Source organism: Lepidochelys kempii, chromosome 9, assembly GCF_965140265.1.
Source record: "Lepidochelys kempii isolate rLepKem1 chromosome 9, rLepKem1.hap2, whole genome shotgun sequence".
Lineage (NCBI taxonomy): Eukaryota > Metazoa > Chordata > Testudines > Cheloniidae > Lepidochelys > Lepidochelys kempii.
Genome location: NC_133264.1, coordinates 65,237,539 through 65,525,896, shown reverse-complemented (window position 1 = coordinate 65,525,896; position 288,358 = coordinate 65,237,539). Strand labels below are relative to the sequence as shown.

Genomic DNA, 288,358 nt, shown 5'->3' with positions numbered 1-288,358 from the left:
ACTCACTGTACTGGAAATACTCTTGCACGCCAGTCCCTGGCAGCTGAGTAAAAACAATTTCTCAGCATTGGTCTGGCACTTCCACTTGATACTCTCTCTGCAAAGTCTCATCTACATTAGAAAGAATTTTTTTTAAAAAGTAGATGAAACTAAATATCTACCAATGGTTTTACAGATGCATGCACACATGCATGTGTGCACAAAAAAAGACACTACCAAACACGTGCAAACTTCAATAAAATTTTGAGTTGGTTTTGGGCCAAGTTTAGAGTCAAATAACCTATCATTAGTTTTTACCCTTTCAAACATGCTTTAATTTTGTTTGGCATAGGTAGATGTGTGTACAGCTAGATAACACCCTGCTTATTTTACTAATTAATCGTTTTGGGTGTAGCAATATGGGGCAAAAGACAAATATTTATGGACAGTCCCCTAAATCAGGACAATAAAAACAAACTTCACACTGTTGCAAGCACTTTATGCAGATGGAAAAATGCCACCTTGGCTGAACTACTTAACAGTGTGATACAGAAGCAAGAAGAACTCCCAGGGCAAGATGATAAAACACTACACTCATTCTGATGTGGGATACAGCTGGGTTCTGTTCTGTCATCTTCCCTATGCAACATGTAGGCTTTCCACCATCCAAATAGCATCACCTCCGTCGTGACCGTATGGAAACTCAGCCAACTAGCCATCATCCAGGCCTCAATCTCAGCTAGACATAAGGTCCACCTCATCACTGGCCTGCATCTTGTGCAACAGGAATAAATTCTACTCCAAGAGAATGGTAGCATTCTGCACTAGTGAAGGCATAAAGTGTTGGCCAATGAGGAGGTGAACCCTAGGAGTAGAGAGTGGCCATTCAGATGGCACCGCTCCCCAAATTATCTCCACTAGCAGCTTCAAACACACACTGAAGGAGGGTTGACTGAACAGAACACTGTGGTACTCCACTCCTGGGCCGATGCACAACTGACCAATAGCCTCTGGGATTTCCCTGGATTGAAACTGAGCACCAGATGCTGTGCCATTTGTCTTCCTGACAATGATTTGCTATCACTGCAGCAGCCAATCAGGTGCAAAACCCAGTCATTCTTATCCAGGAATTAGTTATAAAACCCATTTCAATGAATGCTCAAATTCTTCCAAGCACTGGCAGCCCAGAAGCACCAAGTTTTCCAGACCACAGCCCTGCTAGGGTAAGTAGTGAGAGAGTTTAGACTGTAGCACCATCAGCCAACTCTACAGTGCCTCTCACTTTCCATTGCCGCTTCTTAGTGTCTAGCTGTGTTGGTCTTTCCCAGTGTCCAGCCAAATTTGGAGGCTGGCTTAGAACTAGTCAAGGCTCATTCTGGGAAGAACAGATTATGCTGGTGAGCGTGGAGAAAATAGCAAGAGGAGTTGATGAAAGTGAGATCTGCATGTGAGTGTGGATGCCTGCCTACTTTCTGCAAACAGCATGCTCAGTATGGTGTCCTGTAGACCCATGGTTGCTCTTGGCTGCCCAGACAGTGATAGTTGTCAAGGAAGATTGTTTTCCTGTATCGTCTCCTGGTAAAGCATTTATAACCTTTCATCTCAGATACAGGCCATACTATCGTGATTCATGCCTTTGTCTCATCCAGGTTGTATTACTGTCCATTTGCTGTATGTGGGGCTACTCATGAAGACCAATTGACAACTGTAGCTAATGAAGAATTTCTTACATATTATGTTAGTACACTGGCTTCCAGTTGGTTTCTAGGTACAATTTAAGGGTAATTCTCTATATAATTTGGGTCCTGGCTCTCTTAGAGAAAACTGTTGGCTCTCCATTTCTCTAGTTCAGATTACCTGAGCCAGTCTTGTCAACAATCCTTATGTTTAAACACCGACAAAATCTGGCAGGAGAACCTCCGCTCCCGAACTTGTTTCCATTGTAAGTCTATCAGAGACTGAGTTGGTTGCTAGTAGGGCATGCTGCAAGGTCTGTCTAGTATCTCAGGTTGAGGTCTGAGTTGATTTTGTGGTTTGAGGGGAAAGGGGTTCTTTAAGTATTGCTGATCTGATAAGACAGGGTTTTGAATTATGCTGGTTTTACCACTTACCTGTCAAGGTAATTTGAATCACCTTCCTGACTTGCCCCATTACTCGTGGCAGATCCAGCATGTTGCAATGGAGAACTAAGTCTTCTGTGCTGACATCATGATGGCAAACTCTTTAAAAGCAACCTAAGAGTCTGTGATAGGCTGTGATGGGGTGTACCAACCCTTCACCGGTAGGGCAAGGATTAAGGAGTTTCCTCTGGACACAGGAAGCCGCATCCCCTCACTTCTGCTTGGCATGTTCCCAGTAGTGGGAACATTCAAATGAGAGCAGCTCAGCCCAATCTGGACTGACCATGGAGGAGAGCAGTCGGGTGCCACAGCCTCCCACTGGGAAGTCAGCAGGGACTCCAAGCCACTTGGATCGAGCCTCATAGCTGAGCCACTAGAAGCCCATTGACGGCGGGAGTTGAAGGTGATGACTTGCCATTGCCAGCAGAGGAGACTCTGGAAACAGATTAGAGGGGAACACAGGAGGAACCCCCAAGTCCAGCCCATGATGATGCCAGAGGAACTGGAACAATGGTAGGCAGTGGCTTAGGGAGCATGCTTAGGCCTTGTGAAAGAGCTACTTCTTCGAAGGGCCTTGGGTCAGAACCCAGTGGAGTAAAGGGGCCCTGGGTTTCCCTACCATAACCCAACTATCGCCAGTAGGTGATAAATCACTGAGTTATAGCTGGACTATACCACTGGACTTTACCACTATACCACTGGACTTTCGCCACTAGGCAATACTGCCAGTCCAGTGCATACAGCCAACCTCCGAACATAGGTACATAATGGAAATGTGTTAGATCTCTGTGGATGCCCTGGAAGACCAAGTAGTCTACCAGCCCATACCCATTTTGGGCAAAAAGGGGTAACCCATCAGCTAGAAAAATGTCATTGCTACCATGTTAGGCACATATCTGGTGGTCATCACCAGAGTGGGTGTTCGTGCTGGAAGTCATGCAGGCTTTTCTATACTGTGTAATGTTTAAACGTTATTAGACATCCAATCAGAAGAAATCATAAACTCATAAAAAGGGCCATAACTCAAAGAAACACAGTTTAATTTTGACCAAAATTGGCATAAAGCTTCTAAATACAATTGATAATGCAACTATGTGCACAAAATAGTACTGTTTTGGATATTTGGGGAACTATTTAGCCCCAGGTGACATATTTTATGCTTTTTCCATACTGTTTTCCCTTCTGTTAAAGCAAGAGTCTGTAGTCACAGAACAGTCTGAGCTTGTTTGTGCTATGTAATACATCAAAATATTTGTCATTATTTGTAGAATGGACTGATTTGAGAACTTTTTCTGGCTGCTATTTTAATGAACTTGGGCAGATAATAAGAGCTCTACCCTCTAATTATAAAACACATTTTTGACATCTGCTTGGCCAAAGACATAAGTCTAAAGCACTCATGGTACAACTTTAATTATCATGAAAATACATGTAAACTACTTATATAACAGTAATGACTCTTAGTAGAAGGGCTGTAGAATTTTGTGTACAAATGCATGGTGTGAATAACAAAGTATATTCATTTACTCCTCTGTAACCCTACATAGAACTATGAGCTACTGAATGGCTAATGAAAGACCCTTTTCGGCTATATTTACTCATAAAAAAGACACAGTAATTTGCAGATAGCTGAAACTTTTCTATTCCTCCTCAGAAGTTGTCTGATGTGCTTGATATTCCGTTGCTACACAGGTCTGCATGCATCAGAGTACACCAAATCTTACCTGTGGTATTTGCATCTCCTTGTTGCACAGGTACTCAGACAGCCACACTCCACAAAGGTGAGGATGGCTTCTGCAGCAGGTTGCAGCACCATCGTTTTAGAAACAAGGTATCCCATGCTATCTATCATCCATCCACTGTTGACACGGGATCCTTGAAGATACGGAGCAGTTGCACAATTCCATAAGTAGGACTGATAATTTGCAGGGCAGCAGCAGCCCCCCAGAGACAGCACAGGCAAATGGAAAAGGACCCTGGAAGAGCTGTTCACAGGGATGGACAGGAGAAACCAAGTAGTTTAAATTCCTCAGAACATAGGGGGACTGAGCTCTTCAGCAAGAAGAGACTTCAATGAACTGGTTCATGGAGCAGGAGGCACACCACATGGAATGGGAGCATTACCTAATGAAAGGTTTCAGAGTAACAGCCATGTTAGTCTGTATTCGCAAAAAGAAAAGGAGTAATTGTGGCACCTTAGAGATTAACCAATTTATTTGAGCATAAGCTTTCGTGAGCTAATGAGCTGTAGCTTATACTCACGAAAGCTTATACTCAAATAAATTGGTTAGTCTCTAAGGTGCCACAAGTACTCCTGTTCTTTTTACCTAATGAAGAGGCTCATAAAACTGGTGGCCGAACAAGTTTGGGGTGCTTTTGCTGCCAGGACCACTGCACCTGTCCAAGAACCACAACCTCTTCCCTCCTCCTCTGACTGCCACCCAGGGTTCTGCTGAGACAGAGGACCCTCTTTCTAGAAGCCACTCTCTGCCCTGAGCCAAGTGACCAGGAAGAGACAAGGAAACCAGCGTGACTCTGGGACCACACCCTCTACCAGCACCCAAAATCCCTCATGGGGCATCCACCCTGAGCATCCAGAAGGGGAACAATGATGCTGTGGAAGTCCTTGAATCCCACCAAGTGCGTGCCTCTCAAGTCCCATGGCAGGACACATTCCTGGCTTTCCCCAAGAGTGATTTTCCTCTGTTGTTCCCCCCTTGTCAGTGGGAGGGCAAGGCGAGGACAGGTGCAGAGGCATTAAAATGTTTGGCCATTGGTCACAGATCCATTCCCTTAATGGTTTCAACAATCGTGGTTAGCATTTCTTTTAAAAAATATTTTAAGTATGCATTCCATCTAGTACTTTTAATAAATATTATTGTTTCCATCACTTGTGTGTGGCCCCTCCTTCCTACATATGGGGAACGGACGGTGTTTTCAGGGTCAGCATTGGACCCCATGATTCACAGCACATGAAACTGAATGATGTAACTGTCTAGTGCTGTGATCACTACAAACATTTTTCAGTCTGTTCCACCCCACTTCAGGTTCAGAATATCCGAAGGCCCAAGGATACACGCGAGGGATGGGGAAAGTGCTTACAGAAACCACTGCTAGTTTTCAATGCGGCAGAACTCTACCATATGGAAAATGGGTAGGCAAATGTCTTTATGACTTAGTTCACATGCAGAAAATCGAAACAATTCCAGCAAAAATCTAGGCAAAGACAGCGTCTGCCATGACCTTTGATTGAACGGCCTTTTCCTTGACCAGAAACCTTGACCAGTTTCAACCATATACTCTTTGGGTTCCCTCCTGCCTTTCTGAGCTCAGGTCACCATGCTCCCCTGTCACCACACATCCCCTTGGGCTGCTGACCCTCTGGGGCTGTGGCAGAGGAGCTGGATGCTGTGCTGAGTGGGAGAGGCTGGGAGGTGCAGGAGAGGTACAACTCTGCCCCAGCACCCGTGCACCCTGTCAGAGTGCGGCAGACTGCCTGCTACGTCGTCTTGGCTGTCCTGCTCAACAACCAGATGAGGGGGTCCCTGTAGCACTGGCAGAACGGGGGTGGGGGTGTCAAAGTGACTGCTGTGACGTTAACTATGATGCCCATCACGTGGCATCCAGCCGTGAGACACTGCAGGGCAGGGCTGGCCCTACAGTTGGGTGACGTGGTCGTCCAGAGGCAAGAAGCAGGGAATGCGAGGCCATGGAAGAGAGCTTGAGGCAATCGGGGGGGAGGCAGCGGGGGCCAGGGGCCCCACAATATAAGTTCGCACAGGGCGCTATTTTCCCTGAGGCCGGCCCTGATCGCAGCTACTGAGTTTGTAACTGAATTCCCTTTTTCCAGGGTCATTGACGGTGGGGGGAAGTGTTCATGATCCAAGGCATGCGGGGCACCCAAAATAACAGTTGGCACAGATACACCATACAGAACGGCAGTATATCTGGGGAATAAAGTCCATTCTTCCCTTTTCAAGTACAATCCCAATCTCTGCACCCTGGCATCATGAAGCTTTCCAGGGTTTCTCACATTTGTATTCCTGAAGCTGCCTCTGTGGTCCACCAAGCCTTGCAGGACACATGAAGAGTAACCTTTTTGGTTCATGTATTCGCTTGCCCCTTCCTCTGGACAAGTATTGGATGCCGTGCACTGTTCAGAAACCCTGTCCTCTCAAACACAGCTATTATATCTGGAACTTTTCTTATGGCAACCACCCCGGGTAGATCACAGTATTAATTACTTCTGAATCCTGCACAGCTATGACCCTGCCGATGGACTTCTCAACCTCAGAGTGGTTTGCAACAGACCTGTCGCCATCTGGTGTTGTCGGATTCCCCAGGGCAATAGCCACCTGCTTCTGCACCACTATGACTTCCTGAAGTTGAGTGCTCTAGTGCTACAGGTTTGGTGCAAGTTCCTTCCACAGCTCCATGAGGGTCTGTGTCCCCATTTGGAAGTTCCAAAGCCACTGCTGATCATCCCAGATGTCCAAAACAAGGTGATTCCACCACATCGTACTGGTTCGCCTGCACCAGATGCAATGCTCCACCCAAGGACATAGCATGGCAATACCAGCATTCACGTATTTGTACCATGCGAGCTGAAGGAATAATCATTGATCATCTTTACCAAGTCAGAAAGTTCTGCCCAGATTCCATCCAGCCTCTTGCCAGTCATCTGCTCCACTGCCTAACAATTTGTGCTGCAAGCAGGAGCAGAACCAGATCATCATCCCATTGCTTCATGTCTTCCACCCAATTTAGCAGAGAACAACAGTGAGTGGTAACACAATCAAGGAACTGACATCGGCAAACGTGTGCAGGCAGGAGACAGTACCAATAAAACACAGCAAAGTGATTCCTATAGTGTCTCCCAGTCCACACCGCACCCGAGGATACCACCCCTGAAATGGTAGCACTAATGTCACACAACAGCAGCAGCAGTGTGGACACAGGTATTGGCGTGTCCAGCACAGTGTAATGTGGACACTAGGTGCATATGGGGGCCCATGTGCAAGCATGAACATGGTCAAGGATTTAGAGATTACGTCAAAAACATCTCCAGCATTGAAGCAAATAAGTGAGAGAGATTTGTAGCTTATAGCAAGGAAAGGTGATGGGACCACTTATGGAGAAAGAATCTGCATTGCCCTGGGTACGGCGGTAAACAACTTGCCCTGAAATGACCAGAAATAGCCTCAACTCAGGAATAGATTTCTTCCCATTCAGAGAACATTTTTGTTTCCTCTGTGAAAAGTTTTAGAAAGGGCGGGAGAGCAGCGGACACAACCTCAGGACACTAAACAATGGCCATGCAAAGATTTCAAGAGCTGGCCAGGTTAGCTCACTGCATTGGTGAGGAAGGATCAACAGTTACAGCAATTCTGTACGTCAGGTTGTAGCCTTGAGTAATTCAACCCTCAGAGGTTTTGAAATTAAAAATGAAGAAAAAGCTGATCCTTTCATGACAAAGGAAGACGGTATAACACATCCACACAGGCAGCGCTTCAAACGGTCCATGCTTTAAAACTGCAACAAAGCCAAGTGCACGAGAAGAAAGAGAATCCACGTCCTATTCATACCACACCATCAAGGTCAACATCCAGCTCCATGTTCTGCACGTCTCAGTCGGTTTGTATAAATGAACTATTTTATCTCAAGGAGAGAGGCATTATTATTAATTGACTTATATGGCGCCCTTCGCTAGTGACAAGGTGCTGGAAAGCACAGATACTGCAGTCGTCCCGAGAGTTTCCAGATGAGAAAAGATTGTTTGGCATTACTTTTCTGAACAAATTAGAAAAGCAGTAGCCTTTCAGGAAGGGCAGTTTGTAAAGCCTTGCATCCTCTTACAGGCTCCTTATGCAGCACAAAGGGGCCTTAGTGTAACTGAGAATCAGGCCCAAAGTGTGTTTTAATGAGAAATTACTTACAGTCAATGTCGGGATTTTTCTTTTTTTTTTTTAACTAAAAAAGACGTACATGGTGTGAATTACAGAGAAAATCACTTCACAGACTTGCACGCTTTTGACCGCCTACTGGATTGTATCCCTTAAGGGGTTTATTTCTCTTTGGCACTGGCTCACACTTTTTTAGGAGTTCAAAGGTAAGCTAAAAACTGCTTAGCTCCACAACCTACACTTTTTAAATAGCTATGAAAAATACGGCATGGTACCATACATGTGTTGCTCTAGCTTGGAATACAAAGTACCTCCACTTGGCGGTACAGCGTGCGTTGCAATAACTGATTTGTACAGTGGGGGGGGGGGGGCAAAAAAAACCCAAAACAGACCAAATTAGTCTGTGACTCTGTAAAGTTTTATGATTAAAACTGAAAGACAGATTTAAGTTTTACTCCCTGTCACTGCTGTTCCCTGGACAAGAGACAACAGAGAGAGTGACCTTGAATAATTAAGCTAGTCTATGGCACTGAATGAATTGCTAGTACTGGCAGCATGCCACAAGAAGGAATCTTGAAATGCAAGTGTCAAAGCACATGTAACCATGGGGCTTTCGGTGCAAAGCAGCAAATACAAAGGAGGTGGATGTTGGACAGGAGAGAGAGAGAGAGAATAAATTGTAGAGTTTCAAGAATAGCTTTGAAAAAAAAAAAAGATTTCAAGTCAGAATTCTAATAGGGGAAAACATACGTGCTGTAGAAAGAAATCAACAGTTTCATTGTTTGTATAATCTAGCAGAAGTGGCTCAAAACAGGCTGCATCCTGCCATGAAACATCCTACTGGGTGATGCTCAAGACCTGTTAGGTAGCTGGAGATGAAAGATGAAAATAGAAGTAACAGCCAAAAGGTTAATAAAAACTAACCCTTTTCTTTGCCTGCTTTGCAAAACTTCTACTAAATGTTTCATGCGGAAGAGAGTTTTAAAGCTGGGCTAAGTCAAGTTGGAAACTTGTGGCAATAATGGGCATTTTATTTGCTCTCTATACATCCCCTACCCATTCCTAGCCAGCGGATCAGATGGTATTTAAATTACCCGTTTGGAACAGCAGGGGAGAACTTTATGTAAGTCAAGAAAGGATTCATGTTGGCTCAGAAGTCATCTCCTGACATGTCATGCGATCTTTCCTTAGATCCTCAGAGCTCTCTTGGCCTGCAATCAGTTTGGTTTACCTGCCATCGCGAGACACACAAGTAATTGTGAGTAGTGCCAGGTAGAAAAAGATGATCAAGGCAATATCAGTAAAATCTGCCTCTAAAATAGTGCTCCAGATGCTCAGACTATTCAAAAGGGTGAGTGTCAGACACTCCATCATCAAATGAAAGTGTTACTGAGCTAACCTACTACTTAAGCAACATTGTACCACCTAGAAGGGACAAGCTAGGTGACTATTACTATTACTTGGGAACCAACCTACACAGGACATCAAAAGTGTGATTTTTAATACCACTCAACATAGGCCAAACTCTGTACCCATTTCAATCAAAAGTTATCCTCCCAGGACATCAACAGGAGCAGAATTAGTGCTTTTTGAAAATCCCTTCCTCCCCATCTAACAGTCACTAGTTAGGCCACACTGACCTCACACATTTACCTTGACCTCTATTTATCCCACCTCCATCTACCCCTTTCTCCACTCTTCCTCCCTATCACCTTTCTTCTGCCCTCAGCTGACCCATCTGCCATCCCAGCATTTGAAAACAAAACACGATACTCTTGCTGCTTTGGGACTATGACCCATCAGCTGTATAAAGTGGGGTGCACTTTTCCTTTGGGGAGTGCGGACACGTTCAGGATTTGAAATGGCTTCAAACAGAAGCTTGATGTGGGCTTTTGAGATTAACACCCACTCCTAGCCCACCAAACTTTTCAGTAATTCCTTTCATTGTAATTTTTAGTCTTTGTCTGTGAGGATAATATTACAGTATCTATGCCCAACAACAGTTGGAGGGATGCAGGACTATTTTGAAAGGCTTATAAATGTATTTAACCAGTCAGTTCCTTCTGCGAAGGAGTGGATTCAAATTCCCTCTCTCACTGGAAAGGAAAAACACTCAAATTGGAAAGGAAAAAAAAACAAAGAACTGTTTGGGGGAATTCTGGGTTTCACAGGCATCTTCTGAGTGGAATGTTACATGATGCCTACAGGGCCTTTCTTCTGTGCTTTAGAAGAACAAGGAGATTGTGTTTCATACATCATTTACAACTTGCTGCATCGATCACGCAGTCAGTGCATATTAACATGAAGCTGAGAGAGAAAGGCTTCTGCTCTCTGAAAGTTTCGAAGCTTTGCTGGCACGGAGATGCCTTGGCTGCTGATTCCATTTCACTGCATCACCCCACCTGCCTGAACTACGAGCACCCAAAGTGAAAGGAGGGAGAAATGGGAGGAGGGGGGGGTTCCCTGTAATGAGACAGCACTGGTTGGAGCTGGGGACACAGCAAAATAGGATTATGGTACGGCTCTGCTGAACAGGCCCAATAAGACCCCAGAAATGCTTCTCTCTCCTTCTTTCATTCTTCCAACCTTCTGATTTACCCCTCCTGAGTCTGGTTCATCCCTGCAGGCTCAGGTGCCAATGCAGAAACAGATGGGAGCCAGATTGTGCCTCACTTATTTAGGGGCTGCCCTAAGTTTCACCCTGATGCACTAGCCCCTGTGAGCCTTTGCAGGGCCCCAGAATAGCCAGGATAAGAACAGTATGGCCAGCCCCAGGGCTCAGAAATCATGAGATTGCCTTACAAATCAGATTTTTTTAAATTGTGAGCTCTCTATAGTTGCCTCCTGGTTTCTGAGCCCTCAGGTACACTCAGGACATAATCTGCAGACTTCTCAGCAACCACAGGGGCTAGAAACATTCTTTAAAGAAAAAATTAAAGCTGAGATTTTCACATAATCACAGGCCTCCAGGAGCTAGAGCTTTAAGGAAGCACCAATAAAATCATGAGAATCTGCAACACTCTAAGGACACCCTGGCCATACCTTCTACCCCCTTTCGCCTCTGACCCACCCTTGCACTTGAGGCTGCTGGGCAGGTGCCACAGAGCTGGCAACAGGAGGATTGCCCTGGTGTGGAGTGGAAGGGTGCTTTATGTCTGTCCAATAGTTCCTCTACATGTTCCCACCAGGCAAAAAGGGGCCCCGCTCTGTGTACAAGCAGAAAAGAGGGGCAGGTGCAACAGGAAGGCCGTGATTTTTAAAATACACAAAGAGCCCAGTTTCTGCAAGACTCATTTCTGCTTCTAGTCAGTGAATGACAAGGTCTGGCAGCAGGATAGGGCCCCGAGTCCTGGAAGCTCATAGCAGGTAGTCTGGGAACATCCCAACCCAGCTAGAAAGCTGCCTCACAATCTTGAAATGCCAAATCCTGCTCTGTTTCACTGCATGCATTTGTCATTAGACTGCTTGGGTCTAGGAGTTCAGAACCAGATCATTTTGAGCTTCACAAGGTGTGAGGGAACTGCTCGGTCTTCCAAGTGGATTCGAAAGAAAGAAAGAGGTAGGCTGCTACCGGCTGGCTCTCTGACAGACCCTGTGCATTCAGATGGGGACAGAACCAGACTGACAATCACCCAGTGTCAGGGATGAAGAAGGGACAGTATTGATTTCAGCACGGAGAAGGTGATTATTTGAGTCAAAAGGCACAGCAGGGGTGCACATTATTTTGCCTTAAGCGTGCTGAGAGGCACAAAGGCCCATGGCCAAGAACCTGCGACCAGCCAAGCAGTGCAGCTTGGGTATAACAATGCATCCCTTCATTTGATTATAAAATAGATATGACAAATGCTTCTTAATCAGTTTCAGACTCGGGACTCTGACAGGTTGATGCAGATACACCAGTGCCATAGCTGTGCTATGATCACATGGCTAACTCCCAGTGAGCTATTTCCCGACGTCATGCCCTGAGTCTAGGGCATGACTGGCAGAGCGAAGCTAGTGCTGTGGCTGCATTGTCATTGCAAGCCTCTCTTCGTTGGCTACACAACTTCTCAAAGCAAAGGTCCCTGGGGACTGCAATAGCCTTATTCTAAGGCCGAGACTGACGTTTCTGGGGAAAGTTTGAAGGAAATCTCAGGTTCCCCACATGAAAAATACGGAACTTTTCTCAGCCATTGAAAATAATGCTTATGTGCCTGTTTGACAGACAACAGCTTCAGAATGCTTTGGCTTTCAAACACCAAGTGAGCACAAGCATATAACCCTCCCTAAGGTATTCAGTTAACAACCCTCTTCCCTGAGTATGATCGGCTGGGGGTGGAGTAGTGGGAGGGCGGGGATGCAGGAGTTCCTCTTAACTCTGTCTGAAAGGCACCTAGCAACCCTCACCTCGCCTCCCTGCTCACTAGAGGTGACGGTCATCCCTGGGCCAGCACAAGACCTGGGCATCATTTAAATCCCACTTAAACCATCAAAACAGGACTTCAGTAAGCTGTGCTGGTGCTCTGCACAGGGGTTAGGAAAACAGTGATAGTGGTAGCAATAGGCGATGTATAAGCACCCACGTGCATAAACTGGGAGGCAGCAAAAACTGCTTACCAGAACACCAGCCGTCTCAGCCTAGCTGGATGTGAAAGGTGCGGTGCCTTGCACAAAGGGAAGTGTTGACTCTCACAAGCAGTACTGTTGGTGCACATGTCGAGTCCTGCCTCACTCCTTGTTACACTCCTGAATGAGCTCCCTGGCTGCTGCACTTGGATTCAACCACTGGATCCAGGGGCAGACTAGCTACTGGCTGACAAGGCCCGTGCCCAGGGGCCCCAGCCAATTGGAGGGCCCCGGAAAAATGGTTGCCCACACGCCCCGATCCCACTCCCCGGTAGGAGCACCAGGTGGGCAGGGCGGGGGAAGCCCTAGCGCCCAGACCCCGTCTGCAGCCTTGGGACTGGAGGAGCTAAAGTTGGTCTTGGGGCCACAGTTTGGGGGGGTAGAAAGGAGCAAATGGGTTGCAGGGTCACAATAGGGGGCGTGGAACGGGGAAGGGCTGCAGGGAAATGGGAGAATGGGGTGGGGCCATGGGCAGGGCCACAGATGGAAGGGGCAGGACTTCAGGCAGAAGGGGTGGGGAGGGCCCCCCCGATGCTCTAGCCCCCGGCCCCAGGAAACCTTAATCCGCCTTTTGTTTGTTCTGAGCCACAACTTTCAGAATGCCAAACCAAAATGCTTCGAGGCAGCAGCTGGAGCTTGAAATTAATAATAATAATAAAAAGTGGTTGAGCTGATGTTCAGAATAGGTCACATGCTCCTAAGCTTGCTGGGTGTGGGAAGAGTCAGGGCACTGGCTCTGGGCCCCAGGCATGCTCTTGAGGTGCAGACCCTCTGTCTTACATCCGCATCTGAGATATGGAACTCCACAGTCCAAGTGCCTAGGCCCTGAAGCTGCTGCTAGCTCTCCCAAGCTCTGATACAAGCTGCACAGTATCACTGAAGCTGTGAACCCCCTGGATTACTGACTTCTCCTTTGGGGCTTCATGACAGTTAAATCAAGCAGCACAGCAACTTTGCAAATGAACTTGTAAACCAGTCACTCATTAGTCACCAACAAACACAAGAGATATACAGATCTATGGAAAACTTGCATGCAAATCCCTGCCTCAGTTTCCTTCCTTGCCTAATAATCCTTTGGATCATAGTGTCCTTCCAGGGGCCCGAAGAGGCTTCTGCACCCTCTCATACCCAGCCACATCTCCTGGTTCCTCTCCCCTTGCTGGCGAGAGTCCTTTTTACACCATTTCAATTCCCTGAGTCAAGTGATTCCCTGAGTAACTACAAGTCCCTTGTCAGATGATTTCTTAATTAGTTACAGCCCATCTGAGAGAACTGGTTTCTCTGGCCTGCAACCAGCACATTGTTCTGAGATGCTTGCATCTGACATGAAGACCATTGATTGCTCTCCCTTATTAGCCCTCCACTAACTCCTCCTTGAATCCCAGTCCAAACTGAAGGTTAGAAGGCAACAGTGCACAAGATGCAGAGTAATTTACAATCAAAATGGCATTCACAGGACAAAATGGGGTTTGTAGTTTGCTATAAACATGGGCAGAGATGCATTAATCCAGCTCACACACACACGCCAGTTAGAGTGCAAATGCTGCATCTACAGCTCACTGGAAAGTTTCTGATGGAACATTTTTCCATCAGAAAATGCCTATTTGTTGAAAGCAACAGGATATGCAGAAATCTGTCAGTTTTAACAAAGGTTTGTTTTGGGGGGAAAGCATTTCAATAAGATCCAAAGGACAAATTTCAATATTTTTTGAATAGAGTGTTTAAAAAATGACTTTTTGTTTCAACATTTCTTTTGTTTGGTATTAGAAACCTTTAAAAATGTTTAGACTGTCAAACCCTGAAACAAAATCGAAGTGTGTTGAGTTTATCAAAACAAAACATTTCATTTGACCCAACACAATTTTTTTTTTAATTTTGTTTCACAGGAAATTTCAAAAGAGTTTGGTTTTGTTCCATTTCAGAATGAAAAAAATGTCCCATGAAATAGAAGATATGGTCCATGCCCAACTCTATCTAGCTAAAGCCTAAGTCTGCTGGCTACCCAGAATCAAATAGAGCAATCAGGGCACACGGAGATTTGGAGTGCAGAGACTGGACCTTAGGTGCTCTTGCAGAAGTGGCCCCGCCGCAGATAATTCAAGGAGGGTAAATGCCCTACTACTGCTGCCTCTGTCCTCATGCAAGGACACTCAGGCAGTGCCTAACCCATCTGGAGAGCATGGGGTGGCTCTTCTTCTGCTCCGAGCAACACACAGAGCTGGGCTTCATTTCTCCTCCTTTTCTCAGCAGGAGCAGGCAACTACCTCTCCATCAGAGTAGTGGCACGAAAGGGTTAGTCAGTCTTCTCCCTTCCCGTCTACAAAGTCTTCTTCTGCTGGGACTGGGGAAGGGCAGCTGCTTTCTGATAGGAAAATGTAGAAAATGTAGAAAATGTAGGCTCCTGAGTCAGCAAAGCGTTTAAACACATTGACTTCAATGGGACGGAGGTACATGCTTAAGAGAGTGACCAGATAGCAAGGGTGAAAAATCAAGATGGGAGCAGGGGTAAGAGGAGCCTATCTAAGAAAAAACCCCGAATATTGGGCCTGTCCCTCTAAAATCAGGACATCCGGTCACCCTAATGCTTAATGTTAACCGTCTGCTTGAGTGCTTTGCTGAATCAAGGCCTAGGCTGGCTGCAGTCTGGCCCAGCTGGGGATGAATCAATGTGGCCAACTCTCACCATTTGATGGCATGTCTTGAGATATTGGGTGGTTTTCTGAAAGCCCCAGCTCCTGGAGTCAGAGTATTACCTGACAATCTCAGCTCTCAGGGTTAATCTTTTTTAAAAGTATATTTTTAACTTTCACACATGCAGGGGAAAACTTTGGAATTGAACCCCAGATGTTCCAGTGCCCGGAGGCAAATAAAATGAACCCAACATTTATTATTTTTAAAGATCACATGATTTTTAAGGCACATTCATGATTTGGGGGGGTTGGCAATACTAACCTTTGTGCTGGCAGAGGAGAACATCTTGAGTTTGCCTTACAGAAGCTCCAGGTTTGATCAGAGTCACATGCAGAGCTCTAGAAAGCCACTCATTCCCCCCGGCAGCCCAAACCTGCTGCAGATGCTCTCCACAGCTTGGCAAGCCATCCCGCCCCTGCAGATCCTCTAGCCTGCTCCCCAGTTTTTGTGTTAGCATCTGGAGTCTGGCATCCTTTCTGCTTCATGAATGTCAAAGTGCGTGTGCTCCACAGGGTGCATTTAATTAATCAAAGCAGGTGAATGTAGACAACTGTTCCGCTCTGCATGCATCCATGGGTGAGCCTTTTTCACTCCTCCCGTACAAACAAAGACTCAGCTTTATGCTAGATAGCAAAAACCTGTAAAACTTGCATGTCAGTAGTTCTCAGAGCTTGTATATGGCACACCTGAGCCATGTTCAGACAGCATCAGCTGCCAATAGCTTAGGGGAGGCAGTGAAGGCACGTCTATACCCCACTTATTCTATAGCACATTTATTCTCTTAGCTGGAGTGGGAAAGGGTGTGACCTTTGTGCCCCCCGACACTGGTGCTGAATGCTAACAGGAGAACGTTCACCATGGCTGCAGACAGTGATTTGGGGCAGGAGGGTTGTTATGAGAATTGCCTTTGTTTCAGTATTTACAATGATGTTTTGTTCCATTATTTAGCTTAGATTGGCTCAGATGACTGGGATTTTGATGTTGGAAAAACATATGGCTTTCCTTGGTCCATAGTCACTTTCAGTCCCAAGGTAAAAGCAGAGCAGGGATGGCCAATGCAGCAGGTTCCCTTGAACAAAACAGTTACGCAAGTTTACTGCAAACACTAAGGGCCAGATTTTTCAAAACTGCCTCACACCCAGCAACTCCTGTTGGCCTCAGTGAGGGCTGTGGCAGGAAAATCTGGCCTTGAGTACTTCAGCTATGAAATATGGATTGAAGGCATCAGACTCTATATATGTCTGAGCTTCTTTATTTAACGTGTAACAGGAATGTGAAGACTGTATACCCCATGCCATGCAACTCTGCGTTCTGATTCCTCTACATGGATCCTTCAGCCATTAAGCAAAATAGCTATTACAACCAACTGCGCCTAGGGGCTCTTTGGGTTCCTTAGCCCAGTGTAATAATGTACCTTTGATGAACACCCCCATCTTTAGTGCCATCTGACGCCTGGCTGGAAGAAACATTATTCCTGGCTCATACTGTCTTCTTCACCCTCCAGTCATGCTGTTCTTCTGAGTCTCAACAGGGCTTATATTTTGCTTTTATTGCCGCTGCAGCAGCTCTGCACCACTATCACAAAGAGCCACTATCCTGAGCAGTAAACCACTCTTACGTGCTCCAGAGCTCTAATAATAAACTTTTAGGGATGACATTTTTATAGCTGACAGACGAGATACCTTGATGGATTATCAGACACTGTTAGCCATCATTGCTGTACTCTATGTTACTAATGGCTTTGCAGAGGCTTCGCTTTCATTTTTCTTTCCCTTTTGTTTGTTCTGAGCTACAACTTTCGGCATGCCAAAACCAAATGCTTCGAGGCAGCAGCTGGAGCTTGAAATTAATAATAATAATAATAATAATAAAAAGTGGTTGAGCTGATGTTCAGAATCTAGAGTCATGCTATCACATGGAACACTGTTCCTCACAACTGATCTGATTTGCATTCTTGGTTTTGGTGGCTATTTAGCGGCAACATTAAGAGACTGCACAGGTAAAATTTCAAGAGAGTCAGGAAATGCAGGAGGGTTACAGGTGGCTTAAAATCTTAAAAACTGTTAACAGATTAGCGTGCATTCAGGGTGAAATTCACCCCTGTGCCAAATGCCAGCACAAGATCTACACACACTTAAGCCCCTGCTTGGTAACAGATATTAAAATTGCAAAACTTCAGTGGGTTCAGGGGTGCATAGGTCTTGTGTTGAACCTCTGTCCAGGGTTAATTTTGCCCTTATGAAATAATGCATGCTGCATTGCTTATTCCGTGCAAACTCTGTTAATATCAAAACACAGCCAGTTGTTTTCAAACTTGATGACGGTGCCCACGATGCAGATTTATTAACATGCCAAGTTTCATAGAGCAGCTGTTTTGAGTTATTTGTACGGGAGGGGAAGTGGGGCGATTTTTCGAAATAGGCTATTTTGTTTTCTTCATCTCAAAAATGGCTGCAGGGTTTTACTCAAATGTTTCCAAAACATCTACCCTTGTGCAGAGCCCAAGCATGGAATATTTCAGCCCACAAGGTGACTCTTACAGCACTTTTTGAGCCAGGGAACAGATGAGGTTATCATTTAAACCTCACTGTTTGAGCTGCAGGGCTTGTTACAATTCTACCACCAGATTGAAGAAGGGAGGGTCGGGGTAATTTCCCTGCTTCTGCTGGAGTTCATCCCCTCTCTGGATACTGCTAAGTATTCCTTGCCATGAATGATTTATTCCAGGGGCTCATACACATTCTCCTGAGGAGCAATTTGTTTTGAAATGGACTGGTTAGCATCAAAGGGCAGGTATTTTCAGAAATTCCTTGCAGGGAAAGATCCTGGGCTCTCCTATAAAGTCATAACCCCATCCTATCCTCCTTTAGATTATCTAGTGTTAAAAAAGAAGTCACCAGGTGGCGCTGTTACACATAGTCTTAGAAATTCTTTTTCCTGGAGTGCAAGCACTGTGCAGTCTTTGAAAAATGCTCTCTTGTTGGTAGCTTTGAAAGCGGGTTCTTTTCAGAGGTGCTGTTGCAAGCAGCAAGAGACTTTGCTCTCTACTTTAATCTCTCAAACTAGTCAGTTCTTTGGGCAGAGTTGCTCCATGGGAACCAGGCACTGGTATTGGGTGGAGATTCCTATGTGATGTTTCTGAGCACTTCTGTTCAAAGACTGGTGTACATCATCTAAATAAAACAAGTTATATCATGAAAGGACCCAGACTCCACATCACTAGTTTCTCCTTCATTGGGAAACTGACCTACGAGGCCTTGAAATCTGCTGCCACTTGGCAGAGGGGCTGCTACATGGTCTTCACGTTGCTATACTGTCAATAAAGTCAATGGGCCTAACTCACTGTTGCCCTGAACCTTTTGTAGCCATTTACACTAGTGCACATTAGGGATAAACCACCCCCAAATTAGAATGGTAGCATTTTACATGCAGTTTGCATAAGAACATAAGAATGGCCCTACTGGGTCAGAACAAAGGTCCATTTAGCCCAGTATCCTGTCTTCCAACAGTGGTCAATGTCAGGTGCCCCAGAGGGAATAAACAGATCAGGTAATCATCAAGTCATCCATCCCCTGTTGTCTATTCCCAGCTTCTGGCAAACAGAGGCTAGGGACACCATCCCTGCCTATCCTGGCTAATAGCCATTGATGGACCTATCCTCCTTTAACGTATCTAGTTCTTTTTTGGACCCTGTTATAGTCTTGGCCTTCACAACATCCTCTGGCAAGGAGTTCCACAGGTTGACTGTGAGTTGTGTGAAAAAAACTTCCTTTTGTTTGTTTTAAACCTGCTGACTATTAATTTCATTTTGTGGCGCCTAGTTCTTGTGTTATGAGACGGAGTAAATAACACTTCCTTATTTACTTTCTTTACACCAGTCATGATTTTATACACCTCTATCATATCCCGCCTTAATCGCCTCTTTTCCAAGCTGAACAGTCCCAGTCTTATTAATCTCTCCTCGTACTGCAGTTTCTTACCCCTAATCATTTTTATTGCCCTTTTCTGAACTTTTTCCAATTCCAAAATATCTTTTTTGAGATGGGGCAACCACATCTGCACTCAGTATTCAAGGTGTGGGTGTACCATGGATTTATATAGAGGCAATATGATATTTTCTGTCTTATTATTTGTTTGCTTTTTTGACTGCTGCTGCACATTGAGTGGATGTTTTCAGAGAACTATCCACAGTGACTCCAAGATCTCTTTCTTGAGTGGTAACAGCTACTTTAGATCCCATCATTTTATATGTATAGTTGGGATTATGTTTTCCAATTTGCATTACTTCGCATTTATCAACATTGAATTTCATCTGCCATTTTGTTGCCCTACCCAGTTTTGTGAGATCCTTTTGTAGTTCTTTGCAGTCTGCCTGGAACTTAACTATCTTGAGTAGTTTTGTATCATCTGCAAATTTAGCCACCTCACTGTTTACCCCTTTTACCAGATCATTTATGAATTAGCATACATGACTACATAAGATGCGTGGCAACAGTGAATGCGGCCCAGAATAGTTTTCAGGAATAACATATGAACATTCCTATCATATGGCTCTTGTGATGAGTGTGTGAAGTGGTGTTGACCGCTGCCTGGGATATGGTATCCAGAAAGACATTACAAATAGGTATATTCCTCATTCCTCCCCCCTCCTCTCTGCAAACACACTCCCAGGATCTTAGGAGTCAAAGGGTCTATGTAGAAGGATGTTCCCTGATGACTTTTCCTCACCTGTTTGAGCTTCCTTTGTTTCCCTTCCTGCTTGATGACTCTGTTTACTGCTTAAATGCAAATTAAGCAGAACACACATTCCTTTATGTAGGACAGGCCTGTTTGCCAACCTCTGTTGGGGCAGGGCTGTGGAGTTTGGGACATGTGTTAATAATATCATACAGGGGATCTTATAACTTTTACATACAGTGTTGCCACACATTTTATCAGAATGATAGTGACCAGCAAATTATGAGTTGACAAGTGATACCCTACAAGACATGCCTTGTACAAAAACCATTACAATAGTGTGTAGGGTGTGAATGCAGTGGTACATTTTGTCACAGCTTTAAATCATCCTTATCCCCTTATGTACTGGGGCTTCATGCAACCTACCCAGTGGCTTGTAGGGGAACATAGGCCCACCTTCTACACTGGGTTCCACTGAAGGAACTGTAGAACGAGCAGCCAAGATCTCCTCCATCAGACGCCTTGCAGCTGCCTCCCTAGACTCCTGCCATTAGCCTTTCTTCAGGCCTTTTCCTCAGCCTCTTCCTGGACTCTTGGCAACAAGCAGCATCTCCCAGGGATTCTCCCCAGGGGTCCAGTTGTGTCAGGGTCAGTTGCAGGAACTTGTTCCAATCCTGCACCTTCCAGCTATCTTCTCTCCCTAAGCTTCCTCTTCATCCTGCAGGAACCTTCCTGTTCCCCTTGACTCTCTCCATTTTCAGGACTCTCTACAGCCAAGAAAGAGATGGCAGAGTTCTTACTGCTCTTCTCTGCCATCCCCTTCCATTTCCTCTCTTTATAGCATCACCCAGCTCCTCCCTCAGCAGCCCTCTTTAATCAGACCTGGCCCACCCTCCAGGTGCATCCAGCTGGATTAATTGGCCTCTCAGGCCCACATTAAACTTTTTATCACCAGTCTGGAGTAGACACCCCATCCCAAGTAGGTTTCTTTAACTGGTTGCATTGCACAATGATTGCATATGTTCCATCTGAAGCTGAGCTAAAAGGGCTTTAGCAAACCCATTTGGTGGCACAGGCCTCCTTGGTCTTGATGCCCACTCACACTGGAGATTTTGGTAGCGACTTCTCTTGCCTTATCCTTGCTCATCATGCTTATTTCTTCTCCCACTTTCTTCCAGTCAATCTACTCCTATTCTCTTCCAGCTCCTCCAGCACACCTGGGCTCTGCTTAGTGCAGCTGAAGAGAGGGGATTAAAGGTGGCTTTAAGCCACCTGTATATTCCCCCAAACTACTGAGCTCCTGCAGGCCCATTATCTCAGCTATTATGGCAGCACGAGAGCACTTCCTTTTACCAACAATTAACCAATAAACTCTCCAGCAATTGGAATAGTGTTTGGAAACTTGGTTTCCTTTGATTGAATTCACAGTGGGAAAACTCTCCATTAGTCAAGCCCACATATTTGGGCTCATGGTCTGAGCCCCTCAGCATTAATTTGGTGTGGGACCCTCTGGCGTGAACTAGAGCAGTTACAGGGTCACTCTGAGTTCTGCTGGTTTCAGTGGTCACTGAGGGGCTAATGCAGCCATGCCTGCCCTCTCCCAGCATGTTCCCTGCAAGGGGGATGGTATAAAGCTGGCCAGCTTGGTCTACACTACATGGGGATTCCTATGTGCCAGGGTAATCCACATCGGCCCAGTTAGGGGCAGCTTTATGTCCCCTTTGTGGCAGTGCAGTTAGAAAAGGGGCCAGAATGTCACAGAAAGACTTCTTCTACATTCCCCTGGCCTATCGGATGTAATGCCACTAATATACATGACTCACACTGCACGCTGCTTCTGCTCCGACTTGCTTGTCTGCTCACCCTCCATTGAAGGAACCACATTGCAATGGCAGAGTCTCTGCCACTAAGACATACTTGTTTGCCATTGCACTGAAAGCTGTGGCATTGCTTTATACCCATCCTAGGATGGTTTAATATTTTGATACTTGATACTGGAGTAGAGTGACTAAGAGATGGAGAAGAGTGACTGCTCTTAGTGCTAACTGCACACGCCTGCGTAAGACCTTATAGCACCCCAAGCTGATGAACCAGAATGGAGACCGATTGCAACCAATTATATTATGTCCAGCCAAATCAGAGATAGAACTGTAGGATCCAAATGAGCTAAAAGTCCTGTCCACTAGACTTCAAAATCTGCAAGGGGCAGCCTGCTGTGGCTCCATTCTGAAATGTTGAGACCTTCCTAGAGCCTACTGTTGATTAAGTTAACAGCAAAAATAGCTATGTTTATCTGAGAACAGCACCATTATTTCATAAAGCTGGTTTATTTTCTCCTTCTTCCTCTTTTTTTTCCTCATTGGTAAACCAGTGTCCCAGCATAAACTGAACATTTATTGTAGGCCTTTGTTCAAAGATAAGATGTGAGTGGGAACTGTAGGAGACCAGTTATTCTCCAGAGACATAGAAAGCAAAAACTATTTTTTGAAGTAGATCAAAAGCAGTAGCAGGTATTCAGCCACTTCCATTATGTATCTACTCACATTTTGTCGGGTGAAAATGTGTGACCCTGATACTGCACAATGTGGCCCGCATCAACCCCTGTAAGCCAATAAGATGCCTCAGACTTCTGAGAGCGAAAGAGAAGTGGTTCCTTTTTAACCAGATGCTATACAGGTAAGTGACTAAAAAGAAAACAAGCCAAATGGCAAGCCCAAGTTTTAAACAGCTTTACTTGAACAACCGATCTTGAAGAATAGTAATGCATTGTACTGCCAGTCCCTACTGTATCTCTTATTTTTTGAAGTTGTGCCAGCTTACAGAAAAGTATTGCCTCTGACAAGCTAATACTGACAACAAAATAACAAAGATATACAATACCGCTATCCAGATCTGAGTAATGTTTGGGAGAATTGGCTACATCTCTGTTATTTAGTGAGCCACATTGTGCTCTTAGTTACACCTGTGCAATCCCATCAAAGCCAGAATTTCAGTGCACAACCACTAAACCTTCTGGAAAATAATTCAAGACAGATCCATGGGCTTACACACCCTTTCTGCCACAGGAATAAACACAAGAAAAAGCTCAGTCCTATAAAGACAGGCGATCTAGCCAAGCAGCCACAGGTTTGATGTCTGGGTGGGCAAGTTAAATGAGATGAAGATGACTAAACTGGTCACAACTGCTCTTCAGTTGCAGTGCACTTCAGAGATCCCCTATCCAGGTTAGTACAATCTAGTAGAGGGGAGGATGACAGCTTGTGTTGCCATCTCCAGTACTGGAACAAAAAAACAAGAACAGGGATTCCCCTTTCCTGCTGCACATTCCAGGGTATTTCTCAGCTCCACAATAAGGTAAGGGTTGAATGCAGGGTCAGGAATGGCTAGATGCATTTGCAGTCCCATTGCTGTTGACTATGGGAGGCTACCTGTCCCCCTGAAGACACCTGTGGGATTTGGGAGGGGGGAGTAAGGTTTCCCTTGGTGAATCTCCAGACTTTAAAGGTGGGGGACGGTAGAAGGTCTTTTGCTGACCCCCCCGATAACAGGTGTTTGAACCCTGGATGAAGCTGGTGAAGTTGTGCTGAGCTGCTCTATGGGTTATAAAAGGAGCTGGGAGAGGGAGCTAAAACAGAGGAGGTCCCAGGGGCAGCTGTACTTGGGGAGAAAGCTTAGAATGAGGTTTGTATTGTGTAGGAAACAGACAAACTCCAGGATGGCAGTAAGCATTTGGACGCTAATTCAGGGTTGGCAGGCTCTGTTGAGACCAGGTAGGGAACAGGCACATTCACAGGGAAGCAGGCTAGCCAGCTGCCCTGAAAGAGCCTTGTGGAGAGAGAGATAACACAAAGATGCCAGCAAAAGAGGGGGATTGCAAAGCACTGGGTCCTCTCTGAAGGCACTCTGACTCTGTAATGATGGATGCAGTATATGCAGCTCAGCAGCTATAGAAGGCAGCAACCCATGAGGGAGAAGGCAAGGTCCATTGAGGGTAGGGAATATTGTGATGTACTGAGAGGGCTTGTTTCATAACTGGCTTACTTTGACCTGTCAGGTTAGCATGAGCCCCTCATCTCAAGAGAACCTGAAGAGCTGCAAGCCCTGGAGACCCAAAACCATAATTTTTAGGCTCACAAAATCCATGCAAACAAAACAAGCAGGTTCCATGCAGCACACCGGAGTATTCAAAACAAACTGTGATCCATGCTTGGAAGCTACAATTGTCTGCGGAGTTCTACAAAGGGATTTTACTATTTGTTAGAATAAAGATTCTGCTGCTTTGTTGCAGAGCATTCCTCTTCTATCTGGGGTACCATGTTACACAATCACTGTGAACAGGAACATCAGACAGCACACACTCAAGGCAATTGTGCTATTAACCTAATGTCAGGCCTGTCAAATCAGATTCGGCCCAGAGGGCATGGTCCAATTATAAGAACTTCAAAAAAGGCTTAGAGCTGGGAAGTGGGCACAAACCAGTTTTAAGTGCAGTCGCTCATCCAAGCCCATAAACTTTCTGCATACCCCATTACATTATAGTCATCATCACCATAATCATTAATCAGTTATTTCAGTGCATTCACATGGAAAGCTGTGAGCATTTTAGGATTGTATAAATCAACCTTATAGGCAAAAGAATAAATACAGGGAGACAGCTGTACGGATCATACTGTCACACCAATCACAGCTCAAAAGCACACGTAAATAGCAGGCAAAATTCACCCCCTACGGAAGGCCCTTGACTTCCCTGGTTGGAATTGCACCAGAGATAAAACTGGCCCCTCCAGAATACATGGAAACTTAGAAGCCAAATCCAAAGACCAGTGGCATGAGCAATTTATCATCAATGTGTCACTTACAATGAAATTTTCCCTGGCAAACCTATTAAATGTTATGGGCTTAATTAAGGTTCCTACTGGGCTAAGCTACACAGAGGAGGGAGAGGAGATGCATTGATCTCTGCAGGTGTGATGCCTATGTACATTGAAAGGTCTCTAGGTACTAGGAGGATCAGGAACAGTGGTACTTGCCACATCTTGGAAAAGTGCAGCAAGTGCCTGCCCCATTCTCGGTGCACGGATGTATAGGGCCACCAAACCACCCAGCTGCCCTGCTTTGGGGGCTAATATTGATTCTGGCAAACCTAGGTGACCTCCATGATGAGCTCTCCAGCACAGCCAGGCAATTTATGAGTGCCTTTCATGTGGTGCATAGGGGAATAAGTTCTCCTCATACATTCATGGTGGCTCAGCCATGGTTTGTTCCCTTGGTTATAACATCCAGGGTGACAACCCAGCTTTTTCTGGCAAGAGCTGGCAGACTATGTAGCAAACTTTCCACACATAAGAGCTGTGAAGCTATAACTCAACATAAAGACAAACTGCAATCAAGACAATTTGAAGTATCAAATCCTCAGTAAAGGACTCATTCCAACACAAACTATGGTCCCTTAAAATGCAGAAGACTCACTGAATGAGTATGAGTATGTTCTCTCTGTGAATGCAACACATTGTACCTAAGAATGAAACCACTAACCGTGCAAACCTCCAACTGGTTCAGAACAGCGTAGCCCACCTGCCTAGCAACACAGGGTACTCTTAGTACACATTTGGGTACACATCACCCCAGGGCTCTGCTCCTCTCACTGATTTCCCCACCAGGGATCACCAGGTCAAATTCAATATTGGACCAGATCTAAAAGCCCTTATGGTACTGGCCCAAGTTGCAGAGTAAGCTGGTTCCTCATGTGTGATCATGAGTCATGATCTCCCGCAACAGCTGCATTCCATTGGAACTGTCAGTTTCCACTTGTGTATGCAGCACAGAGAGCTTTCTTGACACCTGTTCCACCACTCTGGAATTCGCTCCTGGAAGAGATCAGAATGACCATGAACCTCAGCACCATCAGAAAATGATGTCAAGACCACTTCTTCTGCCTACTGTAGCCTATCTTTAGTAACCCCACCCACCAAAATCACCATCTTACTTAAAAAATAAACCCAATGTCCCCACAGAGACAGTGACAGAGATCTCCTTGGGTTCCCTTTCATAAATCTCTAATGCACACAGATGCCACATGGAAGAGGAACCTCGACAGCTAAGTTAGACCCAGACATAACTGCCCCCCGCTGTGGTGTTAAGCTGCCTGCAGATCTTGCTAGCCATTATGGCTCTCAGAACCTTAGGCCCCCTCTACACTGGCAAGTTTCTGCGCAGTAAAGCAGCTTTGAGCACTGTAACTCCCGAGGCGTACACACTGCCAAGCCACTTAGTGCACAGAAACTGCACAGAGGCAGCGCTCTAGAAAAACCACCCCAATGAGAGGCATGCAGCTTTCTGCGCTGGGGCTACAGTGCCAGTGTAGACACCGTGGTGATTACAGCGCTGCGATTGGCCTCCGGGAGGTGTCCCACAATGCCTGTTCTCGCCTCTCTGGCCATCGGTTTGAACTCTACTGCCCTGCCATCAGGTGACCAACCATCATCCCCACCCCATACATTCCTTTGCAAATTTGAAAGTCCCCTTCCTGTTTGCTCAGTGATGCGTGCAGTGGTCTCAGTGGATCTTTCCAGGTGGCCACGCCTGCTCAACGCATCAGGCGATCCCCCGCTTGGAGCAATGCTGAGCTGCTGGACCTCATTGGCATTTGGGGAGAGGAGGCTGTCCAGTCCTAGCTGCGCTCCAGCTGAAGGAATTATGATACCTACTGAAAGATTTCTAGATGCATAATAGAAAAGGGCCATGACCGGGACACACTGCAGTGCAGGGTCAAAGTGAAGGAGTTGCGGAACGCCTACCACAAGGCGCGGGAGGCAAACCGCCGCTCCGGGGCTGCGCCCACGAGCTGCCAGTTCTACAAAGAGCTGGATGTGATACTCGACGGTGATCCCATCTCCACCATGAAGGACCCTGTGGATACCTCGTTGGCTCACATGCCAGTCGAGAGTAGACCAAGCCAAGAGGAGGCAATGATGGATGAAGAGGGGGAGGGGACCCAGAGGTAGAGGAGACTCAGAGACCAGAGATGCATGTAGCCAGGAGCTCTTTTCTGCCCCAGAAGAGCCTAGCCAGTCACAGCAGTTGGTTCTTGGCAAAGCGCAAACAGGAGAGGAGGCCCCTGGTAAGAGGCTCTGATTTTGGGAATCGCTGAAGCGAGTTGTTGGGGGCAGGAGGGTTGCAGAAAGCAGGCTTGTCTCCCGCCGCATGCCTAGTCTGAGCAGCGGAACAGGCTGTTGATTGACTCCCTCACTTCACAGGAATCTCCCTCAGAGATCTCCAGGAAACTCTCATGGAGATACTGGGCAACCCGCTGCCGCAGGTTCCTTGGCAGAGCTGCTTTGTTTCTTGCCCCATTAACGGTAACTTTCCCACCCCACTTTGCTGTGATAGGTGCAGGGACCATTGCTGCACACAGGCTAGCCACTTAGGGGCCAGGGCAGAAGCCGCAGGCTTGGAGAAGACCCTTCCTTGATTCCCGGCTCACCCTCAGCAGCGAGATATCTTCCATAATGATCACCTCCTGTGGAAAGTGTGAGGACAGGAATGATTATCAGGCCCACCCTACAGTGCTGGCTCTTCCCAAGCGCCCAAGAGCCATGTGCCCAGTGTACAGCAGGGTCCAGGAACAGTGATTTACCCTGCCCCTGCGGCTACTCACCATTTTGGAGGTCTTGTGGCTCATGTGTGCTTGCCTGGGGTCAGCCAGTTAGTGACAGGTGCACGAGTACTGGCTGTGTTTTAAAGCACTGAAACAGTGTTGTCTGTGTTGCAAACAATACTGCTTCTGTAAAATGTTGCATCTAAACTTCACAGAGATGACCTTGGGGGCCAGCCTCCCTTTTTGTTATCGGCGGCAGAATGGTGGCGGAGTTAGAAAGCGTGCAAGAAGAACCAAGGAGGACTTTATGCGTGAGGTTATGATGCACTCCGCCGCCGAGAAAAAGGAATTGAAGGAGTGGCAGGACAGTGAGAAGAGGGATGGAAAGGAGAACGCGGCACACCAAAAAGAAGCCATGGAGCGGCTCTTAACAGTTATGGAGCACCAAGTGGACACACACTGGGCGATACTAGCTCTTCAAACCAAGCAGCTGCACGCCCACCCTTCCCTTCACAAATATTATGGAGCGTACAGCACACGGCTATAAGCATAGGAATATTGTCATCGGCCATGTCCAGCTTCCCATACAGGTATCACCAGCGGGTTTTTAAATGGCCAAAAGCACACTCCACAGTCATTCTGCACTTGCTCAGCCTGTTGTTGAACTGCTCCTTGCTGCTGTCAAGTTGCCCCGTGTATGGCTTCATAAGCCATGGCATTAAGGGGGTAAGCGGGGTCTCCCAGGATCACAATGGGCATTTTGACTTCCCCTGTGGTGATCTTCTGGTCAGGGAAGAAAGTCCCTTCTTGCAGCTTCTTGAACAGGCCAGTGTTCTGAAAGATGCGTGTGTCATGCAGCTTTCCGGACCAGCCTGCGTTAATGTCTGTGAAATGCCCATGGTGATCCACAAGTGCCTAGAGAACCCTTGAGAAATATCCCTTGTGATTACTGTACTCGGTGGCTAGGTGGTCTGGTGCCAGAATTGGAATATGCATGCCATCGATTGCCCCTCTGCAGTTAGGGAAGCCTATTTGTGCAAAGCCATCTACAATGGCCCAGAGTCACAATCTTTTGGAACAGGATGCGATTAATGGCCCTGCACACTTCCGTCAACACGAGTCCAACGGTCGACTTTCCCACTCTGAACTGTTAGCGACAGATCGGTAGCAGTCTGAAGTAACCAGCTTCCACTGTACAATCGCCACGCACTTCTCCACCGTCAGGGCGGCTCGCATTCTCATGTCCTTGCGCTGCAGGGCTGGGGCGAGCTCATCTCACAGTCCCATGAATGTGGCTTTCCTCATGCGAAAGTTCTGCAGCCACTGCTCGTCATCCAGACGTGCATTACGATGTGATCCCACCACTCAGTGCTTGTTTCCCGAGCCCAGAAGTGGTGTTCCACTGTGGTCAGCACCTCCGTGAATGCCACAAGCAGTCTCGTCTCACAGCTAGTACGCGTGGCAAGATCAATGTCGCACTCCACTTGCCTTTGTAGTTTAAGGAATAATTCCCTTGCCACTCATGGCATGTTGGTCAGTGCGAGCAGCATACTGGTCAACAGCTCGGGATCCATTCCTACAGCGCAAAAGAGGCAGGGCAGGGTGTGCAGTACACAGACCGTTGAACGATGGCACCAAATGTGGACGGAAGCACAGGGATTGCTGGGATATGAAGCAATGCATCAAGGGGCATTGAGACAGGACCCAGGATGCCCCATGACCCCTTCCGCCTTCCCACAAGTCTTAGCAGCAAAAGAGAAAGAGGTGCTCTGTGGGATAGCTGTCCAGAGTGCACCGCTCCAAATAGCACCGTAAGTGTGAACATGGTATTGCACAGGCAGCTGTCAGTGTGAACACACAACAGCGGTTTTCCTTTGGTGCTCTCTGAGCGGCACTGTAACTTTGCCAGTGTAGACATGCCCTTAGTGAGCAGGAGCCAAGAATGACACTGCCTCCAAATTCACCATGAAATTCAAGAGGACTTTGACATGCCACTTTGATGTGGAGATGCGGTCCTCTGAAACTTGGTGAACTGGTCTGCTTGTTTTTCAACTCTTGTCTCAAAGAGTTGCCACCACTCCAGGATTGTCCTGGAGTCTCCAGGTATTAACATTTTAATTAATGATTATGTCATGTAATGAAACCTGCAGGAATACGTCCAACCAAAATTGGCAACCCTAACTCTGGAAGAATGAAAAATAAAATCAGGTCATTTTTGAACACTGGTAATTTTTATTATACATTGACAGTGGGCTCTGTGCTCTTCATGCCACAGATACAGAGCTTACAATCTAAACAGACTATAACAATTAGACACCAACTATACTGGGAGAGCTAGAGCCTAGGGCTGGGTTTTGTTTGTAAAGTAATTGGTGAGAGACAGCATTTGGACAGATACTGATGGGCTTCAGTAAAGGAGGGACATGAATAAAGAGAGGCAACATGCCTAGCACACTGAGATAGGCATTCAGGTGACAGGCCAAGTTAACTACTGACATCTGGAATGCTCTGATTTCAGTGTGAACTTCCTTTTGGTTCATGTGGATTCTTTCAATTTAAACCTTCAGGGTCAACCAACTAGAGGAGACTCATGGTGTCTGAAAATGACACAGTGTTATCATCATCATCTCTGGGCTGGGTTCCCTTTTCATAGTTTGCTTTCCCTTTTGTCTCGGCCTGAGGTTTGTAAAAGAGAAAACATTTATTTTCATGCCTACACTATAGTTACCACAAACCTAGACCTTTAGGAAATCACCCTGCTGCTCTGTAGGATCAACATCAGTAGGAGCCAAGCGTGTGTTGCTGTCTCAACAGCTGAATATTATATTTAGTTTCTGTAGGAGCCATTAGGTTCAGTACATGGTCTCATCAGGGAGTATTACAGGGATTGTGTATCACAGTGTGTATTTCATAGCAATAATAATGTTCTTGTGGAGATTGGCTGAGGAGCTTTGACCTAGTCTAGAAACCTCCAAACTCAGCAGTTCTGTTCAGAGACCCAGAGTCTTGAGTACAGTTGTTAATCAATGGTCGAACTGGTTGGGAGCAGCCCCTTAGAATATCTTCAGTCTCAGAAGACAGTGTTCTGGCCAGTGCTGTTTGGCATTGTGCTAATGGCACGGAGAGACGGCATCCTATGCCATTTCAGAGCACCTGAAACTAAGGAAGTTATTTGGAAGCAGAGTTGGGTGGGAACAGCAAAAACAAAACAATTATGAATATTCTGTGGTATAAAACTGCTGACTCACTTTTCTGGGATTTGGTGGTTTGTGAACATTTGAGCGACTGTCGTTCACAAGAATGTTTGTGGGAAACAGCAGCATTGTGAATAATAGCATGCCTAAAGATTCCCAAGGCCATTCTGAAAGGCTCTTTTTATTATTCACACGCTAGGCTAGTCAAATCTTTATGAATGTCCACAGATAATCTCTGAATGGGAAAAAGGGGCTCAGGTCAGCTACTCAGAGAAGAAATATCAGACCACTGGACTCAGGAGACCAATCACAGAGAATACTCATGGTGATCCATTCACAAACAAGGCACAGCTAAAACTGGTTCATGTGAACTATGGGATTGATTGTGAATAAAACAATCAGAAAGTCACAACTTGTCCATGGATAATTTGCAGAATAACAAATGGCCTTCATTTGTTTGATACATTATGCGCAAAGATTTATATGACCAGTTCTATCTGAAAGATACTAATAGACACCCAGCCCTGATTCAGCAAAGCACTTAAGCATGTGCTCAACTTTAAGCAGGTTTATGTGCTTTGCTGATTAGAGGTGAATTTAAGCACATGCTTAAAAGTAGGCATGTGCTTAAATGCTTGTCTGAATTGGGCAGGTTGGTTTGGATTATCCCTAAATGAACTCATCTCTATGGATCATATAATTGCCCAGCTCCTCAATGACATGTGAGGAACATACAGCACAGCTCAGGAGTAGGGTGCAAAGGTGGGCTTTGGGCACCCCCAGCCAGGGGCAAGCTGTGCTTTGGGCTGGCTCCCTAGAATGTTAGAGCAACCTGAACATTGCCAGCTACCTACAGCCTCAGGGGGCTGAGATGTCAGCCAGGGATCACTGATGTAAGGATGGCTTGTACACACCTCCTTCTCCCCACCCTACGCTGGCAGCAGGAGGTAGGGAGTAGGAAGCAGCTTCAAGGCTTCTTTGCAGTGGTGCTGTGGCACAAATCAGATGGACCTCTATGCTGGATGGGGGCCAGTTCTGGCCACAGAACTTCAACCGGTAACTCTGTGCCTGGGAGGGAGCAGGCACTGTCCTTCAGCATTCCTGTTTTAACATAACTGAGATGTCAGAATGCATTCACTATAATTTGTAAAACAACAAAAATTGCACCTTAAATTGCGATAGTTAATTTCTTATTGCAGAACTGAAAGGCAAAGGGTAGGGGTTTTTTGTACAGATTGTTATACAACAGCAACATTAATCATTTTTCTCCCAGGGCGAAAAAAACAGGAAACTAACAATAGAAGCAAAAAGAGAATTAGAGAGCCCCACAACGAGTGAACTCATGAAAACTTTGCAAAGTTAGTTTAGAAGAAATTTAAAGACAAGCACAAATGGCAGTAATGCTTGTTCTACTTTTAACAATTGATGTTTTTATACATTCTTGCCTCCAATTCCTGGCTTTTTAAACTGATTATATTTAGAATATCCTTTGTCTTTTTAGTACTATAATTCTGTGTTTAAATCCTACCTTTTATCTAAGGATCCCAATCCACTTTCCACTCATTAATAATTAAGCCTCCCAGTACCCCTGCAGAGAAGTGTTGGTATACTCATTTTACAGAGGGGTAAAGTGAGGCATAGAGCCCTAACAATGTCACACAGTGAACAAAGGGCATAGCTGGGAATAGAACCAAGGAATCCTCCCTTTCTACTGCTAGACAACAGTTTATCATTATCACCGTTTGTATTATGGTAGTACTAGGGGCCCAACTCAGGGATCAGGGCCCCATTGTTCTAGGCACTGCAGATACATATATTATGACTTCCTCTGGTACTATAACTATACAATTGTTGGTAAAGGTGCCAGAGCATCTGGGGGTTTGCAAAGTACTTTATTTGCTCCTTGCTTCTTCCCATGATTCAGTATAGAGATGTGCATGGAAAGCTCTTTGTTTTTCATCTCTCCCCTTCCCTCTGACCACCTCTGTCCCTCATGGACAAAGAAACATTGCGGAATCTGTCTTCTTCTGGGATAGATACAGATATTTTGGTTCCCTTCTTAACTGATTATTTTTCAAACTTCTCAGGTCTTTCTCTACCTTTTTCTCTGACTCATCCACTGCACAGTGTGATCGCTTGTTCCTGTCTCTGAATGGCCAGAATAGAGCCTAATTCTGATCTCACATTGGTTGCAACTCTATTGACTTCAGTAGTGTTACTCCTGATTTACACTGGTGTAAATGAGATTTGAATTGGGACCACTTTCTCTGTTTACATAGTATAAAATCAATACAGGTCACACATGACAGTAAGTTTGGGGGGGTCTCACCTGGCAGCCTCATCTCAGGAAAGGCTGGGAGTGCAGGAGGGAATAGAGGTTACACCTCGGGATGTACATACAGTGTCAAACTAGTGAGCGAAATTGAACAATCCTGTCAACCCTGAGCCCCAAACTAGTTCCTCCAGCCCCTGACTTTTATGAGCATTAAAAAAGATACATGGACAATACACAGCCTAGATGACTTAATTCCACTTCGATTTTCTTAACACGGGCCACTGTCACCAATGTAAAGACGTAACGTCTCAACATGTCCTATTGCTTTTACAATCTCATTCTGCCTGCCCATGAAAATGTGCATCCAGGCATTGCCACTCTTGCATAACCACTTTTGCAGGGTGGACAACTGGCTATTAAATGGTTACAGAGATCTTTGGAACCATTATCAGATAATTTCCATTCCAAAGGGACTGTATCACTGTCATCAAATTGGACACATGACTAAACTGAATAGCTAGGATTTAGTCTAACTTGGAAGGATCTGCCTGGCCAGTATTTAAAAAATAGCTAAATCGAGAGGTGGTAAGAGATAGTGGCCTTTGGTGTAGGATTTGGCATAGTATTAAGTGTTTGTCTGAATTTTGTGATTGCACATTTACTAGCGATGGGTAACAGAAAACTGAAGTATGCATAAACAGAAGATCTGGAACTACTGACAGAAGCGCCTTGCCCGAAACAGAGTAGTTGGGCAGGAGTTCATTCTTCTGTCAAGGGCTTTATTCTACTCTAACTTACACTGCCCTTAAAGTTATACCACAATAAAACCAGCATAAGGGAGATCACAGTGGACCTGAGGGGTCAGGTTAGGAACCAGACTGTGGCTTGTTTTTTTTTTAAATCAGGACAGTGATTTTATTTCGTAAGGAATCCAAGTGTTTTGAACTTCAGCTCAGCAAGATAAAGAAAAGAGGAGGGAACAGTATATATAGCATTAGAGGCAAAACCTGGGAGTTAACCCAAAGACCTTTTATTTGTGCCTGTGTAACTTCTACTCCTGCTCTCATTTGTTCAGACATTTACTACATTTGCACAGGCATATCTGCCAATTGTGCACCTTACAATGCGCTTTGCATGCTCAGACACCACAGCACATGGTCGTATTCATGCACTCAAATGGGACATACATGTTCACATAAGGGAGGTTCTTCCAAAATGCAGACCAATGGGCTTTAGAGAGACAAAAAGTTTGGGTTCTGTGCAATTTGAGATTTTGGGGATTGATTGAAGAACCCAAAGCAAAAACTGAATGTCCTCTGGCTCCTCTAGTATAAGTGAAGTCCAGCACAAAATGCTATAAAAATACTATAACAAATTAACCTTATATATATCACAGTGCATGCACATATATACATCTATATATAGATATATAAATTAAAGAGCTCTCAGATGCTAAATTGCTACATTTATTGATATAATCCCAGTGAGATTGTGCCAATTCTTTATGGCATTACTGGTGTGATGCAAGATATAAAATTCTCAATAGATGTTCTAAGTTTGTATTTAATAGACCTGGAGGCTCAGAGTGCCTTTTCACAGATTGCGTTCCAGCTGTCTGCTGATATTTGAATGTGCAGGTCTTGGTCCCATGCTGTGCAAACAGGCAGCCTCCCACGCATTCTGTGTACCAGGAGTAATTTATGAGTCTATCTCTAAAGGAAATAACGGTGCATTAAGAAGGGGTTATGTAAAGCTCCGGGATTGAGAAGTAGCTCTGTTAACTGAGTACAACTTCCAAACATTGTCGTTATGTCTCAGCTGTTTTACAAATACAAGGGTCTTTCATCTGGTGATTCATATTCTTTCTGAAGCAGAGTTTGGTGAGGGGGGGAGGTGCTAATAACTGTCTCTTTATAAATCTCACAGTGCTGAATTTCCTTTACCTTGAAACGTCACATTCGTTAACCAGGTTTTGCAAATTTGGATATTTGAGTTGAATACCAAGTCCCAAGGTACTGTGGGATATTCTGGCACCAACCAGATAGAAGACAAAAGGAAACTGCCAAAGGCCCTCGTCATTTGTTTTCAATGTCATACCACAGGGATTTGCCTTAAAATTGGCATTTAATGCAGTTTCTCTTGGAAATGTATTGGAATCCAAATAATAAAATGTACACTAGGTAAGCCAGACACCCTGTTATGAATAACCAAGTTTAGACAGAAATCTGACTGATCCCCCCTCACCCACTCCCATTGCAGACAGCCTGTTCTTTAAGGCACTTCATACAATGCCATATAGCCACTCACACAAAGCAAACCTGGAGGGAGTCTAGCCATGGTCCTCAGTATAATATAATTCTACAAGAAGGCAAGAGAGTTTTGAACAAGAACAATTTATCTGAAGCAAAACATCCCCCAAACTATGACAGCAGAGGTGTTAACTGCCCACTACACCTTAAATGGTCTCCTACAGCAAGTGTTTACCCCTTATGGTAACAATCTAAATCTGTCCCACCTTGTAATTAGCTTTGACCCTCAGATTACCTTTTCCAGCCCTGTAGAACTCTGTAGTTTGAAAACTTGTCTCTTTCACCAACAGAAGTTGCCCCAATAATAAAAATTACCTCACCCACCTCATCTCTCGGGACCAACACAGCTACAACACTACAAACAACACAGGCCCCAACATTTGAGAGGGACCTGCATTCAAACCACGCCTGAATTTTGTTTTCCAAATCAAAATCCCAGCCAATGAGGTTCTTTGAAACTAAAACACCCCTTAATTAAAGGGCTTGTTGTATTTACCTCCTCTCCCTCAATCTCCAGTTGGAAACAGGACACAAGGATACGAGAGCTATGATCCACTCAACCAAACATGTTCAGTATTAATTTGTTGATATCAGTTAACACCTGAATATGTAGGATAGAAAATGACCCCTGTCCAAAGAGGAGCTCAGCAAAATCTATATGAACCAGCATTTCTTTTATGAGAGAAATGCTGAGTTTTGCCACTTAGCTCAGATCAGAGGAAGCCAGGTTCTTCTTGGCTTGTAGTCCTTTCCCAAGAGGTGCTGCAGCCTTCACACTGTAGACCTAGATTCAGCAATAGAATTGGTCTCCAGATTTGTTAAGCGCAGGATGAAGACACTGGACTGAGACTTAGGAAATCTGGGTTCAGTTACCAGCTCAGCTACTGACTCCCTAGGAGACTTGTCAAGTCACTTAGAGATTCACACTAAACCCACTGAAGTCAATGAAAAGACTTTTAGGTCATAGAATCATAGAATATCAGGGTTGGAAGGGACCTCAAGAGGTCATCTAGTCCAACCCTCTGCTCAAAGGTATTTAGGCACCTAACTCCCACAGATTTCAATGGGAGTTAGGCACCACAATGCCTTTGAGGATCTGGACCATACTTGACTAAAGGTGGCCAGCCTTTTTTAAATGAAAAGATTTCAGTTGGAAAATGACCTTTTTTCAAAAACAATATTTTTCACAAAAAAATCATCAGCGCTGTTGAAATATGTTGTTTTCCTAAAAACTGTGCTTTTTTTTCAAACCATTATTGAGAACATTATCAAAAAAATTCAACGCCCTCTTTGATTATGTCCAAATGTGTCCATTAAAATGGCAGGAAAAAACCTATCTGAATGGAAATGTCGACTTTTTCTAAACAAACCCATAAATTGGGTCTAATCTGAAACGAAGAAACACAAAACAATTGTGAATTTTGAAGTTTTTCATGAAAATAAGTTCTCATTTCTTGAGCAGCTGCTTTACCGATTTTGACAGTTTTTCATGTGTTCATAGGTAGATTTTAAGATAAAAAAAGAACATTATGATCATCTAATCTGACCTCCTGCATAAAACAGGCCAGAGAACTTCACCCAATCCAAATGGGCTCATCGGGGAAATATTATTATCTCTATTTTCCAATCTCATAGGATCATGATGAGGTAGGGTTTCCTCATTTTTGATCGCACACAACCAAACACCCTTGCCCCACCCCTTCCCCAAAGCCTTGCCCCTTCTCGGATACCCTGCCCCGCACTCACTCCATTCCTCCTCTCCCTCCATCGCTCGCTCTCCCCCACCCTCACTCACTTTCACTGGGCTGGGTCAGGGGATTGAGGTGTGGGAAGGGGTGAGGGCTCCAGCTGGGGATGCGGGCTCCAGCTGGGGATGCAGGCTCCAGGGTGGGGCCAGAAATGAGGGGTTCTGGGTCCATGAGGGGGCTCCAGGTTGGGGTATGGGAGGGGAGTGAGGGCTTCAGTTGGGGGTGCGGGCTCTGGGGGGGGCAGGGGATGGAGGGTTTGGGGTGCAGGAGGGTGCTCTGGGCTGGAGACGAGGAGTTCAGAGTATGGGAGAGGGTTCAGGGCTGGGGCCGGGGGGTGGGGTGTGAGAGGGAATTTGGGGTGCAGGCTCCAGCCAGGCTGCACTTACCTCAAGCGGCTTCCACTCGGCAGCGCAGCAGGGCTCCTGGAAGTGGCCAGCATGTCTGGCTCCTAGCCACAGGGGGGCCAAGTGGTTCTGTGAGGTGTGCACTGCCCGCACCCACAGGTGCTGCTGCCACAGCTCTCATTGGCCACAGTTCCCAGCCAATGGGAACTGTGGAGACAGCGGTTAGGACAGGGGCAGCACACGGAGCCTCCCTGGCTGCCCCTGTGCCTAGGAACCACAGGGACATGCCGGCCACTTCCGGGAGTTGAATGAAGGTAGGTCAGGCTAGGAGCCTGCCTTAGCCCTGCTGCACTGCCAACCAGACTTTTAACGGCCCAGTCAGCACCCTGGATGCCTGGCAACCCTATATTGAGGATACATTCATTAAACCTGATGAATACATTCATAATGCTGATTAGACCTCAACTGGAATATTGTGTCCAGTTTTGGACACCATATTTCAGGAAAGATGTGGACAAATTGGAGAAAGTCCAGAGAAGAACAACAAAAATGATTAAAGGTCAAGAAAACATGACCTATGAGGGAAGATTGAAAAAATTGGGTTTGTTTAGTCTGGAAAAAAGAAGACACAGAGGGAACATGATAACAGTTTTCAAGTACGTAAAAGGTTGTTACAAGGTAGAGGGAGAAAAATTATTCTCCTTAACCTCTGAGGATAGGACAAGAAGCAATGGGCTTAAATTGCAGTAAGGTTGGACTTCCTAATTGTCAAGGTGGTTAATCACTAGAATAAATTGCCTAGGGAGGCTGTGGGATCTCTGTTATAGGAGATTTTTAAGACCAGGTTAGACAAACACCTGTCAGGGATGCTCCAGATGATATTTAGTCCTGCCATGTGTGCAGGGGACTGGACTAGATGATCTTTTGAGGTCCCTTCCAGTCCTACAATTCTATGATTCTATATTTGTAACACCACAATGAGGAGGGCCACAAAAAGCCTATAAACAAAATATATCAATTAATGGGCAAATCAGTAATCATCTAAGCAAAGAGTTCCATCCTCTCTTCTCCCTTCACCAAAGCAAGGCATCATGAATGTACAAGCCAAAGAGCTGGCTGACATTTTTCTCCAGTGCCGTAATTACTGGGCCTCAAGTTTTGCCAATGTTTAGCACTTCATTTAAACCAGCATAATTTCAGCTTCAGGGCATTTCCTCTTTGATAGTGAGATTTCTGGCATTTCACCTGAAATTTCTGTGACAGTGAAAACATTTTGTGGTGGTTGACACTGCAGTTAGCTTGCATGAAAAATGATGCATGGCCATCTCTTAAAAAGTATGTCTAAACAAAAAAATGGCACTCAGGGATCTGGACCTGGGCGGTTACAAAATGGGCAGGGTAGGACCTGGGTGATGGCAGCATGCCAACCCACAGAGAACAGTAGGTTGTTATGGTCTGGTTTATGTCAGGCTTACAGGGCTTGGATCTTAATGAGTTTTTCCAGCTGGCCCAGGAAAGGGAAGGCCTCAGCCAGTTCCCACCAAGTGACAGGGTTGAGAAGAAAATTCCCCTGTGGGCAAGTTATTCCATAATTGTTCACTCTGAGGTTTCTTGTCCCTTCCCCCAGAGCAGCTGGTACTGGCCAGTGTCAGAGACAGAATATTGGATTAGATTGTTCCCTTGTCCGATCCAGGCTGGCTATTCCTATGTTCCTTCTTTACTATGGAAGAGCACTCTGGATAATTAACCTACAAATGAGCATTGCAAGAATCCTCTTTTGGTGCAGAATTCCACTGCCTAGTTCTGCCACCACACAAAGCTTTGTAAACAGAATCTGGGTTGAACTGAAATAATGGTCTTTTCCCTTTCAAACACAGCTCAGTGTGAAGACTAGGTGGTCTTCCCAGATGTAGCCTTGCATGAGGCCAACTGAAAGTTTTAAATCAAATAGAATAAAACATATAGTCATTAAGAGATAATTAATCTGGCAAAAAAATCCTGGACAAAGGTCAAAGACCTGACACTAGATGGTAATTTTGAAACAGATAGAGGATTCACAGAAGAAAAGACACAGTAAGGAAAGGATTCATTTTGAAGGATAAATATAGCTCGTTTCTAGACCCTCTCCTCCACATATCAATTAACGCAGCAAATCATCCATCTCAATCAAAGATGTGGGAGAAAAATATAGTTATCCATTTGAATTATCAAAAATTAAAGGATTTAAAATGAAACATATAATTAGCCTGTAGGACTCTCTGCTGTAGGTTATTGAGGGGAAAAAAAGCTTACTAACTTTCAAATCTGGATTAGACGGTTATAAGAACAGCATCTGCTGTTCCAAGAGCTAGAAAAAAGTCCCTCTCATGGAGACAGGAGGTCCAGTGGTTAGAGCACAGGGATGGGAATCAGGAGACCTGAGTGTGAATCCTGCCTGTGACAGTGATTCACTATGTCAGAAAATCTCAGAAATCAGGGCCAGAAGGGACCATCAGATCATCCAGTCTGACCTTCTGTCTATCACAGGCCACCAACACCACCCCGCACCCACACACTAAACCCAACAACCGACAGGAGGCCAAAATATTACAGCCCACAGGAGACTAGACTATAATGTGCCCAGGCAAGAGAATAGGAGGGACTGAGGTGCACCAATGCCCAAGGCCCCTGCAATGGCAGGGAAACGATTAAGTGAGAGATACCCAGATAATCCTGGCAAGTGACCAGCACCCACCCACTGCAAAAGCAACAAAACCCCAAGGTCACTGACAATCTGACATGGTGGGAAATTCCTCCCCAATCCCACATACGGCGAAAGGTGATCTTAGGAAAGTCACTCTGGATTCATTTGTGTCAGGAACTGTCATTTTGATCTATGTTTGTACAGCACCCAGCACAATGGGGCCCCCAGATGTTATGGTAATACTAATATAAATAACAACACTGGTTAAGCCACCGCCCATGCTAGGGGTGATGTCATTCTTCACCATTGGCAGTTCCAGGATGTACTCCATTTTATCTAAGTACAAAGCTGCCTGGAAAGTCAGTGGTGCATGGCCAAAGCACTGCCTTTAAAGAGGGCACAGCATGTTCTTCCTCGTCTTAAAATTCCCCTCTGCTGCCCACTGCAGAGTACAAGACTTGAGCAATCCTTTCAGTCAGGTAAATATGACACACACATCCCCAAACCCCCGCTCAGGGAAACAAAGGGTATGAGTGGGAAAGTCTTCTGCATTCTTCCCCCACATGTGCATCTGCACCAGCTGGCCCTCTAAAGTCTCTGTGCCAGAATTTCCCCGCCTGTAAAATGAGAATGTTATTGGTGTTATGGTAGGTGTCACCAAGTAGTGCTATTACACATAGACACTCAAGTTATTTTTCTTATTGTATGAGCAAATGTTCAGTCTTGGGAAGACATGCTGCTGTTGTTGTTAGTTTGTGGGTTATGCAAGGATCTGGGTCAAGGGAATTGTGTGGACTTCAGGAGAATCTTCTGTCTGCCTTAGCCTCTGATTGGAGTCAATTCTTGAAGCAGAGTTATTCCCTGGGAAGTAGGCATTGGTGCTGGGTTGAGATTCCTGAAAGAAGGGATTGCCTCGGTACTGTTTGGGAGCACCTGTGTTCCAGGCCTGGTTTATAGGTGCAAATAAAACAAATTACACTTATAATATACCCAGATTCCACATTGTTTATTTCTCCTGCATGGGGAAGCCGACTTGCCAGGCCCCAGACATCTGCCACTGCTCAGCAGAGGGAAACAAAATATCATATCTAACTCACAGAGGGTTACCTTCACTTCTGTTTGGGCTCCTCTGATGGAAAGCACTAGAGAAGTACTAAACATTGTTATTTCTATCAACCCTCATGCGGCAGGACACATAGCTGATTACCATCTGGCATCAGGAGGAAATTTCCCCACGAAAGAGATGCATTGCCATATTGAGCCATCTCCTTTGAAGCATCTGGCATGGGTCACTGTCCAGACAGGATACCAGAGGAATTGTCAATGTGTCCACCATGGCAACTTCTTCTTCCCCTGCCACTGCCCTCCCTTCCCCCTCCCCGCATCTGAGATTATCAGGTGGTTAATCAGTTGAGCAAATGCAATGAGTTGCATAACAGCCTAAGTGCCATAGCTATGAACACACTATCATTATATTATATGAATTATTATTATATTTATCTTTAATACAGTAGAACCTAGAGGTCCCAGTCAGAGACTGGACACTGGCTAGACACTGTAAGAGCCTGATCCTGCAAAGATTTATTCACATGCCTAACTTTAAGTATTCTGATGCTGCTTGTCTGTTGCTCTGCACCTTGTGCAGTCATTTATCCCAGTGCAAGGTGAGTTCAAATGCTTTCATTCTGTTTTGGCAGCATTTTAAACTCACTTTGCACATTGTGTAAATGACTACACAAAATGAAGGGCAATGGATAATCAGGCCCATTCTGTCTCTGTAGGATTGGGTCCTATGTCAGGAGGAGTCACTCTAGTTGATAGAGCACTGGACAGGGACTCAGAAGACCTGAATTCTATTCCCAGCTCAGCCACTGGCCTGCTTGGTTACACTGGAGGTGAGATGACTTACACCTGTGCCTCAGTTTCCCCATTTGTAAAATGGGGATAATAATGCTTCCTTTCTTTGTAAAGTACTTTGAGAGCTACTGATGAAAACCACTACCTAAGAGCTAGGTACTCTTATAATCTATATATGAATGAATGGTCACTCTAAACTACCCCCAATGGGTCTGGAGGTTTCATTAGCCCAGTCAAAAGCACACAAGTCATATGATCTGAAGTGAAGGGCTGTCCGTAAAGAACATAACACAGTGGGGGGTGGGGGGTGGGCGAGAGTCCTTAATGATGTGTATTTGTTTCAGTTTTACAAAGTGTTACCGGGGGGGTGGATGGGTCTTGAAAATGATGGGAAAAAACATATTACATAATTTACGGACAGCATCAAAACTAAAAAAGATGAGTGGAAAATAATTTGCTTGTAAGTCATACTAGTTTGACTAAGGCAGTTGCTTCCTTTTAAATTCAAGCTCTCATGCTCTCTCTTTCTGTGCAGTCCGGCATGCTTTTGAAGTTCAAACAAAGGCAGGTATGTGGATTGTTGCGGAGGGAGGGGGGGTTTTAAAGCAGAAAAACCTTCTCCACTTTGAAAATATTTTTCTTAGACAATTGCTGTCTGGAGTTTTAACAAATACTCACTAATTTGCACCTTGTTCAAAAGCCAAATGGTAACTTTGAATTGTTTTCCTTAGAAAGCTTGCTGAATCTCATGATTCCTTTCTTTGTTTTAGCAGCAGAAGGGAGAGTCTTAAAGATATCAGACAAACTCCATCTCCAGTCCAGATTTCCACAATTTGTGATATAATTTCTAAAAGAAGCCATAAGGGCACTTTAAAAAGTTGTTTTAAAAGAAGAAAGAAAATTGATTTTTCACCCATCTTCTTGTAGATGAAGTAGACAAGACTAAAAAAGGAATTTCACTTGAAACATTGTGTTCTAGCCCAAAAAGAAAAGCTGACAAGGTGTCTCCTGCTAGGAATTTCATTCTAAGGGAGCAGAGAAAAGAAGCCTGGAGACTTTCTTCAAGGACAAAGAGAAAGAAAGTTTTGAAAAAGCTTAGCTTGCTTTATAATATTCTTTGCTTAAACTAAATGAGAAGAGAGGTGAGAAAGTATTTTGGGTTGGAGATATTGACGCTATGGTGTGTGTTTACAACGACAGGCTGTATGCAGATATAAAGCAGGTAAATATCATGCTTACATTCCACTGTGATTAGCACCATATAAATGTGATGGACAGGACTTCAGTGAATTGAATAGACTATTAGGGACCAGACTCTGATCTGTTAAACCGGCTTTGTGCTGCTCCAAAGACATAAAGCCAATTTATATGGTCAGCTAAGGAATCCCCTTGCGAAGCTAGCTCCATGCCAATCCCCTTTCAGCTCAAAATGCTGGAGGTGTGGCCAAGAAAAAGGGGGTATGACCAGCACCTTTGTGCTCTGGCAGTCCTTGACCGGTGGTACAGTCCATTAAGGGCTGCTACAGCTGGCACAACTTAGAGCCTTGATAGGGCTGCTCTAAGTTGTTACTTGGAACCAGAGCGATAGCCCAAAGCTCAGGGAGCGCCCCCAACAGAACTGCATTGAACATCGTATGTCTGGTCCTGAGGATCTGGCCTACGAGAACCATCAAGTCTGAGGTCAACCTTTGAAAACTGACCAGAATCATGGAGCATAGTTGATCTTGCAAACTGCCTGAAGTATGGGTCTCTCTCTCTCTCTCTCACACACACACACACTTCATTCCACGTACACACTTGCTAGGTCTCTCAGAGTAAAATGTAATGAAATGCCTCCAATCTTGCCATTTGCTGTGGGTTGCTGCTTCTCCTGGAGGCTGTTTGTGAAGGAGTGTGTGCATACAATCCTCCGGCCTTGGGGACCAAACAAAGCTGAGAATTCATCACCAGCTTCATCTTTGATATTCTGCTACCGCATCACATCCGAGGGGGAATCACAGCACCACGTACCCTCTCATGAAACCTGGCTGGATTCCTCATCTCTTGGCATTTGGAAACAGAAATCCAAGGCGCCTGGACTCATGACGACCCTAATTAGAGTCAATAGAGACTTTTACCTTGAGGAGGAAAGAAAATGAGGGCAGCAAGAAAACAAAATCAGATCTTAAAAATTACAATCTGCCCTGGGGAAGTCAGGCAGATCTGATACTGCTCACTCCAGGAAGGCGATGGGGCAAGGAGAAGGAATGCTATATGGCATCTGGGTATCACTTATGTATGTAAGTTTACAGCATGCAGTGGGTGAAGTGTGTATTAACCATAAACCATTTTGCAAAATTTGACCCTGGGGGGAATTTCTGCACAATCAGCATTTTTCTGGTGGTGAAGTTTGACACTGAAAAGACACATTTGGTGGCAGAAATGTCAGATTTTTTCCCTCATATCATTGCCTTGTCACTCAGACACCCCAAAGTAAACACATTTTTGTACAGCCCAACTTGCAGAGTCCCATTCAAGCCTCCACCACACCATCAGAGCTCTGTAAAATGCCTAAAACAGTGCGAAATGCCCAGTCTATCCAGGCCATCCCACGGTGTTGCTCGTTGAAGGTACATCTGTTTCTATCTGCTCCCAAAGAGGTTGATTGGTTTTGTCCAGTATTTTTAAAGCAGTCGCCCCTTGCTTGTGACAGGATAAAACATTGAAAGATAACCAACAGGGGATGTGGCACACGACCTGTCTGCTCAGCGTCCTCATGCCCTCCCAGCCCTGATTCCTGACGTTCAAGTTAGATGTTTTAAATTAAATGCTCTTACCTCATCTTTCCTGAATAACTTAATTATTAAATGCAAAAAAAATCTACATTAATGTAGCTTTGCCACAATGCTATAAAAAAACAGAAGATAATGGATGTAAGTTAGCACTGCACTAAGGAGGTGGCTCCAACTGCATCCTGCTTCATTAGTAACCACCCTTCTTCCTTGTGCAATCATTAAAAGGGAACTGCAAATGGGGGAGTGGGGGGGAATGATTGCCAGCACCTGTTATTGCTCCTTGATGATTCATGGGGGTGGCCTAAATTCTTTTCTGCAAAGTTTTTGCCCAGTGGAAATATCAGGTCTTAGCTTCCCTGGCCTGGATTGCGCCCCCAGCCATAGACATATGTGAGGAATCTTCTTGCAGAGTGGGCTTTGCTTTTCCCTTCCTTCCCTTCCCTTCCCTTCCTTCCTTTGCTTTTCCCCCATCCCCATAGAAAAACTGCCTCCAAACCTGCCTGATCCCTGAAGATCTGCGCAGATCCCGGGGAATCTACACATGATCAATGTCATCTGCACAGAGGCCCCGTCTCTCTTCCCTTGACTCTGGCCCCCAGCAGCCTGCAACCACCCCCTGGTGATAGAGATCCATTGGAACCGGTCCCCTGTCCTGGGCTTTAGTGGCCCCTGGGGATCCATGGGAAAGTTACTACCTCATTTTTAGCATGTGCAGCAGGACCAGAAGGGAATGAAGTACATCCCCTCTCAGCCAGCCCCCAGCCAGTGCTCTCCTCCTCTTCACCCCATGCCCGTCCCAGCCACCAGAAATCACTGACTGATTGATTCACTCATTGATTGAAACAATTATCACAGTGAACATTAGCTCTGGGAGACGTACAGAAATCTCCTCAGCACAGAATTTAAAGCATTTGTGAGAAAATGTTGTTTCTGCTGTAATTAACTGGGGGAGATGCAGTCAGCCATTCCCAGGCTCCCCTTCATCCCTCCCAGGCAGCTGTACTTTGCCTCGTCCCCTGCATGCTCCTAATTGGCCTACCTGTTTCCATAGGGCCCATGGGAGGTAAAAAATCATTATCCTTTTCAAAATGAGACTTCGGAGGAAACATCCAAGTAGCCAGATGTACTGTCAAAATAATTACATTACATAGGGCTAGACTGTGTCTCCCAGTGTGCTCAGGTGATGCTGGGGGGCAAGAAATCTGCTGTGTGTCTTTGTGGAGTGCAGACTACACCCATCGTGTGGCTGCCTGTACTCCTACCTCCCTCCCGCCCCTTTTTATCAAGCTCTTACTCCGTGGGAGAAAACCAGTAGCAACCACTGGACTCCCCAGAGCCCAGGGTCTATGATTCTAGGCAGCCCATATACAGGCTATGCAAGCGGAAGAGAAGCTCCTAAATCCCTCCTCCTCCACCAGCTACACAGTGTTGGGGGGTCGGGGGGAATGGTGGCTCGGGCACTGGCTTGTGAGCCAAGAGACCTTAGCACTATTCTTGACTCTACCCCTGGTTGGCCTGCGGCTAGTCGTGTCCCCTGGCTATGCCTTTCTCTCCCCTCCCCACTTATCTATTTAGGCTGTAAGCTCTCTGAGGCAGACCCTTGCTGTGTGTGAACAGCTCCTCACACAAGAGGGCCTCTAGCTGCTACTGCCATACACACGATAAACAATACTAATAACCATTAAAGAAGGTGGTGGGGGCTCCCCCCTGGCTGCTGTAGTGGTCGCAGACAGTTTGGTATCTACAGGCCAGGCCCTGCAAGGTGCTGAGTGCCTCCTGAAAGGTGTGAGGTACTCTCCATTCTCACTGAAGTCACTAGGAGTTGAGTGTGCTCAGGATCTCACAGGATCAAGCCCACAATGGCCCTCTAGAAACTCCTGATGAACAGAGCCAATCCACTTCCCACCTGCCTGGCAAAGGGAAGCCCATCCAGCATGAGCAGGCTCTAAGCCCTGCAAGCCCTGCAACTTCTTCTGTGTCTGGCACAGAGTGGGAAATGCCTCCATCCTGCACTGTGTGGGTCCTCTCCTCCCCGCCAGGATTTGCTGCTGATTCTCACTCCAGCATCTGCCACTGTGCTCCAGCCCCTACGGCTTATTTGGGTTGAAGTGGTTGTGTTTGTTTTCTTTTACTCTTAACTTGCAAGTAGCAATGTGCAATCTGGGGAAAATGTTGCTAATGCCCCATATGTTTCCCCTCGGGAGCAGTGTTATTTCTTCCTATGCTTTAGATTCTTCAGAAGTCATGGCCTTGTTTTTTCCCCTGGCTTCAGATCTTGGCGGCTCAATCCTGAAAGTGGCTGAGCACCTGCTGTGAGGTGCTGAGCTGCCCTCAGCTCCCCCTGAGACCAATCAGAATTGGTGGCACTCAGCACCCGGCAGGTTCAGGACTGTTGTTAGCACCTGCTGCCCTTATGTGTGCTCCATTTGGTATTATATCTTTGAGATGTTTTCTCCCACTGCTTGTCCCTCTTTCCAACAGGGCTAATAAAATATTTGCACATAAAAATGAAAAGGGAAAGATAAAGACTTCCCCCCTCACACACACACAGACGACTGCAGGTTTTGCCTGGGTCCGGCCTATCAAAAGGCTGTGTCTTTTGAAGTTACCATGGCAGTGTGACCAGAGCAACATCACAGCTAGCAGAGAGAGAGAAAGAAAGACAGACAGAGAGAGAGATGGGGGAGAGGTTTTTGACAGCAGAGCAAAGCCTCTGATGTCTGAGAGAGATGGTATAAGAAAGGCCTGCCGGCTGGAGGAAAAAAATAAGCAAATAAATATCCAACCAAGAGAAGCCAGACCAAAATAAAAAGAAAGAAAGGATCTCTGAACTAAGTGGGGAAAGACAGAGAATAAATCAGAGAGCAAGAAACAGAATGAAACACAAAAATCCAGATAATTAGAGAATAAGGGTGTTGGAGGGTTGGACAAAAGGAGAAATAGAAAAAGGTGGAAGATTAGGCACAACAATCTAAACCACAAACAATCCCAGTAAATAAAAGGTTCCCAAGAAAGTGTGTACATATGCCTGTGACCAGACTTCTTGTGGATGCCTAACTCCAAGGACTGGGTAAGCCATTGTCAGCATCCCACTAATGCAATCAGCAACAGAAAGGTTTGTGAACCCTGGCCTGCGCGCACATCGGCCAGGATGGAATCTGCATAAACCAATTTGTTCCTAGAAGCAGTGAATTACACAGGCTCTGTAAAGATGAACATTGTGCACTCCTGAGCCCTGAATGGTCCCTATAAAAGTGGATTAGTGGGCACTTCTCTGTGGTACAATTAAATTGGAGATGGCACTGTGCTGAGGACTGCTTTACTGGATGAGCAAGAAGGGCTGGAAGCTGCAAGGAGGAATTGATGAGACTCTTGTATTATTGCTCCTCACACACTAATGAATTCCAGTATTTAATAGCCTTTAAGGAAAGGTTATATGTGTGATTTGTGATTCTTAACACAGTAGACCTTGCACAATGTTAGGGTGAAGGGTGTGGGCTGTGCTTGCCTTCTGAGGTCTTAATGTTAGCTGAAGGCTGGAGAGATATGACTCTGTGCACATTATCACTCAGTTTTCTTTTCAGCCACAACAACTATTGTTCATTGAACAGTCCCAATGCGAGTCATTTAATGGAAACCTCATTCCAAATCCAGAAAATGTAGAAGCATACAATGATAGGGCTGGAAAGAACCTTGAGAGGCTATCACGTCTAGTCCCCCTGCACTGAGCCAGGACCAAGCAAACCTAGACCAGCCCTGAAAGGTGTTTGCCCAACCTGTTCTTAAAAACGTCCAGTGATGGGGATTCCACAACCTCCCTGGGAAGCCTGTTCCAGAGCTTAACTGCCTTTATAGTTAGAAAGGTTTTCCTAATATCCACCTAAATCTCCCTTGCTACCAATGAAGCCCATTGCTTCTTCTCTTACGTTCTGGGGACATGGAGAACATTTGATCACCGTCCTCTTTCTAACAGACCTTAACATCCAGATACACTCTGGCGCACGCTCAGGGTGCTGTTGTTTCCAGGTAGTATCTCAAGAAAGGACTTCCATATTCATGGCACCCAACAAAGAGGAAGTGACTGGTCTGAAAGGACATTTATCTGGCCTACTGGGAAAGACCTATTAGACCATCTTGTCTCTCCTCCAGCCAGGGCAGGAGATCCTCCAGGTTTTAGACATCCCAAACAGCAGTGATCTCACCATTTCCCTTGGAGACTACCCCATAAAGTAATAGATCTCATTGCCAGGAAGTGTCCATTTTCACAATTTCATCCCTTACTCCCAGTGAATTTATGCTAAATTCCTCTCCCTTCTGGATATTTAAACCCTTCATGCAGGCTGGTGGTATTCCAGTGGGCTGCTGGGGACTTACTGCTGTCGTGGCTGCTTTGTCATTTGAGTGCTGTGCCTTGCTTTAAATGTCTGACCTTTCTTCACTGTTAGGTTTTCCTGCAGTGGGGTAAAATGAAGATCAAGAGACTTGAAACATTGACAAAGTGAGAGCCTTGCAGGAATATAAGCCCACAGCAGTCCACTTGGATGCCACCAGCCTGCGTGCGGGGGAGGGCTTCATTTGGACAGATTGAGAGGTGGTGCCACTTTTATTGTTTCTGACTCCGCTATATACCTGACAGAGTAAGCGGTGGTGATTAGAAAACAGCCCAGCTGAGAACATGACAGTATTTGCCACATTAATCAACTTTACAGGTATGTTAACTTTTAGACCTAAAAAAACCTGGACAGTGCCCCTTTAAGTTATCTTGGATAAGCCTGTTCTGTGCTTAGGAGCTGTCCCATTGTATTAAACTTGATCCTTGCTCATGGTATGAGCAAACTGCAGAGTTCACCCTTAATGGTTTTCAATTATATGACAAGGAAAGCAACTTATTGGTGTTCTCTATGTAAATGTCCCACTATTTTTCATATTTATGATATCTAATTACATTTGCTCCTGATAGTGATGTAATGGTTAGGTACTGAAGATTGAGAAGGCTGCTCTAATGTTAATATATTTACCTTATTAAAAAGTAATACATTACACAGTCAGTCGGCTGTGTGGTACTGGCTTGCTAGATGAGCTCTCCCTCCTCCTGTCCTCTCTACAGTTGCTGATAACTAGGATTGACTGGCAGCGTTTAAAGTGACTGCAGTCAGTGTGATGGTACCAGAAGGGAACAAATATCCTAGAGGTGCATGAAATTGAATAGGCCAAGGGGTCTAGGTGGACAATGTAAAGGAATTCAAGGCATTAGTTTGCTCTTAAGGTCCTGGGAGATCAGCACTGCTAAGGTGATGCAAATACTCCCATGAGGTAAAGGGAAAGAGTATCTCTGTACCTGTGCGATACTGCCCCTGGTTGTGATCCACAGGTGCACTTCATCTGGAGCTCCTTCGATTTATAAGGGAGTTGCTGGCACAGACTTCTCCACAAGAGCCCTTTGGTACTCACTTCCCACTTCGTGAGTATGTCATGAAGCCTGTCTATTTGCTCAGGCTTCCAGGGATGAGGGAGATGAGGGAAGCTGGTATGTCTAGCAGAGGGAGGGCTGTTGTACTGTCAAAGATTCATCTTCTTGGGTGGTTAATTTTCTCTTTTGGGGGTGACATTCTGCTGCCCCCTTTGTTAACCGTGTTTTCACAGATTCATCAAAGGAGCCAAGATGCAGAGGAGGCACTTTGTAAATTTTAATCAGAATAACTAACTAAAGTATAAAATGTGTTGCCCCCTGTACCGCCTCCCTCTGGTCAACTCAGGAATGACATCAACTGGCTCTGGAGGGAGCAGGATTCGGCCTTCCCCAGCTGCAAGGATGCCGTAGCAAACATTTGCAAGGGAAAATGTTTCCAATGCTACCAGCTTGATCCTGCTGAGCACCCTCGACTTCCACTGAGCCAATGGGAGTTGAGGGTGTTCAGCACCTCTCGTAAGTCACTCAGCATCTCACAGGTTTGGTTCCTCAGGGAGGAGCCCAGAAGATCCCCAGTCTCAAAACAGAAACTGGCCACACGCGACTGATGTTAGTCATATTGCTTAATACTGCTGTGATGAGGGAGGTATAAGAACCTGTATTGAATAGAATGTTAAAGTTCCATTTGTAAATGGTTAATTAATTATTAGTAGATGCTTTAATAAATAGTTACTGAATTATGGTAGACTATCAGAGTCCAACAGGTCAACTGCCATGGCTTATAACCATCTATAACACCTACTGATGTGTTTAAACCATCACACATAACACACACCCCTTATGTCTGTAACATGCTTAAAACATCTATTAATCATTTACTAACCTATATAAATAGATAATATAAAATGTGACCTAAAATGCCTAGTGTTGGTACTAATTTGTGGGAGACTCTTATTTACCTCTGTTTGGACCCTGGAGACATGATGTGGGTGCTTGAAGAGTGGGTATCCAAAATCTGCTTTCACTCACGCCACTTCTGTTTAATGAAATGTGCTCACATCTTTCAAAAGAAAAACATATGCAACTAAGTATCTCTGGCAAGTTCCACAGCTTTTGATCCATTTTCTGTCTCCTCAGAATGATGTGCACCCACATTGGGGAATTGGAAATGGCTCCTGAGACTGTGATAGCAGGGGGTGCTGCTTGCACGTCAGAACTGATGCACATCGACAAAGCAGTGCAGGGAAGCTTGCATAGTTTCTGCCCAAATTAAGATGGGGAAAACGAGGCCTCTCAACCTCCCATATCAATGAGCACACAACTAGTCTATAATGGCTGAATGAAGTAAAAATTAATTAATTCACACTCACATTTTAGGACTAAAAATGCTTGCCACCCAGCATGCATTTAAGTTTTAGAATATTCTGAAACAGGGCAGAATGAGAGCTGTTCCTATTGTTGATCCACTTGATCTTAATGTCACAAGAGTTGGGAGAACAGGAAACGCATGTTCGGTACGTATGCATTTGAATCATCTCAGAAATTCATTTCAGCTGATTTCCTGCTCTACGCACATTCTACCAAATCTAGCAGGAATGATCCTGGAAAAACTGAATTTCAAGTTAATATTCATGGGGAGTGAATTTCCCTCCAGGGCAAAAACTTGCTCAAAGTCAGTGCATTCCAGGGTTTAAGTAGCACTTATGTCTTGTGCTGGCCCTCTTCACAGAATTTAATTCAGGAAGCACATTTGGAATGCCTACTCATGAATTTTCACACCAGAAGACTCATTCTAAGAGATGCGCTCATCCAATCAGAGAACAGAAACACACCTTATGACCTACTTGTCCAATCAAAGCTAACCAAAACAGTTCAAATCAAATAAATATTTTTCAGTGAACTGCTCCCATGCAGCCTAGAGGCCAAGACTCACTCACCCAAATTATTCATCACGTAATCATCTAGCAATGAACAAATTTGAGTAAATCACTAATTGCTTGTGGATAATTCACAAACAGGCAACATTTATCAAAACATTCACTGCAATTTTTTTGCTCAACTCTACACATCACACAATGTTTCTGTATACAAAAATAAAGAAAGACGGTACAATACCAACCCAGGTCCAAGACAGAGACCCATAAATGATAGAAACAAATACTAAAATCATAGAGATTAGGGATGGAAAACCTCTTATCCGGCCACACTGTCCATCTCTGTACAGTCTGTTTTCCAGTACTTCATCCAATGACTTCTGCCACATTCTTCAGGAAACTTCCACATGCCAACTGACCTCCTCCAACAGAAATAGATGCTTCTTTAGCAGAAGTTTGGAGAAAGAATTCTGAACTTTGGAACCCCACACAGAGCTTGCAGCTTCCTAATATAAAACCCAAATAAACTTAATTGAAAACAGAGGGCCTAAGTGGTGATCTAATGGAAAGGCCATGCACTCCCACATAGAAGAGCTACGGTTAATAGTTAACCTCAGATATTTGGGCGGGGGGAAAGGGGGAGTGGAGGTGTCATACAGTCCCCAAGTGGCCTCAAACTGATCTATCAAACTGTGTGCATCTAATGTCCACCTGCACTTTTAGATTCAGATCCTCCAAGGTCCTAAATACCTTTGAGGAGCTGAGCTTTAGAAACCAGTTTTGAAAATGGGACCAATAGTCACTCACAAAATATCCTGCTTTCTCTGGCATTTCATTTACCTGAACCAAGTGCCCAAGTATTTTTGTATTTGTCTGTCAATGGTTTTTAAGGAATCCCTTGAAATCTGCACCACAACATATGGCACTGATAAAGTACAGAGAAATGTGATCATGCTGCAAGACGACCATGGAGGAATCTTTTGTTCAATGCATACGCTTACCTTGGTAAATCACAGTAACTAGGCCATTGGTTTCTACCTCTTATCCCATTTTTCTATTTGCCCCTTCTTTATTCCACTCACTCCCACAACCCTGCCCTGTTTCAGAACTGTTTCTTTCCTAGGAAGTCAGAACACTAAGCCCCATCCCATGTCTGATACCTATAGAGCATCCAAGACTGACCAGTAAGGACACTTTATGAGTCACAAAATTAGCATCCTCTGCTACTTACAATGAGTTTGTTACCTCTGCAGTGAATTCAGCTTTCATACACACATAGATGTTCCTGAAGCTAACCAGCTGGGCTGGCCCATGTCCATGTATTAGGTCCTTGTGTCTGGTGTCTTTCTCCAGACTCCTTGGCAAATCTCTTCCATTTAAGCAAATGTCTTGTATTAGCAGCTTTAGGGTGAGAATCAGATTCCCGTCCTTTTAGTCCTGTCTCCAATCCCACAATGGACTTGAGAAACTGAGATTCTAACTCATCTGGGCTGAGATTTTCCTTGTATCCAACAGCATCTCCAGACACTGATTTTTCTCATTAGCTCAGAATAGAATTAGTTCTGCCACCAGCTCTTTGCCCGTTTTCCCCCGTCCCCAGGAATTCTCACACCACCATCTCTCTCATGATTTATTATGCTCCAGTGAGCATGTTCTTAGCAGAGCTCTAACGTGCCTTGCATTAAATTCATATTATGTCTAGGCTTTGACATCGGTGAGGCTCCTGTGGAAGTCAATGGCAAAACTCTCTTTGAGTTTCATGGCAGCAGGATCAGGCCCATCCTCTGATTTATGTCAGTTGTTCTTATGTGACAGGGAAATGGATGCAATATTATAAAGCCTGGAATTAATCTGCATGTTAACACTTTATAAAATCTAGTGGAAAAAAAAGTCCTAAATTAACATTCTCCTTAACCTTTATTTTTATCAAGTGTACTAAATCAACTGAAGAATAATTGCTCTGAGGACTATGCCAAATGAGTGCACATTTATTTACATATTCCCTAATGTAATATGAATTGATGAACTTTCTGAGATACACATGATATAAATGATCATGATGTGCCATTCTTAATTTCTTTCAATTGTCACTGCAAAAACACTTGCTTCTTAAGATGAGTAGTGTGGTAAGTGCACACAGGACCCACAGCAAGTGGGGAAGTCACTGAAAGTATTTGCCCTATTGGCAGGAAGAGAAAATACTTTAAATGAAGGGATCAAAATCATGCTACCCAAGGGCTCTGCTTTAGCTCTGAAGATGGACAAGACCAGAGACCAAACTGAAACTTGGAGTCATTCCTCACTCCAGGGGGGAAAGAATCTGTGTCAGCCCTACACCTGATGCAAGTTACATTGTCCTCTGGTCTATGCTGGCCAGTAGGTCAGTGGGGATGGAACCAAGACCCGGACACCTGCAACCCATCTATGTGGGACGGAGAATGGTGGCTGAGACCCCACACTGAGACCTGGGAGGCAGGTAGCCTGCACATGGGAGTGAGGTGTGGCTCTGTACCCCTTTCTTCCCTGTTCAGACACACAGGGTAAGCCATAGCCTCACCCTAAACAAGGATGAAAAATGAGCACATATATTTCCATCATGTTAGAGTTATACATTTTATAATAGCTAAATGAGTTCATCAGTGTAGCTGTCTGGAGACATTACAGGGCTTGTTCTCCTGTAAATATGCATACACTAATGAGTTAGGGGCAAAGGGAGACTAGAGTTACCCTCCCTCGATAATATTTTCAGTTTACAGAATGTGGTACTGCTTCACCATGCTGTGAGGCTGCCATAGCTGTTATCTTTCACAACCGGCACATAGACTTGTGTGGCCTTTCAGTTTGCCATCCATTCATGGAGGACAACCATACTTCCTATCCTGTCGATTTACATTCTAGAGTCTCTGAGAAAAAGGGTCCCCTGTCTCAGCTGGAGCTGCTAGGAGCTCCAGTAATGCAAGCAACAATGGTACTGGGAACCAATGTCTCTCTCCCAAGGAAGAAACGTTTCTTCTCCAACCCCCACTGAGCTACCTGGAGCCACTGGCCATTTTCTCTCAATACCGAGGATTCTCCTTTTAGTCATTATTATTTGATTTTATGATTACACTTTGACTATTCTACAGCAAAGTTCAATTTAACTGGTCGATAATTACTTGACTCTTTTTAAAGACACTAAAGAAACCCCAGCTGACCCGAGCATGCTTGTTTCCTAACTTTCTGATGGGATTCTCCTTTTATTCCAAACCCTCCTGGGCGGTTGAGTTGCTTTTCACACAGCCACTCACAGTCAACTATGCTAGTCTTTGAACAGGGTGAAACCTGAGGCAAGCTGGCCTCACCAGCAGCCACCAAGGTTTTCACATGGTCCTGACCCACAGGTGGTTCTGTGTGAGCGATCTCTGTGCCCAGAAGGAGCCCCATTGACTTCAGTGGGGTTCCACATAGGCCTCTGCCCACCTGGCACTCATTGCAGAACTGGGACCACTGACTATGTTTGGTTAAAGCCCCGCTTCCACATCCTTCCCTAATGCCTCCAAAGTGAAACTCCTAGAAGTGGGGGAGAAGGAAATCCAATGATGAAAGATCATTGTCATGGTATGAATAAAACAAATTCTAATTTTATCAACACCTAGAATTCGGGTTTTTAAATACCAGGGTTTTTTTCTTCTTTTCTTTATAAGATAAATGATGAAGAGACGATTACATTTTTGATGTCTTTTAATTATCATAATTAAGTATGATCCATCATCATAATTTCACCAATAAATCAAGGCAGATCACCATAAAGATAATGATAAATCATGCTCTTTGTAGAACTGTTCCTGAGGATAAACCAGAGAATGAAGTTGGAGGACTTCAGATTCAACTAACTCATCAGCAGAATACTTAGCAATGCTCTATCTTAATGGCACATACATGCTGTAGGACAAATTGGAATCATTCATCTTCTTTCAGACGTTTGGTTATGTGAACATGCTTGGCTCATGCATCCATGCCCTTACTTTGCTGATTCTTAGCATGTAAATTCTTGGGCATCTATTATGTTTCTTTTCTTTTCCTATAAGGCCTGGACTGCGGTTTGTAAAGAAAAGACACAAAGCCTGGCTCACTTTTCCCTTGCAAACTCTTATAGCAGCTCATCTGAAATTTAAACATATTTTAAAAAACCTACACACACTACTTGTATAAAAAAGCCTTGATGAATGCCTAGGTCTGTATCACTTGTGGTCAAGTAAGATCCCTTGGTACTCTCTTCCCACTTCTCATTACACTATAGCTAGTCTGTAACAAAGTTCAAACTGGAGCAACCTATCCTCTTCAGAAGCCAGTAAGGTTTCCACATCACTTATGAGACCTGGCATCAAGCTTAATACATTGCTTAATGGTTATGGTCCCGGTCCTCTTAACTACTGGCCAAATTCCAGTTGGAGTAACTGCATTCAGTCTCCTGAAATTTTCTCTGCAGTTTCAGTTCTGCTAAACACTGCCCTGTTCCAGTCCAGATAAGGCTGTATTTTCATGACACGTTAAGACATTGTGTATATATAAAGCTAAATTTTGTAGTCCCTTTCCCAGTCCTAGAAGTGAATGTGAGTTTTGAGTAATGTACTGAAATAGTTTGTAAAGTTCTTTCAGATCCTTTGGGGTAAAAGGGGTTCTATCAATGTAAAATATTAATATTTGCCTAGTTTTTTCCTGTAGTTTTATAGGACATATAATACTTTATACTCACCATCCAAGGATCTCAATGCCCTGTAAAAAAAAAAAACAGATGAAAATCATAATGCGTATTAGACAAGTGGGGAAAGTGACCCACACAGAGGTGAAGTAACTTGTGCAAGGTCATACAGCAAGTGAGTGGCAGAGCAAGCAATAGAACCCAGGTCTTCTGGCTCTCATTGCTCTGGAAGCAGACATGTATTTCCCACTAAAGAAAATTTAACAAGCCCCTCAAGGTGCCCTGAGGTCACACAAGGAGGGTAGCAAGCGTCACTCACCACAAGTCTGAGTGCTGTGTGTTTTAAAGGGGATACAGTGTAGCCAGATTCCCAACTTTCCCAAAAGTGCTGCAATCTCTCACTCTTCTCACATGTTCTTTCCATCAAATCCTTGTCATTTTCAGGTTCAGGTACCAAACACTCCACTCAGTCTGCATTTGGCTGCATGTCAAGTGGGTCCCATCATCCATCCTTGTTACAATGGTAATGGTGGGTAGCCAGGAAGGTCATCTCATCTCTAATAATTCCCCCCTAAGGGATATGAAGGCAGAATGATTACTTGGTCACATACCTTCTTGCAGAATGCCTCATCGTTTTTGTTACTAGATTATTTAAATGAAAAATGGAAATTGGCCTGGGCTAAATCATTTAGTGATGAATTATGGTCAGAAGCCAGAGGAAACATATGAAGTTTCCAGAAAGACAAAATAAAGATAATCCACGTTTATTCTCTTTCCTAGACACACCCTAAAACTTCCATGTAAAACATTTTAGCTCCGGCAGTAAACACCAGTTACCTGTTACTTTGATTACAGTTAACATATGGGAGTTGACATGATGCACAGTGCTGGTACCTACATGGGCTCTGGTCATTAGGAGAAGGATAGCCTAATGAGCTGTAACAGTGTTAGTAAAGCTAGTGTACACTAGAAGCGCTACTTCCATACATTTACATAATAAACCCACCTCCGCGAGAGGCCATAGCTATGTTGGAGGGAGAAGCTCTCCTGCCAACATAGCGCTGTAGACACCAGTGCTAGGGTCAGTGTAATATACGTCGCTCAGGGGGGTGACACCCCCGAGAGGCATAAATTATACCAAATTAAGTGGTAGGGTACACCTGGGCCTAAGTGTCCTAAATGCTTCTCCTTTTGGAGCTGGGAGGTATGAGAAGAGCAGATCGTGCATTCCCCTGTGAAAGGCAATGACTTTGTGTAGAACTGGAAAGTAAGGTTCCCTGGAGCAGAACTGGGCAAAACCTCTGAGAGTCACTGTCACCAACCTGCAGCTAAATGGAGAACATTTGTGTTATTCATTTTATACTTTCTTTCAAACCACATTTGTCCAAATTAACAGAACACTGCAAAATGCTGCCTTTGCTTCCCTTTCCCTCACAGTCACAAATCCATCAGTCTTTCTAGCAAGGTGCTATATAGTCACTATTACTGTAGTAGACAAGATGTTGTTACCCTTATTTGTATGTTCCAGTATCTCACAGAGACCACAGGTTGCCATTGTGCTAGGCTGTGTACAAACCCATAGGGAGAGGTAATACCTGTCCTGAAGAGATTACAACCAAAAGAGACAAGATGGGCCAAAATTAAAAAGGAACTTACGTGCTCAAATTAGGTGCAGAGCGACACTTTGGAAAATCCCACATGGTGTCTCCCTGCATCTTTAGGCATCTAAATACCTTTGTAAATTTTGTCCATTGCTCTTTACACTCTGCAGCTCTCACAATATAGTTGTGTTGTTTTTTCTCAACATTTTCAAATTTCACTTCAGCAGCACCAACCAAGCCTTGACATACTTTATGGTACAGAAGGGATGGCCTTCTTATAGAGATGATGCTCAGCTCTAGATGTGCCAGCCAAGATGGATACCCAGGTTTCCACAGCTCACTACTTTCTCACAAAGACAGCAAATAATCCAGGATGTCGCTCTGATATATCACAGTGGAAAGTTCCCTTGACAGGTTGGGTTGGTTTTTTGGAGTTTACCCAACAGCCAGGTACAGGTGATATTTCTTCAAATGAAACAGCTCTTGCAGTGCACTTTCCTTGACAAAGTTCAGACAGCACATTTCTCTTCTTTTCCCAGCATCTCTTCATTTCATCCCGCAAACAGGATGGACTGTCATAGAAGCTGCTGCAGCACTGTGACTGCATACTACAGGTATGCTGTAAAAACCTGAGCTCTTCTCTCTTTTGAGCTGAATCCTTCATTTATCTTTATTTTCTGGCTCTGCAACTTCTACATACAAGGAACAGCTAGACCGGATGTATCACAGCCCTCTACAAAATGGAATCGGAACTGCTCAGCTGTGAGCCATAGGCTACCAGTGCTAACAGCTACCAGAGATTTTTCCATATGGCTCAAGAATTAGGGCCCAGTGTATTCAAGCCAAAAGATCTGAGCTCTTTCGATGTCTACAGTGTACAATACAATGACACTAGTGCAAATCCTATATGGACCAAAATTTATGACAACATGTTTTTACGTTGTCATCTGAAGTTTCATTTCTATTGCCCCATACTTTTCTGCCATTTGAACTGCAAGTAAATGCCTTCATCACAGTTTCACTGTGCTGTCTGCTGGTTAGAACAGGAAAGCTCAAGTCAGCAGTCCTGGGTTCAACTTCTAACTCTGCTATTGACCTGATATGTGGCCTTGGGCAAATCACTTTATCTCTGTTCCTCAGTTTCCCCATTTGTAAAAGAGGGATGATCACAATACTCAGTGCGGGTTGTGATGCTTCATGTTTGGAAAGCTCTTTGAAGAAGATCTTCAGCTGGAAGATGCAGTATCCACTATCGAGAGATCAGTCCCATCTCTGACTGGCTCATCATGCCAGCTCCATCGCCATACATTTTCAAACAAGCCCCTTTGGACGTCTCTCCTGCTGCCCCTCACACGTGGGAGATGCTCCCTCATCACACGTGGGAGATGCATCCCTCCTTCAAACTAGCCTTTGCCATGATGCCGAATGGTCAGGCCACTGGTGTGCTGAGCCCACTGCTGATTATGCTAGTCAATACTGTCTCGTTGTCTCCTTGTACTCCCTTGTCTGTACCCATTTATTATCTCTTTGTCTCATATTAAGTTAATAAGCTCTTTCAGGCAGGGACCACCCACTGTTCTGCGTATGTATAGCACCTAGCACAACTGGGGTCTATGAATGGAGCCCCCAGGTGCTACAGTCAGACAAATATAATACATAAATATTGTTCCTTTATTTTGTACTATGGGCTGGGTTTATTGGGTTAAACCTGAGCTACATCTGCACCCCTCTCTGTGTCTTGGCCTCATCATCAGCATGGTAGCATGACAAATGGGAATGAGGATATGGAGGTAGACATTACCATATTTGAGGTAGAAGCGAAACTCAAACAGCTTAATGGGACTAAATCGGGGGGCCCAGATAATCTTCATCCAAGAATATTAAAGGCACAGGAAATTGCAAGTCCATTAGCAAGAATTTTTAATGAATCTGTAAACTCAGGGGTTGTACCGTATGATTGGAGAATTGCTAACATAGTTCCTATTTTTAAGAAAGGGAAAAAAAGTGATCCGGGTAATTATAGGCCTGTTAGTTTGACATCTGTAGTATGCAAGGTCTTGGAAAAAATTTTGAAGGAGAAGGTAGTTAAGGACATTGAAGTCAATGGTAAATGGGACAAAATACAACATGGTTTTACAAAAGGTAGATCGTGCCAAACCAACCTGATCTCCTTTTTTGAGAAAGTAACAGATTTTTTAGACAAAGGAAACGCAGTGGATCTAATTTACCTAGATTTTAGTAAGGCATTTGATACCGTGCCACATGGGGAATTATTAGTTAAATTGGATAAGATGGGGATCAATAGGAAAATTAAAAGGTGGATAAGGAATTGGTTAAAGGGGAGACTACAACAGGTCCTACTGAAAGGTGAACTGTCAGGCTGGAGGGAGGTTACCAGTGGAGTTCCTCAAGGATCGGTTTTGGGACCAATATTATTTAATCTTTTTATTACTGACCTTGGCACAAAAAGTGGGAGTGTGCTAATAAAGTTTGCGGATGGTACAAAGCTGGGAGGTATTGTCAATTTAGAGAAGGATAGGGATATCCTACAGGAGGATCTGGATGACCTTGTAAACTAGAGTAATAGTAATAGGATGAAATTTAATAGTGAGAAGTGTAAGGTCATGCATTTGGGGATGAATAACAAGAATTTTAGTTATAAGCTAGGGACGCATCAATTAGAAGTAATGGAGGAGGAAAAGGACCTTGGAGTATTGGTTGATCATAGGATGACTATGAGCCGCCAATGTGATATGGCAGTGAAAAAAGCTAATGCGGTCTTGGGATGCATCAAGAGAGGTATTTCCAGTAGCGATAAAGAGGTTTTAGTACCGTTATACAAGGCACTGGTGAGACCTCACCTGGAATACTGTGTGCAGTTCTGGTCTCCCATGTTTAAGAAGGATGAATTCAAACTGGAACAGGTACAGAGAAGGGCTACTAGGATGATCCGAGGAATGGAAAACTTGTCTTATGAAAGGAGACTCAGGGAGCTTGGCTTGTTTAGCCTAACTAAAAGAAGGTTGAGGGGAGATATGATTGCTCTCTATAAATATATCAGAGGGATAAATACCGGAGAGGGAGAGGAATTATTTAAGCTCAGTACCAATGTGGACACAAGAACAAATGGATATAAACTGGCCACTAGGAAATTTAGACTAGAAATTAGACGAAGGTTTTTAACCATCAGAGGAGTGAAGTTTTGGAATAGCCTTCCGAGGGAAGCAGTGGGGGCAAAAGATCTATCTGGCTTTAAGATTAAACTCGATAAGTTTATGGAGGAGATGGTATGATGGGATAACATGGTTTTGGTAATTAAATATTCATGGTAAATAGGCCCAATGGCCTCTGATGGGCTATTAGATGGGGTGAGATCCGAGTTACCCAGGAAAGAATTTTCTGTAGTATCTGGCTGATGAATCTTGCCCATATGCTCAGGGTTTAGCTGATTGCCATATTTGGGGTCGGGAAGGAATTTTGCTCCAGGGCAGATTGGAAGAGGCCCTGGAGGTTTTTCACCTTCCTCTGTAGCATGGGGAACGGGTCACTTGCTGGAGGATTCTCTGCTCCTTGAAGTCTTTAAACTACGATTTGAGGACTTCAATAGCACAGATATAGGTGTGAGGGTTTTTTTTTTGTAGGAGTGGTGGGTGAAATTCTGTGGCCTGCGTTGTGCAGGAGGTCAGACTAGATGATCATAATGGTCCCTTCTGACCTAAATATCTATGAATCTATGAATCAGTGTAACTGCCCCTCTGTCTGTACCTTATCCTGTCATTATTTCTCATGAATTGCATTACTTTACTTCCACTGTGACAATCCCTGCACATAGGTAATTAGCTGTCTGATGGATATGGTTACAAGCCTTTGTAGGTATTTGCTGCACCAGAGAACAGTCATAATGCTGTCACTTGACCTAAAGGTTGTTCACTTTTTTTTGGGGGGGGGGGGGAGCCATGTTAAGAAGTCTCTCTTAGCTGTTTTACTGCAAATGCAAACAGATGTTTCACATCTTATGACCCATGCTGCAAACCTAAAACAGTAAAACCTCAGGTGACGTTTCTATCAAATAAACAAGTCAATCTACTTCTGCAGGAGTAGCACTAAGGATGAGAAAGTAAAACTTTGCCTAGGGGAGTTCTCTGTCCCGGCCCACTGAATCCTTGGAGGCTGCCAACAAGAGCGCTAATTACTTCTTGAAGTGGAGGTGAGTTTGCACTGAGACCACCAAGGGCTGGGTTTTTAAGAGCTCAAGTCTCATTCAGGCACCTAAAAGAAGTGGCCAGATTTTCAGAAGTGCTCAGTGCTCACTGTGGAAAAAAATACGATGGAGGAATTATTTTGAAGTAGAAAGTTTTTTCTAAGTCAAGTCAGTGGGTCATGAATGTAAAGGGCAAAAATCACCAAGGAGAAAGTTTACCCTAGTGGAACACCAACAGACCCAGGTTGTCATCAGGCAGGATCGAACCGGGGACCTTTGGAGCTTAGTGCAGGAGCCTCTACCTCAGGAGCTAAAAGCTAGCTTGCTGTTAGGTAAGGTTATAGAGCAGACTCATTTTATCTCTCTCTCTCTCTCTCTAAGTGGTCTCAGTCCTACTAGCTGGGTCAGAACACCACACCCAGGACATGTGTGGGTTACACTAGCTTCTCTGGGTCCCATTAATCATTCATTCTGCAGGGTCTTCTACTGTAGCCGTTGAACCTTAAGATACAAGATACCTTTGCTGCTGCTGCTGCTCTGGCTGTTTCCAGATTCAGCAAAGCTCTAAAACATGTGCTTAAGTAGCACTGATGGGGCTTAAAGATGTGCTGGTGGGTTTTTTTATTTTGGGGGCATGGATTTTCTTTTTGTTCTGTGTTTGTAGAGTGCCTAAGACAATGGGGTCCTGGTCCATGACTGCAGCTCCTAGCCACTACAATAGTACAAACAATAAATCATAGTAATTTGATGAATTGGGACCTAAATAAGGCTCCAGGCATACCAAAAAGGAGAAAGAAAGAGAAAGAAAATATTGTAAAATAAGGTCAAGGATAAGACCCAAGCCAGCAAAACCGTAATAATGTGGGCTGCTCCACCAACCAAGCCATGCAAGAGTTATCACCACTCTTAGTAAGTGACACTAAAGATATTTGCTGTCCCATGAAGTAAAATATTAGCCCAGACAAACATGGGGCATCTAGAGGCACATTTCCTCAGCAACCTTTCCCAGTGGATCCGCTGTTTGTGAGAGATGCCTAGTGCAGAAAAGCAGATGTGCTGTTGAACAGAACCAAAGCGCTTCCCTTGCTACTGCTTTTCTGCTTTGAGCTGCAAACAGCCCAAGGCCAACAGATGATGCAGCGCTAACAAGAAATGACAAATATGGATCATGAGCCACATCCACCCATCCCAGGTCTGGAGAACACAAAGATATATTGGCCCCTAACTCCCGCTGATTTCAATGGTGCCTAAATACCTTTGAGGCCAAAATGACTAAAAAGATTTGATGCTATTGTCTTTACATATATGATTCAGCATAACTTGTTTTCTACAATGTCTGTGAATGTATTCAAGAGGTTAGGGAATGCCATTGTACCTTATTGCCTATAAGCTATACCTGCTAACATAATATCTTCCCCTCTGGATATTTTACCTTTCAAGTGGCTAGATAATAAACTAGATTCCCCTGATAGGGAATATTTTCATTGCCACTATTTTGGAAATATCCATTTCTTCATTCAGTATCATTATTGCCCGAATCAAATGAGGTGACTTCACAGCAGATCAGATAAAAAGGATCAAAACTGAGACCTACCGACTTGTTTTTGTTCTTAAAGATGCTGCTGAGGCAGATAGAGATGCTTTGCCTCTAAAGGAGAGGATGAGAATAGAGTGAATGGCAAGGTGTCTCCAATAGACAAAAATTGCAAATATTACAGGTTTACCAGTACTTGAATGATCATTGAGCTACTGTACTAAGCACCTATCTAGTTATGATGGATTATGCAGCATAGAAGTGCAGGATGAGAAATAAACAAAAAATTAACCATTTCTGAGCCCTGTGCCTCATAATTATTTTATAATACATCGTGAGCCTGATACACAAACTCAGGCACCTAAAACAGATATTTGTGTGTTGATTTGGGTGTGAGATGAAAAACTGCGTGCTGTAACCTGGTGCCCATATTTGAAAACCGTGCAACTTTTCCCCATAGCCATGCTTTGTCCTGGTTAAAGGTTACACATAAATACCAACATCGATATGTGCAGGCAGATGTTGTCCCTGCTGGAAATGAGCACAGGTTATCTAACCAACTGTTAGTCTGGAATACCCATCTGGGTTCTGAATCAATTGATAAATAATAGCCATGCAATATGTCTCTGCCCTGTAGCTAATGATGTTTCAGAGAGGACGAAAGGGCAGTAAATGGAAGGAGCCATGGATTGTCGTTTTCCGCCAGCCCAAATGCAGCAGCTAAAGTACAAATCAAAGTGAGGCATTAAGGAGACCGCCTGTGATGAGTGTGTGGGCTGGCACCAGAGACCTGTTTCCCTTGGTGGATCCCTCCTCTGCATCTCCGTCAGGGGCAGCCGGAAAACGTTTCCCTTCTCAGTGTAGGCTGGCATTCCTCATGCTGCCTTCAGCTTTCATAACAGAATCCACTCGCTGCAGATCCCAATTCTCTACGCCCAGCAACAGGCTTGTCCAGTGCCCACTGGCTCCAGGACAGTCGGGCTCAATGCCTGAACTAGAATCAGTGCTCTCACTTTATCCTCTGACTCTCTCCCAACCCTTTGGCACATTAAGCCAAACTGGGAGCCTGAAGCACCAATTCCTTTTCATTTGAATGGAAAAAAATGGTTGCATTTGGGGGGTTAATTCATGCACTCACCCCATCCAATCTCCAGTTGAAGTCGCAAGAAGCTGCATCACAAGACAGCCTCTATCTTTCCTAAGTGAGGATGAACTCAGAGTTTCATGATCTCAGCCTTGCCAGGATAAACCATTTCAGCATCCCCATTAGATTCCACAGGGTTATATTTTTACATTGCCACGAGAGCTGGGCAAAGGGAGCTCTTCCAACCTCCAGCTGCAGAAAAAGCTTAGGAGCACAGGTTAAAAAAATGAGCATCTAGAATCTGATCCCCTGAGCGGAAGGATGGAAAGTAGGGGTGGGAAAGTAAATGAGCCCATTGGGATACCCTAGTCTCTTGTTTGGTCCCAACAGCTCTGGGGACCCAGGTGAGAGGGAAGAGAAGAGAGCAAACAACTTTTCTCCTCCGAATGGAGAGGACAGAAAGAGGTGGAGATGCTCAGTGATAATGTTGTTCCGTATGTAGATACCCATATTTTAAAGGAAGAATTCTCCATCTGAGCCAGGGACCCCATTAGGGACTAGCCCCTCCATGGGGTTGTGCAAATGGTTGTGGGTATGAAGTTACATTGGGACTGACCCAAACCGATGCACCTTTCCAACTGTGTTGGAAGCTGTCCTCTCTCACCAGGACTCTGACCTACACAGTGCTACAAGCTGTGCCCCATAGGTTGTCCTGGGATGAGGTTTCATCAAAATAGCAACTCTGCACGACAAAAGGGCAAGTACGAACCAGACTCAGTGCCAGCACTGGCAAAGAGAACATCTTAGGACAAGCTCACCATGATACATGTAAAAAGCTACAGTGGGGAACTTCAAAAGGCCTGTTGCCCATGATCGGCTCAGATAAGCATCCCAGAGTTCACCTGCTTGTCTGAAGCCACAGAGGCCTCCTCCGGGCCCCACACCGCTCCCCCACCCACAGACTCCATTACCCAATTGTTGGCCTTATGAAGGGGAAGCCTCCTACCCCATTCCAGAGTGCTCAGAAAGTGGATGGCCACGCCACACCCCCACAGGCATTTGGAAGGCATCTCTCCCCTCTCTCTCCTCCCCCAAGATTTCTCTTTCGAGCTCTTCCTCCTGTTTAACCTCCCACCTCCCAACATTCCCTCCCTCCTCACTTTTGTCTGCCCCTGTTTTTCTGTCTCCCATTGACTATCCTATTCCATTTGCTCCCTTCTTTCCCACATCACCCTGCCATATGGACAGATCCTTGTGCCTACACAAAGCCCCACTGGCTTCTTCTCTTCCTCTGTTTTCCTCCCCACTCTGTCTCCCCACTCTTCCCACTCCTCTTTCCCACCAGCAAGTCTCCTTTGCTCCTCTGCTGATTCTTGTCTCTCAAAATACTCAAAAGCAAAATGCCGCCACCTCTTGACCAGGTACAAATCAAAAGACAGGAACCGCCATGCTGGATGAGACCCATGGTCCATGTAGTCCAGTATCCTCCCTCTCACAGGGGGCAGCATCAGCTGCTTCTGAGGAAGGGGCAGGAAACCCTGCAGTGGACAGCTGTGGCATAATCTACCCCCAGTGAAGGCCTCATCCTAATTCCAAATAGTTAAGATTGCTGTAAGGCCTAGAGGCATTAATTTTGTTAGCATTAACTATTTTAACTCTGGATATTCTTATTATCCCCTAAATGTACAATCGTCCTTTGAATCTTCTAAGTTCTTGGTTTCAGTGGCACCCTGTGGCAATGAGTTCCACAGCCCAGTTACCCAATCTGTGAAAAGTTATTTTTGTTCATCAGTGAATGAATTTGCTACCTTTCAAATTAATTGAATGTGGTCTCGTTCTGTTTCACAAATAGATCAGTCTGGACTCCCTTGAGCTTTAAGGCCAGGTTTAATTAGAATTTTGCACAGAATCTGGAGCGAGTTTTCAGAGTGTACCAAAACTTAAACCCAGATCAGCCTCTCCTGGCTTTTGGAGCTCATTCCACAAGCTTTGCCCAGTGCCAGTTCTCATTCCCACATTTTCTTTGCACCTCAAGGCTTATTAGAAATTTCTATTTGTACCAACAGGGAACTTAATTTGTATACAAAAAAAATAATAAACCCCACAACTCTAAACATGAATTCAATTGCTGGAAAAAACTCCCTGTTACTAAAGGTTCAAACACAGCAGCACAATGATTTAGAATAGACTTGTGTGGGTGGCAGCATGCCGAGAGCCACATGAAGAAAATAAAGCTACATCAATATATGATTCCTCTAACAGTTCCAAAGTGTTTCAATGCAGATTTTTCAAAAATGATGGATTTTGACATTGCAGTACCTACAGACTGAGCCCCAAGCTGATTTTGGAGAATTACTATGCCAGTCTAGGGACGTGAGTGGCCCTCCTCCTCACTGTCATCTCTGGGCACCTCACAATCAGGAATGGATTTTAATCTTCAAAACACCCCTGTGAGGTGGGGGAAGTATTGTCCTCTTTTACCAATGGGGAAGTGAGGCACAGAGCGACAAAGTGACAGCCCAGAGTCACAGAGGGACTGTATCAGAGCCAAGCATTGAACCCAGATCTCCTGAGTGCCAATCCAGTGGATTAACAACAAGCCTCCCTAGATATTTATACAGCTCTCAGCACCATAGTAGCTGAGCACAACTATCAATTCATAGATTTTGCCCTCATATCATCCCTGTGAGGTAGGGAAGTATCATCTCCATTTTACAGGTGGGGAACTGAGGCACCAGGTAGATTACGGTTTCAGAGTAGCAGCCGTGTTAGTCTGTATCCGCAAAAAGAACAGGAGTACTTGTGGCATCTTAGAGACTAACAAATTTATTTGAGCATAAGCTTTCGTGAGCTACAACCCACTTCATCAAACGCATAGAATGGAACATATAGTAAGAAGATATATATATACATACAGAGAACATGAAAAGGTGGAAGTTGCCATACCAACTCTAAGAGGCTAATTAATTAAGATGAGCTATTATCAGCAGGAGAAAAAAACTTTTGTAGTGATAATCAAGATGGCCCATTTCAGACAGCTGACAAGAAGGTGTGAGGCTACTTAACATGGGGAAATAGATCCAATTTGTGTAATGACCCAGCCACTCCCAGTCTCTATTCAAGCCCAAGTTAATGGTGTCTAGTTTGCAAATTAATTCCAGTTAAGCAGTTTCTCATTGGAGTCTGTTTTTGAAGCTTTTCTGTTGCAAAATTGCCACCTTTAAGTCTGTTACTGAGGCCTGGTCTACACTACAAGTTTATGTCGGATTTAGCAGCGTTAAATCGAATTAACCCTGCACCTGTCCACACAACGAAGCCATTTTTTTCAACATAAAGGGCTCTTAAAACCGATTTCTGTACTCCTCCCCAACGAGAGGATTAGCGTTGAAATTGACATCGCCATTTCGAATTAGGGTTAGTGTGGACGCAATTTGAAGGTATTGGCCCCTGGGAGCTATCCCACAGTACACCATTGTGACCACTCTGGACAGCACACTGAACTCGGATGCACTGGCCAGGTGTACAAGAAAAGACCCGGGAACTTTTGAATCTCATTTCCTGTTTGGCCAGGCGAGCTCATCAGCACAGGTGACTATGCAGAGCTCATCAATACAGGTGACCATGGAGTCCCAGAATCGAAAAAGAGCTCCAGCATGGACTGAACGGGAGGTACTGGATCTGATCACTGTATGGGGAGAGGAATCCGTGCTATCAGAACTACGTTCCAAAAGATGAAATGCCAAAACATTTCAAAAAATCTCCGAGGCCATGAGGGACAGAGGCTACAGCAGGGACGCAACACAGTGCCACATGAAACTTAAGGAGCTCAGACAAGCGTACCAGAAAACCAAAGAATCAAACAGATGCTCTGGGACAGAGCCCCAGACATGCCGCTTCTACACTAAGCTGCATGCAATTCTAGGAGGTGCTGCCACCATTACCCCACCCCGTCCGTGGACGCCGATGGTGGGGTACTCTCCGCCATGCCTGAGGATTTTGCGGACGGGGAAGATGAAGAGGAGGAGGACGAGCTTGAGGAGAGCACACCATTCTCCCTGACAGCCAGGATCTTTTTATCACCCTGACTGAAATACCCTCCCAACCCAACCAAGCCAGAGAAGGCAGCTCTGGTGAGTGTACCTTTTTAAATATAATACATGTTATAAAAGCAAGCGTTTTTTAATGAGTAAGTAGCCCTGAGGACTTGGGATGCATTCGCGGCCAGTACAGCTACTGGAAAAGTCTGTTAACGTGTCTGGGGATGGAGCGGAAATCCTCCAGGAACATCTCCATGAAGCTCTCCTGGAGATACTCTAAAAGCCTTTGCAGAAGGTTTCTGGGGAGAGCAGCCTTATTCTGTCCTCCATGGTAGGACACTTTACCACGCCATGTTTGTAGCAAGTAATCTGGTATCATTGCATGACAAAGCCTGGCAACGTATGGTCCCAGTGTTTGCTGGCATTCAAGCAACATCCATTCTTTCTCTCTCTGTGTTATTCTCAGGAGAGTGATATCATTCATGGTAACCTGGTTGAAATAAGGGAATTTAATTAAGGGGACATTCAGAGGTGGCCGTTCCTACTGGGCTGTTTGCCTGTGGCTGAAAAGAAATCCTTCCCGCAGTTAGCCTCCTACCGGTTTTTGAATAAACAGATTGACAGAGCCAGAAGAGTACCCAGAAGTCACCTACTACAGGACAGGCCAAAAAAAGAAAATAATAGAACGCCACTAGCCGTCACCTTCAGCCCCCAACTAAAACCTCTCCAGTGCATCATCAAAGAGCTACAACCTATCCTGAAAGACGATCCTTCACTCTCACGGATCTTGGGAGACAGACCAGTCCTCGTTTACAGACAGCCCCCCAACCTGAAGCAAATACTCACCAGCAACCACATAACACTCAACAAAAACACTAACCCAGAAACCTATCCTTGCAACAAAGACCAACTCTGTCCACATAGCTATTCAAGTGACACCATCATAGGACCTAATCACATCAACCACACTATCAGGGGCTCGTTCACCGGCACATCTACCAATGTGATATATGCCATCATGTGCCAGCAATGCCCCTCTGCCACGTACATTGGCCGCACCAGACAGTCTCTATGCAAAAGAATAAATGGACACAAATCTGACATCAGAAATCAAAACATTCAAAAACCAGTAGGAGAACACTTCAACCTCTCTGGTCACTCAGTAACAGACTTAAAGGTGGCAATTTTGCAACAGAAAAGCTTCAGAAACAGGCTCCAACGAGAAACTGCTGAACTGGAATTAATTTGCAAACTAGATACCATTAACTTGGGCTTGAATAGAGTGGCTGGGTCATTACACAAATTGAATCTATTTCCCCATGTAAAGTATCCTCACACCTTCTTGTCAACTGTCCGAAATGGGCCATCTTAATTAATTAGCCTCTTAGAGTTGGTATGGCATCTTCCACCTTTTCATGTTCTCTGTGTGTATATATATATCTTCTTACTATATGTTCCATTCTATGCATCTGATGAAATGGACTGTAGCCCATGAAAGCTTATGCTCAAATAAATTTGTTAGTCTCTATGGTGCCACAAGTTCTCCTGTTCTTTTTGCAGGTAGATTAAGTCACTTGTTCAAGATCTCCCAAGAAATCTGTGGCAGAGACAGAAATTGAACCAAGGTTTCCTGAATCCCATTACAGTGCCCCACCCAGTAGACCATCCTTCCTTCCCAGGTGTTGATATAATGACCACTGGTTGTACCCAAAAATGCATGCTGCTGACAGAGGGTATTCTTGATCACTGAAGGTTTCCTGTCCAGGGGGCTGTAGTCTTTCTACAATAAATAAAAGGGTACGAAGGAGGGCTCACTATCAAACAGACACACACAGGTTCTAACTTTACCAAAACATAATATTTGGCAGACCAAACGAGTGGTCCACCTAGTCCAGTGGCCTAGGCAAGTCATATACATCCACAATTTCAACAAGTGTAACTGATTTTGCATGCCTCACAGAAGGGAGCTCTAATGATAGCACTTTTCAAAACTTTGGCCTTAACCTCCATCTCTCTCAGATCCATCAGGTGTGACTGGAGCTAATAATCCTTATTTACTCACCTAACCAGGGGTTGTTTGTCCTAGCCCCATTAATGTTTGCACAGCACTCTGAGATCTATAAACACAAGGGCAAAGCGTTATCAAGGTTCAGATTTTGCCCTCAACGCTATCTCTGAAGAGCCTAAGACACCCACAAATACAGTACTTTTCCTCTAATCCAGCTGGAGTTGCTATATCATATTCTAGCTTTCTGGTCAACTGCAAATAATAGAAGATACAGCCAGGCCAATGGAACATTCTCAGGCTAGCTCTCCATGTTTTTCAGCCTGCTCTGCATTCAGTGGCTCAGACCTCCAATGCACATGATAAATTTTCTGAGCACTGAGAAGCATGAAGCAGAACAATATCCATAAAGAATCATATCAGAATCCTAATGACAGGATTGATGATTACTAGGGAAAAAAAGACTCATATTATAGACTTTCCTAGGATGGGTATTTTGCAGCATTTAAGATGCTTTGAAAACTAAGTCCACGCTAAGAGGTATTCTTGTTCAGAAAGATATCGGCCTTTGGCTGGTATTATATACAGTAGCTACGTGGCCATCTGGATTTTGCCTTGAATCATTTTCATTGATTCAGAGGCATTTTAAAATGCTTAAGTTACTACATCAGATTTAAATTTCAAATCGATGTTGGCTTTGCAGAATTGCTCTGTCTTTGCAGCATGCCTGAACAAACACCATTCAGAGGCAGCCAAGAACTTCACCAGAACCAGACTGGAACGGGAACTTATTTGATTTAGCCATTTATTGACAGCTCCCTCACGGAGCTTGTTTTGTTAATTCTGCTTGCAACCTTTAATGTCTCTGATGTCTTTTATGGCACAACTCCTTTGAACATTAAATTCTTCTACTAGTAACAGCAAAGCCTGCTCCAATTATGTTCTTCTTGGGAACTTATTAACTAGAGCTGAAACAGTCTAAAATAATTCACATAACTGTAGCTTGCCTACGGCTGTATGGGTGGTTGGAATGCTTTAACATTCACTTCCTATCCACCATAATAAATTAAGATTTGATACTTGGTATTCACGCCTGCTATCAGCATCATCTGAATCACTCTGGATCAGAGGGCAGACCCAATTTTGCTCCCCTTCCACACTTGAGTGTAGGGTTGAGCTGGACAAAGTGTTCCCACAGTGCATGAAATGGGCACTTTATGGAATGAAAGAAACTATAAGCAAGATTTTTAATCAGGCCCATTGCTCTAAAATGTAATACATTCATGAGGGAATACACCTGGTCGGTCCTGTGACACATTTTACTGACTCTTATTAAACTTTTACATGTTTTATGGTGCAGAGGATCATCCAGATTAATAACCCTGAAAATACCTACTCATATAGGGCCAAATCATCCTGCTACCCCCAGCCTAAGTGACTGGGCAGATACATCCTTCTTTTCCACCACTGCAATGAGCTGTAGACTCCATGCCATTACAGATCCTCTGGTCCCACCCCTGCTCCTCCTCTCCTGTGCAACACTGGACAGGGAGCCTATATAAAACAGGCTCCAGCCCATGCAAAATATGTTGATCTGGAAATTTCCTGCAATAGCTTTGGGAGATCTTACTGTATTAAGTTAATATATTATTGTGGGCCAGGGATTGTATGGAATTCCATGGGGAAGGGTAACCCCAGCACCTCCAGGAACTGAAAACAGTGTGTCTGTGGTGGGGAGGGGATTAGGCCAATTCACTCAGGCTGTACCACCTCCAGAGAGGCACCAGCTCCTGGTCAGCCTTGCTTATACTAATTCAAACAGGATTCTCCAGAGGCCCATAGACAAAAAAAGGACTTTTGGATACATAGCCTGAGTTAAACTCTCTCAAGGCCTTCTTTCTCATCCAGCAAATGGATGGGACCTTCTGTCCAAAGCCCTAGGAAAGGGCTAGAAGAACTGACACCAACCCCTTGCAGAAATGGGAGGAGGGTGATCTCCGGTAAGCTTATTAGGATGAATGTAGGCATTGTTTTTAATGTGTTTTCTCTACAGTGCTTTCACCTTAAGAATAAATGTGCTTGCTTTGAAAGAGCTGCAGGGTAACTTAAAACTGTGGGCCATTACCCCTTTCATAGCCTTTGAAGAGATGGCCAGTTTATGCAATCTGTCCTGCTGGGGATATCCTGGTGCAGCCTGGAAAAAACCTTGGTCAGAAGGAAGAAAGATGCAGGTCTCTGCCCAAGCAAAGTGATGGCTGAGGAGCTGGGAGCCTAGGGTGGGTGTCCTTGCTGGACCATGAGGGGGAAATACTGGTTCAATTGCCCTGAATTTCCATTTCCCCTGCCTTGTGCAGGGGACCACACTGTTTACAGAGTCATAAAGCACCCTGCAGCCAGGGAGAAAGGGACAAGATGGGCTCCATAGGACCAAATTCTGCATAATAAGATGAAAGTTTAAAGTCAATAGGAGTTGTGAATTTACCCAAGGGCGTAATTCAGCCAAGTGCATTTGCCATCATGGCTATAGGAATGAAGGCTGCAGCCCCATTCTGATGGGAAGAGACCAGTCACTTCAGCTGGCTTGCTGAGAGGGGCAGTTGAGGCTGGAACATGAAGGTTCAAACAGGGCTCCTGCTAAATTATTTGTGCATAGAGTTAAAGTCCCCAGAAGGGTCATATGCAACTATGGCTAGAGGCCTTAATACAACAGAGACTTTTCCAGGATTAGAACATGGAGGAATTATTTCTCCTTTCATGCTGCAGTCCCTGAAGCCCTGCTGTTAAGGGCAGGGTCTCCTCAAGTACCTGGTGTTGTGCTCTACACAGTCATTGCCCCATTTGCGAGGTATCGTACACTGGTAACTCATTGTCTGGAGTGAAGGAGGCAAGCACATGTAAAGCCAGCCCTGTCTTTTCATGTGAGATTCCCTGAAGCATAGCTACACATGCATGTATAGATTATTTTCTGTAGCATCAAGTGAGTGGGTCTTTAAACATAATCAATAGAGATCAAAAATGCATCATCGATACACATGTGAGCACATGTCACACTTTCAGAGTATCCAGAAGGGTGGGAGGTGTTAAAAGTTGTAATAAGGCAAATTTAAAACTTGCAGATAGTTTAAAACTTCATCTAGGTTAAAGATGGCAGAGCTGACATCAAACAGCTACTGCCATGGAGGGCCTGTGGCCAGTTTCTGGTCTTACTCCACTAGGCAATTAGTATCCCAGCCTAGTTTGCAATCAGCTCAAGATGAAAATATAAGATCAAGTTGAACAACAACAACAAAAAATTGCCTGATGCACATTCACAAAAGTGTCCTTGGGCAGGTTCAGCAGCAGCATCCCTCACATATGGCTGCAGCCTCAGCACCACACATTTAGGAACTCGACTGCAGCCACAGGGATTAGGTCCATATCTGCTTCCCGACAGAATTCAGGTCCAGTAGGTCATCTTACCTCCTTAGGGAAGTGAAATAAAACAAGGTATTGGGGGCAAAACTCAAGCCGCAGCAGACCTAGTGCTATTACCACAGCAAAAAGTCATGGCTGCAACCCTGATGTTATTAAGAGGCAGATTATCACCGCATTGCCCCGGCCAGTAGCGGAATAACTCCCTCGAGATGTACACAACTAATTAATTCCCTGTGCGCTGTACTGAATATGCACTGCCGAGCAGCCACCATTGTAACCAGAACTCTTTGCTCAAGAATAAAAACAGCCAAGTTGTCAGAAAACAATTCATCTCTCTTCTCCCCACCCCACCTTCAGTGACACATCATCCACACAACAGGCCATGAGAGATCTGATGAGCATTTACTCCAAAGTTATTTGGGCTGGGTATCTCACTACGGCTGGTTCGGAGATGGTACAGGGGCAGCATCAGTTAATCCTCACCACAATTCTTTTGTTTAAATGTAGAAACATTCATTTTGTTTTGCGTTCAGGAAGGGCACAACAGTTAGTACAAGGCACCAAACGGCAGCTGTCAATGAGCTGTATGAGTCTTAAGTATTCATTCCCTGCCGTCTAGGGACGGGCAGCAAATAGGGCCCAACTGTTGTGTTCCTTTTATAAGCTATTTGTTTTTTCCCTTACAACTTATTATTAAGGGGACTCCCTCACCCTTTCCTGAGCCACTGCTTGTTCCATTTGACCCTAGCATGGTGCTTGCCTTTCCTTTCATTGTGTGAAAGACACTAAAGGTGTCACCAGCTGGGAGTGCAACACACTCAGATTCCAGGATGGCTCACACATCACAGAGATGAAACCATTAGAAACAGATAAGTCCTGCTGGATCATCCAGTCCCTCTTCCTGCCTAACCAAGATTGTACCCTACGTTCTATGGGGCAGTCCAAGAGTCTGAGACTGGGGTAAAACGGTGATGAAGCTGGAAACATTTCAGCTGCAAGATGCTTTATGATTATGACAGAAGAAGCCCTGTGGCTCATCTTGCAGATGCATGCAGACTATCAGTGGCCGATCAGCCAGTTTGAAAAACACTGCTTCCAGATGATCGAAGGGGTGTAACTAAAAGTAGTTCTAATACTGTGCAGTTACATAGTGCTTTTTGTCTTCTAATGACTGTGAGCAATGACAAAAACATAAGAATGGACATACGGGGTCAGACCAATGGTCTATCTAGCCCTGTTTCCTGTCTTCCAAGAGTGGCTGGTGCCAGATGCTTCAGAGTGAACGAAACAAAGGAGGGCAATTACTGAGCTATCCACCCCGTCATCTACTCCCAGCTTCTGGCAGTCAGAGGTTTAGGGTCACCCAGAGCATAAGGTGGCATCCCTGACCATCTTGGCTAATAGCCGTTGATAGACCTATCCTCCATGAATTTATCTAATTCATTTTTTAACCCAATTATACTTTTGGCCTTCACAACATTCTCCTGGCATTGAGTTCCACAAGTTGACTGTGCACCGTGAGAAGAACTATTTCCTTCTGTTTGTTTTAAACCATCTGCCCGTTAATTTCATTTGGTGACCCCTCGTTCTTGTGTTAAGTGAAAGGGTAAATAACTTTTCCTTATTCATTTTCTCCTGAACTTTCATGATTTTATAGACTTCTATCATAACCCCCCTTAGTCATCTCTTTTCCAAAATGAACAGCCCGAGTCTTTTTAATTGTTCCTCATATGGAAACTGGTCCATACCCCAATCATTTTTGTTGACCTTCTCTGTGTATTTTCTAATTCGAATATAACTTTTTTGAGATGTGGTGACCAGAACTGCACACTGTATTCAAGGTGTTGGTGCCCCATGGATTTATATAATAGGCTTGTGATATTTTCTGTCTTATTATCTATCCCTTTCCTAATGGTTCCCAGCATTCTGTGAGCTTTTTTTGATTGCCACTGCACATTGAGCAGATGGTTTCAGAGAACTGTCCAACATGACTCCAGGATCTCTTTCTTGAGTGGTAACACCAAATGATGGGGTCTAAATTAGTTAATTCTATTGCTCTCAACAGTGCCACATCAGTGATATAACACAGTGATGACTCAGACCCATGATTTAGAAAGCATTTTGAAGCATTAATTGTGGTTAAGACAGTAGCCTAGGTCTCAGGAGACCTAGGTTCAATTCCTTGCTCTGCTACAGATTTCCTGTGTGACATTGAGTAAGTCACTTACTCTTCCCATGCCTCAGTTTCCCATCTGTAAAATGGATATAAGAACTCTATTTGGATTGCAAGCTGTTGGAGGCAGGGACGGTTGGTCTCTGACTGTGTGTGTGGAGTGCATAGGACAATGGGACCTCTACAAGGAATGAAATGGCAACCATCCCTCTCAACAGACGATGGCATCAGCCCCCAAAACAGTTCAGTTACTAGGTATCGGGCTGCAGCATTGCAAGTAGCTAAAAAGTCCAATTCTTGAGCAATCGTCCTTGCCACAGATAATGAAGGTGTAAGGCGCAGGGCCAGAAGATGAAGCCAGCGCAGTCTTACCGCTTAAGGCCTGCTGTGCTTTTCTCTTTGCTGTCAGGGCTGTTAAGAGCCACTGGAATAATAGTAATAATTACTATGTCAATGCAAGTCTTACGTGACATGTTCACAGGCTTTAAAAACTCATAACTGACAAGTTTAGCTAAATGCTACACTCACTCTTGTGGGGACAGAGAATTTTCTGAAAAAACAGAAACACTGCAGAGTTTTGTTTCAAGTTGTTGTGTGTTAGATTTCTCCTTTAAGTACTATTGTTTTTCTGTTCAACTTTGCATCAGACCTAGGTATTTCAGAGCAGGAAAATTATGAGAAAAAAATCTGAGGGTTCTAGTGAGTGACAACATGAGCTTTGTTGATGTCACCTGAATTGCTAAATGTATTTTTCTGTTCTTGTAATGCAGCATCCCATACAACTTTTATAATATGAGTAAAAGTCAGAAAGACACACACACCACCATCTGAGTCAAGAATAAATTTCTTGATAGAGTCCATTACTCTAAGAAGTAGTCTGAATAACAGGACTATGACATAAACTCAGAGTGAGACTAATACTGTTCTGTCACAGGCATTGACAACATTTGTTCTACTCTCCTGTGTTACTACACTGGGGCCCAGTTCAAAGCCAACAGGAGTCTTTTCACTGACTTCAGTGGGCTCTGGATCAAGCCATAGGGCCTGATTCTGCTGCCTTATGCTGAGCACTCACACACAGGGACCCAGCCTCTAATCATATTCCCACGGGCAGATTGAAGTCATACTCACTGAAGTCAGCACAGGCATGTCCAGCTGCAGAACTGGGGCCATGAATAATGCCCCCCATTCAATGAGATGATACACGTACAATTCAGTGTGAGGGGGGGTTGCAAAATCAGTCCCATGAAGGGTAGCATTAATAGTAAGAGACTCCACAGTGGTGGAGAGACAGCGATATTGAAGCAATATGCAAGGCAGGAGAATGGGGAAGGAAGAAAGTGAGAGTTTATTTACCTAACCCTGCAGTTAAAACTTTAGTTTTAAAAGATCAAGTCATGGAAAAGCCGTGTGCCAAAACACAACCACTCGGCCATTGTGCTCCATATGTTGCATTCCTTCTCACCATCAGCCTTTATCTCTCTTTGCCCTACATCTACCCATGTGGAGCCACTTGTAGGACTGGGGCCTTCATCTGGAAGCACTTCAGAGCAGGGATCTTCATACAAGTCTAAAAGACCCTGGGTAAAATTTTCAAAAGCACCTAAGGGACTTGGGAGCCCCATTGACTTGAAATCCTTTTGAAAATAGGACTTAGGTGCTTTTGAAATTCCCCATCCTGAGCACAATTTTGAAAGCTATATAAATAATGACAATCTACAAACTGTCCATCCAAGACTAAGTGGATTTTCCACACCAATCCTTCCCATGAGAAAACAGCTTCCTACCATCTTTAAAATATTTGTGAAAGTACGACTCATTTACTCTCACATTCCTACAGTAGCACAATCTATTTTCATTTCCCATTGGACAACAGTGGTAATTTGCTAAAGGACATTGGCTCCTACCAGTTCAGATCATTTATGACAACTTTACAGTATCGGACAGAATTTCTAATTTTTGTATCTCAAATGGTAATGTGCATCGCAGCAGACAACTGTTCTATAGAAGCACTAATGCACAGCCTGAATTGTCCCACCAGATGGTATTCCATATGGATGCAACTGAAGAGGACATACTAGTGCTGTATCACCAGTGGCAATCCAGTCTCCTCCTCCTCACCATATTCTCTCTAAAGATTGCACATGGTGCTGAGACTTGTATATCCCAAATTCCCAGTTTATTTCTGAACATTATGTAGATGTCAAAGCACAGCACAGGCTACTCAGCCCCACTTGATACTTCTTTCTGCTTTGAACAGTTATAGGCAAGTGGGCGGGGGAAAAAATTCTGTATTTTTCCCTAAGCTGAATAATTTGCCTTCTGCCATAGCAGCTCTGGCTGTGATCTCATAAATTAAGCATGGGTGTGTGTGACCAGCACTTCAATCAGAGACCTCCAGAAAAGGAGGCTCCAAGAAGATATGTGATCAAGCAGGTGGCATTTCTCCTAATGTATCAGTGCCCCAACATAGCTGAGGAACCACTGGACTGGCCATCATTTGGGTGACACAGAAAACTAAGGTCCTAACTGCTATTTGTTGTTACAGATCCTGACCCATGGCACTTCCTGCAATGACTAGGATGTGAACCTCAGTGTACTGACCAAACCCCAATTTGGGTAATTACATATCTATCTAGAGCCCTCCCCTACAGTCTCCAGTTGGGAAAACTCTTTTATAGCTCTCACCTCACTTGTTGTCAGCACAGGACACTTCCACTGCAAAGGGAGTTGTATTTCAATGGTGGAATATGCCTGAATCCTGTGTATGCCGTTGGGCTCCTACAAGTATCAAACAGAAAGGTCCTGAATTCACTTCAGTGATGTTCACACAATTCCAAAAACACCCATGGGGCTAGTTATAAAGTTAACACAGAGAGACCTGTGTATGCCCGCAGGTGTATACCTGATTTCCATTAAAGTTAATTCCCATTCCCTTTATGTCCCTGTTTACCCATGACCACACAGCACCGAGCAAAAAAAGAATATTAGCTGATCGTGTAGCTGGAGTATGGATTCACTGCTCACAGGAAAATCAGAGTCTTCATACCAGCTGAATGCAGTGCAGCCTGTTAATAGTGGACAGCAAAGAGATTGCTGTTTGCTTTAAAACAGGTGTTCATAAAAGCCAGTGAGATTAGCTCAGTGGGGTCCTGGTCCATGGCACTTCAACAATACAAATAAATGAATAACAACAATAGGTAGATGCTGTTTCAGCAGGTTAAGATTTCCGTTTTCACTAGCACAAGGTGACTCTGGCTAGTAGAAGACTTCACTATCACCAGCCCCAAGCACTCAAAAATCACAAATCAGGCCCAAAAGTCATGAGATTGTCTTAGGGTATGTCTACACTACGAAATTAGGTCGAATTTATAGAAGTCGGTTTTTTAGAAATCGTTTTTATATATTCGAGTATGTGTCCCCACAGAAAATGCTCTAAGTGCATTAACTCGGAGGAGTGCTTCCACAGTACCAAGGCTAGAGTCGACTTCCGGAGTGTTGCACTGTGGGTAGCTATCCCACAGTTCCCGCAGTCTCCGCTGCCCACTGGAATTCTGGGTTGAGATCCCAATGCCTGATGGGGCTAAAACATTGCCGCAGGTGGTTCTGGGTACATATCATCAGGCCCCTGTTCCCTCCCTCCCTCCGTGAAAGCAGCAGCAGACAATCATTTCGCGCCTTTTTTCTTGAGTTACCTGTGCAGACGCCATACCACGGCAAGCATGGAGCCCGCTCAGGTAACCGTCACCGTATGTCTCCTGGGTGCTGGCAGACGTGGTACTGCATTGCTACACAGCAGCAGCAACCCATTGTCTTGTGGCAGCAGACGGTACAGTAGGACTGGTAGCCATCATCGTCATGTCCGAGGTGCTCCTGGCCACGTTGGTATCGCTCTGCAGTCAGTCCTTTTGAACCATCTTGTGGTGAGCAGGCAGGCAATACGGATTGCTAGCAGTCCTATTGTACCATCTTCTGCCAGGCAAGAAAGAGATGAGGATGGCTAGCAGTCCTATTGTACCATCTTTGGCCGAGCAGCCATGAGATGTGGATGGCATGCAGTCCTTCTGCACCGTCTGTTGCCAGCCAAAGATGTAAAAGATAGATGGAGTGGATCAAAACAAGAAATAGACCAGATTTGTTTTGTACTCATTTGCTCCCCCCCCCCCCACGTCTAGCAGACTCATTCCTCTAGTCACTCACAGAGAAGGTGCAGCGAGGTAAATCTAGCCATGTATCAATCAGAGGCCAGACCAAGCTGCTTGTTCCAATAAGAACAATTACTTAGGTGCACCATTTCTTATTGCAACCCTCGGTGAAGTCCTGCCTGAAATACTCCTTGATGTAAAGCCACCCCCTTTGTTGATTTTAATTCCCTGTAAGCCAACCCTGTAAGCCATGTTGTCAGTCGCCCCTCCCTCCGTCAGAGCAACAGCAGACAATCGTTCCGCGCCTTTTTTCTGTGCGGATGCCATACCAAGGCAAGCATGGAGGTCGTTCAGCTCACTTTGGCAATTAGGAGCACATTAAACACCACACGCATTATCCAGCAGTATATGCAGCACCAGAACATGGCAGAGCGATACCGGGCGAGGAGGCAACGTCAGCGCGGTCACGTGAGTGATCACAACATGGACACAGATTTCTCTGAAAGCATGGGCCCTGCCAATGCATGCATCATGGTGCTAATGGGGCAGGTTCATGCGGTGGAACGCCGATTCTGGGCTCAGGAAACAAGCACAGACTGGTGGGACCGCATAGTGTTGCAGGTCTGGGACGATTCCCAGTGGCTGCGAAACTTTCGCATGCGTAAGGGCACTTCCATGGAACTTTGTGACTTGCTTTCCCCTGCCCTGAAGCGCATGAATACCAAGATGAGAGCAGCCCTCACAGTTGAGAAGCGAGTGGCAATAGCCCTGTAGAAGCTTGCAACACCAGACAGCTACTGGTCAGTTGGGAATCAATTTGGAGTGGGCAAATCTACTGTTGGGGCTGCTGTGATGCAACTAGCCCACACAATCAAAGATCTGCTGATATCAAGGGTAGTGACCCTGGGAAATGTGCAGGTCATAGTGGATGGCTTTGCTGCAATGGGATTCCCTAACTGTGGTGGGGCCATAGACGGAACCCATATCCCTATCTTGGCACCAGAGCACCAAGCCGCCGACTACATAAACCGCAAGGGGTACTTTTCAATAGTGCTGCAAGCTCTGGTGGATCACAAGGGACGTTTCACCAACATCAACGTGGGATGGCTGGGAAAGGTACATGACGCTCGCATCTTCAGGAACTCTGGTCTGTTTCAAAAGCTGCAGAAGGGACTTTATTCCCAGACCAGAAAATAACTGTTGGGGATGTTGAAATGCCTACAGTTATCCTTGGGGACCCAGCCTACCCTTAATGCCATGGCTCATGAAGCCATACACAGGCACCCTGGACAGTAGTCAAGAGCTGTTCAACTACAGGCTGAGCAAGTGCAGAATGGTGGTAGAATGTGCATTTGAACGTTTAAAGGCGCGCTGGCGCAGTTTACTGACTCGCTTAGACCTCAGCGAAACCAATATTCCCACTGTTATTACTGCTTGCTGTGTGCTCCACAATATCTGTGAGAGTAAGGGGGAGACGTTTATGGCGGGGTGGGAGGTTGAGGCAAATCGCCTGGCTGCTGGTTACGCGCAGCCAGACACCAGGGCAGTTAGAAGAGCACAGGAGGGCGCGGTACACATCAGAGAAGCTTTGAAAACCAGTTTCATGACTGGCCAGGCTACGGTGTGAAAGTTCTGTTTGTTTCTCCTTGATGAAACCCCCCGCCCCTTGGTACATTCTACTTTCCTGTAAGCTAACCACCCTCCTCTCCTCCCTTCGATCACCGCTTGCAGAGGCAATAAAGTCATTGTTGCTTCACATTCATGCATTCTTTATTAATTCATCACACAAATAGGGGGATGACTACCAAGGTAGCCCAGGATGGGTGATGGAGGAGGGAAGGAAAATGCCACATAGCACTTTAAAAGTTTACAACTTTAAAATTTATTGAATGCCAGCCTTCTGTTTTTTGGGCAATCCTCTGTGGTGGAGTGGCTGGTTGGCCAGAGGCCCCCCCACCACGTTCTTGGGCGTCTGGGTGAGAAGGCTATGGAACTTGGGGAGAAGGGTGGTCGGTTACACAGGGGTTGTAGTGGCAGTCTGTGCTCCAGCTGCCTTTGCTGCAGCTCAACCATACACTGGAGCATACTGGTTTGGTCCTCCAGAAGCCTCAGCATTGAATCCTGCCTCCTCTCATCACGCTGCCACCACATTTGAGCTTCAGCCCTCTCTTCAGCCCCCCACTTACTCTCTTCAGCCCGCCACCTCTCCTCCCGGTCATTTTGTGCTTTCCTGCACTCTGACATTATTTGCCTCCACGCATTCATCTGTGCTCTGTCAGTGTGGGAGGACAGCATGAGCTCAGAGAACATTTCATCACGAGTGCGGTTTTTTTTCTTTCTAATCTTCACTAGCCTCTGAGAAGGAGAAGATCCTGTGATCATTGAAACACATGCAGCTGGTGGAGAAAAAAAAGGGACAGCAGTATTTAAAAAGACACATTTTATAGAACAATGGCTACACTCTTTCAGGGTAAACCTTGCTGTTAACATTACATACATAGCACATGTGCTTTCGTTACAAGGTCACATTTTGTCTCCCCCCACCGTGTGGCTACCCCCTCAACCCTCCCGCCTCCCCGTGGCTAAAAGCGGGGAACATTTCTGTTCAGCCACAGGCAAACAGCCCGGCAGGAACGGGCACCTCTGAGTGTCCCCTGAAGAAAAGCACCCTTTTTCAACCAGGTGACCATGAATGATATCTCACTCTCCTGAGGATAACACAAAGAGATAAAGAACAGATGTTGTTTGAACGCCAGCAAACATACACTGCAATGCTTTGTTGTACAATGATTCCCGAGTAAGTGTTACTGGCCTAGAGTGGTAAAGTGTCCTACCATGGAGGACGCAATAAGGCTGCCCTCCCCAGAAACCTTTTGCAAAGGCTTTGGGAGTACATCCAGGAGATCCCCGAATGCCAGGGCAAATTAATCCTTTCACATGCTTGCTTTTAAACCATGTATAGTATTTTAAAAGGTACACTCACCGGAGGTCCCTTCTCCGCCTTCCGGGTCCAGGAATCAGCCTTGGGTGGGTTCGGGGGGTACTGGCTCCAGGTCCAGGGTGAGAAACAGTTCCTGGCTATCGGGAAAACCAGTTTCTCCGCTTGCTTGCTATGAGCTTTCTACAACCTCCTCATCATCATCATCTTCTTTGTCCCTAAAACCTGCTTCCGTGTTGGCTCCATCTCCATTGAAGGAGTCAAACAACACGGCTGGGGTAGTGGTGGCTGAACCCCCTAAAATGGCATGCAGCTCATCATAGAAGTGGCATGTTTGGGGCTCTGACCTGGAGTGGCCGTTCGCCTCTCTGGATTTCTGGTAGGCTTGCCTCAGCTCCTTAAGTTTCACGCGGCACTGCTTCGGGTCCCTGTTATGGCCTCTGTCCTTCATGCCCTGGAAGATTTTGACAAAGGTTTTGGCATTTCGAAAACTGGAATGGAGTTCTGATAGCACGGATTCTTCTCCCCATACAGCGATCAGATCCCGTACCTCCCATTCGGTACATGCTGGAGCTCTTTTGCGATTCTGGGACTCCAACATGGTCACCTCTGCTGATGAGCTCTGCATGGTCACCTGAAGCTTGCCACGCTGGCCAAACAGGAAATGAGATTCAAAAGTTCGCGGTTCTTTTCCTGTCTACCTGGCCAGTGCATCTGAGTTGAGAGTGCTGTCCAGAGCAGTCACAATGGAGCACTCTGGGACAGCTCCCGGAGGCCAATACCATTCAATTGTGTCCACAGTACCCCAAATTCGACCCGGCAAGGCCGATTTAAGCGCTAATCCACTTGTCAGGGGTGGAGTAAGGAAACTGATTTTAAGAGCCCTTTAAGTCGAAAAGAAGGGCTTCATCGTGTGGACGGGTGCAGGTTTACATCGATTTAACGCTGCTAAATTCGACCTAAAGTCCTAGTGTAGACCAGGGCTTAACAATCATGAGATTTAAAGAAAAAAACAATGTTGGGTTCTTCTTCTTTGCCTTCAAGTTTCCAGGCCTGTAGGATGCCATTCATTTGTGTTTATGGGGTTTTTTTATATAACCATTCAGGCTAAAAGCTTAATTTGTTTTATAAACCGTAGCTAAGATTCTCACATAATCACGAGTCCAGGAGCTGAAGCTTTAAGAAAAACACCAAATATTACAAAACTTGAGAAGAAACACAGTTGGCAGCGCTGGAGCTGTTAGCACAGGCCTCACCACACTTCACACAGTACGTGTAATTTGGCAACAGGTTTGCGGCCTCCTTCAGCTCACAATGCCCTGAAATGATCACTTGCATTATACGAGAAGTACTCAGCACCATCTGTCCTAGCTGACCGCATTAATACTCTCCCTTCTGATACCCAAGATTTTGCTTCCCTCAGGCACATCTGCTGGTGCTACATCCTATTGGGTGCTATGGAAAATGACAAGCTGAGTCTTCAAGAGACACAAAGGTCTATATAGAGGGCCAAACAAAGGAACTAGCAAGAGGGAGGGGTACTGAGAGCTCTAACCAATGGAGCCATTCAGACTAAACTTAGATTAGACCCATCAAAACTATGTGGCTTCAAAACAGCTCAGCTGAGGGAGGGAAAGGTGCTGCTGGAAAGAACCATCTATGAGAAGTTGGAAAAAAGATGGGAACCCTCTTCAGAATATACCGGTGTCCCCCTTCAGAGCGAAGAGCCTGGCTTGACTGGACCATCTGATGATTACATCTGTAACATGGCTGTATAATTGCTCATTTAGGAGAGACCATCCGTTCTGACTATTCATTGAGCCTTCAGGCATGTCATCTGAAATCCCAGTGGGATCGTATCAGCTAATTACCAATTCTGAATAGATTTTCCCATTTAAATGAATCCCCATCACCAGAATTGTGGTCATGAGGCTCCCAGGAGCAGCCCAAAACAGCTTATGGTAAAATACCTTCGCTATTTTCTTCCTTTTCAGAAATGAAAGAATAAAAAGTATTATTGGGGAAGAGGAAGAGAGAAATCAGCCTCCTAGATTCCTCTAAACCATAGGAAAAAGTCTTTTGAACTTCTCTTAATGAGGACTACTTTTTTCAGATACAGCATAATTATTGCAAGTTGCTTCATCTCTTAATTGTTACTGCAAGGCAACTAAACATTGTTATGTTGATTGCTCAAGAGTGGATTGTTAATGGCTTTAATCATTTGATAATCCGGTAATACAATCAATGTAATTCTGCACCTTGTAGGGAATCTTTTTGGACATACAAGCAACAGATATTGGCATTTCATGTTATTCTCTATGGGTGGGATTCTGCCACCCTTACTCAGGTTGAGGAGCATTTACTCACTTGAGTAGTCCCATCAATTTCAATGGGCTATTCAAGTAAACCAGGCAATCCGAAAGGAATCCCCTAGATTTAGGTTTCGCACCACAGTAGAAAAAGCATTGTCCCGGTAGAGGAGGTAGCTATACGACTGCCACTAGGGTATGCATCTTGCTCCATTATAAAGGATTCTCTTATTCACATGGGATTTCAGCCACATGCAGCGCCATTGCATCCTTTGTGAAAGGATTTGAACAGCAAAGGTCTCACAAAGGAGGATTTCCCCCTCCTCGCTTCTGTGTTCTCCCTATGTTTATCCTTATTCAGGGACAGACCCTGCCACACTTGCGCATATTGCGTAGTATCAGTACATCACTCTGTGACGAGTCCCGCAGAAGAACATGAAACTACTTACAGAGCAAGCTCCTGTGTGAAGTGAGTAAGAATAACAGACTCTGGCCCTTTAATATTACAAGGGAAACTATAGTCAGCCCCCAGCCCATGTGCCTCAATCCCTTGGCAGTATGGCAGAACTTCAATGTCCATTCAGCCCTTGGCTTCTTTGCTGTGACTGGTGACAAGTGGGCCTCATAATGACAATTGGTTTTGTGATGTAGATACCCGCCCACTAGTGGCTAGACTCACCATAACCACCCTATTCCAGCTGCATAGTACCTTACTGGTGACTACTCCCACTGAAATCAATAAGAATGAGGGTGGCAGAATTTGACCTTGAGCATTAAAGGAGAGGAGCATGGCTGAGGCTCCAAGTGTATCACACTGAAAAGTTTCAGAGTAACAGCCGTGTTAGTCTGTATTCGCAAAAAGAAAAGGAGTACTTGTGGCACCTTAGAGACTAACCAATTTATTTGAGCATAGTTGAAGTGAGCAAAGACAGCTGTTTATTGGTGAGAAGCACTAAGAACACAGAGATGGGCCATATTCAGGAAGACAAACACCAACTCAGACTTTGGCCCACACACTTCATACAAGAAACAAACAGGTTGAGCTAAACTGGGGAGGGAGGGTAAGCAGGAGGGTCTCTCTCCCGGAGAAAAGTTGGTCTTCCGGTTAGGGCCCTGGTCTGCGACACACATAGGAGATCTAGGCTAAAGTCCCAGATTGACGCCAGACTCTGTGGCATTGGATTTGTCCAGGGATGAAAGTAAGTTAGAGGACTTACCAGTATGCCGGAGTCCTGAGTAGGGGGTGTGGCCTCAACCGGAAGAGGCAGGGCCTTAAATCCCTCTAAATGACCTCTAATTCACCCCTGAGCTACCAGCTGCAGAGGCGGCTGGGAGTCCCAGGCCTCGGGGGCGATTTAAAGGGCCCAGGGCTCCAGCTGCCGCTACTGCAGTGGAGCCCCGGGCCCTTTAAATCACTGAGCTGCCACTGCTACCCCGGGGCTCTGGGCTCAGGCAGAGCATTAAAGGGCCTGGGGCTCCACTGTGGTAGCAGCTGGCGGAGCCCCGAGCCCTTTAAATCCCCACCTGAGCCCTGCTGCCCAAGCCCTGGGGTAGGGGTGACGGGGCTCCATCGAGGATTTGAAGGACCCCAGGGCTCCAGCCACCGCTACTACCTTTTAAATGCCCACCGGAGCCCCACCGCTGCTACCCCAGGGCTTTGGCAGCAGGGCTCCGGCGGGGATTTAAAGGGCTTGGGGCTCCAGCCGCCACTACCGCCCCGGCATTTTAAATCCCCTCCGGAGCCCCGCCACTGTCGCTACCCCAGGGCTTGGGCAGCAGGGCTCAGGCGGGGATTTAAAGGGCCCCAGGGCAGTAGCAGCAGCTGGAGCTCCGGGGCCCTTTAAATCCCCGCCGCAGCCCCGCTGCCATGGCCCCAGGGCTTTAAATTGCCCTCCCGGAAAGCCAGTCCTGGTACGGCGCACCGGCTCTTACCGGTACGCCATACAGGGGTGTACCAGCTTACTTTCACCTCTGGATTTGTCCCTCATGGCCAGATTTTCAAACCTGCTGGATGCTGATGCTTTTGAAAATCCAAAAGCTGGATGCTTTTGAAAATGTGCCCCTTAATCTCTCTGCGTCTCAGTTCCTTTCCTTTCTCCCACCCTTTGTCAATCTTGTCTCTTTAGATTGTAAGGTGATTGGATCAGAGACTCATTATGTGTGCATAGAGCTCACAGCATAATGAGGCCCTGAACTCTGCTGGATCCTCTAAGTGCTACAGTAATGCAATAATAAATATGCATCATGGTAACAGTGCCAGTCTGAATTTAGCTAGAGTCATTTTGAGAAAGAATCTAGGAGAGGAACCATTGTTGTGCAGAAGCTCAGTCAAGAAAAAGTCAGCTCTGTCAGATATACTAAAGAGCTGCTTTGCTTTAGTCTTCAAGGGAAAGGGAAACATTAAGAGCGTGTGTAATGCAGTAAATCGATAACAAGAGAAGGGAGCAGTCACAAGGTAGAATGAGGAAGGAACACTGGCACCCAGATAACCTAAGTGTGTTCAGGTCAGCAAGGCCCAATGACATTCACCCTACAGGCCTAAAGGAACTAGCAGACGTAATAAAGGCACCATGGGCAATTATTTCTGAGAACTCGTGGAGGGTGGAGGAGTGGAAAAGGATAAGGGCCCTGGCTGTCCGAAGGGCAAAAGAGGACTCCAGGGAATCACAAATCAGTCCACATTTACCTTCAGGAGCTGATCAAATGAAAGGGCAATTTACAAAGCAGGCAGTGGAAGCATCCTGAGAAAAATAAGGGAAGCATACCAGCTCCCACCAGCAACAAAAACCTGCAAAACTAACTTAGCCCCACGTTTTCAAAAGGCATCTCAGTTTTGGGTGTCCATTTTGCTACCTGCTTTTCCCACAACTCCAACTGGAGCTAAGTGGGTCAGCTGGTGATCAGCACATAGGAAAGTCAGGGGTCCAACTGGACCAAAAATAAGTGGACACTTGAAAACATTGGCCTTTGTGACTTCCTTTGACAAGATCAGCTTAATGGATAGCCAAAATGCAGACACTCTCTGGAGCAGTGGTGTCAGACGTGCAGACCACAGGCACATTCTGACCATGGGAAGTAATTATCCAAATCCTAGGACAAACTCACATTCTGCAGAATGAAAGCTTGCTTTCTTTTTTCTTTTCTTCTCAAGCACTTTCTAGCCCCAATGATTGTGAATAGGGCTGTCAATTAATCGCAGTTAACGCATGCAATTAACACAAAACAAATTAATTAGATTAAAGAAAAATAGTCATGATTAATCTCAGTTTTAATCGTACTTATTAACAGAATGCCAATTTAAATTTATTATAATATTATTAAATATTTTTAGACACTGTTCTACATTTTCAAATATATTGATTTCAATTACAACACGGAATACAAAGGGTACAGTGCTCACTTTGCTCACTATTATTTTTATTACAAATATTTGCACTGTAAAAAAGATAAACAAAAGACATAGTATTTTTCAATTCACCTCATACAAGTCCACTCAGTCCTACCTCTTGTTCAGCCAATCGCTCAGACAAACAAGTTGTTTACATTTATGGGAGATAATGCTGCCCACTTCTTATTTACAATGTTACCCAAAAGTGAGACAAGGCATTTGCATGGCACTGTTGTAGCCGGCCTTCCAAGGTATTTAGGTGCTAGATCTGATAAATATTTGTATGCCTCTTCATGATTCAACTTGTAGGCTCTAAAGTGTTCATTGTTTTGTTTTTGAGTGCAGTTATGTAAAAAAAAATTCTAAATTTGTAAACTGCATTTTCACAATAAGGAGACTGCACTACAGTACTTGGAATAAAATACAGTATTAATTTGATAAATTAGAGATATGGTTTGAATTCAATATAACAAGATTCAATAGAACTAATACAAAGCAATTCCATGTAAGATAGATCGAAAGCACAGACACACAACGAGGGTGTTCCAGCCAGGCAGTAACACCACAAAGAAGAGCCTGGGGGATGATCAACTGAATAGAAATCAATATTGTGATGCATTGCAACCAAGTTAGGTAATTATTCCACTCTTCATGGCATCAGTTAGACCTCTGTTTAGAAGAGTGTGCTGAGATTTGGGCATCACCTTTAAAAAAAGACAGCTAAGTTAGCAAGAGTTCAAAAGAACAACAAAAATGCTGAAAGATCTGGAAAATAAACCTACGCATAAAGAGAACTGGGGACACAGGACCCGATTCTCCTCTCATTGACAGTGGTGGAAGTTGGGATGGAACTCTGTTGAAGTCAGTTGAGCGATATCACAGTGGAGTATGCAAAAGCAGAATCTGGCCAGTGCTGTCTAGAGAAGCACAGGCAGAGGGGACACATTATGGGATGATACACATGTGTAAAGGAATGTTAGAAAGGTGACAGAGATTAATTATACTCACTGTGTCCATATTGATATAGCAGCAATGGACCAAAGCTGCAGCAGGGAACATTCAGTTTAAGTTTTACTAGGCAATTTTCTATCAGTTTCAGACCAGTTCAGGTGATGAAACAAGGGAGGAGGATGGAGCCGCAGTTTCAGCTGGGGGTTCTTGGTTCTACAAATAAATTCAAATAACGAGGTGCCCAGGAAGAACATAAAATCACCATTGCTGGAAATACCAGAACTGATTCCAATTGCACTTCACAAGTAAACAGAGTCATACTCCGCTCTTCTTAAGCGCCTCTCAAAGAAAGGGAAGTGTCATTGTCCTTGTTGTACAGAGCAGGAAACAGAGGCACGCAGACGTAAAGCAACTTGCCCCAGGTCACCACAAGGAGTCAGTGGCCAAGTCAGGACTAGAGACCAGCTCTCCTGGCTCCTAGTTCAGTGCTCTATCCACTGGACCATGCTACCCTCCCAACCCCTGAAAGTCACTGAAATCACTCAGTGTTTACATTGATGCCACTGTGATTAGAATCTGGCCCTACTGTTTTTATAGGCGAAATTAGCCACCCATCTTTTGGGGATGTTTTAGAACTAACAAATATTTAACCTGCTAAGCAGCTGGAGGATAGAGTAGATGACCCACAGGCGGTCCCTTCAGACTCAGATGATTTTCCCAGCACTGATAACTAAAACAGTGTGCAGCAGCCTTAGGAAAATACAGACTGGACAGCCGCCAAAGCATAGCTCAATGTGCAAGGTTAGAGAGGAAGGTCTGTGGCCATGCAGTATTGTACAGATTCCTGCCACAGCCCAATTGCACCATCTGCCAAATTAATATTCCTATTTTTAATATCTTGTTTAAAGGGAACCGTTCTGAGGAGAGGAGAAAAAACCCACTAATTTAATTTCAAAGGTATATGAGGAGCCTCACCAGCCATCAGGTTCAGTTCTCCTTTTTCCCCTGCAATCAGTTTTCACTCCAAACGTGCTGGGCAGTTGCTTGATCATGTGGCAAAACACCACTGAACACAATTCTGCCACCGCCACTTGGTAATGAGAGGAGATTAGGGAGATCAGAGAGGTCGAAACTGGCTTGTTTCTTCTTAAGGAACCATTATTGTGTTCCACCTTTCTGCAAGCAGCCCCCGCAGACAACAGCATGCGTCCCTCTTTCTGGGAGGCATGTACTAGAGCAGCATGGGACATTTCACCCATACTTCCTACCCACTAACTGTATAAAGGAGGGGAAAGGAGGGGTCAGGGGAGAATGGGAGACAAATTTAGAAAAATCTCAGAAAGGGACAGGAATGAAAAGGCGCAAATAAGATGGGGCCACGTCTGCAGAAAAGTGCCTCACAGGTAGATGCAGAACTAGCAGGGGAATGCAAACAAGGGGCAGATGCCCAAAATGGCTGAGACAGCAACAGCGTTAGCAACTGCTCCCAGTTTATGCATCAAGGGGCAGAGCCTGTCCCTGGCTCCTTGCCAGGCGTAGGATTCCACTTCCAAGAATGTCACCTCCTGAGGCTCTTCCACAGCGGACCCTGGGCTGAGCAACACGGCCACTGCTGCTGATGCTAATGGAATGAAACCTGAATGTGCTAAACAGCCTGAGAGTTTCTCTAAGTAACAGACTTGACAGGTTAACTGTTGCCAGTTATTATTTGCTCCACTTTCAAAACCAATGCCCTTATTAACTAGTGCATTAGCGCCTCAAGGCCAGTAGCCTGCCCGACAGCGGCCAGTACCTAATGCTTTAAAAAGCAAACCCTCCCACAGCTATAAAGCATTTAACCAAATGGGTCTCAGCCTGGTGTCCATAAACCAAGTCACTTCAGGGCATTATTCCAGGGGTATGCAGAATGAGACGTTTAGAGAACCAGGCAGTGAATTGGGAGGGGTAGTGGGTTCATGAAGGGATTGCTGTTATAAAGTGGTTTCCCAATTGAAGAGATCAGAGAACCACTGATCTAATTTCAGAGTAGCAGCCGTGTTAGTCTGTATTTGCAAAAAGAAAAGGAGTACTTGTGGCACCTTAGAGACTAACCAATTTATTTGAGCATAAACTTTCGTGAGCTACAGCTCACTTCATCAGATGCATAAAAGTGGGAAATGCAGTGAGGATGTTTTTATACACACAGATCATGAAAAAATGGGTGTTTATCACTTCAAAAGGTTTTCTCTCCCCCCACACCACTCTCCTGCTGGTAATAGCTTATCTAAAGTGATCACTCACCTTACAATGTGTATGATAATCAAGGAGGGCCATTGCACACCGCTGTCTTGGGGTGAGGGGGCGGCATCCATCCTTATTCCTTATGCTCTGAAACATGAGATTTGACTCTCCTTACTTACCCTTATTGCAGTGGTTCCTGTTGTCTCCTCCCTAGTATTTGTGGCCAATTTCTGTTCGGATATCATTTCCTTCACATTGTAAGCCTCTTGGGACAGAGACCTCATCCTTCTATTTGCCTATAAAGCATCATGCATACACAGGGCACTGTATGAATAATGAAATCATAGTAATTAGCAAACATAACTAATAGGAGCAAAGGATTACCAGCCGGACCATTAGTCTGTTATATTTAGCATCTGTTACAAGTATTAGAGCCAACTCTGTGAAGGGCTCAATGCCTACAATTCCCATTGACTTCACTGGGAGTTGTGGGTGCCGAGTCAATGCAGCTGGGTCACTTGACACCAGCAGCAAATTTGGACCTTGGTGTTCTTCTCAATCTGGCTGTGATTCCCTAACATTTTCTATGACTGCAGGTCTCACCTTCCAGCCCTGTGCAAAGTAAAGGTCCCACTGAAGTCAAGGGCAGCTTTTCAGGATTAGGCCCAATCCTCTGCTGATGTAAATCAGTTACACCGATTTATGCTAGCAGAGGTTCTGGCCCTTTATTTTTATGTTATTTAGTGGAAACTCAAGATATGTTTTACCATTATGCTTTGAAATGGAACAGTGGGACATAAGTAGCACCCAGTCTTTCTCCTGTGGTTCTATTTCCTAGGTTTAAATTATTGCGAATATAAAAGATTAAAAGGATAGATAATACCTGGTTCACCTCCCTCAAGGGGGCAGTTACATTTACATACTAAGCAACAGTGGTGAAATAAATTCTCTCTCCTCACGCATGCTTCAGAATAAATGGACCAACCTTAATTCAGAGCCACATGTATAATATGGAAAACTTATCAAGGGAAAAGGCACCAGAGATACTGGGTTGTAAGTATACAGGGATTCACTGTAGCACCATCTGTATCTGCTGTCCAGAATAAATATTTCGCCAGACAATGTTTTACCTACTCCGGGAAGGATTCTTCCATTTATTTATATTCCCGTGCCCCAAATTTAGCAAAGCACTGAAGCACTTGTTTAACTGTAATCAAGTGAGTCACCCCATTGAAGTCAATGGCACATCTCAGGTGCTTAAAGCTAAGCATGTGCTTAAAGTGCTTTGATAAGCTGGGGCCCCCAGGAGGTGATGTTTGGTGAAGACAGAGAAGAAACAGATAAGTCTATAAATGAACCAGAATCATCAGTAAATAAATCCTAACTGGGCTCACTCACTCATATCTCCTTGTCTCAGCTTCACTTACAGAAGATATTTCAGCCATGAACCAGGAGCGAGTGGGTCATTTAGGTTCTTGCTCCAAATACTGTTGTTCTTGCAAAAAGTACCATGGTTTCGGCTGCTTTTAAACTGTGCTTCCCCACAAAAAGACCCTCAGAGTGGGAGCCTCCAGTGAAACATTTTATACATGATTCACAGGGACAAATTCCTTCCATGCTACAATGTCCAGCAGCCACTCTTCCATACAAATGCTCTGGCTGGTCTGGTGATGACACTTTGAGAAATAGTTTCTAGGAAATGACTTTCTTAAAGCTTCTTGCTGGGTCATTTATTTTGTGCAACTTGAATTGTTGATTGCTCCACTCGGGTAGAGATGATTGAATAAATTGATTTGATCCAAATTATTCAATGAGATTTTTCTCTTTATGAATTGTTCACAAGCAGCTTCTGATTATTTTGAATTTATTCATTATTCAGAATTAAAATTCTTGGTCTATACATTATTCACCAGAAGTTAGTTATGGGCATTTGCTATTTAAAGTTTGAGAGTCAAGCTGTAGAGGTTAGTTTTGATTCGGCCAACAGATCACATGATAATTTTCTCTTCCCTGATTGGCTGAGTGTAGCTCTGAGCATCGGGTTTCCAGTGGAACATTTGTAATTAAAAATTTAAATTCACCTTCCACTATATTTCCTTCAAATATACTGTTTCTTGCCAGTAAACTCCTTTAAAATATTCATGAGATACAAAAGGGGCATGAAGGAAGGCCAAATTAATTCATTTTTTTATTTGAGTGAATATTCACAGAAAATTTTATACTCAGCCAATTCTACCCCTGGGAAAGCAAAACTGTTTGGAGCAGCACTTGTTTGCTCTCTCTTGCTTGATTAAAGACATTTATAGGTGCAGGATTGATTATTATTAATTACTTTTATTATGGTAGCACCTCAAGGCTGATTTGATGTAGCTCTTGGACTGTACACAAACAGTGAGCAATGAGACAATCAAGTCCTAAGCCATATCCATTATTTGGGGACTATCATTTACTGCAATTTACCTCAAGGACGTCACCAGAATAGTGCAAAAGGAATCCAGGATAATAGAATCTGATGGCCTTTGCCACCAACTCTATTACAAGACTGTGATGCTGATTCAAGAAAGCACTTAAACTTTAAGCCCCTACAAAGGACTTCACATAAGCATAGGCTTAAAAGGTTAAAAAAAAAATGCTTGACTGAGGATGCTTTTCTGAATTGGAGCCTAAATTATTCCTAAAGATATATAGGTTCCAAATCTGAAATGGATGCCTCTTAGAAAGTGATGTAGCACTCCAGAAGGGAGAGAACTATCAACACAGAGACAATATATTATATTAGTTACAACTCCAGGGCTTCCCCTCTTCCCCCTTGGTAAAAAAATCCCAATGTTTCCTTAAAATAGGTTATCTTGTTCACATGGGGCCTTCTGAAACTTCCCCAAGGGGATGCAATGCAGTTTGGATTTAGGCTGGAGCGTGAATGGCTGGCTGCTTCAAGCTCCAGGAATCTCTAAACCCATAGTGGAAGTACATCATATATTTCTACTTTTAATCGGTGCAAAAGTGTCCCATTTCTTTTGCCCTTTGTCTGGAGATCTGCCCAAAGGTACACACACATTGTTCTTTCTTCAAAATACTTGTGGGTGGGAGTAATAACGATCATGCCTAGATCTCATGTATTCTAGTCTCATCTATAGATCTCAAAGCACTTTACAAAGGAGGCTTAATTACTGCTGTTTTTCAAACTGGGCTAAGTGAGACACAGAGCATTGAAAAGACTCAGCTAAAGAGCTAAGCTAAGTAGCTTAACAGAAAAAGCCCTGCTTCTGGTTACATTAAATCTTCAGATGAGGTAGTAGGATCTGACACATCCCAAATTGAATAATGTACCCCCTACTGCCCAAAGTCAGTGAGAGGCACTCAGTTGAGAGTGGGAGCTGAAGCTGGCCCTTGAAAGCTGGTCCTATCTCCCACTCATACAAGTTAATTTTTCTGATCCCATTATAGGCCCATGTTTCTCCAGCCTGTCTTCTGGAAAGCTGAAACTTTTCCATTTTCACATAGAACAACTTGGTTTTCATGATATGCCAACTCTGCTTATATGGTACCCAATAAACACTAACGTGACATGACAGGCAGATGCAACTCACTGCACTCAGCCTCAGCAGGACAAGCCACAGAAAACATTTAAAGTGACCTTTTCTGATAAAACACTTGGCGGTGAGAAATAACTGTTTCCTTTATTAAAACAAAAAACAAAAAAAACACAAATGCTGAACACAAATTGGGTCTTCACTCTCCCTAACCCATTTCTAGATACAATTAATATTGAGATGAACAGGAAAATACCAATGCTATAGTCTGGCTTTCCTAAACCTAAACACAATCCCCCTTGATTAGGAGCTTAAAACAGGTGGCTGCAAGCGTGAAAATGGGTAACTCAGTGGAAGAAATTTCTAATGCAGATGGTATTATATAGAATATGCTCAATGTATATAATCTATATGATATAACATATTCAATTAAAGCTCAGTAAGGTACTGATTCTGCAAAGCAGCTAAGCATGTGTTTAACTTTGATCGCATTAGTAGTGCTGAGCAAATGGTTGATTTTTCAAGTTGGTGGCCAAGCCAAAAAAAATGAAGGGGGGGGGAACAGTTTTGAGTCAGCCCATAATAAAAATGGCATTTTTTCCCTCACTGTAAAGAGAAATGTTGTGTTTGTTTATTTGAGTTTCAGGTATCTTTCCCCCCACCTTTTTTTTTTAATAGATGTAGCTAAACTTCTAAATATTGTTTCAAAATGAATAGTCCACACTCTTTCATCAAAAATGGCAAACAAAAAGGGTAAAACATTTTCAAAAATTTGGTGGGGTTTTGTTTTTGTATTTTTTTTTTCATTCTTTTGGTTAGCCAAAAAACTCTTCACTGAATTAGACCCAAATTCACGAAGAGTATTTGGTCACCCCAAACTGCATTTTTTGGTGACTAAATTATTTGTACACAAAAATTGCCCAGTTCTACATGTGCGTAGTTCTGTTGAGTTCTATGACACCACCTGTGTTCAGAATTAAGCACACGCTTAAGTGCTGTGCTGAATCAGGACCCCAGAAACCACCAACATGAATGAGCTTCACATTAGTGACAAAAGGACTCAGTATGATGTGGCCTCGTTGGAGTAGCACCTGTTTTGACTTATTCTCAATATGCTGTATTCTAGCCACGCTCCACACACCATCTCCTTTTGGACAGTTGTGAATGTTTATGGACCCCTAAAACATTGCATTAAATTACTTACTGGGCCTGATGCAAAGACGGAAAAGACGAGCCTTGACTTCAACAGGATATTGGATAAGGCCTATAGATATCAAATGGTAGCCTCCCTGCAAAAAAATCTAAATTGTTCCCATCTGTTACACTGAGTAGGAAGTTTTCAGACTAGAAAGAAAAACCATTAAAAATGCAACAATGATCGGCCCTGATCCTGCAAAGACTCACACGTATGCTTAACTTTATGCACTGGGAACAATTCTGGGCTACTCATTGCATCTAAATATAAGCATGTTCATAAGTCTTTGCAGGATCAGGACATTAGCCATAGCTCATCTAGTCATGATGAGTGTTTTTCTGGGCTTCAGCAAAAATGATCACGCTGGTTTGAATACAGTAAAGATCAGCTCAAACCTTCACTCAACACATGAACTTCAAACAAGTTCAGAAAATTAATTTCCCCATTCATTTTGCTGAAATTCTATCCTAGAAAATTCAAGAGGAAGAAGGCCCATTAGATCCCATTAAGCTCTCTCACCCAAAGCAGGACAGCTTTCTGCAGCACATTTTCAGGCACTGCTACTCTTTCGAGCTCTGGTTAGGCTGAGAAGTGCCAATGGACCATGAGCAACGGTGCATCCGGTCAGATTTCCACTCTGACAAGAAGCAAAATAGTCGAGAAATCTCACAGGAGAGAGGATGTCCTCATAAGATTTATGAGTCAATTTGGCAGAGCAAAGACGTTCCAGTGTGTTCAAATTTGTGGGTGCCTATTCAACTAAGACTCCTGAGTCTTTTTGACTTTCCCCTGGCATGAGCCTTCAATGCCATTTCTGTTCCTTATCTGGAGCCTTCCTTCCACTCAGCTGTTCAGTACAATGAACAAGCTGAAGACCACTTGATTCTAGATAAGAGGATAATGTCAGGGAAAGAACAAAGACGTAAATGGCATTGCAAACAGGCACAAAAGCCTGTCAACATGGAAATTACTCTGGTCACAAAGAAAACACCAACAAAGATCACAATCAACAAGAATTTCATACTAAAAAGGTGAAGAATGGAGACTTGAAAAGCTGCTTTCATTCCGTCACTCAGCTCTGTGCATGAGCTGTAATGTGCTAGGAACATTAAGATTACAGAGTGCACCGCAGATTACTAGGATTCACCCATTTGTCGCGGATTCTTTATGTAAGCTTGGTACAAGCACATATTTGAATATGCTTCATTTTTGGAAACAGTGAAAGTGAACAGGATCCTCCCTCTCTTCTGCCCCCCATCTCCCATCATTTTTCCTCTCCATAAGGCTACAGTAGTGAGCCTATAGTTCACTCTTCTGAAAGAACAAGTTGGTAGAGCCACTGTTAAATGCCTGCCTCAGACCTGCCTTTCTGAAAGCCATGACTGCATCCCCTCCTCCAAGAGGTCACAATCCAACAGCTCTGCTGAGGAAAGACAAAGGGGAGGATGGCATTCGGGGACACTACTGAAAGAACTCAAGAATTAACCTGGTCCCAAACATGAGCAGATCCATTCCATGTCCAAGGCTCATGTTTCATTTCTGGCTAATAAGCTCAAGAGCAGGTAGCGATTCTATGAAAATAAACATAGTGCTTGTCATAAATATAAAGGGAAGGGTAAACCCCTTTGAAATCCCTCCTGGCCAGGGGAAAGCTCCTCTCACCTGTAAAGGGTTAAGAAGCTAAAGGTAACCTCGCTGGCACCTGACCAAAATGACCAATGAGGAGACAAGATACTTTCAAAAGCTGGGAGGAGGGAGAGAAACAAAGGGTCTGTCTCTCTGTCTGTATGCTGGTTTCTGCAGGGGATAGACCAGGAATGGAGTCTTAGAACTTTTAGTAAGTAATCTAGCTAGGTATGTGTTAGATTATGATTTCTTTAAATGGCTGAGAAAAGAATTGTGCTGAATAGAATAACTATTTCTGTCTGTGTATCTTTTTTGTAACTTAAGGTTTTGCCTAGAGGGGTTCTCTATGTTTTTGAATCTAATTACCCTGTAAGATATCTACCATCCTGATTTTACAGGGGGGATTTCTTTATTTCTATTTACTTCTATTTTTATTAAAAGTCTTCTTGTAAGAAACTGAATGCTTTTTCATTGTTCTCAGATCCAAGGGTTTGGGTCTGTGGTCACCTATGCAAATTGGTGAGGCTTTTTACCAAACCTTGTCCAGGAAGTGGGGTGCAAGGTTTTGGGAAGTATTTTGGGGGGAAAGATGTGTCCAAACAGCTCTTCCCCAGTAACCAGTATTAGTTTGGTGGTGGGAGCGGCCAGTCCAAGGACAACGGGTGGAATATTTTGTACCTTGGGGAAGTTTTGACCTAAGCTGGTAAAGATAAGCTTAGGAGGTTTTTCATGCAGGTCCCCACATCTGTACCCTAGAGTTCAGAGTGGGGGAGGAACCTTGACAGTGCTCAAGCCTGACACTCTGTGTACTGGGTAAAACAGAACAGTGAACCTAAGGAGCCAGGAGAAAGTGGCAGTGAAAATGTATAGACTGGTAACGGTGCAGCCAATCCCCTAGACGGCAGTGTAGTACCTGTGTCATCGGAACTGGGGGAAGAGGCCATCGTGGGATTTTGTTCCACCAGTCTGGAGCTGATCAGATGTACCACAAAAGTGAGGCATTTAGATCAATTTTCCAGGACTGTCCACTAATTTCAGGTGTCCTATTATTCAAGTGGCCAACATGCGACACCCTAGACTTGATTTTCAGAAAGCGTTGAGCATTTGACGACTTCAATAGCACAGATATAGGTGTGAGGTTTTTTTGTAGGAGTGCTGGGTGAAATTCTGTGGCCTGCGTTGTGCAGGAGTTCAGACTAGATGATCATAATGGTCCCTTCTGACCTAAATATCTATGAATCTATCTATGAATCTGCAGCTGCCACCAACTCTGATTGGAGCTGCAGGTGCTTGGCACCCCTGAAAATCAAGCCTACGGTGTCTCAAGATGGGCACTCCTGAAAATTTTGCATAGGTGTCCAGTGGAAGCAAAGGAGAAAATTAAGAGCTGCAAACTACAAGCAACTTTAATTTTACAAAATTGCCTGCTTGCCAAGCAATGAAGCAGCCTGGATGGTAATTTTGGAGGGAACTGCATGCCCTGCTCATTAACTGGAACAAAGCCATGTGACCATTTAGTGCAAGATGATGGGGGATACAGATGGTCTAGGGAGGAAAGGAGGCTCCGGAATGAAAGGTGAGCAGTAACTACAGCTCAAATGCCAGGCAGCACCACCACAACCCAGGAAATAAATCGTACAGAGAGACATAGATAAAAGAAGGATATAGCCTCACACTGTTAGAGCTGCCACTAATCCAAGGCCTGTCACAAAACTATCAGCAGGAAGAGATAAATGTTCCAGAAGTCCCTCGCCCCTTCCTCCCTTAAGCAGGCAGTGATTACTAAGGACATTTCCATGAGCAGTGTATGATCTTTTTTTTTCCTTGCACAATGACCTTTAAAACTACCGGCTAAGCTATTTGCACTGCCTAGCCCAGAGTTTCAACAGACAGCAGGAAGACAAGCATTAACCTTAATAGCTAAATCACTGCATGCCCCTCTGAAGACGGAACCGTCCCTGGAGCAGTCAAAAGTCCTGTTTTTATTTGATTATGATTTATTTAAATAGCAGCAAGCTCCTGGTACAATTGGAAAGTGGGGCACCTGGTTTGGGAGGAGCCAGATTCCAAGACCTTTACTTGGGTTGAAGTCCCATTGAAACAAATGGGTCTAGAAGAACAGTCAGGTACTAGGCAGAGTGACAATGGGTGGCAGAATCAGCCCTGATTAACACTATTATTATTTGTATTACGCTAGTTCCTGGAGGCCCCAGCTGAGATTAGGCCCCATTGTGCTGTGCAGGCACATCGTGAGAGGCAGTCTCTACCCAGAGAGTTTGCAAGCTCACAGATAAGGCAGACAAAGGGTGGAAGAAAGGAAGGATTATTTATTATCCCTTTTCAAAGATGGGAACACATGGATACACAAGGATACTCAGGGTGTCTGTGGTGAAGCCAAAAACTGAACCAAGATCTCAGATCACAACTGATTAGGGTTGATGCAAGAATGCCAGGATGAAGGTCTCCGGTATTTGCTATGCAGGAGGTCAGACTATATGATCAATAGGGGCTCTCAGATCTTAAAACCTACAAATCTATGGAATATCCTGAAACCTCATCTATAGCCCTAGCCCCCCAGACTATCTTTCGTCTGAGAGAACCCTTCCTCTCTTTGTTTGGGTTTTATTAAGAAATATTTTATATGGCACTTTTCTGTACCCCAAATTGTTACTGAAAACTTATTTGCACCAAAACTCAAATGCTCTTTTATTCTTTTGATCGGACTTATTCCCATTCCACAAACAGCCACAAATATCAAGTTTCAGCCTATAAGAAACTTTCAGAGTGGAGTTTATAAGACAAATGGAAACCAGTTCACCCACCTCAAATAAGACTCAATAAAATAGCTCTGTAAAAAGGTCATGCATTTTAGTATCTCCAAAGAGCCATTATAATTCTTCCTTGTCCTGAAAATCAGCACCCTTCTCACCACAAACTATGAGCAGCAAGACCAGCGACTTGCGCTCTTACATGGTGTTTGTTTGGTCTGCACTCAAAGGCACACGAGTCCCAAAGAGCTGAAAAAAAGAAGGGGGGAAGGGGCAAAATGAGCCCTGAGGCCCATGTGGAACCTCACTGTCTTCAGCAGGGCTCCACACAGGTGCAGAAGTCCATCTGTCAATGGCAGGATTGGAGCCCATACAGGAGAAGATTGAGAAGAGGGTGTCCAGGTCCCAGTCCTGCAAATACAGCCACGTAGGTGGAGTGCTATTGGACCCGTAACAATCCCTTTGCAGCATGGGAGCACAAGTTAGTTACCTGCCTGAGGTTTAAACCAAATGTCCAGAGCTGAAGCAGCAGTTGATCAGGGCTGTGCAGAACATTCCAATTGAAATTCCAAACGTTTGATTGAGCAAAATTAGTCACGAGTCACTATAATCCTGGGAAACATTCTGATCAATAGTTTTCTTGAAAGCAGGGCCCTGTGGAGTGCAGATGTGTCCATTTTCCTGTGGTTTACATGTGAAAGCCTCAATGTTTGGAATTTCACAGTCTGAAATATAATTTAGCTGGAGGGCAATGTGTGCATCACCACTTGCAAAATTTTACATGCTTTACAGCAAAAGCTACCAATTGTGAAAACATCACAAAAGAGAGAATTTGGGGAGGAGGATGGAATGTCCCAGAGAGAAAATGGGAATTTGCACCCAATAGTGAAAAGGTTCGCTATTTTTGCACAGCCCTGAAAACTCTCACACATGCCCCGGGATGGCAAAGTAACGGGGACAGGGATAATATTTTAAACCCCAATGCTGCAATGAGCTCCGGGTGGATGGATCCCTGAGCCTGGATGGAGCATCACTGAAGCCAGTGGGGCTCCATACAAGTCCTGGATTTTATCCAATGATGGGCTCATTGCAGGATTGAGGCCTTAGGCTGGACTTTCCATGTTTTCCAAAACATTTTTTTAGCAAGTTTACCTAGACCATGGTTTAGTGGGCAGGGCACAGGCCTGAGACACAGGAGACCCGAGTTCTATTCCCAGCTCTCCTGCTGCATGACCTTGGAAAAGTCACTTCACAACTCTGTGCCTCAGTTTCTCCTCTCACTTTTTCTCTTGTCCATTTAGAAGGTAAGCTCTTTGGGGCACGGACAGTCTGTCATTCTGTACCCAGAACACGGGGGGGGGGGGGGTGGGGGGGGGACTACTATAATATGAATAAGAATAGCTGGGTATGAGATCATTTTAGGCCTGCCAGAGCCAGAATTTACTGACTTTCAGGGCACTGCACAGTCAGTTTAACCAGACTTCCTCCAAGGGAGCAGTTGAATGAGGCAAGTCCTCAGTTTTTTTTCAGCTGGGGAGTGTTTTGATGTTGACAACAGATGTTGTATACATGTGTTTTTCAATAGATTGGTTCATGTGCTCAGAGCTTGAGAACAAGCATGCGATATATGCTGAAATAAATGAACATATTTTGTAATAATCATCATCATTATTCTTTGTCCTTTTACCAAAGACCAGGACATTTGTCTTCTTTTCAAACAAACATACAAACATTAATTAGTTCAACCTGCTGGACAAACAGAGGCAGGGCCTGTGAAATGACTTCATAGAATCACAGAACTAGAAGGGACCTCGAGAGGTCGTATAGTCCAGTCCACTGCACTAAGCAGGACTAAGTATTATCTAGACAAGGTATCAGCAACTTTTGGCACACGGCCCATCAGGGAAATCCGCTGGCTGGCTGGGACAGTTTGTTTACCTGCAGCATCCACAGGTTCAGCCGATCGCAGCTCCCTCTCGCTGCGGAAAGCGGCGGCTCAGCACATCCCTCAGCCCACGCCACTTCCCGCAGCCCCCACTGGCCTGGAATGGCGAACCACGGCCAGTGGGAGCTGCAGGTAAACAAACCGTCCCAGTCTGCCAGTGGATTTCCCTGATGGGCCGCGTGCCAAAGGTTGCCGATCCCTGATGTAGACCATCCCTGACAGGTGTTTGTCCAACCTGCTCTTAAAAATCTCCAATGATGGAGATTCCACAACCTCCCTAGGCACTTTATGCCAGTGCTTAACCACTCTGACAGTTAGGAAGATTTTCCTAATGTCCAACCTAAATCGCCCTTGCTGCAATTTAAGCCCATTGCTTCTTGTCCTATCCTCAGAGGTTAAAAAGAACAAATTTTCTCCCCCCTCCTTATAACAACCTTTTATGTACTTTAAAACTGTTATCATGTCCCCTCTGTCTTCTCTTTTCCAGATTAAACAAACCCAATTTTTTAAAATTTTCCTTCATAGGTCATGTTTTCTAGACCTTTAATCATTTTTGTTGCTGTTCTCTGGACTGTCTCCAATTTGTTCACATCTTTCCTGAAATGTGGTGCATGGGACTGATCACAACACTCCACTTGAGGCCTAATCAGTGCTGAGCAGAGAGGAAGAACTACTTCTCATGTCTTGCTTACAATACTCCTGCTAATACATCCCAGAATGATGTTTGCTTTTTTTTATAACAGTATTAACATTGTTGACTCATATTTAGCTTGTGGTCCACTATGGCCCCACATCCCTTTCCACGGTATTCCTTCCTAGGCAGTCATTTCCCATTTTGTAGGTGTGCAACTGATTGTTCCTTCCTAAATGGAGTACTTTGCATTTGTCCTTATTGAATTTCATCCTATTTACTTCAGACCATTTCTCCAGTTTGTTCAGATCATTTTGAATTATAATACTATCCTCCAAAGCACTTGCAGCCCCTCCCAGCTTGGTATCATCTGCAAACTTATAAAAGTGTACTCTTTATGCCATTATCTAAATCATTGATGAAGATATTGAACAGAACCGGACCCAGAACTAATCTCTGCGAGACCCCACTCATTATGCCCTTCCAGCATGAACCACTGATAACTACTCTCAGGGAACGGTTTTCCAACCAGTTATGCACCCACCTTTCAGTAGCTCCATCTAGGTTGCATTTCCCAAGTTTGTTTATGAGAAGGTCATGCAAGACAGTATCAAAAGCTTTACAAAGTCAAGATATACCACATCTACTGCTTCCCCCCATCCACAAGGCTTGTTACCCTGTCAAAGAAAGCTATCAGGTTGGTTTGACATGATTTCTTCTTGATAAATCTATGCAGACTGTTACTTACCTTATTATCTTCTAGATGTTTGCAAATTGATTGCTGAATTATTTGTTCCATTATTTTTCGGGTAAAGAAGTTAAGCTGACTGGTCTGTAATTCCCTGGGTTGTCCTTATTTCCCTTTTTATAGATTGCCACTATATTTGCCCTGGTTCCAGTCTTCTGGAATCTCTCCCGTCTTCCATGACTTTTCAAAGATAATCGCTAATGGCTCAGATACCTCCTCAGTCAGCTCGAGTATTCTAGGATGCATTTCATCAGGCCCTGGTGATGTGAAGACATCTAATTTGTCTAAGTAATTTTTAACTTGTTCTTTCCCTATTTTAGCCTCTGATCCTACCTCATTTTCACTGGCATTCACTATGTTAGCCATCCAATCACCACCAACCTTCTTGATGAAAACCGAAACAAAGAAGTCATTAAGCACTTCTGCCATTTCCAAATTTTCTGTTATTGTTTTTTTTCCCCTCATTGAGTAATGGGCCTACCCTGTCCTTGGTCTTCCTCTTGATTCTAATGTATGACTTACACAAGATCACACTGTAAAACCAGAAATAGAAGCCAAGACTCCTAATTTCCAATGCCCTGCTCTAAACCCCAGTTTAAGCAACTGTCACACGTGACTTAGGCACATGCCTAAGATTATGCATGTCAATGATCTCGTTAATTTCCCTGGGATAAGTCACTTGGTAAAATTACTCAAGTGTCTTATACTTTACTCAGTCAGGGCCCTGTCCGCTAGCCAATACTCCTACACCTGTTGTCCAGCTATTTATTTTTCCTAATTATCCATAAATTAAGCCCCAAAACTGACCAGAACTGTTACCTCATCACTGCATATGTGACACACACAAAAATCACTTTGGTATCCCCAGGGAAAGACTATTAATTGTTTTTATTAAAATACAAGTATTACATTTCAATTTAAATACATCTTCACGAACACCTAGTTTGTGTTTTTAATAATATATATGTATTCAAAGAAGAGCATGTCTCATATAACCATGAGAAAGGGAAGTGAGATTAAACAATTAATCTATTCAGTGTTAAAAGAAATTACATTATATAGTACTGTGCCCTCTAGAATGCCTTCCGTCCAAGTAGGGTTGCTAACCCTCCAGGATTGGCCTGAAGTCTCCAAGAATTAAAGATCATTTTGTGCGCTGAAATCTCCAAGAATACATCCAACTAAAATTGGCAACCGTATGTCCAAGTACCTCATGGTACTTTATAACCATCAATTAACAAATGGAGATAGGTAAATAGTTCACAGCCCCTTTCTCTTTGTGAACTTTACAAGCCGCCTGCAATTTGCTTTACATAATTTGTTATTTGGAATTATTCCTAATTTCTATGAATAATTCTTGGTCATGTTTGGAAGCAGTTCACTGCCATTAGTTGAAATTTGAGCTACTTTGATTGGACACATAGGTCACACGGTACGGTTTGTTCTCTGTTTGGATAAGCAGACAAATACTCTATAAACTCAAAATCCAGTCTCCACAAATATTCACCTTCATTCTCATTTACATGAAGCCCACACACACACCTATCTCTCTGGCAGTGTAAAAGGATATGAACTACATTTACACCCCCATTACAGGAGCTTTAGTGTAAATGAAAATCAAGTCCCCAAAGCTCACTCTTCTGGTGAACATTTCTGCCTACAACCTGGCTGACATGTATATACACAGACAGCAAACATAAAAGGGGGCAAACATAGATTAAATAAAATCCTGTAAAAATGTAATAATCACGGGAAACATTTTTGCACTATTCTGCCAGCTCTGCTAAATAAGCCTCACAACAATCTTAGGAGATCAATATATGGGCCTCTTGTTCTAGTTTTAATGACCACAAGTGGTCAGGACCCCAGTTTCATACCTCCTTCGAAACATGGCACTTCCAGCAGCCCAACAACCTCGAGCACCACGGGAATTGGTTCAGCATGGACTCAGACAGAAGAGTGCCTTTACTAAGACTCCAGCACCTCTTTTTTGCTTCTCCTATCCAAGCACTGACCCAGTTCAGCTCTCAAGGCTGGGTGGGATCAAACCACATATATACGATACACATGAAGTGGTAATATTCATACTATACACTGCAGAACCATGTGTTAAATTGCATTTATCATGCACCTTTAACTGCCATCTATTTATTCTTCCCACTAATCCACCTACTCCAATGCTATTTCTATTATTCCAAAACTCTGAACGGCTTCAAACAATAGAATTTCACTGGTGCACAAACAGATACATATACACACACACACCAGTCTGATTTGTGCACCAGTCGAACATATATTACAGATCATTTGGGATTTCATTCCATCACACGCGCTAGGGGCCTAATTCACTGCCGGTGTATGCCCCTTAAGCTCCATTGATGTCAGTGGAATTGTACCTACTTGGCCAGCCTCAGGGCTTTGGTCTTGTTTACAGTCTTTGGCCAGCCTCCTTCTTTCCATAGTCTGTTAACAGATTCAAGCCTGCTTAGCCCAGATGGGAAAAAGATTGCATTCCATTTCCTTTTCAGATCCAAACATGCTTATAGTGCCAACCCACCTCTAGCTGGCTCCCTGTGTTTTAAAGACATGGAATAAACCTTAATAGTAATACAAAAGGAGGTGGACGTTGCCTGCCTTCACAGACACTTGGGAGAATCTCTTTAAAAACAGGAAGTGGACCTCAATTAAGGGTAAAGAAATAAAACGTAGAGAGTGCAGGGAAGCTGGGAATAAGTCTGTTAGCTCTTTGTACAATGAAAAGGAGAGCAATTACCTACACCAGCTGGTAGCCATATCTACCTGCATAATGTCAATGGGAGGGTCACTCCAGATCCTAATACATATTATTGGAGGAGTGTCATACACCACTGCAGTGCATCTTAGACTGTAGACAACACTGAAGGGGCTGGTTTTTTGCTCTGTGTGTGTGTGTACACAGTGTCTACCACAATGGGGTCCTTGTCTATGAATGGGGCTCCTAGGCAGTTTGATAATACAAATAATAAATAAGAATAAGAATAATATAGCAGTATTTGAGGTATATCACGTGTTCATGTTATTAACGACTGTATCATCATGCACAGTGCAAAGGGACAGAGTTAAAGCTGAGCATGTCATCTTCATTTTGGCATTTCCTGCTCTTATAGTACTTAACGGTATACGTCTGATGTTCTTTTGTAATGTAAACTTTGGAGATAGCATGTATCTATAGCTTAAAATTCTGTGCAGGCTGGCAAGAAGCACAATGTAAAAAAATTACTATACATTAGACTTTTTCCCTTCTCATTTTTCTTGATGTACAATGCTGTCTAAATCAGTTTAAGATCAGGTCTGCACATCATCTTTAGAAATGAATACAAATACTTCTTATTCTGAATCATATTAAATAATCAGAAGATCCAGTGGCCATTAGCATTTTTTAATAGGAAGAAATGCAAAGCATAGAGTTTTCCTTTTCATTCAAAATACTCCTGCAGCACTGGTTCCCCCACCCCCCCTTCCATTTGCCACTTGGTTTTACAAGAGCTGTTTCTAATGCTCATGTTCATGAGGTCAGTATCTTTTTACCATCAGATCAGCCTAGAGCATGGGCAATTCAGGCCAATTCCTGTTGAACTGAACGCAATACCTGTGGGCTGACTACATTAGCCACAAAGTGACAGATGAGCCTGGGGAACTGTTCTCCCAACTATGCTCCACCCATCCTCGTGCTGTGAAATTGAAACAAGACTCCACCTACCTCCTGCGTCTATGTGCTTTAAATGAGAGACACACATTGCAGCCACATTACATTGCACACGAGCACTAAATGCCATTCAGAAAAACAGGCTCTCTGTAAGAAAGGCTTAAGGGAAGCAACCGCAGGCTTTCTTCTTCCTCTTATAAGCCAAACTTTGGACACTGAGTGCCATATTAGTAACTAGCCAGATGCCCAAAGGACGCACCTCATTTGCATCTACATTTGCATACATGTTTAATCCTAAAAATGCCCACAACCCTAACACTGGCTGGCTCTCACATCTGCCCTGGAAATAGAAATTGCTTGTTGGAATTCACCAGCTACAAAAACCTGCCGTTGCTCAGCTTTGCCCTCGCGCTGCAATTACAGAGAAAGGGTGGCCAGTGGGCTGCATTTTATTACCCTGGGGGAGGCAGTCTGAGCTACTCTTTTTAAAGCATGTGAGCTAGAGAAACCCAGAGAAGTTAGTTAAAAATAAAGGAACCAAAGACAGAGCACTGAGAAAGTTGGCTAAGGCGGCATCTGCTGAAGGACAAGAGGGGCAATTTGCAGTATGTCTCTTGAAATCCATTATGTCTTTTTAGTTAACTGCAGCTATTTTAATGGGAAGAAACAGCAAGAGCAAGAAGCACATAGTGGCAACCACAAAAAAAAAAGGTATCAAGCAATCTCATTGAGCAGGTCCTTATTTACCAGCTACATCCAGCACCAGTTCATTCATGGCCTCGGTCTCCACCCTCAACTCCAGCCGCAAGTGACTGCTGGCTGCCAAGTCATTTGAACTCCACCATGCAGTCTGTTCCAGACCTTAAAGGTGCAGTAACTACACCCAGTCAGTCACCACAGTTCTTAATGCTCCGGACAATGCAGGGGGATGGTTGTTCATTTGAACTTACACTCCTTCGGTCTTGTCACACTCCCTTGTGTGATGGGGAGTGGAGGGTGATACATATCGGCCCTGTATCAGGGCGTTGGGGGCAACACACAGGGCCCATGTGACTTCACTGCAGAACGTGGTTACAGCAAGAGAGTGAGATGGAATAAAAACAAGACAGAACGAGTTTGATTATAAATACCCAAAAGGCCAGATCCTCAGCTGGCATGAATCAGCCCAGCTCAATTGACATGAATGACAATAGATGGGGTCTTGCCAAAACCTCTCCGAGACAAAATGGCTTTGACCAGCCTAAAGAAAGCAGCCAGGGTCCTACCTTCTCCAGCCCTAACCCAACCTGACTGCCAGCAGCAACAAAGGGCTCCAGCGCTATAAAACATCCTGTGGGAGAGGCTTGCTCTACAATCCATTAGGGGTATGGTTCCACGCACACATAATGGGCCAGGAGTGAGATTCAGGAGCACAACTCCCATTGACTTCAGCCACATAGGCCATTTGGAAATCCCAGCCAATATCCTCAGCTGGTGTAAATCAATGTAGCTCCAGTGACTGCACTGGCATTGCTATGATTTGCATCAGCTGAGGATCTGGCCCAGAGATTGGCTAGGCGCTGAAAGTGACTATAGAAAAGATGTATTTGGACTTACCCAGTGATTCCTTTCCTTTGAATAGCCTCTCCAAATAGTTTGCCCTTTGCATATTTAGTTAAAACCACTAATTCCTGAGTCTGGACATCCACTTTCCCAGAGTGCAGCCAGAAAGCCCCAGGTTCACAGTTGTCACCTTATGCTCCTTATCCCCTGTCTGCTTGTTAACATCCTCCACCTGTTGTTGCTCATCTTCAATTTAGACTGTAAAGCCTTTGGAGCAGGGATTGACTGTTGGTCTCTGCCTTGCACAATGGGGCCCTGATCCCTAACTGAGGCCTCTAAGTCCTACCACAATCCTTATAGGTCATCATCATAAACTGCAAGCATATTAACTGCCTTTGATCTAACATTGACTGCAATGCTCAGCGCCTCTCAGGGTTTGGCCCTTCATTCTAGTTAGCATGTGCATATTACAAATCATCCCCTTAGCTGCTTTGCTGAGCCCAGCCCCATGTTACTCAGTCAAGACTGAACAAAGCAGGACAGGAGAGTTTATTTTTAAAAGGTGACAAGTGGATTTAGCTTCAAGCTGCAATATGCATCACCAGCAAGGCTCTAGCCTGTACCACATAAGCAGGTGAAAATGGGATTTAAAGGGATGCGAAAATGGTTCGCTATTCATTCCAAGGTGCACTTGGCCAGAGGTTGTGCACAGCTTGGTATCTTTCACCAGTAGAGTTAGAGATAGAATCATAGAATCATAGAATATCAGGGTTGGAAGGGACCCCAGAAGGTCATCTAGTCCAACCCCCTGCTCAAAGCAGGACCAATTCCCAGTTAAATAATCCCAGCCAGGGCTTTGTCAAGCCTGACCTTAAAAACCTCTAAGGAAGGAGATTCTACCACCTCCCTAGGTAACGCATTCCAGTGTTTCACCACCCTCTTAGTGAAAAAGTTTTTCCTAATATCCAATCTAAACCTCCCCCACTGCAACTTGAGACCATTACTCCTCGTTCTGTCATCTGCTACCATTGAGAACAGTCTAGAGCCATCCTCTTTGGAACCCCCTTTCAGGTAGTTGAAAGCAGCTATCAAATCCCCCCTCATTCTTCTCTTCTGCAGGCTAAACAATCCCAGCTCCCTCAGCCTCTCCTCATAACTCATGTGTTCCAGTCCCCTAATCATTTTTGTTGCCCTTCGCTGGACTCTCTCCAATTTATCCACATCCTTCTTGAAGTGTGGGGCCCAAAACTGGACACAGTACTCCAGATGAGGCCTCACCAATGTCGAATAGAGGGGAACGATCACGTCCCTCGATCTGCTCGCTATGCCCCTACTTATACATCCCAAAATGCCATTGGCCTTCTTGGCAACAAGGGCACACTGCTGACTCATATCCAGCTTCTCGTCCACTGTCACCCCTAGGTCCTTTTCCGCAGAACTGCTGCCTAGCCATTCGGTCCCTAGTCTGTAGCTGTGCATTGGGTTCTTCCGTCCTAAGTGCAGGACCCTGCACTTATCCTTATTGAACCTCATCAGATTCCTTTTGGCCCAATCTTCCAATTGGTCTAGGTCCTTCTGTATCCTATCCCTCCCCTCCAGCGTATCTACCACTCCTCCCAGTTTAGTATCATCTGCAAATTTGCTGAGAGTGCAATCCACACCATCCTCCAGATCATTTATGAAGATATTGAATAAAACCGGCCCCAGGACCGACCCTTGGGGCACTCCACTTGATACCGGCTGCCAACTAGACATGGAGCCATTGATCACTACCCGTTGAGCCCGACAATCTAGCCAGCTTTCTACCCACCTTATAGTGCATTCATCCAGCCCATACTTCCTTAACTTGCTGACAAGAATACTACAAGGATTTGATGTCTAAATCAAGCCTCAGAAACGCAGGGAGAGGAATTGCCACACCCAAGAAGACCAAGGGCCCATTTAGCCTGCCACCCTGTCTCCAGTGCTTACCAAGGACAGGTGATTCTTAGGAAGTTACAAGAGTGCAGCCAATTCTGCAACACTTTACCATGAGTCAGGAGAGGGAAAGCGCTATGCGGCCCCAGATGATAATGATCTTATACCCTGACGCTGACAGATTGATAATCCTTTTAATCTGATCCCTGCTTCCGGAACTGTGATGCTGTTCTCATTCACACACGGGTCTAATCCTGTACTGGATCTGACTATGATATTTGCTCCAATAATATCTAGTGGCTGCTGGTTCCATAGCTTATTTACCTGGTGCATAAAAATACATTTCCTTCTCTCATTTCAAAAACCCCTTTGGTTTTCATACGAGTCTCCTCTCATTCTGGTGAAGGGGCAAAAGGCTCTCTCTGCAGTTACAGCACGTGGTACTCTTCTCTTCTGTGAAATAAACACCAATCCATGGAAAGATTCCTGCTGATTTCAGTGCACATTGAATCGGACCCTTAGGCCCAGATTTGTTAAGGTATTTAGGCACTGCTGCACTCAGCACTGTAACACCTAACTGATTTAGGAGCCAAAATCTCATTTTCAAATGGGAGTTAAGCATTTAGGAGCAAAACTCCCATTAACAGTCAATTAACAGTCAAAGCTCTCCTGGAAGCGGCTGCTCACTTTGTGCAGCCCATGGTGTGCAGGAAAGAGCTGCTCTCCCCTGGCTTCAGCAGCCCGCTCTGTCTATCCAGGTGTCCATATGTATGATGCATGTGTCTGCCCCAGGGCACAATCATTCGTACGGTCCTTCTCTCCGACTGCTACAATACTGTTTTGCACAGGCAATGGAAAGTGACTGCAGTAGTGTCTGATGCAGGCATTTGAAGAGTTTTTGTGTTATTGGCAAGTGGCATGACAAGGTGCTGAGATCCATTTTTAACTCATCAGTGAAAAATACCACTATGAACATGGTAGGAATGTATCTGTCTCAGAAAATCCAAAGATGCCCTGACTCCAGAGCACAGGGCAGTTTATAGCATCAAGCCTTGCTGTACAGCCAGAAGGCTAGCAACTCTTGTTTAATGAAAGCTGAGACCCTGAAGAACAGAGCGAATTACATATGACAAGCGGCTCAGAATGCAGCTGTCCTCCTGCGCAGGGCTAGTCACTGTCAGCACAGAACCCCTCGGCTTATGTCTCGCAGCTGACTTCCTTTTTGCTTCTAGGTTCAACTCAAGAACTTGGCAATGATTCTCAAAATGCTGGCTTCGTGTAGGCATTTCTATGGCCCCCAGTACCACAGTGTGAGACCACCCCATTACCATTAACAAATACATCTCCACAACCCCCCTTGTGATGCTGAGAACTATTCGATCCCCATTTTACAGAGAGGATGCACTAAGGCCCCAGGACAGGGAAGCTCCTGCGTATGTGCTTAACTGTTCTCCTAAATAGAAATGCATGTAAGCAGCTGCTTAAGTGCTTGCCTCAGTCAGGGACTGTGAGATAAAGTGATTTGACTGAGGTGGCTCAGGAAATCAGTGCCAGAATGAGGAACTGAACCCAGATCTCCCAAGTCCCACAGCAGCCACAACACACTCTGGATAGGTTTAATCAGCAAGACAGCCTTTCACCCCCACCCACTGTGCCATTACAGCAGCTGGGAGCCTTTTCCTGTTGTCTCATGGGCTGGCGCTCTCCAGAATAAATGGCCAGGAGCTCTCTTTGGCATTTGTTCCCTGTTAAAGTCCCCCTGAGAACCCAAGTTGAGGGCCATTAGGGAGGCCAAGGCATCACACATTTAACTGGATCAGATTAGAATGATGTTTGCTGTTGTGGATGTTTACTTGATTCCCAGGACTCGCCTAGTATCGCACCCCTGGTGGCAGTAGTGGGAGTCTCATCAGCCCACAGTAAGTTGCCTGTGGAGTTTAGATTCGTTAGTTTGCCTTTTGTGAATCAGCCCCTAGTTGCATTATTTTCCTGTGTTCCTCTATTTCCCTCTCCTCCATCTCCCTCATTCCCCCAATCACTGGTGCCTTCCCCGTTTCCTCCCGCCTCTTCCTCTTCCTCAGTCTGCACGTTTAGCCCTCTGCCTGCCAGCTGTGGGGCTGTAAGTGTGCATGTGGGGGGTGGCAGAGAAGGCCCTGGCTCTGGGGCTGATTGGCAAGCACAGCAGGAGCAGGAAGAAGGAAATTCACAACTGCAAGGGGAACAGAAGGGTGCTCAGCAGAGTGAACTCAGGCAGTGGGGTGATAGCTCAGGCAGCTGACCAGCGTGGAAGAAACATGCGCACACAGCTGTTGGGCTTAGTGTGAGGGATTGCAGGTGTTGAACCTAGCCCACAGGTCCCCAGGCTGAGCTCAGACCCTGGCCTGCCACTGGCAGCTCACCGGAATCACTGGAGAAGGGAGATAGCAAAGCTCTAGCTTACCAGGCCCTCTGCCCAGAAAGTCCTGACTGGGGAGACATCCAGCCCCACCGATTGTTTCAGACACATTATGCAAGCCAGAAGGATACATGTCAGGAACTTATCTGAGCAACTAGGTGGATCCTTGGCTGGCTGCCTCTTTGGACCCTGACTCGCCTAATTCCTGAGCCCTGTCTTCCTGCCTGTTCCAGATTCCTGCCCTCCTCATCCCAAATCCTCCTCAGCTCATGATTCCTGCCTTGCTCCAGGTCCCTGCTCCTCTGCCCTACTCCTGACTCTTGCCCTGGCTTGACTCCTGACTCCATCTCCAACTCCGACCCCCCAGCTCCAGTTCCTGACTCCCGACTCTGACCACAAGGCCTGACCGACCACACTCTGGTTCTTATGCTCAGCCTGCTTGGTGTGCTTTTCCCACCAGCATCCCACATCACAGTTCCCACACTAGCTATTGCCATGAGTGACCAGAACTAGGTCTTGCATCTGGGGGTGGGCCAGCTGTGCTCAGCTCCTGAATGAGACTCCTTGCACCTTCCCACATCCTCTCACACCTATGCATGGGCTCAGCCACAATCTGATCATACACCTTGGGGGGCAAATTCTCTGTGGGGGTGGCTCTATTGGCATCTGACCCCTGCGGAGAATGTGGCCCATGTGAAAAAAGTGTCTTTGCTCCTTCCCAGTGAATTTGCCAGTAGATTCAAACAGGATCATTTCAGTCCATCAGAGAGTCCAAGGCGGTGGCTGATGTAAGGGGGCTTGAACAAGGAACTTATAAATAGTAGCTTTTATGAGCTTTACTCAAAAAAACCCTGCCTCTAGAAAAGCTTAATAGCAGGCAAGCATAAGACCGTGAGAAAGAGGGAGGCTGGTAATGGTCTTTTGAAAGTAATTCCTTTCAACCATAAAACCAAGACTTGATGAAAATGATAAGCCATGGGATGTGACTGCCTGATAAGGTATTAACATAAATGCTTAATGTAGCAGCCGCGAGAGCCTCCCAAGTCAGCAGGAAGATGGGGATTGGCAGCCCCGTTGTCTGCCACGGGGAGCTGCCCCGCAGAGAGCCACACTTGGAAGTTTTGATCTAAAATGATTATTGGGTGACCTAAAGGCTGGCAACAGACTCACGTGAGTGAGCTGAGGCTCCCCTCCAAGTACCAGGCTATTCCAACCGTCACAGGAGGGAGGAAGGGATGGGTAGCATGGAGGGCAAAGCTGAGAGGACTTTATCTCTAACCACCAGGCAGCTGCTGGACAAGGTGGCAGACATGTGGGAGTGTGTCCCTGTTTAACGCTATGCATTGTCAAGATGGAGGGGGGAACACTGGTGTAATCAGTATTCATGTTATCAATATGGATCGTTAGACCGTAAGCTCCTTGGGGTAGGGACCGTCTTTTTGTTCTGCGTTTGTACAGCGCCTAGCACAATGGGGTCTTGATCTACAACCAGAGCTCCCAGGGGCTACTGCAATACAAACAGCAAATACTACTCCTATGTCTAGATGGCACCTTCAGGCCCAGCTCTGAGTAAAGACCAGCACCCCTGGTTCTTAGAGTGATTTGCTGCTAGTCTATAATAGCAGCAGAGAACAACCCCCACTGCGGCAACACAGCTCCAAGAACCAGTGTTTCGGGGTGTGCGGGGAGTGGGGGGAGGGCAAGGCGAGCCTTGGATCCTCCCCTTCCCACCCACCTGCCCCGCGGGGAGTAAGCAGATGCCTACAGCTCCCTGCCCAGGCAAAAGGTCCAAATCACAATCTCACCCTGGGGAAGCATTTATTTTATAATGATACAATTCCCAGAACCTGTTATCACGGTGAGCTGATAGAGGAGAGAAATGCTTCCTTTCTAACACAAAACCACCGTTTACGCATTGTGCTTCTGGCAGCTTACCCAGGTGGGAATGCTCTTTGTCACAGGCATGTTAATGGACCAGTAGTTAGAAATGCAACTTCTGACTAATGAATTTGCAAAATTCAAATGTACCCTCACAAAATGAATATTCCAGTTCACTGCTGTCCCCAACTAGGAGGATGCTATTTGGCTGCACAATCTATTATGTTCTTGTACATGAAAGGTCAGGTTTAAATGGGATTTTTAGTGTAAAATCACCTCCATGAATGACACACACAGTACCACCATGTGACATTTGTAAAGCAGAATCCAGGATCACAGATGCACCATTTTCTTCTGTTCGTCCCCCCCAAGCCAAGAATAGGAAACAATTGGCCTCTCATGAGACGACAGTTTAAGAACTGTTTTGAAGCTATATCGTCGGTGGTAGCAGCTATCCCTCGATATGAGGATGAGGTCTGCCAAGGGGAAAAGTCACTGAGGAAACTTAAGATGGCTGAGGAGCGCAATCTGTGCTCTCCAGGTTTTCCACATATGTGACCGGTGGTTGGTTTTAAGCTATATATCCTTCCAGGGAAATGCTGGGTAAACTGGGAAGGAGCAGAAGGGGCAACTACTACTAAGTAGCAGTCTTGTGGTAATGCCCCCAAAGGCCCCAATCAGGATCGGGGCCTCATTGTACTAGGTGCTGAAGATATAGTTCCACATTCCATAAAGGCCTGGCATAGATCACCACCCCTGCCCACACATCACTTGAGAGGAGCTTAAGCTATACAGTTCAGAGCTAGATTTGGATTTCAAATACCCTCAGATCTGGGGTGCCCAGGGTTTGGGTTCAATCCATCCCTTTTCTCATCTTTACCTTATTTCTTTGGTTTCAATGGACTTGTAGGTAAAGATTTAGACATGTGCCTGATCCAAAACCACCCCCTATCCCCCAACCCCATCCCGGCACTGTGGGGAAGCTCATATCTAACTCCAAGCAGCATGAGTCAGGTCCATCTGTGAGAAAGTCACTGAGTCAAGCCACAGTAAAAATAATAAAATGATAATCTGGAAGTGGCCCTCGGAACGAGTGTGTTACGGGCCCACATCTTAACCCAAATATATCTGCGTGGCAAGATCTGTGCACATTCCTGCCAGGTGCTACCGCATCTGCATTTTAATGGGCTGCTAACACCCTGAGGTGGCCAAGAAGCCAGGCATATAGAAGGAACTAATGAGACTGGCCAAGTTAAAAGTGAACTCAAAGCTCCCCCTGAACATCTGCAAAACTAACTCCTTACCCTCCTTCAAGGCCCTCCTTAAAAGTTTCCTTTGCCGTGATGTCACAAAAAACTGAATGAGAGTTAGACTGATGCTGTGTTGAGACCACTGCCTGTCAGGCTGATGAATAGCGTCTCTCGGTTTCCTTGTGCTTTCCCTATCTGTCCATTGTCCGTTGTCAGCTCTTTGGGGGAGGGATTGTCTTTTTGTTCTGGGTGTGTACAGAGCCTAGCACAAGGGGGTTCTGGTCTCCCCCTAGGAGCTCTGACAATACAAATTAATGCTAATTAACTCTCCCACAATATTTCTGATCTAGGTTCCCTCTCCCATTCACCAGGGAGTCCTGTCTGTTTTGCAAACAGTCTCCAAGAGACCTAGCACCGATCTCTCCACACGGCATTTGAGATTTCTTTCCACACTTCAGCCTTTTGTTCCAGGTCTAAGGAGTTTTGAATGCACCTGCCTCTTAAGCTTACAAAAGGGATCAAGATACAAGAGTTGGGCTGAGGGGGAAAGGTTTGGGGAACAAAAGAGAACAGAAAGCTTCCTTGCACTTTAGGATCATGTGTCCTGTCCCAGCTTACTGAAGAAGAAAAGGAGAGCACTTTTTAATCCGGAAAAACAGCAGAAAGGATCAGAGTGGAGAGCAGCAGGATTGACAGGAGCACCATTATCCTAGAGATGAGAAAATAAGACGAGAAGGGGGAAAATGACTTAAAAATAAAAAGAACATTAAAATCAGCGTGTTAAAGTACGTTGGGGGAATTTTCCCCCCCCCAAGAAGAGAGCCATGTGGGGAATGAGCAATGTTCAAGAGCTTCATTCATCTTCCCTTCTACAACTCTGCTGACTCAGAACGCTATCAAACAAGTTTAATCTTTTTAGCAACAACAAAGAGAAGTGGAAAGAGCATGGAAAGAAGCCAGCCTGGCTAGGAGAAGAGAGAGAGAGAGAAGTGTAAAAAGAAAATGATTCCCTTTTACAGCTTTCAGTTAGCTGCTTGACCAGCAAAGTCTAGCTCCACGGATTTGAGAAAATGTTGTTGTTAAAGCCAGGCCACACATAGGTCCTATTCAAAGTATTACAGTAGTGCCTAGAGACCCCCAAATGAGATCGGGGTCCCATTGTGCTGGGCATTCTACAGACACATAGTGAGAGACAGCCCATGTCCTTAAGACCTTACAGAGAAATGGGAAACAGGCACACAGAGGTGAAGTATGTGACCCTGGGCAAATCAGCAGGTCAGAGCTGGTAACTGAACCCAGGCCTCCTGACTTTCAGTCCAATATCCACTCCACTAGCCCATGCTGCCCTGGCACACAGCAGCTACATGTGCTGTCACACAGGGCCTCATATTTGCAGGTCCTCAACCTGTCAGCATCTGTGAACTCTTCTGTTTGCTGTGAATCCTCCTGCCAATACAACCCTTGCACCATGAACCAGGGGATCGAACCCTGCCTGGCCCCTCAATCCACAAGTACCCCGACCCCGCCCCAGCTCAGGAACAATTTCATGGGAGTGTGAAGACATCACCTTTTTCCTTTCTGGAGAACACCAGAGTGCACATGCTCCTGTGATTAGTGGCAAAGCTTTCTAATGAAAGTGGTCATCACTTACTAGGCAGAGAACTTAAAAAGAACCCATAGTGTACTGAATTCCTATGCTAGCAGGGGCGCGTGAACAATAGGTCTCTTCCATCTCTAGTTTCTCCACTTCCCAGTCATACTGAGAGTAATACACCCTTATTTATAATGCAGGTGTTATGGTTGGGACAACAATTATTTTCCGAGTCCTATCATCACAACTGGGCAGTTTCCCTCCAGGCTGAAAATGAAAAGGCAAGTCCTTCACCTTGGCACAAAGCCATTCTGCTGCTAGTGACTTACACTAATATAAATGCAATGAGATTCCCCATTTCAGATTCTTTCTTCTAATCTCCATCCAAAAATAAGCCTTGAATTGAATTATGAATTTTTCATCCCCTGCTTCTGATCCGAGATACAACAATGATGCTACAGACAACATATGACTACTTTTGCCCAACTCCCAGCGCTTGGACATAGGTCTATTGAGCACACATCCTCAACAGATCGTGTTACTATGGGATGCACAGGTTTCCAGAAATGGCTCAATTCTACCCTGCCCGGAATTCATACATGGCTGCAAAGTGTCTGGTCAACTCTGGAAATTGAAACTAACCAAACAAACCCTACCCTGTAAACACTGAGCAATATCACAAATACAGCAAAACATGTTTCAGAGTAACAGCCGTGTTAGTCTGTATTCGCAAAAAGAAAAGGAGTACTTGTGGCACCTTAGAGACTAACCAATTTATTTGAGCATAAATGAGCTGTAGCTCACGAAAGCTTATGCTCAAATAAATTGGTTAGTCTCTAAGGTGCCACAAATACTCCTGTTCTTCTTACAGCAAAACATGAAACTCAGTCGTAGTTTTTAATTGGCTTTGGGACAGCAACATTGCCTATATAAAACCTTATCATCCGAGCTGAGAAGTGACTTAACAGGAACACTCACCAGGCCAAGGAGAACTGGTTGGAATATTTTCAGTGGAATGGTTTGTTGTTGTTTTGGTGGAAATATGTGATTTTGTTGAAGCTGAAACATGCAGTGAAGCTTCAAAGTCTGCAATGGGAAGAGGACCACAGTGGGCTCTCCAGTCACTGAGTGAAAAACTCAGGGGTTGATTTGGGTCTCTCAATCTGAAAACAAATGCTTCCAACACAATTCCATTTTGTAAAACATCTGAAAGGTTTTGTCTTCATTCCAATATGGATCAAAGACAAATTTCAAAATCTCTAAAAGTTGTTGTGAAACAGGATTGTCATGCTCTGATCAGACCTAATATTAAGCGCTGACGTTGGGCCTGATTCTCCAGTCATCGGCAGTGCTATCTGTCAGAAGAAGCTTGTGGAGTAAGAATCTGTTGCAATAAGAGCAGAATCAGCCCGTCGGAGAGCGTAACCTAGTAATAAATAAGTATTTATATAGCCATAGGACTTTATGTGGGGCTGTACAGAAGTGTTTCAGAATGTGATAGATCTCAAGGCATTTGCAAAGGTCTGGGGGACACACAGAGGACCAGTCATTCTGTGCTTCTCTCTTATCCTTACTATCCTCCAGCAGGACAGCTCCATCTGGATCTATGCTGCCAGTGACTCCCCCACATGCCTAGCTCTGACAGCATGGAGCAGGAATCTGCATGAATTAATGCTGACAGCATGCGTTCCTCTGGGCCTCCCATTGGAAACCGCCTCAGATTCATAGCAATGTTTTCATGGCGTTAGGTTGGTGCTGTTGTTGGGGTGGGTTTTTTTGTTGTTGTTTTTTTTTGTCAAAAATAAACCAAAAACAGATTTTTATTGGATGGGAACATTATGCAGGAGTGTCTATAACCCAGGAGCTGCAACCTCCTGTGAATGAATGAGACAAACAGTAAAACAGATTCAAATCTCGAGTGAAATTGATCGGCCTATTGTTATTGTCCAAGCAGAATGCAGCGCACAGGACATAAACACGGTCCGGGGTGACTGAGGCATTACCTTCAGTTGTAATTGTCTAAGGTGTTGTTGGTAGTGATACAGGTTGGGGAATTATTTGTTATTGTTATTAGTTTGTGGTAGTACCCGTAATGTTCCAGACATATGTGGAGGGAGAGGATCTCTTTCCTGGAGAAGGCTGGAATTCTCAGAGGCCTTGATTCAGAAAAATGTCCCCATGCTTAAAGTTAATTGGGTGTTTAAGTGCTGCCCTGAACTGGCATGGACCTAAGCAGGTGCTTAAAAGCTTTGTTAAATCAGGGACAGACTGAGGCCACCTACTAGTCAGAGGACAGGAAAAATAAAAGATTTTCTATTCAAATCACCAAGATCCACTGTAAGCAGTGGAACAGAAGTGGGTTTGCAGGAGGGACTTAAAAGTGGAGATGAGAGGGGCATGACAGATAAGCTCAGGAAGGTCTATAGAAGGCCATGAGGAAGAAATAGGCACAAAGGATGTGTCTTGGACAAATATTTTGAGTCTGATTCTGCTCTAGTTTACATCAGTTTTACATTGATTTCTGTGAAATTACTCCTGGTTTAAACTGGTGAGAGAGGAAAGTCAGACCCACGCTTTTAAATCTGACAGTGGGCCTTGTACACGTGTGTGTGAGAGAGCGAGTGAAAGATCACAGAATTATATACTTTGTTTGGTACACATTTGCTGCTCCATTTGGCCAAATGTAGCATGTGATGTAGATTGCTCTGAGTGTAGGTTTTTAAATATCAAATTAAATGGGCACATAAAATTACTGTAGCCCAGAGCTGATCTGTTGCTCTATGACATTTAACGTTGGGTTGTATCAGTCATGCTGTGTTGCCTTGCATCACATAATGTAATGTGACATGACTGATGAAACCAGACCTCACGCTTCAACACCAGGGAGCCCCCTCTAGTCTGATAACCATTGTTAGAAATTATGCAGAGCTGGTGCTACACAGCTGAGGGCCATCCACAGAGATTTAATCCAGTGATTTTACAGGAGCTATTGACACTAGAGAAGAAACGGCAGGTTGGGTCATTGGAAAGTTGCTTGCTAGATGTGCCACACACAACCCTTTGCTAGATGTGCCACACACAACCCTTTGCCACACAGAACCCTTTGGCACTTAAACCTGCTGCTATCCCCCAGCTTGCCAGCCCCAGCCGCCAAAGCCTCAGCCAGCAGCAGTGCCCTCTCTGTCCTCCATCTCACCTCACTGATGCTCTGAAAGGTGAGAGGAACCAACTAAGCCTGTGCTGACCAGAGCCATGGCCCCTCTCTGTGCACTGGCCTATGGATCCAATGGATGATTGACTTCAGGATGTTCAAATTCCCAGCCATGTGTCCCTGGGATACCAGGATTTTGGGATATGCACTTCTTCTTATCGGGGACACGCACAGCTGTAGATTTCTTGGGCTTATAGAGATGGTCCTTCTGTTTAAAAGAAGAAGCCAAGATCAGGACTAGAGACCAGGACCAAACTGCCAAATCCCGAATCTCCTCAGGGGTAAGCTTCTCATGTTTGGTTCAGTTCTATCTGTTCTGAGGAAATTTCAGTGAATACCCTGTAAACATTGGCCATGACACATTCTGGCAGTAGAGCACAGAATCTGACGTTACAAGGTACTGTACGTTTCAGTGCATCCCAGACGTGACCAGGAATTCAACAGACAATTAGAAGAGGTGACCCAAAGCAGTCTGGCAAAATTCCAGGTATCTCTGCATTGAAATGGCTTAGAGAGACCTAAAGATGAGACAAGTATTTAGCACCTTGCTGCATACTTCAGAGAATTTTCCAAAACCAAGACCAGCAACTCTCCCACTAAAAGGACAGAGGTCAACTTGCTAAACCATGTCTGTAGCTCCAACCATGTTGCACTCATCATTCTGTATGATATCATAGACTTCCGTGGGCATCTTCTGAGTACAAAGGGTCCATTGGTTTAATTCTTTAACTCCTTGATGACCAATGGAAACTCGTGATATTTATAGATTTGTACACAGTGACTGTGCAAAAATTATGGTGTTGAAATTAATACGTAAGGACCTTTTCAAAAGAGCCAGAACAATGGCATGGATACCTGTTAACAGTAGTAAAAAGTGGGGCCAAATTGGCAGTTAGTACTTGCTACAGAGTATATATGATAAAATGCCAGAGAACGGCGAGTAACACTTACACATTATATATTTTCCCAGTAAGCATGATTTATTCATCTGTTGCCCCTGACATACTTTTACAAACGATTATTCCGTATGTGCCACTCTAGCTGAATGCTTAGTAGATAAGGAATGGCCTGAACATACGGTCTGTGTAGTTTTCTGCTCATGTGATCTACTCTCGCCCATAAAGCATCAGTGCTATTAAAATGCACAGGGCCTGGGGCAATGGGGCGCATAGATACCCCACAGTATAATAGTGTTTGCCCACAGTACCTCAAAGGACTTAAAAGGCAACATTTTCACAAGTCCCTACGTGACTGAGGAGCCTCAGTCCCACTGACATTTTTAGAAAAGTGGGATTTAGGAAGCTAAGTTACTTAAGCACTTTTGAAAATTTGACCTAAAGTCACAATAGAAGCAGGGATGAGATTATGCCCCAAAAATACAAAAATGCTCCAGTGCAATTCTAGTTACTCTCAGCAGAGGAAGAGTTAAATATCCCAGCTCTATAAGAGATGCATAAGTGTGTTATTCAATGATCCTTCATTACTAGCTAGTGGGTTTCTCTCTCTCTTTCTCTCTCTCTCTCTCTCTCTCATGCATATTTGTGATTGTTTCCCTGACATTTAAATGGCTTTTTTGTTCTGTGTAATATACAATGAAAAGTCAATGGACATAGGTATATTTTCTCTAGATGGTGTAAATAAAGTCCATTTATAAGGTCCTGAACCAATGAATTTTCCCAGTGGATCACTACAGCGTTATTTAGCTCCAAGAGCCTTTGTAATTGCGACACATTGAGACAATTCATGAGACTGTCTGAACAGAGGGCTGCTGTATAAAGCATATATGAGTATGGACACTGGTTCAAGACTCTTTAATGAAGTTTATTTACAGTAGGTAAATTCATCAGGAACAAGATATTCCAAAAAATACGGTCTATCTTGGGCTCCATGGGGAGTGGTTCAGGAAAGGACTTGGGAATAACAATTCATTTGGAAGGCTATTAAAAGGACTAGGCAAAGGCAAGGAAGTATCCCAGCTGGACAAGCTCCAGGATATAAATCAGATGGCTACTAGTCACCGAGGCTGACTGGCAGTCCTCCAGAATAGATGCGCAAGTCCCCCATTTGCCACAATTAAAGTTCCAATAAAAAAATAGGATTGTAAATTGCAGTCACAGCAGAGAAAGCCAAGTAACTAAAGCACCAGGCCTCCAGAGAATAAGCTACTATGTGAGAAAGGAAGCAGCTATCATCACATCTTCTACTGTGGGCTTGGGTGCTGAGAAAAAGGATTAAGTGTAGAATTTTATGCAGTATTTCTTTTAAATCTATTTTCATTTTCAGAAATTGGATTTCCTCCCCTGCCCTACTCCCAGACTCATTTTCTGTAGTGCTGCATCTTGCCCTGGTGATTTCTCATTGCACTTTCAATATAGGCAAATGGTGCATTGCTCTGCAAACCACGTTCCTTTAGATTTAGATTATTATTTTCCATTGATTCATTGCCTCTATTCATAAAGGTGCCTCTTGTGAAATATCCAAGCACCATGCAATAAAAGCGATATAAAATACCATTTAAAAATGTAAAGAACCAGCCATCCAGACACAATACAGAATATGAGCAAGAGTTGGCTCATCTGGCGAAGAGATCAATTCCCAACCTAGGCCCTGATCCAACTCACTGAAGTCAGTAGGTGCCTCTCAATGAGAGATAGAGCAGGACCCTAATGAGAGGAATAATAGACAATACTTAGTCCTACCACAGTGCAGGGACTATTGAGGTCCCTTCCAGTCCTACATTTCTATGCTTATGTGAATGTGCACAGGGGCAGGATGGGAGGAAGACAGAGTTTATGGTATAAAGGACCTAACTAGAAATCTTCAGCACCAAAAAGCACAGAACTCTACCACTTAAACTAAAGCGTAACTCCATGAGCTGGTAGCAATTGTAGGCTCTTATCCTTTATTTGGACTAGCCAACAAAGGGGGACATGACATCACTTATCCAGCATGTTACAGACATCCCAAATGTAAGATTGGGACGCAGAAACTCCTAAATCCTAATCCCAACAATGATGCCAACTCCCTCAGCAATCTCAAGCAAATCACAATCTCCTTGCCTCATTTTCCCCATCTGCATGAGGATAAGTATCCTTACCTGTCTCCCAGGGGTGTGATGAGGGCTAATCAGCCAATGTGTGCAAAAGGCTATAAAGCATTATGACAATCACTGGCAGACTTCCCTATGCTTAATCCTATCTGGAAGAAGGGCCCTGGGTACTGCCCAGGGATCCTGACATAACTCACTACATCATTACCATTGAAAAAGGGCTGTGCTTGCTTTCCTGTTGCTAATGGCCATTTTGCAGGTCTTTGTTTTGCTGCAGGTGACCCTCCCAAGCCCTTTGTCTGCCATAGAGAGTACCCAGGTGTGCTAAAGCCATGAATGATTCTGGAATCTCAATGGGAGACCACTTCAGAGGACCTAATTTTCATAGGTCATCGTTTTCCGAAAATCAGGCCCCTTGACGGTGTATCCAGTTGGGCACCCAGAATTGCTCCGAGCCTTGGGCACCCAGCCTGCCTTTCAGAGGCTCTGCACTGCCAAAATTCCAGCTGACATCAGTGGGAGCAGTGCTGACAGCAGCTCTGAAAATCAGGCTCTGACCCTAAGAGGGGAACGTCACAAAGCATTGCAAAAGTGCTCAGCTACAGTCCTGTCCCCCTTCCAGCTACAATCCAGATATGGGCAATTGAAGACTCTCCTCCTGCTTGAATGACTCTGCCACTAGCTAAGCGAACATATTTATGGCTGACTTAGAACAACGCTTCCTCAGCTCTCGTCCCCTAATGCCCCTACTCTACTGGCGCTACATTGATGACATCTTCATCATCTGGACCCATGGCAAAGAAGCCCTTGAGGAATTCCACCATGATTTCAACAATTTCCATCCCACTATCAACCTCAGCCTGGACCAGTCCATACAAGAGATCCACTTCCTGGACACTATGGTGCTAATAAGCAATGGTCACAAAACCACCACCCGATACCGGAAACCTACTGACCACTATACTTACCTGCGTGCCTCCAGCTTTCATCCAGACCACACCACACGATCCATTGTCTACAGCCAAGCTCTATGATACAACTGCATTTTCTCCAACCCTCAGACAGAGACAAACACCTACAAGATCTCTATCAAGCATTCTTACAACTACAACACCCACCTGCTGAAGTGAAGAAACAGATTGCCAGAGCCAGAAGAGTACCCAGAAGTCACCTACTACAGGACAGGCCTGTGACGGGTCCGGCACCGCAGTGCCCCTTTGTGGCAGGGGTGGATGGAGTGTCGGGGCCTCGCCACTCTTAAGTTCTCACGCCCGTCCCTTTAAGGGCATTCCAATGTGGCCCAATGGCTGGTTTCCCCATACTCGCCCCTTGGTCGGGGTAGCGGAACCTAGTGGTCTGAATCCACGTGTCGCGCCCCAAGTATCAGGGCAGTGTGGCCCAGTGGCCAGAGTCCATGCCTCTCGCCCTGTGTATCAGTGTGGCCCAACGGCCAGAGTCCATAGCCTTCCCCCTCTCAGGCGGAGAAGTGTATCCCAATGGTCAGAGTGGTAGGGGGACCCGGGCCCGCCCTCTCCACCGGGTCCTGACCCAGGGCTTGCCTATTGGCGGGGTTCCCCCTCGCACTTAGCTCGGCAGGGATCTGTCCCCAACACACCGAGTGTCAGTGCAGCTTTCACGCTGCTTGTCTCTAAAGTTCCCCGGGGTCATTTCCTACCCTCAACGTCGTGTTCTCCACTCTGGAGTGGGGGGCGGGGTCCTCCGGTCCATCCCCTCCTGTCGAGACCTCTGTCTGGGAGGCCGGGTGCATCCCAGCTTGGCTGTCCCTCCTCAGGAGCTAGCGGTGTGCCTCCTTCTCCTCCGGTGGTCAGCCCAGACTGAGCACCTTTGCAGACTTTTATACCTCGTCTCCAGTTGGAGCATGCCCAGCAGGCTTCCGGGGTGGGGCTTCCTCTGCCAGGAAGGAAGGGTTAACCCCTGCGGTACCAGTGCAGGGCCACTCTGCCCTGTCACAAGGCCCAACAAAGAAAATAACAGAACGCCACAAGCCATCACCTTCAGCCCCCAACTAAAACCTCTCCAGTGCATCATCAAACATCTACAACCTATCCTGAAGGATGACCCATCACTCTCACAGATCTTGGGTGACAGGCCAGTTCTTGCTTAGAGACAGCCCCGCAACCTGAAGCAAATACTCACCAGCAACCACACACCACACAACAAAAACACTAACCCAGGAACCTATCCTTGCAACAAAGCCCGTTGCCAACTGTGTCCACATATCTATTCAGGGGACACCATCATAGGGCCTAATCTCATCAGCCACACTATTAGAGGCTCGTTCACCTGCACATCTACCAATGTGATCTATGCCATCATGTGCCAGCAATGCCCCTCTGCCATGTACATTGGCCAGACCAGACAGTCCCTACGTAAAAGAATAAATGGACACAAATCAGACATCAAGAATTATAACATTCAAAAACCAGTCGGAGAACACTTCAATCTCTCTGGTCACTCGATCACAGACCTAAAAGTGGCAATTCTTCAACAAAAAAACTTCAGAAACAGACTCCAACGAGAGACTGCTGAATTGGAATTAATTTGCAAACTGGACACCATTACATTAGGCTTAAAAAAAGATTGGGAGTGGATGGGTCATTACACAAAGTAAAACTATTTCCCCATGTTTATTCTCCCCCCCACACACACACACTGTTCCTCACACGTTCTTGTCGACTGCTGGAAATGGCCCACCTTGATTATCACCACAAAAGGTTGTTGTTTTTGTCTCTCCTGCTCACCTTACCTGTTCACTCTCATTACAGTGTGTATGGTAACACCCATTGTTTCATGTTCTCTGTGTATATAAAATCTCCCCACTGTATTTTCCACTGAATGCATCCAATGAAGTGAGCTGTAGCTCACGAAAGCTTATGCTTAAATAAATGTGTTAGTCTCTAAGGTGCCACAAGTCCTCCATTTCTTTTTGTGGATACAGACTAACACAGCTGCTACTCTGAAACCTAGCAAGACCAGAGACTTTACCCAGGGGTTTCCATTGTTATCAGGTAAGGAGCGTTCCCTTTTGGACACTGCATGCCAGGCTCTTTTTGTTTCTTCAAGTCTTCTCCCATGCATACAAAAAATGAAACAGAAAGAAAAAATCTTGTCATGTGTGCCAGGCAACACAGACACAGAGCACATAAATAATCCAACTCAGAGCCCTTTTTGCTTGCACTTAATATTCATAATGTACTTATTTTTGTTTTAATGTTACCCATGAATATAACTGAATAATTGCTTCTGATTAAAGGCAAAAAAAAGAAAAAGAATGTTAACATTGCAAGAAACCAAGCCTGACTGTGGGGTAAATAGACTGTGCTAACGGATTTAATTCCCTAGATGAAAGAGAAAAAGAAAGCAGAGGGCTTCTGCTATTGAATTCAATTGAATTGATTTCAGATACACTCTGCAAATGTAGTTTCCTACAAATACTTTACAGTGTAAATGTAGTTTTTTTGCTGTACAAATGCTTGCGGACTGGGCTGTTCTTTTCCTACCGAAACACAGGAGTAAAGTCACGTCTTGTCTCTTAGACAGTGCTTTAATGACTCTCACTGTTTCCACCAGTGGCTTGTGTACAGCTGAGCTGGATGCTTTCTGTAGGATGGTTTTTAAAATAGCATAAAATACGGAGGGGAGAGAGGGGGAGGAGGCAGAAGTCAATAGTGAATAATGAGATTCTAACCGCTATAGGGCTGGCCCTGCCATCGGGGAGTCATTAACAAGCTTTAGGGGAGGTGGGGAAACACCTTTTTCTCTCTCCTCTGTACATCCCAACACAGTGAACTGCTCCGTGCCCCCATCTACCCTCAGCGCACCCCAACACGATGAACTACACTGCACCCCCACCTGCCCCAGCACACCCCAACACGGTGAACTGCTCCATGCCCCCATCTGCCCCAGCACACCCCAACACAATGAACTGCTCCGTGCCCCCATCTGCCCCAGCACACCCCAACACAGTGAACTGCTCCGTGCCCCCATCTGCCCCAGCACACCCCAACATGGTGAACTGCTCCGTGCCCCCTTCTGCCCCAGCACACCCCAACACGATGAACTGCTCCGTGCCCCCATCTGCCCCAGCACACCCCAACACGGTGAACTGCTCCGTGCCCCCTTCTGCCCCAGCACACCCCAACACGGTGAACTGCTCCGTGCCCCCTTCTGCCCAGCACACCCCAACACGGTGAACTGCTCCGTGCCCCCTTCTGCCCCAGCACACCCCAACACGGTGAACTGCTCCGTGCCCCCTTCTGCCCCAGCACACCCCAACACGGTGAACTGCTCCGTGCCCCCTTCTGCCCCAGCACACCCCAACACGGTGAACTGCTCCGTGCCCCCTTCTGCCCCAGAACACCCCAACACGGTGAACTGCTCCGTGCCCCCTTCTGCCCCAGCACACCCCAACACGGTGAACTGCTCCGTGCCCCCTTCTGCCCCAGCACACCCCAACACGGTGAACTGCTCCGTGCCCCCTTCTGCCCCAGCACACCCCAACACGGTGAACTGCTCCGTGCCCCCTTCTGCCCCAGAACACCCCAACACGGTGAACTGCTCCGTGCCCCCATCTGCCCCAGCACACCCCAACACAATGAACTACACTGCGCCCCCATCTGCCCCTGCACAGTGACCTAGACCACATCCTTGTCTGCCACCCAGCACACCCCAACACAGTGAAATACACCATGCCCCCATCTGCCACCCAGCACACCTCAACACAATGACCTACACTGTGCCCATCTGCCCCAGAACATCTCCAACACAGTACACTACATTGCACCGCCATCTGCCCCTCACCACACCCCAACACAGTGAAATACATGGCACTTTTCTCACACTCACCCCTACATGTAAAATTGTCAGCTACTGGTCTCCTTCTCTACTGGTCTGGCTGTTGATTACTGTATCCATTTTGAGCCAGTAGGGACTTATGTTCACAGCACACACACACATAAGTTAGAAAGAAAAGGAGGACTTGTGGCACCTTAGAGACTAACAAATTTATTAGAACATAAGCTACAGCTCACTTCATCGGATGCATCCTGTATCTTTTTACAGATACAGACTAACACGGCTGCTACTCTGAAACCTGAGATAAGTTAGAGGAAAACATAATTACTCTTGCTGGAAAGCTGCAACATTACACTACCTATAATACAGAACAATAACACACAACACAGAGAGAGAAAAGCAGGTTGCTCAGCACAACTCACCCCACCTTGCTTTATGCTGCCTCTTCCCAGACTGATTCTGCTCCCACACTTTGCCACAGAACCTCGTATCCTACAGCAGGACCAGGAAACACTCTTAAAGTGATAGCTTGCAGTTCTAACAGTCCTCCACACACCACAGGACTGTCTCTCCATTACAGCATCATCCAGAGCCACCCCTATCTTCACTGATAAACATATTTCCCCCCAACATGCACAAGACTAACTAACCATTATAGACATTCATCTTGCTGAATGTTTCCCTGTGAACACCAGAACAGGCTGTTAAGCCTATTGTAGTAAGTGATGCATCATTTTCCAAGCTATGCCAGTGTGTGTAACGTTGTGTGTTATGGTGGTGAAAGGCTACGCAACATGTTGCACACAAGCAACTGTGGGCTCATGGACTGACCATGCAGCTGGAATACAGGGACGTTCTATGGCCTATGTCATGCCGACGGGTGTCATGATCCCAGTGATCCCTTCTGGCCTTAGGAGCTGAACCCCCAGGGCTGATTCTCCTGCCCCAGCAGGTGAGTAACTCCCCAGAGGGGAAATGGGCCCCCTACATTCCATTCCCATGTTTCTCACTCACTGTTGGTGTGACCTTGGTCAAGACACCAACAGTTCCATTTTTAAAAGCAACCTGACTGTGGGTGATCAACAGGAGACACCTCGGGCCCGGTTTTCAGATTTGCAAAGTGTCTGCAGCTCCATAAGCCTCTCGTGCTCTGAAGTCTCATAGCCTTAAAATGTGAAGTCACCTAGGGAAAAGTGGCCCCTAACCTCCTTAGACCACTGCTACCCCACCTGTAAAACAGGGAGGACAGCGTTTGCCTACCTTCATACTTAGTGATCTGTGATATAGGGATGCACAGCACTCTATGGGCCAGATTGTCAAGTACCTAGCATCCATGACTGGACTAGGTTTTCAAGGAAATTCAGTGACCTAAATTAGAGCCAGATTTTCAGATGAAACCTTGATCGAATATAACTGATTTCCCAAAGAGATTTGCACCCAGTAGCTGCCATTGTGAAACTTATGGCCAGATATTTAACATGCTGTCCGCTCCATAGAAAACTGACCCACAAGAGTGCAAAGCATTATTTATTGCTATGATTTACACTATTATAAAATATTGCGGTCAGTTCAGATAGATTGTACCCCCGGCGGTTTCATGAGACTCTTTTTCCCGTATGCATTATAAATTGCTTGCAAAATCTGGGAAGTCCCCGATTTCCGTTAAATCTTTAGCCTTTCAAAGACTGCACCTTCAAGAAGGCACTGAAAAAATCTCCATTCTGACCTAGATTTTTACACAAATGTATATGCCTAGATATAAAATAACATTCTATTTGCTCAAGGTTTCTTTTTCTTTCTTTCTTTCTGCAAAGCCTATGTGAAAAAGAATCTGGAACAGGACAGATTAAATCCCTGATCCAACACACCTGTAACTTTCAGCAGGTGATTAGTCCTAGGGAGGTCACTGGGAGAACTCACCAGTGTAAAGGTACATCCAGTGCTTTGCTAGATAGAGGCCTAAGGCTTAAAGTTAAGCAAGTGCGCAAGTCCCACGGATGTGGGTTTAAAGTCAGGAATCAGGGGTTGAGGACTCAGGGGCTATGCCAGGACTGGTGAAACCCAAGATGGCTGGAATCAGAATCATTAAAATAATAGAAGATTAGGGTTGGAAGAGACCTCAGGAGGTCATCTAGTCCAACCCCCTGCTCAAAGCAAGACCAACACCAACTAAATCATCCCAGCCAGGGCTTTGTCAAGCCAGGCCTTAAAAAGCTCTAAGGATGAGATTCCACCACCTCCCTAGGTAACCCATTCCAAATTATACAAGAGCTTCCAGAGTATTTCAGAGGAACTGGAGAGGGTTCCCAAACATTTTTGGAACAGGGTTTCACATACGGAAAAAATTCACCCTCCACAGGAGAGCCCATTAAATAGCTCTGAAAGACTTTGAACTCTATAATCCCAGACCTTCTAAAAGGATCTAACCTTCTGGGTTTCTTCCCCAACCAGTTCTGAAAGTAAGACCAGTATTTTAGTTCTTCAGCGACCCCCATTAGCCCATAAATGGCTAACTTTCCATTTCACCTGTTAGGTATCAGTTTGCGAAGCTCTACTAAGGATGTTGATTGTGACTAGCTCATGGCATATCTCGCTTCCCCTCCCCATCAATTTATCTAGTATGGGCCTTCTCTCTGAGCCTTCAAGTAGTCTTACCATTGTTGGTATGAGAGGCTTCTCCTCTGCATCTCTCACCTGGAACTGCATTTCTGTGCTGCATCTTACTATCTCTTTACAAATCTCATTTTACAGACTCAGAGACTTTAAGGTTAGAAGGGACCATTATCATCATCTAGTCCAGTGGTTCTAAAACTGTGGGCTGGGGCTGAGCCCTTTGGCTTTGGCCTCCCTGCTCAGGGCGGCAGGTCTTGGGTGGGCTCGGGCTTCTATATGCCCCTCCTGGGGTCATATAGTAATTTTTGTTGTCAGAAGGGGTCACAGTGCAATGAAGTCTGATCTAGTCTAGTCTGACCTCCTGCACTTTGCAGGCCACAGAACCTCACCCACTCCTGAAACAGACCCATAACCTCTGGCTGAGTTACTGACGTCCTCAAATCATGTAATTTAAAGATGTCAAGTTACAGAGAATTCACTATTTACACTAGTTTAAACCTGCCAGTGACCCCATGCTGCAAGTGAAACTCCCCCCAGGGTCTCTGCTGATCTGACCTGGGGGGAAATTCCTTCCTGACCCCAAATATGGTGATGAGTTAGACCCTGAGCATGTGCGCAAGACCCACCAGGTAAATACATGGGAAAAATTCTCTGTAGTAACTCAGAGCCCTCTCCATCTAGTGCCGTCTCCAGCAGCTGGGGATTTATACTACTGGCTGTCCCATCATAACATTCCCTCCATAAACACATCAAGCTCAGTCTTGAAGCCATTTAGGTTTTTTGCCCCAGCTGCTCCCCTTGGAAGGGTTTTTCAGAACTTCACTCCTCTGATGGTTAGAAACCTTCATCTAATTTCGAGCCTAAACTTGTTGATGGCCAGTTTATAGCCATTAGTTCTTGTGTCCACAATGGCACTTAACTTAAATAACTCCTTTCCCTCCCCGGGATTTATCCCTCTGATGTATTTATAGAGAGCAATCATAGCTCCTCTCACCCTTCGCTCAGCTAGGCTAAACAAGCCAAGTTCTTTGAGTCTCCTCTCATAAGGTAGGTTTTCCATTTCCTGGATCATCCTAGTAGCCCTTCTCTGCACCTGTTCCAGTTTGAATTCATCTTAAACATGGGAGACCAGAATTGCACACAGTATTCCAAATGAGGTCTCACCACTGCCTTGTATAATGGTACTAACACTTCCCTATCGCTACTGGAAATACCTCGCCTGATGCATCCTAGGATTGAACACCTATCTTTCGTCCCTGGAAACTCTCTTATTATGAAAAGACAGACTGGATCAGACCAGTGTCCTGTTTGACAGTGGCTAATACCAGATACTTCAGAGGAAGAACCCTGTATTAGGAAGTTATGGGATAAGTTCCTCCCAGGGATAGTGTCCTCTTGACTCCCAATAGTTAGAGGCTGCCTTAAGTCCTGAAACGGGAGGCCTTATTTCCCTTCCTAAACTCTTGCTTATGCTTAATATTTACTATGCTAACTGGATAGTCATTACCCAAATAAATGTCCCGTCTCATCAAGTATTCTCCTGAGCTCTTGCCCCAATTGATGTCTTGTGGCAGTGACATCCACAGACCAATCATGTATTGCCCTTATTTCATTTGCTCAATTTTGAATACAGCACCTTTCAATGTCATCTAACATCCCCTTCTCCTTGTATTCAGTGGTGCTGGAACACTTTTAATAGTGGGGGTGCTGAAAGCCAGCCCACTTAGTCTTGGCCGCTCCCACCCCTCCCCCAAGCTGGGGCTGGGATGTGGGTGCAGGGCCAGGAGTGGAGCCCTGGGCACGGGGCCAGCAATCGAAACCCTGGATGTGGGGTGACAGCTGGGACCCGGGCGCGGGGCCGGTGGTAGAGCCCTGGGCATGGGACCAGCAGTAGAGCCCCGCATAAAACCTGGGGGTGCTACAGAACTAGGGTTATCATACGTCCATATTTTCCTGGACATGTCCGGCTTTTTGGTTCTTAAATCACCATCTGGGAGGAATTTTTAAATATCTAGAAACGTCTGGAATTTTGCCATTATTATTTTTCCCCAAAGAAAGAGAGTGAATGTTTGATTGTTCGAGAAAGAAAATGAATGAGAGAGTGCCTGCTTTTTCCCCCAGCTCCCAGCACTTGCACCACGAAACAGCTGTTTCACGCAGCTGGGAGGGAGGGGGGAGGAGGGGAAACGTGGCGCACTCGGGGAGGAGGCGGGGCCAGGGCAGAGATTTGGGGAAGGGGTCCAATGGGGCAGGGAGGGGGTGGAGTTGGGGCGGGGACTTTGGGGTAGGAGTTGGAATGGGGGTGGGGAAGGGGTGGAGTTGGGGTGGGGCCGGGGGGGTGCGAGCAAATACCCACCGCCCCCGTGGACTGTCCTCTTTTTCGAATGTTCATATATGGTAACCCTATACAGCACCCCGTGCACAGCTAGTTCCCACGCCTATGCTTGTATTATTGCTTTCTCCCGCTGCTGGTTTTTGTGTTACAATGCAGGTGGCTGCATGGTTAAGGAGGGCAAGGACAATAGAAGGAGCTCCCCACCCAGACAATAATAGCAACCTCCACCAATAATAGCCCTCCCCACACCCACCCCTCCAGCTCACAGACAGACATACAGGCTGCCTAAGATGCATGGGGGGAAAACAGAAGAGCAAGTGCTGCCACATGAGTCTGACCATCACAGAGTGTTACAGCAACAACATGACGCGCTGCTGAGACGTGAGGAGGCAGCCGAAAGACTCCGCAGCTAGCTCAAGTGCTGCCAACAGCACTTAGGTGTGAGTGGGAAAAGAGAGAGACTGACATAAATCATAGGAGAGCTTCTTTGTGTGCCAGGATAAGCGTGTGCCAGGTTGAGAATGGTCCCCTACTCAATTATGACCCCAGCAGACCCCTGTAAGTAGCCATGTCTTGCAGCTAACAAAAGTATAGTCATTAGCTGCATATTTTCTGGTAGCAAATGCCTGAGCTCTTGAGTTTGTCTAATTCGTGGGGGGGGAGGGGTTTGTGTGTGTGTGTGTGCGTGTGTATCTTCCTACTCTATTTTCCACTCCATGCATCTGATGAAGTGGGTTTTACCTCACAAAAGCTTATGCCCAAATAAATTTGTTAGTCTCTAATGTGCCACAAGTACTCCTCATTCATTTTCCCCGTGTAACTTTTCAAAACAACAACTTTTCAAAAGATAGGCATTTCTCCTTCCCAGGTGAGGGGCAGCAACAGCGGCTACTTTATCTCAGTTAAGATGCCTTGATGATTTGAGGATCCCTGACCAAGTAAATGAGTTCAGGTACCTCCCACTGCCAGGTACCTGTCTGACCCATCAAACAGCACACTGCCAGGTACCTGCCTGACCCATCAAACACCTCCTCTGAGGCCACTTACAGAAACACAGTGGTCACCCTTAAAAGTCAGCATTTGATGACAGTTATCCTGAGATCATCACTGGTTCTCCTTATCTTTACAGTGGGATACATGTCTTGAGCCGTGGCTACGTTGGGGATTCAGCCATCAGTGGTCAGCAAGCTGCAATGCTGTGGGCATGGACAGCCACAATTTGCACTGGTTGAGCTGCTTGACACCAGAGTTAGTGCTACCAGTGCAAATCACAGCTTTCCGTGCCTACACTTGGAGTGTACATTGATGCAGCCACATGGCTTGATGGCCACTAATGATTGAACTTAGGCTCACCTCAAGTACATGTAATGTGTTGGCCAAGTGTGTCTCTGGCTCCCTCACACGTTTGTTGGCCACCATACAGATGTTGTCTGCTACTGCCACTAACCAAGTGAACCTGGTTGTTGAATTTAAGCAATAGCATTTCATGCTTTCAGATCCAGAGGTTTGGTCCCCCCAAGATAACCCCTCCAGAGGTATGAATGTATAGAGACAAGACCCTGTTCTCCATGTTAGGGACAGGTGCATCTATTGTTCCCTAGATCCTTGTCCTGACCAAACATTGTCACCAGACACCTGAGCCTCCTCCCCAACATTTTAATAAGTAGCCCTTTCATTTCCCTCATTATTACATGTCTTCCTGATGCCAATATTTGGGTAGCTGTGAAACTTTGGCCTCATATGTCAGACAATGAGTCTTCAAAGAGGGAAAAATTGAGATCAGATAAGGTGAGGTACAGTAGCAAAGGTGGGGGGGGCAAGGCAGAGAGGAAAAGAGGCACTTTGATGTCATGTTCTCAAACATCCCTGAAGCAAGCAGGAAATCTCTTGCTATAAGAATGTTTTGAAGGGAACCTACCTCCTATGATGGAAAATGTTTCTAACCCTGAGACTCCCATAAATTATACAGCATCTTTCAGTAACAAAGGCAGCAAATCTGGCTACTCCTTTACTGTACAGGTCAGTCATGTAGGGATGTGGAGGGCAGCCTACGCATCCTAGAACAAGGTTAAAAACAATGCAGCCAGATGAAAGCTTTGTTGGGTTATGTTCATATCATTCTCCACATGATCATGTAAGCTTTATGAAGCCCTGCAGCGTACAAGAAAAAAATGCTGCCAACACACAGCGACAAGCACAAAAGGTGGTGAGACAGTGTATCTTCTTGTCAGGACTCAGAGAAAACTTGTAGGCTCCGTCAGTGGTGGAGTGCAGCTACAGAAAGTCTCTGGCCTAGTTTCAGTGAGACTTCCTGGGGAATATCACTGGACAGGCACCAAGGGCTTGATTCATTGTACCTTGTGGAGTCTTTGCACCTGTGCAAAGTAAAATTCCACCCCCTTCTGATATATAAATGGCTACCCACGGGTCAAAGCTCTGAAGAATCAGGCTCTGGGTCAATATGGGAAATTATTTTTGTTATTCCCCTAATAACCTGGCTGGCTAGTGACAAGTGTTCCAACACTTCCCTCTATGGAACAGAATCAGAATTGCTCAACTGTGGGCCATAGGCCTTATACTGATGGCTCCTGTTGGAGATTCTCCTGTAGTTTCTATAGTGGGAGACTGCACATTTTGAACAGGAGGCTCCGATGGCAGTGATGATGATTAGCATTACAGGGGCACTTAGAGGCCCTATCCAAGATCAGGGCCCCAGTGTGCTAGGTGCTAAACAAGCACACAGTGTTTCATTCGCTAAGAGTGACACTGAATGCATGTGAAGTTGAACTGCTCTCTCTGTGTGACTGAGTTGCTTCCAGACTAATCCCTCACATTTCCTTCTGCCCATCAGGGAACATGCGTCTTCTGACTCCAGTCCCACTGATCATCATACATCTTCTGTATTTTATTAATATTTTAATATAAACATTACAAACAAATAATGGATACCCAGCCTCCCCCCACCCCATCTCCCCTCAGCCAGAGGTTGCTAGCACACAGATGAGCTGGAGTCTTGTCTTTACCACAGACCCATCTGGTGACATAGTCTTTATAGTTTGGTCTCCTCAGCAAGTGACCACATTGGGAGTGACCTCTCTCTCTGTCTCCAAGTCTAGTAAACTATCTCCCTGGGGAGTCTCCTTCCTCCCTGAGGGGGTGGCCTTGGGATGGGTCTCTGTCTCTCTGTTCCATGAGGATCTCTGTAGGCTTTCTCTGGGTGTTGTGTCTGCTGGCTCATGAGTGTCTCCTTTTCCTTCAGATCACCTGTCTCTCTTGCATGGTCACCTCACATGACCTGGGTCCCATGCACCTCTCATAACTCTTTTAGTTCACTTCTTCTGGTGTCTCTGTAATGGCTGGATCCTCCCAGTACTGCCTGTCTCTGGGGCCAATAGTTCCTTGGCTGACCTGTCTTACGCTGGTGCTTGCTTTCTCTCATTGTCGGCCCTCTCTTCCCATCCTTCTCCATCTCCATCCTTCTGGCTGTGACAGATCTCCCCTCGCTGTTAGTAGAGTTTTGGTCCTTCGTCCGATCAGTGCCTGCGCCAGACTGTTTTGGCACCCTGTGATGGAGTGCCAGTAATGGTAATAAGAGGTCTGAACCAGAAGAAACAGCCTTGTGTAACAATCTCTGAACTGTTTTCACAGCTGATTCCATCTTACCACTACTCAGTGGGTATGCTGGGGTGGAGAAGTGGTGGTCAAACTCCCATGTGTATGTGAATTTCTTAAGTTCTTCTGAGGCACAGTAGGGTCATTGTCGGTGAATACCATGTCTGCAATGCCATATCTCACAAAGCAAGCCTTCACTTTGCCAGTCACTGACTTGCTTCTTGTAGAAGGCAGGGCATTGACCATTCTGTAATCAAGTCCTTCTTTTCCTTGAAAGCAAATAAGTCCACTCCCACCTTCTTCCCATACGCCAGATCTGATGTATCTCTCAATTCCCTAATCTTGCTTTCTGTTCCTCTGCTGTGAGAAGATGTCCAGTGTTTGTCACCTCACACTAAGAGCCACATTTTTCCTGGGCTGAGGTTTATGTTCTTGTCCATGCCTTGCTTATATTAAACCTTGTCATAATCTCGCTCAGCTTCTGGGTCATTGCTCCCTTCACCTACAGTGAGACAGCATCTGTAGTTATTTTCACCCCGGCAGGCCTTCCAGCTCTTGGGTGAACGCCTCGGGTGCTGTCATGCCCATTGGCACAGGTGGCCATCTCTGGTGACCAAATGCTGTTGCAAAGAATCATTGGGCATGAGCATGCATGCAACCAGAAAAATGAGTCTTTAGCCTGGTGGTGAGAGCACATAGCTGGGAGGTGGGAGACTCAGGATGCTGTCTCCCTGCTCCAATCACTCTTTCCTTATATAGCCAGACTGGAGCAACTTCAACAGGAGAAAGAGGGCAAGCTCTCCCCCCTCCCCCCACATCAAATATCCCACTGCCCAGCAGCTAGGGCACTCACCGGGGGGGGAGGGTTGGCAAAACCCTTCTCCCCCTCAGGCGGGGGCGGACTTGAACTGGAAGTCACCCACAACTCAGGTGAGTACCTCAACTACTGGGATAAAAGTTCTGAGGGAGGTCCTCCTCCTCCTGCTCTCCGCCCCCGTGCCCCCACCAGGGCTTCTTGCCAAAACAGCATCAGCACCTAATGCCAAGGGAGGGTTTGCCGGTGAGAATCCCAATCAAAGGGAGGCACCGCTACCACGTTTTGGGGTGCAACCCAGACCAGTGAGAGGCTGTGTCGCTGCTTGTCATGTAACCCCAAATGCCTGAAAGGGTCTACGGCTGTGGCTCACAGCCTGGACACCAACCGCCAGCAGCAGCTCTCTGAGTGCCTGTGTGCTGTGCAGCCCTGGTTCAGTACTCTAACCCCAGCAGCCTGCCTGCCAAACAACAGCCCCACCCTGCTCTCCACCAGCCTGGGTTATGACTTGCAGGGTGACCCCAACGCACCCAGCCTTCTCCTGAAAGACTCTGAGACATAATAAGGTTTGTTGTTCCTTGAAAGAGACAAAAGCACATGACAACTTATTAACATAAGTGGGGTAAATACACACTTCCCTCAAGCACAGCACTGAGTTGGTTTACTGTAAAAATAAAACACGTTTCTTAACAAAAGGGCATAGGTTAAGTGATACCAAGTGGAAGGAATAAAGTTAGAAAGGTTACAAACAAAAGTAAGAATACACTTTCTAATGGCTAAGACCTATTTTCAGCAACTTACAATCTTTGTTCAAGGGAGTTTCCTCACCCATCTTCCATTCCCAAAGACTTCTAGCCTCTTGGCTGAAGAATCCAGCTTTCTCATCTTGTAAAATCTCTAGCGCCTTGTGTCTCTCCAGTAATGGATGCCAAGAGGGCCTCTTCTCTCTCCTTATACCTTCCCAAACTCTCTGGTTTGTTCCCGGGCTCAGAATGACCACGTGCTGTTCTTCCCTCCCTGTGGATTTCCCATCCTTCTTCCAATTCATAAGTAAATGGGGCTGCCATTGATTTTGGTCACACTTTCCTTAATTTCTTTAGACACAGTTAGATAGCTGCCTTTCCTGCAGTCTTGGGGAAAATCTGGTTGTCCACTCCCCTGACTTGCCTGGTTAAAACATCTTTTAGGCACAGGCATTAAGGCATAATATTAGTGAATATTCATAATTTCTCATATAGTGTAAATACATACATTTCACAGTAATGTTAATCATCAGTGTGCCATGAGCGTTCATAAAAGATCTTACTTGATACACTTTTATAATATTGTATCATTGTATACAATCAGTTGATTTGACTGCTTATCATCTGAAGTTCAGACTCCCTGTATCTATAGTCCAGATAAAATTTCTCTTTCCATGCTGTTTTCTCCCCCGCTTGATAGCTTTGTTTGCCTTATTTGTAAATGGACCTTCATTGCCTCTGCCTGATGACCGGGCTGGACAGGCAAACAAATACACATTCCTTTATCTAAGGCAGACTGGGTTTATGCACTGCTGGCCAAACACATTTTAAAAAGAGCATCCCAGCACATATACATAATTATTTGTACACACCCTGTTTGTACATCATGCAAGAATATTAGTGATCAGTGAGGTATAAGTTTTCCAATGATATCTTGCATGACATCTTTTGGATACAGACTGTGACACAGCATGTTAGGTGCAGTGAGTGCGTCAGGACTGACAAGAGCTGCTGACACAGAAAAGTGAACCACCAATGAAGCACAGAAGCACAGAAACATAGACTATGAGGGTTGGAAGGGACCTCAGGAGGTCATCTAATCCAACCCCCTGCTTGAAGCAGAACCAATCCCCAATTTTTGCCCCGATCCCTAAATGGCCCCCTCAAGGATTGAACTCACAACCCTGGGTTTAGCAGGCCAATGCTCAAACCACTGAACTATCCCTCCCAATGGGCTGTGGCCCAGCAGCTGAGAATCCCGGTCAGAGGGAGGCACCTCCTAGCAGCCTGGATTTAGGCTCCAAACTCCTTGAGAGGGATGAGGCTGAGGACACACCCCTGGACTTGGCACCTCCCATTGGCTAACTTAGGTGAGGAGCCACATAGCATGCTGGCTTCTCTGAATCCCCTTCTGAAGTGTCAATCCCTCCCCATTCATTGTACAGGGAGCACAGGCCCTAAACGCAGGCTTTGTGAATCCCAATGATTATCTAGGTACCTAAAAGTGAAGTGTGATGAAGCTCAGCATGACCATGCCTAAGTTCCTGAGTGAATCTAGCCCACTGCTGCTGTCAAAGTTCTGAGTGACCATCAAGGAGGGGTTAGGTGGCCAGAGGTTTGTTACAACACCTTCCTCCAAGGATCTCCGAAGTTCTTTACATATATTAAACCTCATAATACCCTGGTGAAGTAACTAGCCTCATGTCACAGTAAGGGAAACCGAGGCACAGGGCAGTACAGTGATTTGGTTGCTTGGATGTTAGAAATGAAGATCAGTCCCACAAAGAAACTCTTGGAGTCACGGTCACTTAATTTTTTTTCAACATGCAGGCCAAATACTCTTTTGTCTACCTATGTTCAGCACAAGTCTCCCCACATACATAAACACAACATACAGAAACAAACCACCATCCATTCAAGCCCACAGATTGTGAAGACACTTAAAGGACCAAATTGCTCCCAGCTATTCTGAGCACTCTGAGCCCCTGCCCACAATCCTGTTTACCTGTATGCCTCCAGGTCAGAGGCTCACTCACTGCACCTCACCTGGTGCATCCAGAAATACCAGACCCCTCAGGCTTACTCACAGAGCTAAATGAATTATGTTAAACAGCTGTGCACATTTCGCCTACCTAACCTGGGGCAGCACAATCCCGGATCCGGCCTGCAGAGAGAGATTTCACAAAGGCTATACTCTGTCTTTCCAAAGCCAGCTAAACCCAGCAGTGGTTGGGAGGGAGTGTTAGCTAACAAGTAGGGGACAGACAGACAAGGTAGGTGGGGTAACATCTTTTATTGAACCAAATTCGGTGGGTGGAAGGTACAAGCTTTTGAGCTACATAGGGCATTCGGGATCCCCAAGTGGCAGGCCCCTGTGTTGTAGTGTTGTGGCAATAACAGGAGATCTTGTATTTTCACCTCTCGGAACTATGAGATAACGGGAGTATCAGCATGTGCATTATTATACGCCATACTGCGGCATTATACAAAATCAAAAGCACAAAGGGCAGAGTCCTGATGCCAGTGGCTAAATTCCATTGGCTTGCGTGGATGCAGGATCACTCGCTCATCTTTGTGCACTCTTGTTATACAGCTCTTTGCATGTGCAAGCATTGCAGAGCTACTGGCTTATTCATCCTCACAACTCCTCCCAGAGGCGGGTACTGTCACTCCTACAAAGAAGCTGAGGGGCTAATTACAGAGAAGCTGAGGGGCTAATTCTGGCCTTTGGAGCCAGTGGCGTGCTAGCCAAGTGCGGGGGAGAAATGCAAGGAAGGGGCAGAGATGAGGTACCCCAATGCACAGGTAAGGATAAAAAGAAAAGGAGTACTTGTGGCACCTTAGAGACTAACCAATTTATTTGAGCATAAGCTTTCGTGAGCTACAGCTCACTTCATCGGATGCATACTGTGGAAAGTGTAGAAGATCTTATTATATACACACAAAGCATGAAAAAATACCTCCTCCCGCCCCACTCTCCTGCTGGTAATAGCTTATCTAAAGTGATCACTCTCCTTACAATGTGTATGATAATCAAGCTGGGCCATTTCCAGCACAAATCCAGGTTTTCTCACACACACACACACACACACACTCACTCTCCTGCTGGTAATAGCTTATCTAAAGTGACCACTCTCCTTACATTGTGTATGATAATCAAGGTGGGCCATTTCCAACACAAATCCAGGGTTTAACAAGAATGTCGGGGGGGAGGGGGAGGGTGGTAGGAAAAAACAAGGGGGAAATAGGCTAGATAGAATGATAGATAGATAGAATGTCTTAGGGAGCACTCAATGGGCAGGAAGGAGTGGGGATGTAATGCCCAAGCTGTCTGAGGCAGTTTCTCTGCACAGACTAGACGCACCTAGAATGCCTCAGGAAGCACTTTTGAAGGAGAGAAGCTACCTTCAGCACCTGCTACCTCCATTCAGAAGGAGCATAGACGGAGAGACAATAGCCTGGCTAGGGGAGTGGCTCTCTCTGGGAATGGGGTAACTAACTAAAACACCTGGGGCTTACAGAGAGTGGTTGTGGATTTGGAGTCTCCCTGAGGCCTCTCCCTCACAGTGTGCCAGCAGCTGTCATTTATTCACTTGGAGCAAAACAGCAGCAGATCTAGGTCTAGAAATCAGGAGTTTCTGGATTTTAGGACTGTCCTCAGCACATTAGCCAAAGCTGCTTTTACACAGAACATCCTGCTCTCCAACAAGGCAGGGCTGGGATTTGAACCCTGGATCTCTCTCTCTACTATAGCTCTTGGCATTTGCAAGCTTATTGCTGTGCCTCCGTGGGCTCCACAGATGGATTCCAATAGGACAGACAAATACAGAGTCATGCAAAACATTCAGCCCCTAGAAAACATGAAATGGGCAACACACATGTGTATAGAAGACTCACAGCCAGAGCCAACACACAAAATCCAAGCGGACAGTGAGATCACCACAGCACCAAGATGTTTCACTGGACACACAGGGCCTCATTCACAGTTGCTCCCGAGCAACATATAGTCATTTATGCTGGTGCAAAATGCTACCCTTCTGATCTGGATGCGCTTTGCTCTCACTTTGCACTGGTGCATGTAAATGACCGCACAAGGTGCAGCGCAGTGGTGACTCAAACCCAAAGCAAGTGGCAAAGAAGCATGAATTAGCTGAGTTCACAGACGGAGCAGGAACTTACTGCTAAGAATGGAAAGGACATAGAAAATCCCCCCCTCCTCCCATTGCTAACAGTAGCACAGCTGCAATGGTGGGAATTTGTAAAAATCCCCTAGTTGATAAGGCTACAGAGAGCAGAGGGAAAGTTAAGCTAACTGGTCTGAAACTATTCCAAGATACCACATAATTGGCATATACTTGTTTTCTGTTTCCAAACTGTTAGTGAATTATCCTCTGCAGTGATAGACTGGGGACTCATTAGGCAGCTTTCCTTTGCTAGAACTCTCACCCCATTCTAACCATTCTAAGCTTTGCACAAAGGAACTTGAGTGAAAACGAAGCCACCTTCACCACAAGCACAGGTTTTGGTGCAGGTTTATCAACGCCTTTCAAAGAACAAGGAGCTGCTCTCAGTACCAGCTTTGCAGGTCGGGGAAGCCTGAAGAGCTGAGGGGCCCAAGGAAATTAACACATGCAGGGCTCTCTCTAGCTCCCTCCTCTCCTGTGAGTGAATCCCTCACCCCACTGCATACCAAAGCACACACGATGTTCAGCCCCTTCCTGTCTCCGTGGGACACTCACTTTACACAGCCAGGAGTCTCCGTGGCTTCTGGTGCACACACTCCTAGGAGCAAAAAGGCAGGTCATGGGGGCAAAGTACAACTCTCCAAGTGGGAAATATGTGAGAGTTGTTAGGGAAATCCAGTCCCTGCCATGGCCTGTCAGTGCCAGAGTCAGGCCCATCGTGATCACATAGGTCTAAGGCTGCCTCTGTTTGCTACGATGGAGTTAAAAACAATTAATTGACACTGGATCTGATGTTTGGTTGTTTCATGCTTCTAAACACTGCAGTGCCAGGCATCATCAGGTTACCATGTAAATCCCCACAGGTCACCAGGTAACCCAGCTAGCCTGAGACCACAAACTAACGTGAAAGGAGCATGCATCGCCCAAAAAGCACTGCCAGCAGGACACAAAGAAGAGTTTCATTAGCATTCCCCACCAGGCAGTGAGAGAGGAAAACACATCACAGACACAGAAAGAGCTGCAAAAAGCTCTTCACGAGGGCTGTGAACCCTTACACACCGTCTTACACACTGCCTCTGCCCCAAACCCATCCCAAGTCAAACGGGCTGCCCTGCAGATGGGATTGGTAATTGGTGGCATACAGCTGTGCGTATCCAGGCATTACAGGTGTTAGAGTTCTGTATTTGCTAGAGATTCTGGGGGAAGGCTGGGGACAATAAATGAAAGAACCAGCCTCAGACATTTCACAGACAGAGTTGCTCATGTTCAAACAGACATTAATTAATCAATATAAATAATAGTAATGATAATCATCGTCTCTCATTATAATTGTAATTAGACCTCGGTGACTAATGGGGAACAAATTATTCATCATTATACCAGAAAAATAACACACAATGCATTAAGATTTGCGGGCTGCTCAGGTGGGCGCCACCGGCACAGCTCGAAAGAAAGAACTCCTGACTCAGAGCAGGGCTGGGATGTTGTGCAGCAAACGAGAGGAAGAATAATGGCAACCAAGAGCATTTTCCTTGTTCACTGAGTGCCAGCTATTTAATGCACCGAGGGCTTGACCCAAAGTCCACTGAAGTTAATGGGTGCATTTCAATTGAGTTTTCATAACTGTATAGATTTTAAGGCCGGTAGGGGCTATTAGATCATCGAGTCCGACCTACTGCATTAAACAGGCTGTAGAATTTCACCCAGTTACCCTGTCTTGATCAGAAGACATCAAGAGATGGAGAATTCACCACTTCCCTTGGGAATTTGTTTAATTGGTGAATCACCCGCACTCTTAAAAATGTGTGCCTAAGTTCTCATTTGAATGAAGGCATACATTTCTTACAGCAAGGGTGACTTCAATGGGATTTGGATCAGGCCTTGAATGAGGGATCTAGTGGGGAAAAAATGTCATCATGTCACTGAAGACTATCCCATAATGATTATGCACAAGGGGGAAATGTTAAGGTTCCAAATGCAACTTTAACTTTGTCAGTTTGGCTTAAAGATATTTAGGCGCGTAATTCCCACTGATTTCAATAGGAGCGAGGTCCCTATATACCTTTGAGAATCTGGGCCTTCCTGACCTCTGAGCATTTAACTTTGCAACCCTGCTTCTCTTTTAACATAGCTATTTTATAAGGACTGTTGCTCTTGCCCGTCCATGAATTCACAAGTAACACTGTCAGAGCATTTCTTGTGGGCGAAGGAGGTAAGTGTCCTAACCGGGTCCAGCCTGGAATCACACTACATTAAAACAGAGAGTTACCAGGAAGCTTCACCCTGCCAGGAAAAGCTTTACGCAAACCAGGTGATGGAGGTAGTGGCATTGCAACCACCATGGGACATGTGTAAAGTACCCCTTGCTATGTAGGGAGGGTAACAATAGGAGATCTCAATGACAGTGAACAGCTGCTACTCTCATCCTTAGATGAGCAGAACCCTGTAGCACCCTTACCATCCAGGGGCATCCCCTTGTGACTTTTTCTGATAGTCTCCTATATTCATCACCGGCTACTCCAGCCACATTGCTCTGAAGACCTGCTCCTTCTGAGGCAATAATGTCCTTCAAGTTCCAAATAATATTATCCCCCAGAATTAATGCAAAGACACCAAGTCCCAAAAGGTCTTCTGCTCCTTCCCTTCAATCCCAATCTCTCCAGAAAATAGAGTCCCAACTAAAAATACGGCTGGAGCTCTTTCATCCCTACTGATTCTGAGGTTTCAGTCTCTCCTCCTCTTCTCACTGTCTCTTGGTCCTTTTCTCAAGATGTTGACCCTGAAAGGCTGCTCCCTTTGCAGGGCACTTTGCGGGAGATAGTCCTGTCTCTTCTAGCTATGCCTATTTTCTTTCCCTCCTTGACTGGGTCCTTAACCAGCCTTACCTCCCAGGAGAAGACTTCCTTACCTCTTCTCTCCTGAGCCACTCCCTCTGACCTTCCTGCATGCTTTCATTTGAGTTCCTCCTTCTACCTGGCTACACGCTCCCCAGGTGTAGCAGCTGAGGTAACAGAGTTCTCAGGCTCCCTTTAACCATTTCTGGGATGATGTGGGATTTACACAGCACACCAGGAACGCCTAATAAGAACAGACAGAGAAGGAGCAACAGAAGAAGTGGCGGCAGTGGATACAAGCCTATTTCTAAACAATCTCAGAGCCCAAAATCAACAGAGAGCAGAAATGCACCATCGAAAAGCTTTAGCCCATTTGCTCCCTTTGTATTGTCCTCATTTCAATTATCGCTTACATTTTGGAGCACAGAACTTTTGCTGCACACTAATTAATCCACAGTGACAAGGAAACTTCCCTGAGATATGCCATGGGAAACGATTTCAGCCTATGGAGTTGAAAGGCATGGAGAAGAGTGGAGCAATTACGCTTGCAAGGTTTTCATAGCAAAACTGAGGGACCGTATGGAGCTTGTGGGATTTCACAGGAAACATTAGCACTGTCAAAAGGTCACCCATTTCTGGGAAAGTTCCAAAATTCAAACAAACGGCACTTGTAAGCCAATTAGCAGCAAACGTAACAGATTTGGATTTTATTTACATAGCGTCTTTCTTACTTAACCACTTCAGCGCCATCTAGCACAAATATGGGCTGGCTAACCCTGGGACAGAGCATTTCATAGAATATCAGGGTTGGAAGGGACCTCAGGAGGTCATCTAGTCCAACCCCCTGCTCAAAGCAGGACCAATCCCCAACTAAATCATCCCAGCCAGGGGTTTGTCAAGCCTGACCTTAAAAATAGCATCTTCTCAACTGCTGCTCTATGTGCCTTATATATCCCGACCGAGGAGTCAATGTTTGAGCAGCGCTGGGGAGCGTAGCAGTGTCATGGTTAAGGTGAACAATGAAAATTCACATCAGTGTAGTCACCAGTGGAGCTCATTGGGAATATTGCAAGGAAATGATTTTTTGTTTGAAAATGCCAGTTCATCATGACCAAACCTGTCCAGGTGAAAGGGTCAGATTCAAGGACTCTCACAATTTGAAAACATTTTGTAAAAAAAAGTTTCAATGTTTCCAAATGATAAGTTTCCTTTCCCAGTTTGAAACCACTTTTCGGTTTGAAATGAGACTTAATTATACTAAAAAAGAAAGGCAGGGAGGTTAAAAAAATTAAAATGGGTCAAAATTGAAACAAAACATTTCTAAATTATCCAAGTGAAACGTTTTGACTGACCCAATGTGAATTTTGTTCATGAAAATGTTTAAGCTTTGGACTTTTTGTCTCAATTCAGGACAGGAAAAAAAATTTAAATCTCAGCAATGGTCACGGGATTGGAAAATCTTTCCTGCCCAGCTCTGGTGACCAGCGAGAATTCAAATTCTCAACTGATTCTCAGGCAAGAAGCTGTCCATCTCTGGTACCAAGGATGCACTCTTGCCTAGTCACTTTCTCAGGCTGGCCTAAGGGATGAACTCCAGAGGCAACTGTGTCCAGCTCTCCCTAGCTGGACTTCCACTGGGGCACTGAAATGGAAGGCACTGGAATGCAGACTTACCCCTGGATCTTGGTGTTGTGATTAGTCTCTCTTGATAACGGATCTGGATCAGAACCCCAAATCCAAGCACCCTCACAATGTGACTGTAGGAGTCAAAACCTAGTCACCTGTCACATTTTGAATTCCACTATCAGGGCTGCTGAACTGGTAGCCCAAATCCAATCACCTCCAGAATCTGGAGAGGGTTAGAAAAATCAAACACAAACCAGGATCCATTATTACCTGCTGCCGCCTCGTCCATGTTGCAAATTGTTCAGTTGAAAAAGTGCACGGCATCGTTGGATTTTAATCACCATCACACAGTGGTGAGGTTCTCTCTCTCTCTCTCTCACACACACACACACACACACACACACACCCGCTCAGCACAGAGCCAGCACTAGGCTTTGTCATCTGTAAAATTCTTTTCAAATGTATAGATAACAAACCTAACATCAAAGATCCTGAAAGGGAAACTTCTTTCAAAGCATATTCCAGCCTCAGCCTCTGTAGTGCACAAACAGAAAGGATGAATGATGCTGGAAACAACAAAGAGAACCAAATTGCCTCCCCTGGATGAACTCAAGCTTAAAAGCTAAATAAGAAACATGTCTCTCTTTCGTCTCTGCTGAGAATCCACCTCCTGCTCAGACAATGCTGCATTGTTTGGGAGGAAATAGGCTCACTGGGACCTGGGTAGAGTGCAGCCAAGTTCTATTCACTGGGCCCCAAAATCTCAGGGGAGACCGAAACAACTGAGCTCTTGCTTTGATCAGTCTCTCTGTCCTCTCCGTCCAATTAATGTAATATGGTAATTAACAACAACACTTTACACTTCTCAGGTGCCTTTCATCAAATGATCTCAAGGCAGTTCTACCATCGTTCATTCCTAGCATCCCCCAGAGAGGTGGGGTAAATCCTGGTCACATCTCTCTTCCAGATGAGCGAACTAAGACAGACAGAAATTAAGGAGTAAATAGTGCCAGAGACTACATGAAAACCACTAGGGATGTCACTATTCCTATTGATTTTACAGGGAAGGTGATCAAACAATAGAGTTATGGGTGGTAGGATAAAACCAGTAGATAGATAAGCTAGAGAGATCCAGCCAGCCAGGCAAGACAAGAAAAGCAGCTGGCAGAAGGTGCCCTACACAGGAGTCTGGCAAAATTGCAATCCCTGCACTCTACCATGAGTGTTCACACTAGAAATCTGATTCTAGGATATACACTTATTCAGTCAGGGTATAGAAACATACCATATTATCATATTGCCTCTATATAAATCCATGGTACGCCCACATCTGGAATGCTGCATGCAGATGTGGTCATCCCATCTTAAAAAAAAATATATTGGAATTGGAAAAGGTTCAGAAAAGGACAACAAAAATGATTAGGGGTATGGAACGGCTTCCATATGAGGAGAGATTAATAAGACTGGGACTTTTCAGCTTGGAAAAGAGACAACTAAGGTGGGATATGATAGAGGTCTATAAAATCATGACGGGTGTGGAGAAAGTAAATAAGGAAGCGTTATTTACTTTTTCTCATAACACAAGAACTAGGGGTCACCAAATGAAATTAATAGACAGCAGGCTTAAAACAAACAAAAGGAAGTATTTCATCACACAATGCAGAATCAACCTGTGGAACTCTTTGCCAGAGGATGTTGTGAAGGCCAAGACTATAACAGGGTTCAAAAAAGAACTAGATAAGTTCAAGGAGGACAGGTCCATCAATGGCTATTAGCCAAGATGGTCATGGATGCCCCATTATGCTCTGGGTGGCCCTAAACCTCTGACTGCCAGAAGCTGGGACTAGATGCTCAGGTTTCAGTCCAATCAGCTCAGTCCATAGCTCAGATTTCAAATACTCATAACAAAATGGTTGCACACAATTTACAGATGAAGACTCACATGCCACTAGCTCACTGTATGACCTTGGCCAAGTCACTCAACCTCTCTGTGTCTCAGCTCCCCCATCTGTAAAATAAGAATATTAAAATTTCCCCACCTTTGTAAAGTGCTTTGAGATCTCGGGATGAAAAATGTGATATGGATACCAAATAATGATGTGTCACTTACGGCAAAGCATCACTGCCCATCATATACATGGCTGCTTCCTCGTTTAACAAGTTAACATTAATATTTATCACTATGTGTTTGCAATTGCACAGATCTTCATTTAAAATGTTTTGTGTCTCACGCTCTGTCAGCAAGAAAAGTATAACAAAGCATATGACTGGCTGCCAGCTTCTAATGTAATGTGATGGTTCCCGCTTTAGAGGAGAAGCCTGTTTCCAGCGTGAACATCTGCTCTAAGTGTGGAGAGCGGGTGCATAATTGAGAAGGCTGTTAGCAGATGGACTCAGGAAAGTGTCTTCTTCTCTATTCACCAAGCAGTGGAGACCAAAGTTAATCAGCTACCAGATTGCTTGCTGGATAATACAGTATTATTCCATTTTGAATCTTTGCGGTGTGGTCCGCAAAGTGGTCCTTCCAAAGCAAGAAAACAACAAAAATTGTTCTATTGAACATTAGCATCAAATTTAGATTTGGCACTGGAAGATGTGCTACTGGAATACTAACGCTGTTTTCAATCCTTTGTGTGCCTGAGAAATGACAGTTTATCTGCTGTGGAGAGGTTTGCTTTGTCTGCATCCTTGACGTTAGACAGAAGAAAAGGTGATAACTGTCTACAAGTAATTGAAGGGGATAGGCCTCAAGAAGGGAAAGGGATTGTTTAAAGGGATCCAGGTAGGGGAAGGAATATAACTAGCAGTGATAGGAAGAAATGAAGCACATTAATGACTTAAGCTGAATGTTAAGCCTTGAACCTGCAAAGACTTATGCATGTGCTTATCTTTACACATTGAGTAATTTCACTGAAGTTGTTAAATCCCGCAAAGAATTATCTTCAGTGGGACTAGTCACAGTGAATAAATTTAAGCACAAGCTTAAGTCTTTGAGAGGTCAGAGCAGTAGGGTGTGAGCTAGTCTCCCTGCAAGGGGAAATGAGACGTCATATTTGCATGGGACAAACGACTAGGAAATCTATCATTAAGAAATAATCTTGCATTGACTTGGAACAAGCACTTAATGTGACTTAAGAAGTCTTTTCCATTTCTGACTTATATGATTCTGTGACCAGATTTACAAGATCACCTAGTTCATCCCTCTGCTAATACAGGATTGTTCCCAACAGTATAGTCTTTACTACTTTGTCCAGTCTAGTTTTAAATGAAAAGCATTGCAAAAATTCCCCTTACTAGAGACCATTATCCTCCCAATTCTATGTGCTGCATCTATTCTTCTTCAATCATTCTGTCAAGATAATGAAGTCCTTACAGTGCTCAATGGCTAAAAAAGATCTAAAAGTCGAATCTTATTCCAGTATGACATGAAAGCACTCGTATAAAAATAAAATTTGTTTGAGCAATTCTCCATTGTATTGTATTAACATCCTATTTTACTGAGAGAGGCAGGTGCTGAATTATCTGAGGAGTCTTCTAGCCACTACCTTTTCAAAGTCAGGTGTGGGACTGCTGGCTGCATGGCTCTCCATTAAAGTCAGCAGGAAATACAATAAAACCCCATCTTCTTATTTCTTTTGAACTCCTCCCGCACCCTTGGGTGCATAGGGCATCCACCTGTTTCCACCATTTATTCTGGTCTGATGCTGCTCTGTTCAGGCTGATGGATTTGGCTTCTTTCACTATGGTTCTGTGTAATGTTTTTCTAGGTTACCCTCTTTTTCTCTTCCCAGATGGTATCCATATTATCACTTACTTGACATGGAAGCCAGGATGGCGGCATCCTTAAAGTATGTTCTAAATATGTCCATCATTGTCTTCTTACTGTGTTTGACGCTTTAGGTTGGTTTGCTCTACTTAGAAATTTCGGACATTACAAGAAACTTTTTTCAATGGACTCAGGAAAGTGCTACGTTCTCCTGCCATTTACTTTGGAATGAGTTGCTCTTCTTACAATTTCTGTTATAGATTTTCATGACTCTGCTCCAGAAAGGAGGACAGACATGATGCCGGTGTTTCAATCAATGCCAGTCACGCTACTTTTCCCAAATCTTTTCATATTTACAAAAGTTGCTGTTTTTTCTATTCATTGCTTGGCATCTCGCATGGTATCCCCACCACTGCACTTCTCACTCCCTAGATAGGTCAAATGACTTACTTCTTCTAGTGTTTCTCTAGGTACCCTTTTGGCTGCTTCTGGGACATTTATAGCCATATACTTTGCCTTCCCCTTATTCGTAAAGAACCCAGCCTGTTTTGCTGTGTCTGCAAGACACTGGGTCTTTTCTTCCATTAGGTGATGTGTTAAACCAAACAAGACAATGTCATCAGCAAAAATGAGGTCATCCAATTCTGCTTTATCCATAAAATTCCTTCATTGCCTTTCTCTATGACCAGTGCAAACAACAGTAGGGACATAATATACCCATGCCTTATTCCCGTTGTCACAGCACTGAGAATGTTGGGGTCGGAGGCTATTGTGACGGCAAGCCACTAGGCCAAAGTCTCCTTTGCAAACTCAGTGAATTTATTGGAGTTGCAAGGGTGAGAAAAAGGAATTTGGCTCCAGGTCCTAAGAGAAGCTACTACGTTTGGAATGTCATCCCTTTCACTCTCTTGGCATTGGACTGAACCTGTGCCCAAGATATTCACCAATTTTGAGAGAAAGGATGGTCTTATTATTAATGCACTAGACTGAGGGTCAGGAGATCTGGAGTGAATTTCCGGCTTCTCCAGAGACTCTCTTTATGACCTAATCTCTCTGTGCTTCAGGTTCCCTGTCTGTAAAATAGGGATAATAATTCTGCCTCTCTCTCACCATTTCTCTCTCTTGTCTATTTAGAACGTAATCTCTTTGGAGATAGACTGTCTCTTGGTATCTGTATGTACAATGCCTACTACCAGGGTGCCCTGATCTCAGTTAGGGCCCATCCGTATTACCTTTTTTCATTTGTGGACCCCTACAACTTTAAAATGGAGGTGTGGACCCCTTTGGAAATCTTAGACATAGTCTGCAGACACCACCACCCGCTGTCCAGGTAGAAAACCACTGTTCTATGGTAACGACAATCTTTTGCTGACCCCTTAGACATAGTCTGCGTATACCCCAGGGATCTGTGGACCACAGGTTGAAAACCACTGCCTTAATGCAATTCATAATATGCCTTTCAGTTTTGACCCCCCTTTTCCTTATCTCTGCCATCCATTACCTGTCTTTTCCCATGCCCTCCAATCACTAAGTGCTCCCCCAAAATGTGCCATTTACCCTCACTTTCTTTGGCAACATAGGGCATGCGAGCACCGAGTTGAAAGATTACTCTATGGCGATTACATGGTAGCCAGGAGGGATGGAGGTGCTGCTTCTCAAAGCAGGGGGCTCACTTCCTTATTTCCTGCTGGCCGAAGAAGGCAAAAAGGGATGGATTAAAAGCCACAGATTTGTTTAAAAAAATAAATAAATAAAACCACCAACATCACGGAATGGACGACTAGGATAGATTGGCTGAAAGAGAGGGAGAGGCAGGGGTTCAAAAGCAGGGACCAGGTCAGATTTTGCAAGGATCAGAGCTCCTCAGTAGAAGCTAGGCCTGCATTCAGGGTAGTTGCTAATACTTGAACTTGGGTATAGTGATTCCAACCACCATCTTTATGGAATATAAATAAAAATGGTCATTTATACATGATTTTTGGGCACCTGTCCCAGAAACTCAACTCAGAGCAGAAGGACAAAATGTCAGCATTTTCTGCACAGTAAGGTTCCTGCTTTAGGAACCACAGAAAGTCAAGTGGGGATGGAAAGAAACGATGAAGGGACCTGGAACATGCAAAGGACACCCCACAAGGATCACTCCTGGAGGAGACCTAGAATTACTTCAAGTCAAAGTTGCAGAAACTATCAGAAGCCTACAAAGCCAAGAAAGGGGAAAAAGTTTGTAGGCAGGAGTTGTAGACCAAGATGGATGAGCAAGCATCTTAGAGAGGTGATTAAGAAAAAGCAGAAAGCCTACAAGGAGTGGAAGATGAGAGGGATCAGCAAGGAAAGCTATCTTATTGAGGTCAGAACGTGTATGGATAAAGTGAGAAAGGCCAAAAGCCACATGGCTTTGGGCCTTGCAAAGGGAATTAAAACCCATAGTAAAAGGTTCTATAGCCATATAAATAAGAAAAAAACAAAGGAAGAAGAACTACACTACACTAACTACAGGCCTGTTAGTTTGACATCTGTAGCATGCAAGGTCTTGGAAAAAATTTTGAAGGAGAAAGTAGTTAAGGACATTGAGGTCAATAGTAATTGGGACAAAATAAAACATGGTTTTACAAAAGGTAGATCATGTCAAACCAACCTGATCTCCTTTGAGAAGGTAACAGATTTTTTAGACAAAGGGAATGCAGTGGATCTAATTTACCTTGTTTTCAGTAGGGCATTTGATACGGTTCCACATGGGGAATTATTAGCTAAATTGGAAAAAATGGGGATCAGTATGAAAGGTGGATAAGGAACTGGTTAAAGGGGAGACTACAAAGGGTCACACTGAAAGGTGAACTGTCAGGCTGGAAGGAGGTTGCTAGTGGAGTTCCTCAGGGATTGGTTTTGGGACCAATCTTATTTAATCTTTTTATTACTGACCTTGGCACAAAAAGCGGGAATGTGCTAATAAAGTTTGCGGATGACACAAAGCTGAGAGGTATTGCCAATACAGAGAAGGACCGGGATATCATACAGGAAGATCTGGATGACCTTGTAAACTGGAGTAATAGCAATAGGATGAAATTTAATAGTGAAAAGTGCAAGGTCATGCATTTAGGGATTAATAACAAGAATTTTAGTTGTAAACTGGGGACGCATCATGTGGAAGTAACAGAGGAGGAGAAGGAACTCAGAGTATTGGTTGATCACAGGATGACTATGAGCCGCCAATGTGATATGGCCGTGAAAAAAGGTAATGAAGTCTTGGGATGCATCAGGCGAGGTATTTCCAGTAGAGATAAGGAGGTGTTAGTACCGTTATACAAGGCAGTGGTGAGACCTCATCTGGAATACTGTGTGCAGTTCTGGTCTCCCATGTTTAAGAAAGATGAATTCAAACTGGAACAGGTACAGAGAAGTGCTACTAGGATGATCCGAGGAATGGAAAGCCTGTCTTATGAAAGGAGACTCAAAGAGCATGGCTTGTTTAGCCTAACCAAAAGAAGGCTGAGAGGAGATATGATTGCTCTCTATAAATATATCAGAGGGATAAATAGCACGGAGGGAGAAGAATTATTTAAGCTCAGTACCAATGTGGACACAAGAATAAATGGATATAAACTGGCCATCAGGAAGTTTAGACGAAGGTTTCTAACCATCAGAGGAGTGAAGTTCTGGAACAGCCTTCCAAGGGAAGCAGTGGGGGCAAAAGACATATCCGGCTTCAAGACTAAGCTTGATCAGTTTATGGAAGGGATGATATGGAAGGGATAGACTAATTTTGGCAATTAATTGATCTTCAGCTATTAGCGGTAGATATGCCCAATGGCCTGTGATGGGATGTTAGATGGGGTGGGACCTGAGTTACGACAGAGAATTCTTTCCTGGGTATCTGGTTGGTGAGTCTTGCCGACATGCTCAGGGCTTAGCTGATAGCCATATTTGGGGTCGGGAGGGAATTTTCCTCCAGGGCAGATTGGCAGAGGCCCTGGGGGTTTTTTGCCTTCCTCCGCAGCGTGGGGCACGGGTCACTTGCTGGAGGATTCTCTGCACCTTGAAGTCTTTAAATGATTTGAGGACTTCAATAGCTCAGGCATAGGTTAGGGGTTTGTTAAAGGAGTGGGTGGGTTGTGCGTCAGACTAGACTATCTTCTGACCCAGAGCTGACCAACCCAAAGAAATGTTGGCCATTTGAAGGGCTAAATTTGCCTTTTGAATTTTCTGGCCTTTAACAGGATTATCCTACATAATGCATTGCCATCAGAACTGTGTGACCCTTAGCAGTATCAGTCCATAGGTGCCTTGTGCAAATGTTTCGTTGTTGGCTGGAGTGGAAAGGTAGGATCCAGCCTCTTTACTTGCTTTAGGTTCAAACAAACCTCCCAACTAGAAGTGAAACTCACCATACACACAGAACTTTCCCAGAGTTTAACACAGTTTCTACCAAAACCAATAAATCAGCCCCAGGTTCACTAGAGATGCAGAACCTCAGCAAATCTGACCTGAATTTCTGGGATTGTAATGAAATTCAAAACCAGACCAGCTTCAGTTTGTTTGGGGTCACCTGATGAAAGTTTTTTGTGGCTCTAGTTACCATTCCCAACATGCTCTGCAATTGTGCCCTCACATGGGTTTACTTCTCCAATATATGCTCCTGCCCTACGTTTTCTGTCCTGCTACAAAAAAAAAAAAAAAAAAATGCATTGAGTAGAAACCCAGCAGGAAGTCACAGCCATTGTATGGATGGCTTATTTCCTTATTTGTTGAGGAGCCCTTTTGTGATCCCATTGAAGGAGAACATGCATGCGGTGCTTTTTATTGCCCACACCATGTCTGTTGAATGAAGAGAGAGGCAGCAGGAATGCAGATGCAAAGTTAAGGTAAAAAATCCACCATATGGTAAACATTATTTTAGCTACAGTCTGGTCAAGATGTTGACACTTTGGATATGAAAAGCAATATGTCTTTCTCTCCTGGTGGTTTGTGTTAAAATTAAATGTTTTGTATCACGCAAGGAACTAATAACAACCAGCTTCTCCCCTGGTGGACGAGTAGTAACAAATATGGAGTAATGTGAAAGCGGAGTTGAAAATTACTATTCCCAAAGATGCAATACATTTTGAGAAATGATTTGCTTAGAGACCATTGATGAAATAAACATGAAAGGTGCTGCTGCCTGTACTAGATTACAAGGGAAAAAACAAAAGCAAAAAATAGCACAGTCTGACCCATCTACATGTTTGTTAACATGTAATACCTTAAGGATGCAACTTGCAGCTCCAATCCTGAACAAAGCATGAACTCACTTCTCCTTCAAATCATAGGAAAGGAAATAGGTACTAGGGACATCCAGCCATAACCGTTTGCACTTTTAAGCCAAAGCAACAGGATCTGCCTTTTTCAATAGCTTTGAAAAGGGCAACAAACAAAAATACCCAATGCAAGCATTTTGCCACTGTCATTTCATGTTGGCTGAATGATGAACCCAAAGGGGCTTTACTGGGAAAGGTGATGACAAAGGCTTTGGTTCAAACAGAGCACTTCAAATTTACCGACATCCTTCTCATCAATGCCAATTCCAAGAGGAATCACTCATACAGCTAGAACTTGCACCTCCAGTTGGGAATCAAGTACAGAAACAATCAGCAGCAATGTTTACTGCTGCCCAGAGTCCTTGTCTCTACTAAGGAAATTTGGCATGGCTAACCACAGTTTGTCCCCCCCAGTGCACATGTAACACCTCACATCCAGAGATGAAGATGCTCCCAAGGGTTCAAAGGAACTTAGATCATGTGGTTTACATGTGCCTGGAGCAAGGCTAACCACCATGTGGCCCTCCAGTTTTCACTGGTGCAGCATGAGCGTGATCTAATGACCCCCAATGTCCTCCCAGTACAGCCCCACAGTGCTCAGGTGGCTGACTAGATTACTTTCTGAACAGAGGGCCAAATTTGCCAGTAGCCACTTACCTGTGCAAATAGCAGTACCCATGGGGCTCATTTGCTTGCTATTTGACCAGCATCACCATGTCATGCTCTTGTGATCAACTCCATTCCTAGCCAAAAGGTCTCAGAAAGAAGCCTCACTGAGGCTATACTGTGAGTTGGCCAGAAGCAAATGTCTGGTCACTGAGGAACATTCGGGATGACGGGAAACGCAATCATAGCTGAACCTGACATGATTCATAACACTCTGGTCTCTGATTTGTGTGTGAGCACCTTGCCAGGTCAGTGCATCCCTTGGTCCAGCAAACAGTTTTGGGGAAAGATCAATGGCTAGGACAAAGTCCAGGACAATAATAGCAGGTCTCGAGCAAGGTGGAAAACCTGCCAGTTTATGGAGGGAGCAGGCTAAATGCCCAGCACTCACCCTTATGAAGCCTGATTTGCAACCGGACAGAACAGAGGCTACCTGTACAGTGGCAGTGAGGAGAGGGCAGAGGAGAACACCAGCTCCACGGACCAAGCAGATCACCAGGTCAAGGAGCTGGACCTGATGCCTGAGAACATACTGGGGTCTGTCTGAGAAGTGTCAGAATCCAGAGATGGGAGTGGAGATGGCAGCCGAGCAGGGGGAGGAAGGGACATCAGGAGACAAATGTAAGAGTAGCTGCTGGTCTCATTGGCTACTGACCCTTTGCATACCACGGGGGTGACAGCCTTTTGTAGCCCTGACCTGTGTGGCAGACCAGGCCAAACAGCATGCTGCCCTCCTCTAGATGAAGTCGCACTCTATTCTGCCTATCTATGTAATACATGAAAAAGAGTCAGAGGAATAATTTGAGAGCAAAGTGCAGCAGGCCTGCAGAGGCCATGCGGGCTGGCCTAATAATACCACAGCCCACCCCTCCCTTCTTCCAGTTTCTGTGCCTTTGGGCCACTGGGCTAGGCTAGCACTTCTCTGTGCATGCCACACTGCAGACAAATTGCCCAGTACTAAGTGTGATTCTAGACCTTTTGGGGGAACAAAAATAATGAGCAGTGAGGCATTTGGAACGGACTAGTGAGAGAGAGTGGGGTTTATTCTGAGGATGCGGCGGTTACAAAGAAAGGAGAGAGAGTCCTGCCAGCTCTGGAAGAAAAAGCAGCTAGCCTAGCGAATTGAATCTGGGGCCCTATTCTACAAAGTACAGCACTAACCACAGAGTTGGCCCCATCATTTCCTTTTTGTTGCCAGGCAGGGCTGTAGATCGCAGGGAAGGGGGAGGGGGATGCTATTAGGATCCATGTTGCATAGGCATTTTGCATTGTGAATATGAAAAAGATATCCATTACCTGGATTTACATTAAGGCACTGGCATTATCTCTAAAATGGATATGTGACACATCTTTGTTATAAAACCCAAACTGTTGATTTCACGGAGCTGCATAGCAGCATGCCCATTGTACTTTAAAAGATATTTGAGCTTGTGCCGACTTTATGTAAAACTGGTAAATGCAGATGGGCCTGAATCTTAAAACACCTTTGCTGGCTCCTTCTGACATGTTGGTCTGTTGTTATTATGTCACTCTGCTAACACAACAATGGCTCTGCCTCAGTAAAGGACTTGAGTTTGTTCTTCTAACCAATTAAATTCTGGAAATAGAGCAATGCCAGTCTGGATCAGGCTAAAATAAACTTTGTGAATCAAATATTTAATACCCCCAAGTCTCTTCCTGAGGCTACACCCAGGCACAGAAGCAGAATTCCTGCTGCCATGACATCTCCACAGACACCTTTGGGGTAGATATATTTCTTGTCCTGATGCACAGAGATGTATGTGCCTCATTCCCAGCACATCAAGATGCCTTTCAGTGGTTAATGTAAGTTAACAGCAGTCGCAATGACTTATTTAAGAGCAGATCAAGATATATCTCAACTCTCTTTGGAGATTTCAAAAGCTGAGTGCTACTTGTATCCTTCAATCAAGCTACAGCTTACGATTTCCCCCCTCCCCCTGGGGAACTCCGCCTCCATATTTCTGGGCAGCAGTCTTCAGGCTTTGAACAGGAGAGGCAGATTTATTGGGACCTTGGGGGGCAGAAGGGGATTCTGCAGGAGGATGCCTCAGCACTGTGCAGTGTCCCCACCAGGGAAACAGTCTTCACACTGGTACTGCAGTCCCCCTGGGGAAGCCAGCAGGACCCACTCACACTAACGGGAGCAACACCGATCATCTGAAGAGCTAACACACAGGCAGACAGTACAGCAAAGAAGGGGGGCAACCTGCCCTGAATGGCCTTCTTTAAACTGAAACTTAGAGAGCTGTAAAAAGGCTGGCAAATAAGCCAGTAGAATAAAAGCCCACAATCTGCGGTAAGTGTGTGACACACAGGAGTGCCAGGCAAGCCAGTGATCTTTAGCCAGTGGTCCCAGTGACATGCCATGAGTGAGGGCTACAAAAGTTCAGTATTGACTGACTCTAGTGGCTCCTGTTACAAAGCCAGCCTCTCCTCATCCAACACTGCCATGAAATGGTTCCACCCCTTTCCTAGGGCTAACTCCCCACCATTGGCTCGGTGTTAGCTATGATTACTGGACTGCTAAACCATCAGTCTGAAGTGCGCACATCCTGGCAAACTTATAGAGGGCGGATCCTGTTGCCAAGGGCGATGGAACCCAAGGATGGCAAAGGGGAGAGGGTGCACCAAGCAGGGGTAGGATGGAGATCTCTCTGGAAACACTGGGTCTCTGTAAGGATGAGCCTACTCTAATCCATGGCAGGGTTACCCACATCTACTCACAGCTTGTCCTCTTGGCTGAGGGGAGGGACCCAGCTCCTTCGGAGGTGGGCACGACCAGCAGTCTCTCTGACCTCATAAGGGTCTCTTCTCTCTTGGTCTCTGGCCTGGCCTTTTCCTCAAAGTCCTCACAGAGTCTTTGGTCCCCAATAACAGCAGCAGGGACTGGAGTTTACAGAGTATGAGCTGAGAGATCTGGCTGAGCTCTCTAGCCCCTTAGAGCGCCCCATCTAACTCTCGCAAATTTCACAGCTGCTTCTCCTCCATCCCCTAGCAGGAAGGTCCCTGGACTCTGAGTCACTCAAATGATGACTCTTTTTTGACCTCCACTGGCTATTTTCTGAAGAGGTGGGCTCTTTTTGCTAAGGTAATTGGAGGCAAAAATCAATGCTTCAAACAGAAGATCTGGAAGGGGTGTTCTGGAGTCACTGTTGCAAGCGAGACTGGATTATCATAAATTTCACATGACTATGCAGAGAGAGTCGGGCAGCGCTCAGGCACAAATGAGTCAGCCCCACAGGGGCGTCAGTGGCTGTATTACATTAACTGTTATAATTATTACTGGGGCTGAAGGGAAGTAGCAAATTCCCTTCCAGCCTTAGAATCTGAGCCCACAGAAAAAAACGTTGGTGTAGTAAACAGCAGAAAATGTGAATTAGAGAAACTCCAGTTGAGCACGTACATTTTGGAGAGTTTCTTTCCTTCAGCAAACAGTGCATCAGCAAAATGCTTTGGCCCCAAACAGGCTTTTTTCTCAAGGTGAGGGTCACAGTGCAGAGGGCAAACGGTTTCTTATAATCGGATTCCACTCAGCTGTTGGCCTGTATGACAGGGTGGCATCTTGGTCAGGTGCCATTCATTACAAAGCAGCTGGCCCAAAGCCTGGGGAGCTCAGGGGTCATGGGGCCCACTGGAAAAACAAAATCCTATGAAGAGCCAAAAAGTGTGTTTGTAAGTTAGTGATAATGAGTGGGTTGCATTCCAGCTAGAGGATGCTCACCAGGAGCCATCACTCACTGTTATGCATGTAGATGGACACAGCATTCTGCAACAGGGAAAATGTGGACCAATGGGAGAAGCAAGTTCCAGAGCTGAGGACCCCTCCCTGAAAATGCTCTATTTCAGCCCCCACAGATTTAAGTCAGGGGGCTGTTAGCTAAAGCACCTACAGTGATTTCAACTACCCCATGAGGGGCAAGGCTCTAGTCTTCTTCCCATTTTCTCTGTTGCAGGCCATTTTCATACCAAGGAGATGCATAAGGATGGAGAATATGCAAAGGGCAGTTAGCACCCCGACCCTCCTGATAGTCATTGTCGAAAGACTGCTATTCTGTCCTATCAGACTACCAGTACAGTGCCCTGTGGGAAGCACAGAATCATCTGGTTCTATTAGTCTTTAATGGCAGGATAGTTGAATACATCTTGTGTCTCAGTGGGACACGTGCATTGTAAAACAGGAGGTGGTGGTCGCTCCATGACAAAGGTAATTGTGGCTTATTATTGTGGTTATGAAATACTGAGCTAATTCAGAAGAATCACTGTCCATATTGATACTGAAGACCCCCACAACACTGGTTCATATTAACTCCAGTGCAACTGGTAAGCAGAACTCTATACAGTCAGTTAAGGATTCCAAGGGACCTTCATCCCATTCTATCTTCATCCCACTTGCATATGAGATAGACGCATACTGTCAAATCCAGCTGTAAAATTGGAGGACCTACCTTGGACATCAGATGGAGGCAGCATAGTCATGTCACCTCCTCATGAAGAGTTTTAGATGAGATGCAGGTAGAAGTGAAGCTGTGCCCTGCTTTGAAAGGAAAGACAACTGCTTGAACTTCATGCAGATAGAGAGTGGAAATTACAGGAGGCAAGAAGATTCAGTCAGAGCTGCAAGAGAGGAGGAAAATCTCAGCAGGAGCATTTCAAGCCAAGCAAACATAGAATTACTGTATTACCACAGTTGATTAGCCATTGAGCAATTAAGTGATACACTGCTGATCTGTGGACGGTACAGTTTGGGGATCATAGTGGCTATGGCTGATGAATGAACATACATGTTTGTTGCGGAAATTTAGAGGTAGATCTGGGTAGTACTGGAAGCTTGGACAGGGAGACTCCTAAATTTAAACTAGGAGATGCCAGACCTTGTATTAATGGACAATTGCAGGTAAGCAAATGTGTGTGTACGCAGAGAGACAGCTGACACCATGTGCTACAGCAGAGAACTAGAGCAGGGGTGGCCAACCTGAGCCTGAGAAGGAGCCAAAATTTACCAATGTACATTGCCAAAGAGCCACAAAAGTAATATGTCAGCAGCCCCCATCAGCTCCCCCACTCCCACCCCCAGCACTGCCTGCCCACCGGCAGCCCTGCCGATCAGTGCCTCCCCCTCCCTCCCTGTGCCTCCTGCCCACTGCGATCAGCTGCTTTACAGTGTACAGGAGGCTCTGGGGTGGAGGAGGGAGGAAGAAGGGTGCAGAAGGCTCAGGGGAGGAGGTGGGAAGGGACGGGAGCCTTGGGGTAAGGGGTGGAGTGGGGGCAGGGCCTGGGTTGAGCAGTGGAAAGTTGACACCTATAGCTCCAGTCCCGGAGTCAGCACCTATGCAAGGAGCCGCATACTAACTTCTGAAGAGCCGCGTGCGGCTCCGGAGCCACAGGTTGGCCACCCCTGAAGTAGAGAATGACCCGCTACTCAGAAGTCCTCACTTTAATAAGTTCTCCATAAAATACATATTGGTCCCCTCCAGGAACTGTGGGATCAAGAGCTCTGTGGTGAAACCCTGGCCTCACTGAAAGCAGTGGGAGGTTTTCCACTGTTCACCCTATGAGTTCAAATAAACTTCTCAGAAGGGACTGGGTAATATTAATTTTACAGGGAATCAAGTTGGTGAACAACAGCCCTTGTATTTCGTGTGTGTGTTTGTGTGTAAGAATCTCTCTACTGGTAGAAAAAGAACCAGGATAAAGTCATTTGTTATTTTTTCTTCTATGCAGAAATGTCTTGCCAGGTAAAACAGCTCCCCTCTCTGTCTGTCTGGTCTCTTCATAGTATACACAGAAGGAGCAGAATGAAGACAGGTTAATAACTACTGCTGCCCAGAATGTAACCCAGAGAGCAGAGTGTGGAAAGGAGCTGGGAAGGGATGTTTACTCCTTAGTACAAGGTGGCAGAACCAGTCCCCAGCCTGAGTGAAAGCAGATCGGGTGCTGCTGCTCTTGTCTGTTTTACTTCACTGAGGAGAAGCTCTTTGCCACAAGGTCAGTATAATTGCTCTTGTCTACCCAGCTCCTCATGGACCCAAACTCTTTGCCTGGTCGCCACGCTGCATGCGTGCTGTATGACTAGCTGCCCTGTTGGCTCGTTTGCAGCCACTACCATCAGCACCTGTGTCTAATGTTGCAACTGCTGAATGGGCCTAATTTGATGGGGACATATGCTTGAAAAGCCTGTCACCAGTAAAAAATAGATTACAAAATACACCAAACAATACAGCTAAGTGGGCCCACAAGCAAAACAGGGCCAGGGCCAGCTGCATGGAGCAATAGGGAAGCTACAGTGGGAGGAACAGGGCAGCCATAACAAAAGAGGAACAAGCAGGGGGTGAACACAGTGAAGAGGGAAAGGGACGGAGGCAGATTGGATGAGCCATGGAAAGGGCAGGAGGGCAGGGATAGGTGGTGTAGGTCATAGTGTAGGATGGAATATGTAGGATGTATATTGTAGGTGTTGGGACATGTGAAAAGATACTGCTTGTCTGGCAAGGAAAGAGAACAGCCAGGTAAAAAGCTGAGCCAGCAACCTGATCAGGTGAACAACTGAGTCAGCAGCCCAATCAGGTAAATAACTGAGTTAGCAAACTAATCATAGCCTTAGGCAGAAAAGGGGTGATACAATATCTAATGAATAACTTTGTAACACCGTATTCAAAGTGAGCACCAGAATGTGGGCGGGCGCTTGCATTTAACCCTGTTGCGGTGGACTGATGACTCACTAAAGCAGCGAATAAATGACATACTACTTCAGCTCAGGAGTCTGTCTGTGAACCGGTGCATTCTGGGTAGCGGGGGAAAATAACAGATCAACACATGGTGAAGGGGGAAAGGCTGGAGTGACAACTGCCAGGTGGGAGAGGATGGGGGGCAGCAAGAGTGAAGGGATGTGGCTGAAGGCTTGGCCATAGTAAGAGGAAAGGGCAAGTTTGCAGCCAGAGTGAGGGAGAAGGGGCATCTATCCAGCCAGCAGGAAGGCACAGAGCTGGATGAATGTGTGTATAGTCCTAGTGAGAGGAAAGGGCCAAGGGGTCAGGCAGAGTGGACAGTAGAGGGAGCTGTGCATGGTTAGTGGGCAAGGGGCAGAGATGGAGCCATTGGATGGTATGAGGCAGGGGTGTGAGTCCATAGTGAATGCACAGCAGTGGCCATTAAGTTGCAGAAGGGGCAGTGGTCTGAAGCGTACAAGGAGGAAAGGCCAATGAAGTGGTCACATGGTCCAGAGGGGCTGGGAGCAGAAAGCCAAAGGACACCCCTGCTTCAGATGGCTTCACTTTTCATTTCTGAATGGGCCTCAGTTTTGTGACTGACAAGCAGCTGCCAAGGAAGGCAGAGCTCTGCGGTATCTGACAGGTTGCCAGGCAACCCCCATCCCTACCGCCCTGGAATTTGGAAACCCTGGTGCCTCTGTTTGTTTCTCTGTGGCTTTATTATAGCAATTCTTTTTTATCTGGGCCTTGGAAGACAATCCATCACCTTCAGCCAATGTAGAGTGGCTCCTGCCAAGGCTGCTGTTTGGATCGTGTCACTCCTGAGCTTTCAGAGGCTGCGCCGGCTTCCCATAAAGTGCCAGGTTGAGTTTAAAATTCTTCTGTTGACTTCTAAGACTTTGTGAGGAATTGGTCTCGTGCACGACTTTGACCTTCTCATGCCATATGTCTTAGCTCACCCCTCGAGAGCCAAAAGGAGAGTTTAGAAGTAGTGTTGGGCATTCAAAAAAATATGCTGGAGCTCATGCTTTTTGCAGTTAACGCTGGGCAATGATCTTTCCTAAGAGATCTAAGCCCATTCTGCAATTACTTAACAGCAATCTTGAGACATTTTTCTCAGGAAAAGCTTTTAAGCTTGATAGGTGATGGGGTTAATATTGTTTGCCATATGTCTCTATTTTTCATCTGTATTAATGTAAAGCACTGTGAGAGGATTTTTCACAATTGTGCTGTAAAAATACAGGTTGCAATGACTGATTATGCTGCAGCCTCGGAACGTTAACCATTTAATGTATTCTAGGAGAACGAGCCCCAGCCTCCAGTCAGTCACCTCATGTACATAGAGTCTATATATACAACCTGTACATACATGTCCCACTCCAGTCACACCTCTCCTCCAACCCATTTTTTGTCGCTTACCACTGTAGGGTTAAAATGAAATAGGGAAACACATGCAATGTGAAGTGAAGTAGCAGGGGGGAGTTCTACAATTGTGTGGTTGGCTGTGTTTCTCGCTCTGATGACTATTTGGAAACCCACGTAAAATGAATTGGGGGTCTGAGTCCAGTTCCTAGTAAATTAGATTCAAATTCTGCTCTCTGTCAGGGCTTGCCAACATACAGAAGTTGCACCAATTTAACTACATCACTTTCAAAACCAATGTAATTAAACCAGCAGAAACCCCTGTGTTTAAATCTGGTTATATTGGCTTAGTTTGCTGCTCGGGTGGCAAGCTACGCGAACATATGCCACGGTTATATCAGTGTAGCATTTCCACACTCAAAGGTGCACCAGGTTTAACTAGTTTCAGAGTAGCAGCCGGGTTAGTCTGTATTCGCAAAAAGAAAAGGAGGACTCTTGGCACCTTAGAGACTAACCAATTTATTTGAGCATAAGCTTTCGTGAGCATCCGATGAAGTGAGCTGTAGCTCACGAAAGCTTATGCTCAAATAAATTGGTTAGTCTTGAAGGTGCCACAAGTACTCCTTTTCTTTTCAGGTTTAACTAAATCAGCTGAAAATCAGTAGTTAAACTGCTGCAACTTTGTGTACAGAATAGGCTGCAAAGCAGTGCAGATCCAGGTTAACTCCACCACCTGGCAGTGGACCTGATGCTAGCTTAACACCCACTTTGCACAGGTGTAAATACTGCATAAGGTACAGAGGATGGTGTATTGAAAATGGTGTAAAAATTACACTAAAAATGTCACTTTAATTTTCAGGGGAGTTCCTGCTCCTGCTTGCAGCTTAGGGGGCCTCTACATTGAAGCATGTGATCTGGGCTTGGCCGGCAAACAGATGCTGTCAGTCAGTTTGCAGCCAGCCAGCCTAGAGTAAGGTGGGGTGAGTGAGTTATGCCTTTTAGGGAGGTGGGGTGAGTTATGCCTCTAATTATGCCTTTTAGGGAGCAGCCCGCTCTCACTCTCTTTCTGTTTTGGGGTTCTTCTGTGTTATGGTTCTGAATTATAAGGCAGAAAGTAATGTTACAACTGTGGAGACAGAAGCTCTTGCTCATCTGTAAGGTTAGATCTGTGGGCACGCTGATGAAGTAGTGTCAGGATACAGGCACACAGACAAGGTTGTCCTGCTACTACTCACCTCATACCTAGTCTGTGGAGAGTGGCCTTTCAGAGGGGAGTCCTGGACACAAAGGCTGAACTGACTGTACAAATTACTAGGGGCTCAAGTCTATGGAGTTAACAGTGTGGATGAACAAAAGTTCTGACCACATACATACGTGCAATATACCAACAACAGTCTCCCTAATGTGGATTAATAACTCATGACCCTAGTCTCTAGCTATCTCCCTGTTCCCCCGCAGTGCATAATGAATGCGGTGCACTCCAACCATTTTAGAATGTATCTCCTGTGATAATAATTCAATTTCTTTGCTGGCTGGATGCTCCCCAATCAGCCTGAGACTGCTTTGTTAGTTTGCAATGTCCCAGAAGTGTCTGAGGTGGCTAGTTATGCAGGTGTGTATGACTGAAAAGAAGATTGGCCCTATAGTTTTTGTTGTTAAGACATGCTGCTCCCCTGTAATTGAGTTTCTCACTTCCCATTCATCCACAAGATGACCACGCTGACCCCCCAAAGCTTGTGAACCCCTTCTGAAAATGGGGAGTTTCCTTTCCTTGTTTGTGACCCTCATCCCCGCACATATTGGGACACCAACTGAACCAAGAGAATCAGACTACCAGGGAACCAAGGCACATATACAGAGTTACAGACCCTCCACCTAGAGGGCCATGGCTTCCTGTGAGCAGGTCTCCTAGGGAGTGGGGATGGTGACAACCCCTCACTGCCTTGATGGGATTATGGGGAGGACAATTTCAGTGAGGGAATATCCTCTGAGTGCAAAGACTGTCTATTTATTGTGTGAGAGCTAAGCACATCTACCCCACCATTACAGACAAATGGCAGATAAGAAGTCATGCTTGGAGCCCAATGCTGGATTCCCAGTCCTCCCAAAACACCCAAATCCCAGCAGGGAAACCAAAGATGTCAATGGGCTGCCAGGAATGCAGGATTGGGTCCCTTGTCATTCCCATCTCCCACCCCTCTTCTCTTCCTGTGATTCTGTCTCCGTGTGTGGAGAGACAGTGTTTCAACCAGACAGGGTTTTTTTTACATTATACTTTCAGGCCTTTGATCCCTCCAGGTTGTTTGTTCTTCTCTTTGTGAATTTAATAGTCAACGTATATGATAATTCATTGCCTGCTAATCCAATTTGGCTGCATTTAGATATTCCAGTTTAACTTCAAATGGAAGACACATAACATAAAAAATAATATTCAGAAGAAACAGAAATGAGTGTTCTCTGTGAACCCTGTGAACTGTGGCAGGGACAAAGAGAAGCTTTCACCTTCCCCTAACGGTGGGGTTTGCAGGGACTGGGCCAGCCCTGGAAGGAGGTTAGAGCAGTCTGAAGAGTGCCCTAACTTGTGGCCCCTTCCATAGGGGTGTTGTGCAGGGGAACACCCTGGCTAAGCCTCCTCCCTCCTCTGGCCCCTGTTGTGCAAGCCTAGGGGACCGCCTAGGGCAGGGGATTTCCCTGAGGGAGCCCATGGTGTCTCTTGGCACCTGCACAGACTGAGCAAAGTGGGCACAGCACATGAGCGCACTGCCTCCAGGGCAACCAGTGACGCTGCAAGATTCATGCACTGCCCCATCAGCATGCCTCCAATATGGCCTAGAGGGAGGCAGTCTCCACAGCCCATTCTATCCTTGGCCTCCACTTAGACTGTGAATGAAGGGGCCAGATGTGAGGGTGGTTTGCTGACGTGCACAGCTGCTTCCTGGGAAACAAGCTGAAGCGCACCATCTCGTTTCACATAAGCCACTATACAGCCCTCAGATAGCAGCAGCTTCAAGTCAGCAGCAGCCTGGGCAAGCCAAGGTGAAAGGTGCCATCCCATTAGCAGTCCCCTTTGTAGTTTTACCAGTGACAAGATGCTCTGTATAATTCTGATATATTTGGAACTGTAATTGAAAATATGAAAGAAATATAAAGAACTTACAGTAAATATCAAATGTGTCTGCTTGCGGACCAGTAAGTCACAGCTGTGTTCCATACACATAGCGTAGATCATGGCCCCATTAAAAGCTGTGAGCTAGATCCCCACCTAGTGAAGATTGGCATAGCTTCTCCGACTTCAGTGGTTTCACATCAGCTGAGGATCTGGCCCTCACTGTTAATATGGAAGGAGGCCTTGAGAAGAATAGAATTTAGTGCATTATTCAGGGACAGCATAATTTCTGAAAAGAAATCCCTTCCTTATCGGTGGGCTGCTATAAATCATCCTCTCTCGCCTCCATCAGCCAAAGCCCTTTTCTGGGTCTGTTATTTATGCAAACTTCAATACAAACATTTATTGTCTAAACACGCAGTGGCCTTAAGATGCTCAGTTCTTTGGGGTATGCCGGAGGAGACACAGTATACTGACAGCTGTCTAGCACAGCAGGAGGGGGAGATATCATAGCACTGACATTTCAAATGGCTCTCAGCTGGCTGTAACCAGGAGCCTTGCAGCATGTGAAATGCACTGACGGGTTAGGACAGTTTTATTAAATCATGCCCTGATCCAATTCCCACTGAAGTCAATGTAAGTCCTTGCATGGAATCCAATGGCAATTGGACTGGGACCATAGAGTGAAATTCATCCCTAAGTAGAGGATCAACACAAGACCTTCACTCTTGTGTTGGCGCTCTGCGCGATGTGAATTTCACTCTCATGCAATTTGCCAATGACCCACAACTAGAGCCAGGTTTCAGGGACCCAACTGGGAGCTCTGTTGAAACCTGGCCATCAGCAAGCTAAGTGAATGATAACCACCACCAATTATCAGTGCACTTGGGTTATATAGAAACATACCTGGGACATTCACAGCTCAGCAGGTTTGTTCTAGCTGGACATATCTGGAAAGGTCAGTAGCACTGAATGGGTTAAGCTCAAATACACTCCCACAGGATGTGTGTTTCCCACCATGAGATTGCAGAAGGCGTTTTTCCCACTGGTTTTGCAGAGAAGGCAAACACTGGAAAGAATTTGCTAAAGCAATCCCATGAAATCACCTACCCTCAGGAACAGCGCTCCAAAAAACAAAGGAAGGTTTAAGCCATTCTTAGCTCTGCTCTGCCCTCTGAAGGGACGTGCGCTGGCATGCGTCTTGGGAAGATGAGCCACCAAGCAGTAGCCAATTCCTGCACTAGGTAGCCTGCAGCATGAAGCAGCAGAGTGCCCTGGCAAGTGACACTAATCAGTGAGGACCCAGCTGCTCCACAGCCCCTATAGCAGGCTCCCCAGGGCTGCAGCAAGGAGGTTGCTGCCAGTCCCCTCCCATTTAAACTACTGCTAGTTAAGAGTCATTGTTCCTGGCTCTCCTAATTTCTCCCAAAGCCCCAAGAAGCTGCCTGTTTGCAGGCTGCCATCCAGACCCACTACCTGTGGAGAGCTGGTGAGATCTTCCTATAGGCCTGATCAATGCTTCTCCTAAAATCATCCTGAGATGCTCCCCTCCCCTCTCCCATCCCCCATGGTGAGAGCCACCTCTGCATCATTCCCACCTCGGGTGGCCCAACGAAGGATGAGGCATTGCTGGTTTGGTGAATCACACTGGAGTTGCTTGTCCGGAGAGCAATGTACTCACTTTAATACGCATGTTTTTATCACCCATTTACATGAAAATCTGTGAGCAAAAGAATCACGCCCATGACTTGAAAGCCTCTGTGGCCTCATCTGCACCCGCCTTTCCTGGGAAATTTCCCACAGTCACACCATCACCGGTGCAGCCCCACTGGTGATAGCAACACTGGGAGCACTAGTATAATCAGGGCGTGCACACCACTTGCATTCTTACCACTGTGTTTAGACCCGTTCTGAGCAGAGACAGACCACGCTGCAGGACAAATCCTGTGCCTTGCCTACACCCATGCTCCCACTATGGCTACCACCAGCCAGTATGGGGAGTTAAAGCACACTGCAAGGGATTCACACAACCACCTCCACACCACTTAAGTCACACATTAAAGATAATATTTGGCTGTATGGTGCATGGTTCCCTATGCTGGCATGAATTTAATTCTAAGGGCCCAGGGCTTTATGGGATGCCTCCTATGGACCCTCTGTACTAGGGCAAATTTCACTCTATCAGTCCAACTCTGCTTAGGCTTAGCACAGATCAACACAACTCTGTGGGGCCAAGTTTCCATATGCTCAGCCCCTACAGATGAGGTGAGATTTTCAGAGGAGCCTGGCTTCCCTGTAGGCCCCTAAAAATGGGTCAGATTTTCAATACCTGTCACTTCCATTGCTCTGCTCATGTTCACATTTCCTCTTCCTCCCGCCCTCCTGTTTGTCTCTCTTTTATCCACTCACTGGGCCCTGCCTGACGGCTAGACTGGAGCAGAGGCTGTCTTCTTTGTTACTTGTCTGTACAGTGCTTGGCACAATGGGGACTTGATCCCCAATTGGGGCTCCTAAGCACTCCCCTAGTTCAAATAATAATAAGAAATAGATAAAAGTGCTCGGCCCCAGCTGCTCCTATTGTGATTCTTATGGTCAGATTTTCAAGGTTTCGGCACCAATGTGCATCCAACACACTGAGCTCTTTGAAAATCTGGCCCCCAGAGCCCTGTGCTACAGGCTGAACCAAAGATGCTTTTCTTTTGCCATTACTCTCCTTAGCAGATTTCTAATGGAAATGAATAGCCTGCAGAACACAATGCTAAAAATTAATCTGCTACAATCTATCCTCATGGTAAAAGGTTATTACACAAATGCAGACCCTTACCTCCGTACAAAGAGCCATGCCAAGCCTGACCCACCACGGAAGTACTTAATGTGGGGTTAAAGTGGTGCAAACAATTTTGTGCAGGTCCTCCACAGTACAGTGAATTCAGCCACAATGGATCTTCAGAACTAAAAACCCACCAAGGGCTCAACCCTGCATCCTTTGCTCACTCACAGCTCTCTAAAAGGACATGGGAGTACTGAGTGTTCAAGGAATACAGGATCTGCAGCGAAGCACAGATTTTTTTTCTTCCGTACATTGCAGTGTAGAGGGATTTTCTCCTCTGGCTTGTAACAGGGCTGCCACTTACTGAGTGCCCCTTCATGGCCAGAGATCCCCCTGCAGCACCCTGCCTCTCTTCTCCCTCTTCAGGTCCCCTAATGAGCTCTACATAGTCTCTCTTATGAGTAGAACCACACTCCGCTCAAGGCTGGTTTCATGACCACAATCAGTCCCACATAATCCTTAAGGTCTCAAAAATAAAGTTCCGCATTGCAACGCCAGAGCTCACATTTATCTCTGGTTCTTCGTCCACTCACATGGAGTTCTTCTCCTGCCAGCATCTGTTCTTCGCAGGCTCCCCACTCCTAGCCATTTCTAGCTCAGCCTTCTGGCTCTAGCTTCTTTCTGCTACTGGCACTTCTCCTGTTCCAAGGGAAGTGATTATCTGTAAACTACCTTCCTCCAGAGTGCACCTCTCAAGTGGTCTGACCCCACCTTACATTCCAGGGCTCCTGATCTGGGCCTTAAACGGACAGCGTCCTGGATTTTTTCCCCATCCAACTACTAATTCTCTGGCACTACTTCCTATCTTCTGCTACAAGGCCATCCTCTGAGCCTTTGTTCATTCCATCTTCCTGGAACGAGGTCGTCTGGCCCCCTCTATTGTTAAAGGGCCAGTATAGGCTGTTACATCGCTCCAGTGTTAAATCTCAGAATCTGGCAGTTTTTAACGGATAATCCTAGAGGAACCTTCAATATTGTATCATACTGCTGTAATCTTCACCATTGCTTTAAAGATAAAGACAGCAAACATAAATCTGTTTTTAAACTATTATTCCCATCATCACCATCAGCCACTCCATTTCTTTACCTGTTTCTAAAAGGAACTCCCCAAACAGACCCCACTGGATAATTATTTTTCTGCAGGATATTTAGGTTTGTTTAGTCTTTCATCAAAACTTCGAGATCATGTGTTTTAGCTAAAATGAGTAAAGATCCAGTTAATGGAAGAAGACTAATATAACACCCCCTTATGGGTGAAATTCACCCCAGTGCAAGAACTGCAGAAGGATAATCAATTAAGGGCAGAGAAAGTTCCCTAACCAATTCTCTAGGTCCTCCAAAGAGACCTCCTGCAACACCTGGAAAGGCAAGACGTGCTTTCCCTCATATTCCTGTGGTAGAAAGCACGTGGATGAAACATTTTATAGGCCTTCTTTACAAACAATGAAGAAGGAAAGGGGGCGAACACCCACTTTTTTCCCTTCCTTTGCAGTTCACGTTTAAGCCCTCCACATGGGCTGTAAGTGGAATTTAAATGGAAGAGAGGGGCTTAAGTGGTCCCAATGCATTTACAGTGAATTTCACCCTCCCGTGAACCTATTATAGATCTGAGATTTAAAACATTTCAAAATAAGGCTGCTATGTTAAAACTGGGCAGTTGCCTCTGGATATTACAGTATCCATTTTAGCACCAGCTGAAATTCTACAGGGTTAAGAAAAGACCATGTGAATAGCTCTGTCTGCATTGGTTTCTGCCAGGCCAACAAGCTGAGGTAATCACAAGCAAACCCTCTTAGTCATATTTAACCAAACACTTATTTTCCATTTTATTCAATAATTGCCTTTAATACTAAAATGGGGGGGAGGGGAGAAATCACATTGAAGTGGAAAACAAAGGTCTCATCAGATGAGAGAAACAATGTGGCAGGTACACCATTTTGAAACAGAACTGTAATAATTTAATAAAGCTGCTTTATCATCTTCATAAAATAGACAGAATGGTGATTTTTTTTCCATATTTTTGTTTACAATGATTCCATCACTGTGAAAATGTACATAACATACATATCAGCATATACAACTATTTATTCTTCATATAATCAGCAACAGAGACACCTTGATGAATCGTACTGTACTTAAGTCCCACTGAAATCCGCCTTGCTTTCGCGGGCAATTATGGTGTCATCAGGCTGGTCAGCAGGCTACAGAAGCTTGTAGCTCTAAGACTTAAGATCTTCTGCAACCAATACCTTAGCATTTGAATAGTGCAAGGAGGTATTTGTTGCTGAAAACTAGCTTGCACTCGGTCAGCTCTTGTCACTAAAGATTATATCCCAGCTCATATCAGCTGAACATCAGCTGATGCCAGTAAAGAATCCATTTCACCAAGGCTTGCAACAGAGTTAGCTGGGTTCTTCTGGTAAGGTTAAATGCACCTCGTAAGTTGGATAAAAGATTATCTGTAGCGGCAAAAGCAGCTGTAGCAACAAGATCATCCATTTCCCCCAATGACAGACAAATGTGTTTCTATTCGTCATTAGTTTTTTTTTCCCCCAGAGTAATTTCAACATATTAATCAGACAGTGTGTTCTTCACAAAAGCAACTTGTTTCCTATTTGAAAAAAAAGTAATTCACTTCTGCACAATATGTGATCCACAGGCCATCTCCAGCTTCACAATAAAACAGGGATAACCGCAACAACTTCATCAGGACAATGCATTAAGTGCTTATGGATTATTTTTTAAACCATCAATCCACCCTCCCGTAACCCTTCCCTCCCACATTCCCCCTTGTATATATCAGCATAAAAATAAAACCAGTGCTGCAAGATTTCAATGTAAGGAAAAGAAAATTCCACTTGTGAAAGGATTTTCTAAAGAGATTCTATCAAGTAGGTAAATATTACACTTTGAGCAGAGCATGTCATGAATTTACTCATGGACTGTATCTTTGGGGTCTGAAATCCAGAGGTGCTGCATGCACAATGCAGTATTGGTTTCATTTTGGGTTGTGGATGATTGGCACCTCTGGAAATCAGGCTCTTGTTAAATGTGGTATAAACTACTACACCATTCTTACTTTCCTGTGTAAATAGGTAGGCAGAGCAAGTTTGCCTGAACGAAAGATTTGGGGGGGGGGGGGAACATCACATTCAAACGATTCTCCTGTGCCGAATTTGGTAACAATATACATTCTAAAGAGAGCTTCATTACATCTTGTCCAAAAAAACCATCCTGGGTCATTCACATTTTGATGTGGTTAATTTAGCTACTTTAAAAATTATATTACAGCTCAGCCAGAAGCTCTGAACTGATTTCAAATGAGAGAGGGAAAGCAAGTAGGAATAGGAAATATTTGGAAGAGAACTCTGTGGGCGATGAACCTTTTCCAGTCCCTCTCCTGGTTCTTCTTCTCATGAGATAGCAATATGTCATGGAGGTGCCTTAGGCACTCAAGATCCCAAGCTTCAGCACAGGCCAGGATGGGAAAGACTGTTGTTTAAATGGTTTGCTTAGAGGCAGTAGGGCTTACTGACCTCTTAAAACTCCCTTTTAATAAAGAAATATTTCACATATTTTCTGGGCTGTGCTTTTATTTCTAGTGGCAAGGAATGTTTCTAATGGGTAAATCAGAGAAATATTTTATTTTTCTTTTCAGTTAGCATCTATTTTCCTCCCAGTGCCAGGCTGGTGCTGGCAGCTCAATAGTCAGAGGCCCATGTTCAGTAGAAATCAACAGCTGGACTCTTCTGTCCATTTTATATTCACCAGGTCAGGTGAGAGGGGACCCTCGCCTAGTCATTCCTTGGATGGGGAGAAGGAGGGCTGTGGGAAAGGAACAGGACAGTCCAATTTTCACAGCACAGTGTAGTGGATGGAGGAGAATCCACACTGATCGGCTATCCTCTCCTCTCCCGTGTTGCCTGATGGATTGTTGCTCTCAGTTCCATAGAAGATAACGTGCAAGCACTTCTGGGGAAAATTATTTGGCTTGGGGAGTTAAGTCCCAATCCAACCTCCCAGGAAAACCAATGGGAGACTTCAGTGGAGCTGGATCAAGATAACCCAAGGCAGGAATCATGATGTTAGTCAGTGCTGGAATTTAGCCAGAGCTCAGCCACAGAGTCAGATTACATTAAAGTAGGGTCATACTTATGTGCGTATGTTTGGGGAGAGAAGGTGGATCTATGACCTTGATCTGAACATGACCTTTTTGGCTAAATAGTTTCCTACTTGTTGCAGACATGGAGTTGTGGGGTGGGGAATGGGGCTCTCTCCTATCACAGTGAGGGGTCACGCCTTCGGCTCTCTTCAGGGAAGCCTTTTGGCTATTCCTCATCAGCTCCCTTTTGTGAAGTTACTTGAATGGCTCATTTCAGGGAAATGACCTGCCATTAATGCAGCATGACACCCACCCGTTTCAAGTCAGAAGAGGTTGCATCAAGCAATCGGATAAGTTCAGTTCACCCCATTTGCAACACACACATCCCCACCTGGGTTTGTTTACATTTGGGGGTGTGAAAATTCAAAATCTCAAGGTAACTCTTGGAAGGAGAGTTTCACTGAACTTGGTACAAAACTAATGAGCTTCCTGGATTTTGTAACAAAATCCAAGCAGTAAAACTCAGGAGTTTGAAGAAACCCAAGACTTTTTTGCGGGATCTCCAAGAGACAGCAAAAGGTTCATATAAACTTCAACTCATTTTGTCAGCTAGCCTAAGGCAACCAGAGTCTTTGAGCATCCTAAGTAGAGGCCCCTGATATCAAAAGTTTCATGATTGCCATCGGTTATCCATATGAGTGTGAAGAATATATGTGTTGGAGGGTGGGGGAACAGTACTATAGACTAATTCTGAGTTACTGCTCACACACACACACACACACACACACAAAATCCTTCTATAAACAATTTTCTGCCATCGATGAGGATTAATTTCTGCAGTTAACAAAAAGATATCTAACAAGCTTCTGTGGCTCAGTAAGTAGGGACATGAATTTTCACTGAATAAAGCTCTCAGAAGTTAACAAATACAGTAACATCATAATGAACAAACACTCATCTTAATATTACAGGCAGTCCAGTAACTTAAACTCCCCCAAAACCAACCTGTTTCTTCTATTGCTCATATAATACATCCACTTGCAAAAAATATATATTTTAATGACAGCAGAACAGCACCCCAGATATGAAAAACTAGAATAAAAAGAACATACCATTTAAAAATGAATCAAACTTCAAAATTAAAGGAAAAAAAGAAATATGGCTCAGTTTTAGAGGGACAGATGCAGTCACATCTACTAAGGGGATTCCATCTGCATGAGGTAGCAATCAACACCAATAAAGAAAACTTTAGTGATTTCATCAGAAGTTCCTTTTGATAAATTATTTTCAAACTCCTGGATCCAGAAGACATACTGGTAATGTACCAATTGGAGTAGTTAAAAACTCAATCATATCCATTTTATCCACCTTCTCTAAAGAAAAGAAATGACTGGAGCTTATTCGATTTCTAGGACAATAACAATTGGAGGCTCTTTTCCTGATGACATTTTTAATTTAAATAAATCAAAGTAATGAGAATGTTATCAAGATACATTAGTACTGGGAAGTCTGTTTCTCTAGAAACCATTGTTTTCAGTTCATTGGCAGAGCAAATGTTAGCAATATCTGTATTTTTCCCTCCCTCATAATGAACTGTTACGCTCTAATGAATATTCTTTTTGGTAGAAAAGTCTGTCAAATAAAGGGTTACTAATTCACAAACCATCATCCTCCACCCCACCCCACCCCACTCAAAACTAATCTGAACTATTATGTAGTGCAGGAGAGCAGAGAATATACAATGCTGTGAAAATCTTTACAGCTCCCCTCCTTTCTACAAAATGGCTGTTCAAGTAGCTAAAATGGTCTTTTTTCTTTTAAAAATCAATTTTATATGTGCAAATTTGTAACCACATAAAATTATGAGAAAAAATAATGTCTCTTTTTTCTTCTCCATATGGAAGGCACATTAATTTGATTAGTAGTGGTGTTACATTTCACCTGTCTGTCCCTACACGTATATCCTTCTATTGCTTACTCTATACCTATTTATGATGCAGGATAAACAGAAATAATACCACTCTAAAATCCCTCCCATGATGAGATACACACACTCACGCAGGTACTTAGTGTAATCATGACTGGGGGAATGTTGAATCAGGAAGTGTGTGTCTAACCAAGATGCTAATTTAGATCTGTTATACAATTCCCTCGCTTTGAGATGATTAGAAACAGGGAAGATCTAAACCTGGGAACTAATAACTTACGGAGAAGCTTTTCCATGCAGTGCCTTGACATTACACACAAAAAAAAAAAAAGATCTCAAAACGTTCAGCCCGCTGCATCTGACAACTGCAAATTAGGCAGCAGAATATCCCCCAAATGACTTTCCACAATGATCTATTATAGCACTGTGAAAACAAGTATAGGATGTATGGGGTGCTGGAGGATAAGATGGGGGGAAAACACTCCTAACATTGGCTTTAAAAGTAGCAGTTTCCCCAAGTTTTAAATATATCTGTGTTTTTTTAAACTTGAAAGCCTTTTGCCATCACTAGACAGACAGTAATTTGCAATATCAAATACGGTAACAGTACAGATAGGCATGTGATAGCAAAAGGATTCTTAATGCAGGGGTGTCCACAGCAAAATAGCAACATTTTAAAGTACAAACAGCCTTGTGTTAGGCAAATATTAAAACTCATTGAATTGTTCTTTTAACAGTGGTACACAAGAAATGGCCATTAAATTGTATTGACTACAAAAACATCAGGGTGATTATTAAAGATGGCCGGATAAGGAGTTTTCAATTCAATTCATTACAAAGAATGGCAATTTATTATAGAGAGTTTTGATATATAAAAATATATAAATTGAAAATACTCCATACATAATACTTCTTTATAACTGAACTGGTCTCACCTTCACCCCCACCCCGTGACAAAAGAAAAACAAGCTAATTTGCTTCAACTGAACACCCCTGCTGGTTGCTGAAACAAGTGGGATTGTCACATTAACGATAGCTTCATTTATAAACAATACATTTAGGGAAAGCTCTTAAATACAGCAATTTGTGAACCACTGGTAAGCAATTAAAAACAATATGCACTTGTAGTAGTGTTGGTTCTCCTTTTTTATATGGTGCCATTTAGAGCACTATGTCTTTTAGTCTCTTCACTCCTGGTGAGTCTTTTTCTCTACATTCTTGCAGAAGTGGGTTAATTTCATGCATTATATTTTCACTGTCTGCCCCTCTAGGCTCTGCTTCGGTGGGCCGAGAAGGGCCATTGTTTACAAATTGCTCCAGGTCGCGATTTACCGGGCAGTGCATTATGTTGTATGAGACTGAAGGTTTGCTAGACAGGGGACTCTTCAGATGAAGGGGTGACGTGATCGGGCTCACAGCTTCGCAGCCGTTCCCCGCTTCACGGACTGCACCATTTACCTTTGGGCTGCAGATGGGCAGATCCACTGTTCTTTTGCCTTTCAGGTTGACGATACGCTCGTCGGCCAGGGGTTCACTCCCATCTTTGCCAAACGTTGCAAAAGTTCTTTTTGTACTACAGTCTTCATAAGACTCTGTATCCACAGTGGTAGCTTCTATAGAGAGTGCCATGACATTCCTTCCATGCTCGGGGGATTTTGCACGACTGGGGACAGAGTTCCGGGGCATCCAGCATCTATCTGAGTGACCAAGGATCCGACACTCTTCCCTACAATGAAATCCATCAGTTTGATCTGTGTGAAGAAAATACAATGGCTTATGAAATTGAGGATTCTTTCTTTCTGGAAGCTGATCCTGCAATCCTTACTCACACATGTGGTACATAGAAACTAACTCCAAAGTCCCATCAGATATCATGGTGTAAATACTTATATACTCACACACACACAGACAATCTAAGTATTCATCACCAGAGTAGGATGTGCTAGGACATGGATACTGGCTTCCAGGGGATTCTCAGGAAGTTTGCAGGATCAGACCCTTTCTATTATGCCTACGTAAATGTTAGTTACTTTCAAACAAACAGCAGACATTTTTAAAAAGTGACATTTTAAAGGGGCATTTTATTGCATTTTTTATTATTCTTATTATTTTAACGGGCTGAAGTTCAATTTCCAACAGGTTGTGTGTCATTTGCTTTTTGCTGCTACCAGAACTAAAACCTAAAGGGAAACAACTTACGATAGGAAATAAATTAAAACGGGTTTGTCTCATGTGTCAAGCTGCTTAGAGTCAGCATTTCTGTTTTCAGTAACCAATGCTAAAAGGCACTCTGCTTTAACTTTGTTCAACATGAAAAATCTGAGCATAAATTCTACATCTGGGATTGCCATTTGTTTGTATTTTTGTTGATTTTTACATTTTGCTTAATTCCCTGTTGGCCTCCCACACAATTGCAGAGGCTTTGTAAATAACCAGCACCATCTCCTTCCACTGAAGATTAAATTTGTCACTCCCAGCACTTGATCTCCATTCGTATGGGAATAATAAAGATTCTCTCCCTGCTGTCTGCTCCAGAACCTAAGGCTGCAACTAGCAGCATTTCCATTGTTGATATGCGGGATAATATTTTGCACTTCTACAGCACCTTTTATCTCAAAGCTTTTTACAAAAACTAAGGATCACATTTTCAATCTCTGCTCAAAATCATATCAGGTAGGATTGTCACAGGGGGAATCTATTCCTCCAATAGTGGCCAGAGCTCATTATGCTGGGGTTTTGGTCAGTGAATCTGCATAGTTTGTGAACCCACTGGCCACATCCATGGCACACACAGGGTGTGGAGTTCCCCTACGCAACCACTTTGTGGCCAGTCCTCCCTGTGAAGAAGAAATTCTGTGGTTCTGCACCTTTTTCAGGACTCCCACATTCAAGCAAGAGAACACATTTTCCCCTTGTACATCACACAGTTCTTTTGTGAACTTGGAAAATATTATCCCCCTTCTATAAATGGTCAAATAAGACACACAGAAGTTCAGTGACTTGTCTGAAGTGCTAATGTGAATCTGTGGCAGAGCTGGGAATAGAATCCAGAAGTCTTGACTCTCACTGCCTTGTCCTAAGAACTAGACCATTTAATACAGATAACATCCCAGGTTTTTCCAGTATTTGCTTTTGACTCTAGTGTTTTCTTCATTTGATCAGAACTTGTAGCTGAAGACAACTCAGTAAACCTTTGCAAAGCACACACATTTCATTCAAAATTACGTAGCAAAGGTTCTCAAACTGTGGTCTGCAGACCACCAGTGGTCCACAAGCTCCATTCAGGAGGTCCATGGATAGTTCCTTCTAAGGTGCACGCCTGGGCGACCACACACAAAAGAATGAAGGGCCACCCACCTAATTAGTGGAGCTGCGCAGGCATGGCTCCACTAATTAGGTGCCCGGACCCCAGAGAAGATGCACATGTAAGGTGAGATGCAGATGGGAGGGGGCAATGGGGTGGGAAGAGGGGGTGGGGGGAATATGGGATGTGCAGGGCTGCAGCGGCCAGAGAAAGAGGTGACTTTCCCTAGCTCCAGGGCTGCGGCTGCCAGGGAGAGACCCCCACTCCTTCCCAGCCCCAGCTCGGGGGCTGCCGCTGCAGGGGAGAGACGCCCACTCCCTTCCAGCCCCAGCTCGGGGGCTGCGAGGGCACATCCATCGCATTAGAAAGGTAAGACTACTGATATTAAAATATGAGTTGTGTGCTTTTATTTGTAGAACAAAAAAACATTAATTATTATTAAGGGTTTTTTATATAGCACTTTTATCCAAAGCGCTTTACAATAGTTAGCTAACGGTACAAACAACATTTGGAAAGATCATTAAGTGGTCTGCCGAGACCATCAGCAATTTTCAAGTGGTCCATGAAAAAAAAAAGTTTGAGAACCACTGTTATGTAGCATATTCTTATTGTAACTTGTACACAAATAAACTAACTACCCAGTGTGGTCAAGAGTTAATGTTAATAATAATACAATAATGCATTCAGTCCTTGCCAGTTTGAAATACTGAAACCCACAGAGGTGCAGACTCAGCTTTGGTTTGCTTCCTGTCCACCTGAAAACAGTTCGTTTTGATGCTTTGTACTTCTGTGCACATCACCTCAGCTTTTCAGATACATTTGTATTTCTACCACATTCTAGCACAAGGGCGGCTGATAAAAATTCTCAGCACATAGCACAATGCACCAAAATATGAGCAGCTTAACACTTACAGAGAATCAGCTAGTAAAAAGCAAACCTAGAAAAAAGAGAGAAAAACCAATTCATTGAAAATCTATGTCTAAAATGTTAGCAATTTCTCTACATCACAGCAGCTACCCCATTGTACAAAAGGCAATGTTGACTGGCTGTGCAGGAGGTCTGGATTTCAGTAGCCTTCTCTACAGTGTTTTCAGAGAATGATGTGCTCAGCTTTACATGTAGAACAACCTCCATTAGGAGCTGCCTAAATGCTGTTATACTTTGATTTTGTTACTTTCAGTTACTGCTCTGTCTGGGAGGTGAATGGTTCCCTCCTTTGGCTTGTTATTGACAAATGGTTAGGTATTTGTTTTCAGAAAGTCATCTATAGCCTGCATAGCAGAACTGATTGGAATCCATGAATAGCAGGGGTTGGGAAGAGCTGGGGAATGTTAAATTTATGGACATTGTTTGATTTCTTTTAAGAAGAAAATTACTGATTGTGAAAGATGCAGGACTGACTCCCTGTTTATTCCCAGAAACTGGTACAGTGCAGGTAGCATAACAGCTAGCTTTGCCAGGTTGTTCCTATCCCCCACAATAGGCCTCAACTTTGTTCTGGAGACCATCTCAAAAAGTAAGATGGCGGCTTCATCTCTGTGCCACGTAACTTGCTGGACTCACTACAGAGATTGTTAGCTCTGGTAGCAGGTTTCAGATGTCCACAAGGAACTGCACTGACACAAGCTAATTCATAGAATCATAGAATCACAGAATATCAGGGTTGGAAGGGACCTCAGGAGGTCATCTAGTCCAACCCCTTGCTCAAAGCAGGACCGATCCCTGACTAAATCATCCCAGCCAGGGCTTTGTCAAGCCTGACCTTAAAAACTTCTAGAGAAGGAGATTCCACCACCTCCCTAGGTAACGCATTCCAGTGTTTCACCACCCTCATAGTGAAAAAGTTTTTCTTAATATCCAACCTAAATCTCCCCCACTGCAACTTGAACCATTACTCCTTGTTTTGTCATCTGCTACCATTGAGAACAGTCTAGACCCATCCTCTTTGGAACCGCCTTTCAGGTGGTTGAAAGCAGCTATCAAATCCCCCCTCATTCTTCTCTTCTGAAGACTAAACATCCCCAGTTCCCTCAGCCTCTCCTCATAAGTCATGTGTTCCAGTCCCCTAATCATTTTTGTTGCCCTCCGCTGGACTCTTTCCAATTTTTCCACATCCTTCTTGTAGTGTGGGGCCCAAAACTGGACACAGTACTCCAGATGAGGCCTCACCAATGTCGAATAGAGGGGAACAATCACGTCCCTCGATCTGCTGGCGATACCCCTACTTATAAATCCCAAAATGCCATTGGCCTTCTTGGCAACAAGGGCACACTGTTGACTCATATCCAACTTCTCATCCACTGTAACCCCTAGGTCCTTTTCTGCAGAACTGCTGCCAAGCCATTCGGTCCCTAGTCTGTAGCAGTGCATTGGATTCTTCTGTCCTAAGTGCAGGACTCTGCACTTGTCCTTGTTGAACCTCATCAGATTTCTTTTGGCCCAATCCTCCAATTTGTCTAGGTCCCTCTGTATCCTATCCCTACCCTCCAGCGTATCTACCACTCCTCCCAGTTTAGTGTCATCTGCAAACTTGCTGAGGGTGCAATCCACACCATCCTCCAGATCATTTATGAAGATATTGAACAAAACCGGCCCCAGGACCGACCCCTGGGGCACTCCACTTGATACCGGCTGCCAACTAGACATGGAGCCATTGATCACTACCCGTTGAGCCCGACAATCTAGCCAGCTTTCTATCCACCTTATAGTCCATTCATCCAGCCCATACTTCTTTAACTTGCTGACAAGAATACTGTGGGAGACAGTGTCAAAAGCTTTGCTAAAGTCAAGGAACAACATGTCCACTGCTTTCCCTTCATCCACAGAGCCAGTTATCTCGTCATAGAAGGCAATTAGATTAGTCAGGCATGACTTGCCCTTGGTGAATCCATGCTGACTGTTCCTGATCACTTTCCTCTCCTCTAAGTGCTTCAGAATTGATTCCTTGAGGACCTGCTCCATGATTTTTCCAGGGACTGAGGTGAGGCTGACTGGCCTGTAGTTCCCAGGATCTTCCCTCTTCCCTTTTTAAAAGATGGGCACTACATTAGCCTTTTTCCAGTCATCTGGGATCTCTCCCGATCGCCATGGAGTTTTCAAAGATAACAGCCAATGGCTCTGCAATCACATCCGCCAACTCCTTTAGCACTCTCAGATGCAAAGCATCCGGCCCCAGGGACTTTGTGCTCTTCCAGCCTTTCTAAATAGTCCCGAACCACTTCTTTCTCCACAGAGGGCTGGTTACCTTCTCCCTATGCTGTGCTGCCCAGTGCAGTAGGCTGGGAGCTGACCTTGTTCGTGAAGACAGAGGCAAAAAAAGCATTGAGTACATTAGCTTTTTCCACATCCTCTGTCACTAGGTTGCCTCCCTCATTCAGTAAGGGGCCCACACTTTCCTTGAGTTTCTTCTTGTTGCTAACATACCTGAAGAAACCCTTCTTGTTACTCTTAACATCTCTTGCTAGCTGCAACTCCAGCTGTGATTTGGCCTTCCTGATTTCACTCCTGCAAGCCCGAGCAATATTTTTATACTCATCCCTGGTCATTTGTCCAATCTTCCACTTCTTGTGAGCTTCTTTTTTGTATTTAAGAGCAGCAAGGATTTCACTGTTAAGCCAAGTTGGTCGCCTGCCATATTTACTATTCTTTCTACACATCGGGATGGTTTGTCCCTGTAATCTCAATAAGGATTCTTTAAAATACAGCCAGCTCTCCTGGACTCCTTTCCCCCTCATGTTATTCTCCCAGGGGATCTTGCCCATCAGTTCCCTGAGGGAGTCAATTCCTTTTGCAAAAGCCACAAAATGGCAGACAACAACAACTTTGGCTCCCTTCAGATGGCTTGGGCTCTCAGATACCATGCTGATCAGCATGGCATGGATGACCAGGACTTAATCTGAAGTAATATTTTATAAGATTATATTTTAATTTTATATATTATAATATTATATTATATATATTATATATTATATAGTATAATATTATAATTTAATTTTAATATATTTTAATATTAATATTTTATAATATTATAATCTGAAGTAATATTCTCCATTATAGATGCCAAGGGCAGGTGTGCTAGAGGTAAGCACAGGAATTTCCTTTCCTCTTCCAGTGCACCTATGCAAGAGGCAAACATAACTGAGTTTCTAGTGCTCCAGCAGGGCTAAGCACTGATCCCAGAAAGATGACGTTAACGTACGTGACCACAGCTCCAACCCATCTATGCACTAGCCTGCGGCCACTGTGGAGCAGCCTGAACCCAAGGGAGGAATACCTGTAGAACAGGTGTAATAACTGCCACACATGTGCAGGCTCCCTCTCGCTCCCCTGATGCATTCTGTATGCTCCTGTACCACGCAGGCACAACACCTCTGCGCAGTGCTGGTCTCCTTAGCATAGCTCCAGTTCACCCAGCCATCACAGCACCCACAATAGTTATTCACATTCATGTGCTGGTCCTTTAAAGCAATATTTTTAAACTATCCGAAATAAGAAGACAGGAAATTCTTTACAGCTCTAGACCTGCCTGAGTCAATACAATTGTTGCGGTCTGTACTAAAAACATTCCTAATGTGAGGAGCAAAGCACAGGTAATAATCACACAGTGCAGTGCACACAATGCAGAAACAACAGGGAGGCAGCTGGCAGTAGGGGACTTCCTGGAACTGGGCAGGAAGATTGCCTGGATCCTTGAATGAGCAAGGTGGGAGCAAGCAAGCTGACAGAGTGGATGGGGCGGGGCGGGTGGTGTCACTGATACGCCACGGAGGCACCAACAGGAAGTAAAGGGAGGAGAGAACAAAGGAGTGGCTGGGAACAGTAAAGAGGTAATAGCTTTCCTTCCTGCAGCAAGGCAGACAATTGACAGCTCTGCTGCCTCCATTTCCTCTCTGCTCCACTACATGGGAGAGCCCGAGCCATGGAGCAAGCACCTGAACCCAAATAGGGCCGCATGCGTGTGACTGAATGATGGTATTCCCTGAACCCAAGTGCACTGGCCTGGGGAAAACTGGGAGGAATAAGCAGCTAAAACTGTTCTGGCAGCATGGAATTCGGACCACAACCTCAGGCTTTAAAAAAAGTCTCAATATAGGGGTCAGATTTTCCAGAGAGCTCAGCATGCTGGAAGCTGAGTGTGTTTGATGTTAAGGTCCTAGTTCTGCTGAAAATCAGCCGTAGAGGACCACACTTGGTAGGACAGTGCTGTAGGTAGGGATCACTGAACGAGCAGCATCAGCTCAGCAAGGCAAATGCTGTAAAAAAAGGCTATGATTCTGCAGCCTTCCATGCGAGAAGTGTGAAGGGGCAGGTTCTGAACCCTCTAATAAAAGGCAGCACGTGCACAAAGTAGGTTTTTCCCTAAATCTCCCTGATCCTGGATTATATTCAGAAATTAACCCAGAACAAAACATCATGGCTTATACTTAAAACAATTCAACATAATGCTTAACCCCTAACACTTTCCTAAAACAGCCACCCCGAGAACACTTCCCTTCTCTCGACTGCCTCTGCCTTTTATCTTGCTGAGCTGGAACTAATGAAATGCACTTGGCCTGGCAGATACAGCAGAAAGCTCTGCATCTCCACACAGGGTCCCTCTCACACAAACGGGAGGAATTACTTCCGCGTGGGCAAAAAGTGCTGCCATTGGAGCCTGACTGGAGCCACCACCCTTCCTTATCAGGAAGGTGTGCAAGCGCAGCATATGATCTCCTGGAAAGATCTCCTTGCATGTTCCTACTCAAGGCTTTGGAACAACCCAAACAGAGTCACTCCATCCCAGGTTTTACACAAGACCAAGTGTCTGCTGGGACATGATACTGGGGAGCATTTGGTCAGTTCTATGCACACCTCCAGATGGATGTTTTCAATGAAGCTGTTAGCATTTCACCTTAATATTGATTCCTACAATGCTAGTGTAATGGCCTCAGTGATCTAAGATACTACAGCACTTCTGAAGTCTAATCAGAAAGACAGTGGGCTACTGCTTTTAAGTCCAACCTAAATCTATGCACACCCACAACGGGAAAAAACAGTCAGAGCTGAGCATAATCCCAAACATAGAAAGATAAATAACCAACCAACCCAACCAGCTCTGGAATAAATAGACTTCTCAAAGAGTAAAGTAAAGCCCACGTTGAGCTCCAGATTTCAAACCACCTCTGTTCCCACCTCAGGGGACTAGCACAAAGGCAATTTACAATGAGCCCCAACCACACACATGTTGTGTCTGTATTGATTTTAAAGGCCTGAGCCATGCAGTCTACAGACAGAGAGGCTGGCGAGGAATGAAATTGCTTCAGAAAGGTCTGGTGGAGGAGAGAAACAAACCTGTTTCATCTGCATAAAAAAGGTATAGCCCATATTGCTAACGGGGTTGTGGGTGGGAGGGGGAGAAGGGAGGGGGAAATCGGAGCCAGGGAAGAGACTGGAACAGCATTGATCTAAAGCAACAAACTGGCACTGCAGGAATGAAATTGTGTCAGAACCGTGCCAGTTAGACCCACAGCATGTACAAAGCAGGACTACCTCACAACTGCAGCTTGCTTAGCATCTCAGCAATTTTTTTACAAAAATCTATTGTAGAAATACTTCACCAGCTTCACATACAAGTCATAAGAGAAAGGGTAAAAAACGTCTGTTAATTAAAAATCAGACCAGGATATTGGTCCCCGGAAAGGTAAAAATCACTATGATTACACTAATACAGTGTTCCTTGACCTGAGCAGCTGACACCTGAGGGGCTGATCCCCATGATTCCTTATTGATAGGCCCTATCAAATTCACAGCCATGAAAAATGTGTCATGAACCGTGAAATCTGGTCTCCTCCCCCTCCCCCCCATCAAATCTGGTCTTTTGTGTGCTTTTACCCTATACTACACAGATTTTACAGGGGACACTCGCGTTTCTCAAATTGGGGGTCCTGACCCAAAAGGGAGTTGCATGGGAGTTGCAAGGTTATTTTAGGGAGGGTCATGGTATTGCCACCCTTACTTCTGTGCTGCCTTCAGAGCTAGGCAGCTGGAGAGTGGTGGCTGTTGGCTGTGTGCCCAGCTCTGAAGGCAGTGGCCCGCCAGCAGCAGTGCAGAAGTAAGGGTGGCAATACTATACCATGCCACCTTTACTTCTGCACTGCTGCCTTCAGAGCTGAGTGGCCAGAGAGAGGCGGCTGCTGATTGGCCAGCTCTGCAGGCAGGAACGCAGAATTAAGGATGGTAATACCATTCCATCCTACTTCCGTGCTGCTGCTGGCAGCGGCTCTGCCTTCAGAGCTGGGCTCCCGGCCAGCAGCTGCCACTCTCCAGCTGCCCAGCTCTGAAGACAACCCTGTCGCCAGCAGCAGCACAGAAGTGTGTGTAGCGGTACCACTAGCCTTCCTACAATAACCTTGCAACCCTGCCCCCTGCAAACTTCTTTTTGGGCTACGACCCCTACAATTACACCATTATGAAATTTCAGATTAAAATATCTGAAATCATGAAACTTATTATTTTTAAAATCCTATGACTGTGAAATTGGCCAAAATGGACCGTGAATTTGGTAGAGCCCTACTTATGGACTTCTGTGGACTTCCTTTCAGGCTCTTAGACAAGGTGAACAAGAAAAGACATGAGGACAGTGAGGTGAGATGTGAAAAGATTCTCTGAGAGAACAAGGTAGGGAGAATTCCTGGAAGCAGTGAGTGATCTGAACAAGGAGACAGGGAGACAAAATGTTCCAAATGTAGAGGACCATGTGAATGATGGAACAAAGCCAGGCATGGGGAAAGGAGATGAAGGGAACAGTGAGGAGGTTCTGGAGCGGTGACAAGAGCAAGAGGCAGTGGAAAGAACCAAGAGTAAAGATGTGCTCAGCAGAGGGGGACTAGAGTGTGTAGGGCTTTGGAGGTGAGGATCTTGACTGCCACGCCATAGAAAACAGCATATCAATGGTGGGGTGGGAGAGTGAACAAGGCAGAGGACGATGAGGAGGAAAGGGGAGAATCGCAACCTTTTGGATTGGCTGGAGGGGTCAATGGGAGGAAGTGAAAAGGCTGGAGAGGAGACAGTAACAGTCAAGTTGAGAGATGAGCAAGCATGGACAAGGGCTACAGCAGCGGAGACAGACGGGCTGACATGGCTGCAAAGAAGCAATGACCTGGAGATAGCCTGATGTGTAATATTATGGACCAACAGAACACTCCTTGTCCATTGGTGCAAGGAGCAGCTTTCACTGAACTCTAGAACACAAGGGGCTGGGGGAAAGGGAAGCTGTTGCAGCCACAAAGTAGTTAGGAAAATATCAGGGCTTGTTATGGTGCTCGGGCATTTCTACAGACTCATGAATTCATGACACCAGTGATATACTGCAGCCTCCACAGTATGACAGGATTCAAACAGTCTACAATCAAATACCAGATATGGGACGCATGCTCCACCCTGCTCTCTCCATTCACCCCTTCTGGTCTTTTCTCTTTTCCTCTTTTTTACTTTCACTGTATTTGGGGAGAAGGTTGGGGGAGGTGAGAAAGAGACTGCTGTGGCCCCAGTCCTGGGATGTGGCTGAGGAGTCCTCAGTACAGCCCAAAGGGGTGTGTGGGGGGGAGGGGGGGGGCAAGAGAGAGAGAGAGGAGGGAGTGTTTGACACAACCTTTATATCCTTGGATCCCAGGGCAGTTCCTGGGTATAAGTTAGACCACCCGCAAACACCATTCCTGAAGCTAGGGTTAGTCGGGCATAAAGAAACCAGAGCCATGCCCCTTCTCCCTGCCATACCACTGGAGCTGGCAGGGTAGTGGTGTAAGTGATATCACATGGCTCTAGACCAGTGGTCCCAAAACTGTGGGGGCGCGCCCACCTAGGGGGACTTGTAGGAACATTCAGGGGGCAAAGTGGGGCCGGGCCGGGCCAGGCCTGGGGGATGCAGGGGAGCAAGTGCCACCCAGCTCTGCTCTGCCGACAGCTCTGCTCCAGCCCCCGCCCCAGCTCTTGGCCCCAACTGTGACCCGGCCCCAGCGTTGGCCGCAGCTCCCACTTCTGGCCCCATTCCCAGCTGTGGCTCCTGGCTCCAGCAGCGACTCCACTCCCAGCCCCTCATGATCTTCCCTCATGATCTCCCTTTGCAGGAAAGAGAAGGGAGCATGTCATCTCAAGGCCTTAACACCCAGGGCCCATCTCTACCTACTGTTGCAGGGCTGTTTGTGGGACTCCTTTTGAGGTTACAGAGGAACAGCCGTGTTAGTCTGTATTCGCAAAAAGAAAAGGAGGACTTGTGGCACCTTAGAGACTAACCAATTTATTTGAGCATGAGCTTTCGTGAGCTACAGCTCACTTCATCAGATGTTTACCGTGGAAACTGCAGCAGACTTTATATACACACAGAAATCATGAAACAATACCTCCTCCCACCCCACTGTCCTGCTGGTAATAGCTTATCTAAAGTGATCAACAGGTGGGCCATTTCCAGCACAAATCCAGGTTTTCTCACCCTCCACCCCCCCACACAAATTCACTCTCCTGCTGGTGCTAGCCCATCCAAAGTGACAACTCTTTACATAATCAAGTCGGGCTATTTCCTGCATAGATCAAGGTTTTCTCACATCCCCCCCACCCCCATACACACACAAACTCACTCTCCTGCTGGTAATAGCTCATCTAAACTGACCATTCTCCAGGTTTAAATCCAAGTTAAACCAGAACATCTGGGGGGGGGGGGGGGTAGGAAAAAACAAGAGGAAACAGGCTACCTTGCATAATGACTTAGCCACTCCCAGTCTCTATTTAAGCCTAAATTAATAGTATCCAATTTGCAAATGAATTGGGAAAAGGGAAGTCCCTTGAGCGGGCATGGGAAGATTACATTATGGGTAAGGGGCGGGGAGTGACATAAAAGTTTGGGGATCACTGCTCTAGACCAACCCAAGAGTCACTCACATTGGAGGAATTCTCCACTGGCCAGGTCAGCCAGCTCTCAGACTGCTTTGTGCCAACAAAACAGCACAAAGCAGCTGTAGTGTGACTGAGGTTCTGGCCTCATAAGTCTCGCAACCTTGTGACTACTTTACAAGGTTCTATGCCATGGAAGACTCCCCCTTTCCCCAGCAGCTTTACATGCCACCTGCTGCCTGGCATAAGGTGTTGCTTCACAGATGTGAGTCACAGCACGAGCCCTGTGAAGAAACAAACCCCAAAATGGCTTTTTAATCTCACCATCAAGCAGGTACACGTGTACAGTTTTGTTTGGGGAGGTATGTGAAGGGCTGTGCCCCAAATCATCTGTATTTGTAGTGCCTGTGGCAGTTAAGTGTTAACTGAAGCTTCTGCACTACCCGTATTTTTACTCTCCTATTCACAGTCATTCTCCTATTCACCTGAGTTCACTCTAGTCCTGTACAACTTGAAAACGGATTGAAGAGATAGCCCATTCAGCTCCCTGAGCAACTGTATTATCTTCAGTTGGATCTCTAGTGCTGGCCAGAGGCAAAGTTAAAACATACCAAGGCACAAGTGCTAGGGGATTTAATATTTCTGATAAATGGTGGGATGACATGTGCTGTTATACCATCTACAGTGCAATTTGGGCAATCACAATAGTCCCTGGAGTTTCCATTTTTGAACAGAAAATCAGTTCAGAAATCCAAGTCAGAGGACATTTGGAGAGGCAAATAAGTAGGACTCATTTGTGCTACGCATGGGGAGCAAGGGAAAGAAACAGGGAGCCACATGAAAATGGAAAATAAGAAAGAAAAGGTGAAAAGGACACTCCAAGACTGACTGGGCTTCAGCATGTGTATTTTGGCCTGTACGATGGAGGAAAAGTACGTGACAAAGTGCTGGACTTCAAACGGCATCAGGTGTTTCAGTGGATTGTGCGGGCATCTACAGAGGGAATGCCTGGGTGAAGTACAGGCTGCACATGATTCCTGATGGCTCAGGATCCAGTTAAGAATTAAAGCAGCTTGCTATGGACTGATTAGAGCTAAGGCAAGCAAGTAGTAGGCTGAGGAAGCAAAGGTGCTAATATCCTAACTGTGATGTTTTGAATGATTGTGGCTGCATACCGAAAGGGGGAAAGGGATATTGTGCGGAAACACGCATGCATGTGTGTGAGACAGACATCTGGAGATAGGGAACTCCAGAAATTCTCCAAACATTTTGCAGCACAGGAAGCATACAGCTTCTTTTTGAGCTGAGCCCTGAATATTTGTCTGAAATACGAAGTAAACAGAGTAGTGGCTGTTTTTTCCACACCATTGATCATGTTTTTGAGCCACATGAAGATGGTTTATAGGAAAGTCTATGCAAGGGGCCATATAAGTGTTAATATTTATTAGTATATCTAATTTTCGCTACCTATTACCATAAGTACCCTCATATGAAAGTATGGCATTATCTTGATGTTTCAGTGTTTTCGCAGCAACTGTATGGTTATACTGTAATCATGATGACACTGCTGCTGGGTACAGCAAACAGCACGATCATTAAAAAATTCATTTCAAAATCTTCCTGGAAGCTAATACATTTTACAGCAGTTTCAATCCTTTCTCATTGCAACAAAGAAAAGCTTAGTTCCAGACAAATTAAAAGTAAATTGATTGCCTTAGGGGAATGTATTCAAATATCACTTTTCCATGTTAAAAATCTTTTCCTGAAACAAGAAGGGGAAGAGCTGAGAAGAGCTAGAGAGTACACAAGAGAAACTATATGGGATGCTAAATCATTAAATCCCTGTTTGAAAAACTGGAGGGGGCAGGGGGAGAGAGAAATCAAACTTAAAGTAAAATGCAAATGTGTCACTGGGGTGCAGGCCTAACATTTGTGCTGGAATTTATGAATAATAAATATGAATAAATAGTAAACATGAAGGGATCAAACACTGCCATTGATGTTTACTTGTGGTTAGCCATCTTTCACGGACAACTGTAGTATTTTACACTTTTCTTTAAGATTTTTTTCCATCTGACATATTTATTTTCATTAAAACATACTCAATACAAGGCATTACCCATGCTCTCAGTGTACATACAGGGTTCTGACCAAAAGCAGGAAATTTACAGAGTCCTCTGTGTCATGTAGACCCTGGCTGTTTTTTCTGCAGAAGGCCAGCCCCCTTCCCCAAATACAATCCTTTGCATCAGGCAATTGCAGAAATTCGAGGAGAGTGTGGGTGAAGAGCTATCCTGGACTTGTCCTTTTAAAACACTCTTCCTGCCTCTTTTCCCTCCCAGTTTAAGATCACACATGAAAAAGGTGCAAAAATACATGCCCAACTTTTGCAATATGCAAACTATGGGCTCAGTTGTGAGCCAGCCTACCCACTCCAACCTACAAACTACCCACGTTGCCCTGGCTGGGGGGGATGACAAGGGAGTAGTTGCCATCCAGCTGCTACTTCCCATCCTGCACAGGTGAGTGGGTGGAGCCTCTGATTCCCAATTTGGTTCCTGCACAACTCCTGGGACAGTGCACCTGTGGGCTGCCCCTCATCAGGGGAGAGTTCAAAGTGGTGATCTAGTGCTGTGTGTGCAAAAGGGAGGCCAGCTGCTAAAAAACATACCCGTGTACCAGTATCAACTTCACTGAGAGCTGTCTGTCCCTCACTTTCACAAAATATACCCCCAAATGTTTTGCTGTAAAATAAAGAAATAATTGCTATGGTGCAGGAAACTAATTTAAAGTTAACTGAGGAGTTGCTCTTATTACAAAACAGAACAAACCACACATCAGCCTTCACTTCAAAAAAAATGTAGCATTTGCTTATCTCTGATAACAGCAGTTTTTGCCCACTAGCAGCAATGCCCATCCTGGAGAAGGATTCCCAGAACGGATATGGGAAAGGGTCCTGTACAATGTCAACCCTGCAGAGATGATACAGCCACGATGGCCCCTACTGCCCAGGACTCCCATAATACTTTTAATAGAGCAATATCCCAGCCCCATAAGGATATTATATTATGCAACACCATCCTCCCTTAACCCAGATTCCAGGCTAGATGGCTAGTGTAAATCAATACAATTCTACTGACTTCAAGGAGCTACACTAACCTACACCAGCTGAGGCTCCGGCCCTTGGTCTATTTTTGCAGAATGGTTGGGGATTTGCTGGTATTGGTTAGTGAACAGTGATCCACTGTATTAAGTTCAAGATAAAATAATAAGCTCTAGCAATTGCAAACAGTCCCCAACCACAGATCATCATTTGCTTATAAATGAAGACTCTGCACCTCTCCCTTATCTACCCTAATGGCTTAACATCAGGAAACAAGAACGGGGGAATACCAGATTATATGTTTAACCTATGGGCTTTTACAGAGCCCTCTGCCTTTACTAATAAGAAACCTCCAGCCCAGGCAGAAATGTAATCCTGCCACAGCTTCTCTTTTAAAATGTTTAGAGGATACTAATAGAAGAGGACAGTGACAAATGCTTTTTACTGCATTGAGGATTTTTTTTTTTTAAACTTCCCTGGTTGGGGTTTGTGATTTGAAAATGTTTATGCTTTTAACCCATGTTGCCCATTCCAATTCAGGAGGTCAACAGTGGTTGGACAAAGCAATTGCTCACAAGGAATGATTTTAATGAAACAAGGGATCTGAACTATGTTAATTTAGTATTCAGCTTTTGATAGAGACCAAGGTCCGCATGCAGCTTCTGTAAAGAATTTTTGCAGTGTTCAACAGACTAGGCATAATGAGCCTGGCTGATGTAAATCAGAATAGCTCCAATGAAGTGCAATGGAGCTATGCCAATTTATACCACCTGGGGATCTGGCCCAATATCCTTGTTTTTCCCTGACCTATGTTACAATTAATAATTTCCTTTTCTTCCAGTTAACTTACTTGTACAGAATACGAAAACTGACACACCCTTTTACATCTAAGGTATCCTTTAAACTGTAAACTAGGTGGATACGAACAGATTTAGTGCAGGGGGAAGGAACAACTTCTGCCATAAAACCAGGTTTTTTTGACAATCTAAGCAGCTTTCTGGAAACTGGGATGTCGTGGGAAGGAAGTAGATCTCCCAAAGGAATGTTGAATTTTGGACACACTTTGCAGTACAACAGAGCCAACCCCTTAAAGTATTGGCTAAGATTTAGTGTAGCACAGGATTAATGTTGGCTGTTCCCCCTTATCTGGGGACTGTGGATCAAATCATGCCTTAGTCACGAGGTGAAATTCACTCCTGTGCACCAGCATAGTACACCATTTAAACACCAATTAAGCCCCCCAAGCCCACTTTTTTTTTTTTTTTTTTTTTGGAGAACATAAGTGATCCATAGAGCTTGTGCTGGCCTCCTGCATGGGGAGAATTTCACCCCTGAAATTCTGCTCCCTGCAAATCTATTGGGATATTTTACATGGCGCTCATCTCCATAAGAACTGAGCCAATAGGGCTGCTTACAAGAGCGCAATGAGAAGGATTTGTCCCTAAGAGAGGAATAAACTCAATATTCTGATAGGTCTTTTCCATCTCTAACTATTATGATCCTCTGATTCATCTGTGCAGCTCCCATTAATGCTAATGGGAGTTACTATACTGCATGCATCAAGAGAAGAATACAACCCTTTGACTTCATTACTGAAATTCAAATTCATTAGCACAGGATACAAAGGGATTGCCCTAAATACACTCTTTGTTATATATTTTCATGTTAATGTAACCATTTAAGTGTATTATACCCTGCAGAGCAGGAAACATTTCTAGCCTGTTTAAACACATTTCCCACAATTGGGAGCAAAACTTTGTCTCCCTTTATGCCTTTGACACCAGCTGTCTTCAGTTTAATGGGACTTTAGCAGACAAAGCAAATTAATCCAAAGGTGACTTTTCTATCCTATTGTCAAATCTTAAGCAGACAAATTCAAGTATTCCGTGTCATGTAACTCAATGCAAACCCCACGTTCAAACTGAAACTACAGCAATGAATCAAATTACCACCATATCCCATGGAAAATTGTGTCAATCAGAAAATTGTTACTTGGACTATTCTGGTAAAAATCCAACAAAACAGAAATTATAGCTGGGAAAGATACGAAGAGATTCCAAGTTGATTTGATCTGACTAACAAAGGGCAAGGTCTTCAGGATTTTCATTTTAGCTTTATCTTATCCTTATCCTAATGAAAGTGAAACAAAACCATTTATCCTCATACCCCCTTCTTGTAAAGCTAGCTCAGAAGATGCTGTTACTGTTATTGTAATGAAAGTGCTTGTTAATTTCAGATGAGAGGCAAAACCTAGGACCTCATGCCCAGATGTGATCTGTAAAGATCCAGGGTTCTTTGTTCAGTGTACTGGCATCCAGGACACATTCCACTTTGGGTCATTACATTCTGCTGCCCTAACTGAGCCATGGAATTTCAGTTACATATGCTGTTGTTCACTATTAAACAGGTGTTGTGACCTACCCCAGATGTGGCTGCATTTAAGTGGTAGTGTAACTGTTCTTGTACGTGTAAAGTGTGTAAGATGCTTCAAGTTCCTTTAGGATAGAAGTTGCTATAGAAATGTAAGGTTCAAGTTTCTACGATCTCATTGTAAACATCATTTAAAACACTTTATGCTTTCAAGAGTGATAGGAAAAGCAGAGATAGCCAGCTTTAAAAGCAGGGAGGGAGTCTTAAGCATGTTTGCTACTGTGCGAACCCCTAGCCACATCCTTGGAGAAATCATCCCCCCCGCCGAGCACTTGGCCCACCTAGTGTTCTCCATTTTGGAAGTGGAGCTTAAGTCTCAGGAGGCAAGACAGGCTCTAGCTCCTGTTGGAGCTGCAGCACGGTAACTTTGCAGCCCCGGGGCCTTCCAGCCAGCCTTTGACTTCAGCAGAGAAAGATTCATTTATGTGAAAGGGGTCAGCTATTTTGGGGTGATATAAGAACACTGGGAGTGAATCTAGGTTTGCCATGTGGAGTGAAGTTAGATGGTTTGGATGGTGGAGGAATTGGAGGAGAATATAGTATGTTTTTTAACAAAGCCAGCTGCACCCTCTCTAGGGGACTGAATTGGGTTGGCCCATCCCAACTCAGCAAGACAGTATCTTTTTGTGGTGGGGACCGTTGGGACTCCATTTTAAAAAATACCAATTATGTCTCTAGCCCTTATTGGTGCAAAAGTAACACCTGCAGCATGTGAACTGGGTATACGCTGATGCCAGAATGTCTGAGTCTGCAGACTCCCTGGATCAATAGCTCTGAGTGGTGTGAACAGCCCCTATTCATCTTAATGGAGAGTTACCCCGGAAGACTAATGGCGATAACTAGAATATCTATATTGTGAACTCTCGATGAAAGCATGCAAGCAATCAAATGTAAATAGCACTTTACTCTGATACCATGAGTAGGTGGAGCTTAAATTGTGAGTGAAATTTAGGGTAGTACTGGCATATTTTTCATCCCAGTCCAATCCTTGTGACCTGCTGAAAATGAAGCCAGCCCTGAAGAAGGAAGGACTGAACTTGAAAGTGCTAGTGGGAAGGCAGCTGGGAAGAGTTCATATAATCAGAACAAAATCCTGGAACTAACAATCTATTTGCTTAGCCAGAACTTTTTAGACGACAAGCTCCTTACAGCACAGACTATGTATGCCCAGCACTTAGCCCAAGGTGGCCCTGATCCCGACTGGGGCCTTTTGGTGATGCCACAATACAAATAAATTACTCCCACACCAAAGATGAAACACAGCTTTGCATACTTAGTATAAAATAACAACCGTTCCTCACATTTTTCAAGGACATTATTAAACTTCATTATTATCCAAATAATCAAAAAACAGTATTCAATAGAACATTCAACGGCCTGCCTACTGGAAACTTAGTTTTTATCTAACACTGGTCCTCTGTTGTCCTTCATGTAAATATAGTTGGGACATCAGCCAAAGCCTAGGGAAGTGAGCTTCATCCTAGTGGATGGGAATCTCTAGTGTCAGATACTGTCAGCCTGACTAACGAGACCCACAGCTTGCCAAAACCTACAGCCTAGCTGTCTGTTCCAGCCACTGAATATGCTTAGAAACCCAGTGGCACCAACCCAACAGTCTACAGATCCCAATCAGCTATCAATAGCTTAAGTGTAAGTGATTGTGTATGAAGTATGAGCCAAATGTGTTTCCTTTTTCAGTTTTAGGACCTCCAGAACTATTAGTGCACCAGTAATGCTTGCATGGAATTAATCATATACGTACCCACGAGGCAAAACATTATGAGAAGCTCTTTGTACTTGTTAGAAACACATAGCTCTGAACTCCAAAGAAAGCTGGCAGGGCTCCCAGCATAATGGGGAATTTCCCACTCTTGAGCAGTACTGGGGGAATCCTCTGTTACTGAAACTGTTAGGCCCTGCTTTTCCCTGCCATTACCCTAGCCCTACACTACTCCAGACAAGGTGATTGTGTTGGTTTTGTACTATTCCTTTCCTATTCTTTTGCTTTAACCCCTTTGTTTTGTGACTAATACAGTCTCTATTTTTCACACTAGTGGAAAATTGAAGGGGAATATTGAGCGTAAATACACTTTCCCAGATTCTCAGCTGCATCCCGTAAGCCCTACATGCAGCTGAAGGGAGGTGGCACAAAAAAAATTTGCAGCTTTCTGATTCTGGGGCCAGTTTGACATAAGCTGCTCTAAACTGTGCCCACTTCCAGCAGGCCCCAGGGTCCGTACTGGCATTGGGAATCACTAGAGCACAAGGGCATTCTGGCATGCCCTCTTTCCCCAGCCACATCTTTTACTCTGGGGGCTAAAAAGAGGGATGCAAGCTCTGTCTGCCCCTAGGGATACCCCTATGCCAGTGAAAATCCTCAGCTGGCTGGTTTGGCTGGCTTTATGGCCTCTTTGGGTATATCTACATTGCAAAAAAATAAAAAATCAACACCACTACCACACACACATGGCAGCAAGTCTCAGAGCCCAGGTCTTCAGACTCAGGCTCACACTACAGCACTGAAAACAGCCCTGTAGACATTCTGGCTTGGGCTGGAGCTCGGGCTCTGAAGTCCAGGAAGAGGAATCCCAGACTTGCTGCCACAGGTTTGGCGTTTTTTTTCAGTGCAGATGTATTCTGTCTCCAGAGCAGTGCAAAGGACACTGAAAGGACTGGGAAGCTGGCCCATTAAATTCAGCAGACGATTAGTTCTAGCAATTGAGCTTATCCTCGTAAATTAATAGTATGCCATCATATCATCTAAATATACATATAAAGCAGTATGTCGTCATAGGTCAAACCTGAGACCTTAATACAAATCCAGGGGAAATTACTTTACCGATGTCACAAGCTCATCTCCCAGTAGCCTTGGTGCAATCCCTCTCTGCTGATCATACATTCAGAAGAGCTAAATTAACTAATCGGTTTCATGCTGTAAACCAGAGAGGTATGGGGAAATGACTGAACAAAAGAAATGAAAAACAATCACATTTTCATAATTTGTGTAAATATTCTGAGGAAAACAGTTGGCTCCACAGTGACTTTTGTAGCTCCCCAACACCCAGATGGTGAAAGTTTCCCACAAGGAACCTGTCATTCGGAAACTATATACTGTACTATCGTTCTGATGTCCGAAATGCGCAGCACTACTGGACTGAGATCAAACCTAAGGTGGTGCTACTTTTTTAAATCCATGAAGAAGAAAACAATATATGTGCTGACCTTTGATTGCAACAGCAGTAAGGGGGTATTGCAGATTCAAGTCTTCCTGGTCACCACACTGTACTAGGTCTTGCTTATTTCTCTGACTAGATCCTCAGCTGGTGTCAACTGACATAGCCCTACTGAAGTCAACAGAACTACACCAATTGACACCATTTGAGAGTCTGGCCCTCAAAGTTCAATTTTTCGTTTTTCCTCCTTTCTTGGACTCTCAGTTCTCCTTTATCAGAACAAAAACTAACCAATCCCAAAGTCCATCTCCCTTCAACTACCGAGGTCCAAAAACATTTGTAATAGATGCCATCTCCTGGGTAGAGGAAGACCAGCCTAAGTAAGGAGAGAAGACTGTCTCGAATCTAGATCTCCGCTGGTTCCCCCTGCGATGATGCCCCTCATAAGGCTTTATGGAAATATGCTTATGGATATATATGACATAATTGGAATATGTTCTATGCTACATATGCCATGTAACATATCTCTGTAAAGGTTATGATCTACTGAATCTATTAATCCTATTTGTATGCATGTACCATTTTTGTATTCAACGTTATGAATACTGGCCGTGTACTGGCTTGATTTCTAAATAATCTTAGCCGAGCATTTGGTGAGTTCCTGGAGAAAGGAATTCGCAAAGTTAAGTGCCCATCAAGAAGCACGTAAGGAACAATGCATCTTGGACTGCTCCAATCCACATAAGAAGTCTTCCTGGAGACATTCAAGATACCATACAGGGCAATGGCTTCTGCCTGTAAAAACTATGAGCCATGCATGGACATGTGACTTGCCAAGGTGACTCCAGAACTCCATCTTGGAGCTGGACTTTGCATAGGAGAGAGAAGGGGGTCTCCATCCACAAGAGAAAGTCTATTTAAGCCCATGGGAGACCCCTCCATTTTCTCTTCAGCTGGTTAAGAAGATAGCTTCTCAACCCCCAAGGATACCTGAAAAAAACTGGAACAAAGGACAGTAACTACAGGGGATGTGAGTGCTTGCTGGACCCAGACTAGAAGGAAGCTAGTCTGTAAAAGAGTGCTTACTGGAACTGGTGAGGTTTTTATCTGAATTCAGTTTGATTAGACATAGACTTGTGTGTTGTGTTTTGTTTTATTTTGCTTGGTAATTCACCTTGTTCGGTCTGTTACTACTTGGAACCACTTAAATCCTACTTTCTGTATTTAATAAAATCACTCTACTTATTAATTAACCCAGAGTATGTATTAATACCTGGGGGGGCAAACAGCTGTGCATCTCTCTCTATCAGTGTTATAGAGGGCAAACAATTTATGAGTTTATACAGGGTAAAACTGATTTATTTGAGGTTTGGACCCCATTGGGAATTGGGCATCTGAGTGTTTAAGACAGGCACACTTCTGTAAGCTGCTTTCAGTTAAGCCTACAGCTAATATGGGATGTGGTTCAGATCTAGGTCCGGGTTTGCAGGAGGCTAGCAGGTCTGGCTCAAACCAGACAGGGCACTGAAGTCCTAAGCTGACAGGGCAGAAAAGCAGGAGCAGAAGTACTCTTGGCACATCAGGTGGCAGTCCCAAGTCTGTGATCCAACCCATCACACCCCCCATGCCTAATTCCAATCCTCCTCTCACACACAAACACACACACAGAGGAACCTTTAATTCTACTACTAGCAGAATTTTCTCTAACACCAAAATATGGGTTCCTGACTTCTTCTTACTGTGCTTCAGATTTTAGGACCAGCACACAAGCTCTTGCCTGCTCAGTCAGCACAGCACTGCTTGGGATCTGCCACACAAGTGCCTTCCTTCAATTTCAATAGCAATGGGGAGAAAAGAGGGTAGATGTTAATGACCTCCAACATCCAGGATTAAAATGGGTTATGGTCAGCAAGGTGATCTTCTCACTCAATATCTCACCTCCCAGTGTGAATTCAAGTTATTGCTGATAAGTTTAACCATGGAGCACCAATCCAGCTATGGGAGGGCAAGATAGACTCTATTTGGCCTTGCACATACTTCACAGAAACATCAGATAAGTTCCAAGGACAGCATCGTTATTTCTGGTGAAGGTGTAAGAGGCAGACAGAATCCAGCTCAACTTTCAGATTCCAAGCAATATGCAACACTGAAAGCTAGAAAAACATCTTTTGCACTGAACAGATTTGATCTGGAATTACAGAGTTAATAAATATGGAACCCCACAAAGTTATTCAGACTGAGTCACCTTTCTGACCAAACCCTTTAAGCACCACCGGAGACCGAAGACCAGCAAGCCAGAGTCCTAATGCAAGTCCTAAACACTGCTAGTTACTTAGGCTGGCTTCCATCATATCCAGATTGCAGCACTGCTGTAAAGGAATGAAACAGCACTGAAGTAAACTGGTGTAATTTGAGACTTTCAATTACACTCCTCCTTTAACCAAGTGTAAGCTTCATTATATTCAAGCTCACCACAGCCCCTTATCCTGCATTCCCCATGCAGGCAAGGCTCCAAGTGAATCAGCAGGCATTTTAATGCTATCTACCACACTCCAGGAGAGGCAGGAATACAACCCTCGCTGGGAAGGAGTTTACCTTTACTGCTGGTGAATATTTTAAGTTTGCACATGTTCCTGTGTGTGATGCCAGCCTGATTTTCCCTTTGTGTTTAGTGATAGGGCTGCCACTTCCAAAGCAGCAAACATGGTCCTGTGGAAATTCTGCTTAAGAATCTCTTCAGGGAACCTACCTCATGCCTCCTCCCTGTCTGTGGCGCACAGATGCAAGGCTGTCGCTGCCATTGTGCACTCTCTTCATTTCAAAAACACTTACACATGCAGCATACATTAGAATTAAAAAACCATTAAACCTTGGAAAGGAAAAATTTTGACAGGATGTGTAATATACTAAGTATAATTAATTAAATTGGATGAGCCACAAGGGGGGAAACGAGAGAAGAGAGGATGGAGACTGTTCTTGGAATCAGGATGCTAATGCACTAATGTTTTGTGTGTCATTTAGGAAGAAATGCACAAGGAATGCAAGAGACCTCCGTGGATGAATGAGGCTTTGAGTGATTGTGGAGAATGGTAGCAGCCAGTTGGGCACCTAAAATGAAAAGGAAGAGGGTGATAAAAAGAAATGCAGGCAATTAAATGAATCAAAAAGGATAATGAAGGCTGGAGGGGTAAATAAAATGAAAGAACAAAGGACTGGAAGCAGTAAGTTCTTTAAATACAGATACATAAAGGCACAAAGGCAACAAGGACCTGGAGACGGGAGCTGAAAAGTTACAACAAATGAGGTTAATAATATTGCAGGACTAAAAGCATACAGCACCTTCTCATCCTTATCCTCGGTAGTCACAAAAATAGCATCTCTGAAGACAGAGATACATTTCCCATGTTTGGAGGGACAAAGTTATAACAGGCTTAACAACTACATCAGCACAGATAATCAAGCAATTAGAACTGTTGAAAGTTGAAAGCACCAGGCCCAGACAAATTACACCCCAGAATCCTGAAGGCTGGAGCATAGCAAATAGGAAAGCCTTTGGCAACAATGTCTGGTAGCTCCCTGAGCACAGGGGTAGGAACAACTGACTAGAGGGTTTACTTGCCATTTTGAAATAAAGCTAAAAAAGGGAAGCTCCAGGAAATTAGAGGCCTTTAAAAACGTCCTCCTCAGTTGTAGATGAGGGGGACTGGAAACTCTAATAATGGAAAAGATTGCTCAACATTCAGGCATGTACAATTCAGTGAGAGACAGCCTTTGTGAGTTCAGAAAGGAAGAGCAGATTTGGATGGGGGAAGTGCATTTCTAGGTGGTCTGGGACAGAGTTACTGGAAAAATTGCTCATCCTGTGCAAGTCCCACCATGGCGATTAACATTGCCTGAGCTACATTCTTCCTTTACAAACTACTCTACCTTACACAGTATCCTGAATAATCAACCATTTTATAGACTGATGGTATGTAAGCCCAGAAGGGATAAATAAGATCACCTAGCTTGACCCTCAGCGTAACACAGGCCATTGAACCACACTCAATAGTTTATGGTGGAACTAGGCATATTTTTTAGAATTACATCCAAACTTGACTTAAAGCCTCTAAGTGATGGAGAATTTATCAAACTCCTCAGAAATCTGCTCCAGTAGTTTAGAAGATTGTCAGCTGGGGCCCTCTGACTGATAGCAATGTTAAGATGGTACATAGGGAGAAGAAATGTATTAGTGGCTTCTAAGGGCCTAATACAAATCCAATTATGTCAATGGAAACACTGCCTTTGATTTCAGTGGGCTTTCAATCAGATCCTAAGTAAAGCAGCTACAAGACAAACCATATAGTGTTTTACAGAGCAAAGCCACCAACTGTAATCACACCCAGAAGCTTCTGCTGCTGTCAGTTCCTGGGGTAGAATGGTCTAGGAATGGTTGCAAGGTGTTTTCAGTAGGGGACCTTCACTTATGAAACTTTCATTTTCTGATTGTTTGCCCGAGTTACTGAATGACAGCCTTCAGGAACCAGTGCAAGGTATATCTATTCAGCGAGGGCTTCTGAAGAAATTTTCTAATCATAACGTAGAGAGATCTACCAAGCAGTGAGCGGAGAGTTTGGACTAAAGTGGCAGAGGTCATTTGACTACCCTGTATGGGTGGAATTTTTCATTTTAATTGCATATTTTTAATTAACGTGAAGTTCCCAGATGCTACAGTGATGACTGTTGCATATAAATACCTGCATAAATATATTCCCAATTAAAGAGACAGAGAGGGAGGGTGAAATAAGGACAGGATTTCCACTCGATTTCAAGAGAGCATTTGATACTGCTTTCCACCACAAGACAGAATGGTTTACTAAAGTACAGTAGTGTGCTGAATGGGGAGTTGATGACAGGAGTTAAACATTTCTTATGAGACATGAAACTGTCCATGAAATGAAATAGCTCAAGGCGGAATGATGTCACAAATGAACTACAACAAAAGGCTGGTACCAGGACCATTTGTGTTTCCCTTGCACATAAATGAGTTTGATATGGGCATGGTTACATGTGTTAACAGCAACACTGGAGGGCAACAAAACTTTGAAACAAGACAGACAAATTCAATTTGTGTCGAATAGTTTAGACTGCTGGGTTAACATGTGGCTCATAGAATTCCACAGAGACGAGCTCTATTGCAAAGTAAATAAGGTCTATAAATCAATAAGTCTGCAGAACCAAAATTAAACAGAGAATCATTTCAGAAGCAGCACACGGCAGAACAAATGCAGAACATGAAAACCAAACTTGAGGGAGTTGCAAGGTAGAGTCTGTACAGCCTTTAGTCCCCTTAACATGGTTTCTGAACTTAGTTTAAGGAAACCAAAAAAGCTAGGCAGAATGAAGTATCAAAACCCACGCTGTGATTCAATTGAAGTGTTCTGGTGAGCACAACTGTCAGTGACACAAATAACTCAGCAGGCAAACTCAAATAGTGAAAAATAGCAAATAAATGAAAGTCCAATACATATATAGCATCCAATACTATAGCTATTTATACAAAGCTATTTATACAGTTTAGTAATTTACCTAGCACTCACAGTAGTGCTTGTGGCTCCATGGCCTTTTCTGATTTACTGTTGTATTAGGTTTCAGCTTCAGTCTTCTAGCCAAATTCTCCTCTTCCAAACATGAGATACCTCTTTTATAGCTTCTCACAGAGCTGTATCCTCTGACCCAGAAGCAGCTGATTTGAATTGAGAAAGATTTTTTTTTCTATAACAAATCACAGGGCTCCTCCACTGGATCAGAATTGGTTTCAGTACTAAAGCAGCTAATTGGAGGGAACAGAGGTGAGCAAGCAAGTGAGGGCAGTACCTTCCACTCCACTCACACAGGGGGTGTTCACTCTCTTGTATCCATACATGTCAAAAGCAGTGAAATCCAAGCAGATCATTAAAACAGGAACAAAGGAGAGAGAAGAATTTTAAGGCATGAGTTGCTGCCGATCATATAATGTATGCAATACCGTAACATTATGTGCTGCAGTCAACAGGGGAAGCATGCAGCATGGTGCATTTTGACAGACATCTATAGGCTCTTCAATGAGACTGGAATATTCAAAGGAACCAGAGTAAGTACCCACCTCTCATATTTCAATGGGATTAGGGCATCTAATTCCCTTAAACTCCTCGAGAAAACAACAATCTAGATCCTTTATTGCTCTGTGATAAGTCACTTAATTTCAACTAAAACAACGTTTCCTTTTAATATACAACTGAAAAACCTAAGCCACACTAAGGCACTCTTCTGTTTAGCCAATGTATCCCAACAATACAATCTTCCTTAAAGAGAGAGCTTCATCTTGCAAAGTGCTCTGCACCCTCAGCTCCCATTAACTGGGGGCTGAGGATGCTCAGTACCTCGCAGAATCAGACAATGGATCTCATTCTCTATACCTTGCACCTTAACACTCAGACTGTAGCCCCACAACACTCATCCCCAGCACACCTTGGGAAGTGCCCCGCCAACTGCATTGCAGGGAAATCTGTAGCCTCTTTCCTTAGTCCTATCTGAATTTTGAAACCTCAAAAGACAAATTATCACAAGATGATTTGAGACCAAGGGTTTAGAATTGGAAACAGCAGAGCGCCAGACAGATTGTGCACTTGATGGCCTAGCTAAATGATCCGCAGCCAAACGTGAGTTATGCTCTTATAAGACAAAGAGCGCCAAACAAGGCCGGTAGAACAATTTTTCTCCTGTTACAGCGTATCCAAGCAATTTTCGTCTCCTACTGTTTAAATTGAAGAGATTATTTGTGTCATTTTTTTCCATTCACTTCTCTACTTTTCCAATGGGAATTCACACAAGCGAGGAGAGATTTTTCCACAACGTTGCTCCACTTGCACAAAATGCAAAACCACACACTTGGCAATTTCCATATTTGGTGAGGTATTTGGCAGAGATCTAGAGCTTGATGCATCACTGTGTAATTCCAGTTTTATGTATTCAGACCAGACTAAAGGTGAAGCTGCAGAGTGGTGAATTCAAGTCACTGCCTGCCACTTGCAGCCTTCTATAGCCGAGGTTGAAACACCAAAACATGGCATTGGCTTAAGAAGCTCGTTAAGCAGTTCAGTCATTCTGCAAGCAGCAACTGCTACTGTATAAAGGCAGAAGGTAAAAAAAAACAGGTAAGGAAAAATGTACAGAGGATATTCACCCTAAAAATAAACACAGGAAGATGCTTGGGCTTAAAAGCGGGGAAATGTACAGGAAGTACCGAAGTCCTAGAGCACTGTTATTTGTACTATGGCCTTCCAAGCCCCAACCAAAATCAGGGGCCCCTTATGCTACCCACTCTACCAATACCTAATGAGAGAGAGTCCCTATTCAAAAGAATTCATAATCTAAATAGACAAATGGTGAGAATGGAAACAGAGGCACTGAGCAGTGAAATGTCATGGCCAATGTAACATAGCAAATCAGTGACAGAACACAAATAGAATCCAGGCCTTCTGATTCCCAGGCAGTGTTGTATCCACTGATTTAAGAACTCCAGATCCTAGAGCCCTTACTCAGGTAAACTTCTGTCATTGAATTCAACGAGAGATTTGCCTGAAAACCAGGGTGGATAAAAATCAATTATTTATAAATAAATAAATAAATTGGATTTTTTTTTTTTAATTTAAATCAGATTTTTTTGATAAAATGCTTTTTGAGGAAAAAACCTATTTAAAGATAGTTTTAATTAAGATACATTATAGCTCAAAGATATTTCATCATGGAATAGGGATTATAAATTCTAATTCTATAGTAGGAGACAATATATTCATGTAATGTTTAAGAAAAGTTTTGTAAATGAGTTCCAATAGTTCATGGATTAGGGACCCAAACTTATACGGTTCCAGGGGCTTCTGTATAGATTATTTAGTTAATCTTTCTATCTACCCAACGGGACTTAGTGCTCAGTCTAGAAGATACCATCAGAGATGCTTAGTTTTGCAGTTCTCAGACTGTGGATTTGTGTCTCCAGAGACAACATGCTTGTTAACAGCAAAAATGTTTTTAAATAAATAAATAGATAGATAGAGGTGAGAAATAACAGACCTCAACCTTATTGTCCCTTTGCAGATTTGTGTACACAGAGTCAATCCCTTACCTCTCTCTAAAAGTGCAAAGTTTCAAAAAGTTCAATGAATAGAAGATTGTTGGGGCGGAACAGATCTGGACAAGGAGAAGAAGTCTGGAGATAAATGTGAGAAGGGAAGGACAGGCAGTAGGAACAAAAGTGAAACTGTTTGAGCAGCATATTCCAGAAGTCTTGAGCTCTGAGTGTAGCCTTCTTTGATTTGAGATCCACCATACCATTCTCTCAGTAGAAGGGAAAAACTATAATGGCAGCAGGCCGTAAGAGAGACCCAGTTTGAAAATATTTTAATGAAGTTCCTCTACCTGTGAAGAATATGTACCGGTATTAAGGTTATAACAAGCAACAAGAATGCACTTTTATGTAGAAATCCATGATTAAATCGAGCTTTCCTGACTAGTGATTTAAATCAATTGGATTTAAATCAAATCCACCCTGCTGAATACACAGTGACTAAAGGCTTCACATGTTTTTCATAATTCTGTGACCTGTTTAAAACCATCTATCTTATATTCATATATGCTGTATAAGAAATAAATCTAAGACTCCCACTTGAGTGGCAGCATATCCTTTAAGATGGATAAAAGCTGGACACTCTCTTTACTGTGTAGTGTCAATTACAGCAGTTCTGATTTTTATATTGTTACATAGATCATTTAGTAAAACAGCTTAAGTAGAGCCTTGCAAATCCACAGATATCCACTTTATATCTATGGACCATTTTTGCAGATTGGATGTGGCTACAAATTTTGGATGTGCAGGGCTCTAAACTTAAATACGAGCTCAGCGGTACAGTTCCCCTCAGCAGTAACCCCATTGTAAATCGCAACATTTTTGACATATATTATTTCAGAATATTGCAGATTCTTGTTTATTTATCCAATGAAGGTGCATTTGTTCTTCTCTACAAATTTGTTTATAATGGAAATATTTTAACTTTAAAGAACCCTGAACCAGGCAGAGTCCATGATTTTTCTCTGCTACACTTGCTTACTGTACCAGTTTTGCCATGGGGAATAAAACCAAACATCAGATTTACACCCAAGTGACCATGACAAAAATAAAGCCTTGTGGAATGAAAGGCTGTTACTGGCCATGGCGTCACTTCAGCTGTTGATGGCTGTTCTGATCAGACAGTATTTAGCTCTTGGGCATCCAACTTTCTATTGTCCGTGTGGACAGTATGTTAGCTCTTGTGGTTATGGGACTATGGTGGCTGACAGCTGAAAGTGTTTTTAATCATATTGGTCAAAGCCATAAGTCTTTGGAGACCTGATCCAGGGTAAGGGTGATGTGGGGCATTCTCCCACAACTGAGGACATAAGGATACTTATTTGTATTGAATATCTATGGCCTGATCTCTACACAGACCCATAATGAAGGTGATAGAGTTTTCTATAAAAAGAAAAGGAGTACTTGTGGCACCTTAGAGACTAACCAATTTATTTGAGCATAAGCTTTCGTGAGCTACAGCTCACTTCATTGGATGCATCAGTTTTCTATGTGTATGACCAAGAGAACATTCAGTGCCCCTCAGTGGAGTAAAAAGAGAAGGAGTACTTGTGGCACCTTAGAGTGGAGTGTGATGTAACTCACAGATGGAACACTGCGGAACGTGATGTTATTCTCATACTGAGATGTCTGTACAGAGTTGCATCAACATTATCAGCAGACTTTGTGGGTACATGTTATGGAGCACACTCACCATCACGCTTCAAGGCATGATGTTGCAGGATTCTGCATCTCTAGCACCACCTGCAGGTCATGTATCTCTGCACATAATTCAGTCCTGCTGAGAGGCACCTAATAGCTCAAAGCAGTAATAAGAATCTCTCAACAAATCTACCCTTCTCTGAGCTCCTCCTTCAACCTCCTCCTTCAGCTACTCCAGAGTCTTCTCCCACAGCTCCAGCCTTGAGCGCTGGCCCATCAGAATGAGCCTCTCTGAGGTCTCTGCTCTCTTGCAGCTGCTGGCTCAGGCCACTTCATAGTGTCTCTCTGCTCCCTGTGGTTCCTCCCTTCAAAATGAACTCTCTCGCCTTTTATGAGGCCCAGGACTCCATTAAGTTATCACCTGATGCCTCCCACTCCCACCTCTCTGCCTGAGAAGCAATTAATTTAGGTACATCTATTGTACCTGTGCCATAATTAATAGACTCTTAATCCTTTTCCAGACCATGATGGAGTTTCACCCCACTGCAGCGCAGTATTACATAAGCCAGAAAGTGGTTTAACTTGATAGTGACTGGTTGGCGGACAGAACTCTGGTCTTTAACTACCAGCACTGTGATATTATGTACTGAACATCAGGAGCGGCTGCAGCTCAGTCCCACCATCTATAGTGATTATTCCTTTAATAAAGCGTTCTGTATTTTACTGCGGCAGCAAAATTGATGCAGGTTGCCATGGTAAGTACACATTCTCTTGTTTAGTAGCATAACAAACAGCTTTGTAAAGTTCACTGATTTCAGAGTGATTTCTCACCCAAAGAGCATGCTGCCCGGGTTCCGTAAGTCACCTGTTGCCTAGTCAATCTGGCGATTTTAATTAGAATAAATTTTAATCCCTCAAATGCAACACTTTGTGCTGCTGCACCACTGGAATGTAGAGACATCTGTAAATTATACAGGTTCCAATGACATTTTTTCTCTCCCATTTTAATTACAGCAACATTACAGCATTCATCATATGAGCCTCCGTTAAACAGCAGCATAGCCACCCTCAATCATAATTAAAGGGAAAGGCCTTGCAATTGGGAGCTCTGGAGTTGATCATATTTCCTTTGAAAATTGTATTTTAACATAGCGATCCACACGTGGTAGTTTTATTTGGTTCTAATTAGTGTCATGAAGGAAACACAAAAGGTTAATAAGAGATGGTTGGTTTGTAATGTAAGTTTCCTCGTGCCAGCCCCAGCAGTTCAGTCTGTTTTCAAACTCATTAGCTATGTAGATTGATTACAGTCTAAGATCAGGAAGTGCTCACTTGCTGTGCTAGCAGAAGGTTAGTTTTTATTCATACACCTACCCTACTGCTAAATATGAAACAGATTACTTTAACCATTACCACACCTCATTGTTGTGATAGATTGAATGAGTTAATATTTTCCTTCTAGGTGACTGGGAAAGGGGAAAAAATGGGTATGTGCACTTTCTGGCTTGTTTATGATTGAGAACGAAGCCACAAGTTGTTTGCTTATCTTAGAAATACCAAGTCTTATCTTCATGATTTTTGCAAAAGGATGACTTGGAGGACCCAGAGAAAAGGTTAACTGGACTGTAACAGAGAGATCTTTTCTTCAAACTCTACATAGGAACTTGAGTTAAATAGATATTAACTAAAACAAACACAAAACAAATGGGTTTAAACCATTTGAACAAAAATCACTACCCCTCTCATTTAAGTTTTGCTCCCTTTCTCTCTCTCCAATTCAGAGCTCTCCAGAGAATCATTCTAAAAAATAAGTTGGACAACACCTACATTTTTATTTAAAAAAACAAAAGGGAGAAAAATGTTAACTAAGAAACCACACAAACTTTCACATACATCACTAAGGAACAAAAAAAAAGGCACAAACCCAAGTTTCAATTTTCCTTTGCAAGTGACCTTTAACAGACGGAAAAAATCACCAGTATGTTCACATCTGGAGGACTATTTCCTGCACATATAGGAAAATGGGCTCAATTATCTACAAGATCTAACTTCTATGACCTTGGATTGATTGATTTTAGTGAAAGAGATATTCATAAGGTTGAAAACTGAGGAAAGCCTTCCAGAAAGCCCAGAACATAAGATATGGCTTGTTATGCAAAGAAAGTGGGATACAAACCTGTTTATTGTTTACTATGTTGCTTTAAAATCTGATTTGTTTTTATATCTTTCTATAGATATTTCAGTATCTCCTTTTCTTCATTTGACACCATGTTTCAGTGCAGGGTTTAATCAAACTGTACATGTGGAAATTTAAAAGCTACTAAATCTACAAAGCTAAGAAAGTAGTAACACAGAGGATCCACTAATGCCTGCAAACAACTCTACCGCCCGCAGGATTCTCTAGTGTCTACTAATTCTTCCACTACCTTTGAGATCAACTGCTGGTAAGCCTCAGATACTGCCCATGCGCCTTGTGCACAGATCACTGGCACATTAAATGAATGCCACCCCAAATGACTGCCACCCTGGCCTGTTGCAGCAGAAGTTAAATACTTTACAGCCCAACAACTGGGGATGACCTGATCCTGCTGCCCAGCTCTATCTTTTCAGGTTATCAAGTGAGGAGTTGCAGTCCTTTAACAATCTGAGTTTCCAGTTTGGTTCCCTGTATCCGAAGCCTGCAGGATGTGGACGCAACATTAGCCTTTTTCACAAAAGGATAGTAGGCAGTTGGGAGAAACGTACACACAATTTTCCACTAACTACAAAACCAGCATCGTCACATCAGCCATTCACAATACATGCTAGCTCCCTTCAGCATTACTCCAGTGAGGCATGCTGAAGGCTTTCACTAACACTGTACTTTTGGATGCTCAATAGGCAATAATTTAAAAGGTGCAAAAACAACAACCAACTCCCCTTCTTATTCTAAAACTCAGTGTGACCACGTTACACAATCACTTCTTCCTGGGTTTAATAATTCATTCACAAGATGGACTGCTCCTTCCAAGCTAGCCTAAATGCATTGTCGCTATACCACTGAGCTTGTATTTAAGCTCTTTTACTAAATGATCAATGTAATAATACATAAATCAGAACCACTATAATAATTGATACTACACGGTAAAGAGATCTTCCAGCTGTTATCCATCATAAGGGATATACTGCCATTGAACCAGGAGTCTTAGATTTCATTTCTTATACAGCATATATGAATATAGAGAGTAGATTTTTTAAACAGGTGGGATTTTTTTTGTTTTTGTTTTTTTAATGCAGCAGTGCCTCTACATCCAAAGTCCTAGACTATATCACTCGAATCTTCATACGGGTACAAAAACAGATGACATTAACTGGCGTTTTGCAGTACAAAAAGGACTCCCTGGTAAAAAACGTCTGTTTGAAACAAGGACCAGAATCAACAAGTTATGTCAGCTATATATATATTTCCAATTATAAATGTTAGTCAAGTTGCTTAATGCACTACTGGAAGGTGCTCTGAGATACTATGGAAATGAGCACAGTATAAGAACGTGTATAGAACAGAATAGGATCTAATCCTGCAAATACTTATGCATGTGAGTAACTTATCTACACTAATGCCCCTTTACAATGCTTTGGCAGTGGAAAGGGGGCCTTAAATTGAGAATAAAAATTTAATTAATTCCCACTCAAAGATCCCTTGACGCTCCCAGTGTAAATGAAAATCAGACCCAATTAACTACCCACACATACATGCCTGCAGGATCAGGCCCTTAAAGATGATATTTTCTGCCAATCTTTGCTGCTGATTTGGTACTAGTAAAATAAAAGTGTTGCTTTTAGAATCAGTTCTCTGAAGATACATGAGTGACACAAAGCAGTTTATCAAAACCCCTTCACCTTGATTTTTAAAGCTTTTCTATTATTGCTATTGTTATTTCTACCACGAGCTTTTTATGATGTGTGTGCGATTATTCTAATTTTCTCCTCAGATTCTATTTTTATGATAAACAATGAATCATTGCTTCTTTAGGGAAGGCATTGTTTCGTACAACAGATGTTAAAAATATTGACCACGAATGGGAATTCAGATAAGTTTGAAGTCTCTGTTGCTGGCGAACATAAATAAATATTTGAAGTAGTCAGTTACACTTTTGTTTCTAGATAAGCAAGTGTTTCTACGGCTTACGTTTTTAAAATACATGTATACTTCTGGCTCACAAAAAGGTGAGGAAAAAGTAACTGAAGAGATCTAAATATTTCTCTCTATACACACACACTTTTGCAACCAATATGTTTGCAAGAGGACGAAGGCATTAAAAAAAAAAAAAAAGACTCTGAATGAGCAAAACCAGGGGAGAAATAACTACATGAATTGCAAAACAGTATATCTAGCCTCAAAGATGCTAATTCAGGTCCTTCGGGATCTAATCAACCTCTTTGTTGAAGTAAAGATAAAACTTTTTGACAGCAAATGCTATTCTGATAAAATGGAATTTTCAATTACTCTATGAACATCTGGTCCATGCTACCATTTATGGAACAGAGCACCACACTGCCTTGAAATGTCAGAAGATATTCCACACCAAGAATTTCCCGCTTTGCTGAGAGGCTGGGAGGAATGCAAGTTAAGAAGTTTCAAAATTTAAAAAAAAAACATTCTGCCACTAGCATTCTAACCTGCCATTGTTTGATTGAGGCCTTTTCTCGACTGGGCTTTTTGCACCAGTAGCTACCCTGATATTTCAAACTCAGTATATGAAGCATTGGTGGAAATCACAATTTCCACACAAACTCTATTAGAAGTTTACACCACCAGTGGAAATTGTGATTTCCACCAGCGCTTCATATACTGAGTTGACACATCGATGTAGCTGATGTGCACCTTCATTAGAGGTTTACACCAGTACCCTGGAATAAAACTGGAGTGATGCAATGGTGAATTAGGTCCAGAATATGTATGGCTTGCATTCTACAGCACATTGTTATATCAAAGGTGCAATAGCAGTTAGGTGTAAAAGGAATCAGTTTCTTCAAAACCTTGTTTTCCCAAACAAATCTGCTACGTGCAAGTTCAATTGATGAAAGAACTGATAAATAAATATGTTGAGTAAACTAATTGTAAAGCCCTGCATCTCCAGAAATAAACAAATGATTAAACTGCAGTAGGTAAATTCAGTCATGAAAGGCAAAGAAACGGTAGTGTGTGTGTTCCTGTATGTTCCATTTGGTATCAATTAGGAGGAAAAGGAAAACAATTCAGTGTAGTAATGAACTCCAAATTGGGTGCATATTACAGCAATTAAAGCAGTCTTTTCAACTGATGAATTTATAATCAATAATTAAGATCATGAGGTAAAGAGGGACTGGGCATGCTTCCGACTTCTAAAATATGCCAAGCAGCAGAGCTCAGGATAATATTTCTGACCACATGCTGCTACCTTTGACACTAGGATCTGCCATTTTAGAGGTGATGCTTCTCTGTGGGACACCTACATGATTTCCAAAGAAAGGAAAGGGGGAAAGGCACTGCCTTCTAGCAGAGTAGTGCATGCTCAGCACCTCTCAACTCTTCAGGGCCCAAAGCCACACAAATAAAGGGACACTGTCAGGTAATTCAGGTAACACATTTCATTTTAACAAACAAACAAACCAGGAGGAGTTTAATAATATCATGGACCTGACTCCCTTGCATCAGCTGAGGATTAAGAGTACAAAGCAGGGCAGGGCCAGGATAACTAGCAAATGTTCTGATTCAGCACCTCTCAGCAGCAACCTTCCTACAGAGCCCCGCCAGAACTAAAAGGTGACCTCCCACCCCCCCTTTCTCCACACACACAAAACTCCCAAGGAGGGAGGGGGACACAGTGGTGTCATTGCACTGCATGCATGTCATCCAGGGATTAATCCCTCCTGAGTGCAGCTTCCCCCATAGACACAGAGGGCTGCACTTTGCACACCCCATGCCTCCCACAATTGTATTTGGCCTATGTGATGGCACTCCTGAATTCTATCTAAAGCTAGAGCAACTGGGCTTTATGAAGCTATTTTGCACAGGGACTGGAAGAGAGTGATGAAATTTCCCCCCAAGTTACAGGCAGGCAACTGGATCCTTAGCCCTCCGCAGTCACTACTCCTACTTGTGAGCTGGAGTAGAAGGTCTTTGTCCCTCAGCAGCAGGTTCCCAGCCAATGGACCCTTTAGTGTGGATCCTGTGTCCTTACCCAATACACCTAATCACGCTAACATATTCACAGCCAGCATGGAGGTCAGCTACCTACCAGCATGGGGATGCAAAGTCCTTCCCGACCCAGAACGGCCAACCAGCCCATGCCTTCCACCTGCTAAGAGTGCCAACAGGTGTTCCGTGGTAGAGGGTTTCATCTACAGCTGCGAAGACAGCTTTTCAGGTTATGGACACGTTGTGCCAGCACAGAACTGCTTGGTAAGGACAGAATTTATTAACAAAGGTCTTAATTCTGTCCCCACTGATTTCAATGAGAGTTTTGCTAGTGACTTTAATGATCAGGCTGTAAGCTTTTGCCCAGGCTTAAGAATGCTGAGTGAGAGAGTTCAGAAGTTTGCCTCTCCGAGAACACTATAGGTAGAAGCTTGGATCAAATTTTGTTTACACCTTCCTGCAGGAAATCTAAAATCTCAAGGATCAAGGTGTGCTTAAACAAGACCCCACTAATCCCCATCTCTCATCAAAACCCCAGAAAAAGAAACAATCCTAAACCCAGTAGAGTATTTTAAAGGTTAAAGTTCATTAGGCCTACAGGATAGCAACCGGTATCTTGTTAGAAGCTCCTAATTTTCAGAAGCATCCTTGATATCAAGATGTTTCATAGGCCATAGGGGCTTATGCCAACCAGGATCTCATATCAGCAGATCAAGAGTTACCCAGAGTGGATAAGGAAGACTCCTGAACCCTTTGGATGTCTCACGAACCCTGTGAGAACGACTATTATTATTGTAGTCTAATTACCTTGATTTTCTTGATCATTTTCTGCAGCCTAAGTATCAGGACAAGGTACAGCCCCTGATGAATGAGTGAGCTTCTGACAACTTTCCTCACCCTTACCTTCTTTTTTAGTATCTGCTACAAAAATTAATAATTTTGTGCCTGAACTCTTGTTGCTGCTATTCTACAACCACGCTGACGACTTTCCAGGCAAGATTCCATTCATTCCTCTGGGAAAACAGACTTCTGATCGGTCAGTCTGCCTTTATGTCCACCTCAGTCTGCCCTAGGGCAGGACATGTTCCAAAGCCCTTTTGACCAGGAAAAGGGATTCCTTGATTACCTAGATGGTTTCTCCATCCATGTTTAGCTAGGCCACTTCCCTGCCTGATGAAGAGGTATTGTTTGTGCAGCTGCCAGAAATGGAAATAGTAAGGCAGACTGCTTATAGCTCTAGAATACTTATGTAAAATTCAGCTTCTTGCCTAGATCACCAATCCTAAATTGTTTACTGGTTCAGGAGAGTTCCCACTAAACTGATGACTAGGTTTATATTCCAGATACTTGGGGCCTGGTTCTGATTTCATTTAACCACACAGAAATCACAAGTTACTCCATTGTAGTGAAGGGAGTCACAGTATTCTAAAACCAGTGTATCCAATTCAGATTTTTGATCTTTCTGTATTATTATTGGAAACATAGAGAACTCTGAAAACTGCACCAAAATTGTGTCTGTAGGCACATAACAGAGAGCCAGATTCTGCCACCCACACTCATGTTGAGTGGTACCTTCCCAGATGGACCACGTGTCTCAGCAGGAGCCAAAAGCCCAATTGTTCCCTGCCCAACTGCCAAAGCCTCCAATTTTCCCCTTATGATCTCCCCTGAAGCAGTCGTGTTGTCACTCTGTGGCACACTGAAAACTGATACCAAGGAGAGAACACAGAATAAATGGAAGAGAATTTCAAAATCAACAACACAAGGAGCACTGAGCACTGACTGTTCTGTTATTCGTTTTCATAGTTGATTCAGAGCCCCAAACAGAGCACCGCAAAATTTCCAGCATACTGCATCAGAATGTCACAGAATCCAGGGGCCTTACAACAGAACTTAGGTCCATTTAGCTGCAGAGTAGATGGGGCCTCAGGTATGTGTTACTATACAGCATGTACCCACCTTTTTATAATTGGAAGCAGCAACACACGCACACAGGTGCCTAGTTTTTGGAAGCTGTGAATGCCAGAGGAGACAGGCGTCAGGAGAAAGTTAGAACAGCCACAATACTTGCCCAACCATGTTCTGAAACACGCAGCTGACGGTGGAAGCAGCCCATGGCCCCACATCAAGCCCAGGAATGCTAGCATAATATCAACATAAATACTACTAATAATGTCCTATGCTTGGTCTAGAGTACTCCCACTTCTAAAAATAGCCACTACACCAGTGTTAGTAAGGATTCAGGACCAAAGTCAGACCTGATGTAAGTGGTGACTCCAATGGAACTGTACCTATCTTACACCAGATCTAAATACGGCCCTCCCTCAGTGTGTTAGTTCTCTAAGTATATGTGAAATGCCATCAGCAGAAAAGGATGTAGAGAAGCAGCATCCCAGACACCAGAATAAGCAGTTTTAGAAGGAGCAGGCTGTGTAGGGATACTTCAGCCATGTAGTATCCAGATCAAAATTTTGACGCAGGCTGTAACCATGTAAATGCATATGGCTCAGAGCACATAGCTAGGTCTTCTGCTCCCCATCACAGGATCCACAGAGGAGGGCTTCCTCCCTCCCATTTAAAAACCCCTGCTCACATGAGAGTGTTTACTCAAACCCAGCTAGATGGCAATACCAAGCCACAAGTTTTGGGAGGGCAGACCTCAACCCAGTAAAGCACTTAGGCCTGGTCCACACAAGAAAATTAGGTTGGAATAACTGTATCTTTCAGGGATGTGAAAAATCCACACCCCTGAATAGCATAGCTGGCCTAGGTCCCTGTGTAAACAGCACAAGCTCAATGGAAGAATTCTACCACCTGTTGGGGAGGTGGATTATATACACCAAAGGGAGAATCCCTCCATTAGCGTACGTAGGTAGTGTCTAGACTGAAGCAGTGCAGCTGTGCATTTTAAGTGTAGACAAGCCCTTAGGCCCTGCTTAGCTCCAACTATGTGAGTAGCCCCACTGAAATCAATGGGACTATTAATGTGCTTAAAGTTAAGATGTGTTTAAATGCTCTGCAAATCAGGGCATGGCGAACAATCCTGGCATGGCATAAATATGAGGATACTCCCATATGTGACAAATATTAATGAACAAGAGCCGGAAGTTACAATAAACTGAGTTTCCCTCAAAGAAATAGCCAAGAGGGAGATCTGCAAAGGCACAGTCTGTGATAAGCACCCAATTCCCATTAAAGGTCAATGGGAGTTGGGCACCTGACTCCAATATGTGCTTTTGTATCTCTCCCACCTAATTTTCTTCACCAACAGTTCATACCGGATGGAGATTTGGTTCCAATATATTGAACCAAATTTATCACCAGTGTCACTTTACTGACCAGGTCTGACTCCAGCCCATTCTTCTCAATTCATTCTCATTGTTACCTCATGCACACTGCAGGCAGTGCACAACCTTGTCAGAAATGTAATCTCTGTCAAATCCTATCTGGCACTCCCTCAAGATTGTTTTTTGCTAAAAAATGTGACAAAAAAAATTAACAGATGTTGTTCAGACCATTCCAACAGGACAGGAATCAATTATGAGCATTTTCACTCCCTGAGCCATCTCTTACTGCAAGGAGCATCTTAGGAAACCTTTTCCTGATTGAAATGAAAAAACATTTCTTTGTAATATAAGAATAATAAATGATACCTATCAGCCGGCATTCTCTGACACAGTGCTAGTCCTTGGAGAATTAAATTGCCACTGTATAGTTATATAAATGTTTAATTTTTTCCATCTTTAGCCACAGTATGGTTGTCTGGAAAATACATTATCATTGTAGATGTCACCGCTCTCCAGTTAATGTGGCTGACAGTATAGAATTGGTAGGTGACCTCTATGTACTCCAACTTGCACAGTTTTCCAGGGTTAACTGTGGCCATTTAACAGCATCCCTCAGGAATTAATGTAGTGATCATCTTTTAGAGGAAATATTTTAATGACACGGATGGTGAGAACTCTAATTTTATTAAATCAAAACAAAGGCTTTTAATGATGTTTACCATGAATGGAATTCAACAGCTGAAGCCCAGTTCAAATCACAGCACTTTGTTTTCACAACCTTAAGTCTTTTAGCAGTGGGGCTCCCAGTTGAGCCTCAGCTACAGCCTCTCTCAAGAGATATCCAAACATCCCTAAGGCATCCCTGAGCTTGAGCACCAAACTGCATTCATACATCTTAATTGAAAATGACAGGATGTTTGCAGAGGATGTCTGCATCAGTAAGACATTAAAAGCGACATTCGTGCCCAAGTACATATGAAGGAATGGGCTCAGCTGAACTCTTCTGACTATTTTCCTCCAGCTAACACTCATTTGGGTTTAGATCATAGCTTGATTTTCCAACTCTGCATATGGGTATGTGTAATAGGTGAAACTGCAGTTTAATGGGGCGGGAAAGACACAAATACCTCGCCCACCTGACTGAGCTAATCTCCTGTGGAATGTGTGAATAACGTGTATATATGCTCAGCTGACCTTTTCAAAATGTTGTGTGGATGATGTCTGCTCACAATCTCCTGAAATCCTGCTACACCGTGTCAAAAATAGGGCATGTGATCTTTGATTAAGAAAGTGAGGTCTAGTGCAGCAAGCATCTGACCAGAAACAAGTAACTCCTGCTCTAATTCTAACTCTGCCACTTGAATAGCTTTCACATAAAAACGCAGGGGGCGGTCTCAGTTTCTCCATCTGTGAAATGCAGGATAATCCCCATTGTTTACTTACTTGATGGGGGAGGGGGGTAGTGAAGATTAATTTATATCAATACAGCACTTGGAAGATGAAAAGCACTATATGCAGTAAGTGCTAAGCATCCTTATCACACACCCATGCAAAAATATATTCTAGCCATCAGCGTCCAGCTATCTAACATTACTACAGTCAGAAAGCTCCACAGATCGCTCTCTTAACATACAATATTTTGCACTGACACAACCTACCTTGTTCAGGCATCTGAGACCCCATGGAAGTAACACTGGTGTTCAGCACATCGTTGACGGCAGTGTCACAGTACAGGCCCCGTTGGACATCATGTTCACTGTCAGTCTGGTCACTCTCCTCATGCCCACTATCCTTGAGACTATTCCCCTCTAAGTCCTTGAAAGTTGAACTGCTGGGTTTAAGAAAGAACAATGATTTACTGTCATGTCAAGTCTGATCAGATAAAGTCTCTCTTAGCCAGGATGATGTCATAACCCTGAAGCAAGACTTATACCGGCTGTATTATCTAGGGGGGAAAAAATCTCTCTTTCATAGGTAGTCACAATACAGAACCACAAAAGAGTGTTCCCAGTATGACACACTAACAATTCTATTCACTGATCTTTATGCACGTTCCAGTAGGCAACTAGAACTAGCTGCAAGCCTGAAACAGGAACTGCCTACAGGTTTGTGAGAATTACAGAAAGATCTTGCTCATTTATCACACAAGCAAAGTGCTGCTGCTCATTGTGGAATAAGCCAAAGAGATGAAAAGTTGAAGTGGCGCACAGCTGAAGCAGACTGGAGGCAAGATCAGGAACAGAGGATCACCTTATACCTGAGAAGAATAGGAAGAGACAAAGTACAACAGCAGTTCAACCTATTCAACTTGGCACGTCACATACAGCTCTGAACCATTCTAACAGAAAAGAAATGAAGGTCTCCTGTGAATATGGACAAACTATTGCTGAATGTGCCAGGTACAGCCTGGTAGAACTTCCTGGCTGTGCTGCTGAGTACAGAAGGTACAAAGAAAATGGCAGTCAGGACAAGGACTAATGTATTGCTGAAAAAGGAGCCCTACAGGAGTAGCACTGTCTCACCACATCCATGCATCCTGCAAAACAGAAAATCCAACTTACATTGGTCTGCAGAGTTATTCTTTTTATACACTGTGGAACTCAATGCAACAATATATTATTGAGGTCAAGAGCTTCATAGGATTCTAAAAAGGATTAAACATTTATATAAATAAGAACATTCAAAATTACATTAGCTAGGATAACCCCTTATAAGCTTTAGGGCATAAACCAACCTCTATTGCAGCCTGGCATTCGGAAAAAAAAATTCCCTGTGAAGAAAGCTATTCCATATATTGTCCATTATGAAGTTTCTTGCACCTTCTTCTGAAGCAGCTGTCTCTGCCCACCGTTAGAGACAAGATACTGGAACAGGACAGACCCTTGGTTTGATCGGATATGTCAGTTCTTACGGTGGTAACAAGCCCAGTAGCAAAAGACAAAGCAATGCACAGTACAAACTTCTGAGATTACCTTTAAGAGGCCATGGCAAGAACTGCACGAGGTGTTGGGTAAGGCACATTGGCCTGTATGTAGAGAACATACCTGCAGAGCAGCACACCCTGACTACCATCACCATTAGGAAATGAAGATGTTCAGCACATTCTGCCACCTGCGCTTTATGAGGCTGGAGCCAACTTCACTGACACCTGGAAGAGAGTGGCTACAGAACACAGGCCAGGGAGAGCCTTTTATTGGGCAGAGACCAGGTAACCAAGAGCCAGAAGAAGCAGATGAGCATAATTCCAAGGTCCATGTGACTTTAAAAGGCCTCAGACTTCTTTTGAGGAAACTGGCTTGTTTTGTTTCAATTATTATCATCACTGTTATTATTTATTTGTATTGTAGAAGCACCTAGGAGCCCCAGTCACAGGCAGGACCCCATTGTGCAAGCCACTGCACAAACACTGAACAAAAAGACAGTCCCTGCCCCACAGAGCTTATCTTAAGAGGCACTACAGTGAAAGCTTCTGGCTGCCCTGCTCAACACCTTTCTCCAGTACTGGGTACTTTTGCTTGGGGGCCAATCCTCACAGGACCAGGGCCTAAGCATGGCAGAATCTACAGTCTCATATATGAACTCTGGACTTTGCTCTTGACATCTCAGATTAGCAAGAGTTAGAACCTAGCATAAAACTGCAGAGTAAATTCTGGTCGTTGTGGCAGGAGCAGGTTATTAATGCTACCAAGGTATACAAAGAGGTGGGTGCGACTCTGAGGGAATCAAAGGCAGAGACAGGGAGCTCCTGCAGGAAATCCTACACAGAGCAAGGCTTGGGGGAGGAAAACATCATCTGCATTTGGTTTGACCTTATACAGTGACTGATGTAACAAAGTTTAGTTTTACAGGTAAAGATATTACTGGTTTGAGAAGGTTCCCCTGTGGCTTAGATTTTCAAGAGTGACTGTGATTTTTGGTGCCTCTGTTTTTGACAATTCAAAGGGACCTGATTTTCCAAAGGCGCATGCTCAGCACTTTTTGAAAATCAGGCCTCTTTAAGGTATCTCAAGTTGGGCATCTAGAATCACTAGTCATGGCCATGTACTTACGATAATGGATACTGCTAGAACTGGTGAGCTCTCAACTACCTAAACTAAAGCTGCCCCCACTTGACAGTGCCCATAGACTTGTTATATTGCAAGGTGGAAACAGCATCTGCTTAAAAGCTCCATTTTATTTCACTTTCAGGTCTACTCCTCTAGCACCCCTTATAAATGGTGCTTCATTGCCTTCCATGTGATATGGAGAGAGACAGCAGCACAGCACTGATTACAAAAAGTGTTGCAAGAGCAAGCCAGTAACATAGAGAGCTCCCAACAACAGCTAAGGGTGAAGTTTTTGCGGTAGATGCTCAGAGCCCAAAGAGCTGAGGACCGGGAAATTCTCTTCTCTGGTTTGAGGATGGATGCAAAATGGGAAGCAACCAACCCTAGAAACTCTTGGCAGCCATGCAAACTGGTGTACAAGGTAAAGCTTTAAGACATCAGGCTAAAATCAGACATAGTCCATTTTGAAATGTAGCTGGCTCACAAGGAACCCCCAGGGAAGCAAAGAGGACAAGCTGATACTGCAGCATTGTAAAATCAATTGGTTACTGCTGGGGAGAAGTTGGTGAAATATACAGGCTGCCCATCCACATAGAGACAGAGGCACTCTAGAAAAGAAGGTCTGTAAAGGAGAATGCCTGAGAAGGAACAGAAGAAGCAAAATCTAAACGAGCAGGTGGATAACAAGGAACAGAGGGCTCATTTAAGCCCTCTCCTCCCCAGTGCTTAATTTGTAATGAAAGAGATGCCAGGGCTCAAGCAATTTTTTTACTTTCATAACTGATATGGCAAGCCCAGAGGTGCCGGAGCTATGAACTGCCAAGCCTAGAGGTGTCAGGGCTCAGCCCTAGCAAGCCCTGGCACAAATTAAGCACTGCTCCTCCTACTTCAGTGCTGACAGCACTTTGACCAAGATGAGGCGGAGATTGTCCCCTCTCCATTTAATTTAATTGCTTCTTTTTGAGGTACAGGAATGAACCAAGATCAGGGCCCCACTGCGCTTAGGCACTGTACAAACAGAGTAAGTGAAGGTCCCTGCCCCAAATAGCTTACAATCTATCTAGGCAGGCAATTCAAATGTCAGCATCAGGGCTAACTACCCAGGAGCTCTCTTTCACAATGTCTTTCAACATTACTTTTACCAAAAAAGGACAAACGGGTCATATCCTCAGCAGGTGTAAATAAGCATTGATTTCACTGGACCACTTTACACCAACTAAGGATCTGGCCCAAACTTTCCAGCTAGTTGGCTTTGACTAAAATCATTTAGTCTTGGGAGCAATCTGTGCTTCAAAAGCTCTGAAGAAATAGACATTTTCATTACTTTGCAAAGCCCCTTTGTGTCTCCACGGAAACCAAGTGGACCACCTACCATTTCCTGCTCTGCAGAACCACAAAGGGAGGGAGCTGTGAAAATACATTTAAATTGATAAACCTTCAAACACTACCTTTTAAATAAAGATGTCCATGTTGAAGCCACTGAACATGTTGAAGCCAGGCAACATCAGAGAATTTTAAATTAAGAAAGTCTTTCAAATCCAGAATTAATTTTTGTGTGTGTGTGTGTGTATGTGAGAGAGAGAAACAAATAAAAAAAGGGTATAAACGGATTAATTAAACTCACAGATTTTGGGAGATTCACATACCAAAGGTAAAGCAACTACAACATTTCCATATAAACAAAGATTTTGCTAAATTAAAATTATTCCAGTGTTTAATAGATGACATTTCAATTCTCAAATGTCTGCCTCACATTGATGACATTCATTAGACTTCAAGTGCAAGACAAGTAAAGGTGGGTGGGGGAGATATTGAACATAGAGTTGCCATTCAGAATGTGCAGGCAATCTGCATGACAATGCATTTCCTGCAGTGAGACAGGCCATAATGCAACAGTCTCACACACAACATGTTTCCACCACTGCCACTTTTCTAAAGGAAAGGCAGGTTTCTGAGTATCAGCAGCTGCAGGAATCCCAGAACAATACAGGCTCGGAGTAAACCTTGCTGTGGGAGTCAGGAATGCTGCTTGCTTTTATGTTAGGTGTAAAAAAGAAAAGATTAATAGATTTGTTTTTCAGAAGAATGAATCCTGACTATATTGTGAGGAGTGATACGTTGCAGGCAGCCCATTTCTCTCCAGCAATCACATAATCATTGTTAAACATCATGAACAATGCGAACAAATATACCTGCCCTTCATTGGCTGAACTGAAGCTGTTCAGACAATGCACTTGTAATTCCCCTTGTTATATTTTTAAGATGTAAATACATGGGATTTTAGCCAGTAAAGTAATTGGATTTTTTCTACTATTGGAAGAAGATTTAAACAGTTCAGGGCCCAGCTCTGCTCTGTTACACCTTTGCTGCTCCACTGTCTTAATGAATAAAACTTCACAGATAAAACTGTGCAGAATTTGGTCCAGGAGTTGCCTCCTAGACCCAGAGTCAGGGATGGGAGGGAATCCTGAGTGGGGGAGAGAGCTGTTGGATGAGTAGTTCTGTTCCTCCACCTCTCCTGGCCTGTCTAGTCCCACCCTGAAAACTGGAGTGCAGTAAACCCTCCCAGAGCAGAGCTCTATGACTTACATGGGATAAGGATCTCCTGCACTGAATTGTGGCCTCCTGATTAGAAGCCATTTTGCTGCGTCAGGGTCTTCTACCGTCTGGAAAGTGGAATGGGGGAACTGAAAGTTTTTAGACTTCCCCCACAAACTAAATTCATCTCTTGGTTAGTTAAGATACAACCCAGTTGAAGTCAATGGGGTTAAGGTGGTGTAACAGAAATGTTAGCCAACTACTGAGCTCATTTCTTCTCCTATTGATGAAGACTTAGGATACTATTGAGAGCAGAATTTTACCCAGTAGGCCAAATTCACCCAAGGGGTAACTGCTGGGGTGAAAATGGGATGAGGATTTAGTACTAATGTGAAAAAAATCCCAACAAAATTATATTTTGCTTTAGTATTCCAACTAAAACAGTGAACAAATATCAAAACCCAATTACCTGGCCCCAAATAAGTTTCTTTTCCCTCCTTACATGGCAGGGAGCTCTCACCATCCAGATCTATCATTTTATTCCTGTGCTTTTAAATGGAATAAAGTCTATGAATTTTAAAGTTGACAGGGTAACAGCATTTTGCCTAAGTCATTGCTAGTTCCCAGTGAGGAGGCAAACATAACAAAAAAGATTTCCCTTTATTAAAAACCACAAGCAATGGGATTTAATAGGAAGTAAATACTGTTTTAAAAAAGAGTGCTAAACAATCTGGATTTGGCTATGCAAACCGAAGCATTTTCAAGCAAACCCACATACCTCTTTATTAAATGGGCTCTGCTGTTCACATAGTTGGAATCAAAAGAGTAGTTTTCAGTCTGAAAGGAGGAAAAGAAAAGAGAGATAGTTATAAATGTGATTCACCTACCCAGAACCTCAGGTTTGCAAGGTTCATTGCATTAAGGACAAAGGCAATTAACTGGTAAATCATCCTGCACCGATCTGGGCCCAGGCCTGCTTATCCTTACTCAGGTACAATGCCCACTGGGAGTTTAACCATATGGGGAGTGTAGAATGGGACGCTTTAATTAGGATAATGTCTGCCTTCAGATCTACATGGGCAACCCCCTTTGGACCCAGTCGTTACTCAAAATATGAGCCTGCATGAGGCATTCCCAATTTATTTAATGGCACCCAGATTCTATAGTTCTGAATATACCCATCACAGGAGTGACAGTGTGGTCTAGTGAGCTAGGAACTGGCTATGGAATTGGGAGAGCTGAGTTCTAGTTCTGGCTCCAACACTGACCTGCTTGAAAAAGCTGGTAACGCCCAACTTTATGAAAGCAGCCTCTAATTTGGGATACCTCAATTTCTGAGTGGCCCAGTGTAGGACATCTGATTTTCAGAAATGTGGAGTAGCTGCTGCGTTCAGAGAACCAATCTGAGCCCCCCAAAATAGATGCACACAAAATTAATGGACATTTTTGTAAATGTTGACCTTCCCATTTCCATGCCTCATCTGTAAAATGGGGATAATGATAGTGCCCTACCTCAGAGAGGGAGCTATTAGGAGTTTATACAGCATCATATGAGGTAAACAGAGTGGGAGTTCCACATGGTGTACAGCTGCATGATAGAGCCCTCTGGCCTTACCCTGGCAAAATTCCTATTGACATCAATGAGAGCTATATTTGTGTGTGAAGGTTGAATTTGTCCCTTAGAGAGCAAGAAATACATCTGATGAAAAATGAATACCTTAAATATCCTACACTATTATTTTTTTGTAGGCAGCTGAAGTCTCCAAGCCCTGCCAGTCTTTATATAAACACTTGACAGAAAAAGGCTGACTGGTGACCACAGAACAATTTGCAGAGAAGAAACGATGTGACCACACACTGTTACAAAACTAATTGCTTTTAATTCCCTGATGGATCCAGTTCTGTGTGTGGCAATTTGGCAGAAAGTTCAAAAGGTATTTTTCTTATTAGTGTATAATTAACATGTTAAAATATTTATTGCATAGATATGTAAATACCAGCAAGGTAATCTCCTGCTGGAGAATTTAAAGTGGGCGCTTTATTTTAAATTAGAGCTGTCAATTAATCGCAGTTAACTCACACAATTAACTCAAAAAATTAATCGGGATTTAAAAAGTTAATCGTGATTAATCACAGTTTTAATTGCGCTGTTAAATAATAGAATACCAATTGAAATTTATTAAATATTGTGGATGTTTTTCTACAATTTCATATATATTGTATTCTGTGTTGTAACTGAAATCAAAGAGTATATTATTTTTGCTTACAAACATTTGCATTGTAAAAATGATAAACAAAAGAAATAGTATTTTTCAATTCACCTCATACAAGTACCATAGTGCAATCTCTTTGTCGTAAAAGTGCAATTTACAAATATAGGGGGTTTTTTGTTACATGATTGCACTCAAAAACAAAACAATGTAAAATTTCAGAGCCTATAAGTCCACTTAGTCCTACTTCTTGTTCAGCCAATCGCTAAGACGAACAAGTTTGTTTATATTTAAGGGAGATAATGCTGCCCTCTTCTTATTTACAATGTCACCAGAAAGTGAGAACAGACATTTGCATGGCACTTTTGTAGCCAGCATTGCAAGATATTTACGTGCCAAATATGCTAAACATTTGTATGCCCCTCCATGCTTCAGCCACCATTCCAGAGGACATGCTTCGAAGCTGATGACGCTCATTAAAAAAATAAGCGTTAATTAAATTTGTGACTGAACTCTTTGGGGAAGAATTATGTCCCCCTGCTCTGTTTTACCCACATTCTGCCATATATTTCATGTTATAGCAATCTCGAATGATGACATAGCACATGTTGTTCATTTTAAGAACACTTTCACTGCAGATTTGACAAAACACAAAGAAGGTATCAATGTGAGATTTCAAAAGATAGCTACAGCACTCAACCCAAGGTTTAAGAATCTGAAGTGCCTTCCAAAATCTGAGAGGCACGAGGTGTGGAGCATACTTTCAGAAGTCTTAAGAGAGCAACACTCCAATGTGGAAACTACAGAACCCAAACCACCACCACCACCACCACAAAAAAATCAACCTTCTGCTGGTAGCATCTGACTCAGAAAATGAAAATGGACGTGTGTCAATCCACACTGCTTTGGATTGTTATCGAGCAGAACCTATCATCAGCATGGATGCATGTCTTCTGGAATGGTGGTTGAAGCATAAAGGGACATGTGAATCTTTAGCGCATCTGGCACATAAGTACCTTGCGATGCCGGCTACAACAGTGCCACGAGAATGCCTGTTCTCACTTTCAGGTGACACTGTAAACAAGAAGCGGACAGCATTATCTCCTGCAAATGTAAACAAACTTGTTTGTCTGAGTGATTAGCTGAACAAGAAGTAGGACTGAGTGGATTTGTAGGCTCTAAAATTTTACATTGTTTTATTTTTGAATGCAGGTTTTTTATACATACTTCTATATTTGTAAGTTAAATTTTCAAGATAAAGAGATTGCACTAAAGTACTTGTATTAGATGAATTCAAAAATACTATTTCTTTTGGTTTTTTACACTGCAAATACTTGTAATCAAAAATAAATATAAAGTGAGCACTTTACACTTTGTATTCTGTGTTGTAATTGAAATCAATATATTTGAAAATGTAGCAAACATCCAAAAATATTTAAATAAATGGTATCTTATTAACAGTGCAATTAATTGTGATTTTTTTTAATCACACAATTAATCGCAATTAACTTTTTAAATCGCTTGATAGCCCTATTTTAAATCTTTTTGTTAAACACTGGTATGAGGACATATCTGAGTTTTATTACTATTACAAAAGCAAAAAATGACGGGTATGCTTAAAACTGGGATGGGACAAGAGAGAGGGACAAAAATCAGTGCTTGCAATTATATTGTTTGCAAGCAAACCCCTCCCCCCAACAAAGTCTGTACATAAAACAACATAGTTTAAACTTGTATTAAAAATCTCACTGTACCCCATTTTCATAAGAACAGGTATTGAATAACAAGAAGGAAAGAAGGAAAAAAAAGAAAGAAAGAAGGAAAGAAAGGTTCAGTGTCACAGTCGATTAGGCTGTGGAATAGTCTCCCAAGGGAAGTGATGGAAGCTGCATCGCTTGAGTTGTTCAAAACACAGGTGGGCAAAGCACTACAGAATATACTATAGGGATAAGTGTGAACTGGCCAGGATAGGGGATGGGCAGCATTGCCTGATAGTTATTCCTGCTTTGTAACTCTACGATTCTGTTAATAATCAGGTATTAGCACATCCTGGAGTCATCATTCAGTCCTGGGCTATAGCTACATTGAACAGACTTGAGTCTCTTTGCTCCAACCATGTCTCTCTTTCCCCTCCTTTGTCCTTCCTAACTCCACTAAATAGAACAAAACACCACCATCTTTTAGTAGCACCTGGGACCCAGTAGCACAGACTTTCCCTTTATCTCCCCTCCCCACCCCAATATTCCTGTGGTTCCATACGATCAGGCTCTGGCATTGGTCAGTGCTCCCTCCCTGCCATATGCACTACCCACATGGCAGCACAACAATATAGGCAGGATTAGACATTACCAAGAGAGCTCTGTGCTACAGTCGGCTTAGGGAGACATGAGCGGACACTAGCAAGCAGACAGCAGCCCTGAAAAAGCCACAATTGGCTTTCAATTCGCATCTCCCTACAGGAGATCCATGGGCCCATCCCAAGGCAGATATTGGAGCTAGATTATTTAGTTAACAAACAGAAGGCAGCCCAATTCCTCCCTTTTTCACAGCCATGTTGAACCCCACCCTTTCCTATTCTCCCTGATCCTGATTAGAGTCTCTAGGCACTACCATAATACACATATTAATAATAAAAATAGCCTGGAATAAAAGGGAAAAACAGCTTGCATCACAAAGAACCCACCCAGGTCCAAATTTCCTCAAAATTTGGGATGTTCAGCTGTAGCATGAACCCTTCCCCTCTATCCTCTTTGTAAGTGCTTCTTTGGAACACGATTTCCTGCTCTTATGGCAATTATGAACACAGTAAAAATAAATGTATGCATCTTTAATGTTGCAATAAATAAAGGAACACAGAGCCTGCTGCCAACATACTCATACTGGCAGGATGCACAGAATCAGGCAGCTGAAGCAGGGTTGGATAGGAAACCGAATCGTGCGCCAGTGGCGGTTACACTGTTGTACCAAGATAAAGCAGAAGCAGCATTGGTTAAATGTGACCTTTTCTGAAATACAACACTATATCTAATGTAACGAACAGGAGCCTCCCCAGGAGAAACATGCTCTCGGCGGAGAGCTGGGGGAGTTGGCCTAGCACTCAGCACAGCTCAGTTATTACTTTCACATAGTAATTACTACTGTAGAGTCACGCAGGAGATTTACTGCACAAACTACTAGTCCCTGCAGTTCTTGCATCCTTGTTCTTGCAATATGATTGTGATTGTTAAAGTGCTTAGTGTCTCTGTAGGAAAGACACACATGTATTTTTAAAACACACAGAGAAGATTTACACTGCATAAGATTTCTGACACAGTGTTTATCCATCAGTCCTGATGCTTCCACCTGTGGAGGAGCGATCGGACCCATCCACAGAGATCTCTGTGGTATTATCTTCCACAAACTTTTGAGGGCTTGTGGGGGGAGGGGGAAATCAGGAATGTATTTGTTATAGAGAATGGTGTAGTTTGTAAACAAGCTATGACAGGAGCTGAGCAATGGAGGACAGGAGGAATCAGAGGCAGCTTTAAAGCAATCACTGTTCTGATGGGAGTGCATTATGTCATCTTATGCGGTCAGATGCAGGGCTGGCTCAAGCAAATCGGGAGCTACTCAGCTGGCCTTCTCCCCACCTCCTCAACTCAGCTGCAATGCCCCATCGCCAGCATATGACCTTCTACGCCCACCTGCCTAAATTCCTTTAACGTGCCAGCTGTGTGTATAGTTCAGTCCCATTATGAAAGGAAGGAAGGGGAAAGGTGGGTGGAGTACGGAACATATCCAAAGCTACTACAGATGCTCCCCAGGTTACACGAGACCCGACTTACGCAAAAAACCCCCAAAACCCTCTTATTTCTAGCTTATGGAACTTTTTCCATAAGTGCGAATTTGCGTAACATTCGGGTATACGTTTCCAATTTACGCAAAATTCAAGTTACACAAGGCTTTCCGAAACAGAACAATTGCATAAGTCGGGAAGCGTCTGTATGTGTTTGTGCAAGAAGCTAAGGGAATAACAGATGGAGGTTTCCTGCTAAACAGGAGGGAAGAAACTGTGACGTACCCCAGCTAAGGCCACGATAAATAGGGAGATGTCATGATCCCCACAGAGCTTTGCCAACTCATATCCCATCCAGGCAGGATTATGGCATGAGCAGTAAATACCACACTAACATGTCAACCTATTGCTAGTGGGGTTGAGCCTGCATGAGCCAGTGGCCCCTGTGGCTGCAGGGTCAGCAGCATTGTTTGCATAACACTGTATTGTTCTACAAAAGGAGACAGGGCTATGTTGTACTGAATCCCAACGTGTATTTTTACTGATACTGCTAGATACACGCAGACAACTTTGGCTCCCAAATGCCCATCCTGTCCAACTACCCATCAATATCTCACAAATCCCTTGTGTTACTTGCCAGTACAACATCTCCTCTGGTGCCACCACATTTGGACATCACACTGGGGAGACCACTGCTAGAAAACAGTACTTACTGGCTCCCAAGTTCTAGACAACACTAGTAAAATTGCTGGTAGCTGGTCAGTACTAGTGTGACAACCACTGCTGGAAGCAGCGGAGCTGCTCTGGTGAAAGGGAGATAATTTAAGAAATTCAGTGCAGACAAGGCTTGAGAGCAGCAACCCCTTTTGGTGTTCTCAGGAACATTCAGAAGGGCAGCATGCACCAAAGTGGGAAAAGGCTGAGTTAGCAAAATGCTCGAGCAGCTCAGTTATGACCTCCAAAAACTGCTGGTTCAGCAGATTCTGAAGTTCACCCAACCTATACAGCATCCCTGGTGAAGAGCTGCTGCTGTGTGCCCCATATGAGAATGCCACACTCTGCACTTTGACTTCCATCCAAATAGGTGGCAGAATCCATGTTACATATCAATATGCGACAGAACAGTTACACCTGGACACAGATCTTATCGCTGAATATAAATGCAATTAGTCAGGATTATGGTAACGACTAGGGGTCTACTTAAATCACAGAGAAATCACACATTTTTCAAGGGTTGGTCACAGCATAAATAGCAAATTTTGCAGATGTGTTCATACAGTATATATGTAACAAGTATTGTACTGTACTACTGTTACCTTCATAAGTCACCCTGGATAAGGGAGCCTGCTAAACTAATTAATTAATAATAAAATAATAATAAATAAAGTATAATACTCAAACTTAGAAATACACATTTATACTTACCTAAATAAAACAATGTTATTTGTTAAAGATAGCACGCAGCACATGTTCTGTCCATACATTGAAACTGCACATTCTGCATCCACAGAATTGGTAGGAATTGTAAGGCAGTGTTTTGCCAACTTGTAGAGCTTTGGAAACCAAATTAGAAATAGGACCCCAAAACTCAGTTACTTTTACTGGCATCTGGCATTCTTTGACAAAGGTCAGGTAAGCAACACGTTTGTTGTCATGATCTTTCTCCCATCCAGGAATTGCTTGAATTAGCTCAGGGTCAAAACACAGAAAAGGCACCTGATTTGGGTCAAAAATGCAAACACCGAAAAAGCAGACAACTGGTTGTTTAAACGGAGGTTGCAATGGCTGGTCGTACCTGTAGTATTGGTTTAACTTTTCTGCTATTGACTGGAACACTTCTTGTCTGTGGCTATTTTCAGTTTGGCAGTCTGAAGGTTCTTGAGATGCCACATCTTCGGTCCAGCTGATCAGATCTATCAATTTGTTGTATGCTTTGTGAATCAAAACCTGCCGACTTTCAAACCATGTTAGAAGCTGCATGAACTGGATTGTATTCTCAGCCACCAACTTCACCCGGTCTTCAATGTTGCTCTGTTTTAACAGATCAGAGACTTTAAGCAAAGACTGTATGCTTGGTAAAAAGAAAAGGAGTACTTGTGGCACCTTAGAGACTAACCAATTTGAGCATAAGCTTTCGTGAGCTACAGCTCACTTCATGGGATGCTTGGTGTGATTTCAAGCTCCTCACACACAAATTGCTGGTAGTATTTAATAATCTTTTCATGTAACCACAAATTCCACCTTGTAATCACTGGTTCAAGTGGAAGCGACACTGCTTGGCTACCACTTTGACTGGCCACAGACTCCTTGAATCATATTTCACAACTTGGACAATGCTTGGATATTTTTTTAAAAGAAGAAACAAGCACATCCACATCAGGGAAACATGTGCGCCAGATATCACTGTCCATTGAAAGAATGTGTGCATTAACAGGTAATGTGAATTGCACTGGGCATCATTCCTTGCAGTACAGCAGAGAAAGCTTTGCACACGTACATCACATTATTAGAGGGAAATGCAAAGACCTTGTTGAAATCTAAGCTGTAGTTTACAATAGCCTTTGCTACAGCTTGCGATACAGTTGAAAAAAATTTAATGCCTTGAGCTGAACAGGCTCTGTTAGGAAAAGGGGCATATGATGGCCTTTCCAGCTGCCAGGTACAAATAAAAATGTGGAGTATGTACTTATCCTGTGCATCTGTTGCTTCATCAGCTACAACTGAAATGGAATCGTATTTCGCCAGTGCAGATTTTGTAGATTGAATGTGCTTCACAATTACTTCTGTTAGATAATGTGAAGTTTGTTTGCACACGGGAAACTGCCAGGATTTGGTACATGCTTTCTAAAGTACTCTCTTAGTATTGGATTATTCATTTTTTCTACATGTATGTTGACAGCAATAAAGGCCTCCACTATCTCCATTGTAGCTTCTCTTTTTGCTAAAATACTTTCAGTTGTTCTTTTGAACATCATGGACCCTGTCGCCTGTTTTTGTTCTGACTGTAGCCTCTGCACATGCTTGTCATTTAATATGCGATTCGGACTCAAAATGGCGATTGATCATGTTTTTTTTCTGAACAAATCCAGAGTCATGTTGCAAGATGAACAAAACAATTTACTACCATCTGCATGTAAGGTTCCTACCAGGTATTCTTCACATGATCCAAAGCTGACATTTTTTGCCTTTTTTATTTATTGTCAGCCATCTTTACATGCAACAACAATCCTTTCACTCAACCTGATGACTGTCCTGCTCACTTATCATAAATGTTGACACACTCTCAATCAACAATCTACTATAATGACTGCCATGCTCACTTTAGTCTACATCATGCAACTTGACAGACACTCTTACTATTCACTTTGATGACTGGAATGATATTACAGGATTATGGTCAACTGTTTTTGCATTGTGGTAATCACAGAAGTGTTGCAGCATATTTTATCAATAATACATATTTTTATTTTGAAGGTTAGTTTCATGAACAATCCCATAATTTCTGTGAAATCTGCAAAATCATGAATTAAGTAGGCCCCTAATAATAAGAGATGGAAAAAAGACCTATTAGATAATCAAGTCCATGCTGGAGCCGAACAGTGTCCTCCTGTAGAAGATGTACCACATATTAAACGGAATGTCTCCTTATAACGATATTGTCCACAGACCTTGGGTGATGAGTTCTCCTTCCCCAAAGCACAGAGCAAGGATCATCCATTAGGATCAGGTGAGGCCATCCTATATCATCATTGCCCCACCCAGTTCTCTCTGTTTCTAACCAGGAGATCATTTAGGGTTAAATCCTGGTCTTATCAATGTCATTGGGTGTTTTGCCACTGACTTCCGTGGGACCAGAATTTAGCCCTTTTTGTCAAAAACAAAACAAACACTTTTCTGCAGAGAAAGATCCCTGTGATTCAGATTTGGCTGGCTAGTTCCTCCCACACATACGTTCAGAAACACACAGCTCACACTCTCTGCACTTTCTGCTGTACTTCGTTTTACTAACTAAGAAGACACCACAATCCTACGTCGGATAGATTTGGTTTCTATTGGGATTTGAGCTTCATACACTATCTGTTTCCAGGTTTGAACTCTAGCATGCTATAGAAATCAGTGCTATTAATGCAAATTACTTCCAGACTTCAGATACGGCAAGGAGCAATGAGGTTGCCCTGGAGAAACAAAACTTGATTCCATCCATTGGTGGCTTGCAGCCTTCAGCAAGGGCTGGTGGCAAGATCTAAAGTGGTACACACAACGTAGTTTATGAGGCAGCCTGGCAGTTTATGAAACTGCTCCTGGGCTGCCAGATTATCTGTCAGGGTTATCTCAGGGCAGGCTATGGGATCAAAATAGAAAACTAAAAAAGAAATGAGGTTTTTTCCTAGAGAAGCACTGGGTTATGGTTTGCATTATTTAATCAAAGTTCATTTGACCTAATTCCACTTCAGCCCTCTGTTTGTAAATGATTACACTTTGCAGGGTTCACTCACCAAAGTGGTGCTGAGAACGCTCATTGATTTCAACAAGCGTGAAGGATGCTCAGCACTTCTCACGATCAGGCCCATAACCAGTATCCTGAAAATACACTATATATTCAGATTATCAGGAAGCACTGAATCTCTTCTTCCAGAATAAATCTTCTGGTTTCCAAACTAAAGCACTGGAAGATTTCAGACTCCGCTTCTCTTACAGGGGATGCCAAAAATTATACTGTCCTATATACTTGGGATTTGATTTTCACATATGGTATTTTAACGTCAATTCCATCAATGAGAAAGCCCCAGCACTGCATGCAGCTTACCAATGTTTAATTTTAAAAAGTAGGTTTATCCAGCTGTAGAGAGAAGGGCTCAATAAAATATGGAAAAAAGTAAAAAGAAAAGGTGCCACAAGTACTCCTTTTCTTTTTGCGAATACAGACTAACGCGGCTGTTACTCTGGAAAAAAGTAACACATCAATTATATGCCCCACAAAATAGACAAGGGGCAAACAGGTACTTCTATATTTGGTTACCTTTTATTCAAAGTACATTAATTTGCATTCATGTGATAGGCCAGTATCCCCTGGCTTTGTGCAAGCGTCAAGGATTTGACCCTACAATGGTTTGGGATGAGGAAAATGGAGAGTATGAAACAAGATAACCTCCTCCTCCCTCAGCATTCACCTAAAATCGTACCAAACTGGCCTGAGATTCAGAAAAGTTCAATTGACATTCCCCCCATTACTTTTTATTCTTTCCACTGTTTCTGCCATCCCTTGGAACTGGAGTGCTAAAATACCATGAGAGGGGGAAGTAATGCTGCAAAAGCAACTTGACTGGAAACAGCGATCTCCTGAGAAGGCCAAAGAATTCAACTCGAGTTTTGCAGACCCAAGAAGTTTGGAGAACTTGGATCAAATTTAGATATTCTGCACATTTATCAAAACCGAACCCCTAAACTAGAGATGGAGTTAAACCACTACACTTGGATCTGGATTCTGAACACCCCTAAAGTTTGTGGGTCCAAAGATCTCTGGTTTGGCTCATTGTAGAGATAGGGACTCTTTGCACAACGTTGGACTTCAAACCCCCTGCAAAGTCCAGGGGTGTTCAGAGCTGGGTTCCTACCTACCCTGATCCTATTGACATGTATCCATCCCTATAAAAACCTCAGACTTGGAATATAAATATAAAACATACCATCCCTTTTTGTTCTTTTTCTTACGGCCCTTTCACAGGAAGAGGAAAACGTTTTTGTCTTTCTTCAAATAATTGTAAACCTGCTGCAACCTCCTGCTAACACATGCATAAACCCTTCACTAAATGAGCTACTGGGCAATGACATTTTAGTACCACTTTTTGAGAGTTCTCTCTCAGCCTTTTTTCCATGCCTCAATAATGAAACTTGCATGTCACTCTTTATAATTAAAAAATTACTTAGACCTTTATTCAGAGCTGGTGTGTCAATCTCTTGGTTTGGTTTTAATAAAATCCGTCCTCCCAATACGATAATTCCTCAATCCCAACCAGCACAACAAAGATTAAGATTAATGTAGTCATCAAAAGAGCAGGTGTTCTGACCTTACGTCAGCGCTGCAGGTGTATTCAGAGATCACAAAAATGTCAACTCATTCATAAAAATGCACATGGCCTCTCTGGTGGAAAAAGCAAGGCTTGCAATATCACTTCTCACTCCCACTTACTTCTCAGCCTTGTTCTCCATGGGACAATCCATCAAAAACCTGCAGATTCTGAAATACATCAACCGCTCACTATTAGATAAACATGCCAATACTTAACTGTTATGATCTGAGCTACATTACGTGTAATAGGACATACATGCAAGTTAAATAAAGCATCTGTTGTCATATCAGTAAAACATGGTTAATTTCAGAACATGGTGTAGGTCAAATCATGCCTAGGCCAGCAATGGCTAAAAACATTACCATCCAATGGACTGTTTGTTGTCCCATGGGAAATAAGTTGGTGGCCTGAGATCAATTTTCAGTGGGCAACCACCACAGTACAAATACAGAATGACAACTGGCATCTACCTTGGCAGCATCAGCAGAGAAGCCAAGAAAGAAAAGGGCCATGAGGATTGAACTCCCCATTTTCAGTTGTCCCTGCAGCTCTGGGCTGAGGAGCCATGCATTGTCCCTATCCATGCTGTACTCCTCTATGGCTAACCAGAGACACCAACTCTCCAGGGCTGCTAGTTCAGCATCTTTCAACAGCACTAAATTCACTTTAAAAAATGTTAGGGAAAAAATTAATATCTGAGCTTGTTTTTGTGTGTGTGTGTGTGTGTGTTTCTTTTCTTCAAACAAAAATAAAAAATAAAAAAGGACAGAGAGAGAGAGAGAGAGAGACGGATGCTTTTTTTAAACAACAAACAGTCCAGCCCAGGGTAACTTAGTGATGTGTCCTTTACTCAATTCTAAACACACCTTAGGTAAAAGGCAACAATCTATGAAACCCAGGGAAGGGATATGTTCTCCTGCATTACCACCTGGTTCACAAATGTGGAGCAAATTTTCAAAGGCTCATGTCAGGTTTTAGCAGTGTTACCCCCATGACTTTACCCAGGGCAGGCACTTACTTGATTTGCTATTTTCTAGGAGTTCAAATATACACCTCGTGTGCCGTGTCTAAGAAGAGGGAGGTGGATTGGGACTCTTGGGAAGAAAAATGTGTCCCTATCTACTTCCCCTTGCTGGAAAACCTCTTCCTGTCTGGGCCTGAGCACCCAGTGTGACCAGGAATGGGCATAGAGATGTGAATAATATCCACAGGTCAAACTGGGCATGAAGAAATACTGGTATGGACTTAGCAGTGGAGGAGAGAAGGGAGCTGGCTGGCAGCACCATGGAGGAGTGGGTAATGTTAGGCTTTAGCTCACCATGAGAGAGGGAGCATTCTAGTGTATTCTGCTGGTATGTTTACACAGCAACTAGATACCCGTGGCTGGCCATGCCAGCCGATTCAGGCTCGGATGCGGGACTGTTTCACTGTTGTGTAGTCTTCCGGGCTCATGCTGGAGCCCAGGCTCTAGGACCCTGCAAAGTGGGAGGGCCCCAGAGCGCAGGCTCCAGCCCAAGCCCAGAAGTCTACACAGCCCTGCAGCCCAAGCCCAAGTCAGCTGGTATGGCCCAGCTGTGGGGGTCTAGGTACTGGGTAGACATACCCTTGGAATCTAAGCCCTCTTTCAGGAAAATGAAACCAATCTCATCTCCTTTGATCTTACCATGTGCTGTTAATGGCCTACCCATCTTAATCATACATATTCTGCACCTTCCCCCCATGCCAGTTAGTACTTCATGGCCTAACCTGTGCTGGGAAATCCTGTGCTAATACACCTGCGGAAAGAGGGGGAAGGGCTAGGGAGTCAGGAAGACCCTTGTTTCATTGCATGGCAGGAGAGGAGAGGAAGGTGAGAAAAGCAGGGCTCCTAGAGAATGGGGAGATGAAGGAGGGGGCTGGAAACAAATTGATTCATCTTCGGTCCTTCACTCAAGGGCACTAAAGATGACTCAACTCATTTTCAGTTCTCTACGGATCAATGGAGTCACACAGCTAAAACGTAGCACATCCCTTTGAAAACGTGCCCCTTTGTGAGCTGGTTCACTGGCAGCCCTGAAATTTCTCCAGGGACGTTACATGGTTAGACTCCCAAGAGAGTTCGGTCGCTGGGCATGTCCTGAACTCGCAGAGAGCATTTGTCTTTGAATTAATCTTTGGTTTGGTGAAAGTTCTGCATTATGAATAAGAGCTATACTATGAACCTTCTGCTTTGAAGGAATAAAGGTGTGTGCCTGAATGTCACACAATTTCCTGCAGCAATCCAAGCTCCAGCTTTGTAGAGGATATTCTCACACACCTTGTACATAGTGTTTAGGAACCAGAAGTTACTGTACAATGCACAGACGACAATTCTCGTTGGATGGCACAGAAATCCTGAAGTTCATAAAGAAAACACCTTGTTAATTTAAAAATTAAGGGCAGGATCATTAACACCAATGACCAGGTACATGAGTAATCTCACTGACTCATTAACTGCAGTGGAACTATTAGTGTGAGTTACTGCTCATCAATGTCAGTAACTGGTTCAGAGTCTGATCCTAGGGTATTTAGGGAAAAGATCTTAATGCATTTTAAGAAAAGAGGTCTTTACTCCAAACCACATTTCTGATCCAGTTACTTGATGGGACACAGTTACAAATTAATTTCCTTATAAACAGATGAGATCACTATTATTTTTATGTGCAATGCCAGAGTGACTTCAAACTCAAGCGAAAACTGGATGAGATGGACCATTCTAATCTAAGTAGAGGAAAACTCTATTACCTCTCACTCAGACACAAACATACCAGCCTCACATCAAGTTTTATTAGTATCTCCGATAGGTATGCATCACAGTCAGGTGAAGACAGGCATGCATAATTTTATGACCCGCAACATGACTGATTGCTTTACATTCTAAAATAATGGGAATCCAATCTCACACTCCAGGCTGTACATAGATCACCAAAGAGGCCAGGAAGGAATGGACAACATTATGTAATTGGCCAACTGTACAATGGGGCGGTGAAGGGGGTTGTTTTGCAGCCTGAAGTGCCATCAAGGGCATTGATGGTGACCCCAGTGTAGGTTTTGGAAAAGGTGTAAGAGCAGGGGAATCATCGGTATGTGCTGTTGGAGAGACTGCAAGGAGCAAAGCCCACATCACTATTCAACAGCCCAATAACTCTCTTTGATAGACAAACGATTTGTGCTTTGGCTCAGAAGTGCCGCAGAGACATGAGTGCTTCTACAGAATAAGCCTTTTGAGCTGCTGGACACTGACTCAGGTTATCATCAAACTTCCCTAACCTTTTGTTCATTTTTTGTGTGAATTTAATGCTGGGAAAAGGTGCAGGATTGACAGCCCTAGACAATGACGACCTCTAATTATCCACACAACAGGCAGCAGCAATGCAAACTTCTCCAATGTGCCTCAACCCTGACCAGAAGGATGAGGGGGGAGTTCAGATTGAGTAGCCCATTCGGTCCTTGGCCTTTCTGCTGAGACTGCCAGCAACAGAGCTAATTAGTGCCAGTCATGGTCGATTTTGTGATGCACAGTCCTACATGCCAGGAACCGGATGGAGAATACCAACCGATTTCACATAGGACACTGCAACAACAATCAGATGGGGAGAACATTCCATCAGTGCCAAACTCAGCTGGATATGAACCTTGAGGTGAATGGATCTACATAACCACAAACTTCCCAAATCTTTTCAGACAGAGGAAGGGCAGTGCTGTGCACTCATTAAGTCAACATCCTGAAACAAGACTACAGAAAAATGTGAGGCAATTCAACTATCTATTATTAAATAGCATTTAGGCCCCAGTCACCTGAAGGAGTTCAAAAAAGGTTAAAAGGATCTGACCTCTGGTATCTCCCTTTAAAGGAGTTTTCCCTACATCCCAAGTTTATTGCTCAAGCCTATAATACATGAGATTGCAAACTGAAAACTAGCAATTTAGTGTCTCTGAAACAGTAAGTGCATTTAGCTTCTGCTATTGATGTTTTATAATTAGATGTAATACTGCAGGTCATTTTCCTGCTCTTGATCAATGAAACCATGTTCTCCCTCCTCCCCCCGACCCCAGACATTCTGGTTGCTGCTAACCAAATGGAGTGGAGCCTCAGTTCAGCAGCAATGAGCAGAGATGAGGATGTGCAAACATCGCATCCATTTAGATTTACTGTCTCAGAAATATAAACAGAATATTTATTTCTGACCTTTTAAGTACTAATTCCAAATTTAATGAGGCACAATGAACATTCCTCAGAGCCAGACTACATGGTTGCTTAACACTAGCAACCCTCTAATTATTACTGCAGCTTAAATAAAGGGCATTTAGTTCTGTTGGAAATTATTAGTCATTTAAGGAACTGAATGACTCTGGCCTCCATTTTCTCCTGATAAAATGAAAAGCATTGCAGCAAAATCACTGGGAGAAGCAAAGAGTTTATCCTTTAGCATCACTCTGTGCACCATAATGAGAAAAAGTATCAAAACAGATTATATTAAGGCACAGACATAGTTACTAATCCATTCTGAATTCCTGTCCCCTCTCCAAATAAATAGCCTTTTTCTCATTTTAAAACTGAAAATGGATGGAAAGCAGGAGGAAAGTTGTTGTTGTGACTTGATTTTTAAAAGGGGGATTGCATTAGAAACCTAGATTCAGCCCTGAAACCAGCAGCAATGAAGCCATAATTAGCTTGGAAGTGGCTAATAATATCACCAGTTTGAATTTGATAGCGTTATCAGAAATCTGCAGTGTCATTATGAAGCACACAAATGTAATAATAAGAAAGCCACCTTACATTCATAATGGCACCTATAATCCAAAAGCTCTTTACAGGCTGTTATACACAAGGATTGCTGCCCCAACCATTTTCAGTGCAGACACTCAGGGCTATAAAATGGGGCAGTCATTTTGAACCAGCACTATAAAAAGAGAAGGGGAAGCAAAGAACACTGAACCTAGAGGGGGCATTTTCTTTAGGAGGACAGCACAAGGATGCCCAAGTTGGAATTTGACCAGGAAAACAGGACTAATGCTCACCCTGTATCAAACAAAAATGGGGGCTATGCAAGTAGCTTATTCCTGCCTTGCCTTTCGTCCCAAAGGCTTTTACAAATAGCAGGACAAATCCTTGATCCCAGCATGCATCCAGAATGACCAGGCTGTGGCCGGAGAGGTCTGTGAGGAGTGGAAGAAGAGACCTTCCATCCCAAGCCACCTAGCAGCAGAACCATCTAGCCCAGGGGTCAGCAACCTCTGGCTCTGGAGCCATATGAAGCTCTTTGGCTGCCCCCTTGCTAAACAGTCTTTTTTTGAGGGGGTGTGAGGTGCAAGCTCTGGTCGGGAGGCTCTTACCACAGGCAACTCCCAGCCAGCAGCGCAGCATGGCTCTGGCCCCATGCTGCTCCTGGAAGCGCATCTCTGAGCACCCCTTGGGGGGGAAGGGGGCAGCGGGTCTCTGTACACTGCCCACTCCTGCAAGCACTGCCCCCGCAGTGTGAGGACAGTGCTGGGGGCGGGGGCAGCACACGGAGCTGCCTCCCTCCCGCCAGGGGCATGCAGAGACGTGCCAGCAGCCAGCCGCTTCCAGGAGTGGTGTGGGGCCAGAGCCCTGCTGTGCCACCAGCCAAGAGCTGCCTGTGGTAAGCGCCTCCCGGCCAGAGCCTGCACCTCGCACCCCAACCCCCTCCCAGACCCCACACCTCCTCCTGCACACCAATCCCCTGCCCCAGCCTGGAGCCCCCTCCTGTTTATATTCAAATTCAAATGGCAGAAGTCGCATTAAAAGTATTGGTGAGTAGTAATAACTTTAATATGTTCAATTATTATTAGTTGATAAATTCTAACTCTAGAAGTAGCTTTGCGCGTGATGTGGCTCTCAAAATATTTTGGTCAAAGACAAAAAACAAAAAAAATGGCTCTTCTTCTTTGAAAGGTTGCCTACCCCTGACTTAGCCATACTACCACCAGTGTGCCTCTCCCTAGGGGAGAATAACCATAATTATCTGCTTGGTCACAGACCCACCAGCTCTGTCCATTAACACCTTGCATACTGGGACATAGTGGTTACCAAATCCAGCCCTGCCTGTCCATTCACAGTGGAGTCATACAGTTTCTGCAGGGTCCATTTTTGCCTTGGGCTGGGATACTGGACTTGGCTTTATTTGCCTATGTCACTGAGAAGCAGTCACCCCTGGGGTGGAGGGCAGCACCCACCAGGCGGAGGAGAAATTGTGCCCAAAGACACAAAGGCAACCTCCTTCTTTCACAAAAGGTAATCTGGGACCTTTAATGCCCATGCAGAGCAGACAGGACCTCAGTATTTAAGGCCCCAGGTGAAAGATCCTACACACAGTAAATGGCACAAAGCTATGTACCTTGATCAGATAGAGCGCAAAGTAGGCCCTGCTGGTTCCAGGGAGTTGAGATGTTCTGATGTTAAGGCCAATACCCATCCAGAGGGCTAGGCGAGCTTTAACAACTGATCAGGGCCTCACGTTCACATCTCACCAAGAAGAAGAGCGTATTTCAGTATATAACTAATGGGGTATAGCATCCTACATCGATAGAAGGAGGGAATTAGGGCTGGCTGGGTGGGAGCAGTATGTGGGGAATCAGAGGCATGCCTCTATAAAAAGCAAAAGTGTGCAGCTGGCAAACACAACCCAAACAATTTCCTTCAGGGAGCAGGTTTAGGAAGAAAGAACGGAGACACTCGCCTCCCAGCAGCTATGGCAGAGAAGCTTCTAAGCATGACTGCCAAGAAACTCTCAGATTGCGTTTGAAAGATGTCAGCTCCATGCTTTTTTCTGTCCTATCATCTCTCTCTCGCTCCCCCACTCCTACCAACCTATCTGCCTCTCCTCCCCTTCCTCCAGTCTAGACCCCATTTAAACACTACCTTCTACATTAAAGCCTTGGGAACCTCTCTCTGAATTTGCTACTGAGGCCACTGCTGCTGCCTATAAAATCCTTTAACTTCCCTTCTTTCTTCCAGCTCCTTTCAGCAGCTCCGGGGTTGATGATGTGGACTATCAGCTTAAAACATCCTGAAGGTAAGTTCAGGTTGATAACCAAGGGCAGACCCATAGAACTCTGAATCTTCTGTTCCCTGTCTCCAAAGGGGTGTTAATATCCTACATTAATTAGTAAAAAGAAAAGGAGTACTAGTGGCACCTTAGAGACTAACCAATTTGAGCAAAAGCTTTCATGAGCTACAGCTCACTTCATCGGATGCATTCAGTGGAAAATACAGTGGGGAGATTTATATACACACAGAACATGAAAAAATGGGTGTGTTATCGTACACACTATAAGGAGAGTGATCACTTAAGATGAGCTATTAGCAGCAGGAGAGCTGGGGGGGGGGGGGAGGGAGGGGGAGAGAAAACCTTTTGTAGTGATAATCGAGGTGGGCCATTTCCAGCAGTTAACAGGAATGTCCAAGGAGCAGCTGGGGGGGGGGGGGGGATAAACATGGGGAAATAGTTTTACTTTGTGTAATGACACATCCATTCTCAGTCTCTATTCAAGCCTAAAGTTAATTGTATCCAGTTTGCAAATTAATTCCAATTCAGCAGTCTCTCGTTGGAGTCTGTTTTTGAAGTCTTTTTGTTTTAATATTGCGACCTTTAGGTCTGAGATTGAGTGACCAGTTGAAGTGTTCTCTGACTGGTTTATGAATGTTATAATTCTTGACATCTGATTTGTGTCCATTTATTCTTTTACATAGAGACTGTCCAGTTTGACCAATGTACATGACAGAGGGGCATTGCTGGCACATGATGGCATATATCACATTGGTAGATGTGCAGGTGAAGGAGCCTCTGATAGTGTGGCTGATGTGATTAGGCCCTATGATGGTGTCCCCTGAATAGATATGTGGACACAATTGACAACGGGCTTTGTTGCAAGGATAGGTTCCTGGGTTAGTGGTTCTGTTGTGTGGCGTGTGGTTGCTGGTGAGTATTTGCTTCAGGTTGGGGGGCTGTCTTTAGGCAAGGACTGGCCTGTCTCCCAAGATTTGTGACAGTGATGGATCTTCCTTCAGGATAGGTTGTAGATCCTTGATGATGCGTTGGAGAGGTTTTAGTTGGGGGCTGAAGGTGATGGCTAGTGGCGTTCTGTTATTATCTTTGTTGGGCCTGTCCTGTAGTAGGTGACTTCTGGGTACTCTTCTGGCTCTGTCAATTTGTTTTTTCACTTCCGCAGGTGGGTATTGTAGTTGTAAGAATGGTTGATGGAGATCTTGTAGGTGTTTGTCTCTGTCTGAGGGATTGGAGCAAATGCGGTTGTGTCGTAGAGCTTGGCTGTAGACGATGGATCGTGTGGTGTGGTCTGGTTGAAAGCCGGAGGCATGGAGGTAGGAATAGCGGTCAGTAGGTTTCTGGTATAGGGTGGTGTTTATGTGACCATCGCTTATTAGAAACTACAGCATTTGCTCAAGAAACTCCCTGAAAAAGCACAAGAACAAATCCGCACAGACACGCCTCTGGAACCCCGACCTGCGGCATTCTATCTGCTACCCAAGATCCATAAACCTGGAAATCCTGGACGCCCCATCATCTCAGGCATTGGCACCCTGACAGCAGGATTGTCTGGCTATGTAGACTCCCTCCTCAGGCACTACGCTACCAGAACTCCCAGCTATCTTCGAGACACCACTGACTTCCTGAGGAAACTACAATCCATCGGTGATCTTCCTGAAAACCCCATCCTGGCCACTATGGATGTAGAAGACCTCTACACCAACATTCCACACAAAGATGGACTACAAGCCATCAGGAACAGTATCCCCGATAACGTCACGGCAAACATGGTGGCTGAACTTTGTCCTAACCCATAACTATTTTACATTTGGGGACAATGTATACCTTCAAATCAGCGGCACTGCTATGGGTACCCGCATGGCCCCACAGTATGCCAACATTTTTATGGCTGACTTAGAACAACACTTCCTCAGCTCTCGTCCCCTAATGCCCCTACTCTACTTGCACTACATTGATGACATCTTCATCATCTGGACCCATGGCAAAGAAGCCCTTGAGGAATTCCACCACGATTTCAACAATTTCCATCCCACCATCAACCTCAGCCTGGACCAGTCCACACAAGAGATCCACTTCCTTGACACTATGGTGCTAATAAGCGATGGTCACATAAACATCACCCTATACCAGAAACCTACTGACCGCTATTCCTACCTACATGTCTCCAGCTTTCACCCAGACCACACCACATGATTCATCGTCTACAGCCAAGCTCTACAACACAACCGCATTTGCTCCAACCCCTCAGACAGAGACAAACACCTACAAGATCTCCATCAACCATTCTTACAACTACAATACCCACCTGCGGAAGTGAAAAAACAAATTGACAGAGCCAGAAGAGTACCCAGAAGTCACCTACTACAGGACAGGCCCAACAAAGAAAATAACAAAACGCCACAAGCCATCACCTTCAGCCCCCAACTAAAACCTCTCCAACGCATCATCAAGGATCTACAACCTATCCTGAAGGAAGATCCATCACTCTCACAAATCTTGGGAGACAGGCCAGTCCTTGCCTAAAGACAGCCCCCCAACCTGAAGCAAATACTCACCAGCAACCACACGCCACACAACAGAACCACTAACCCAGGAACCTATCCTTGCAACAAAGCCCGTTGTCAATTGTGTCCACATATCTATTCAGGGGACACCATCATAGGGCCTAATCACATCAGCCACACTATCAGAGGCTCCTTCACCTGCACATCTACCAATGTGATATATGCCATCATGTGCCAGCAATGCCCCTCTGCCATGTACATTGGTCACACTGGACAGTCTCTGTATAAAAGAATAAATGGACACAAATCAGATGTCAAGAATTATAATATTCATAAACCAGTCGGAGAACACTTCAACTGGTCACTCAATCTCAGACCTAAAGGTCGCAATATTAAAACAAAAAGACTTCAAAAACAGACTCCAACGAGAGACTGCTGAATTGGAATTAATTTGCAAACTGGATACAATTAACTTAGGCTTGAATAGAGACTGGGAATGGATGTGTCATTACACCACGTAAAAAACTATTTCCCCATGTTTATTCCCCCTCCCCCCCACTCCTCGGACGTTCCTGTTAACTGCTGGAAATGGCCCACCTTGATTATCACTACAAAAGGTTTGCCCCCCCGCGACCCCCCGCTCTCCTGCTGGTAATAGCTCATCCTAAGTGATCACTCTCCTTACAGTGTGTATGATAACACCCATTTTTTCATGTTCTGTGTGTATATAAATCTCCCCACTGTATTTTCCACTGAATGCAGCCGACGAAGTGAGCTGTAGCTCACAAAAGCTTATGCTCAAATAAATTGGTTAGTCTCTAAGGTGCCACTAGTACTCCTTTTCTTTTTGCGAACACAGACTAACATGGCTGCTACTCTGAAACCGTACATTAATTAGTAATTTTTTAACAGAAGCCTAATGAAAGTCGATGGAATTCAGGAAGCTCACATAAAGCTTGAGTAACTGAGCTTTGTATGGGTGTCCTGTGCAGGGAATCAGGGAAATTAAATACACACTCTCCAACCTGGGGCTGCAGCACAGTCCCTTCCACAGCCACTGCCCCAGCCTATGGGCTGCAACAGCAGTCATTGCCCCTTAATCACACCCATTGCATCTCCGTTCAGAGCCACTGGAGCCACCTACGTTTAGATCATGTGGCTCCTCCTCCACCCCACATCAGCGTTTCCTTCCATACCAGTCTATTTGAAGCTGACACAGAGTCTACCTCCTGTGTTCAGGGAGTGCATAGGACCTCTTGCATGGTCACTTTCCACACACACGAACAACACAAGCATGCGGGGGGGGTAAGTAAAACGTATGCAAGTGTGAATACATTCTAAGGAAAATTTGTGAATTGACCCCTGAGGATAAAGGCCAAGACAACGTAATAACAGGTCTTTCCTAGCACCATGTCTAGGATTTTCTGATGTGCAATTTCTTTTAACACCCTAAGCACTGCAAGGCTGTTGGCCCTGAAACAATCTGGATTTAATCAGAGATCTTTGACTAATGGGGCATGACTTGGAGACCTTTTAAAAACCTTTAAAAGTTGTCCTTTCCATGTCTCCTTCTGTTATGAATAAAACCTAATGTAATAGATTCTCTTTTTTTTAAAAAAAAAAAGTTTCTATCTCCAGGGTTAAATAAAACTCATTGTCATTCGCTCTCTGGAGCTCCAGGTCAAAAGTGATACATTTTGGGGACAGAGGAGCGATCTCAGATTTCTCATGATAAAAAATGCCCAAAGTCTTTGCAATTGTGTTGGGAATAATGAAGTCATGAGGTCATGCCAATGCCTTTTCATTTCAATCAAAAGGAAGTTCTAGGAGGTCAGCTTATGTGCCGAAGCAGTGCCCCTGCCTCCATTGCATAATTCCAGGCCAAGGCATCAAGGGAAAGATTGATGAAAACAGGGGACTGGGAGCCAGGATGCCTGGATTCTGTAACTGATTTTGCATCTGACTCACTTTTGGGATCATGAGCAAGTCACTTAACCTCCAATGTTCCTGTTTCTTCATGTGTGTAATGGGGATAATGATGCTTCCCAACCTTTGTGAAGCACTTTGAGTATCACGAATGAAAGGGGCTCTATGATTACTGAGTAGTAGTATTACTCATGTATATTTCACCAGTGAGAGAAAACACAGACAAGACAAATCCTTCAAGAGGAGCAATGCAGTTGCAAGACAAAATATTGGCACATTCTCTCCTCAAGTAACAGTGTTGAAGGTGTTCTCTCTCTGAAGGTCAAAGCTCCTCAGCAGTATAGGGGTAATCAAAGGCTCTGAACAAACCAGAGGTACTGCAATTCCACCGCATGGAGAGACGGCTGCTGCAGAGTGAGCGAGCAAAGAACTTGATGGCCACCACATCTGGCAGGGCTTGAGTCTGTGCCACATCTGAGTGCCAGCATAGCATAGGATATCATCATCCAGGGCGATACAGTTTGGGGGATGGATCCAATCTCCCCAATTCCAATTCAGTTCCCAAATACAAGCCCATTTATTGTAACTATGCACAAGGAATGAGAGGGAAATTTCTCCCTAAGGGGAAAAGATCTCTATCAAACTCTGCATTTGCAATCTACATCACCCTTTTGAGTTTTTTTTTCCCCCCACTATATTTTTTTCAAAATGAAATTAACCTGGCCATACTAAAGGGGCAAAGCCAAAGACTGAAGGCCTGATTTTTAAAATTTGCATGAGCAAATTGAGTATTTACACACACACATAGCTGGCTAGACCCACAAATAACCATTTGTGCATGCAACCGAAGTAGTTGTGTGTGCACACATTAGGTACATAATTGTGCCCGTGCATTTTTTAAAGTCAGGCCTTGGCTCCAGCAGGCTCAAGCTGTCTTGAGATAAAATCCCACAACAATGGAGGATGATCAAACCCTGTGAAATAATGCCCTGAGTACTTGTTTTGTTATCATTTAAACTGTTTATCTATAATTTCTAGGGATGAACTGCAATCAAAATATCTTCTGGCAGCTACCACTGTAAGTCTCAAGGGTATTTAACTCACAATGAAATTATTTATCAAAAAGGAAATTTTTCCCATTTTTGCTGCATGGGTAAAATTTTTCTCACAGCTCTCCAAACCACAGAAATACCCTGCAGTCATGAGAGAGACTGACTGCAAGGCTGAAAGGTACTGTGCCTTTCTCCAGGCTGCACCAGTGTAGGGAAGTTGACAAAGGAACTCTGAAATGAGAAAGGGAGGGGAATCATCATCAAACTATGGAAAAGTCAGGCTGAAGTAGGCATTTTAATCCAGGCTACAGGGGGATCCATGTGCATCAGTCAACCCAAAGCAGCACAGCTCTGGCTATGCTTTGCAGGCTGCATGAGATGGGATGGGAAGTGGGTGGGTGGAATCAGTCAATGTATAGCAGAGAATCTCTTTCCTCCCTTCGACAACAGCAGTGGCACCAGAAATTTCACACCGACATAATGCCAAAGATGAGACACACGTTTGTAAAGGGTAACTAATGAAACTGGCGGGTCCAAGAGTAAAATCCATCCTCTGGAGTTTATATTTTCATACTCCTCTTTCATCTTGTAAACATTGACGCCCTTCCATGTGATCTGCACAAGTTGCACAATGCGATGCACAAAACTTAAGACCATGGCCACAGAAACTACTTTTTTAACCCACCTTGGAAAAGGGAAAGAAGGGAAAGGAGACACAGACAAGTCAATCTCTTCCCTCAGCCCAGAGGTTGAGCCTATCACCTTCTTGTGACACCCCAGTGCCAGGCCAAAGACGCAGACTGAAATTCTTCCCAAAGACACAGTCCTTCAGATGATTTTCCTCCGAGACCAGGGTGGAAAAATATAATTTTTAAAATTTTTAATTGTATTTTTTATGCTATTTAAATTGTACGTTTTTCTTTTTAAAAATAAACCTGTTAAAAGTGATATCTGAATTTAATACAAAATATGCTAAGCCCTAAACTTATAATCTCTTAAAACATTTAATTAAAATATGCTGTTTTGTGTGTTTAAATTCCAGTTACCATCCTAATGCAGCTTGACACAAATAATGAACAGTTAATTATTTAGTAAATAAGAAATATCATTTACCATTTTCTAACATACTAAAAATGTACAATTAATAAAGACTCTGAAATTAAGTTATAGAATTGCTTTAATAAATGTATGCAGTTATAGTATACCCTCCTACATAGGAAAAAAAAAATGTACCAAATCTAATGTAAGGCTCCATTTAGTTGTAAATCAACATGTTTTAATTGTTTATATCAACCAATGAGAATGCACCCTTCTTCAGAAAATAAGTAAAGTACAAATGGAAAAGTTGATTAAAATTGATTATTTAAATAGAGGCTTTTCACTTGGTGATTTAAATCAAGTCACCCTGTCTAAAACGTCCGGAGCCTCACTTTCATAAAGCACCAAGACATCTGCTAGCCTGGACCAAGGCCCAGCCTTGAAAGGAACAGTTTGGTTTTAATTCTTTTCATAGAAAGTGAAAATGTAAGTAGTTGTCCTGCCGTCCTTTGCCCAACATGCGGATATTACCCACTGCCGCTCAGTCTGATGACTCTTGATGAGCCTTAACGCTGTTCTAGACACCCTCGGATTGTGTGTTCTTGCTGTGACTCACACATACAGTACTGGGCCTAACATGAGACACTGGATTTTAAAATGGGGACACGGAGCTCATACTGAGGGACACAACAAAAAATACTATAGAGGAGTATTGTACATCTGTGGGTGGGGCTTTGTTTGCTAAGGAGAGATGGAGACTTTGAGGTATGCTGCCAAAATTCCATCATGCTTTATCTTTATTCCACACCCAGCTTTCTGCAAAGGATTCTGAGCAGCAAGCTCCAAATGGTGTTTCCTGTACTGAGAATTATTAGTAGAGGGCTACTCTGGGCCAAATTAGTCACTGATGTAACTCCCCTGAAAGTAAGGGAATTAGACCAGGATGAGTTTAGCCCAACATATTACTCTCTTAACACACACATCCAGAATTATTTTATCCAATGTCAAAGGAATAGAGGATTTTCAGTATCAGGTTAAACCACTGTTCTATCAAGTCTAATATTCTACCTCTGGCCAATATTTCATGCATCAGAGGATGGCTTTTTTTTTAAGAACAAAACCATAATGAAGCTAGTGGATGACGCAGTGCTGTACAAAGCAGGAAGTTTCTCCACACAGTACTCCCCACCCATAGCTCAGTGCTATGTGCACCAGGAAATTCCTTCAGAGGGGACTTCACACCCATAGCTCATATTTGTCCTCTCCTGATTGGAGAGAGCACAGAAAACAAACTATATTTGCTGGCCCAACCTCCACTGGGGGAAGACAGCAAACTGATACAGAGCAATATTAGTACACACTGGTCAGGGGACCATTCCCAGACAGAAAAGGAGGACTTGTGGCACCTTAGAGAGACTAACAAATTTATTTAAGCATAAGCTTTAGTGAGCTACAGCTCACTTCATCAGATGCATGCAGTGGAAAATACAGTGGGGAGATTTTATATACACAGAAAACATGAAACAATGGGTGTTACCAGACACACTGTAACCAGAGTGATCAGGTAAGGTGAGCTATTACCAGCAGGAGAGGGAAGGGAAAAAAAAAAAAAAAAACACACACACACCTTTTGTAGTGATAATCAAGGTGGGCCATTTCCAGCAGTTGACAAGAATGTCTGAGGAACAGCAGGGGGAGAAATAAACATGGGGAAATAGTTTTACTTTGTGTAAGATCACATCCACTCCCAGTCTTTATTCAAGCCTAATTTAATGGTATCCAGTTTGCAAATTAATTCCAATTCAGCAGTCTCTCGTTGGAGTCTGTTTTTGAAGTTTTTTTCTTGAAGAATTGCAACTTTTAGGTCTGTAATCGAGTGACCAGACAGATTGAAGTGTTCTCCAACTGGTTTTTGAATGTTATAATTCCTGACGTCTGATTTGTGTCCATTTATTCTTTTACGTAGGGACTGTCCAATGTACATGGCAGAAGGATATTGCTGGCACTGATGGCATAGATCACATTGGTAGATCTACAGGTGAACGAGCCTCTGATAGTGTGGCTGATGAGATTAGGCCCTATGATGGTGTCCCCTGAATAGATATGTGGGCACAGTTGGCAACGGGCTTTGTTGCAACGATGAAGTGAGCTGTAGCTCACAAAAGCTTATGCTCAAATAAATGCTCAAATAAATTTGTTAGTCTCTAAGGTGCCACAAGTATTCCTTTTCTTTTTGCGGATACAGACTAACATGGCTGCTACTCTGATTCCCAGACAGGTATCTCTCAACTAGCCAGAGAGGAAAAATTCAGCAGAAACAACCAAATTGTGGTCTATTCAGAGGATAAACTGTAGGAAAGGGAGAAAAACTGCTTTCCAACTTAGTAGGTCTTTATTAAGGTATGGATTGTACTGCATTCTCCTTCTTTTACTCCATTAACTTCCTTCCATCTCCCCTTATAAGAAGGAGAAAAAAATACTCCCTCTACATTAACAACAATCTGGTAAATACAGCCAGCTAGTTATAACAAAAGGTGCCAAAACCTCACTTCTTCTTGTTCCCTCCAGTTAATGTACCATGGCAGAGGATGAATTGCTTTTACAAGAAACTAAAAATAAAAATGTTTCAGAGTCCATAATTGCATTGCCTTGTTGGGCTTTTTAAAGGAGCCAAAGTACCAGTTCCAGGCTATTAGACCTAAGGTTGTAAGAGAATGATGTAAAGTATTTCTTCATTAATATTGTTGCCTCCCTGCAGGGTTCTCTACCCCCATTATTTTCTTTTTAAAAGATGTGTGTTATCACATAAACTTTATTTTTAAAGGGGCCTTCAAAAACCCAGATGATAAAAAAAATAAACATGGCTTTTGCAGCTGAAAAGCTAGTCGCTGTCTCCAGTCATGTTTTCAGTTCATTTCTATACAAAGCTTATTTTAATATGCCTGAGTCAAACCTTTTATCTTGGTTCATTTTTAATAATCAGCGGCTAAATCCTGAAGTCCTTTGTCAGATTTACACTGTTCTTCAAAGCAGGAACTGTCTCCACTATAGGTCTTGTGACTCACAGATCACACGCTGGCAGTAACGGAGAAATCACAACAGCAGTAACTTAATGTAAAGCAAAGTGGGACTATGAGGCTTCCAAGTTCCAAACCTTAGATCAAATTACATGGACAGTGAGCTCTCCAGGACAGGGTCCTCTTGTTCTGTCTGCATGATGCTTAACATAAAGGGGCACTGATCCATGACTAGGTCTCCTAGACCCCACACAGTATAAACATTAATGATAATTATTACAATAGTGACTAAGTCCCAAGGTCTCAGGCAAATGCAAAAAGTACTGAAATAAAGGTGTGCTTTACCTGAGCAAGGATGTCAGGATCAGCTCCAACTGGCCATCCATACCATAAAAGAGAGACAATTCAATTTAGTAATTCTGATAGATGGACTTTGATTCTCTCGGTCATGTAAGCTCTTTAAGAAAGAGACAGTCTCTCTGTTATACGTCTGTACAACCACCTAGCAAAATAGGGCTCTGGCTTGTAGGCACAAATAAATGATGATCTAAAATCCAGGCTTTAAAATGAGTTCAAAAGTTCGTGTGTGTACAGGGCCTGATCCTACACTCAATGCCCTCAGTGACAAAACTCCCATTGGCAAGAATAGGATCATGACCACTGTACAGCACCTAGCACAATGGGGCCTGGTCTGTGACTAGAACTCCTAGGTGCTACAATAATACTATTCATGACGATGATGAGTCCTTCGCTATGTAACACTGGCAAGTAGTAGCAGTTCAGTAGTAAGATTAAAACATACCCTGCTTTGCGCAAGAAAAAAAGAATGCCACATTTGCATATATAACGGCAGTCCTGTAGGTACTTACTACTTCAGGTTTAAGATTTGAAAGTTGTTGTGCGAGGAAAAAAATAAGAAATGCGCTAGGGACGATTCCCCTTTTGATAACACCTAGGCAATCCCTTGTTAAAGGGCAAAACAACAGTTATTAATTACCCTAATTAACCCAATTCATAAGACACATTTGTGTGGCTGTCATGACAACTGCTTTGACTAACTTGCCAAGAATAGCTCCGCTGTCCATTCAAATAAATCCCTAATAATTACCAGTCTCGTTTACTGGGCTTCTGTGATAATAATAATTAGTGCTACTGTACAAAAGGTCGCCCTGAACAATTTATGAATGATGCATTCTGCATGGCGATTATGTGAGTCCCACGGAATGTACAGAATGTACACAATTACATCTGTAACATGATGGAAGATGATTAGAGCCTACCTTGCTAAGAAATTCCTTATAGTTCCCTTTGTCGGAGATGAAACGGCAGGTTGGAGGGAAAAAAATCATTAATATTAAATGAGAAACAAAAGTGAGCCAATAAAAACTTGGGTGCATGACAGCCAACCACCGCTCAACATGGCTTAATTCTACAGCATGGCTTACAAGGGATTCCTGCACAGAATTAAAGGGGATTATTAGGAGTGTCAAATGGATGGGAGATGTGAAAAGAAAGTGCGAGAAAAAGATGTGGGAAAGCTTTGATTGTTGGTTGTAATATAGGCCAAGTCTATACTAGGAGCACTTTGCCAGAGTAGCTGTACTATACCAGCAAAGGGCTCATAGTGCGGATGCAGCTTTTACCAGCAGAACTGTGCTTTCGCCCACATAGTTATTCCTGCCCTTCACGTGCAACAAGCATAGTTTTGCTGGTATAACATAAGAACATAAGAACTGCATATACATGGGGGGCTTTTCCCACAGACACAAGATACCCCACATCACAATCCAGAAAGTTTGTAAAGTACACCTGGCTATAGTTAAAGCCACAGAACCTGCTCCCATTGAAGTCAATAGGATTTGTGTCTATTACTGGGTAAAACAAAACACCTTTTTAAAATCCTCCTCTGTGTTACTATTAATACATGAAAAAAATTAAAAGATCCATTTTATTTCCATTATTTATGTTGCTCATTTACTTGCTGGCTTTCTCTCCATTTGGGAGAATGAAAATAGACCAGCCAGTTTCCCTTTCATATGGGGTCCCTTTCTGGTCCAAGGGTTCATTCTGTAAGCTCTCTGTTCAGTTCTATAGGAGTTCTACACCTGGAGCACTTGGGCCCAACTTCACTTTCTGGCTGTTGTGCACAAGTATAATGCTGCAATGCTACAGCTGGAAACACCCTGACAAAATGCTTGTACTTTAAAAAATTTCAGTAGCGCTTTTTTTTAAAATTATTTTGTATTTTTTTTTTTTTAAACTCTGGGACACTTTCTTATTGATGTTAGTGTGACCCTTTTCTGCATCCCCTTCTGCTAGCAGAGGTCTCCTTTACTTCAAGCAGTAGAGCCTCATGCTTTCAGTACTGGAGGTTCCAGGTTCAAACTCAATGCTGACCCATGATGGCAGTCACTATGTGAAGTTTTGTAAAACTTGTTTTCATAAAACTTAAATTTGGGGGCAAATATGACCTAATTTTGTCACTTGACTAAAGGAGTGATTTCTATCCATATTTTTACTAAAGTTACATCCGGTATCACGGAGCAGTTGAATATCCTTAAAAAGTGGGTTATAAAATTCTTCCTTCGTTTTTCTGTGCCAGCAAATCCCCTTTACCATGCAATTGGATTAAACTGTGCTGGGAGTCGCTACTGACTACTTGAGTTTAATGCTACACTGCATATATCATGAGAACAGTTAGAGAGCTCTAAGTGAATTTCACAAGTCTCAGCCATATCAATTGCTTGCAGTTCTGAACAACTTTGGTTCAGCTGTCTGGAGTTGTGATATCAAAGCCCATTTGCTTCAATGGCAAAAAAAATATTTGCAATTATTAAACAACAAAAAAACACAACAATGATCTGAAATTCACCCAGCACCTCAAGGAACTACTTCACAAGCAAAGTCATTTTCTAAAATGTTTCTCTAGCAAAATCATACTTTTGTCATTTACAGTTACTTGGTTTTTGTTGTTGTCGTAATGCTAAAAGTAACGTCACCACCAAATGAAAAACATATACCATTAACAAACAGACTTGGTTCTATGGCCAGAAAATTATACTCTATTTCTACTGAGCATAGCAGTAGAAGCCCAGAAATTCCTGAGTTTTAATCCCTGCTCTGACATGACATTTTGGACAACTCACTTCACCTCTCTTCATCCATGTTTCATAGGTAGGGAAATGGATGATGATGATGATTTTTATTATTACTGTAGTAGTAATAATATGGGTTTGCATCACAATTTGCTTTAGGATTGTTATCACCATTGGGCTTCAGGGTTAACACTTTGCTGAGCTTGAAGGGACAATTAGTACCTCTCTCAAAGCTGCTGGGTATGGTTTTTAGCAATGCTGATCTCCAGCTCAATAGGACCTGCAGGTGCTCAACATCTCTGAAACTCAAGCCCACTAGTTTAGTCTGCCTGTCTGCAGATTTAAACAGCCAAAACTGCAACAGTTTACATTCAGATTAGATTTTCTTCACAACCAGGTGAGTCTACACTGAAAGCAGTATCTGTATTACAGCCATAGTCAACAATACAGCAGCTGCACCAGAGCAAAGCTGCTAGCATAGCCAGGTCTCAGACATTTTAAACCACCATTTCCCAACCTGCAAATATGAAATTAACTTCTCCTAAGTATTATATGATTTCAGGCAATGGGAACATGCAGGTGCTCAATTTGGCTCATATATGGTACTATAAGAGATGTAGTCTCTCTTTGAGATGCACACATAACACCAATTAAAGTTTGTGACAAAGATGCCCTTTGTTGTAAATACAAAAGATTGCATTGCAATGTATGTATGGGGCAAAGAATGATTAAACAAAACTGCAAGGAAGCATCTGTAAACTCAGTGCATTCTGATGCATATAATCTACAGAACAGGGTCTCAATCCATCGAATACACTAGCTCATGGTCCATGGAAAGCTGGCCGATCATATGGTGCTGGCTCCTCTCCCTTATTTCCAGCTGCTCAGTTACATTAAATATTCTCCTAATATTACTTTTCTGTATAAGCAATTGCTGTAGGAGCCACAGGGATATTATGTGACTATGACCAGGAGGGGACATGATCTGCACCATTGTGAATGGGAGGGGGTATCCAATAGATAACACAAAATTAGAGAAACTATTTTGCAGGACAGAACAAAACAATGAGCATATGCTGTGTCACAAACCTAACAGTTTACAATGTAGATAGGAAAATCCTGACAAGCAGTGAGGTAATAAGGAAACTTAAGCAGCTATGAATGGAAGACAGCTTAATAGGGTCTGATGTGATTGGGAATCTAATGAGCTCAGATAGTAGGAAACTCAATGCAGTACTTGATGAGGGGTACAGGGAATAAGCATCTTTGATTATTAACCAGATTGGCCACTGGAAGTTATTCCGATTCCAAAAAAAGAGCTGGAAGAGTATTTCTTTTCCCTATGAGGAGAACGTTGCCCGAATAATCACACTCTCTTTATCTAGATGTTTCTATTATGCTTACCCGTATTGCGTCTGAGCAGATTCAAGGATGCTGGATTTGGCCCACAGAGATTTTACAAGTTCCAAATTGACACTGACTGAACACATACTTCAAAACCTCATTAATTTGAAACATCCAGACAAAGTAAGAAAGGACTGTGAAAAAGAACCACAAAGGAGCAAAGAGCAGATATTGAAAAAGAGGAGTTTTTCAGTCATATAAGAGTTTTACATCTTCCACTGAGTGCTACTTCACAAAGATGTACTGGGTGGAATGTGTGTTACCCAAGATTAGTGCTTCAGTGGCTGTCATAGGAATAAGAAATTTTCCTCATAACAATAAATCCAGGATTGTCACATCCAATTTTTCTTTGTTGGAATTGGTATGTGAAAATTGAGCTATATATAATTATCTCAGACTGCATCAGGATGACTTTCTTGCCCTGTATAAATAGAGGGTGGGAGGAGAGAGGTAGGCAAATCTACCATCCCCGCTTCTGAAGATCCCCAAAATGATTTTGGGGCAGGGGATATTGGGGGTATGATATTTAGTTTTTACTATACAAAGAACAGCCATCAGCTTCATGTAAATCTGTGAAAACAATTGTCCTTAGAAGCAATTTTCATGAAATACATATACATTCCATCCCTATTCTTTATCACCAAGGACATTTGTATGCAAACATTGTCTTTGTATTTAAGAATTTGTCTGCTACTGCACTCTATTTCCTTATCCCCCACCTGAAGTAAAAATAATTATTACTGATTGACTTTAAAACAGCAACCATCACATGCCTCAGGCTGCCATACAATATAGCAAACAACAACAGAGCAGCATTATCACAGCAAGCAATTGTCATGTTCACACATGGCAGGTTACGGCTTCAGACTGGAGGCAGCAAGGGCAGATGAACGCTTACAGTGTCATCTTAGTGTGAAAAGTAACTATGTAACTCAACAGATCTATTCTCTGTGGGATTTGAGTCCCATTTGCTTATGTTAGGGACAAACAAGTATTTATTCCTGATAGCACTGCAGAGTCAGTACAGCTATAGGAGGGGAGAGTGGATTCTATTCTTCCATGTGTATCAACAAAATGGATTCTATAAATCTTGATTAGAGAATCTGTATTACTAGGACGATGGAAGAGATAACCCTTGATTTTCAGATTCCAGCTGGTGTCACCAATGCTGACAGTTAGAGAAATCATCTTCTGAAGCTAATTTGATATGGATGTCATTGAGACAGAGGAAATACAGAAACCCAGTGTGTCACTTTTGTTTTTTTATTGGTTCCCTGTTCTGTCCAGAACCGCTCTTTAAAAAGAAGGATGATTTTATCAGATCAATTGGAAGAAACTAAAGAAAATACAGTGCAGAGAAGAAACTAAAGAAAATACAGTGCGGAGTAGAAAAGGGATAATCTTTTCCAGAGTTTTCTCATGTGGAGTCAGTAGCTTGGTACAATTTGTTAGAGTCTAATGAGGAATGTCCCCAAAATTCTAGAAGATATAGTCCTTCTCCGTGTGTGAGTGTGAGTGAGAGTTAACACCCACTAATCCTAATGATACTTAACAGTGAAAATCAAAGAAAGAGCCTACTCCTAAATATTTTTATTTTTAAAAAGTAATTCATCTCTGGTCACAGAGCGTGCACACAAAGAGCCCGTAGCTACTGTAACCAGAAAAGTTATATAACAATGTTTTGTGCTTCTGTGCTCCCTCTGCTGGTTCTGCAGCAACAGTCAAATCAAACAAGCTCTTTTGACAGACTCTGTACAGAATCCTCTACAGAGGGGAGTTGTGAAGGGGAAGGGCATATATGCCACTAATTAAATCTCCTTCGCCAACATCACGACTACGGTCAGCTCATACCTAAGGAAGTAAACAATCAGGACTATGGCCAGCACACACCATTTTTCCAAACAGTGGCTCAAAAGCAGTGTGCCAGAAAGGGAGTGGACAGGATATCTTCAAGCTTTAGGAAGTTACAATAAGTCAGTTGCCCTGTGTAGTTAAAAATTGCATTTGTCATGAATACATTATTAAATGTCAGGGAAAATGGACACAAGCCAGCATGAAACTGAATTTGCCAAGTTCAATAAAAAAAAGACAAGAACCAGGAACCAAGTTTGGATCAGAACTTCCCCAGATTTCAGGGGCATTTGATTTGCCCTAGGCTCATCTCTAAATATATGTAGAAGTTGAGTTCTTATGTTTTTAGTACATCAGTAATGTTAATGATGATGTTAGTGACGCAGGGCGGACTTTGTAAGATACTACTTACTGTAACAGTGGCACTTTGAGCAGTTCAATTCTCATTTAAATGAGAATACATGTGAAGGAAGGTACTACTTGATGTGAGTAAGAGTGGCAGAAGCTGTTGAAAGTTATTCTTACAGTTTCTCTACAGTTATATTAAAATAGTAAAATACAGTCCATACATAGCTATAGATGCAGTAATTAACAGAGTTTTATATTTATATTAGGGCTATTGATTAATCCCAGTTATCTCACACGATTAACTCAAAAAAAAAATTAATCACAATTAATTGCACTGTCAAACAATAGAATACCAATTTAAATGTATTAATTATTTTTGGATATTTTTCTACATTTTCAAATATATTGATTTATATTACAACACAGAATACAAAGTGTACAGTGCTCACTTTATATAATTTTTATTACAAATATTTGCATTTGAAAAAATGGTAAACAAAAGAAATAGTTTTCAGTTCACCTCAGATAAGTACTGTAGTGCAATCTCTTCATCATGAAAGTGTAACTTACAAATGTAGAATTTTTTTTGTTACATAACTGCACTCAAAAACAAAACAATGTAAAACTTTAGAGCCTACAAGTCCACTCAGTCCTACTTCTTGTTCAGCCAATTGCTAAGACAAACAAGTTTGTTTATATTTAAGGGAGATACTGCTGACTGCTTCTTATTTACAATGTCAGCTGAAAGTGGGAACAGGCACTTTTGTAGCCAGCGTTGCAAGGTATTTATGTGCCGTATATGCTAAACATTCATATCGCCCTTCATGCTTCGGCCACCATTCCGGAGGATATGCTTCCATGCTGATGATGCTCGTTAAAAATAAAATGCGTTAATTAAATACGTGACTGAACTCCTTGGGGGAGAACTGTAGGTCTCCTGTTCTGTTTTACCCACATTCTACCTAATATTTCATGTTCTAGCAGTCTCAGATGATGACCCACCATATTCGTTTTAAGAACACAGTCACAGGAGATTTGACAAAACACAACAGGTACCAATATGAGATTTCTAAGGATAGATACAGCGCTCAACCCAAGATTTAAGAATCTGAAGTGCCCTCCAAAATTTGAGAGGGATGAGGTGTGGAGCATGCTTTCAGATATCTTAAAAGAGCAACACTCCGATGAGGAAACTACAGAACCCGAACCACCAAAAAAGAAAATCAACCCTCTGCTGGTGGAATCTGACACAGATGATGAAAATGAACATGTGTCAGTCAGTTCTACTTTGGATTGTTATTGAGCAGAACCCGTCATCAGCATGGACGCATATATTCTGGAACGGTGGTTGAAGCATGAGGGGACATATGAATCTTTAGCACGTCTGGCACGTATATATCTTATGATGCTGGCTACAGTGCCATGTGAACGCCTATTCTCACTTTCAAGTGACATTGTAAACAAGACATGGGAAGCATTATATCCTGCAAACTGTAACCAAACTTGTTTGTCTGAGCGATTGGCTGAAGTAGGACTGAGTAGACTTGTAGGTTCTAAAGTTTTATATATAAATAAAAGTTTCCATACCCAGAAAAGAAGAAACATAAAAACTATGTTTTAAAAGAAGATCTTTATATTTGTTAAGCAATCCTTGTTCAGAAGAATAGCAGACATTTGTTGAAATAGCAAACTGATCATTTCCCATCAGACTGCTTAATATATCAAAATTTGCATTCACATGCCCCATACTGTCTAGGCAAATCACTTAATACTACCCCTACCATAGGAAACAGAGAAATAACTTTTAAACGCAACATTCAGCTGCTTTAATTGGGTCTTTCCTATTGTCAAACGCTTCTGTAAAACAGAAGAGTAATTCTTTAATTGTTGTTTCTAATGCAACACATTAAACTCCTATGTGCTTACACTAATACATACATTTAGTTTTGCAAGCCACTAATCAAGGATATAATCAATAACACAAAATTTAGCTGCATTATAAAACAGGCAAAAATCAGCGAACATGGAAAAATTAATATTGAGTCCTATGTTATCCCAACTCATTTAGTCTAATAATAGTGAATTATATTTTCCAAGCACATTATTCAAGCAATAAAAAGGCAGAATGATTTGATCTCCTTCTAACCTTTATGATTCTAAGCAATCTTTTTTTGACCCAGATTGACTGAAGCAACATCTGCAAAGCCTTTCAAAAAATTGTACTCAGCAGGCAGTATGTCAGTCCACAGCCAAAGATAAATGTTATTATTTTAAAACCATCATCCTACTAATAGATGAGCAAACCTACTACATTAGCATAGCCTGCAGATCTCCAGCATTGGTGAGAAAGTGCCAGAGGGTTTTAGCTTAATGGAATTTTACATACCTGACTTAGTATGGGTTAATGCAATCCACCAACATAGGAATTTTAAAACCTGCCCTGTGGCATACACCTGCCATTACAAAAGATGGTATAATCCGACAAGCTCAAGACCCCCGAGAGGATGGTAAAGGATTCATGTCCAGATCTCTTGAGCCAATAGAATGCAGAAGAGCAGAGACCTTCTTATGCAGCTCAAAGATACAGAAATCAACTCCAATTTTCATATAGTATTTATTTGATTTAATGAGGGGTTTGTTCCCTATGAGATTTTTTTACTTGCAGTGTACTGAGCAGTTCCATCAGAAGATATTGGATAAGCCATTGAGGAGGAGATGTAGCACAATAAATGTAATACACATTTTTAGGGCATCATTAAAAATCATTACGCTAACCTTAGCTACCCTGACAAAGAGACAAGAACTAACTGAGATTCTGTGTTAAACACACAAAGTAATAATCACTTGTCCAGCTGACATAAGCTATTACTTTGTCCTAATTTAAAATGCTGCAGTACCAACACTGCAGTCTTTTCACTGGTAAATCTGCCCATTGACTTCAACAGGCAGCTTTGCCTAAGTAGGAACTGTGGAATCAGGCCCATAACGCCACTTTGCTAATTATCAACCTGATTCTGTATTACTTCACACACAAAACTCCTCCTAATGTCATTAGGAATTTGGGATAAAGAAGGATTGAGCCCTAAAAAAGAAGCATTTTCACAAGAGCACACAACTCTATAAATTCAGAGCACACTGTAATTTACATTTTAATTAAAAGGTTAGAACTATTTATGCTACAAATAAGACCATCATGTATTTTAATTAGTAAAAAGTAATTGGCACTTAACTATGGCCTCTACATGGAACAATATCTCATCGTTTTTTAAAGCAAATCCATGCAACCTGGCTGGGGAGCAGAAAGCATGCACAGCTACCAAGTTCTATTCGACAAGCGTTCACATGCCACGAGAGAGCTAGGGTGATAGTGGACAGCAAGTTAGACAGGAGTTTGAAATACAGTCTGGCTGCATGAATAAAGGAATGGCCAATGCAGTCTTTTGACTGAATATGTACAGGCATCTCATTACAAAATTAGGGAGGGAACAGTATTTCTGTATACTGCATACAGGACACTGCATTCTGTTCTGGGCACCTACTTCCCAAAAAGACAATTGGCAAATTGGAGCGTTACAGTACAGGGATCGATGGTGCTGCATCACCTCATCTCCCAGTAGAGGGAAAAATGAACTTCTAAAGGTAGAAAAATAAGCACACAATTACAGAACTGGAAAGGACCTCGAGAGGTCATCTAGCCCAGTCCCCTTCACTCAAGGCAGGACTAAGTATTATCTAGACCATGCCGGACAAGTGTTTGTCCAACCTGCTCTTAAAAATCTCCAATGATGGAGATTCCACAACCTCTCTAGGCAATTTATTTCAGTGCTTAACCACTCTGACCGTTAGGAAGTTTTTCCTGATGTCCAACCTAAATCTCTCTTGCTACTACTTAAGCCCATTGTTTCTTGTCCTATCCCCAGAGGTTAAGAAGAACAATTTTTTTCCCCTCCTCCTTGTAACAACCTTTTATGTACTGGAAAACGGTTATCATGTCCCTTCTCAGTCTTCTCTTCTCCAGACTAAACACACCCAATCTTTTCAATTTTCCTTAATAGGTTGTGTTTTCTAGACCTTTAATCATTTTTGTTGCTCTTCTCTGGACTTTCTCCAATTTGTCCACATCTTTCCTGAAATGTGGCGCCCAGAATTGGACAAAATACTCCAGTTGAGGCTAATCAGCCTGGAGTAGAGCAGAAGAAATATGTCTCATGTCTTGCTTACAATACTCCTGCTAATACATCCCAGAATGATGTTTGCTTTTTTTGAACAGCGATACACTGTTGACTCATATTTAGCTCGTGATCCATTATGACCCCCCAGATCTTTTTCCGCAGTCTCCTTCCTATGCAGTCATTTCCCATTTTGTATGTGTGCAACTGATTGTTCCTTCCTAAGTGGAGTACTCTGCATTTGTCCTTATTGAATTTCATCCTATTTACTTCAGACCATTTCTCCAGTTTGTCCAGATCATTTTGAATTTTAATCCTGTCCTCCAAAGCACTTGCAACTGCTCCCATCTTGGTATCATCTGCAAACTTTATAAGTACTCTCTATGCCATTATCTAAATCATTGGTGAAGATATTGAATAGAACCATACCCAGGACCGATCCCTGCAGGACCCCACTCGTTATGCCCTTACAGCATATCTGTGAATCACTGATAACTACTCTCTGGGAATGATTTTCCAACCAGTTATGCACCCACCTTACAGGAGCTCCATCTAGGTTGTATTTCCCTAGTTTGTTTATGAGAAGGTCATGTGAGACAGTATCAAAAAGCTTACTAAAGTCAAAATATACCACATCTACTGCTTCCCCCCTATCCACAAGGCTTGTTACCCTGTCAAAGAAAGCTATCAGGTTGGTCTGACATGATTTGTTCTTCACTAATCCATGCTGACTGTTACTTATCACCTCATCTTCTAGGTGTTTGCAAACTGATTTCTTAATTATTTGCTCCATTATCTTTCTGGGTACAGAAGTTAAACTGACTGGTCTGTAATTCCCCAGGTTGTCCTTATTTCCTTTTTTATAGATGGGCACTATATTTGCCCTTTTCCAGTCTTCTGGAATGTCTCCCATCTTCCATGACTTTTCAAAGATAATGTGATTTTATTCCTTGCTTCACATTTATAACAACAATCAGGGAGGACATGATACAAGTGGAAGGTTTATTTAGGTTGGTATGAGAGAGTATAACTAGTAGGGTAGAATGAATTCCAGAAATGGAAAATTTAGGCTGAATACAAGATTGGAGGGAAGGAGGAAAAAAATGTCACTGGATACAGTGATGTGAGGCTGTGGAGTAATCTCTGGGAAGTAGTAGATGTCTTATCAATTGAGATATTTAAATTATACTATAGGAAACACCTGAAGGCACAGTTCACAGGAAAGTTGTGCACAGCCAGGAGGATGTATTGGATGGAATGGTCTAGCAAGTTCTTTGCTATTTCTAGCTTGAATGATTTTAGGAAAAATGGCAATTTTCTTCAGTACATCATCAAGGCAAGTCCTGGCCTTTTTCACCGGCAAGCACAGCTATTTGCAGAAACATGGGAGAAAACCCACCCCTAAAGGGAAATCATAACATTTTTGCCATTGCCCCTTTGATGGATGACTGGGATTACATGGACTGAAATAAAATGCAGTAACAGAACTCTGCTGGAGACTGCTAGCAACTGGCAAAGGAATTTGACTGAGAATTAGTTGCTGAACATGCAAACAAAACTAGCAGAGGGATCTGGGTGTGGTCTGACAGAGACAACAGTTGGCCAACTCCACAACTGATGTAAACTGGAGTAGCTCCATTTATTTTAATGGAGCCATGCTGTTTTACAGCAGCTGTGGATCTGGCCTAGTATGTAAAGGAAAGGGGCTGAGAGCTGTTAACTTCAAAGCAGAGCAATTTCAATATGAAAGAAGATATTTGAATAAACTTTGGGAGAAAGATGGAGTTCTCAAGCCTGCTAGTTTTGCTTACGGAAACGTTTCCAGTGCATCTCAGGCAAGCAATTCCCAGATTCAACAAACTGTTAGGAGAAAACTGCTAACCATGCATTTCAACCAGATGAGTTATGGCTGAGCCAAACAGCAGCCCTTTGTGAGGCTACCAAAGCAGAATGGCATGAGTTGTTTTGGGAGCAGAATTCCAGTGGGACTCAGGAGCATAACGAGATGAGATTGGTGAGAGGACGGAATCACCAATGTGATTGATGAGAGGAGTGATACAATCTAGACACAATGAAGGCCCACTGGTTCCAAGGATGACAGAAGGGCTGGGGTAAAGTAGGCAATGCCACAAGCTGACCCTGTCAAAACATCTCAGGGACTTTGAGTACTGATGTCAATGACCACTTGGAGTTAGAAATTTGGATTGAGAGGCCAGGGGGACCACTGGAAACTGTATAGCTCTAGGGTGAAACCCTGGTTCCAATGAAGTCAATGGCAAAACTCCCACTGACTTCAACAGAGCCAGGATTTCATCTTAGTCCTTGTTTTGTGTACCTAACACACACATTTCAGGTTCTGCTTGCCAGCTGGCCCATAACTGCATACTGAACATCTCCAGTAGACTGTGCCAAGCAAAATACATGTTTAAATTGTAGGCTCACAATCCATACTGTTTTGAGATTACTTTAAACCACAGCCTTTTAAACCACAGCCTTTGCCACAGATTACAGCAAAAGGGAGAGAAAGAAAAGGAAAAAACACCCCATTACTGTTAACTTTCCTCTGGAATGATCTTACTTCATGTTACATTATCAGATAATCAGAAATGACTGTTCAAATCAGTGTAGGTTAGTCTGGATGGGCACCTGACTGAGAGTTTTGTCTGAGCACAGACTGAGTAAACCTTAAGTAAGGATTTCAGGATACGGCCTCTAGAAAATGTACTTCTGAAAACCAAAGCACTGGTTGTAGAGTTTTGAAAAGTAGCTATACCATCTGATACCAGAATTTGGCCTTGTAATTAATGCAGCCTTTATGCAGTATGTAAATACTAGCTTTATACACAAATCACAGGATTCATAATAGCTAGCTACTGCAAACAACTAGTTTGGAAGTTATTTTAAAAAGGACAATGTCTGATAGTTTAAGGACAACAAGAAAAAACCCACTATGAATATTTAATAAAGTTATTTTTTAAAGTACTTACTTGCAGTGTCGTCTTTAACCCCAAGCCCAACACACAACCACAGGCACGAGAACCAGAAAGTCAAACCGGCCAAGAACAAAATGAAACTAGCCAGTCTACTTTTAGAGTCCAAACTGAAATGTAAAATATACAGAAACAGCATAAATGGGAAAAAGCTAATGCAATGTTTACAAGATTGAAACTCTATGGCCCCAGCTTTGGAATGGTCACTAGGAGGACCCCCTTCAGTGTGCAAGACCCTCTTGGGGTCTCACTCTTCCTCCAGGGTAAGCCAGGGTGCTTCACCACCTCCTTAGACTGGACTTCTGGTCCTGCAGCACTCCTGCTTCACACCCTGAGCTTCATTCAGCAAGTCCCAGCAGGTCCAATAGAGACTTGTACACTCTTCAGTGATTAATGCACCTCAGCAACCATTTGCCGTGACACTCACACAATTGACAAAAGAGTAGGGCTTATTTGTTAACTGGAACACAGCATAAGAAGTTCTTAGGGTAGTCTAGAGAAATGAAGGTTAAAGCATAGCTCATTCTGGTTAGCCCAGAGGCCAGCCAAGCTGCAGTGAACCCCCTAGTTCATGGCATCTCTCTCTCTGACCTCCTTCATCAGACCAGACTCTCAATGAAAGACCCAACTCCCCTTCCAGCAGCCAACTCTTATCCCCACCTCACACCTTCCCAGTCCTTAGTTCTCAAGCTGGAAAAATGCTGTCTGGCCTTCTGAAGGAGAGGGGGGAATTCATATCCCTCTGGGTCGTAGGTTGCTAGGTGTCAACATCCAGGCATTGTCTTCTCAGATGCTCCACTGATATGGGGCCAAAGGCCCAGACAACTAGGAGCCATTCACACTTGTGTCTTACCCTATCCCAAGAGCAAACAGCCCTTTTCCATCCACTAGGGAACAAATCAGCATAAAAACTGAGGCGCACACACATTTCATAAAACTATTACCAAAAAAAAATCCATTTAGTCACAGTATGATATTGGCAGTCTCTCAACACATTTGGGCCCTGAACCTGGATCCCTGTGCCCTTGCAGAGCCCTGAGGAGTTTAATGAAGGACCACCATCACCTGGACCCAACTGCTGAACACACGATCTTCTCACACCAGACTTGATCCTCCACTCCCTTGCACCTTGTGCAGTCCTTTATGCCAGTGCAGAGTGAATGCAAAGTGGGTGCAATGCCACAACAGGAGCATTTCACACTCACTTTACACAGCTATAAATGATTACACAATATACAAGGCAGCGGAGAATCAAGCCTGCAATGTCCATTTTTATTGATTCAAATTTATTCTCCCAAACCAGTACACTTCAAAAGCACAAAACAAATCCATGTCAGACCCCGCTTCCATGCAAGGTCATAAATGGATACTGAAATCAATCCTACTTCCATTGAAATCAGTGCTAAAACTCCCATTAGCTTCAACAGGAGGAGGTGCAGAGCTCTGAAACCTCTGCAACATGGACCCCACAAGTGTTTTGGGGTGGGATCGGAGCCCTTCATCATCAGTATAAAGAGAGAACAAACAAAGCAATGTTAAACAAGACCCTGGCCCAAGAAACCATGCAGTGAGAATGATGGTCAGTGCAATAAATTGTTCAACATGAATATGAGCTACAGTATTTATCTCTGTTGCAAGATATTAAAATGAAATTTTCAAAACTGAGAGCTTGAAGCGACTGCATTAGAAGATGCATAATTTGGTTAGATTGACCTTAAAATGGAATAAAAAGCTGCTTATTTCCATAATGTTGACCTCCAACATTATAAAAGGTCAGAGAATGTATCATGATATACAAAACAGTTCAGGAATAGTTAAGCTGAGAGGTTCTCAGTGACTTGCAATTATGTGGCTATTTACATATGTATATATTTTAAGTGACTGTTGAGTGTTCTTGAGAGGTTCTGGATTTCCAGTAGTGGAAATTAAAAATTTTAATTATCCACAAGATAAATATAAACATGCACCAGCAGCAGGAGTTTCGTTCATGCTACCCTACTAACATGCTTCAATCTTGACCTGGAGAGATTATCCCCAAGGGCAAGTTTCAGTCTCCTTGCTCTTTCTGCCCTTGACCTCTCTACATAGGCTGCCAACAGTGGTATCAACTGTGCCAGCGGATCTTGTGAAATGATTGCCTATCCGCTAGGAACAAGGCTAAGATTTCCAATTCATTACACAAAACCCTCAAAACAGCAAATCAGATAATGACTCTCAGTTGCCATCAACCTGTGCCAGAGACTAAGAGATGACCTACAGGTGTAAGGCTACATATCCCATTAGCAATCCCATAAATCAGCCAAATGTTTGTTTCGTATCCAGGCATTATATGTGATTTCCTAAAAGCCAGCATTTTTTTAATCGCTTCAGAGTTAAAAATCAAAACACCTATCGGTTATTTTTATAAACCACAGGGTGGCGGGGAGGGTCATTAATACTAAAAACATCACATGTCTTTGCCAAGCTTTTAAAGAAGAAAAATTTCCGTTAATATACTACACGACACAAAGGTGCACACTCTCAAAAATGAAGATGCATTAATTAGAGAAGTGACCTTTGTGTACAAAACTTAAAGAAAAGTGCTGAGTAACAGTGACCTCCCAAGGAAAAAACAAGGCTGGCAACTTTGCATGTGAAGTCAATCTTCCGACAAGCTGAACAATACTGCCAATAATACTTTAATGATGATCGCCTCGTTAAATAAGCTGCATTTCAACAGCACGGCACATCTGAGTGCTGAAAACTTTTATTTTAGTTCTATAAACAGCATTATTCACAATTTGAACTAAAAACCTCTCCAATTATATATGCAGATGTTTCCCTAGTAGAACCCCACATATAAATGACATGGTTTTTCACAAATTGTCTGTTACACCAGACAGAAACTGATTTTCTCAAACCAGGCATACTAATGTGAGGGCATTCATTCTGGTTGTAACAAACAAAATGTGATTATAACAGACACTTTGGGGGCTTTTTAAGGCTAGCACAAAAAAGGAGAAGCTGGAGAGGAAAAAAGAATTGACAAGTAGAGAAATGACAGAGAAAGACCCATACGGATTTCATGTCTTACAAAATAAAATTCTTTGCTAACTCTAAAAATTTATGGTAGTTAATACAGAGAGATATTCTAAACAAAAGCTGCCTGGGTTACCCAAAAGAAAATTGCGTCTTTTGCTAGGAAAACCATTTCCTATGGTCAGAAAAGCACTACCTGGCAAAAAGATATGTAAAAGCAATGAGGCCTGATCCTACAACCTTTCTCACCATGTGAATGGTCCTAATGAAGTCAATATGAATAAGAATTATTCGTGTGATGGTCATTTCTGAGCCTATTGCTGGAGTCCACCATCTCAGTAAAAAGTGGCCTCGTTTGTGATACCAGCAGCACGGCATTCCGGACTGTTTAGACTGCAAACTAGCATCCCTTGTACTTTAATCCTAGTTTAACAACAGAAGTACTTAGTTAACACTGGGAGACAAATTATGAGACTGTGATTTTAGTGCACTGTTGGCACAAACATGCACACTACCCCCTTGCATCCGCATATCAGATTTGCACAAGCGCCTGGGTAGCTGTGTGGGCATGCATTGCTCCTGTAAAATAGGCTATGCATGTGCAGCTCTGGTCTGAAAACCTGGCCCCAAAAGCTTAACAGAAAAGAGGAGTGTCTGAGGGCAGATTCTGAAGTCCTAGGAGCACTCTGCGCACAGCCTTTTTGAATGGGCTGATAATAAGACAGCATCAAAGCAAGACAGAAGTTGATTCACAAGCTCTTAATAATACATAATGTTTCACATGTATATACCACCTTCATCCCAATGCATTTACACTCCCACATGCTGGCTTCCATACCACTTCCAACATACTGTCACTCTCTAGCAAGTAACTGCCACCAGCACAAGACACAGGAAGACGCATTCCAATTTGCCATTGATCCATAAGCACAACTCCCAGAAAAAGTTCTTTAGAAGCATCATACAAAACATGATGGCTGGATATGGCCCTTTTAATTTTAAGGCTTATGTCATAAATATAAAGGGAAGGGTAAACACCTTTAAAATCCCTCCTGGCCAGAGGAAAAACCCTTTCACCTGTAAAGGGTTAAGAAGCTAGGATAACCTCACTGGCACCTGACCAAAATGACCAATGAGGAGACAAGATACTTTCAAAAGCTGGGAGGAGGGAGAAAAACAAAGGGTCTGTCTGTGTGATGCTTTTGCCGGGGACAGAACAGGAATGGAGTCTTAGAACTCAGTAAGTAATCTAGCTAGATATGTGTTAGATTTTGTTTTGTTTAAATGGCTGAGGAATTAAGTTGTGCTGAATAGAATGGATATTCCTATCTGTGTGCCTTTTTGTAACTTAAAGGTTTTGCCTAGAGGGATTCTCTGTCTTTTGAATCTAATTACCCTGTAAGGTATTTACCATCCTGATTTTACAGAGGTTTTTTTCTTTTACTATTTCTCCTATTAAAATTCTTCTTTTGTAAGAACTGAATGTTTTTTTTTTTAAGTGTTCTTAGGATCCAAGGGTTTTGTGTCTGTGGTCACCTATGCAAATTGGTGAGGCTTTTTACCAAACCTTCCCCAGGAAGTGGGGTGCAAGGGTTGGGAAGATTTTGAGGGGGAAAGACGTTTCCAAACAATGTTTTCCTAATAAATAAACCCAGATAAACGTTTGGTGGTGGCAGTGGAAGTCCAAGGGCAAAGGGTAAAATAGTTTGTACCTTAAGGAAGTTTTAACTTAAGCTGGTAAAAGTAAGCTTAGGAGGTTTTCATGCAGGTTCCCACATCTGTACCCTAGAGTTCAGAGTGGGGAAGGAACCTTGACAGCTCACTTTTCCCCAGGTTCCCCAAGGAGAAGGCCACTTATCCCCAGTGAGCTTTAGGAAACTGAGGCACAAAATGGGTGTAGTTTTCCTTTGGCTGGAAAACATCTTTTCCAAAGAATACCCCATGTGCCCCTGCTGCAAAACAAATGTAAATAATTCAATATAAAGGGCCAAACTCTGACTCTTTTCACTCACCCTTGATATTGGCACCAATTCACAATTATTTCAAACTCTGCTTGTGACCAGAAGAGGGCCCTGATCCTAGAGAGGGCAGTGTTTTGATGGCTCCCATGATGGGAGAGGGCAAAAGGACAGGACAGGTCCCACAAGATTTCCAGCCACCACAGGACTTCCAAGATAGGCTTGAAGTATCATGGGATCAGGCCCGGGATCTGGTGCCATAACATCTCGCAGGATTTGGCATGAGATTTCAAGTCATGTGCTTGAAGCCACTTCCTGTTTGCTGGTTTCTAAAAGTCGGTCTACCCTTCTTCCCTTATCTAGGTCGCTGTGGGATGCGCAAGTCAGCCCTTTGGGATTGGAAAGGAATTTTTCCCCCAAACCACCAGATTGGCTGAGGCTGGTTGGGATTTTTCCATCTTCCTTGCAGCAAAACTTCAGGGTTAGGTTTTGAGCAACCAGATGGCTGGAATTCACCCCCTCCCAGGTGTCATAGTTTGGACCTACATGAGGGTTGTTTAGTTGTCACAACTTTTAGCAGATGCCCAGCACAGGAACTTGCTGATTCAAACACCAGATCCAAAAAGGTAACACATTAGGCACTTCCTTATGAGATAGGGGAATGGTGTCTAACCCCGTGGGGACAAATGTGAACCTGTTGCCGGGCCCTAGCCCAGAGGAATCACCCCATCAATGTGCTTGACAGCAGTGCTGGCTGGGGTTGAGGTCCCCTCTTGCCTCAACCCCACAAAAGAGGGCCTGCGAAGTGATGGGTTGGCAGGAATAGACTAGGGTCAAAAGTCACAGTGGAAGAATTCCACCCCACAGATCCTCTAACAATAATTTTACTGGCAGACACAGACTGAAGTAACAATTTGGCCCAAAGAATAAAGAAAAAGCCTTTCTAGGCTAGCAGTCTCTAATATTTTTTCTCAGAAACACATTCTAATCCCTGGTTTCAGAGTAGCAGCCGTGTTAGCCTGTATTTGCGAAAAGAAAAGGAGTACTTGTGGCACCTTAGAGACTAACCAATTTATGCATCTGATGAAATGAGCTGTAGCTCACAAAAGCTTATGCTCAAATAAATTGGTTAGTCTCTAAGGTGCCACAAGTACTCCTGTTCTTTATTCTAATCCCTGCAGACACACATGCTTCATCCCCTCCAAACCAATTGGACAAAAGGTGGGAGCACAAGTGAGTTCAATTATAAGCAACAAGACACTGTGTATGCAGCCCAGATACCTGCCACCATTTGAACGATGCTGCAGAGAAAGATGAAGCGTCTCCTGAAGAGCATTTGTCTCCACAAACAACTCGTCCTCAGGGACTTTTATTTCAAGGTTCTTAACTGTTAAAGTAAATGAGCCTCACATTAAAGACCAGCTATATATCAAGCCAATCCAAACCCATCCTCTGCTAGGGAAATGGTTGTTTTTAGAGACAGTCACTTTTCAGATGCAAACATCTCATGCTAGCTGGCATATAAAGCTACTTTGTTTACCTCTGTATTGTATCCTGTGTCAACCGATGTTGTGCTTTCCCATCAGCACAAAAATGGAAAGTAACAGGTAGGCTAAACATTAGTAAAATCTCCCTGACACCAAAATCTAATAGACTGTGTAACAGTCTCCCAAGGGAAATGGCAGAGACCACATCACTTGAGACATTTTAAACTAAACTGGACAAAGTCCTGGTAAATATACTGCAGGGAACAATCCCGCACTGACTGGGAGATGGACTGGATGGGATAGCAGGTTTTGCCCTTCTCTAGCAGCTACAATTCAGTTGTCTGAAATCTAGGTGGCTGGGTAAGAATCGTAATTACTAAACGGTCTGCAACGGGAAGTGTTATAATAATATGCTTTGTAAACACGTAATTGCTAATGCACTGTAACTCCTATTAATGTAATACAGTCTGACACTGAGGAACAGCAACTGTTCCATTGCAGTTACATGGAGACTGCTGCAGTGAGACCTGCAGTCATCTTCCTAGCAGACCCAGGCTGGAAGCACCCTGGAAGTCAACCACCATGTTTTGGACTGGGCAGGGGGACAGAAGCTCGGGCCAGGGTCAATGACCTATTTATCTTTTAGAAGCACAGATCTTGAAGGGGAGAGAAGAGCATGGACTCAGATTAAGTAGTAAGAGAAAGCTGGGATCTGGTAACAGGTTGCTTCTCCACAGACTCTGAACAGTTCTGGAATATCCTTTTGTGCAACTTCTCTCTATGTTGGGCATTTGTAAAGAGCTCATCACTGTGCAATCTGGGCGCTAGTGATGGATGAGCTCCCAATGTTTGGAGGCTCCATTTGCACAAGCACCCAAAAGTTTGGATTTTCAGCTGAAACTCTTGGGTCTTCCAGATTTAAAGTAATTCCTGGTGCCAGCTGGGTCAGAAATAGCACAACAGCCTCCCCATAACAACAGCCTGGTTGGTACTATTTTGAAAAAGAACGTTATGGTTCTTAAACCCAGTTTCCTACTTTGTTCAAGCTTCAAAGTAGATTTCATTTAAGGATCAGTATGGAGTAGTGTACAGAGTATCCTTGGTAAGCTCTTTTTTCACCTGAACTGGTTCTCCTTGCCCAGGAAGGCCCCGGGGCTGTACTCCTGTGTGAAAATATGAAGAGGGGAACAAATCAAAGATCCCTGCAGTTCTGATGTAGCTGCCAAGTCTGAGGCATCCTGCACTGGCAGAGAGATGACTTAGATGACTGAAAAGGTCTTTTCCATCTCTCACGTCTATGATCCTCCCTCCACAGATTTTGCAATCAACAGCAGTGTGACCAAGACAGGGAATGTGCCCATCAAAGGCCAGAAGGCCAGGGATCCATGGCCCAAATTCATGATTCCTCAATTAGATGCACTGACTCAATTTCCCTTTACACTGTGCTACCCTCTTCCCATCTGTAAATAACTGGCAGCCTGACTTTACATGGTGGTGCTTCCACCCACTATGTTCTCCTGGCCCTCCACTACTCCCAAGGAGCAGAGCAGAGGGAGGGAATTAATGCAAACAGTATCAGCATTAAGCCAGCAGTCTGCCACATATTAGTCCGCATTCTCTTGGGAGCATATCATGTAGCACAGCTGCTCTCCAACTCTACTCCCATCTTGGCTGGCTTCAGCCTCCCACTCACAGAGACCAGTTTACACACAATTCTTGTAAGGGGGAGGATACATGCTACAGGGATGCTACCACATATCCACTTGCCCTTCTTAGTGGATGACAATATTTCTGTGGGTTTTCTCTGGTCTTGCTCCCCTCAGCATCACGTGGCAGGGGGATCATTTGGATCTAGCATTCTGAAGGGATTTTAAAAGCCCTTAGAGATCCCAGCCAGATCTCTCAGGGGCTGAACACTCCTAATCCTTCATTTCATACGAAGGCATGGCATGCAGTGGAGAGAACATTCAACACCTCCAGCATTGCAACTGAGGTGCAAGGAGTGTTCGTCCAATTCCTCTCCTCAAGGGATATAAATTAGGACACAAACAAAACAGACAACGCCTTGGTGGAGAGACATTCTCAGAGCTGGATTTGTGCAAGGCCTGACACAAAAACCAGTGAAGTCAATGGAAAGTCTCCCATTTATTTCAACAGGCTTTGGATGAGACTTTCTGAACTCACCCAGTGAGAGAACTGCTTGTACTCTTAATAAAACTGTGAAAATCTTGTAACTGCCCCTTGTGCAGTTCTAGTTTAACTGCTGGCATACTACATTTTAAGCTGACACTGAAGTGGGGTAGAGAAACATTTAATTTGTTAATACAATAAATTCATTTCAACACTCCATGTTTCAGTGCCTTCTAATATATTAAGCTTATAAGAAGTGACAGAGGGACTCAAGTTAAAGACGAGAAATGTAGGGAAATGCCTTTCCCTTGTGCCAGTGTCCTGCCTCCCTAATAGAAAAAAAACAGAGTTAATAGAGTTGAGGCTTCTTCAGGGAGATTCACACCCAGCTGGATCCAAAGCTTAACTGTAATGCAGCTGCACCAGGGAGAAATTTGAACATAAATGTATTCTGGCTGAGTATGTCTACTAACTTTATCAGCTGTGCTATGATGTCTCCCCTGATCTTTTCCTCTTCCCCAATACTGCAGACCTCCAGCTACCCACAGACAATTCTAGTTAATACCAATGTGTGATGGATTTTATGATTGAATTTAGTCTGTAATACTGAATCATGACCTCAGAGCACTCACAATGTTGCTCAACTGCCCTATATGTAGAAACTGCATAGGAGGCTCCTACAGTGCTCTGGAATACCAATGCCTTTTGATAGGCAGCAGCAGCAGCCGCCAATAACACTTCTGAGACCCTCCTCCAAATGATACCATTTTCCCACCCATAAAGGCAGGAATTATTCATAGGACACTGCCCCCAGAACACAAAAAGCCTTTGCTTACCCACAATCTTGAAAGAAAGTGTGATCTGAACTCTCGGAACACTCCACCCCTCAAATATTATTCTATGCAGTGCTCAGATGAGCCTGAATCTTGATGGGACCCTAATATTAACAAATTCTGGAATTCTTCACCTTTTCTCAAGCCCACCTGAGTTTAGGGTTCAAAGATGGCTGCATGATCAATTTCCCTAGCATATGTAATTAATTAAAGAAAGGCCTGAGCCAAAGAATTCAGATCTAGATACTGATCCAAACTCTCCTCAAGTATGAGGGCATTTGGATCAGGGGTTCTGCCTCAGGTCTGTATCTAGGCAGATCTACACTTAAATTGATGCAGCAGCTACAACTGTGCCACTGTAGCGCTTCAGTGAAGATGCTACCTAGGTCCATGGGAGAGCTTCTGCCAGCAGCGTAGGTACTTCGACTCCGCGAGAGGTGGCAGCTAGGCCAATGGGAGATTCTCCGGTCAACTCAGCACTTTCTACACTGCGGGTTAGGTCTGTTTAACTGCATCACCCATGGGTGTGAAAAAGCCACACCCCTGAGCAACACAGCTATACAAACCTAATTTCCTAGTGTAGACCTGGCCTATACAGTAAATTATACAAGTTATTATATACAGGTCAATATTCAGGTACAGCCAAGACGCCTGATTACAGCTTTTATACCAGAGGTTAAGCTGAACTTTCATTCTCTGTAACAGTGCTCTATTACTTCAGCCATGCCCTCCTAATTGCATTTAGACACTCTCTCACTCCTGGCAGCTACAGGCTGTTTATATTCAGTACTGGCTCCGTGTGCTTGTGCACTGATGCAGAAGTTGTCTCAGTGCATCTAAGTGGGTAACCTTGAAAAAGGCAAAACTGTAAGATGACATGTAAAAGTCTGGAGCTGCTATGGCAGGACAGATGTGAAATGCAAGGGGGGTAAAAGCAGATGATATCTCAAAGACCTAGAAACTAAGAGAGTCACCTTTTAATTACAAACTAAATCCCTCCTTTAAAACTCTACCCCTGGATTTTACCTAGGGACGCCATAACAATTCAAGAACAAAGGCTTATATCCCTATTCAGGGACCACCAAAAATTACCCTTTAAAGGACCTAATTATGCAGTACTTATGGAGGCTAAAATACTAGTGAATTCTTCTGGTCTTCAAACAACCCTCAAACCTCACCTAGCTCAACAGAAGCAAGCTCCCAGCAGACCAGGACCCAACAACTGAAAGCAGCACCAGACCCTCCCATGCAAAACCTACAGACATAGCTCCACTGCCACAATGATCAATACCCCACACAACATATCTTTCAAGAGCCATAGGTTCTACACATACCTATCACAAGGTGTGGTGTACCTCATCCAATGCACTAAATGCCTCCATAGCAACCCTGGGAGTGAAACCAGACAATCACTGTGCTCTCGAATGAACTCACACAGAAAAATAATAAAAGACAAGAACACCATATAACCTGAGGGTAAACATTTTTCAAAACACATTCATTCCACATCTGACCTCTCAGTCCTCGTCTTCAAAAGAAAGCTGCACAACACTTTCAAAAGACAAGCTGGGGAGCTTAAGTTCATAACTTGCTAGACACTAAATATCATGGTCTTAATAGAGAAACTGGATTTATGGCTTAAATACAACCATCTAACTCACTAACCCCACCTTTTTTGTCCTGTGACTGCAGAAGTACTAATGGGCCACTTCACTTTGAATGGACCCTTAAAATGTGCTTTCACTACTTATGCTAAATAACCTGTTCCACCTTGTATTTAGGCGATACACTTTTGAATACCTTTCCCAAACCTTGAACTGTGTGTGGCTCGAAAGCTTGTCTCTCTCACCGACGGAAGGTGCTCCAACAAAAGATATTACCTCATCCACCTTGTTTTTCTAATATCCTGGGACCAACACAGTGTCTAATGACACTACAAACAGTGAATTCAGTGGGAATTTTGACAACATAAGGACTGCAAGATCAGGCCCACAGACACCAACTGCTTTAAAACAGGCCTGCAACCAGACACTAAGGGCAAAACTGTACTCTTAGTGTGTATCTACACAGCAATTAGACGCCTGCGGCTGGCCCAGGTCAGATGACTTGGGCTCATCGGGCTGTAAAAATTGCAGTGTAGTTGTTCGGGCTTGGGCTGGAGCCTGAACTCTAGGACCCCATGAGGGTGGAGAGTCCCAGCACCCAGGCTCCAGCCCAAGCCTAAACAGCCACACCGCAATTTTACGGCCTTGTAGTTCGCGTCCTGTGATCCCAAGTCAGCTGACGCATGCCAGGCCTGGGTGTTTAATCACTGGGTAGACAAAAAGGTATAAATCTGGAGCACCTCCACTGTCTTCAGTGGACTCATTTTGCATTTACACTGGTGTACTGAGAGCAGATTAGAGTAGGCCATAAATATTTTAGCTACTTTTTCAGCTTTGTTATTCTGTTTAAAGTAGGAAACATGACAAACCTTTGATTGTTTTGTTTAATACCAAATAACAATTCAAAGAGAAACAAACAAGCAACAGTAAACAATGCCCATGATGTACAGAAAACACCTGATGGAATTAGAGGAAGTCAGTGAGTGCGACCAGGGCCACAGACACTCCACCTCATTTCTTCATATTTAGGAAGACACCATCCATCACCTATTTCAATGATCACCACTCACTCACACCAAATAGTGAGGCGACAATATGGGAGATGTTAGAACTTCAGCTGCCTAATTTAAAGTGAAAACCCTGAAGCACTGTGTATTCCTACTATCATATCAATGGCCACAAATAAAAATTTAAAAAACCTTCAAAGACCAACTTAAGAATTTAACTATTGACCTAACTGATGTTTCCTCAAGAGTCATCCCATTAAAGCTAAAATGTATGAAATTAGCATGGGGGGGGGGGGGACCACTCCACCAACACTATTAGTACAGCATGGGCTTGACCCTGCCGTCATTACTTGCATTAGCAGCCCTGCTGACTTAACTGGGACGACATGTGGTGAGTAAGAATTACTCACAGAAGTAAGAGTTGCAGGATTGTGCCCATATTTGAAGTCAGTGATTATTACAGTGGCCGATTCTTCCATTAGAAAGATTTAAGTGACTTCAGACTTTTACATCCAACTCTTAACTTAACTGCTAGGTATTTATACTATGCTCATCATCATGGTATCTGAGCATCCATGTAGAGCATGCATTAAATACTGTTGATCTCTGTGTTCAAGCAGTGGCTTTCGCAGTGCTTAAAGCCCAGAGACGACAATGACAACACCAACAGATGCGTGGAGTATAATACCTGCAAAAATTAAAATGCATTATATGTACATATATTTACATGAATATCTGCCTCCTTCTGGAAGCAGATACTATAAAGTCTGGAGGCATGACTTGCAACAAGACACATTGCCTTGACACACTAAGTTCTATACACCAAACTTTCATTTGCTGCTAGGGAGGTTCTCAAACTGTTTAGATTCAGCCTCACAAACTCTGTAAAAGTTCTGGCCACACTCACCTCTGGCAATGGCATTCCATTGATGATCAGATCCGGTTGCTGGGGACTCTGCCCGGTGAAGGTGTGATGATAAACGTGGTTGGAGCCTGTGTTTCTAGTATTCTGATTCTCCACATTGAGGAAGGTACTTTCAGATCTGCGGCAGCCCAGTGGCAAGGTCTGCTGATGATAGTCAAAATAGTTGAGAGATGAAGTAAGGGAGGAGCAGCTCACCACATTCATTTTATCTGTCTCCTCTACATCCCGTGGTACCAGACGGATATCATTCTTGCTGATTTTTTTCTTCTTGCTTGATTTCTTTTGATGCCCATAAGAGTACTCTGCAATTCTGTGGGACAGAAGAAGCAAAATGAGTATCTAATAGAATCCTGAACTGTGCCCGGCTCAATAATTATTAAGAAACCCAGAGGGCTTAGCCCCATCTCAACACAGACTTCTTATTCATGCACCTTATGTCATGTTTTGAATCCTGAGGCAATATATGATCTTTAGCTTATTTTCATATGTATAAAGTTTACAAGTAACACACAAAAAGAAAGGGAAGGGAACATTTCCTCCGTGTTTTGTTTGGTGTTTATAATTGCTGATATTTAGTTACCAGGAATAAAGTTCAGCCTGCAGAAAAGAAAAAATGGAGATGTTAAGGTCCATGAACTGAAAAGAGTACCTGAATTAATTTCCATGTGTAATAAGGATTTTTAAAGTGTTTAGTTCATGTAAATCAAAAATCAGCATGACCAGAGGTTTTTCTCCAGATCTTCTCCCCTAGCAGTAAATACAGCAAATTCCACAATATTCTTATCTTGCACACTTATCCCACCATACTCCAAAGGCTGTTTGCATAACAAAATGTTTCCAGGTTGCTTTTATTTCAGCTCTTTCATGGTACCATTTGATAACTTTAAATCTTCTCTGGAACCTTTCTTCTCCCCTCCCCCCAATACCCCTCCCCACTTCCTTGGAAATGTTTTTCTTCTAGAAACTGAAGAGCAAAAATGATGTTTTCAAAGAGAAACTATTCTTCTGACCTTTTCTTACATCAGCTTGTTTTTCTATGCCTGTCTTTCCCCTTTGCTTCGTACCTGCTGAAAGAACGAACTGATGCAGGATGTGTGTCTTTCTCTCTTAAAAAATACCAAAGGAAGAAAGTTACCATTAAGCTACTGGAAAAAATAATTAAAAACATAATTGCACTCGGCATTATCCCTGTACATTTAGATTGAAGTAACTGTGGTTCTTTTTTGACCCAGAGGACCGTGTATCATTATCAATGCCACACAGATAGATATAGATATGCATACAAGATGCCAGACATAACAATACTTCTCAAAGGAATTATGTTAAACTATTACCATAGCCAGAAATATACATTCAAAAGTATGGAGTTTGTTACTTTTCAAATTATGATAAAGGTGGGTTTTTTTGAATCCAATAATTGCAATTAAGGAGATAACAGCAAGAATAAGAAACACAGGTTTATCTAGAAAGGTAAATATTGTACAAGCATTCTTGCTCTACAAAGCTAATTGCCTGAGCCGGAAAAAAAACCCATCAAAACAGCTAGCTCTCTCATACGCCTCATAAATGAACTAATTTTATGAAAAACCTCCTGCAGATGTTGATAGGCACCTTGAAAAAATAAGAAAAGAAAAGACAAATCTAAACAGACATACAAAATGCACATATGGGACACATGATGATCAAAACCACATCTAAGCCTATACAGTACTTCTTTGCGCCTCTGCAGCTGACTTCACTTGATCAGATTTACGCTGCTAATAGAATGATCATTCCATTGTGCTTGTCAATAAAATAAAGGAATTCAGGAGATTTTTGTTGCGCAAAAGATCTGTAGGCATGCAGGCTAGTCTAACAACACTTGACAGAGCTTTAATTGTTTTGTTTACCTCAATGTTTAAGTTTGGCAATGCCAGAGTCCAATTCTCACAGCATTCATTCTGATGTCCTTTCTCTATTGACCAATTATTTAATTAAACTGCACTTCATTAATCCCTAACACACATTAAGCCTCCTGGTTCTTTGTTTGAAGTTGTTAGAGGCTTCACCACGATTTGATTTTAGACAGTCAGATCCTATTCTTGTTTAATGGACCAAACTGGCAAGAAATCTGGTATATTAGCTCTCATTTAAAGCTAGGCATCCCATAATATAGCACATACAGTGCTTTATTTGTAGATGATTTTTCCCCATCCAGCAAAAGGGCTTATAAACATGCTTTATGTTGTGAAAATGGGATATAAAAACTGAACTCTCCGTTATTATATCTCTGTAAATAAAACTTTAAAGACTGCACATTCTTCTGCACTATAAAATTGCCACAGGCAATCATTATGTTACAAAGGTAGATCAAAATTAATTTCCATTCCTTCCATCTGAAAGATTCAGTGCTGAAGGAAAGAAGAAGTCATGGCTAGTGCACTAGTAACAGGATTAAACCATTTATGAGGCATTGCAGCTGCTCCTTTATGGCATCTGATTGATATTCATGTGTGGTTAGCATTTGTCTACTAACTTGTGTAACACAGAGAATAGTAAAAGAAACAATAATCGCTTGGCTGTTACATATTCAGGGAACACAATTTCAGATATTAGGCTTTCATAGCAGCTAAGGTTTCAGATGCAGAGATGACCTACCATTCCCCATTTTGGACTTGTGATCATGCATTGCAAAATCATGCAGAGTTGTAAATATGATCATTAAAACAACTGATAAGAACTAAATCAACCGTTATATTTTCACAAGGAATTGGGTTTATTCAAGGAAATGACTCTTTTCCCCCCTATTCTTTTGGATTTATTTTTGCTTGTAAGAGCTGCATCCTGCAACACCCATGCACAATAGTTCTTTTATATGGAAAGAAAGGGCTTTAAGGGCATTGCTCCACTTCGTGAATTCTAGCTGAACCCTGATTTCTTTCATAGTGTGTTCTCCCAGCTTCCACTTTTTTTATATCCACCACTCCTGGAGAAAACCAACACATAAAAAATGCCCATAGTGACATCCTCTGGTGGGGACAGGATCCAAACATCATGCAGATGAACCTTAAAGCAAAGCCCACCAATACCAACTACTACTGTAGGCATGGACTTGCTATCCTATGTGTGGACTCAGTGCTGTGAGCACCTACAACTCTCCCCACGTTAGGCTTGTTCCTTTTCAGCTGTTCAATGCTTCAAAAATCCAACCTTGCTTTACAACCAGGATGGTACTGCTCACCCAGGAGTGAGTGCAACTATATAAAACATAGTTCTCTCCTGAAATCTAAAATCAGGGGCTCTCTCCTCTTTTGGTAACAATTCGATCTGATTTTTCCCCCTGAGCACACAGGAAATAGCTATGCTGATTTAAGACAGATTGGTTTGTTCTGCTACAGAATGCATAAGAAAATGTATATTAGGACAGATTGTCAAAACACACTTATTCAGACTGGAATATTCTTTTCAAAACCACTTCTCCCAGAGTAATTTTAAAAAAAAAGTTTATGGAAATTTTCTTAAAAGCAACATAATATCATGAACCCTCATTTTTGCTCCTAAAAAGTGTGCAATACACCTGTGGGTTTAAAACAAATGGAAAAGTAATTTAGATTGACAAATCAAAGCACATATTGCATGGTACAAAGAAACAAGTTCACGTTACCTGCAGTTGTAGGTCCTTATTTCCTTGTTATCCCTTTTACACTTGACTGCCACAAAGATCATGGTGACAAAAAGAATGGCAGCAATAGAACCCAGGGCAATAATGAAAATCAGTGACAAGTTAACAGATCCTATGGATTCCTGGGCATCGAGAGCTGGAGATAGGTATATCAAAATCAAGGCAGAAGCTGAGAGCGATGTTTTTCCATGATCATGCGCCACCACGATCAGCTCGTAAGTAGTCTTTGCATTCTCCCCGAATGCTCTGGTGGTCCTTATCTCTCCATTGAGCTGATCTATTTCAAAAAACCCTCTATCCCCATCTGCCATTTCATAGGATAGTCTTCCATTCTCCCCCTCATCATAGTCATCTGCCTTGATCACTGTCACTAAGTAACCAACCCCAGCGTTCCTAGGAATGTACACTTCTGCAGTCCCATTGACCAGAGGTGGGGCAGTTATCACAGGGGTGTTGTCGTTGACATCCAGGACGATCACTCTGACGGTGGCATTGCTCTGCAGGGACGGGTTGCCCCCATCTTTGGCCAAGACCTTGAACTCGAAAGCCTTGGTCTGCTCGTGATTGAAGGACCTCAAGGCATAGATGTCCCCAGAGTTGGGGTTGATGGAGACGTAGGTGAAGACGGGCATGTCCCTGACTTGGGAGGGCACGATCTGATAGGAGACGCTGCCATTTAGGCCCAGGTCAGGGTCCCTGGCGGAGACGGAGAGGAGGTAGGCCCCAGGGGTGTTGTTCTCCTGCACGATGACCTGGTAGTAGGGCTTGGAGAAGTGGGGATGGTTGTCGTTCTCGTCGGTGATCTTGACGGTGAAGGACTTGGTGGCCTGCAGAGAGGGCACCCCGTTGTCCCGGGCCTGGATGGTGAGGTTGTACTGGTCCCTCTGCTCCCGGTCCAGCCGCCCATCCACCAGGATGGTGGAGAAGCTCTCGTACTCCTGCAGGCGGAAGGGCACGCTGCCCAGCAGCTTGCATTGCACCCGCCCGTTGGCCCCGGAGTCGCGGTCGGAGACCCGCACCAGGGCGATGACGTAGCCGGGCGGCGCGCTCTCGCTCACCTCCACCAGCTCGCTGTTGACCGAGAGCAGGTTGATGAGGGGCGGGTTGTCGTTGGCGTCCTGCACGCTGACCGTCACCTTGCAGTGGGCCGGGATGGAGTTGGGCCCCAGGTCCTTGGCCTGCACGTCCAGCTCATAGCTGTGGCCCTCCTCGTAGTCCAGGGGGCCGCTGACGCTGAGCAGGCCGCTCTGCGGGTCCAGGTGGAAGAGCTGGCGGGCCCGCTCGGACACGTAGCTGTGGAAGGAGTAGAGCACCTGCCCGTTGGTGCCCTCGTCGGGGTCGGAGGCGTTGAGGCGGAGCAGGGGCGTGCCGGGCGGCGCGTTCTCGGCCACGCTGACGGCGTAGGCCGGCTCCTCGAAGAGCGGGTTGTTGTCGTTGGAGTCGATGACCCGGACGCTGAGCTCCACCGTGCCGAAGTTGGGCGGGTGGCCGCCGTCCAGCGCCGTGAGCAGGTAGCTGTAGTGGGACTGCGTCTCGCGGTCCAGGCTGCGCCCCACCACCAGCTCGGCGAAGCGGGAGCCGTCGCCGCGCGTCTTGGTCTCCAGCCCGAAGAGGTCGTTGGGGGTGAGCTCGTAGCTCTGCACCCCGAAGCTGCCCGAGTCCGGGTCGTAGGCGCTCTCCAGCGGCACCCGCGTGCCCGGGCTGGCCGTCTCCGAGATCTCCAGCTCGATCTGGTCGGTGGGGAAGCTGGGCGCGTTGTCGTTCAGGTCCTTGATCTCCAGCTTGATCACGCAGATCTCCATGGAGCTGGACATCACCTCCAGCGAGATCACGCACTTGGGGCTCTGGCGGCACAGCAGGTCCCGGTCGATCTTCTGCTTGGTCACCAGCAAGCCCGAGCCCGGGCTGATGTCCACCAGGTGCGGGGCCGAGTTGGAGACCACCCGGAAGGCGGCGGGCTGGCGGGGGTCCAGCACGAAGCCGGCCTCCCGGGCGTCCTTGCCGATGTTCGCGATCACCGTGCCGGCGCGCTGCTCCTCGTCCACCGAGTACTTCAGGTTGATCAGGGCTCCTGCCCCGGACCACAGCAAGGCGAGCAGGACGGGGAGAATATCCATCTCCCGGTTCCGCACACCTGGCGCCCCTCTCCCCTCCTGGCTGCCTGTTGATCGCCCGGCGGGGGCGGGGGTCTTTTGGTGCTTGGCTGTCTGGGGGAACCGGGGTGGGGTGTGTTGTGTTTTAAAATAGGGTAAAATCAGAGGCAGAAATCGTCTCGAGCCTAGAGACGATCAGCTCGTCTGCTTGCCCCGGCAGTCACCTCTTTATCAAAGTTAGCATCGACCATCCCAGTAAAATCAGCTGCGCTTTCCGCCCATCGAGGTGCATGCAGGTTAAAAGTTATAGAAAAATTGTATTTTATAGAGAGATTAAAAAAAAAAATCACAGAGCAGTCAATATATGAGGGGATCTGGATTTATTTGCACCTGGCATGCGCAATATCTCCCCCC

At 44.0% G+C, this 288,358-nt stretch overlaps 1 protein-coding gene across 8 annotated transcripts; it reads right to left on the bottom strand.

The window, feature by feature from the left end:
* Positions 1–174,811: 174,811 nt before the first annotated feature.
* Positions 174,812–288,027, bottom strand: PCDH19 (protocadherin 19). 8 transcript variants are annotated; one of them, XM_073360850.1, is made up of 7 exons: positions 285,834–288,027; positions 283,255–283,296; positions 282,173–282,500; positions 227,508–227,566; positions 221,804–221,976; positions 218,818–218,871; positions 180,774–180,790 (listed from the first exon to the last, which is right to left on the bottom strand). In XM_073360850.1, exons 1-6 carry the CDS (start codon positions 287,966–287,968, stop codon positions 218,858–218,860), a joined length of 2,751 nt encoding a protein of 916 aa, XP_073216951.1. In that variant the 5' UTR covers positions 287,969–288,027; the 3' UTR covers positions 180,774–180,790; positions 218,818–218,857. The 8 variants fall into 8 exon arrangements, 7 of the variants coding, with proteins under 7 accessions (XP_073216946.1, XP_073216947.1, XP_073216948.1 ...); XM_073360845.1 differs by lacking the exon at positions 218,818–218,871 and having other exon boundaries at positions 174,812–180,790; XM_073360846.1 differs by lacking the exon at positions 218,818–218,871 and having other exon boundaries at positions 174,812–180,790; positions 221,804–221,973.
* Positions 288,028–288,358: the final 331 nt, after the last annotated feature.

What these genes read in the sequence shown, in the direction of transcription:
- PCDH19 (XM_073360845.1), bottom strand. Translation starts at nt 287,968, where the DNA reads ATGGATATTCTCCCCGTCCTGCTCGCCTTGCTGTGGTCCGGGGCAGGA. An exon ending in ATAAGGACCTACAACTGCAG is followed by an intron (nt 283,297 to 285,833) that starts GTAACGTGAACT and finishes GTATTTTTTAAG; the next exon opens with AGAGAAAGACACACATCCTG. An exon ending in TCAGTTCGTTCTTTCAGCAG is followed by an intron (nt 282,501 to 283,254) that starts GTACGAAGCAAA and finishes TCTGTCCCACAG; the next exon opens with AATTGCAGAGTACTCTTATG.